This window comes from Meriones unguiculatus, chromosome 7, assembly GCF_030254825.1.
Source record: "Meriones unguiculatus strain TT.TT164.6M chromosome 7, Bangor_MerUng_6.1, whole genome shotgun sequence".
NCBI lineage: Eukaryota > Metazoa > Chordata > Mammalia > Rodentia > Muridae > Meriones > Meriones unguiculatus.
The window spans coordinates 22,573,218-22,850,232 of NC_083355.1; the positions used below are offsets into that span (position 1 = coordinate 22,573,218).

The 277,015-nt window shown below is 50.8% G+C and overlaps 12 protein-coding genes, 3 long non-coding RNA genes, 1 other non-coding gene and 1 pseudogene across 36 annotated transcripts in view; 10 read left to right on the forward strand and 7 right to left on the reverse strand.

Moving 5' to 3' along the window:
* Positions 1–5,323, forward strand: part of Ormdl3 (ORMDL sphingolipid biosynthesis regulator 3) — a 26,142-nt gene extending 20,819 nt beyond the window's left edge. For 3 of the 6 annotated variants that reach the window (XM_021653444.2, XM_021653443.2, XM_060386786.1), the window contains 3 exons: positions 2,407–2,605; positions 3,283–3,434; positions 3,749–5,323. In XM_021653444.2, the coding sequence (XP_021509119.1) occupies positions 2,432–2,605; positions 3,283–3,434; positions 3,749–3,884 (462 nt within the window). In that variant the 5' untranslated portion in view covers positions 2,407–2,431 and the 3' untranslated portion in view covers positions 3,885–5,323. The remainder of the gene's footprint in view (positions 1–2,406; positions 2,606–3,282; positions 3,435–3,748) is intronic. The other 3 variants (XM_021653445.2, XM_021653446.2, XM_060386787.1) reach the window with 1 other exon arrangement.
* A 4,253-nt stretch (positions 5,324–9,576) lies between these two features.
* Positions 9,577–12,517, forward strand: LOC132655395 (uncharacterized). Its single transcript, XR_009593207.1, has 2 exons — positions 9,577–10,606; positions 11,189–12,517. It is a non-coding gene; the product is annotated as an uncharacterized LOC132655395 (long non-coding RNA).
* Positions 12,518–26,128: 13,611 nt separating this feature from the next.
* On the reverse strand, positions 26,129–34,172 carry Zpbp2 (zona pellucida binding protein 2). 3 transcript variants are annotated; one of them, XM_021653450.2, is made up of 8 exons: positions 33,950–34,172; positions 33,703–33,768; positions 32,476–32,601; positions 30,949–31,110; positions 30,196–30,414; positions 29,373–29,455; positions 27,050–27,230; positions 26,129–26,570 (listed from the first exon to the last, which is right to left on the reverse strand). In XM_021653450.2, the coding sequence occupies exons 1-8, from the start codon at positions 33,996–33,998 to the stop codon at positions 26,476–26,478; spliced, it is 981 nt and encodes a 326-aa protein (XP_021509125.1). In that variant the 5' UTR covers positions 33,999–34,172; the 3' UTR covers positions 26,129–26,475. The 3 variants fall into 3 exon arrangements, with proteins under 3 accessions (XP_021509125.1, XP_060242771.1, XP_021509124.1); XM_060386788.1 differs by having other exon boundaries at positions 34,041–34,159; XM_021653449.2 differs by lacking the exon at positions 30,196–30,414 and having other exon boundaries at positions 33,950–34,163.
* Positions 34,173–38,479: 4,307 nt separating this feature from the next.
* On the forward strand, positions 38,480–126,081 carry Ikzf3 (IKAROS family zinc finger 3). Of its 5 annotated transcripts, XM_060386789.1 has the most exons (8): positions 38,480–39,024; positions 64,167–64,220; positions 66,562–66,663; positions 96,212–96,469; positions 97,838–98,005; positions 101,145–101,261; positions 109,974–110,090; positions 119,862–126,081. In XM_060386789.1, exons 1-8 carry the CDS (start codon positions 39,018–39,020, stop codon positions 120,566–120,568), a joined length of 1,530 nt encoding a protein of 509 aa, XP_060242772.1. In that variant the 5' UTR covers positions 38,480–39,017; the 3' UTR covers positions 120,569–126,081. The 5 variants fall into 5 exon arrangements, with proteins under 5 accessions (XP_060242772.1, XP_060242774.1, XP_060242773.1 ...); XM_060386791.1 differs by lacking the exon at positions 109,974–110,090; XM_060386790.1 differs by lacking the exon at positions 101,145–101,261.
* LOC110543643 (protein transport protein Sec61 subunit gamma-like) lies at positions 82,828–83,033 on the forward strand (annotated as a pseudogene).
* On the forward strand, positions 113,291–113,481 carry LOC132655701 (U2 spliceosomal RNA). The gene has a single exon (XR_009593487.1). It is a non-coding gene; the product is annotated as a U2 spliceosomal RNA (small nuclear RNA).
* A 6,747-nt stretch (positions 126,082–132,828) lies between the features above and the next one.
* On the reverse strand, positions 132,829–142,337 carry Grb7 (growth factor receptor bound protein 7). Of its 5 annotated transcripts, XM_060386795.1 has the most exons (17): positions 142,132–142,337; positions 140,776–140,914; positions 137,912–137,998; positions 137,309–137,465; positions 137,063–137,207; positions 136,757–136,913; positions 136,515–136,636; positions 136,317–136,394; positions 136,050–136,199; positions 134,883–134,993; positions 134,578–134,676; positions 134,291–134,371; positions 134,082–134,198; positions 133,913–133,973; positions 133,699–133,786; positions 133,492–133,585; positions 132,829–133,395 (listed from the first exon to the last, which is right to left on the reverse strand). In XM_060386795.1, the coding sequence occupies exons 3-17, from the start codon at positions 137,952–137,954 to the stop codon at positions 133,168–133,170; spliced, it is 1,731 nt and encodes a 576-aa protein (XP_060242778.1). In that variant the 5' UTR covers positions 137,955–137,998; positions 140,776–140,914; positions 142,132–142,337; the 3' UTR covers positions 132,829–133,167. The 5 variants fall into 5 exon arrangements, with proteins under 5 accessions (XP_060242778.1, XP_060242777.1, XP_060242781.1 ...); XM_060386794.1 differs by lacking the exon at positions 142,132–142,337 and having other exon boundaries at positions 140,776–141,290; XM_060386798.1 differs by lacking the exon at positions 142,132–142,337 and having other exon boundaries at positions 132,829–133,314; positions 140,776–141,280.
* Positions 142,067–151,466, forward strand: LOC132655149 (uncharacterized). Its single transcript, XR_009592796.1, has 2 exons — positions 142,067–142,178; positions 148,764–151,466. It is a non-coding gene; the product is annotated as an uncharacterized LOC132655149 (long non-coding RNA).
* A 4,777-nt stretch (positions 151,467–156,243) lies between these two features.
* Mien1 (migration and invasion enhancer 1) lies at positions 156,244–157,543 on the forward strand. The gene is made up of 4 exons (XM_021659872.2): positions 156,244–156,402; positions 156,519–156,616; positions 156,929–157,005; positions 157,092–157,543. The coding sequence occupies exons 1-4, from the start codon at positions 156,314–156,316 to the stop codon at positions 157,173–157,175; spliced, it is 348 nt and encodes a 115-aa protein (XP_021515547.1). The 5' UTR covers positions 156,244–156,313; the 3' UTR covers positions 157,176–157,543.
* Position 157,544: 1 nt separating this feature from the next.
* On the reverse strand, positions 157,545–180,021 carry Erbb2 (erb-b2 receptor tyrosine kinase 2). Its single transcript, XM_060386799.1, has 27 exons — positions 179,764–180,021; positions 173,280–173,431; positions 172,398–172,611; positions 171,317–171,451; positions 170,813–170,881; positions 170,543–170,658; positions 170,261–170,402; positions 168,498–168,617; positions 168,112–168,238; positions 166,638–166,711; positions 166,450–166,540; positions 166,076–166,275; positions 165,511–165,643; positions 165,338–165,428; positions 164,611–164,771; positions 163,374–163,421; positions 161,938–162,076; positions 161,741–161,863; positions 161,482–161,580; positions 161,062–161,247; positions 160,770–160,925; positions 160,585–160,660; positions 160,213–160,359; positions 159,800–159,897; positions 159,434–159,622; positions 158,973–159,225; positions 157,545–158,854 (listed from the first exon to the last, which is right to left on the reverse strand). The coding sequence occupies exons 1-27, from the start codon at positions 179,834–179,836 to the stop codon at positions 158,502–158,504; spliced, it is 3,765 nt and encodes a 1,254-aa protein (XP_060242782.1). The 5' UTR covers positions 179,837–180,021; the 3' UTR covers positions 157,545–158,501.
* Positions 180,022–190,462: 10,441 nt separating this feature from the next.
* On the forward strand, positions 190,463–202,480 carry Pgap3 (post-GPI attachment to proteins phospholipase 3). Of its 2 annotated transcripts, XM_021659867.2 has the most exons (8): positions 190,463–190,710; positions 192,056–192,153; positions 192,986–193,138; positions 199,340–199,402; positions 199,942–200,003; positions 200,289–200,425; positions 200,565–200,769; positions 200,958–202,480. In XM_021659867.2, the coding sequence occupies exons 1-8, from the start codon at positions 190,530–190,532 to the stop codon at positions 201,019–201,021; spliced, it is 963 nt and encodes a 320-aa protein (XP_021515542.1). In that variant the 5' UTR covers positions 190,463–190,529; the 3' UTR covers positions 201,022–202,480. The 2 variants fall into 2 exon arrangements, with proteins under 2 accessions (XP_021515542.1, XP_060242784.1); XM_060386801.1 differs by lacking the exon at positions 200,289–200,425.
* A 546-nt stretch (positions 202,481–203,026) lies between these two features.
* Positions 203,027–204,858, reverse strand: Pnmt (phenylethanolamine N-methyltransferase). The gene is made up of 3 exons (XM_021659866.2): positions 204,433–204,858; positions 203,651–203,858; positions 203,027–203,549 (listed from the first exon to the last, which is right to left on the reverse strand). Exons 1-3 carry the CDS (start codon positions 204,635–204,637, stop codon positions 203,105–203,107), a joined length of 858 nt encoding a protein of 285 aa, XP_021515541.1. The 5' UTR covers positions 204,638–204,858; the 3' UTR covers positions 203,027–203,104.
* A 1,455-nt stretch (positions 204,859–206,313) lies between these two features.
* On the reverse strand, positions 206,314–207,811 carry Tcap (titin-cap). Its single transcript, XM_021659878.2, has 2 exons — positions 207,307–207,811; positions 206,314–207,133 (listed from the first exon to the last, which is right to left on the reverse strand). The coding sequence occupies exons 1-2, from the start codon at positions 207,414–207,416 to the stop codon at positions 206,740–206,742; spliced, it is 504 nt and encodes a 167-aa protein (XP_021515553.1). The 5' UTR covers positions 207,417–207,811; the 3' UTR covers positions 206,314–206,739.
* Positions 207,812–209,255: 1,444 nt separating this feature from the next.
* Positions 209,256–231,714, reverse strand: Stard3 (StAR related lipid transfer domain containing 3). Of its 4 annotated transcripts, XM_060386803.1 has the most exons (16): positions 231,567–231,685; positions 220,403–220,580; positions 217,864–218,124; positions 215,201–215,278; positions 214,775–214,852; positions 214,600–214,653; positions 213,964–214,081; positions 213,694–213,792; positions 213,428–213,483; positions 213,001–213,093; positions 212,310–212,372; positions 212,098–212,193; positions 211,709–211,788; positions 211,527–211,631; positions 210,417–210,510; positions 209,256–209,984 (listed from the first exon to the last, which is right to left on the reverse strand). In XM_060386803.1, exons 3-16 carry the CDS (start codon positions 218,071–218,073, stop codon positions 209,880–209,882), a joined length of 1,329 nt encoding a protein of 442 aa, XP_060242786.1. In that variant the 5' UTR covers positions 218,074–218,124; positions 220,403–220,580; positions 231,567–231,685; the 3' UTR covers positions 209,256–209,879. The 4 variants fall into 4 exon arrangements, with proteins under 4 accessions (XP_060242786.1, XP_021515546.1, XP_060242785.1 ...); XM_021659871.2 differs by lacking the exon at positions 220,403–220,580 and having other exon boundaries at positions 231,567–231,714; XM_060386802.1 differs by lacking the exons at positions 220,403–220,580; positions 231,567–231,685 and adding an exon at positions 218,350–218,511.
* Positions 231,715–232,240: 526 nt separating this feature from the next.
* Ppp1r1b (protein phosphatase 1 regulatory inhibitor subunit 1B) lies at positions 232,241–241,579 on the reverse strand. Of its 2 annotated transcripts, none has more exons than XM_021659876.2 (7): positions 240,894–241,579; positions 239,501–239,561; positions 239,221–239,243; positions 238,866–238,941; positions 234,458–234,664; positions 233,076–233,212; positions 232,241–232,998 (listed from the first exon to the last, which is right to left on the reverse strand). In XM_021659876.2, the coding sequence occupies exons 1-6, from the start codon at positions 240,972–240,974 to the stop codon at positions 233,079–233,081; spliced, it is 582 nt and encodes a 193-aa protein (XP_021515551.2). In that variant the 5' UTR covers positions 240,975–241,579; the 3' UTR covers positions 232,241–232,998; positions 233,076–233,078. The 2 variants fall into 2 exon arrangements, with proteins under 2 accessions (XP_021515551.2, XP_021515550.2); XM_021659875.2 differs by having other exon boundaries at positions 233,090–233,212; positions 240,894–241,552.
* Positions 241,580–258,558: 16,979 nt separating this feature from the next.
* Positions 258,559–262,913, forward strand: Neurod2 (neuronal differentiation 2). The gene is made up of 2 exons (XM_021659877.2): positions 258,559–258,692; positions 259,805–262,913. Exon 2 carries the CDS (start codon positions 259,810–259,812, stop codon positions 261,034–261,036), a length of 1,227 nt encoding a protein of 408 aa, XP_021515552.2. The 5' UTR covers positions 258,559–258,692; positions 259,805–259,809; the 3' UTR covers positions 261,037–262,913.
* Positions 262,914–273,030: 10,117 nt separating this feature from the next.
* On the forward strand, positions 273,031–274,921 carry LOC132655396 (uncharacterized). Its single transcript, XR_009593208.1, has 3 exons — positions 273,031–273,101; positions 273,539–273,780; positions 274,842–274,921. It is a non-coding gene; the product is annotated as an uncharacterized LOC132655396 (long non-coding RNA).
* The last annotated feature ends 2,094 nt before the right edge of the window (positions 274,922–277,015 follow it).

Sequence of the window (277,015 nt, forward strand, 5' to 3'; positions counted from 1 at the left end):
CTTGGGAACAGGTTTGCTGTGTTAAAGGGCCAGCCTTAAGCTGGGGAGGGCATTGGAAGTGCCTCCCGGATGGCTCCGCTGGGGGGTTAATCTGGTCTTGGCATGAGTGTCTGGCAGATTGGCTTGGGCCTGCATGGAAAAGGGAGGGGAAAAAAAAAAAAAAAATATATATATATATATATATATATATATATATATATGGCTAAAAAGTGGCTAACAAGACCGAGCCGTTTGGGCTCTGATTTGAGGCAGGTTATGAAACCACATCAGCCACCTACCAGCTGTGGCAGCAGAAGTTTTCAGTCTGGCTGCTCCAGACTTTTCTGCGTCTGCCAATCTCCTATTTCCTCACTTCTGGGAGAAAGGTCAGTTTTGTTCTAATGGAAGTGACATTGTACACAAAGCCACAGGAAAGTCTCAGAAGTACTTTGGGGGTCGGCGGGAGAGGGTGCAGGGGGTTTCCTGGGGTTCCTTACTTGCTTTGAAAGGCAACTGGCACTTAGGCTTAAGGAAGACGATGCCCATGGGATCAGTTAGGCTCTCCGAGATGCCCTTTTAGAGCCAGAAAGGGCTGGAGGGTCTTGTAAGCCTGGGATCCAGCCAGGCTTTTGATACTCCTGAACAAAATGTGAGGGAGTTCTGTCTGTAGCTGTGCTGCAGGCCTGGCGTATGGCCGAGGGATAGCAGTTCCTGGTGAGACTTGGGAAACTCTTTTCCTCACCTTCATGATCTTTCAGAGACGTCATGTCTCATTCCCTGCCTCTCATGTGGAGGCTGTTACATAGTAGATGCCCCAGGAGGCCTGTGTTGAGTAACCGAAGCCCTAAGGTCTGAGGAAGGTAAACAACTGGTTTTCTAGTTCCTTGGGTTTCTTTTGGGACCAATTACCCATCTTAATGGGCCAGGGGTTTAGTCCCAGAGGAGTATGTCCGCTTGGATGCACCTTAGGCCAACTCACGGGTCTGTTTGTGAGGAAACTGTTGCGGGTCGTATTTCCTGAGGTATCTGAGAAGAGGGAATTTGCTTCCATTACACGTAAGTAAGGAACTTAGCTGAGGGAATTCTGGCTCCTGTGGCTTGGCCAGGATCCTAGCTGGGTGAGATAGCATCTGAGTCTGGGGGTGAGGTGATTGCAGCAGGGTGAGGGAGCTGAGCTGGCACTTCCAGACCGTCTCCATCTGCTGCTCCGCTCTGCACACCTTGAAACGGCGGAGTTGTTGAGCCCAGTGATTACACTGGGGCCTTTTATCAGGCAGGACCCTAAAGTAGGGAGGTAATCCAGCAGACTGATGCCTTCTGTTTCCACCACCTGCTGATGGATCAGTGGGCCCTGGGGAATCTGGGGACAGCCAAGCCACTCTCCCCTCTGGCCACTGTGGACTGCCGCTACCATGGTTTTCTGGGCTTCGAGGGCAGCCCTTTCGGTTCCTTGTGATGTAGAGCTTCTACTGCTGGAACCGGGCAAGAAAGCGATGTTGTTAGCTCACACCCACAGACAGATCCTGGGAAGGTCAGGTGGGGCTAAGAAGGGAGGAGGCCGCAGGGAGGCCACAGGTAGTTTTGTGTCCTTGGGAGGAGTAGGGCTGATATGGCTACCACATCCCACCCGTGGGAACTGTAATACCGGCTGTGTGCTCTGTCTTGTCCTCCTCTCTCTATCTGGTGGTGGTGGGGGAAAGGACCCTCTGGTACTTGGGCTGCCTAATGGTGGCACCCCAGGAGAGTAGGCTTGAGCAGGTGCCAAACGGACCAAATGTCCCAATACACGGGTCATCTTGTGTCGAAATGTTTTTGGGTCTGAGCAAAGGCAGTCCCTGGCCTGCTATTCTCTTCCCTCTTTCCCCGACCCTGTCAGTCATCCTGGGCCCAGGCTTGTGGAAATCCAGGATTGGAGAAATAGGGATGGTGGGAACAGTAGCCCCAAAGGGCTTCAGCCATTGTTGCCTGCGCCCACAGGCCTTCCCTGCTTCTTGCTCCTTTTGGAAAGATCTTGAAGCAGATGTATGTCTTCTGTCAGGGAGAGGGCTGCCAGAGTTTATTCTGACTAAGAGAGTAGGCCTCTCTCCCCACCCCAGGAGGAAGAGGCCCTCAGGGGTACCAGAGGGGTTGAGAATGGGGAATGGACATTGATGGCCATTGACAGCTCTCGGTGACTTGTCCTCCTAGCCTTTGTCAGCACACAGTCCCGGGAGATGATACGTATGCCAGCCTGGTGTTAATCGCAGCCCAGTGATGGGAAACGATCAGTGCACATTCATGCGGACTTTCTGCAGCTTCTGGGCTTGAGACTGAAAACAGTGCTGTGGAGTTCTCCGGGAATGAAAAGCCTGCCTCTCTGTGGGGCTCAGGGTGTGAGGGGGCAGGGAAAGTGGTGTGACCTGTCTCACCTGTGCTGCTTGTTTGCAGAGCAGCCGTCGAGAGGGGTGGCAGGATGAATGTGGGCACGGCACACAGTGAGGTGAACCCCAACACGCGGGTGATGAACAGCCGCGGCATCTGGCTCTCATACGTGCTGGCCATCGGGCTCCTGCATGTCGTGCTGCTGAGCATCCCCTTTGTGAGCGTGCCTGTCGTCTGGACCCTCACCAACCTCATCCACAACCTGGTGAGAGCCTGCTGACGGCCTGCCCCCGACCAGGTGGGCCGTTTTATGCCGGAGCTGAGAGATAGGAGGAGCTTGTCGTGGGACAGACAGCTGTCTGTCAGCGGGTCCTGACAACATCTGTCACCAGAGCTGAGGCCCAACTCTTATATCCGCCTGGCTTCCCCTTGTGGGCTGAAGAATCAGATCTGCATGTCTCTGGGGTGGGGTGGCTGATGCATTTGGAGGATGGCCAGCTGCGAGCTGAGACCTTGCTGAGGTTGCCTTCAGGTCCCAGGAATCTGGTGCAGAAACCTTCCTTTCCCACGTTAGGATCTCAAACCATGTTCTCCTGCCCCTTTGTGCTCCCTAAGACCTCTGCCTTGTACCCCACTTTTGACCAGGCAGGGGTCTAGTCCTTCCTCCTTGGTTTGCCACTTTTAGCTAGCAGAGAGAGACTCCAGTTGGGCTGAAAGGCTGCCTTGCTGTGCCCATTCAGCAGCTAACTCCTCCCCTTTTCACTTCCCCTTTGTCCTCCCTCTGAGCTCCTGGGTGCCCTATCATATATTAAGGCTGCCTTCCTGAGTTACTGCAGAGGAAGGCAGGTGGCCGTGCGCTTGAAGCTCTCTGTGATGAGTGGGGGAGTCAGGCTGGGCGTCGTCTTGTTTTCTGTGTTCTCTGATGAAGGCCCCTCTTTTCAGGGCATGTACATCTTCCTGCACACGGTGAAAGGGACACCCTTTGAGACTCCAGACCAGGGCAAAGCAAGGCTGCTGACCCACTGGGAGCAGATGGACTATGGCGTCCAGTTCACGGCCTCCAGGAAGTTCTTGACCATCACACCGATTGTGCTGTGAGTGCTTTGGCTGTGGGAGAATACCAGCGGGCATGGTAAAGCCGGTGGACTAAGCTGGCCTTAAGCCCTCCCCAGCTTTGGCCCTTAGTGTATGATGAGCACCGGGAGGGAAGTGACGTATCCTTGGGTCTCACACGGGGCCTTGGGCCTCCCTGCCCCTGACTTTTCTCAACTCTGTGTGCACGAGACAGGCCCACAGGCCTGGCGTAAGCTAGGGGATAGGTCAGGAGGGCCTTGTTAGCTAGTGTGGCTTGTCACTCTACTTTTTATCTGGGAACCCATACCGTCATATCTCCCTACTCCTCCTCCAGGTACTTCCTCACCAGCTTCTACACCAAGTATGACCAAGTCCATTTTGTACTCAACACTGTGTCCTTGATGAGCGTGCTCATTCCCAAGCTGCCCCAACTCCATGGAGTCCGGATTTTTGGAATCAATAAGTACTGAGGTTGTAGCCCCTTCCCCGGCCAGGTTGGCAGGGGAAGGGTAGAAGGCCTTTGCTGTGATGCTGAAAACAGGAGCCTCTGGACACTGCCAGAGATGGGGGTGTGCCCTGGGCCTGGCTTCCCCTTCGCTTCCCCAGTAGCCGACTTGGAGTAGCTTGTAGTGGGGTTAGGGTGGGGCCCTTGGGCTCTAACCCATTCTGAAGTTTTTGATCTTTTCCTTTTGCCTTTTGAATAGAGATGCCATGGGGGTGGTCGTGAAAAGGGCTTGGGCTCTCTGGCTGACTGGACCTGAGCAGCTGGGACAGGGAACCAGGAAAAACCCCCTGCTGGCTCGTTTACCCTCAGGCAGCCATAGCACTTTAGCCCCTGAGAAGGGGGCAGAGGGACGGTACAGCTTCCGCATTGTTTCTCCTCAGTCCTTCCATGTGTGTTTGGGGGGTGAGACTCACTGTTTTGTGTGTATTAGGAACGTGGGCTGCACTGCCTCCAGGTAGAGAGCAGTCAGGCTTTGTTGACTTCTTTGCAACCCACTCTGGGTGAGCTGTGGGGCAGGGGGATCTTAGGAAAGGAAGATGGGTTGGTGGGACACCTAGAGGTGGGGGCCAGGATGCTGCTGCCCTGGTCCTGGGGAGAGGGGAGTTCTGAGCAGGGGTACGGTAGGGATAGTACTTTGGGTTTTAGACTGGACACGATAGCAGCCGATACGGATCAGTGTAAAAAAGAGGTCTAGGGTGGAGAAGCCAGACTCAGCCTTCTTTGGGATGTGGGCTGGAAGGAGAGCCGGCTTGGAAGGTTACTTTACCCACAGGATGATGGTGGTAGGGAAGGGAGGCCAGTGTGGGTTTGAAGCTCTTGGGTTGGAACGAGGGTTACACAGGCTGAAGAGGTCTGTGAGTCCTCCAAAGAGCAGGTCCGCTCTGACACTTCCTTAGCAGCGGTGTGAGGAAGCTTACAGAGCGGCTCTTCCTCAGCCATTCAACTTGTATTCTTGTGTAGATTGTGCCGGGGCAGTGCCTCTTGGGCAGCATGCATGTGAGGGGCCAGGGGGCCACCTCCACATGAGGTCAGTGGTCTCCGCAGTGCTACAGGATCCCTGCCCAGACAGGGCAGTATAGGGACAGCTGCAGGCACTGTCTCCTCAGCCAGAAGAGGCAGTTCACAGAGCATGAGGCTAGGCCAGAGAGGAGCCGTCGCCTCCCCTCGCTGGTTCGACCGGGGCATGTTGCTTTGGAAATGTGTGGGTGCCCAAGCCCTCTCCCAGGGGCTAGAGGGAGGTCACTCACCCTGTTTTCTAACCGCTAACCCTCATTTTCAACCCCATGTATCATAGGGAACTTTCACCTTCTGGTCTTTCTAAGCAAAGTGTGAATAGGATTTTTACTCCCTTTGTACAGTATTCTGAAAAATGCAAATAAAGAGCAACATGTTCTGTTTCCCACATGTCTGGCCTCTGCTTCCTGGAGGGCCTTGGGGAGAGGGGTGGCAGCGTGGGCAACAGCAGCTCCCGCCTAGGTGATGGTGGGGACCTTGGGGGCGGCTGGTCTCCCAGGCCCAGGAGAGAAAGCGGAAGGGGCTTGTGAGGAAGCAGGTGAAGATCCTGCCAAGTCAGAGCAGAATCCCACTATCTGTACCGTGGCCTGCTGTTCTTCTGATTGGCTGGAGGAATTGGGAGTGGGGCTTGGTGGCCAGTAGGGTCAGTCCAGGCATGGCTTTGCAAATGGAGTGGGGTGGGAGTGACTTCTGGAGCTCAGGTTTTCCCTCTGGCACCGCCTGTCCTCACTTCTCACCTGGGTCCTTCCCAGCCAGTTCCTGTTTGAGGAACTGGTGTGCCTCCTGTTGTGAGGAGTAGGAAGGAGAGAGGGGTGCTGTGGCTTTTGCTCACATAGCTAGGAGAGGGTGGATTCTTTATCTCCTGAGGACACCGGCCTCTCAGGCTGTTCTGTGCAGTATTATCTGCTGCTCCCTGGCCAGGTACAAAGTTCCAGGCCAGCCGAGAAGCTCCCTTCCCAGCAGCCGGGCTCCATGGCCCTGGCCCAGCATCGAGGTGTTCTTGGAGTGGATTGAGAAGTGTGATCTTTATCCTCGTTTAGCTATACTGTCCCCTCCTCAAATAGGGACTGTATGGGAGTGGGAGAAGTGCTGCCTGCCACTGGGCTCAGTCTTGGGGGTGGGGACGACCCACTTGCTTCCTTGGCCTTTCAGGACAAGGTGCCCAGGGTACCAGGACAGTGATCTTTGCTCAGATCCCAGCTCTGCCACTTGTAGCTCTGTGGTCTTATCTAGTTACTTCTCTGAGCTGAGTCTTCTGTTGATGAGGGCCTCTTGAGGCTGTTGTGGGCAAGGGCACGGTGCCTGAGGTAGAGCCAGCAGTTCAGTAGCTGTATTACAGTTGCTCCCATCACCACTTCCTTCACTGTGCTTGTTCGGGACGGAGGACCGGGGAGGCCGGAGGAAAGGCTGGGCCACTGTAGCAGTTACCTCTGAGGGAGGATAGCGGTGAGGCCAGAAGACTCCTGGGAGGAGGAGGTGGATGAAGAAGATAGATGGCATCCAGAGGGTCTGAGGAGGGGCCACATGGAAATGAATGTGTCCTCTTGGGAGAGGCTGAGTAACCTGCTGGACCAACCTGATTCTGTGGCTTTTTGCTTCACTTGTGTTTGGGTCTTCATTGTTGCCTGCCTGCGTTCGCCTACCTGGCCCTAACTTTTTTTTTTTTTTTTAAATCCCAGGCATACCCATGGCTATTTCCTTTCATGGTTGGGACCCAACTCATTTCAGCTCGCTGGATTGCATGACCCACTGCACTATTCCCTGGCTCCAAATCACCTATCCCACGTTTCAGAATCTCACTTACTCATAGGGTTAAAAGGGCAAGATCTCTTCTGGCCCTGTCTTTTCACGTGGGCCATAATTAGCATTATCTAAAGACCTGAGAGGTGGGGTGCCTCTCCATACCCAGCTTTGCAGGAGGTACTCATGGTGGGGCCTCTCTGGTGCCTATCATAACATTCCAGCTGGGAGGTAGGCAGAGATCTGATGGAATTCTGACTCCATTTCAGGGAAGAAGCTGAGGCTGGTATATTTGAGATGGGCATGTGGTTCTGGGCAGCGTCTAGGCACCTAGACCACAAGAGAGCTGAGAACAGACTACCATGAAGGGACTGGAGACAGAGAAAATGGGTGGGGAGATGGCCAGGCATAAAGGACTTGGAAGGATTCAGGTGGTGGCGGTGCTGGGGCTGGCTTAGCACCCTGTCATTGGAGAAGGGTTGGCTGGGAAGCCCGGGGACCTGAGCCAGAGCTGAGGGAAGAAATAGCCATTAGGACTGATAACCTGAAGTCTTGCATTCAGCATTGGTGAGATCTAGCCTCCTCAACCCTCATACCTCTGGGAATAGACAGCAACTTTGCGCTGAGAAATGCAGAAAGGGGGTTTCGCCTTCCCTGGGTGGGGCAACCCCTCACCCCGTTTTGCCTCGGTAGGGAGAGGGAGGCTTGGGATCTACAGTGGTCACCTTTACTTGTGTCATGATTGCCTCGCTTTCAAGAGGCAGGGAAGATGAGCCATTCCAGTTCCCAGTTGTCCTGGAACTTTGGGCCTTTGCTGGACCCCAGGCTGTCAAAGGCAGAAGATTAAAAAAACATGAGTCAGGGACTGGAGAGAGATGACTCAGTGGTTAAGAGCACTGGCTGCTCTTCCTAAGGATCTGGGTTCACTTCCCAGCACCTGAATGGTCACTAACAACCATATGTAATACCAGTTCCAGGAGATCAGATACCCTCTTCTGACTTCCGTAGACACTGGCCATACATGTGGTACATACATGCACATGTGGGCAAAAGACTCATACACACCAAAGAAACCAATCTAAAAAAGAAAACGTGAATTAAAGCCAGATGTGGTGACCTGTATTCCTAGTGCTTGGGAGGGTGGAGGCAAGAAAAGTAGGAGCTGCTTGATGGACAGAGAGGTGTCACTGAGAGGTTTTGACCTCTTATCCCTTCCACACCCTCTAGGAAGCTGACGCACAAACAATCTGCCTGCTTCATTCAAAACAAGTATGGAAGAAAATGTGTATCTGGTAACAGAAACTGGAAAAAGAAAAGGAGGAAACCGGGCAAACAAATGCAGCTAGGCAATGGTGGCACACACACCTTTAATCTCGGAGGCAGGAGAATCTCTGTGAGTTTGAGGCCAGCCTGCTCTACAAAGCCACCACCACCACCTGGCTTCACTTGACATTCTGTTTTTTTCTTCCTTCCTTCCTTTCCTTCACTCTTTTCTTCGCTCTTTCTCTTTCTTTTCTTTCTTTGTTATTAATTCAATTTACATCTTGGTTCACTTCGAATTCTTAATTACATGGGTATTTGGTTCCTTATCTGCCTCTCTCTCTTAAGAGGCAAGAGGAGCTAGAGTCCCTGGAACAAAGCATGTCTTCAATACACACTTGTTAAATGAACAGTGCAAACAGAATGGGTTTGGTGTCAGACATAGGTGTGAATTTCAACTCTGCTTTTGGTTTCAGCTGTGGGACTGGCTCACATACTTGCCTTACAGTTTTGGTCTCTCCATTTGCTAAACCAAGAATAAAAATGTCCACCTCCCTAGGAGGGTTTGGGAGATGTGGCAAGATAACAGTATAATATCAACACAAGGACTTTCTCATTAGAACCAAAACAAAACCACAGTCCCTGACAGTACGATACTGGCCCATGGAAAGCAGCTTATCTTAAAAAACGGGAGATTATGTAAGCGAGATGCCGGGGCACGGGAAATGCAGTGCTGAACGCACAGGTGGACGGATGAGTATTGACCCCCAAGCTCTGTATCAGCCTGGGATGGATGGGTGGAGGTAGGAGAGGAAGAAGGGAGGAGGGAGGCCTGAGAAGGCCTAAGGGCCATGTGGGCTCTGGCCAGTACTGACCCAGCATGTACTCACTATGCTAGCAATCTGGCCTCCAGGATCACAATCTCAGTCTCCTAACAGATGACAGTAGTGTTTCTTTCCTTCGTTGGGAGCAGAGCATGGGGACTGGGAGGGATGGGAAGACGGCAAGGATACAGAAACAACTATTTTCTTATTCTTTCTCCCTCTTATCCCCATTCTCCCCTTGGTGCTGGCTTAGCTTTTGCCTTCTAGACTGAAGCAAAGTTGTTTTTTTTTTTTTTTCAAGTGAGCTCCTAGGCTTTCTGCTCATCATTTCTAAACGGGCGAGGATGATATTGTTAAACAGTAGACAGTGCGTGACTGAGACTGTAGTAGGTTGCCCTCAGAGGTGGAAGCCGCAGGGCGGGGAAGTCTGCTTATGGGGAAGCATCCTGGATCCACCGTTGCCTCAGGAGCCCCAGGCTCCTTCCAGGGAAATTCTGACTCACTCCGTGCCCTCACTGAAGGCCTGATGGCGAGGGTGCACAGCTGAGCCAGCCTGCTCATGTCGGCACAGGCCGTGGTGGCGAAAGGACTGCACTGAAGTAGTCTCATGTCTAGTTGTGCCCTGAAGCCTCCCAGGTCCTGGCTTTTCTGATCAGACTGGGAAGGTCTATGGCTCTGAATGCATTTCCCCTGGCACATTTGGACTTTTCCCGTCATCCCGAGCAGGTCAGTCTCACTGCTGGAGAGGCCTTGGGAAGGGATGGAGGGCATGGTGTGTTTTCTCTGGGTGTTGGCTGTTGCTTGAGTCATCCAGGCACAGCCCTGTGGCTGTGGGAAGGAGCCTGCAACATGGCAGGGTTCATCTATCCTCAGGTTCGTGTGATCCCCACTTGTTGGGATGGGCAGAGTGACATGGGGTGGTGTCTTAGGGTCACCATTGCTGTGGCGAGACACCATGGCCAAAGCAACTTGGGAAGGAAAGGGCTGATTTAGCTTGCATTTCCACTTCATCATCAAAGGGAGTCAGGACAGCAACTCCAACAGGGCAGGAACTTGGAGACCTAGCTTTCTCTCCCTCCTTCCATCACATTCCCTTTCTTCCCCACCCCCTCTTGCTCCATTTCTCTCAGGCTGGCCTTGAACTCTGTGCAGCCGAGGTTGGCTTTGAACTCCTTATCTTTCTGCTTCTTGGCTAGTGTTAGGATTACAGATGTGTACCACTACCCCTGGCTCTGGGGTCTGCACTTTAAATGATACAAATTAAACAACCAAGTTTATTTCTGGATATGGCAAACCGGGACTGAATGGGGAGATGGAAGCCAGGTCAAGGGGTTGCTGCTGGGCATGCAAGGAAGAAGGATCTTCATCGTAACAGATGAGTTTAGAGGAAGGGAAGACACAGAGATGAGACAAAAACAACAGCAACAAGAAAAAGTAGACTGAAATAAGATCTAGCCAGGCATAGTAGCGCTCTACTGTGATCCCAGTTCTTGAGGCAAGACCAGCATAAAGAAAGGCTATCCTTGGCTACATAGTGAGTTCAAGCCTGGGCTACACAAGACTGCTTCAGGGGATCAGGGCAGCGGGGTAGTGGTAGTGGCGATGGGAAGGAATAGTGGACTTTAAAAATGAAGCCTGTTGGGGGGGGGGGGTGAGTCAGGTTCGTAATTTCTGCCTTTACAGGAATGGCTGTGAAAAGACAAAAAACTACTCCTAGAAATTTGAAGGAGCAGGTACAGGGCACAGAGAGAAGCCCCCAGGAAGCGAATGAGAAGGAACAAAAGAATACGCTCTGGCTGTCACTTCACGTGCCATCAGTGACGGGGACCTGGGAGATCTGGAGCAGAGAGTAAGGATTGGGGTATGGATTCAGGGCTTTGGAGGCCAGATAGCAGGACAGGAACCATCTGCTAGAGGCCTGTGCTCAGCTCCCCTGTCTCCACTCCCAGGTTTCTGCCCTCCTGATCTCCGATGTGCTGCTGACTGAGGGACTCAGCAGGGCCACCCATAAGCAGCCTTCTTGACAATGCTGGGTGCTTGGTAGAAGGGAACTCTTGACGCCCTGATGGGCGAGGAGGGGTCTGGCTATATGCTGGAATGGAGGAAACAGGGAGCAGGCAGGCTGGTGGGGAACCAAAGCTTAGGGAGGAGGCATTGCCTTCGTTTATCCTCTGAGGGGTAGCTCTTAGCATTTCAGAGACGATCAGCCTTTCCCAGGCCAGACATAGAAGAGCACCCAACCCTGTTCCCTCTAGTGCAGTCTGTGATTCCCTGCATTCCAAGAGGGAGCAAGAAACATTTGTGATGACGCCCACCCAGTATCTCAGGGCTCTGAAACTCTCTTGATATATATGGGGAGCTTTGTCAGCTACCAAACTCTGACAAATGACATTCTCCTTTCCTATTAACAGCCTTCTTTTTCTGCCTCCAGAGCAAGCGACCGAAGCACTCAAGAAGAAGAGCCTGTCTTTGCTGAGGGACCTGGTGAGACACACTGGACAGGGTCTCTCTGTGTAGCCCTGGCTGTCCTGGACCTCTCTATAGACCAGGCTGGCCTCAAACTCAAGAGGTCTGCCTGCCTCTGCCTCCTGAGTGCTGGGATTACAAGTGTGCGCCACCATGTCCAGCCCTAGGAAGTGTGTGTGTGTGTGTGTGTGTGTGTGTGTGTGTGTGTGTCTGCGCCCACACAGCCTTTAATCTGGTAAGTTTCCTCTCAGGTGGAGCCCATCCAGAACTGGGCTTGGCAGGATGGAAGCTGTGGCACTGAAGCGGGAATCTTCCGTGACCACCATTTCCTGCCTCGCTCCTGCTGCAGCTGAGTCCTTGTAGTGGCCTGGAGTCTTCGTGTGGCCTGGATTCCATGCCTGGTCTCTGATCAAAAGTGGCAGATTGGGAATATTCATTTCTTCTCACTACCTTTTCTGCCTTTTGCATTGTTGGTTTCAACCCCAAGGTCTAACACGAGACAAATGGTGTAAACTGAGTCACACCCAACCTGTGTTCTTTCTCAGGAACTCTCATCAGATGTAAAGAGAAACAGGCAAACAGGCTAGGAGTGGTGGCACACACCTGCAGCCCCAGAACTCAGGAGGCATAGGTTGAGGACCAGGAGTCCAGAGTCAGTGTATCAGGGTTCTCTGAGGAGCAAATAGAATGAATACACGCGCGTGCATACACACACACACACACACATTTTATATATATAAAGGGGATTTATTAGAATGGCTTATAGGCTGTGGTCCAGCTAGTCTGACAATGGCTGTCTACCAACAAAAGGTCCAAGAATCCAGTAGCTGTCCAGTCCAGGAGGCTGTGCGTCTCAGCTGGTCTTCAATATATGCTGGAGGCTCAAAGTACACTGCAGTGCCATGGAAGGAATGGACTTGCCAGAAAGAACAGGCAGGCAAAGAGAGCAAGCCTCCTCCTTCCACGTCCTTAAAGGTGGATCTTCCCACCGCAAAAGAACTGGATTATAAACCGGTCAGATGATTTAATTAAGAAAAAAAAAATCCCTCACAGCTGTTTTAGTGTGACCAGCTATTTTAGTTAATTCTAGATTAACTAAATTGACAACCAAGAACAGGCACCACAGTCATTGTCTGCTGTTTTGAGATTCTGAGGCCAGCCTGGGCTACAGGAGACCACATTTCAAAAGATAAAAACAAACAAAAATAACCAAAACTCCAAAAGCAATAGGAAAAGGGAACTGGCAACCGAAGGGAGCGTTTTCACATTAATTAAAGTGAACATCCCAATTGCAGTTTCTTCTCTTTCTTCTCCCATCCTTCCTCCCTTCTTCCCCTCCCCACCCCATCCACTCCTCCTCCCTTTCTCCTCAGAAAAGGGGAGGCCTCCCACGAATATCAATCAGCCTTGGCCTACCAAATTGCAGTGAGACTAGGCACATCTATTGAGGTTATACGTGGTGGCTTAGTAGGAGGAAAGGGTCCCAAAGGCAGGCAACGAAGTCAGAGACAGCCCCTGCTCCTGCTTTAGGAGTCCCACATGAAAACCAAGCTGCACAGCTGTTCCATATGTGCAGAAGGCCTAGGTCAGTCCCATTCATGCTCTGATCGTCGATTCAGTCTCTGTAAGCCCCTGTGGGCTCAGGTTAGTTGATTCTGTAGGTTTTCTTGTGGTGTCCTTGGCCCTCTGGCTCCTTCGATCTTCTCCTCCCCCACTTCCTCAGGATTCCCCTAGCCCTGCCTGTTATTTGGCTGTGGGTCTCTGCATCTGTTTGCATCAGTTGATGGTTGAAGCCTCTCTGATGACAGTTATGCTAGGCTTCTGTCTGCAAGTATAGCAGAGTATCATTAAGAGACAGTGGTGGGCTCCCTTTCCTGGCATGGGTCTCAAGCTGGGCCAGCCATTGGTTGGCCATTCCCTCAGTGACATCATGAAATTTGCAAGCAAGTGGATGGGACTAGAAAAGATCATCCTGAGTGAGGTAGCCCAGACTCAGGAAGACAAACACTTGTGAGTGGATATCCGCCATAATGATAACTATGCTGCACTTCACAGACCCAGAGAATCTAAGTAACAATGAAGGGGTCAAGAGGGGATGCTTGACTCTCACTGAGAAGGGGAAATAGAAATTGTGGGTGGGGGGACATGACTGGAGGAAGTGGGGGTAGGAACAGGAAGGATCAGGTGCGGGGAGGACGGAGGGAGAGAGTACGGGACTGGGAGCGGAGGCATCCCAGTGGGATGAGCTGGAAACCCAGGACAATGGAAACTCCCAGGAACCTAACTAAGACTCCCTAGCTGTGGGGGATATGGAGCCTGACGTGGCCAGCTCCTGTAACCAGGCGAGACTTCCAAGGGAGGGACTGACACACCAACCCAGCCACAAAACCTTTGACCTACAGTTTGTCCTGACTACAAGATGTGCAGGAGTAAAGATGGAGCAGAAAGGAAGTTTTAACACTTCTTTGGAAAGCATTACACAGTGCGAGATGGGTGGCGTGGGCCAGACGGGGGAGAGGAGTGGGCAAGAGAATGCTGTTTTCATCTAAGTATTATAGAAGAAATGCAGAAGTTAAATACCAAAACCCAGGGTCACTCAATCAATAAATGGGCTAAAGATTTTTAAATATTTATTGATGTATTTAATGTAGATGAGTAGTCTTTCTACATGTACACCTGCACGCCAGAAGAGGGCGTCAGATCCCAGTATAGATGGATGTGAGCCACCATGTGGTTGCTGGGGATTGAACTCAGGACCTCTGGAGGAGCAGATTTAACCATTGGGCCATCTCTCTAGCCCCATGAATATAGTTCTTTAAAAAAAAAAAAAGTAATGCTTGAAAAGTGTTCAATAGCCTTAAGTATCAGGAAAATGCAAATTAAAACTGTTTCCATGGCTAGCATCAAAGAAACAAATGCCAAGAAATGCTGGTAACAATGTAAAGAGAAAAATAAAAGCTACATTCACAGAGGGAGGCAACACAACCTTTGTGGCCACTGGAGAAGGCAATATGGAGGTTTGTCAAAAACTGATGTTCTAGAACCACTGTATGATGCAGCTACACCATCTTTCACTATATACCTGAAGGATTTTAAATTAACATATTTCGTATATACTCACACATCAGTTTACTGCCGAACTTCCTTCCTTCCTTCTTTCCTTCCTTCCTTCCTTCCTTCCTTCCTTCCTTCCTTCCTTCCTTCCTTCCTCCCTCCCTCCCTCCCTCCCTCCCTTCCTTCTTTCCTTCCTTCCTTCCTCCCTCCCTCCCTTCCTTCCTTCCTTCCTTCCTTCCTTCCTTCCTCCCTCTCTCTCTCCTTCCCTCCCCCTCCCTCCTTCCTTCCTTCCCTCCTCCTTCTTTTTATTTTTTCAAGACAGTGTTTCTCTGTGTAGCCCTGGATGTCCTGGAACCATGTAGACCAGGCTGGCCTGAAACCCAGATTTGCCTGCTTCTGCCTCCCTAGTGCTGGGATTAAAAGCATGCGTCCCCACTGCCTGGTTTACTGCTGCCTTCTTCACAGCACCTAAGAAATAGAATGAGCCTAGATGTCCATCAGTATATGAATGGATAAAGAAGACGTGGTACAAACATACTATGTGGTTTTGTGCAGCTGTAAACAAAAACTGGACAAAAAATAGAAATAAAAAAATAGGCTGGAGCCAGTGCAGTGGTGCACACCTTTAATCCCAGCACTCAGAGAAAGAAGCGCAGCAGATCTTTTTGAGTTCGAGGTCAGCCTGGTTTACGAAAGAGTGAGTTTCAGGTCAGCCAGTGCTATACAAACAAACCCTGTCTCTAAAACCCAAACCAACCAACCAAAAACCCCAAACCAAAAAACAACAAACAATAAAACCAAACCAAACACACATGCACACGCACACACACACAGGAGCTTATGCACTGGAGGATATGGTGGGCTTGTCACCTTCAAGGTGACTGGACTTCTGACTGGACTCAGAGCTTGCCTTGGGTGAATCTAGAGTTCCAGGTGTGGAGGAGTCTTCCCGTCAGAGAGAGCACATACTTTAAGTAAATCACAAGTCAAGGAAAAATCCCAATATAGATTAGAAGTTTTTTTTTTTGTTTTTTTTTTTTTTTACTTAATGGTTCTAGAATATACATACAAAATCTGTGGGATAAGCTAAGGCCGTTTTTTTTTTTTTAAACATAAAAATATGAATTGTGCCTTCATTATTTATATCTGAAAGAAGAAATGAAACATTCCGGGTTACAGCCTGGAGAGGTGGCTCGGCAAAGCACTTGCCGCACAAGCAAGCCGAGGACTGGAGTTCAGATCCTCAGAATCTAAGCAAATGTCGTTTCAGGTGTAGTGTGCTTCCTGGATTCCGAAGGGGAACCTGGAGCAGGCTGGAGCAAGACTAGGCAGATCTGTGAGCTGAGATTTGGTTGAGGGACCCCGTGGAAGAGAGAGAAGGTGGAAGAATGACTGAAAATCCTGAAGAATAGCAGCCTAACAATCGATGGTCAAAGCAAGATGCAGGTCAGCCTCCCTCAGTAACTTAGAGGGAAAAGGGTTACAGAAACCAAGCGCTATAATAAAAGGTATGTCTTTGCTAATCTGGGATTTCAAGCTTGGTTTCACATCGAAGATTTTAGCCCATTAACAATTTAAACTGGACATGGTGGCTCATTCCTGTAATCCCAGCACTGAGGATGCAAGCTGGGGAATTTCAGCAAATACTAGGCCAATCAGGGTGGCAGAGAGACTTGTCTCACAGCAAACAAAATAAGCCAAAGAAAGAAATTTAAGGAGGAAAAGGATACAATTGTTTCAACAGAATTAAAAAAAAAAGCACCATATTAAAAATCAGTATGTGCTCATTTCCTAGAAAACCAGGAACACATAGGCACTGCTTTAATCTGATCAGAGTAAATGAAAACACATAGTGAGCAAAGACACAGCAGGGGAAATGTTGGGACTGGTAAGATGAGGATGCCCTCTCCCACTTTCTGCTTCACACTGGGCTGGAGATCTAACACAGATAGGACAGCAAGAAAAGGGGCCAAATAGGTAAGACTCATGCAAGGAGGAGGAAGAAGAGATGGGCCTTATAGCTTCAAGATGATTGAATATGTGCAACAGAACTTCAGACTTACAGATAAACTGTGAAAACAAAATAACTTAACATTTTGGTACAATCAATAGTTACTAGACAGCTCAATAATAAATGCCAAATAAACTTTGAAAAACATGAAATACTTAGGGAAGTATCAGACAAAGGGTATAAAACAGCTCTATCCCTCTGTTATAAAATGAGACGTCTTATTAAAGATTAAATAAAAGACAAATATAATAACAAAGAATTAGAAGACCTAAGATTTTCACACGTCAGTTTACAGATTCAGTACCATCCCAACAGTTGTCTGATTGGAAAATGGAAAAGATTAAAACCAGCCATGGCATTAAAACAAAACAAAACAAAACAAAACAAAACCTACTATTCATTTTTGTTTCTGTGTATGTCCACCTGCATGAGTCCAGGCGCCTCATGTGTGTGCAGTACCTAGGGCGGCCAGAAGAGGGTCTGCCTTTCGTGGTACAGTGTTATAGGAGATCGTGGCCTGCCTGATGTGGGCTCTGGACCCTCAACTCAAGTCTTCTGCAAGAGGAGCAAATGCTCTTAACAGCTGAGTCATCTCTCCAGCCCCAGCCATGATAGTCAAGGTAGAAAAACTTGTTCCACTAGATTAAAGGCTGTTCATAGAACCTGTAATCTCTTAGTGTGACACTGGCGCTGAGGTGAACAAAAAGAAAAACAGAACGAGACACCTCAGGAATGGATCTCATGTATGCAAGGACATCTGATACGTGAGAAACTAGTGACTGAGAAAGGCCAATGCCAGGACAGTGGGACACCCGCAGAGGTAATTACTGAAAGGCCATCCCTTTCACATAGGATTAACTCCAGAAGCACTTTGATCAAAATGTGAAAGGCAAAACTGTAATTATAATAACATCAAAACTTCAGTTTCATCAAAATGTATCGTAAGCAGGTAGATGTGGCACAGACTGAGAGACTGAATGCAAAAGATTAAAACCAGCCATGGTATGTGTGTGTGTGTATGTGTGTGTGTGTGTGTGTGTGTGTGTGTGTGTGTTCGCTCGAAGTACCTATGGAGGCCAGAAGAGCGTGCTGCATTCCCTGGTGTGGTTAAAACAGTGGGCCTCTCAAGACCAGCATCCAAGACATGACAGAGCTTGTACAGGTCAGTTAAAAAAAAAAAAAAAGAGCCCATTAGAAAAAATGGAAAAAATTAGAAAAAAAATGCACTACTTTATCGTTTAGATGTAAAATGCCCTATATGTTCATGTGTTTGGAAACTTGGTTGACTCTTGGGAGTATCATTTTGGGATGTATGGCCTAGGTCCTGACACAGGCTCAAGGGGTAACCCTTGAGGGTGATAGCTCAGCCCTGTTCCTAGTCTCTGCTTCCAGATCCACGAAAATGTGCAAACTGCTGTTGCCCTGGGTGGAGCTGCTCCAGCTGCCACCCCTTCCACCATGACGGACATCCTGATAAGCCAGGAGCCAACCAAGGCTTTCCTACAGCACAAGATAGTACAACCAACTTGATTTGGTTATACATGGGGGTTGTCTTTACTTGGTGGGGAGTTCAGGTGTTTACTGGACGCGCTGGCTGGTTTAGGATAACTTGACACAGTGAGGGTCATCAGAGGATGGAGCCTCAACCGAGAAAAATGCCTTCATAAGCTCCAGCTGTAGGCAAGCCTGTAGGGCATTTTTCTTTCTTTCTTTCTTTCTTTCTTTCTGTCTTTCTTTCTTTCTTTCTTTCTTTCTTTCTTTCTTTCTTTTCCTTTTCTTTTCCCTTCCTTCCTTCCTTCCTTCCTTCCTTCCTTCCTTCCTTCCTTCTTTCCTTTTTTTTTTTCAAGACAGGATTTCTCTGTGTTGTCTTGACTGTCCTGGACTCGCTTTATACACCAGGCTGGCCTCAGACTCACAGAGTTCACAGAGTGAGCCTCCCAGAGTGCCGGGGTTACAGGCATGTGCCACCTTACCCGGCTTGTGGGGCATTTTCTTAATTAGTGACTGATGGGGGAGAGAGAGCAGAGCCCACTGTGGGTGCCGCAGGCGCTGGGCGGGGAGATGAATGGCAAAGGCAATGAGGAGAGAATGAGACTTTGGTTCAGACGATGTCCTCAACCTGGATCAAGACTTCAGGGAGCTGGATGCCGGGTGGTTATTGCCAGCATATTTAAAGCACAGTATAATTTGGCATGACACAATTCCTGGTGCACAAGGAATTACACTGCATAATTACATTGAAACTCAACTCAGGGTACATGTCATTTCTTCTGAGAAGATGGGTTGTGGAGATAGGCTTCCTGTGTTCACTTAAGGGCCTAGGGAAGGATCTGGCTTGCTCTCAGTCTTGCAGACAGTGTAGAGACCATTTGGCCTATTAACCGCCTCTGGTCATGGTTGTGGGATCTTGGGGAAGCCCCTGGCTAGACAGATAATGTAAAGGTCATTTAGACTATGTTAGGTATCTCTGGTCCTGGTTATTCCAGCTTGGGGCTGTAAGGGTCATTTAGATTACCAGTCACGGCGGTCCTGGTTGTAGGAGCTTGTTATGGCCCCGGCAGATAACACAGATCACTGGCTATTAATCACTTCCGGTTCCCAGCTTTCTGGACAGAAGAGCCAGTTTTGTGTCCATTACTTTGAGAGGAGTCCTGGTTGCTCTGGAGATCTGTGGGCACAAGGCCCTTTGTGCTGTGTTCCCGACAACAACTCTAACTAAGACACTGGATAATTATTTAAGTATACATTTATTGTGAATGCTCTTTTCCAAATTCATATTTCACAAAAAGAACGGTGATGTGTTTGTATTTTATGCTCTTTTGCGTTGTGTCAGCATCAATCCTATCCACCTGCCGTCGTAGTCTCTGAGGAACAGAAGGTCCTATGAAACCGTCTAGGTTAATGAACAGCACAAGAAAATGGACTTAATCCAAGACATTCAAAAATGATGGAGCCAGGACCAGAACCAGAAAGAACCAGAACCAGGTCCTCCCACCGTAAACTTGCTTTCCGTCCTTTGGGGGAGCTACGTCTTGAGAGAGCCTTTAAAAGCCAGTGGCTTATCAGAGGTGGTGGTATCTTTGTAATTTCTGCCACCTGGGAGGCAGCGGCATGAGGATCAAAAGGTCAAGATCTGCCTGGGCTATAGAGCAAGGTCAAGGCTAACCCAGGTAAATCAGTGAGACCCTGTCTCCAAGAAAGCATATGGCCTGAAAGATGGACAACTACTTGGGGGAGAAAATAAGTTTTTTTTTTTAAATTATTTATTTTTATGTTATGTTCATTGGTTGTTTTGGTTGCATGCAAGTCTGTGAGGGTATCAGATCCTCCAGAACAGGAGTTACAGACAGTTGTGAGTTGCCACCGTGGGTGCTAGGAGTTGAACCTGGGTCCTCTGCAAGAGCCATCAATGCCCTTAAACACTGAGCCATCTCTCCAGCCCAGGAATAAGATTAAAAAAAAGTGGGGGAGGTAGGGATATAATTGTTCAGTACTTGATTAGCACAGGAAGACCCTGGGTTCAACTCCAAGTACCACAAAAACTAAAGCAAACCAGAAGACCATGCAGGCTTGGTGGTGGTCACCTTAGTCCTCGCTACTACAGAGGCTGAAGCAGGAGGACCCTTTACACCCAGGGTTAGGAGGGGCCGGCTGGCCAACACATCAGATTCGGCGTGGTCATTCTTGTGGAGGGAAAACAGTGACAGAGGAGAGTTATAAGAAGGCGTTAAATGAACAGAACAATGTGTTCAATTTTAAAATCTGAAAGGAGCAAAAGCCTCTAAGGAAGCAATGACAAGGAAACCCAAAAGCCGACAATTGGCAACAGAAGCCACTTAGCAGAAAAAGGACACTGACGTTCATTTGTGCAACTCTTCTGGACGTCCTGAGAAAATTTACACAGAGGTGACAAGCGGGGACACTGAGGTGTGGTGTTAAATCTATCTAGTAATTCATGAAGCTCACAGGAGAAAAAAGAAATGACGGGTGCCTAGATACTGACTCTTCTAGACTTTACGATTGGTTGGAAAGTGCTACTGGGTGGAAAGTCTGCCATTCCCAGATAATCTCTCTGATAAGCTTGCCAGCAGCTGGATAGCATATAAATGTTCAGGCAATGGTATTCTTTTAAAACAAAAATAAGGGATTGACTTCTCTGCATTTTGCCTTCATGTGTGTCTGTGTGCCGCTTTTGTGTCTAGTGGCAAAGAGGGATGCCCAGGAACTAGAGTTATGGATGGTTGTGAGCCACCATGTGGGTGCTGGGATCCGATCAGGGTCTTCTGAAAAAGCAGTCAGTGCTCTCAATTGCTGAAACCATCCCTCCATTTTGAAATTCTGTTCTTTGAAGTTTGTATGATCCGTGTTCTGGCACATGGCAAAAGCATCCACAAGACAGAGAGGCAAGACTCCCACCACTGACGCTTAACCCTATTAACACTGCAGATAGTCAGATGGATATCAGGCAAACAAATGGGGTCCAAATGTTCCTCTATCATTAATAAGCTACCAGTGTTGGAAAATACCCTGTGGCAGTACAAAGTGCTGTTTAACAGTGATGCTTGGTAGATAACATGTGACATGCGACTTCTAAGCCTTACGAGTGGACACTCACAGCTCAAAACGACACTGTGAGGCTGGTTGGTGTGGACGTTTGGGTTTATGATATGTAAACGTGTTTTTGTTAAAATTCCAAGTTGGGGGTTTTAGTTTATCCACACCTGTTAAGTGTCTCTGCGGATCGTGGTCTTTGCCAGGTGGAATTAGTTGACTCCTGAGGATTTTGAGGGATATAAATATGGCAGCCCTGAGGAAGAAGGCGCAGCTGCTTGGAGGAGGACTATTTGCTGCTGGTTCGTCCTCCTGGTTCGTCCTGCTGCTGCATCTGCTGTTTGCTCACTTGCTGGTTACTTCTGGATTTCTTGAGGACCGATATTGGTATTGCCCTCAAAAGAATCCTACCCAGTGGGAAGTAGCAGAGAGAACTCCCTCTCCTGTCCCCACTAACCTTCTTTCCCTCCTACCAGGTGTTGGGGTTGGAAGGGAGGTAGAAGCCTTAAGAACCCAAAGTAGGTTTGATTAAAAAAAAAATCTAGGTCAACAGATGATGTTACAGTTTCTGTTTCCAATGAATAATGTGAAGATGTAACTTTGTTGCCATTTCAGGACCTTTTTATGCTAATGAGAGAGAAGATGACAGTTGCTGAACTTATGGCTGGTTTGCCATTCAACATTCCCTTTATATTTTGCGGTATTATTTTTAAACAGGTTGTTTTGGATCAGGGTGTTGTGAGTGGAGGAATGTGACTCAGTAAAGCACCAGGAAACAATTTCAAAGCTCAAAATAAACAGCGAGCAGGGGGAACCAAAAGTTTGCCTCCGGATGCAGACTTAGTTGTCTTAATTTATTATAACTATCAAAGTGGTTACAGTGAATGCAGGCCTGGCTCGGAGACACACACACCTGCAATCCTAGGGCTTTGGAGGAGGAGGAAGAGAGAGCTTAGGAAATCGGCGTTCTCCTTAGCTTCAGGTCCGAGGCTCGCTTGAATTACATGATGCCTCAAAAGATTGTAACAACATCATGAAAAACAAGGTAAAGATTGCTGAGAAGGTAAAGTGTCTTGAGTAAAGAGTTCGCCAACCAAGAAAGAGGACCTAAGTCTGGTACCCAGACCCATGTGGAAAAGAGCTGGGTGACGGAGGCTGGGGCACAGCTTAGTGATAAGGAGCATTTGTTGCTCTTGAAGAGGAGCAGACTTTGGTTCCCAGAACCCATGTTAACTGATTCACAACTGCTTGTAAGTCCACCTCTGGAGGAGACAAATAATGCCCTCTTCTGGCCTCTGGAGGATCCATATTGACGTGTGAACAGCCACATGGATAAAGACAAAACAGACAAACATATATAAATACATAGCTTGGTGTGGTGGCATGTGCTTGTAATCCCAGGGCCAAAGAAGTGGAGACAGGAGGATCCCTGGGTCTCTCTGGCCAGCCAGTCTAGTTGAATTGGTAAGCCCCAGGTCCTAGTGAGAAGACGTGGCTTCAAATACTACACAACGTACCAAAACAAAACAACGCAAGGCAGGCAGCAAGAATCATATCAAACTGACTTCTGGTACTCATAAACATGCATACAAAGGTGCGAACACTGCCCCCCACCACACTCTTACACACACAATGCACACGTTCTCACACACACACACACACATGCCCACACAAACTCCATGTAGACAAAACAAAGGGGACTCAAGGGCAGCCTGCGTATGCTCCCGCTTCCATCAGTGCTGGAAGAGAGATTGCAGGTCATACCGCATTTCACATCCGAGACAGCCTCGCTCTGCAGCCAGGTTGGCCTCAGCCTCCTGCCTCCTGCCTCTGCCTCTCCAGCGCTGGGGTTACAGCTATACCACTTGGTAAATCCCTTCGCTTTACAAATGATGAAGCTTTCAGACACAAACGACTACAGAACTGTGGTCGCTTGGTAAGATTAGCAATGGGGGGAGGGCTTAAGGAAGAAAGTGAGGTTCTCCACATCTACTCTAAAAGCAAAGGGGAGTGTGGGCATGGCCCGTGGTTCTGTAATCCCGGCAACCAGAAGGTGAGGCAGGAAGATGCAGTGAGTCCAAGGCCCAGCCTGGGCTAGGAGTGAGCTGGTGTCTCTAAGACACATACATACAAAGGAAGGGAGAGAGGGGAGAGAGAGGAAGGAAAGGAGGAAGGGCATTCTATACATGAGAAATGGATTTAATTTGTCCAAGAGGCAGCAAAATGAGTCTGGTAAGAGGGAAGGGCTCAAGCAGTTTACATTTCTTAAATCTCCCCCCCCAACACACACACACACAGTGTCTCATGCAGCACAGGCTGTCCTTGAACTCTCCCCTGAGTGCCGGGATTACAGATGGACTAGATGCCTGGCTGTGGAAAAGACCATAACTTTAGCCCTGTCTGTCAACGTGGAAATGACAGCAGCCAGAGCCAGTTGGAGGCTTTGAATATCAACTCTGGAATTTGACCCTTTATGACCTCATTCTTCATGACTGCTGCTGCTCTACTACTTTTTAACTTTTCTCTGGTTCTAGGAATTGACTCTAGAACTGGTACATGAAAGGTTAACCAGCACCAGCATCTGTCACTGACCTACATTCACTTATTGTGCTTAGAAGGCGTTTTAGACATTTATTCCCTAATTACCTCCTCAAGAAATTTTAATACAAAGTGAATCTTTGGATTATTTACAGGACAAAAGTACTAGAAATCTAATGATAAGCTGATTAGTTAGTTAGTAGCTGTTGCTTTTTTTTTTTTTCAGCTGCGCTTTACAAAATGTAAGCCAGTAGATATCACAGCTCAAACATGACTGACTTTGGGGCTGTGGAGATGGCTCAGTGGCTCAGAACACTGGCTGCTCTTCCAGAGGTCCTGAGTTCAATTGTTTGCAACCACATGGTGGCTCACAGCCATCTGTAATGGGATCCGGTGCCCTCTTCTGGTGTACATGAAGACAGAACACTCATGTACATAAAATACATAAAGAAAAATGACTGACTTCATTCCCTTAGCACCGAGGAAGCCAGGCCCAACTGAAACCCTGTACACAGCTTTTCAACAGAACTGCCTTTCTTCAGTGAGTTTACAATGATGCCTAGAAACAAAAGAAAAAGTACCCCTGTCCCAGATGGAGACTGAGTGGCAATCCTGCACACACAGAAGCAGAGAGCTGACCTAGCAAGCCCCCCTGGGATACCCAAGCAGCGTGGGGAAAGGCAGGTGCCAGGACATGGTGGAATGAAAGCCTTCCTCCCCACCCCCCAGCCAAGGAGGATATATATGTCTCAGTGGTAGAGTACTTGCTAGTATATGTGAAGCCTTGGGTTTTTCTCTAGCATTGCCAAACAAGAAAACACTACACTGTAAACCAAACCAGATCAAACAAACAAACAAAAAACTAACGGAGAAGCAAAACAAACCCAACTTTTTACAAAACTCATAATGTTACTGTGTTTTGGGAAAGATAAAGTGTTTAGGGAAAAATTTATACACAATGACCAGGAACGGCTTATTCACATTTGCAGATCTGATCCAGCATTTGAAAACTTTTTGGGGAAGGTTCAAGAGAGAGTCTCATTCTATAGTTCTGGGATGCACTGTGTAGCCCAGGCTTGTCTTGAAATCATGGTAATCTTTCTGAATTAATGTAATCCATCACAAACTAAAACTAAAGGAAAACTATGATCATATAAATAAGCACGGAATTACTAATACAATACTGAAGAATACTGTTCCAATTAGACGGGTACCCACAAGACAAGACAGCATGGCACTCACTAAAGAACAGACAAGTGGACAGTGAGGCAGCAATTTGCCAAAATTAAAAATTATGCTCTGTGAGACAAAGTGTCAAGGGAATGATGCAATAAGCCCCAGAAAGAGCAAACATCTTTGTAAAAGCATCTAAAGCTCTATACCAAGATCTCCTAGAACTCAACAGGAAGACAGACAATCCAATTAAAAATGGCAGAAGAATCTGAACACCAAAGAATAAGCAACACTCATAAACAGAGCAACTGACCATATGGAAAGATGATGGAAAGATGCTCAGTATCAGATTTCTTGAGGGAATTTGGGAATGAAAACAAAAAGGAAATTGGCAGGTGTGGTGACACACACCTTTGATCCCTGTGAGTTCGAGGCCAGCCTGGTCTACAAAGCAAGTCCGGGACAGCCAGGGCACTGTTACACAGAGTAACCCTGTCTCAGATAAACCAAAACCAAACCAAAGCAAAACAATAAACCTAAAAAAGTAAAACAAAAAGGAAATAAGCCTCCTGTATTCGAGCAGTCAGCTCTCACCCCAAATACAGTACGGAATTCTGCCAAGAAGAAACCAGAAATGCTAAACTACTTTGGTTGGCAGCATGCTAGCCTCTTACGGAGCTAGGCAGTCATGCCGCCTTAGCCAGCAGCCACATGGCTCGGAATTAGCCTGACTCAGCTGAAAAGTATGTCCACGCAAAGACTTGCACACATGTTCATGGCAGCTGTATTTACGCCACGGAGCTTTGCTCATCCATAAGAAAAAGCTATCAAGTCACGAAAAGACATAAAAGGACCCTGAAAGGCACAGCGCTGAGTGAAAAGAAGCCCGCCAGAAGAGTCCATGCATTGTATAATCCCAACTCCGTGGCATTGAGGAATTGCCAGGGACTCAGGAGGGAGGGAGGAGGGAGAGGGAGGAGCACGTAAAGCATGGTGGGTTTTCAGGGTCCTGAAGCCATTTTGTGTGAAACCAAATGGTGAACCATTTGCCCAAATGGTTTGGGTGCATTTGCCCAAACCCATCATACAAAGAATGAAAACTTATTTGAACCACAGATTAGAGTAAAAATTAGGGGGACCTCGTGGGGGAGCCCGAGCGTACACGGAGGAACAAAGGAGCTGTACGTCACCCGGTTCATCTCAGGCAAACGTAAGGCCATACTGAAACATGATTCTACTAATAGTTAAAAAATAAAAGCAAGGAGACTAACTTGTTTAGTTACAATTTCCAAAGTATGATGGGTATTAGAGATGACTCAGTGGTTAAGAGCACTGGCTGTTCCTCCTGATGTCCTGGGTTCCATTCCCAGTACACACGTGACAATTCACAGCCTTCTGGAATTCCAGTTCTGGGGGATCCAATGCCTTCTTTTAGTCTCTGAAGGTACCAAGCACACGTGTGGTGCACAGACATTCATCCTGGCAAAACCATCATACACATAGAATAAAATAAATCTAAAAAAAAAATTTAAAAGGGTATTATGTGTGTCTTGATAGAAGTCATTTCAAACAAATTAATCTATGGAAAATACAAAATTTTTATTATATTATACTTTGCTACTCTTTTCAACCTTAATACAGTATCAGGCGGCACAAAGCATGTTTCAGTTTGTAAACAGAAGTATTTCATTTAAAGCGTCCACTAACAGACTCCCCCTCATACACTGGAGAGACTGAATTAAATGTCTTCTTAGAAATGCCATACCAGCAATTTTCCGTTATCGTTTCTAAAATGCGTACTTCCAAAGCTCTGTTCTTACGGATCTTACTTTATGGAGGTGTCCATGGTGCTCTCAGGTGTGGACAAGTCTCTGTCCCCTCCTTCAGAGGCAAACAGCCACGCTTTCTGCCTCTGGTCTTGAAGTTTATGGGCAAGATCTAGCTCCATAGGTATGAACAGAAACACAGACCTGGCAGGTGACGTCGATGTCCGCGCTGAACGTTCCGGGGCTGCAGACCACTGCAAGGCAAGGCGGGCTGTCAGTCAACAGAGCTTCCCAGGCCTCGTGTCAGCTGTACAAGGGAGTCTCCGGAGCACACCCAAGCTGCTTAGCCAACCAAGTTGTGAAGAGTCCCTCAAGCTTTGGGGCAGTCTTAAACACAGGTGCGAGGATGCTATCTTTCCCTCTCTCTCAGTGTCTGCGAGGCCGCCTCTGTGCCTCATTTATGGGGGCCTGTCTGCAGTGTCTACCTGTTGCTTCCCCGATCTCTGTCTCCCATCCTGCTGCTGGCCTGCATCGAAGTGCTTTGCAGTCCAGGGGAGAACGGTACAAAGGATCTACAACAGGGGGACTGTATTTAGAAATCTGGGCTCTCAGGTTTGTTTTTTCGCTTCTCTTTTCTGGGGAGGAATCAATGAAAAAGACCCAGTTCAGTAATCCTAGGGGAGTTATTCGCCTTTTCTCTGGCGTAGGCACACGTTTAGGTGTTTATAGTTACCGCAACAGCTGGCGCAGTTGCTGTGGAGCCCTTCGTTCTTCCCGAAGCCCGGTCGGCAGTTATCCACCCGCACTACCTGGAAACTGTGGTCCACAAAGTGCATGGCTGGTATAGTTTTATTAAAGCGATGGTACAAAATATATGCTTGGCTCCGAAAAAACTCTTCTATCCGGTCTCTTGCCTAAGATTCAGAAATACCAGAGAAAAGCGAGGATAATTACTCATTCATTCAATAACCAAACTCCTTCTCACAACCACAGGCCATAAAACGAAGCAGAAATATTTCTTGCTCATGCATTCGTTGAAATCCTGAAGATCTGTGTTAAAGCCTAAAATAAGAGCTGGGCACAGTGGTGCACACCTGTAATCCCAGTGCTCTGGGAGGCAGAGGCTGATCTCTGAGTTCGAGGCCAGCCTGTTCTACAAAGCGAGTCCAGGACAGCCAAGGCTACACAGAGAAACCCTGTCTTGAAACCAGCACCACTGCCCCCCCCAAAAAAAAAGACTAAAATTAGTCAAGCTCTGACTTTACTAATTATTTTTAATTTATACGAGGAGTGGCTACGGGAAACAGTTACAAACACTTTTTTGGGGAATGGCTTAGCTGGCCATGCACTTTCCTTCCTTGTAATCCCACTGCTGGGGAGGTGGAGACAGACAGAGCTACGGCTCTGCTGGTCTGACAGGCTATTCTAAGAGGGACCCAGTCTAGGAGGAGAGGGCGTTCCTGAGACTGACTGACAGCCAACTGCAGCCTCCACACACCTCCATGGACCTGCACATACACAAACCAGCATACATACATGTAGTGAGATTTCTAGAATTTTGGTTTCTTTAAAAAAAAAAACACACAAATATTGTAAGAATGTGTTTTCATTTTAATCCCAGGTGGGGATACAGGGCTGCTTCAGACTGTCCATAGCTGCAAACTATGATTTGCCTCGTGCTCTAGCAGAGGCGTGGTTTTGCCAGCTGCAGATGATTTCTGCGATTGCATGATGTTTGGAATTCTGGGAACTTTTCAGAGGGCTATGAATACTAGGGACAGGCAGGGTTGTTGGTTGTTCAGGGGGTTAGCCACAGTTTGTTAAGTCGTGCCAAAGAAGAAACAATAGGAAATTAGATGTAAGGATCTCTAGTTGTCTCCTCCCTCTTTCCTATCTAATGAAAGGGGGTGAAACTGGGGGATAAAGGGTGGGAAAAAGAAGAACCCACAAAATTGCATAAACCAGCTACAAGCAAAGAAGAAATTAGATTCAGGGAGCTCTCTCCCCTCTATACTTCTTAATCTTCTATCTAGTGATAAGGGGTGAAATGGATGGTGGTGGTGGAGGGGATAGAGGGTTAGAAAAAGAAGAACCCACAAATATTGATACACATGGATAAAAGCTTGCCTTGACTAGTTTGTAAATGTCTTTTTCATACATAGATTAACCAGCAGTATAAACTGATTGTGTGACCCTGGCCTAACCGAGTACTTCATATAAACCACACACACAACATCACAAGCATGGAACTGGCGATGGGAGAACAACCAGCACATTTTCCATATGGAAGAGCTCCAGACTTAACCTATGATAACTTGGTTGTGAAGTTTTTCTCCAGGCCATTGATTAACCATTTAGAAAATGAAGCCAGGTGATGGTGGAGCACTCCCTTAATCCCAGCACTTGGGAAGCAGGGGCAGGCGGAGCTTTGTGAGTTTGAGGTTAGCCTGGTCTACAGGGTGAGTTCCAGGACAGCCAGGGCTACACAGAGACACCCCACCTCAAACAAAACAAAGAACCCCCCCCAAAACAAATAAGCAAAACCCCAATTGATCAACCAAACAACAAACAAACCAAGGACCCACCTTTCTGCCATAAATAAAATATGTAATATAAGCCTGGGAGCTACGTAATTTTCCAGAGGTTGTGTGTGTGTGTGTGTGTGTGTATACATGTTATGTCTACATACACATACATACATAAACACACACACATATGCTCACATACCAACAATCTCCACTCAAAAGGCTGAAGCAGGCTGGGGAGAGGTTCAGTGGGTGAAGGTGCCACCGAGCCTGACTGACTACTTGAGTCCCCCCCCCCCCAGGTCCACTCAGTGGAAGGAGGGAACTGAGTCCTGCAGTCTGTCAAGGAGCTTATCTCTGTGCGCTAACCACTGCTCCACAATAAAGACATCTCGGGGCTGTCGAGATGGCTGAGAGGTTTTCAGGTGTACCAGGCTGGCCTTAAGCTCACCGTGTAACTAAAGAGGACCTTGAACTCCTATTGATAAGAGTTTACCAAGAGCATGTGGGCCAGGCGCCACCGGAGCTCACCTTGAGGATGTTGTAATTAGTGGTGTCTTCACAGTCGGCAGTGCTGTTGCACACACTTTTCCAGCCTGGCGCAAAAGGGTTCACTGGAGAGGAAAACACGACAGGTACACACCAGCTTCTAAAGAGTACCAGCCATTCAGTAAAGCCCCAGACGCTTTGGTTGGTGTGCAGGCAGGCGTGCGCTGAGCCCGGCTAGCCAATCGGCATGGCAGAGCGAGGCATACCGTTTGAATAACACATGCACTGCGGCTTTCCTCCATCTGGGGGCTAATGGAAGTAACCTCAAAACTTGAAGATAGAAATATATTGGATCTGGTTGCTCCCTCAAAAAAAAAAAAAAAAGAAAGAAAGAGAAAGAAAAGACCCACCATACTTGAAGTTCTATAAAAAATTATAAGGAAAAATTTAGCTGCATAGTTATAGGTCATGTCAATAAAATGAAACTAACTTTATTATTTATTAATTTTTGGCTTTTTGAGACAGGGTTTCTCTGTGTAGCATTGGCTGTCCCGGACTCATTTTGTAGACCAGGCTGGCCTCAAACTCACAGCGATTCGCCTGCCTTTCCCTCCCTGAGCGCTAGGACCACAGATGTTTGCCACCATATCCAGCTATGATACTGATTTTAAATGATATCATATTTGAAGGTAAATTACTAGCTTGATGACTTTTAAATCACAACCAGGCTATAGTGTGTATTAATGCTTAGCAAACACTTCAAATCTATTATTTATGAGACATCTCATGTTTATGTGGCAATTAACTTTACAATCTATCATGGTTTTGAACTAAAGTCATAAAATTAATGCTGTAAAATTTTCACCTTGAAAGGCTATGAATAGCTCATACACGATGTCACGATTTGGAATTTTAACAGAATGGCACTTATATGATGGTTCTATGACATGGCACAACAAATCAGAGATCAAATTATCCAAGATTTTCTTCAGCACTCTAAAGAGGAGGTCATTATATCTTCCTACACAAGATTTTGTGGTAAAGCGCACAGCCATGTGATAAGAATAATCAGGTTCCCGATAGGCTTTGGGAAAAAGTGAGAACAAAAACAATTTCGTCTTGCATTAATTTCTGCAATTAACACATTTCAAAAACATCAAATATCAAACATCATTAATCTTGCAAATCAGGTTAGAAATTGTACTTATCTAATAAAATGCTTTATCCCTCTGTTCACAAAATACCGGTAACTAAGAATTTTAATGAAAAAAAAATGTCCCCGTCATTAGATGTCTGTCTACTTAGGAGAAACGGCTTCAGTGGGGCAGCCACACAGGTAAGCTAACAGTATCAAGAAAAAACATCGGGGCTGGAGAGATGGTTCCGTAGTTAAGAGCTGTGGTTCCCAGCTCCCACATCAGGTGATTCACAGCTGCCCATAATTCCATCTCCAGGGCATCAGGACCCCTCCACTGGTCTCTGCTGGCACCTCCACACACATGCACATAACCTCCCCCCGCCCCGGCCCCACAGACACACACACACATAATAAAATAAATCTTGGAGGACTTATATGTACTTATATTACTATATTATAATTACATAAATGTATTATTACCAAAGAGCATAAAGTCATATCTCTTCTTTACTGTAGTTTCTTCCTGGGTTTCTGCTTTGATGGTCTTATAGGAAAGAGTACACGTGTAAAGTCCAGATGACAACTCCGTAAAATCCTTCACTACCAGTTTTCCTGAGTCTGTTATATTTATCTGGCTATTCCCTAACCAGAAAGAGTAAATTACTTGATTATTCAACAGGTAACTTAAACCTTATTCAGAGTCAGGCAGTGGTGGTCCAAACCTTTAATCCCAGCACTCAGGAAGCAGAGGCAAGCAAATCTTTGAGTTTGAGGCCAGCCCAGTCTAAAGAGTGAGTTCTAAAACAGCCAGGGCTACAAAGAGAAAAACCAAACCAAACCAAAACATTAAATTCAGAGCTATAAACAAACATGCAAAAAAATATCAAAATTAATAAACTATTTCAACTTCAAGAACCCAATAATTTTTTTTTTAAGACAGGGTCTCACTGGATATCCCTGGCTGGCCTGAAGCTCTAGATTAAGCTGGCCTTGAACTCACAGAGATAGGGCTGCTTCTGCCTTCTGTGTACTGATTTAAAGGCGTGTAGCACCATGGCCAATATCCCAGAAAAACAAACAAACAAACAAAAAAAACAACAACTGTCATATTACTCTACAGAAATGCTACAAGAGCTAGGTGTACTTGTGAAATCTATGTTGCTTTTCTTCTTGGCATCTTGTTTGGACTGATTTATGGCAGTAATTCAGTAAATTATATATATATATATATATATATATATATATATATATATGACACAAATTAACAATGCTGATATCCCAAGGTACTATTCTAACATGAAAAATTACATATTGAACATGTCACACTACTGGTGTTTCATGGGTAAACTTTAGTACTTATGAAAACATTTCTGAGTAGCTCTGGGAACTAGGGTACAAAATTAACCGCCTTAGGGTAGCAGAACAGCACAGAGGAGGGGTGCTTGAGGGGGACACCCTGGATTCATTTCTAAGCACTGGGGAAAAAAAAAATAAAAACTATCTCTTTGGTTAGCCCAGGCCATCTTCAAACTCGTAATTCTCCTGCCTCAGCCTCCTGAGTGCTGTGCTCACAGGCCTGTGCTAACCTGTGAATCTGCTTTACTTTCTACATAGGAAGAACTTAAGTCACAGCCCAAGGGGAAAAAAATACAATTTGTTTAAGTGCTGAGCAAATTTAATTGCAGTTAAAATTAAATTTATTGGGGACAGAGAAATTGCCTGGTGTTGCTCTTACAGAAGACCTGGGTTTGATTTTCCAGAACCCATGAGGTGGTTCAGAGATCTCAGTAATTCCAGTTTCATGGGACTGGCTGCCCTCTTCTGACCTCAGTCTGAGGGCATCAGACATGAAAGTGGTGCGCACACACAGGCATGCACCCAAAACGCTTGCATACAGAGAAATAATAAATTTAGTAAGTTTTAAAAATTGAATTTGTTCTTTTCAATACCACCAGCACACTTAAAAAAACAGTGTTCACATCATTAAAATATATTAAAATTATTTACCTGTTAATGTGTTTTCATTTGGCCCAATCCATAAGTAGGCAGGGTCCACTGTTTCTTTATTAGCACGACTAAGGTCCATACAAATAAGGACAGGGCTATTTTCATTTAACTTTACGTATATTTTCACTGTGACAAAATAAAATTCTGCATCACTACATTATGCAGCAAAACGGAGAAACACATTCCCATTGTTTTGTCTCAGTGATACCAACTAGTTCTTTTTGGATTTTGGTACTCAAAAAGTGGTTATAACATGTTGGACGCTAGTTGTCGTTTGGAATGAAGTCCTTTTTGCTTCTGTTTTGTTTTTGAAGACAGGGTTTCTCTGTGTAGCCTTGGTTGTCCTGAACTCGATGTGTAGACCAGGCTGGCCTCCAACTCACAGAGATCCACCTGCCTCTGCCTCCCTGAGTGCTGGGATTACAGGCGTGGGCCAGCAAACCCGGCTCTTTTTGCTTCTTACAGTAGGCCTTTAAATTGTACTTTGTCCTATTTTTCTTTATTCTGTGACAGTCTATAAAAAACGTATTTGTTCTTTTTAATATACGCATTTATAAATGGCTTTTGAAATAAGAAGCCTTTGAAGGGATTGTGGAATGAATGTTCAGAGGACGTGACCTTGACGGACAAACTATTTCAAAACTGAAAACTTGGCATTTTCCGCATGCTTCCTGTTGCCCCTGCTAGAAAGGTGTTCTACAGCGACCTACACTGACTCAGTTCGATAGTACGTGGTCTCACAAGATCTTTATTTTTAAGGCCCAATCATTGCCAGGGTCTCAATCTATAAAGACTACTGTACACTTTGGCCGTGTAGCGGTGGCGTTGGGGAGGGAAGGGCGCTTAAACGCGGAGATGTCCTAAACACAAGATGATGTGGCTCAGAGTTATCTCAAGGCACCTGGATGGCGAATTCTTCCCTGGGGAGCGTAGGAAAGTTTAACAGACAGTAGCATTAGAGCTTAAATGAGTAGGGCCGGTTGACACAAGAGGGAGAGAGGACGCCCTCCCGGCTAAGCGGCTTCACCTAAGTGTTTGAAAGAGGTGCTATCAGGGCAGTGGATCTGTGGTGAAGGCTGGGACAGAAGACTAGCGTCGCTCGGGGGATGAAACCATACAAACTCCCCGACCTGCAGGGCCAGCTCCCTCTCCCCTCCTTGAAGAACCCAAGCAGGTGCATCCCCAGGCTCCTGGGACAGGCCTCGCCTGAGAAGCGGCCTTTATTACCTGGCTGTCCTACCGTGCCGTAAACAAGGCCTTTCTTACTGAATAAGGAAGAACGTTGCGATTCAACTGCGGAGGGAAGAAAAACCTCTGACTTGTTAGTGTTTAGAGGACCCGCGGTTCAGCGGGGGTCGGGGCGGCGGGTCGCGGGGGTGGGGTGGGGAGGCGAAGGAGGAGGAGGAGGAGGAGGCGGCGGAGGTGGGACGGGGACCGTCAGGCGGAGGGGAGGGGCCTGCGGGCCAAGCCCCACCTCCTACGAGAGACCAGAGCACCGCGGAGAGCAGGGCCCACGCGAGCATCACTGCTCAGGCGCTGGCGGCGACAGCTGAGCTCCCTCCTACCTCAGGCCAGGCCCAGTGCCTCCCCATCGCTCCTCTACAGAGCGAAGCAAACCGCCGGGGACATTTCCCCTACCGGTCCCTGGGTACCACGGGGGCGGCTGCTCCCGAGAGCGCCTGCGTGTTCCGGCCCGGCGCGAGGGGCGGGGCGAGTGCGCGCAGGAGGGCCCCGCCCCCTGGCGCACGCGCAGTTGGGGGAGCGCCGCGCCCTCCCAAGCCTTTCGCACCTGGCTTCGGGTGCCACGTTCCGTTGATCTCTCCCTAGTGGGCCTGGTAGTGTGAAGAGAGAGTAGAGGAAACGAACTCAAGATTTCCGGGGGCTTCCTCAGACTAGGGGCTAAGTAACTGACTTAGAACACAGTGGGTCCCGGGGAGGGCGGTGGCGCCCAACAGCCGGGGGATGCCATCGCTTGGGGATCTGAAGAAGGGAGAAGTTCGTGAGAATTTCCTCAAAGCGAGGGCCCAGCTCGGGAACTCCCTGGTCTTGACATAACGCTAGAGTTGCCGGATTAACCCAACTGCATTCTTCTGACACACAAAACTAAGACCTTGAAGAGCCTACAGCGCACCAAAAGGGTGCCCCAAGACCTTCCCACGTGGAGGAAGGTTGAACCTTTTATTGTTCAGCTTAGAATGTGAGATGATGTAGAGGGACACCCCCTCATGCAAATTTTACTCGGAAGTAACTTTGCTTTAGAACGTGTGCTCCTTTCCCCTCAGCTGATGGGAGATAAGTCATTATCCGGGAGCTCCAAAACAGTTTTTCAAAGTTCTTCTCTCCAACCCCGTGCTGGGGACCAAACCCAGGCCCTTCACGGAACTGAGTCGTTAACGCCATCATAGGTGGTCCCAACTTGACTACTATTTAGGTGACCTGAATAGTAGGTGACTACTATTTAGGTGGTGTGTTGTTTATTTCTTAGCAGTGGGACATCACCCTCAGTAGTGGTTTTGAGTAGGTTCAGATAGGGTGCAGAATGGTTATTTGGGGTGAGATCAAGGGTTTTCAGTTTTATTTCCTTTGAGCCGAGTCAGTATTTGGACTGTTTCAGATGGTCCAGGAGCAACCTTTGTCAGTAATTTCATTTTTAGTCATTGTTAATTTTATCTATATGGTACAAGCATGAAATGTGATTCAATGAGTCAGATCCATCCAGTGTCAGTTACTACGTCTAGACTCATGGTTTAGCCTCAACTGGTAAAAATGTGTATGGGTGTGTTGCTTGCACACATCTGCCTGTCTGTGTACCACAGGCGTGCACTGCCCACGGAAGCCAGAAGAGGATGTTGGATCTGGGTCTGGAGTTAAAGATGGCTGTGTGCAAATATTTGGATGCTGGGAATCAGACATGGGTCCTTTAGAAGAGCAGGCAGTGATCATAACCTCTGAGACACCTCTCATTTCAGATTTAATCGAGGCATTTTCCAAATGCACAGACTTCCCAATTATTGCAAATGATTCTCATAAACTTTATGTGTTAAAATTTGACTCCTATGAGAAGAGTCTTAAAAATAGAATGGTGGTATGGAAGAGATAGCTCAGTGGTTGAGGGCCCTAGTTCCAGCACCTGGTTGGGCAGCTTAAAACAACCTATTATCTCCGGCTCTAGGGGACCCAGCGCCCTCTTCTGGACCCCGAGGACACCTGCATCCCCATCTTTCCCATATATACACAACTAAAAATAAAACCCTTAGCCAGGTGGTGGCGGCACATACCTTTAATCCCAGCTTTTGGAAAGCAGAAGCAGGTGGATGACTGAGTTTGAGGCCAGCCTGGTCCACAGAGAGAGTTCCAGAATGGCTGGGGCTACACAGAGAAAATCTGCCTCGAAAAAACAACCAGACAAACAAAACCAAAAAAACCCAAATGCAACCAACCAACCAACCAATCAACCAAAACAACAACAAAAACAGAAAACAAAAGCCAAACCCCAAATAAAAAAACCCTCAAATCTTTATAAAAATAGAGTAGTGGTTTGTGTATTGAAAGTATCCATGTACTCTTTTATTGTAAGCTTTGTGCTTTAGAGTTTTATTTATTTGTTTTTGAGACAGGGTCTCTCTGTATCCCTGGCCAGCCTGGGACTTTCTGTGTAGTCCAAGCTGGCCTCACAGAGACCTACCTGCTGGCCTGTGCCTTCTGGGTGCTGGAATTGAAGGCATGTAATACCATGTCCAGCAGCTCAGAAAAAAAAAATCTTGTCATATTACTCTATGGAAAAGCTACATGAGTTGGGTACACTTGTGAAATTTATATTAATTTTCTTTATTTCTTGACATCTAGTTTTGACTGCTTTATGTCAGTAATTCAGTATGTGAAAGGCATATTTTTATACAAGGCAAGTTATGCTGATACCTCAACCATTCTAACAGGAAAAATTACATACTCACACTTGGGACAGATGTGCACTCCAGCAGTCTTGAGTCTTTTCTTCTCCTTCTCCTTCTCCTCCTTCTCCTCCTCCTCCTCCTCCTTCTTCTTCTCTTTCTTCCTCTCCTCCTCATGACAGGATTTCTCTGTGTAGCCCTGGCTGTCCCAGAACTTGCTTTGTATACTAGGTTGTCCTCTACTTGATGTGGTTTTTCTCCTTATTGTGTAGAATTGTGGGGTTTTGTGAAAACAGCTGCAGAAAAGTGACATTTATTACAGTTTATTCACCTTGTATCCCCTCTGAAGCCCCCTCACTCTTCTCCTCTCATTCCCACCCAACCTCCCTCTTCTCCCCTTATGCCCCTCCCCCAATCCTCTGATAGGGAAGGACCTCCTCCCCTTCTATCTGACCCTAGCTTATCAGGTTTCATCAAGGCTGACTTCATCATCTTCCTCTGTGGCCTGGTAAGGCTGCACCCTGCAGGGGGAGGTGATCAAAGAGCCAGCCACTGAGTTCATGTCAGAGACAGCCCTTGTACCCCTTACTAGGGAACCCACTTGGAAACTGAGCAGCCTATGGGCTTCCTTTGAACAGGGGATCTAGGTCCTCTCCACGCATGGTCCTTAGTTGGAGTATCGGTCTCTGCAGGCCCACGCCATCTCTTTTAATGTTGAATGCATCCACCTGGCTGAAGGATCGTTTGTCAGGTTTCTCCACTGCGAGGTGACCCCCTCCTTCTCCACACTGTACTGTTGGGAAGGATGTTACTGTGTGTACCTTGCTCTCAAAAGATGGGGGATGTATGCCCCACCTGCCTGAAGTTAGAACAGCTTCGTAAGTGGTGGTATCCATCTGCCTTCTATTTGTCCCTTCAAGTATCTGCGGAGTCTGGAAAAAGTGTGTACAGCATGGTAAGAGTTTTCTCTTCCATACAGAGGACATTGTAACAGGGAAGAACGCCAAGCCTCTATCTCTTAAACAGCCAATTAGCTATTCATCCTTATCATCCCTGTGAAACTTTACAGTTCCTCTTCTGCTGCTTTTGATGTGCTATTTTTTGCTTTTAGAAACTAACAAACAACAAATTTCCCCTTTCAGTACTAAAATTAAAGCTTAGTGTTTAGACTATTTCTCTGAACTCCATATCACCCTGCAGTGGAGGTGCTACCATGGCTCTGTGAGTTTAAAGCCAGTGAGAGCCACTCATGCTCTATATACACATATGTACACAAAGTTTAAATATTACAGAGACCGCCACCAAGGCACTAGTTAACATGAACTTAGGTTCATAAAATTTCAGTGTGCTTGCTTAGCTCATATGTACGGTTTTCTTCAGACATGGATGACTGATGTATAGTTCTCAACATTAAATCTCGTGTGTGTGTGTGTGTGTGTGTTGGTCTTTCTGAGACAGGGTTTTTCCTTTATAAAGCTCTGGCTGTCCTGGAACTCACCGTGTAGATCACGCAGGCTTCAAACTCACAGAAGTCACTCTGCCTCTGCCTCCCCAGTGACGGGATTAAAGGTGTGTCACCACCATGCCTGGCTTCGTGTGACTTGTATAATCAACAAAGTGATTTTCTAACAAGCATGAGTGTGAGGAGTGGGGCCATTCCTTCCACACCATTTGGCATCCTTAGGGGTACCCATCTGAAAACCGTCTGTTTGGACCTCACTGTGATGAAACGCTCAGCTTTGAAAAACTGCTTTGTTGTCACTTCCCCTTTCCCCTCCCCACCCTCGTCGAATGTTTTCCTCCATAAAGGGTAGATGATGGGAAAGGATGTTGATTCGTAAGTGTCTGAGAACCGACACTTTCCCTCGATTTGCTCCCTCTACCCCACATAGCTCCAACTCTTTCCTTTTCTGATACATCATATGTGTATTTTTGTCAAAGTGTCCTATTTAAAAGAAAGAAGGTTCGTAGGATTTTGAGCACAGGCAAATCAACCAGTTCTCAGAAAGGACAGCAAAATGAGAGAACTGTCCCCTCGGCGTAAAAACCTGGAGTGCCGTAACTGCCGACGCACTTCTGAACTATCTATAAATCTGGACCCTAGGACTTTTTTCAAAAGTTTGTTTTCCGAGAAAAATGGCTCATCCTGTAGTCCCGGGGCTGGCCTGGAACTGATGGCAAATCCTCCGGCCTCAGCCTCTCAAGCACCGGTGAATCACAGCGGTGGGCCACCCCACCATGGGAGTGAAAAAAAAACCACCAAAAACTGAAAGGGGGGTGGGGAGAATCTCAGTGAAGCGAATCCTCACTGACAGTTCTCATGACCCTCAGAATCCCCGAGCCTCGACTGAAAAAAAAAAAAAAAAATAGGGTGCAGCTCCCCCGGCGCCCGCCGGGCGCATCTGGAAGATGGGCTTGCGCGCCGCGCTCCGGCAGGCGCAGCGCCCTCGCCGCGGGCGTCTCGGTGGGAGGCGGAGAGCGCGCAGGGCGCCGCCGCGGCACCGTCTCCGCGCCGCCAGGGCCTGACGTCCGAGCCGTCCCCGGGGCCTCCCCTCCCCGCCGCCCGGTGCCTCCCTCCGGCCGGGCCGCCAGGGTGTCCCCGAGCCAGCAACACGTGGAGCGGCGGCCGCAGCCCGCCCGCCCCGCGGCGACATGGAAGGTGAGCTCCCCGCCCGGCTGCTCCGGGGTCCCCGCGCCGCGCCCCGGCTGCCCCCCTCGAATCTCGGTTTTGCTTCTATTTATTTCTCTCTCTCTCGCTGTGTGTCTCTCTGTGTTTGTTAATTTAAATGCGTGTCGGTTCTCAGACAACCCCCTCCCCTCCCTCCCCAACTTGGGAAAGTGCTAAGTTCTCTTCGGTTCTATTTCTCAGGGGCTGGGAGATGACGGGCGTGTGTGGGTCCCCTTAAATCTGCAAAGGAAGAGCGTTCGTGGGGCGTCCCTGAGCTTCGCACCCAACCTGGGATGAATTTCTTGATTATTTTTTTGGGGTGGTGGTGGTGGTCCCCGGCCTCAGTCTATAGGAATCTGAGTCACTCGTGGCCACTTTTCTGTGAGTTCTGTCTTAGGGACTAAAGAGCACATTTAAAGGGGATTGGCACCTGTAGCTAGTTAGCTAGGTACGCAGTCTTCTGTAGGAGCTTTTGAAAAAGCCCCAAATGAAGACAAGGCTCACGTTAAGGATTTCATTTGAATTCATTTCGGAAGTTATAGCTTTGCTTCTCAGAATCTTCTCGGTACGAACTTCCTTAAGATAAGTGCAATTTCACATTTTCAACAAGTGTTTCTAAAACTCTGAAGATGGAAGATGTGGCTCAATTTTTGGGGGAGGAGAGGTGGTATTTAGAAAATCAGAAGTTGAGCAGCGCGTTCATTTAAGAGAGAGAAGCTGACGCCTAACTAAACTATTAGTCTGATAAATATTATGACTATCACAGATATTTTCTTCAAAACGATTGAAGAGTCTCTTAAAACACAAACTTTGATCTTTGGCATCTTTATTTAGTTCTAGGGTATGTGAAGCTATGAAATATAATTGAACAGTTTGGAACACAGTTAAATATAGCAAAGATTTTGTTTCACAACGCAACTGAGTGCAACACAGCCCTGAATTCTCAGCTTGTGCATAGATAAGCCGGTTAGACGTCTTCTTCTTCTTCTTCTTCTTCTTCTTCTTCTTCTTCTTCTTCTTCTTCTTCTTCTTCTTCTTCTTCTTCTTTCTTCTTTCTTCTTCGTGCTTTGACTAATGTATAATGGCAAAAGGTAATGCAATGAACAGAAACTTTTAAATGTCCATTGTTGAATGATGCTTCAAACATTTCCTCTTGTGAAAAAAAAATCTATATGCTTCTAAGGTATGTATGCATGCTTTTAGTGTATGTATGCTTCTAATGGTCAAGGTTAGAAAAAACCTTCAAAAGTTTTCTGACATAATTTTAAATAAGGATCTATGAAGTGTGATTTTTTACATGTAAAGGTTTTCTCATTCAAGAACAGAGGAAAAGTGTGGGGATGGTGTATGCTACGGGAGGTTTAACTTTTTTAAACAAGCCCTCATGCCTTAATTACTACACATGAGCTCTTTTCTTGAAGTTCCTAGTCAGTTCTCCAACACCATTTCCTAGTCTTAACCATGCCATTTATTAAGAGTAATAGAAACCTACACCTGAAGTATTTGTGGGAAAATGTTACTAGCTAATGAAGATGAAGATGAAACGTAGGCACTAAGCTGAATAATGTATTTTAGGACAAGGGTGTCCTGTCAGGCTTTGCAATAAGACCAGTGAAGACTTCTTGAAGAAGAAAATATTGAAAACTTGTAGAAGTTGGAATTTATAGACTATATGAGGGAAAGAATGTATAGAATACAGGTTAGTGATTTAGAGACGTTGTAAGTTTGGATGACTAGATTAAAATTAATAGATACATAAAGACAGATGTTATGTAGTATATCTTCATTAGTTAAGTAAAAATAAAATAGGGAAGGTTACTAATGTGAGTTTGGTCATTTTAATGTTAGGTCCTTGAGGATAGAATAGTTCTAGTAAAATAACTAAAAATAATCTAGACTAATTAGAGTAATCCTGCTAATTCTGATGGTTTATTCAGACAATTCAGGGTTAGACTTGAACTCACCACAGCCTAGGCTGGCCTTGAGCTCATGGCAATCCTTCTGCTTAGTTTCCTGAGTGACGGGATTACAGGACATGCCTCACCATGGTGGCTCATATTTTTGATATTTAAAATAAGATGCTTTGTACTATTTTGATCTTTGGTTTTACAGAGATTTGACCTATATCATATCTCTCTCTTAGTGACATAAGAAGCAAAAATGCTTTATGTATTTTATTATGTAAAATACCTTTGCTTCTGCATGATTTGGTGGTCAAAGTAACATGCTACAGTTATTGTGAAATGTAAGACCACGCTGTCATTCCTTCGGTTTTTCATTCATTTATCTTTGCATTCATTGACAGACTTTTTTTCCCCCCCAAGGGGGGCATTCTGTGTGAAGATGTCAGATGAAGCAAGCCTTTAAAATAGAAATCTTAGGCTGCATCTTGTTAAAAGGCTGTATCTTTTCACAAAGCGGTAATCTTTCATGTGAAAATGAAGAATTAGTGTGCCAGATCAAAAGTTGTAACATTTCAGCGACTTCAGATATTTCCTATCCCAAGGTGAGGCGTCACCGCTGTCGCGTGGCTCTTCAGCGACTCTGCTGATTCTTACAGTACGCTCATTTATCTGGAGTGGTTAGCAGAAGAGCTGACCCACAAGGATGGCTCTCAGAAGTACTGGTGGGCTTCTCACCTAACGTCTTTAACCATATGGAGAGATCTTTTTAAGTGCGTGTTTTTAGATTTACCTGTTTTACGTGTATGCATGGTTTTCCTTCCCGTGTGTGTGTATGTACCCCATGTGTGCCTGGTACCCGTGGTGCTCCTGGAGGTCAGAAGAGGGTATAGGGTCCCCTAGAGCTGGAGTTACAGGTGATTGTGGACCAGGGTGCTTGGAACATAACCAGGGCCCCCTGCAAGAGCAGCTTGTATTCTTAGCTGCTGAGTCATCTCTCCAGTCCCAAATGTGTGTGTATTTTTTTTAAACAGCTTCCTGTGTAACGGGGAATATCCCAGTGTTCCTGGTTCATGCTATAGGCTACTGGGCATCTGTGCTCTATTTCATTCTCAGGGGAGATTTGAAACAGCACAGAACCGAGTGACCCTTCACTAAACAGTCCCTCACAATGCAACCTTTTCCTCGACATTGGCTTCTGTTCAGTTCAGTTCAGTGGACTTTGTGATAGCGTTTTTGTGGAGTTGCGGTAGCATTTTTTTTTTCCCCTTCGCGTTTTGAGTCTTTTCCCATGTGCCAGATGGTGGGGATTAACAGACTTAGCTTCTGGTGGTGTTTCCTTGCTTTGTGTTATAAGAGTGTTCAAGTGTGTTATGAGAGTGTGTGTAAGAGGTTAAACCATCAAAGTTTGAAGCAACCACAGCCAAAGAAATGTCATGGGCTTCTGGTAGAGCTCAACTTAAAAAACTCTGTTTGCACTTTCTGTGACCTAATGCTGCATTTCACACTTCCAAGTCTTTCCTAGCACCTTGCCCCACCCTTACCTGCTAAGGTCTCAAGCCTCAGCCCAGGCACCATTACCCTGAAAACTCTGCCAATAAGCTTCACTGCCTCTGGGCCTACCCCTAACCAGTCAGCGCCTCACTTCCCGCCCGCTTTTGCCAAAGCTCTCTCCTTTCTGGAGATGGCTGTATGAAGATTGTGGATGGCTTCATCCTTCCAACGGGCTTTAGCTTTGTGTTGCTGTTGTTTAAAGAGGGTCTCACAGTGGGATTCCTGTTAGCCTCAAGTACCTGATCCTCCAGCTTTAGCCTCTTGAGTTCTGGGATTGCAGGCAGCCACAACACTCCACGAGAGACCACTTTTATTTGCTTGTTTGTTTTGTGAGGGTTTTATGCGTGTGGGAACCTGCCTGTTCGCGTATGTGGAGGCCAGAGGTTGGTGGCAGATGTCCTCTGTGACTCTCTACCTCATTTTTGGAGCAGGGTTCCTTGCTGGACCTAAAGCTCAGTAACTCAGTGGAGTGGCTGGCCAGAAAGCCCCGAGGATGCTCTTGTCTCTGCTTCCACCCTGCTGGGATTACTGGCACCCCATGCCCCCAGCTGACTTTTTATCCATGTGTTGGGGATCCAAACCCAGGTCCTCTTGTCATCTGTCCCCCTCCCCCCTTATGTTCTACCTTCACGTCCATCACCTGGTTTGTAGAAATCCATCAGAGGTCTGTTGCATTCCGTGAAGAAAAGAGTATCGAAAACAGTTTTTATTATGTCCATTTAAATGTCTCATTACGTTTATTTGTGTGTGGGGAGGGGGCACGCACATGCCCAGCACACACGTGGAGGTCAGAGGACAGCGTGTGGGGGTCGGTTCTCTCCTTCTACCGTGTGGCAGGGAGTTCTGTAGCAATGGTGGCTGTCTGATATTAAGCCCCTGGTCCCCGGAGCTACATAACTTCCTTTGTTACACGCAGCTTCCTAACTCCATCTTGGTGCCGTGGGTGTTATGCTCTAGCAGTCAGACCTTGAGAAGTACATGGACCAACGGTTTGCAAGAAGTGTTTGTGTAAATTAGTTATGTGCAGTAGAGTCGTGGGAGCCAGGAGTGAGAAACTAGTCATAGCCAGAGCAAAACAGCATTTCTTAAGTTTTTCTCACTCAAAACTCCTTCTCACCTGAGAAGTTTTTGATGTATGTTCAGATAGTTATATAAAATAAATGCACAAATCAGACACTGGACTGTAACAAATCACAAATAAATTTATTTTAAAATAATTGTTTAGTGTATGTATAACTTTACCATTTACTAAGCCAATGTCGAACATTTCACATTAATGAAATGGATATAATTATTTTTACAGAAGAATTAAATCTTATATCCGGGTGTGGTGGGGTATGCCTTTAGTTCCAGCACTTGGGAGGCAGAGGCAGGCAGATGCCTGTGAGTTCTAGACCAGGATAACCTGGTCTACAAAGAGAGTCCAGGATAGCCAGAGAAACTCTGTCTTGAAAAAACAAAAACAAAACAAAACAAAAAAAAACTTAAATCTTGGTCAAATATTTAATATGGGAGGACAGAGTATTGTCAATGTTTTTTTAGACTTGATTGATATTTTTATTTTATAGTCATCAATACTAAGAATGCTGCTTCGTATAAATGTGTAGAACAAAATGGCCAATGTGTGCTTAGGGACATTTCAGAAATTATTGTCTAACCCCAAGCCAAGATTCACTCAATGGTTGTATTCAGCAACTCAAACAGCAATTTTATAAGTTTTTTTATTCTTATTTTTTTATTATATGTCTATGTGTGTATGTGTGTGTGCATGCAGTGCCTGGGGAGGCCAGAAGAGGGCATGAGTTCCCCAGAAGCTGGAGTTACAAAAGGTTGAAAATCCCTTTATGTGGGTGCTGGAAACCAGTGAACTTGAATCCTTTGTGAGAGCAGTAAGCGCTCTTAATTGCTGAGGCATCTAACCCTCAAACATCAATAATAACAACAGCAACAACAACATACCTGCTAATCCAATCCAGTCCAAATATATGTTAATTTAATCACTTGCATGCCGAGGAATGATGGTAGGCAAACATTAAAAGCCTTTGTTTTCCACAGTTAAACCATTTTATTCCCATAAACGAAGAAAACTGTATATAGTTTTAAAACAGGCAGTGGTGGCACACACCTTTAATCCCAGCACTTGGGAGGCAGAGATAGGCATATCTCTGTGAGTTTGAGGCCAGCCTGGCCTACAGAGTGGGTTCCAGGATAGCCAGGACTACACACAAAGAAACCCTTGTCTTGAGACCCCCCCACCTCCCAAAAAAGACAAACGAAACAAAACCAAACCCACCTTGCTACTGCAATTCCTGGTGTACAACAGACTCTGGTTTGACCCAGGGTGTTTCAGGCATTGTTGATTGGCATTTGCGGCTTGATGGTATACACAGGCCAGGTGCCATGTGCTATGGTTAGAACCAAGGCCTTGAGGTTGTATGATGAGACACGGCTGGGTCCTGCCACAGACACCTAGACTTCGTTACACTTCCCTTGTGACTTAATTTGTGGTCATTACACACTCAGAGCTGTCCGCTGTTGTCTAGTTCTTGTTATGTGACCCACAGTTTAAGAAGCCACGGTGGGAAGTGGCTGCTGCTTTTTAAATCTTTGCGGCAGGACGGAGGTGTTTTGGACTGTCCTAAGAACCCCACACCCGCATGCTACTGCTTATTTTATTTTATGTGTGTGGGTGTCTTGCCTGCATGTGTGTCTGCACCCACGTGTGTGGCTGGTGCTTGACAAGGCCGGAAGAGAGTATAGGATGCCCTGGAACTGGAGTTACAGATGGGCGTGAGCCACCATGTGGATGATGGGAAGCCAGGTCCTTTAAAGGAAGAGGCAGGGCCCTGGAACTCTTAGCCATCTCTCTGTCTGTCTCTGTCGCTCCTCTCTCTCTCTCTCTCTCTCTCTCTCTCTCTGAGATAGGGTCTCATCTATGCAGCTCTGCCTTGAACTGTCAGTGCAACTGAAGACAGCCTTGAACTTCTGATCCGATGGCCTCTGCTTCCCCGGGGATTGCGAGTATGCATTACTATGCCAGGTTTATCCATTTCTGTGATGGTTCCCAGGGCTGCAGGCATACTAGGCAAGCACCCTGCCAACCAGCTCCATCTTCAGGCTGTTTGCTACTGTTAAAATAAAATTTCTCTGAATAAATGAGAATGTATCTGTGAGTAGACAAGAGAATTCGGAAATCATTTTAGCATTTTCATACATTCTAGAAATGAAGTTAACAGGCGGATAAGCAAGAATTCACTATAAAAATCAACCCTTCAAGGCTAGAGAGAAGGCTCGTTGGTTAAGAGTTCTTTCTTTCTTTCTTTCTTTCTTTCTTTCTTTCTTTCTTTCTTTCTTTCTTTCTCTCTTTCTCTCTTTCTCTCTTTCTCTCTTTCTTTCTTTCTTTTTCTTGAGGAGACCAGAGTTCAATTGCTAGCATCTATGTTGGGTGACTCACAACCTCCTGTAGCTCCAGGGCATCCGACACCCACTCAAGCCCCCACTGGCCCCTGCATGAATGTGCTCTCAAGTGCGCATGCACACATACAAATAAAAAGGAAATCAATCTTCCTTTGAAAATTTTGCATTTGAAGATATAGCCAGTTGCTTTGACTCTTTGTAAATTACGATACATATAAAACACAAGACATGATAATTTGTCAGTGTTGTGATTTATAAGACGTAGGGATTTTAAGTGGAATAAATCTTACTTCTCAAACTTGAATCAGAGGGGCCAGGAGATCAGAACGTACCATCCAGCACACAGCTTCTCCGCATGCCAAGTCGGCAGTATGGCATGCACAGCTCACTGAAAAGAATTTGTATTTCTCAAAGGATTTCGCAGGCAGCTGTTGCAAACATCAGTGACCGAATATCGTCCTGCGTACCTCTAAACGGCTGAAACTTTAACAAGGGACAGATGTGTAAGGAATATAAGACATAATAACTGATGTACAATTAATAGAACTCATAATATATGTTTTTCGTGTGGTTTTTGCCATGAGACGAGGTCTCATAAAATCCAGCTGCCTTCAAACTCGCTATGTGGCTACTTGCTCTCAAACTCCTGATCTTTCTGCTTCTGCCCCCAAACCCCAAACTTGGAATTACAGGGCGTGTGCTGCCATGCCTGGCTTTAGATTTTTATGAGGCTTCACTGGAAGAGCAGCAAGTGCTCTTACCCGCTGAGCCATCTCTCCAGCCCTTAGATGTCATTTTTCAGCACGTGTCACATTGTAGTCCAGGCTGGCTTGAACTTGATCCTCCTGCCTCACCTCCCAAGTGCTGGGATCACAGGCATGTGTCTGAGGACTTACGGATTGCATGCTGCTTTTCTTCCCAGTGCCACCAAGAAGCAGCGTTAGAGGAAAGAATGAGATACATCTCGGATATTGCAATGGTACACTTTTCAGTATGGAAGTTGATGAGGCCCAGACGTGAGTGTGTTGCCCAGATAAGAGAACCCTGGCATTCCATTTTCCAAAGTACTGATTCAGAATGCCACCTGCTTTTCCCCGCTACTGGCAACCTTGTATCTAGACTTAACCACCGTTCATCTGTTTTGAGGATTGCGGCAGACTTATCTACCCACCATAGAAAGTTATCTCCTACCCGAAATACTTCACAGTGTGGCTTCGGTGTGTTTTTCCAGTGGTGTTTTCTGTCTTCAAATACTGCCATCCTGGACCACTAATGTTCCCACGTATGCTTTCCTGACTACCTGTTTTTCTAATACTTTCCTTCCAACTCAACAAGTTAAAAAATGAATTCACCCCCCTCCCCCACTCGCACCCAGACCAACCCTCCTTGGTTTCCCAACACTGTTACTAGCACCTCACTCAGGCTGGTGAGGCTTCTCATCCATCCATCATGGCTCCCCTCGAATGCTCCCTGTGAAGAAGCCGCTCTGATTCTCCTCCTCAGTTCAAAGTCAAAGTACTTCTAGACTCTCCATTTTAGGTTTAGATAGAAAGTGTTTTTACACAATTAGCGTACACCCTGATTTGTCTAGGATTGTAACTACCATGATCATTGGGAGAGGATGTTTGTTAGTTTGTTCTCAGCTCACAACACTTTTACCATGGTCAGGATGCCTGTATCCTGACCCTTCTCACAGCAGTTCTACGGATGCATTTGTTGCCTTATCTTTCCGGTGTCTAGAGTAATAGTGCTCGTGCATTTACATTTTGAAATACAGATTGTGCATTAATTTATTTTACATTACAGTCTGGACTCTTTTTTTTTTTTTTTTAAGGAAACTTATCTGTAAGAGGGCACTGTTTAACAACAATAAAAACATATTATAAAGACATTTTTCTGAAGGAGGTCTTGGTAGGAATGATTGACCCAAACCAAACCAAACCCAAACAACCTTTCAGATAAAAAGGAGTTCATTACATCTTGAGAGACCACCCAGGCACAGTGTAAGCAAGACAACATGTATGAAGTCAGCTTACTTAATAATAGACACAGAAGCTGGACAGTGGTGGCGCACGCCTTTGATCCCAGCACTCGGGAGGCAGAGGCAGGCGGATCTCTGAGTTCAAGGCCGGCCTGGTCTACAGAGTGAATTCTAGGACAGCCCGAGTCTACACAGGAAAACCCCGTCTCAATCTTCCTCCCACCTCCCCCCAAAATAGACACAGCCTCAGAGCCCAGTTAATGTTTGAAGACTTTTTACAAGGACTCTTCAGAGCCTTGCTGATAACCTTGGTTGCAGACTGCCTCCAGTTATTCTTCCGTTGTTGCAGTAAGTACCAGGACCAAGGCAACTTATACGTTTTTAGAGTTTCAGAGGGTTAGAGTCCATGATGGCTGAGCAAAGGGACAGCTGAGAGCTCACAGCTTGGTCCACAACCACGAGGCAGAAAAAGGGTGTGTTGAGAGTAGCGGGATTCTTTAGAAATCCCAAAGCTCACACCCAGTGACACGCCTTTTCCAGCAGGGCCACATCTCCTAATCCTTCCCAAACAGTTCCACCGACTGGGGACCAAATATTCAAACATGTGGACCGATAGATAGGGGCCCTTCTCGATCAAACCGTCACATAAACCACATTGTGTTGGGCTATGGGTAGGCCTAAGATGACATATCTCAAATGCAGGAAGCAGAGCTGGAGGGGGCAAGGCTTGCTTCTTTTACAGTCCTCTTGATTCACTGTGGGCAACGTTGTGGAAAACAACGATAACAACAACACACCAACACACACACACACACAAACCGTCTCTTAAGAACTAAAGGGCGCGGCTTTAGAGGTGGCTCAGCGGCTGAGAGCGCTTGCTGCTCGTGTAGAAGACCCAGGTCAGCATGGCAGCTAACAACCGTCTGTGACCCCAGTGACAGGACCCAGCGTCCTCTTCTGAGAACACTGCACATGCTTGGTGCACAAAGGTACATGCAGGCAAAACACATCCATACACTTTAAGACAGACAAAACAAAACAAAACAAAAAACCTACCAAGAGGTTAGTGCTCTCAGTGACCCAGGACCTTCCACCAAACTGCTACCTTTAAATACCAATACGTCCACCCCTGAGGACCAACCTTCTACACATGGACCTTTGGGAGACACTCGGGTGCTATCCAGACCATTACAATATGTGAACCAATGACTCCTGATGAGAATTCCAAAGCTATTTAGAGTATTTGGTTGAGGATTGGCAAGAATATTACAAAGATTCTATAATAGAACCCCATGAAACCTTTGACTTCTGTACTTTAAAAAAAACTAGTTATTTTTCATTTGATGTATGTAAATGTTTTGCCCACATGGATGGGAGCGCACCAAGTTAGATTTCAGAGTGTGGAGTAAAGAGACAGAAGTAAGAAAGAGACCAGAGTCTCACCTCAGCGATGAGGCTGTTTATTAGCACACGTAGCAAGGGGCATCCTCTCTCAGAGGAGCCGAGCAGTCTGCCAAGGGAAAAGGCTGGCTGGACCTTTCAGAGAGGCAGCTGAGGGCTTGGGTATGAGGAAGCTGATGTAGCTTCCGGGGCTATCTGAGGGTCTGTGGTCTCTCCTTTCTGGAATTGCCTGCTCAAGCAACACTGGTTATCTTGGAGGACAGGCTGTCCCGGCGAACATTTCTCCTTGTGGCTGACTGGATAATGGTTGAGCAAGGCTAGCTGTGACCTCATAGGAAATTCTGGCTCACACTGTATGCGTGCCCGGTGCCCGCCGAGGCCAGAAGAGGGTCCTGGATCTACAGGAACTTGAGTTACAGATGGTTGCTAAGCAGCCGCCTGGGTGCTGGGAACTGAGTCTGAGTCCTCTGCAAGAGCAGCAAATACTGTTTGACAGCTGAGCCGCCTCTCCAGCCCTGAAATTCTACATTCCATACAATATGGAAAGTTTCTCCTGCGATTGCATACCTGAAGTTCAAGAGATGAGATTCTTGAGGCCTTTTTGGATCAATAGGTTTGACATTTGTGTTGCTGTTTTCTCTGTGTGGTGGACAGAACATTTTAAAAGCTATATTTTACGCCTGGCATGGTGGGGCACATGTCTGTAATCCCAGCACTTGGGGAGGCAGAGACAGGTAGATCTCCTTGAGTTCAGGGCCAGCCTGGTAAACAGGGAGAGAGTTCCAGGACAGCCGAGACTACACAGAGAAATGTTGTGTCAAAAAAAAAAAAAAAAAAACAAAAAAACAAAAAAACAAAAGCAAATACAAAAACTCAAAATGAACCATTTATGTTACCCCAAAATGTTTCCTAGTACCAATTTATAGCTGATCTCTCCCCTTGTGCTCAGTTAAATGTCATTCAGGTTTCCGTCATATAGAGCAGTGTCACTTGTTTTTTAATCCCATTCAAATAGACTCACGCAGTACCTGCTTTCTTTGTTCCTGGCTTCTTTTTCTCGATCTATGTTTTGAGATCCATACGTATTGTAGTTATAGTAATACACCATCTTCTATTATTGAATAATATAAAGTATAAGTGTACAACAGTTCATTAATCCATCTTCTGTTGATGGATATTTGATTGTTTCTGTGTTCGATCGTGGCCATTCCTTTATTTACTCACGCACAGATGTGGATGTACTAACTCGCGCCTCATATTTAGACCTAACATTTCTGGGTTGTAAGGTGGCTGTTTAGCTTTGGCACATGCCCCAAGTGTTGGAGCAATGCCCCCTCGCACCAGCAATGCCTTCGAGTCCCACCGGTCCCGCATCTCACTGACAATTGCTATTGTCAGTCAACTTTATAAATTCTAGACATCCTGGCGTGTGTATTAGTACTTCCTTGTGGCTTTCATTTGCGTTTTCATTGTGAGTAAGGGTTTGGGGTATTTTCCTTATGTTTACGGGTTCCTCAGACATTCCTGAAATGGATTTGTGAGCTGCCATGTGGTTGCTGGGAACTGAACCAGGGTCCTCTGGAAGAACAGCCAGTGCTCTTAAGCGCTGAGCCATCTCTCCAGCCCCCTGAAATGGATTTGTTTCTGGCTTTTTATCTATTTTTAAATTACATTTATTTATTTATTTATTTAGTATGGGGAGAGGGGATGCATACCATAGCGTTTGTGTGGAGGTCAGAGCTTTCAGGACTCATCACTCTCTTTCACCATGTAGAATCCAACTCTGGTCGCCAGACTTGGTGGCAAAAGCCTTTACTCACGGAACCATCTCGCTTGCCCTCTGGATTTTTAATTCAGCAAGATTATGAGGTTTATCTTTTATCTTTTTCTTTTCCTTTTGGTAAAGTCTTACATATCTTTTCTTGTCTTTTTTTTTTTTTTTTTTCCAGAGCTGAGGACTGAACCCAGGGCCTTGCGCTTGTGAGGCGAGAGCTCTACCATTGAGCTAAATCCCTGACCCCAGTCTTACGTATCTTAATCTGACTTCAAATTGCTCATGTTGTTGAGGAATGACCTTGAACTTTTGATCCTTCTTCCTTCCACCTCTAAATGCTTGGGTTATAGGTGCATGCCACTAAACCCAGTTTATGGGGTGCCAGGGACTGAACCCATGGCCTTAGGAGAGTGAGGCAAACTTTCTGCCAACTAATCTATCTCTGTCAGCCAAGTCTGTAATGTCTTTTAATGTTTGGAAATGTGTAAGTTGTCAGAGGCAGATAGGAAATATTTTTCTCTCTTCTATAACCTTGTCATTTTTTTTATGAGTAGATTCCTATTTCATTTAGTATTTATGTCTAATGTTTAATGGCAATATATAACAAAACAAAATTAAATAGTTTGAAAAGCCACAATATTTTTATCACACTTCATATTTCACAACTTTATTATTATTATTATTATTTAGACAGTGACAGTGTCTTACTGGGCAGCCCCAGGGGGCCCGGAACTCTACATTAGTGAGGCTGTAGAGATTTACCCGTCTCTGCCTCCTGAGTGCTGGGAATGCAGGCACCCACCATATCCAACCTGCATCTCACGTATGTATACAGGGAAAATTTGAGCATGCAAGAACCTTAGAACGAATTCTAGTGGAGTCCAATAGGCCAAACGTATGTTCATCATTTCCTGTACAAGCATTTGCTGAAAAACAGTAGCGTTAAGTGGAGGGGCGCTGTCTCAAAGACGGTGTAGCTTTTTGTTGGTAAGTGTTTTTGAGGCCAGATCTCACTGTATCTCCCAGGCTGACCTGGAGCTGGCCTCAGTGTAGTTGAGGATGACTGGGAACTGTTGATTCTTCCGACTCTGCCTCCCAAATGCTAGGGTTACAGGGATGTGCTACCATGGCTGGCTAGTATACTTTCAATTACGTGGTTACAACGAAACGAGGCGTTTTATAGATACAAAACAAAAGTCTCAATTTGAACGCAGTGGACTCAGTCATTTAAGCATGAGCATTTTCCTTTCGGAAGCATTGGTCACGAAATGCCTGTTCTTCCAGTTTTTGTTTTTGTTTTTAATGTTAATTTGATGGCATGTGACATCCAAGAAAATTAGTAGTGAAATAAGAAATGTAAGTTAGGGTAACTAACTTCATGGGAAACATAATAATAGATACTCAGCTTGTTATTTTAATAATAATTGCCAGCAATTCTTCTGAGGCCATTAGTGTGTGGTTCCCTCATCAGACACTTAATCTAGGGAGAAATTGAAAACCTCGTGTAAAAGGACAGGGTCGGAACACAGCTGCAGTGGCTGCAATTGATGTTTTTCTTAAAGAAGACTTGATATTCCTTAACCTTTGACCTTGGTCCTGAGAATTGGGGGGAAGGAGGAATTTCAGGGTGGGGGGGATTACTCCAGTGTTTAGCCAGGCTTTTTTCCTTTTCCTCCTGCCCCGATCTGTGATAACGCAGTTAGTCAACTGGGGTTTTCGAACGTAAATAGGACCTGAAAAATCTCTGCTCCCTGTGACCTTCGTCGAAGATTGTGACCCACATTGGGAGCGTTTGAAAGCACGAGTTAAGGTCCCCCAAACATCAGCGGGACTCCCTCTTTAGAACAGGCTGGCCTCTGACTCAGAGAGCCACCTGTCCCTGCCTCCTGCGTGTGGGGATTAGAGGTGTGCGCCACCATGCCTGGCTCCTGGGCCTGAACCGTGTCTGTAAAATGGGGCCAGTTGGCACAGTGAAAAGAGACCTCACTGCCTGACTGGGCTCAGTGCTGGAGGCCACTTTTTTTTTTGTAGGATCAGGTGCCAACAAAAGTGCTTTCACGCAGGAGGCAGAGGCAGGCGGATCTCTGAGTTCGAGACCAGCCTGGTCTGCAGAGCGAGTCCAGGACGGCCAAAGCTACATTGAGAAACCCTGTCTGGAAATACAAGCAAGCAAGCAAACAAACAAACAAAAAGGTTTTATGAGTTCGCTGTGGTCAGGGAACTGAGAGGTGGCGTCTGAGTCACGCCTGAAGCAGGACCTTAAGTGGGCATTTCAAGAAACCTGTTTAGACGTGCTTACGGAAGGACACTAAAAACAAGCAAAGAAAAACATCAACTATGAAAGCCTCGGTATTGTTGGAAAGGTCTAAGCAGAGACCAGAACACTCTCGAAGAGAGTGTTCAAGGACACGGACTCTGTCACGCATTAGGTGACAGAGGAGGAATGACAAGCTACTGAAGAGAACTCTCAGTTCTGATATCCTCATGGTTTTGGCCATGGGAGTCACTTTTCATCCTCCGGTGACATTCCAGGAATGCCGGGGTCAATGAGACCTAGCAGAAGGCTGTCCAGAAATGCTAGCTGCCACGATTTTATTAATTTAATTCCCAAAGAATTATCCAAAAGGCAAAAGTGGACGTTTTAGATAAGAGAAACCAATATCTTTAAAAGAGGCTTGGGGACAGAGACTGTCGGTTTGCCGTTGTGAGGATGAATGAGGCCCTGCATTGAGATGGCGCCCACGGGGTTGAGGGTTGAGCAGACCCGCAGCTGCGCAGTTCCGGACAGGTCCTGTCTGGCTTGCCATTTGGCTCTCCTTAGCTTCCGCATCTTCTACCAAGTAAGCCAGTGAGCCGAAAAGTGATCTCACAAAAGGAGAATTTTGTTAGCAAGTTTTTGGTTTTTGTTTTTTTCGAGACAGGGTTTTGTGTGTGTAGCCTTGGCCGTCCTGGACTCTCTTTGTAGATCAGGCTGGCCTCAAACTCCCAGAGCTCCTCCTGCCTCTGCCTCCTGAGTGCTGGGATTACAGGGGTGTGCCACCGAGGGCAGAGAGCAAGTGTTCTTAATTCGGTGATAATTTAATACTATTAGGCATAAAGGCAAGAGCTCACGCTGCTGTGCCAGAGGACCAGAGTTTGGTTCCCAGGACCCGCATGGAATGGCTCCCCACCTCCTATAACTCCAACTCCAGGGGCTCCAATGCCCTTTTCTGGACTCTTTGGTCACCGAGGCACACGCGAGCACGCAGGCGCACACTCACACCTGTGTGTCCTGGTTCAGGCTGTTTAAATGTCTCTTTGAAGTTACTAATGCTAAGGTAGTTTAAAATCTCCCTTTCCTCTTTGGGGCTGAGCTCAGTTACCTTTGGTGCTGTTTACACCACACACAGGGCATCTGAAAGGTGTTGAGACCAACTTAAATGTCATTGTCAGAGAGTTTAGAAGGTTCCGGGGCCAGAGCTCTTTGCCCCTAGACCATCAAACCCGAAACGACTTTGTTGTATATAACTAAAAGACGTTGCCACAAGACGGTTGCTCGGGAAGCCTTTGAACTGCTTTTCCCTTTGTTCCCTTTAAGAATCCTCCCAGCACACAGCTGAAAGTTTCACAGCTAGTTATTTTCTTTTCTTTTTTACAATTAAAGGGGAAAAAAAAAAAAAAAACCACTATCAAACTCACAGAAAAGTTGCAGTGCCGTGCAAAAAAACTTTTTTTTTTTCCGGAAAATTTGAGCTCAAGTTGCTGACTTTGATCCCTATCACGCCGAGCGCTTTAAAACGTGTGTCCTATCTCCGACATAACCACAGTACAGCCATCGAAACCAGGAAACGAACATTGGCAAATGACTGCTAATTTATCCTCCGTCCCATGGGTGTCCGGCTTGTCTGTAACGCTCATTCCCACCAGAGGATTTACTTCAGAGCACGCGCTGTTCCCTGCCAAGTCCCTTCACTTGCGGTCTGGAACAGCCCCTCAAGCTGGCACGACTTTGGCACTTCCAGGATCCTGAGCCAGTGACTTTGTAAACTCAGGTTAGGTTGGTCCCTTATGGCACGATTCAGGTTCCGAGCTTGGACAGGGGTGTCACAACGGTCAGGCTGTGTTCTGTTTGTCGTTAGATGACAATCGCGTGTGACTCCAGCTGTGACCCTGTCAACCGGGCTTCGCCACCACACAGCTCTCCTCTCACCTTTGTAATTCAGAAGGGTTGAAAAGCCGTGCTTTGGGGGCCTGGAGGGATGGCTCTAGCTGTGAAGAGCACCTGCTGCTCTCCAGGAGGACCTGAGTTCGGTTCCCAGCGTGCGGTTTGTTAGGTGGCTTCTGACCACCTGTAACTCCAACTCCAAGGGGTCAGGCACCCTCTTCTGGCCAGCTCTGCAGTGGAATCCCACCAACGGGGAATCCACACATGCCCATGAATCAAACTAAACCGTTAAATACTTTGAAACTATGTAAATAGCCTATTTACCGTCAGACTTAAACTTTAACTTTTTGAGAGCTGCACTTTTTTTGTTTTGTGTGTATGAGTATTTTGCCTGCACGTGTATGCGTGCGCAATGTGCGTGCCTGGTCCTTAAGGAGTTCAAAAGAAGGCACTGAACCCACTGGACTGGAGTTACAGGTGGGTTGTGAACCATAGAAAAAATGGTTCCAACTCATTTTGTCCTTTCCGTGGTATCAGCTGTTTCTCCAGGGAGCCTGGTTCCCTTAAGAGGAGAATATTTAGAGGGTCCATCAGGAGGCTGGAAGCTGTGCCCCTGTTTCTGGGTGATATTGGCAAAGAGGACTATATTTATTTATGAGTGCTCATGTACATACGTTTATATGTGTGTGTTGTATATCTTTAGATACAGTAGGAGCCAAGGCTTTGTGCCTGCGCCTCGTTTCCAACACAGCAGGTTCACGTGTTCGGTATTAATGTATTCCTTTTGAGGATAGACCCCAAGTCCTTGCATATGTGAGACAAGCGCTCTACCACCGAGTTTATCCAAGCCACGGTTTCCATTAACTATTACTAAGAGTTACTGAAAGGGTTTTAAAGGTTCAAGGGAAGCAGGCCTTTGATGTTTCAGTCACCAAATCAAAGGCTAGCTTGCTATATTTAACTGAAAGACGTTCACTTTTGAACACCTATATGACAATTACTCATGAAACCTTTGAACTGGCTCTGTGTCCCCTCCCCATTGCTGAGAATCTTCAGCATACAGGTGAAAGCTTCACAGCTGTCTGAGCAGAGCCTTGAACTCCTGATCCTCGCCCCCCTGCCTCTGCCTCCCAGGGGCTTGGCTTTGGATATCCCATGCCAAACTACCATATTTTCTTAATCTTTCAAATTCCTACATTTATTATGTCTTTATATTTTGTTGCTAGCATCTAATGGCTGAGAGGTTGAACTGTCTCAGTTAGAACAGAGTGTAAATAGAGTGGTTGTATTTTTCAAACCAAAACTGGAACACAACCTGATTCCTGTCTATTCCATGACATATGAAATTACCGTGAACAGTTTTGTGGAAATTATTACCGTGAAAGCAGATCTAAAACTTTTCCAGCTATGGAGGATCTTCTGGACCATTATTACCAGAGAAAACGAATTATAGATTCTGGAAAAAATGTAACCAAAAAAAAAAAAAAAATCTATCTGAAGACATTAGAAACAGTCTGTTTTCTGGGTTTTTTGCCTTAAGAATAGGCTCCATTTTAAACCTCAGAATTACTCAAGTTTGAACATAAAATCTGCACTCTTAATTAAAACAAACAAACAAACAAAAAACATAAACAGTCAGAAATAATGGGGGAAACCTTGGTATGGAAAAACCAAAAGGGAGGTATGAATTTTCTGGTTGATTCTTGAAGTGTGTGTGTGTGTGTGTGTGTACCTGTGTACATGTATTTACACCCTACCCCATATGAGCTGAAAAATGAAAGTTATGTTTCTTCAGGGTGACCAGCCCATTCGGGTATTCTTGGAATTATAAAATGCCTATGGTACCTTTGGTCACTCAGGCTGCCGTTCCTCACAGATGAGACAGAATTAGAACTTTAGCCCAGATAAGTTAACTACGTGTTTTATAAAGTGAAAACAGCCACAATTAACCACCCCCAATTCCTATAGCGTTTAGAGAAATGTAAGAGAATGTAGAACTTCTGCAATGTATCATTTATAACGTTCAGAATACAGTCCCAAATTGTCACACACAAAGAAACAAGAAAATGTAACACTTCCTTCAGAAAAAGAAAAGTTAATGTTGATTAGTCCCAGATGGTCTGGGTATCCGGAAGAATGCAGTGAAACTGTAAATATGTACAAAGATGTAAAAAAAAAAAAAAAAAAAGATGCGCACAGTGAGTTAACAAGTGGGAAATGTCAGCAAAGAAACTATAACAAAGAATGAAAATCCTAGAATTAAAAATTTCAAGAAACTCTTTGGATGGGTTTAACAGCAAATTAAGGTTGCAGGAAGGTGAGTAAAATGAGTTTAGTGGTGGTGTGTGCCAAAGTCCTGGCACTTAGAAGGTGGAGGCAGGAGGATGGTGAATTCAAGGCTAGCCTAAACAACAGAGCAAGTTTCAGGCCAACCTGGGCTACATAGTCATACACACACACACACACACACACACACACACACTTCACCGTCAGTGTTAGAGGTAAAGAACACTAGAACGAGAAGGAACAGTCTTGAGGGAGGTGTGGGAAACGTGAAAATACCTAACGCACGTGTAACTGACGTCACAGAAGGAAAACAGGGTGAGCAGAAAAGGTACGTGGAGAACTGCCCACTGAGGGTGTCCCAGGCCTGTTAAAAGCCCTAACTATAGAAAGAAGAACTCAGGTAGGAAAATGCAGATAAAATCACACCTAGTCCTGTCCTGACCAACTGCAGAGAGCCAATGTAGAGGGGAAGCACGATAAACGGCAGGAACATGCCACCGACTTCTCATCAGAAACTGTGGAATCTGAAATTCAGTGCAGTCTTGAAGGGGATGAAGAAGGGGGGGGGGAGATGTCAACCTAAGATTCAGTTTTTGGTTTTGTTTTAGGTCTCACTTTATAGTCCAGGCTGACTTGGAATTTACTGTCTAGTCCAAGCTTCCGACTTGACTTCATGTCAATCCTCCTGTTTTATCCTGGGGTAACAGGTGTGAGTCACTGTAGCTGGCTCGATCCAGAAATAGATATTTGCGAAGGCCATGCTGGCCTTGAATTCAGAGATTTTCTTACCTCTGCCTCCCAAAGACTTGGATTAAAGGTGGCATGCCTAGAACCAGAATTCTGTATCTAATAAGATTTTTTAAAAAATGTCTTAATTATTTTTATTTTGTGTGTGGATGTTTTGCCCGCATATGTGTGTATGCACCACATGCATGCCTGGTACCTAGGGTGCCAGGAGAGGATGTTGGATGTCCTAGAACTGGAGTTACAGATGATTGTGAGCTGCCATGTGGGAGCTGGGAATCGAACCTACGTCCTCTGGAAGAGCTATCTTACAAGCTTGAAAGCAAAGTGAAGGCATACCCAAACAAAGAAAAGTTAAGAGAAACAGTTCCCATATGGTTACACTACCGTAAGTATCAGCTGAAGTTCTTTAGGCAAATCGATATCAGACAAGAACCAGACATCCATGAAGATAGATAGATAGATAGATAGATAGATAGATAGATAGATAGGTAGGTAGGTAGATAGCACCAGAAATGTCAACGATATGGGTAAAGCCAAAGTAAAATTTCCTCTTAATTAGTGTAAAGTAAAATGTGACTATCTACAGCAAAAATGAGTGCCGCTGTCTTGTGGAGTTTGTGATGTGTTTAGACACGATGCATGACAGCCAGCGAGTGAAGGCTGCAGGATGGGAAAAGGGGGCTAAATGGCTGCAGGCCTCTGGGGGCCTGGCTAATCGGAACCACGCCGACTGAGGGGAAACTGAACTGGTGCTGCAGAACCTCTGGAGCAGGCAGAAACGGGCGGATGAATAACAGTGTCTGGGGAACTGAAGAGCCTTCTTTCGGCGACCTGGACAGCCAGCCAGCTGGAAGTACAGCCACGGAAGATGTGAATAACGCTGTCAGTTGCAGGTCTTAGTAACTCCCAAAAGCACTGAAACTGGGGGTGGATAATCCCAGCACTTGGGAGGCAGAGGCAGGCAGATTTCTGTGAGTTCAAGACCAGCCTGGTCTACATAACACGCTCCAGGCCAGCCAGTGCAGTATAGTGAAACCCTGTGTCAGAAAAACAAAAACAAAACCCATCCTGAAATAAATAAATGAATGGATTGAAATCATAGGCTTTAAAAAAAAAAAAAAAAAAAAAAAAAAAAACTGTAGCGGAGTAGAATTAGAAATCAGCAGAAATCTTTTTACTTTTTGTTTTGAATTGAACCTGGACAGGGCATGCGCACACTGCTCTACCCCTGGTATATCTCTTGTCCAGAAATCAGTAAAAAGAATGAACAGAGAACTCACTAATTCTGCTAAAAATCTACAAATTAAATGAGTATAAAAAAAAAGTGGTGGGCTGAAGAAGTCCCAGGAAAATTGTAACTAAATTACAGTGAGAATAAAGAATCGGACTCATAAGCTACAGCAAGCATAACCCTCAGGAAGTAAAACTCACCGAAACAAATGGAATAAAAATCTGAACTGGTCCATATTTTAGATGTTAATATAAACAGTAGAGAGGAAACAGTCAGCTTCACATGACTCTAAAAAAAAAATAAATAAGAGGGATTGCTGCAAAAATAAAAACAAAACCCAATGAAGAAATTTAAAAGGTTATAGGCTTAAATCATCCACAAACATGAATAAGTCCTTAATAAACTATTCACAAATCCTTAATAAACTATTTAGCGGTTGGGTCCTCATACACACCATAGCAGCTAAGTTATAACCAGGCAGGGTTTTGTCCCAGGAATGCAAGGAATGTAATCTCAGGAATTTATCTCATCGTGAAATCAATGTATACAGGAAAAGCATGAGATTTCAACAGGTGCCTTATAAAGATGATATGTGCTTCTGCAATCCCGGCACTTGGGACTGTGCCCGACACAGGAGGATCACAAGTGTAAGGCTGTGTGGTCCTGGGCTACATACTGAGTTCCAGACCAGCTTCAGTCCCTAGAGAGAGCCAATCTCAAACCAAACAAAGAAAAAGAAGGGAAAGCCTGTCTTTCAGCAAACCAGGAGCAGAAGGGAGCTTCTTGGGATCCCTGGAAAACCAATGGTTAAAATAATTTATGGTGAAATAGTAACCCCTCCCACCACCACTAAGTAAAGCCTCAGTAAACAAGGTCATTACAAAAGCTAGACATATATTTTAAGATTCTTTTACATTTTATAATGTGTGTGTGTGTGTGTGTGTGTGTGTGTGTGTGTGTGTGTGCCATAGCCTGCTTATGGAGGTCAGAAGAAAAATTTAGAACTGGATTCTCTCCTTCCAGGGATCAGCCTCAGGATGGACAGCAGGCACCCTTAACTACTGAGCCACCTCGCCAATCCCTAATTATATTACTAAAAAATAAGCAAATAAATAACTATACAGAGAGAACGAATGACTTGACAGGATGATTTACACAGGAAAAACGTGTAGAAAAATATGTAGATACAGGAAAATATACTATTATTAGCTTTTTAGGGAAATATAAATTAAAATCAGTATGAGAGGCTAATACACATCTCTCAGAATGGCTGTCATTTCAAATCCCGATGATGGGGCTGGAGAGATGGCTCAGCAGTGAGAGTGCTTGTTGCCCTTTTGGGGGGAGAATCCAGTTTTAATTCTCAGCACCCACACCTGTAACTCCAGTTCCAGGGCCTCTCACGCTTTTCTTTCAACTAGTGCCGGCACCAAGTGTGCTCGTGAGGCACATGCATGCAGACAGGGAAAACACACACAGAACGAATAACTGTAACAAGAGTTTTTAAATGGTGACTTGTGGGTTGTCTCAACTAAAAAAAAAATTCTGACGATATGCTCAATGTGGTGGTGCATGCGTGTAATCCAACGCTGGGGAAACTGAGGCAGGAGACTCGTGCATTTGAAACCGGCTTCGGCTACGTGGTGAGACCCTGTCTCAGAAAGCAAAACCAACCAACATTCCATTAATATAAAATAGGGGTGAAGATGCAGAGAAACAGGAAGAACGCATATTTTGCTGGTGACACACCCACTTTTGAACAAGTTCTGGCAGTTTCTGTTAAAGCTAAACATATACGTACTCTATGGCCCTGTAATTTGACACCTGGGTATTTACTCAAGAGATATGAAAGCATGTGGCCACTGAAAGGCTTTTACAAGGATGATCATACTTCAGCCTACTCATGAGAAAAGCAAACACACTGCCAGCTGAGGGACAGTCTCTGAAATACCTGCCCGACTCTCAGAACCGTCAAGGTCACCTAAACAAGGAAAGTCTGAGACATTAACCAACCAAGGGGAGTCTAAGGGGACATGGTGACTAAACCAATGTAGGCATTGGAAAGAAATGGAGAATTAGTGTAATGGTCAGCTGTCTGTTCGTGAGGTACAGCAGCTGTCCCACACTGACAATAATAGAGAGCGCTGGTTAATAGAGAACGCTCAGTATGGAGAGTGTGGGAGCCCTCTGTACTTGCTTTCATAATTTTCTAATAAATTTCAAACTATCTTGAATTTTAAGCTTGTTAAAGAATTTTAAAGATCTCTTTATTTTATCTCGTGTGTATGAGTGTTTCGCCTGCATGTATGTGTTCACACCACACAGGGGCCTCTTGCCCTCAGAGTTCAGAAAAGGGCATCATATTCTCTGCAGCTGGGGGGAAGGCAGTTGTGAGCCACCATGTAGGTGCTGGGATCTGAACCCAGGTCCTGTGGAAGAGCTGCAGATGCTCTTGACTACCGAGCATCTCTCCAGTTTACTTTTAACAAACAAACAAAAAACCAAACATAGTAGTTTTGTTTAAAATAACCCAAACTAGGAATAGCTGGGTATGGTGGTACACACCTTTAATCCCAGGAGGCCATAGCAGGCGATTTCAATGAGTTCAAGGTCAGCCTGGTGCGTGTAGTGAGTGCCAAGCCAGCCAGAGCTCCATAGTGAGACACAACAAACAAGCAAACAAACAGTAACAAAATTGAAAAGTTTTTAAATGTGCCTCAGTAGGAAAGCAGATGAGTGACGGCTTCGTATAGTGGGATATCCCCTAATTAAAAATAATAAGGAATGATTGAGAAGCACCGCTGAATGCATGGAGCCCCAAACGGTATGTTAAAAGAAGCTTTAGACAAAAAATTTGTATCATCTGTCTGTATCACTTCATGTTCACAGAGTTCTAGAATAAGCTAAACTAGCGACGATGGAAACAGTAGTTTCTGGAGCACACAAGTGAGTGAGGACTGAGTAGGAAGAGGCTTGTGGGAAACTCTTCTGGAGTGATGGTGACATTCTATCTTTTTTTATTCCTCTCTTATCACTGCTTCTCTTCCCTCCCCTCTCCTTTCCTCCCGTGTTCTCCTTCTTTCTTCCCATCTCTTCCCCATGGAGCCTCATCATGTAGCTTAGGCTGGCCTCGAACCCACAGTCCTCAGACTTCTGAGTCCTGGGATTTACAGACATGAACACCTACCTCTGGGTATTGACAGGAATTTGCATTACGCGGTGATATGCACTTTTAAAAAGTCATTAAGTAGCATGCTTAAAATACAGACAATTGCCTGCATAGAAATTTTGCCTGTAAATCTTATGAAAATATAGAATTATAGTGACATTTATGATGACATGTTATAGGGGTGAAATATACTGATATCCCTACCTTTCTGGAAATGTATCTGAACTGATGAATGAATAGAGGGAGGCCTAGGGGGAGTGATGTGTGGGGAGATAAAAACAGGATCACGAAGTTGTAGACTCCAGTTGGCAGTTAATGAGTGCCCACTCTATAGTGTCCGCCCTGTCTCCCTTCTTTCCTCCTCTCCTCCCTGTCCTCCCTCCTTTCTAAACTGTTCTTTTTAATCATGTGAATGTGTGCATCTATGTGTGGATATATACGTGGGAGTTCCGGTACCCTCAGAGGCCACGACAGGTACTGGATTCCCCCAGAGCTGGAGTTACAGGCAGCTGTGAGCCACCTGGCTCGGATGCTGGGAACTGAACTCGGGTCCTCTTAAGAGCAGTGTGTGCTCTCAACGACTAGGCCATTTCTCTAGCTCCACTGTTAGCTCTGTAGCCTTTTCTGGACTGAAGCTCACTAAGTAGCCCGAGCTGGGCTCGAACTCACAGCAATCCCCTGCATCAGCCTTCTGGTGTGGAAGTTACAGCTGCGCCTCACTTCGCTCTGGTTCCTTTTCTATTTGAAATATTCTGGGAAAAAAAAAATATTTGGAGGAAACTGGCCGTGAGGGCGTAAGTTTGTAATAGAGCTACTCAGGATTCTGAGGCATGAAAACACTGAGTTTAGGCCCAGCCCACGCAACAGAGCAAGAGACAGCTCCCTCGCGCTCTATCTCCCTCCCAGCTTCCCTCTGCTTCTTTCGGAGAGATCATATAGACGATCAAAAAAGGAAATTTTAATGTTTATCGCTGGGGTTTTGTTTGACCTTTTTTTCAACTGACTGGTTTTGATTAAAACAACAACTAATGAATAGTATAGTTTGGATTTGAAGAATGTTTCGTCATTCTACAGCAGTGATCAGCAAAATTTTATATATGCATATACATGGGAGAGAATAAAGGATATCTGAAATTCCTTCTGTAACAATCCACTTTTCAATTTTATTTAATGTAACTTTTATACAAGATCTCATTATGTAGCTGTGGCTGGTCTGATCAATGGGGCTGGCCTTAAACTCACCGAGATCCATCTGCCTCTGCTGGGATTAAAGGCGTGTGCCATCATTCTCCTCTTGGTCCACTTTTTCTCCTGGACCTCAGTCAGTGTACTGGGTCCCTAAGGAAGTTCTCAGAGCGCTGCCAACGCCGCCTGGGTAATCCCTTTCATTCTCCTTACAGCGCCATTAGGGGGAGCATGAGGGAGCCGAGTTCTGCCCTCAAAGAGGAATTCTGCTATTAGCTTCAGAACATTCAGACCTGTAGAACTGTGGCCTGTGTAGCTAACACTCATAATCCTTTCTTTTTAGATACACAATCGAGTGCCGAGCTGCAAAGCACCGAGGAGCGCCCTCTGCCCACAGGTAATGCTGAGGCTTTGCCGTAGAAGTGCATTTACAGCCAAAAGCACCAAAGAAAGGGGTTACAGTAAAAAAAAAAAAAAAAAAAGCAATGGGAACATTCATACAGTTCCTTTGCTGATAAAATACCTTCTCCACTAACGTCATAAAAATGCGACAGGGGGTGGGAGATAGCTCGGTGGGTAAACGCTAACACACTTTAGCTGGACCCCCAAAGCCAGCCGTGGCAGCGTGTACCTGTAACTGAGGGACACAGGTGGATCCCCCTGAGCTCTAGCTTCAAGTGGAGGGCAATAAAAGAATCATCTAAACCGATCTCCAGCCTCCACTCGCTTCGGCACACACACACGCAAGTGTGTGCATGTGTGGGCGCCCACATGCATACATACACACACGCACACGCGCACACACACACACACACACGCACTTCAGCAGCACAGAGTCAAACTATATTCCAGCTAATTAATCTGAGTGATTTTTTCAACTAATTGATTTTGATAAAGACAATAGCTTGAATTCGAATGCTTTAAGCTTCACTTTATTATTGTTTTGTTTGTTTGTTTGTTTTTCAAGACAAAGTTTCTTTGTGTAACAACTTGGCTATCCTGGAACTTGCTTTGTAGCCCAGGCTGGCCTTGAACTCACAGAGATGTGCCTGCCTCTGCCTCCCAAGTGCTGAGATCTGAGGCGTGCCCCACCTCTGCCTGACTAAGCGTCACTTTAATCTTTTTTTCTTTTTTTAATTTTTATTCACCTTTATTTTATGTGCACTGGCGTTTTGGCTGCATGCATGTCTGTGTGAGATTGTCCGGTCTTGGAGTTAGGGGCAGTTGGGAGCCGCCGTGTGGGTGCTGGGGTTTGGACCTCTGAGCCATCTCTCCAGCCCCTAAACTTCTCTTTAGAGCAGTCACTGGCCAGCAGCCGTTTCTGGAAGAAGGTCCTAAGCTCACTATGTAATCTGTTCCCCTGCCTTTGTTGTAGTTTTTAATAACCTTTGGAAACGTTAAAACCATCCTCACCCCTGGGCCGATACAGAGCAGGTATAATCAGGCCCGTGGGCCACAGTTTGCTGATCCCTGCTCTAGGCTTAGGCAGGAGGTTCCTGACTGACCACAGGCTAGCATAGACTGTAGAGTGAGTTTGAAGCTAGCCTGGGCTACATAGTGAGAGCCTGTTTTTAAAGCACCCCCCCCCAAAAAAAAAGAATGAATGAACGAACAGAAGTTTCTAGGTTTCCTTTTAAGAACGCACTTTTTTCTCAGAGTGTGTTCAGCTCAGTGTTTCTTAATCCTACGCACAGCCCAGGTCCACTTCTGCTCTCCGGGTGTCCAGACACCTTTGCACGCTGGGCTGGACTGAAAGGACTAAAGCTTAGTTGGGAGGGTGGATAACACAGGGCCTTCCTCAGGCAGTGAGTTCGGGGGTAAAAAGATGGTTTTCAGTGAAACAGCTCTCTTTTATTGGGGGGGGGCTAAGGTCTGTTTAAACCTTGGGGAAGTGGGTAGGGGGTTTTGGGGTGAGTGTACATCTTTGGCTGGGGCAGAGGTGCGGGGATGCTTGGAGGGAAATTCCAGCCGGACATGTCCTTTTAAGTCTGGCCACCAGGCTACATGACCACCTCAGGGGTGGCAGAGGTGGAGGTCACAGGGCTAACGCACGCAGGCCCGGAACAGGGAGGGGGTGGTCCTTACTCCTGCCGGTCCTAAGATGAGATTTGCAGGGTCTGGACGCATCTCAACCTCACTCTTGCTCTGGGCCGGCTTCCCCGGTCACATGGCTCACCTGCCCCACAAAAATAACACATTAATACCTGTTGGGCAGAAACAACAGTAGCATCCTACTGAATATGGTGAGCTATGCCAACGAAGAAAGAAGTTCTGTCTAGATCAGTGGGTCATGACTCCTTTGGGGGTCAGACGATCCGTGATCCACAGGGGTCACATATCAAATACGCTGCACATCAGATGTTTACATTCTGATTCGTTACGGCAGCAAAATTTACCGTTACGAAGTAGCAACAACATGACTTTATGGTTGGGGGTCAGACTAACAGGAGGGTCCCAGCGTTAGGAAGGTTGGGAGCCACTGGTCTAGATGGACCATGAGTTCGTTATGACATGGGGGGAAAGAAGTATCCACAAGAATGCAGATGGCAGAGGATGCATGAATCTCACCCATGAGCGTGTCTGCGCCTGCGCCTGCCGGGTGAATGAATGAAGTGGGTACCGCTTATCAGCATGCTGGCTGCGGCTGATGGCCGCTGGGAAGCTGAACCCCATACACTGTTTGACAAGTCCCCTCAAGCTGACTGCGGTCTGTAAGACGAACTCCCTTTGTCTTTTAGAAAGCCCAGAAGCCCTGAGTGACTACAGTTTAACCAAACCCCAGGACATGGAGAATGCGGACAGTGCCGAAGCCCCGGCCAATGAGGACGAAGACGCAGGAGGTAATCGGTGCTGTGCAGTCGAAACCTCATGGCTACAGACGTAGTTAGGGCGGAAATCAACTCAGAGTCATTCGTTTCACATATGCTTGCATCTAATATTTTGTTACAAGATAACACGGATGTTGGGGTGTGGGACGGGGGTGATGACTCGGCAATTAAGCATCCCTGCTGCTCTTCCGGAGGGTCCTAGGTTGGTTCCCACAGTCCATGTCCGGTGGCTCATTACCACCGATAACTCCAGGCAACCGTATGGTCTCTGTGGGCACGTACACGCATTCAGCCTATATTCATACAGTCACACCCGAGCCTATTGCGCCGATACTTTGAGAATTGAAGATACTTAATCCTTGCTCACATCGTAGTAGTTTTAATTAAGATCGCTTGCCAGATTTGCTGGCGCATGGCTATGATCACAGTTCTTGTGAAGCTGGAGCAGGAGGATCGTGACTCAAGGCCATTGTGGGCTACATAACCAAAGCAATCTACTGAGACCCTGTCTCAGATGAAGCCCAATGAAAGACGCTTGTTTTTGTTTTGTTTTGTTTTTTTACCATGTTCCTATATAAACAATAACATGCCGTTCCAGTTTGCGGTATTTTTCCAACAGCTAGTCCTCCAGACATTACTGATGGGCTATCAATCCTATTATTTTAAATTTTAGTTATTTATTATTATTATTCACATACACATAGGTGTATGTGAAGGTCTGAAGAACCTGTAGGAGTCAGTTCTGTCACCACCAAACCCAGCTGGTCAAGCTTAGGCCTGGGCTCCTTTATCCTTTGAGTCAACTTGCTGGACCCCACTGCTTTTCGTTCCTTCCTTCCTTCTTTCCTTCTTTCCTTCTTTCCTTCTTTCCTTCTTTCCTTCTTTCCTTCCTTCCTTCCTTCCTTCTTTCCTTCTTTCCTTCCTTCCTTCCTTCCTTCCTTCCTTCCTTCCTTCCTTCCTTCCTTCCTTCCCTCCCTCCCTCCCTCTCCCTCTCTCCCTCCCTCCCTCCCTCCTTCCCTCTCTCCCTCTCTCCCTCTCTCCCTCTCCCTCTCTCTCTCTCCCTCCCTCCCTCCCTCCCTCCCTCTCTCCCTCTCTCCCTCCCTCTCTCCCTCTCTCCCTCCCTCTCTCCCTCTCTCCCTCCCTCTCTCCCTTCCTCCCTCCCTCCCTCCTTCCCTCCCTCCCTCCCTCCCTCCCTCCCTCCTTCTTTCCTTCCTTCCTTCCTTCCTTCCTTCCTTCCTTCCTTCCTTCCTTCCTTCTGCTGCTGTTCTTTGAGACAGGGTTTTTCTACATAGCCCTGGCCATCCTGGAGTCTGCTCTGTGGACCAGGCTGGCCTCCAACTCAGAGATCCCCTGCCTCTGCCTCTGAGCACTGAGACCAAGGGGGTGCACCACCACTCCTGACCCCCTATTTCTAGTTTTGCTTCGGGCTTTTGAGACAGCTTCTCACTTCTTCCCAAAGAGGCCTTGAACTTGTGACCCTTCTGCCTCAGCTTCTCACGTATTGCTATCGTACGCATACTCACAATACTGAAGACATATCATGTCTTGATAACCCCAGAAAACCAGGCTCTTGGCACTCACATCCCTTATCCCTCATTGCTTCGACCATCAGAGTTCATTGCAATTCAGCTTTTTTTTTTTTTCTTTTTTAGGAATGCTTTTTAATGTGTATGTGCTTGAGTTATGTGCATCACCTGCGTTTGGGTACCTGCAGAGGACAGGGAGGGCTTCGGCTCCTTTGGAATTAGTTACAGGCAGTGGTGAGGCTGCTGATGTCAGTGCTGGGAACCAAACCCAGGTCCTCTGCGAGTTTAGTAAGCACTCTTAACTGCACAGCCTCCTCTTCAACCCCGGTTTATTATTTTTTATATATAGCCATTAAAAACTGTCTACCTTGATGAGATGAATCACTTGACCCTCCCTTCTGTCTTTCCTCATTTTCTTGTTAACTAGTGTAACAATTTTGTTAGCTACTATGAGACCCACGAGGGGAGGCGGAGGCAGAAAATTCAATGACGCGTCTTGGACTGCTGCTTCGTTTCCCAGCAGTGAAGATATCTGAGCGGCTCTGAGAAAGGGCTACCTGTAGCAAATGCATTTTCCTAGTCTCTCTGTGTTTCTATTGATATCTGTTCATTACAGGGCCAATTACAGCGCCTGGATTTTCATATTTCCTGCGTTCTTGATGCTCTGGTATTTGGGGGGGTCTTACAGACTCAGGAGGGAGACCACCCTTCTCAGGGCGAGGCAGTTCTGAGAAATTAAAATAGTCTTGGCTGGGAACATTTTTTTCATACTCCAACCAACTACTCCCGAGTCTACACCAATTACATCCTTATTGCTAGCTCCTACTTCAAGCCTTAACTCAACTTAAGGCCTCTTCCTGGACAGCTGGAAACCATTCTCATGCCCCAAGCCCAGCAAGACTATCCCAACTAACCTGTCCTAAACTTCTCACTCTGCTCTGCCTTGCCTTTCTCACAGAAAGTCCAGGAAAGGGCTTTAACAGGCTGCCTTAACGTTAGTGCTGCGTTCTTCATGACATCATGGAAGGAAAGGATCTTCTTCCCTCCAGTCCTCATCATCATTTTCTCTGAACATTTCCCTGTACGTGCTTAGCTTTGGCATTTTCTGCAGCCTGGTCATGGGCGTATTCAACAGATGGCTGTCCTGCCAATCACAAAGCCAGCCCTACACAGCTTGTATGCGAAGTATAGCTGATGTCTTATCTGGGATGCTCCCCATTGGCGTTTACAAGGGGAGTTAGGTAGGCCACTGCAAGTTAAACAGGCCTATGGTGGCCTGTATCCTATCTCCCAGGCTGGCAGTTCTCTCAGGAAGGACCTGTGATTGCTCCACGGTGAGCTGTGGGCCCGAATCAGCCCACGCACTGACTGCTGCACAGCGTCTTTGCATAGGGTGGTGTGTGTACCTATCACACGCAAGGTCCTGGGTCCCATCCCCAGCTGGAAAGAAAAAGAGAAAAAAGAAGAGTCAAAATACTGCCCCTAAACAAACCCAGAATCCGTTCTAGTAGTGGCTCTTCGGGAAGTTGATGACATGGACTTGCAAAATAAGGTCACTCCGTCCACACTCTACCCTGGTTTCATTGCTTGGTCCTGCCCTCCCATCCCTGAACCGCTTTCTTGGTATCCCAATTGCATGCCTGTTTGCATACATATGGGAACTCTGTGTGTGTAGAAGCACATGGGTTGAGTGGAGTTCAGGGGTTGATCTTGAGTGTCTTTCTTGAGACAGGTTCTCCCGCTGAACCCAAAGCTTGCCAGTTTGCCAGTCTAGATAGTCAGTTTTCTGGGAGACCCCCTATCTCTGCCTCCCGATGTGGGGATTACAGTTGGGCTACCACACCTGCCTGGCATTTACATGAAAGCTGGGGGTTTGAAGTGCTTTAGTCATTGATCTGTCTCTCCAGCCCGTGTCCAGATATATCATAGGTGGCATTTTGTTTCCCTTTAAGAAACAAAATCTTGGAATCTAGTGACCAAAGCTCAGGCCAGATGTAATCTGAGCTTTGTGCAGCTTTAAGACCTGGTTCAATACATTCTTCTGCCTACAATTTAACTATTATAGTAGGGCTAAAGGGTTATACACCTTATTCCCTGTCTTCTTAGTTTGCGTTGCCTTGGACAGCCCAGCTCCTTGGGAGTTGGCTCCTTTGGTACCTTTCACCTTTAGTAGCTGATCAGGACACCATCTCTGTGGCTTCCATACTAGGAGTTACAGTATGGCCATTCAGGAATCAGAGTTTCAGTATTCTCTTCCCTTTCATTTCCACACCCCCCCCTTCCAAGCCACGTGCTTTTGTGAACCACAGCTGAGCTGTCAAATCCCACTTCTGACATCAGTTCTGAGGTGTTTTCCACACTGACAACCAAAGACAGCAGCAGTTCAGTTTGTTGGGTGTCTATTTAGTTCTGGACTTAATTCCCAGGGTTCAGACAGACCCCATGGGTTAAGGCTTCCTTCTTGTAAGGGAACCCGTGCTACAGACATCAGCCACAATACAGAGAGCCCTGTGCAGCCCGGACAAATGCACAGACGTCACCATTAATTTACTGTTAATGGTTTATTATTTGACTCAGAAGCAGTCAGATGGAGGAGGGCACAGGACAAGGCCAAGGAGCAAGCAGGTTGGGCTCTCTCGCTTTCTCCACCTGTGCCCTCTTCCTCTCAGAGTGGTCCCAGCCCGGAGGCTATCAAGCTCTCTGTCCAAGGCTTTATTTGGATCTCCAGCCCTTCATGGCCTTTCCCAGAGATCAGTGGGTGAGGCTGAAGGTTCTCACTCGTTTCTCTGTGCTCGGAAGCATGTTGGGGTAAGTCACCTCATTAGCATAAACTCATGAATATTGAAAGGGGCTTGTTGTGAATCACAACATCTGGTTATCACTAAGAAAACACAAGAGTTTTAGGAGTTGTGTGCCTAAAACAAAGGACAGGAGCAAAGAGCAAATACATTTTCGCACTGCGCCACAGTGTGTGGTGGAAGTGGAAAGCAAAAAGAAAAAAAAAATCAAAACAAGGCAAAAAACAAGAAAAAAAATCCTTATTCCACTATTCAAATATTATAGAATACTCACTTTTAGGCTCTGTGTGTGTGTGTGCGTGCGCGCACGCGCGCGCGCGCACGGGGGGGGGGCGGCTGAATTTTAGCACTAAATGCTTGTTTACAATGCTCCCATATTATGCTGATAATTATGGTGACAAATTTCATCCACCGTTGCTTTATGAATGTCGCTCAGGTCTCATCTGAAATATCACGTCTTTAGAGAAAGTTTCCATGACCGCCCTGTCAACACTTCAACACAATGCTGCATCTTATTCTGCTATGATGCGCATCACACATAACTCTCCCCTTGTATTCGTTAATTGTCGTCCTCCTTCCACTCTTTATTGACTGGCATTTAGGACATCTTTTTCACTAGTAGGTACCTCACCCATAGTAGATGTGCAATAAATGTTTGTTGTATGACTAAATGAAAGCCCTGGGTTAATTATTTGTGTGTCTGCATATCTCTCCGAAAAAAAGTATTTTCCTCTTAGACTCTTTTTTTTTTTTTTTTTTTTTTTTTGCCTGGTTGCTCAAGGCCAAGAAATCGAGTTCCTTGTCTAAAAATTCTGAGATTCAAATCACAGCTTTAGCTTATAGCCCTGATCTGCCGAGCTATACATTAAATTTGTGCCAGTTTTTAACCAGAGTCAGCAAATGCTGCTCCGCAGGATGTGGTCATTTGTGCTGAGGAAAGGCACATGGTGCGTCTGATTTGGCAGGTTCTCGATGGTGACATCCATCGAGTCACACTCAGGATGAGGCAGAGCAGTAGCAGCTGTGACCACGTTTTTCTAGGTTACAGCTTCTGGGTTCTGGTAGCCACCACACCAGGCCTGTGCTTAGGATAATAGCAACAACCTCAGTACAGCAGCTGCTCTGGGAACTGATAACCATGTCAGGTTTTCCTCTGGGGTCAGAATGACCTCTGAGTTGGTACTCCCACGTAAACATGAAAACAGATACCCTCCATGCGACCACAGGAATTTTAAACAGGAGAGCACACGCCTGTAATCCCAGCACTCCTATGGCAGAGGCAGGAGTATCTCTGTGAGTCTGAAGCTAGCCTCAGCTAATGGAGAGCTCCAGGCCAGCCTGGGAGATGTAGAGAGACTTTGTCTCAAACCACAAATAACAAAACGACCCACTCAGATGCTGTAAACACTCAGCTTTCCAGGTTGGTGGCATCTGGAAATAACACCCAGTTCTTGGTAGAGAAGATGTGATCAGTTACTTTAAACAACCTGAGAATGGGGAGGAGACAGGGAACCTCCCCCCTCTTAAAACTGTCTTAGAAAGAAATTAATAGAATAGCCTCAGTGTTGAAAGATTACGTCATTTGTTTATGATTAACTCTCAAACTGACTAAGACACTGTTAATGTCAATGGTGTGAGTAATTGGCCTCTGAAAAAGCTGTTTCGTAGGCACACTGCTTTATAAAGGAAGATAATCAGAGCATTCAAATTATTCGTTCCAAATTACCAGAATTATGAAATTGAAAAGGAACATTAGCTGGGCAGGTTGGCACAAACTTGAAACCCCAGAATTTAGGGGGTGCAGGCAGGAAGATTAAGGCCAGCCTGGGACACATGACCTTTAACTCAAATTCACCGTCGTCAGCAGCAGCAACAACAAAACCATTGCACTATAGGCCAATGTTGGGGCTACAGTTAGGCTTGTATTTTTAAATTTTAATTAGAGAGCTATGGCTATAAGGTAACAATTATATTAAAAAGAAACAAGCTTTAGAGAATCCTCGGTGTTTAAGTTTAATGGAAACATTCTTGTAAATGTTCTTTGAAAGGTTGTAGAACCTATCTGGAGTGTGTTAGATTCAGACCAATTATACCCGTGTTTAATTTGGAGTTTTAAAAAAAGTGAAAAGAAATGTTACACCTCATAAGTTTTCAGATCTTAGTTCACAACCCCACAGACACTTGATTCTCACTTCACAAACAGTTTACATTTCTTAAACAATATGTCCTCGGGAACCCGATGTAGAGGTTGGCAAAGTTTTTGTCTGTAAGGGGCCAGATACGAAATGCATAAACATCTTATACAGAGTAAATCAACCAGAGAAGATACATAAAGGACAGGCATGGCTGTGCAGCCAATAAAACTTTATTCGTAAAGACAGACTGTGGAGGGGATTTGACTTGCAATGATAATCTGCAAAAAAAAAAAAAAACACCTTCATGTAAACATTTTAAAGCGACATCAGTAAGGATTGTGACTGTTATTTCTAAAGTTAGAATAATATACATGCCTAATAACTACATAGCTCATAATACTGATTTCCATAATTAGACAGAAATAAAATCGCGTGCAGATTAGATGTTAGGTTAATGCTTGGTTGCTTCCTCCTTTATTCCTGGAGATGTAAGTCTAACAGCTCGTACGCTAGGACTGTTTACACCAACTCCCTGCTTCCCCCGTGAGGCCTCTTGTACTTCCCAGCTCTCCCACAGGGTGGTCTTAGAACTGAGTTTTTTGGAGTATGTTTGATCAGTAATTGTTCACGTGCCTGATTATGTTTTGTTTTGGTTTGGATTGGTTTGGTTTCCAAGGCAGACTTCCTAACCCTAACCCTAACCCTAACCCCGAGATTGGATTTGTGCTGCTATGGCCATGGAATGCCAAGGCTTGCGTCTGGAGCCTTCAGAGGGACCGTGGACCTTCCAGCACCTACAGATCTGTGACTGAGGGTGTTTCTGCTGTATTTGGTACAAAAGCCCTGGGAGGCAGACTCCAAGCATAAATGTGCAAGTGAGGCAGGGCGGATAGGCGATGTGACAAGTGCCGACATCCATCATTACTGTCCGCATGGGTAGTGGGTCCAGAACAAATGACTGGTATGTGCAGAAAGAGCGGTGGTAGTCAGCTTTCCATCGCTGTGACAAAAATGTCCAAGAAAAGCAGCTTTAAAAGAGTTCTCTCTTTTGCCCCTGCAGGTCCTTTGTGTGTGTGTGTGTGTAAAACAGCTCCCAGTTGAGTGCTTTTATGGAGTTCCTAGGTGTACAGATGAGTGGGTCTCTGTTTCCTGTGCCTCCTCTTGGGCTCTTTTCCTTCTGTTTGTTCTGTCCTGTTCTAATGTGTTAATTTTTTGTTTCATCTTATTAGATTATATTATTATCCCTTAAAAGCTTGTTTGTGTTCTAATGAGAGGCAGAAAGTAGGTAGGATCTAGATAAGAGGAGAGGTAGGAAGGAACCAGGAGGAGCAGAGGAGAGAAAACTATAAGCAGGATAGATTAGGTATGATTAAAAAAAATATATCTTCACTGGGTACGGTAGATCACCTATATTTGCAGCAGAGGCAGAGGCAGGTGGATCTCTGTGAGTTCAAGTCCAGCCTGGTCTACAAAGTGAGTCCAGGACAGCCAAGAATACAAAGAGAAACCCTGTCTCAAAAAAAAAAAACCCTAATAAATAAATAAAATAAAAATAAATATTTTTTTACTAAAAGTAAAAAAGAAAATTTAAAATAAAAAGAGAAAAAAATCACACATGCCTATTCTCTCACCACTTAAGAGGCAGAAGTGAGAGGATCAGGAGTTCAAAGCCAGCCTTGACAACAAAATAAGACCCTATCTCAAAAAAAAAAAAAAAAAGCAAACAATAAGTGGAAAGAGATTGATTTAGGCCTCCAAGTTCCGAGGCCTTAGCCCATGGCTGCTTTGTCCCATCACCTTGGGTCCAGGACAGGAGTTTTTAGCACCAGGTCTTTGGGAGATATTTCAGTTCCTTATCATAACAGGATCTACAAAAACTAGGCGCCAGAAAGACAGGAAGTGCAGGATATTGGTGACCTAACTCAGGCTCCCTAAAATTTCAAAGATGGGAAATAATTCTATTGGTAAATCCACGTCGAATCACGTGCTCCTAACATGCAGGCTCCCGGCAGAGCCCTTCCATTTCCTACATGGGAGCTGGTGGAGGTGAGAATCCAGCTTCAGCTGAGGAAGGACTGGAGGTTCTGTCTTGGTCTCTCCACCCTTAGTTCCACAGTTTTCCTACAGGGCCTTGTTGGGCAGGCACTCCATCATTTTACGGTATCCCCGGGCACTCTGACGTCAAATGTTGCCCTGCTTTAACCCTAAATTTCAGAGACTTTCATTGTTTGTGAGAGTCAGTTCTTTCCCTTCACCTGGGTCCAGGGGATTGAACTCGTGTCCTCAGTCTTGGTAGCCAGCACCCTCCATGTATTTATTTAGGCCTTGCCTGGTTGATTCTGCATTGAAAGGTCTTAAATGTTCTCTGTGGTGACACCTTGAGCAGAACAGCTCAAAATAAAGTTCCGAACATAGGAAGTTTGTTGGAAAAAAAAAATAATCCTTTCTTCCTTAGAAAACATAGCTTCATGGCTCAGTAGTTTTCCACAGCATAGTTTCCTGTTTGGGGATGGGGAAGATTGGAAAAGGAGCTCCCATTATAGTTCAGGCCAACCTGTAATTCACTATGGAACAGACGTCAGCCTTGTACTTGTGGCAATCCTCCTGTCTCAGGCTCCTGAGTGCTGAGATGACAGGCCTACGGCACACACAAATGACCCCAGCGCCATAGTCTTGGTCCTTTTTGATGTCTACAGTCGTCGTGTGCTTATAAGAAGCATTAAGCATTTGCTGCTGCCAAAGGGAGGAAAAACAAGCCACCCTTGTGTCTTATGGATGCTAATCATGTTTTATATAGATTTGGGGGGGGGGGCACAGCTGGAGCAGCTGGGAGAGGCCGAGTCAGCTTCACCTCTGTTCACCAGTCTCCAGCCATACAGCTCAGCGCACGCAAATACCCGCTTTGAAAGGAAGTGCCACGTTTTATCAAAATATTACATCTCTTGAGCCCAGGGCAAGGCCCACCGCTCATGGGATGGAGGAGTTATCTCACAACATCAGCGGTGTGTGTGCCGCTTCGAAGTTCGCTCTCCCTGTACGTGCTGAGGCGGGCTGAGAGTCACGGCTTCCACCGTGCCAATTTGTGGCGGTGTTCGTGATAAAAACCAAGATCCTGAATCTCCTTGACGGAAAAAAAAAAAAAAAAAAAAAAAAAAAAGAAAGAAAAAGAAAAGAAAAGAAAGAAAGAAAGAAAAAAATCTCTGGGTTTTCTTTCTTATTTTAGCTGACCCATGAAACACAGTGAAGTTAAAGCAATGTGTAGGCAGAAGAATAGACAGTTGAAATGGTCTTAAAAAAAATAGAAGCCTGCCCGCTGTTTCTAGTGGCTCATTGGAGAGATTGCCACCTCTTTTCGCAGCGGTCGCTGTGTGGTGGCAGTGTTGGCGTCGCTTCTTAGTCAGCTGATGGACACATGACACCCCCCGGAAACCTGGATCTCACTGTACATGCTCCTGCCAAGTGAATTCTGGGCTCAGATTGAAGTTTGGCATTAGCTAGGGCAAGTGAGCCATGATGGCTCCTGGTGCCATTTGCTAGCACGAGAAGAGAGCCTGCTGAGGGACAGAGGGAATCCCATTGGTGTGCCAGAGCCAGGAGAAAGTCACTTGTGAAATCTTCAGGAATTTTGTGAGCTGGCAGGCTTTGCGTTGGTAGCTTGAAACTGGCCAGGGTGGAGTATTTGTAGCGCTGAAATCAACAAGCTACAAAGTAAGCCTGACCCCACCCCATGCTAACTATTCATCCTCACCAGCTCACCCAGACTAGGGACTGAAAAAACTCCTACCTGCCTCACATTGCTCTGTGTGTGTGTATGTGTGTGTGTGTGTGTTTGTGTGTGTGTGTGGTAGCTACTTCTAACTAGTGCAAAGGAGAATGATGTGAGAGACAAGATATCTCTACTAACAGCAGATAGGAAGCAGAACTTAAAAATTATAGGGGTCACAGTATTGTGGAGTTAAGGAATGTAGTTGGTGGGCTGTGTATGTACTGTCACACAAAAGCTGCAAAGCAAGAGCAGATATCTAGCCTGGACCCAGTTGCCATGACATCCACTAAACTTCAAAAATCTCTGAGGAGTCCCATGGCAGCTACTCCTTACCCTCTCCCGTGGAACAAGGGCCAATCACCATCATGTTAGAACTCCGTTTTGATTATACTATTTTATGGCAGGGGCCTACGGTAGTTGTTCTCTTCTTCTTCTTCTTCTTCTTCTTCTTCTTCTTCTTCTTCTTCTTCTTCTTCTTCTTCTTCTTCTTCTTTTCTTCTTTTTCTTTTTCAAAAGCAAAGTCCCAGGCTAGCCTAGAACTCATTATGTTATCCAGGCTGGCATCAAACTTAGACTGATCCTCCTTCCTCAGCCTCCCAAAGGCTGGGATTATAGGCACATGCCATGAACATATTTGTATTCTTGAAGATCAGAGTTCTGGGCAGACAGTGAATGTTTCAGTGTTTTTACTTTTGTTTCTGCTTTTCCATCCACCCACCCATCCATCCACTCACCCATTCACCCTCCATTCACCTACCTATCCAACCATCCATCCATTCCATCTACCCACCCACTCATCCCCCCACCAATCCATCCATACACCTACCCATCCATCCACCCAGCCACCCACTCACCCTCCACCCCTCTACCCACCCGTCCATCTGTTTATTTACTCCTGCATTGCCCACAAGTGCTCACTAAATAACTGGTTAAGTGGACAGCGTGTAAGGACATCTTGGGAAGGTGCTAGGGTTTTGTTTTTCTTTTGTTTTGTTTTGTTTGGCCGTGAACCTTAGCCTTTAATGGCTGAGTCTTCTCTCCAGCCCAACAATATGATCTTTGTTAACAGTAATCTTTAAACCTTGGTGGGTAGGGATGATTTTTAGAGAATCTCTAGGTTCTCGACTTCAGTGTGTTCTTTTTCCAAAACTGGTCTTAGAGAGGCCACTGTGGTTGTGATTTTCCTTTCTCCACGGGCCTACTCCAATTCACGAAAGAAAGGCTCATCTTTTCCCATCGTGAAGGTAACTGGTTCCGGGGTGACCGGGATGGTTAGATAAGTTCCTCCTCAGAGGCATTGCCTGACTGTCTGCAGGCCCAACGTTCAGGAGGCAAAGGCAGGGGAGTGTTGAGTTTGAAGATAGCCTTGTCTACATATCAAGTTTCGGTCCAGCCTGAAGAACAGAGAGAGAGTCCTAAAAATTAGAGTCCTAATTATTTTAATTTGTATGCTTGATAATTACTAAATAAGAACCGTTAGCTATATTACTTAATCGATTTTATGCTAATTGTTGCATAATTTAATTTAGAAAAGCATCAAGCATACACGCAATCTTTATACCTCCATTTATAATCTGTCGAAGCAGAAGGGTCACTGTGAGTTGAGGCCAGCCTGGACTACATAGTGAGTTCCAGGACAACGGAGATTAAATAGAAAGACCGTGCCTCAAAAATAATAAAAAATACAAAATACAAAATTCAATCCACAGGGTTTTTCTCGACATGTGGCACTTCATTGCAACCAAATAATAAGTGAAAAATTATTTTCTTATATATTTTATGAGGAAGCATACAACAATATGTTTATAGTATGTAGTTTCAGAGCAATAGAAAATTGCAACATGTAAGAGCAGAACATTACGATAAGATTTCATAGGGAAAGCAAACTGGAAATAGGAGTTCATGGAAAATCATATTTTTTTTTCCTGAGAGAAGGTTTCTCTGTGTAGCCCTGGCTGTGCTGAAACTTACTCTTTAGACCAGGCTGGCCTCAAACTCGGAGAACTGCCTGCCTCTGTTTCCCAAGCTCCCGGATCAAAGGCACGCACCACCACAATCCAGTTTCCTATATATACAATATGTATATATATATTAAAGCTTTTTATACGCTTTCTAATTGATGGTGGGGTAAATCTCATCACTAATACTGGTGTCCATGAGGTACCTTTTTACGTCTATTGGTTCACTTACTCTGTGTGATCAGAAGGTGACTTCCCGAGCCTGACTCTCTTTCCACCACGTGGGTCCCAAGGACTGAACTCAGATCATAGGCCTTGGTGGCAAACAGCTTTTCACACTGAGCTGTCTCATCAGCCTGAGTACTTTTAAAAAGATGTAGTAAGAGCTCCAGGTGTTCTCCAGCTGTGGCCAACGGGCCACGTGTACCCCTGGGTATGGCACAACCCAGAATCGTAAGTTCACTTAAAACACAGAGACATTTTGCAACCTTTTTTTTTTTGATAATTATGCGATTCTCAAACGTGAACTTCGTAGGTGACAGAACTGACACTCTCAGAGCCATCGGTATTTAAAAACAAAGAAATATTTCCGGTTTTATTTAAGAGTAAACCATGATGAAAAATTATAAATGTCAGCCTAGTACCCTCTTAAGATATAAGGCAGAAACATAAAATATCTCTAATTTCTGTTCAGAGCACTTGAGAAAAAGTTTAAATGCCAAACCACTGTTTGTACAAAGCTCGGCGTAGAGGCACCTTTCACTTAAGCCTGAGCTCATTTAAAGGTCTAGGGGCAGAAATCTGCAGCCTTTTATCTCAAGGTATAAGAAAAATCCCTGGGTAGCATGTTTGTTTCATGTTGATAAACATGTGTACGTTTTAAGAGGCCCACAGCTCAGAAAAGATTAACAAGTTCTGACCAAAGTATGTAAAGTCTTAGGGCTCGTTTTCTTAAAAAGAACTATTTATGTTATTTTATGTGTTATGTGTGTGCCTATGTGTGAGTATATGTTCAGGTACCCCTGGATGCCAGAATTTTTTATCCCCTGGAACTAGGGCTACAGGCAACTGTGAGCCGCTGGTTATGGGTGCTGGGAGGAACTGAATCCTGGTCCTCTGGAAGAACAGCTATTGTTCTTAATTATTGAACCATCTCTCCAGGGCTCTTGGCTTCAGTGGTTTTGTTTTTGTTTTTAAGGATGTTTTCTTGTTGGAGTTCCAACATGAACAATCTCATTTTCTGCTTAGAGAATAATATATGTTAATTGTGAAAAGTAGACCTACCCCTCTTTCTTCATTTTTTCCCTTCCTCGCTGTTTGGGATTGAACCCAGGTTTTTGCTCTCAGGTCTGGTAGGCATTCTACCCCTGAGGGACATCCCCAGCCTGTCCCTTTGTCTTCTACAGTCTCCGAACCTATCCAGGGACAATCTTTTAATTTTATCTCTCGCTGATCAAGACTGTTTGTTTTTCTTGATTTTGATGGGGGAATATTTTGAGTGCTCTATCCATGCAAAAATGATGGATGGAAATTTGGAAAACAATTTTGAAAAGAATAGTCATTCTCCCCTGGCTGTTTTGGGGTGTGTGTGTGTGTGTGTGTGTGTGTTTTAGCATTTAATCTGTTCCAGTTCAGAGTTAGCAAAATTACACTTTGACGACGAACTTCTAGGGCATTGGGCTTTCAAGCATCTCACACACAACAGATCGAATAAAGATGTCAGAGCCAGGCCTAAAGGAGGACCCTGGTAATCCAGCCCTCGGTGAATAACCTTCAAACACCAATAAACAAGATTAACAGGGTTTAACATGTGACCTTTCTTGTTTTGACTGGTAAGCACAGATGTTTTCACATTTAGCCGCCTAGTTGAAATCTGCCCTGGCTGATTGCAGTTGGAGCAGGATTTGAGGTTGCAGGAATGACGGACGGTCTTGAAAACTGTACTCTTCAGTGAGTGACACTGTCTAAACAGTAACATATGGAGACCCACAGTTTAATAATTAAAAATAGTGTGTGACCTTACCCATAATAAATTTGCTAATTATGTCAACTGAGGAAGTAAAAAAAAAAAAAAAATGGGATCATGGTAGATAATTCGCTATTTTTCGTCGGTCTGGTGGCATTAAAGACAGTGAAAAGATTTGTTAGAGCCAGCCCTCCCGCACCTGCGCCTGCGGAAGCAGAAATCCCAGCCATGCCTTTGTTACCCTTTGGTGTATTCCTCAAGGAAGTGCTGTGCAGTCTGGAGAAAGCAGAAAAGGCTTTGATCAGCTTCTACTCGGGCAGTGTAGGCTTGCAGCCATACTACCACCAAACTGTGGAGACAGAGGACTGTGTGGTCCTTCATTACCTCTTTATCGTCTGGATCCCAGAACCATCTCCGGCGTTTTATGTGACCCGTTCCTTACCTGGTCAGCTTGCTCTTCCGGTCTTTCTAGTTCTCTTTCTGAGGCCTTCTCCTGTCTTACGAGAGCACTAAGCCAACACCCCTGGTTGTGTGTGTGTGTGTGTGTGTGTGTGTGTGTGTGAAGACTTCCTCACCTGTGTCTGTCCTTCTGCTGTCTCGGGTGCCAGGGCTGTATCCATTAGTTAAGAATCATAGTCTAGCAGAGAGCAAACGCAATCGAGAAGCTGTGTGCCCGTGGACTCCAACATAATTTAGAAAGAAGATAGGTATCTGTATGGAATTGATAATAACAGAATCGGGGGGGGGTGTCCTGTCAACTCTTAGGATAGACTGCTTCCATCTGTTTTCCTATTGCCAACGGAGGGGTGCGCTTTGTGGCTTTTAACCAGGCATACAATACATCTTATTGGAAAGGACAGGAAATCATTATACAGAAACAAAAGGAGTTAAGGTGTTCTAGGGACTTGTCATGTGGGTCTGATCATTGCAAAGAACAAAACAAAACAAGAACCTCCCATCACGAAGCTTCTGGTAGGGATTGAGAAGCTGACCTCTCCCCTTCCTGAAAGCCCTATCAAGGCAACAGGCTCAGTTTAGCTTTCTTTTCCCATAGAGATTTCTATTTCAATAAATTTATTTACTTGTTTGTTTGTTATTCTTGTGGGAGGGGGTGCCACAGCATGTGCAGCTCAGAGGACAACTCGATCAAGCCGGTTTCCCCTCCCGCCTTTACCTAGATTCTGGGGATGGAAATCAGGTCTTCAGGTCTGCGAAGCAAACACATTTACTAGGGAAGTTGTCTTACTGGCCCAAGATTTCCTTTTTCAAGCAGTCTTGGTTTAGTTATAATTTCTCTTCCTTTATGTGTTCCTTGGTGAGCTTAGAGTTACACAACTACCACCGTGTTTTAGGCCATTTCTGCCACCCTCAAAGGCTCCCTCGTACCTGTCTGCAGCCAGCAGTCATTTTTACCTGCAGCCCCAGGAAGCCGCTAATCTGAACTTCATCTCTGTAGCATCACCACTTCGGGATCTTTCACGCAGATGAAATAGGACAAATTCCAGTCTTTGACTTCTGTCTTCTTTTTCTTAAGATGATGTTTTGGAAGTTCACCTGTGTTGTGTGATTTAGTACTCTATCTTAGTCAAGCTAGCCTTGAATGTGTGATCTTCCCGCCTCAGACTCCTGAAGGTTGGAACTGAGGTCATGTGACATCATTCCTGGCTTCCTGCTTGCTTCTTTTTATATCTGAGTAGGATTCCATTGTTGATAGAAAACATTTTTTTCGGTTCACAAACTGATGAACATAATGTCACTATGAATATATTTATTCAGGTCTTATGTGCACAAATGCTTTCATTTCAAGCAGATATTTAGGAGTGGAGCTCCAGGGCTGTTTGGTATATTTATATTAATTTTAAAAGTTCCTTCTAAGGAGCTGCCTATATCGGTTACCACAAACCTGGGCACTTTGAAGACAATGCTAATGGGTTATCTCAGAAGAACAGACGTGCTGGTTCCGTTGGGCTCAGTCTTTCTCCTAAGCTTTCTCTCTTCTCTCTCACACTGCCATCCCATAAACAGTCATGGTTGCGGTCATGGATGAGCTTGTTGAGCCAAGTCGGCAGTTCGTAAAGGACTCAATTCGGCTGGTTCAAAGATGCACCAAACCTGATAGGAAAGAATTCCAGAAGGTTGCCACAGAAACCTTAGGATTTGCTATTATGGGCTCATTGGCTTCTTTGTGAAACGGATCCGTATCCCTGTTAATAACATTTCTGTGGGTGGCTGAGTGCTTTTCTCATCGTGGGAACCAGTGAGCACACGAGGGTGTGACGAGCTGGCGCAGTAAAAAGCTGCCTGTGTACTTCTTGCTTTTCTTTCCCTTCCTCTGCCCTGTGAGGTTTTCTATTTCTAAATTAAAATAATTTCAGAACAGTTTTCTATAACAAACATTTATCAAGAAGAGGAGGAGAAGGGGGAGGAGGAGGAGGAGAAGAAGAGATGTAGCATCTCTGGGTCCTCTGCTTCATAGTCTCTCCCAAGATTCCGATGGAGATGCTGACCTGGACTGTCATCTCCTCTGAAGACTTGACAAGGAATGAGACAGGCCCAAATCACTAATGGTCGTCAGGAGTCCGTCTTAACAGTCGTTAGACCAAAGGCCTCAGTTTCTCCCTGGAGGTTGGCTGGGCACCGGCTCCAATCCCTTGCCCTTCAGACTACCCAGCTTCCTTACCAGAGAAACATAACAAATGTCAGGAAAGTGAGCACAAGCAAGAAGCCAGTCACCGCCCTTTATAACCTAATCACAGAAGTGACACCTCCAACCGCTTCTGCCAACATCTGCTCGTCGGAAACACATCATGTAGACGGAGCCCACAATAAGAGGAACGTGGACTCCACGCTTACGCGTGGTGAGCGGCGGAGGTCACGGGGAGCCGTCTGGGAAGCCGCTTGTCGCAATGCCAAACGGTTTTCCAAATGGCCACCCCGTTGTCTATACCTCCCTCGTGCACACGCATGAGTATTGTGTGCACTTCTGTGTCTTCTTGCTTAATCTTTCCAGCAGGTGTAAACAGGCATCTTGTGGTTGTAGCTGTGCTTCTCTAATGAGTGATGATGTCCTTTGTCATTGGCCCATTGTCTGTTTATACAGTCTCTTAAGTGAAATATCAGTGCAAATATCCTGTGTGCCTTTTGTTTTGTTTTGTTTTCGAGACAGGGTTTCTCTGTGTAGCCTTGGCTGTCCTGAACTGGCCTTGTAGACCAGGCTATCCTTGAACTCACAGAGATCCACCTGCCTCTGCCTCCCCAAATGCTGGGATTAAAGGTGTGTCACACCGTGCCCGGCTTCCTGAGTGCTTTTAAAAATCTGCTTTGATGCAGGACCTTAGTGTACTCTAGGGCAACACTATTACTTGAGCTGTATTCCTACCCATTGTATGCATTCAACTGGCTGTTTGTGTTACTATTGAATTATGAGACACTTCTGTTTATGAATCAGGATTTAGTATCATATCTAAGAAATCTTCCCCTAAATCAAGGTCATCAATGCAAACACATGTTAAAAATTACACTTGGACTGTGCAATATCATGATTAATTTCATTACTGTAAGGAACCCTGTGAGATATGAAGATATTATCTTTGCACAAACGAGAAAATTCACAGAAGTCAAATTCTCATCATACTCATAAGCTGGTTAATGGGAGACATTCGATTGTATCTTCAGTTGGAAAAAAAAATAGAGTTAGGTTCCATATTGTTTTTTTTTTTTTTTCCCTATAGCCATCCCTGTCTGCTCTTTGTAGATAAACAGTCTATAAACACCTTCTCTCTTGATCATTAGGGATCTCCATATGAAATGGAGGGGATGAAGACTCAGGTTGTTGGCCAGGTTCTACTGCGGTTTCCCTCTGCCAGACGGCGCGTCCCCACCCTCCCCAGTTTCTGGTGGAGCCGGGATGTAACTTTGCTTGCAGCCCTCTGGTGTGTGACTGGGCAGCTGTTAAGTAATTGCACTTCCCCCTCTGGGGATGAGCGTGTCCCAGCGACAAGATAGCTTATTCCCTGGTGTGCCTTGAAGACGCCACGCTCACCTAACAGACAGCAGAGCCTCCCCCGGGTCCTTCTGCTCTCATCCCGTTTATTGAATGTCAGAAAGGGAAGGGGGAACAGAAGCGAGGGGTGAAAGTTCAAATCGTGTGTTACAGACGGTCAACTTTATAGTCTTTTTTTTTTTAACACATCTTATTTTAACTAATTTAATGCTAAAAAGAAAAATAACCTCTGAAATGTCAATCCTTGTCCTCTCTCCTCCCCTCCCCTGAGAGTTTTTCGTATGCTTTGGGTCTGATTGCTGTTACCTTTGCTTAGAAGCAATTTATTGTTCCTACTCTCTGCTAATGTGCTAGCTTTAGGCAAAACTACAATCTGTGCAATTTTTAAAAACACCATCAACCCTAATTTTGTACTTCAGGCAAAGAACAGAACAATCGTTCATCCTTCCTCCCTTTTCACCTCGTTTTCTTCTGTAGCCTTGGTAAGCAGGCACAGATCCCCCCCCAAACCCGGCATTTGGTGCTGAAGGTGCAAGGAGAGCAATACGCAGGCACTGGGAGCCGAACATGGAGGTGTACGCCTGTAACCCCAGCGCTCGGGACGCTGAGCAGGAGGACCATGAGTTTTAGGACAGCCTGAGCTATGAGGCAAAATGCTGTCAAGGGTCAGGGGTGGAGGGTAACGGAGTTCAGCTGGCAGAGTGCTTGCCCTGAGTGCTCAAACCTCTAGGTTTGGTCTCCCAGCACTACCTGGAGGCCATGTCACACTCCTATAATCCCAGCACTGAAGGAAGTGGAAGCAGAAGGATTAGAAATTCAAGGTCATCCTGGCTACATTGGGAGTCCAAAGTCGGTCTGTGATGAAAGCCTTAAAAAAAAAAAAAAAAAAAAAAAAGGGAGAGTGGGGAGAGTAAGAATGAATATATATATTCATTCTCATATATATATACACACATTGCATCAAGCAAGGCTACGTAGAGAGAGAGAGGGGATTTTCGGATGGGTGGACCTGGAAGAAGGGGGAAGCTAATGCACTGATTTGTTGAGTGTGAACCACGTGTGGAAAGCCAGAACGTGACTAGCCGTGTCTCTAGGCTCAGCAGGGAGACGTACCGGCAGCAGACTTACTTGGCAGTCGGCAGCAGTTAAAGGTTGAGCCAGGAGAGCATTTAAAATAAGAAGGAAAAGGTGTGGAAAGCAGACCTCTTCCCTCCTTGGCCTGGATGTTACCAGTGAACTGGTTCAGGCTGCCTGAGGAAGTCATTCGTTCGGTCAGTTCCTAGAGTGACTGAGGTCCGTCGCTAGTCTGTAAGAGGGTGAATGTGGTGTTGTCTGTCCTCCACACGCTGCACACACCAGGCGTTATATGTGCTGTCCATGGAAGACATTTTGGGTCACCTGTGCCCCTGAGTTTGATACTGTGATAATCAGAAGGTTTTTTAGTCAATTTAACTGCACTGGGGTTAACAGCTTTTGAATTTTTCTGAGAATTATATCTTAACATACTTTAAGCTTTTGAAATGAATGGTGTGTGTGTGTGTGTGTGTGTGTGTGTGTGTGTGTGAAGATGTCCGCATGTGTGTGTGTGTGAGGGTTTGACACAGGTATGTGTTTACGTCAGGTGGCTTCTTTCTGTTGCTCTCCACCTTATTTTGTGAGGCAGGGTTCCTCACAGGGACCTGATGCAAACTAATTCAGCAAGACTGACTGGCCCGTGAGCTCCAGGAATCCTCTTCTCCCCACCACCCCGGTGCTAGGACCATAGGTACAACCACCACAACTGCCTTTCCACTTGGGTGCTAGGGGCCCCAACCCAGCCCTCAGGCTTGTGCAGTAGGCATTCTACCAACAGAGCATCTCCGCAGCCTCTACTAGTCTGGGCTACACAAGAGGCTGTCTCAAAAAAAAAAAAAAAAAAAGGCTAATCCCAGCACTCAGGAGGCAGAGGCAGGTGGATCTCTGTGACTTTGAGGATAGCCTGGTCTACATAGTAAGTTCCAGGACAGCCAGAGCTACAGAGGGGGATCCTGTCTCAAAAGAAGAGGAGATCCCTAATCCTGGGGTCTTGAATGGTTGAGAGCCACCATGTGGGTGCTGGGGATTAAACCTGCATCTTCAGCAAGAGCAACACGTGCTCTAAACCACTGCGCCATCTCTCTAGCCTGTGTTTTCATTCATTTTTAATTGCATAGCGGTTACTGCTCAGAGTTACAAATGCCAAGTCATATATGGATTTAAACCATGGGTAAAAGTAATCCTCCTAGATGTATTCATTTTACTGTTTTATGTGTATGAGTGTTTTGCCTGTATGAAGGTATACGCACCATCTTCGTGCCTGATGCCCTCACAGGCCAGAAGAGGGCATTGGATGCCCTGGAACTTTGAGTTACAGAAGGTTGTGAACCACCACGTGGGTGCTGGGAAGTGAACCCAGGTGTTCTGTGAACGCAACAAGTGCTCCGAACTGCTGAGCCCGATGAAGATGACCTTTGTGATGGGCAGACACGAAACGATGGATGCTTTAGACTTGCAGGGCCTTGTGGTTCGGGAGGAACCGCCTCGCAGCACTGACATTTTTCTCAGCGAAGGGCTCTACCTGGTCCCATGACCTTTGAAAAGCTTAGCAGAGCCGGGCCGCTGGCACCTCACCTACTGTTGGGTGCAGCGTATTCCTGATGTCAGAAGTAGCCAGTCTTTTAAACGGGAAGCCAAGAAGCGTACTGAAATTATTGAACAAAATCGTTATGGATATCTTGTGAATGAACTGTGCTGATGGCTAGAAAATAAGGCAAAAACTGATATCACTGGTAAAACTGAGGGGGAGATCTTTCATAGCTGTTAACTTTGGGGGAGTGTGGTAATCCTCTTACGTCTGTAGTGACATGGTTTACATGACGCATGTAGATTCTTCACGGAGAAATTTGAAAGGCCGATGAGAACGTGTTTTAATGAGAACCTAGACCAACCAAATAACATACCAGCCTGCTTGTCCTCACTTCTGTGCTGCTGAGATGGTAGGGTCTCATCTCTTCATAGACTGATTCACTTTTTCCAGTTTTTCCTTGATCTTAAAATGGGCATTTTAAAAATTAATAACTTTGGTCTTTAAAGACAGGAAGAGAGAAATCACAAAAGATCCTGCAAATCAGAAGTCTAATTTGCGTTGAGACTTTATGGTTTTTGGTAGTTAAACACCCAAACTCCTCCTTTTCTTTAGTCCTCAAAATATCAGGGGTTGTTGCTTTTTTTTTTTTTCCCTCTCTCTCGAATTCCTTCAGATGTAGAATTGTGAACTAGAAAAATGAAAACGACCCATCACTGCAGTGCTTTCATTCCTGATACAAAGATGCCATTGTGGGACGGACGTTCAGACCTTAACTTTATAGGGGAGATTGTATAGATTCCCGTAGCCTGTGTGTATGGACGGGGGGGGGGGACACCGTCGGAACCTGTACCTGCCGTTTTTTGCTCTTCCCTACATCAGGCTTCTAAATCCTATTAAGAGCTGTCAAAACCTGGTAAACTATTTAGGTGCTTTCACAATTTGTTTAATTGGATAGTTAGGAAGTGGCACGATAGAAAATCTCTCCCCCCCATGCACACCCCCCCCCCTTTCTCTTAGCCCGGCTGAACATCTGTAGCATTAGGGCCTCATTATCTCTGAATTGGCACAGCAAATCAGTGGCATCATTAAAATGCCACATTAAGATGATTAAGCGTCTTTGTTATCCAGTTGACTTCTGCGTGTGTTGAGGATTTCATGGTTATGACCCTCCCTCCTTGTAAAACACTTGAACACAGCATCCTTTTTTTTTTTTTTTTTTTTTTTTTTTTTTTTTTTTTTTTCTCCCTGGTCTAACAGCCCGGGCGGGCGTTGTTTCTGTCCCTCTGGCTGCCCTCGTCACTGGCAGTCTCGAGGCTATTATCTCACCCCTGTCCTTCTCGGTGGATTTTGAGATCTCGGGGCACCTCCGTTTAACACCCCGGTGTTCCTTCTGGCGACATCCCACCCGAGGAACCCACGTCGCCTCTTCCGTGCGGTTTTGATAGGGTCTGCTCTCCAGCAGAGCATTTTATGTGCCTGTAAAAACAAACTGAGGCGCAGTTGGCTGAGACTGGGATGGCCCCTGAAGGATTTAGAGTCTGGATCCCTCCCAGGGCCCATTGTTTTTGCAGCCGTCTCAGGTGAAACCAAAAATGTCTGCTGTGGAGTGCAAGCCTTTCAAGTGATAACCATCACCCCAGGAAGTGAAACCATGTGCATCAGCCCCAGTGAGCCAAACCTTTGTTCTCCTCAGCCTACAAAACTCTCTCGGGGGGGGGGGGGGGGGGGGGGGTGTCAGTGTGTGCCATCTTCCTCAGCGGCCTCCAGAACACAGACAGAGATGGGAGCAATTGCCCCCCAGAGCAGCTCCTTCAGAAAGTTTAGTTTAATCTAATTTCCTACGGGTTAGATTCAATTTAGACATCTTCTCCTCCCTCTGGGAATGTATAGCAATTACTTTTATCAGCAATTTGCGGTTTGCTGTGTTCTTTTCTCTGCAAGTTCAATTACACAGAATTTACTCAGGAAGGCTTTAATATTTTTTTTATTATGAAATAGATCATACGTGCAAAAAAGGCAGATTATAATTTAATTTACAGCTTGAAGAGTGCTAATAAAATGAGCATCTAGAGACCCATCTCCTGACTTAAGAAACAAACGCGTGCTGGCGCCTAAGAAGTCTCCTGGTGCTGTTTGAGGAGTCAATCCAGATTGTCTAGGAAAGCTGATCTAATTATAATAAGGTTAGAATTTACAAAACCAAGTTGTGGGGGGGGGGCGGGGGAGGGCACTGTCCACATTACAAACCATTCACTTGACAAAAGACGCCAGACTTCAGCTGGGAATGTAACTCAGTAGGTCAAGGGCCTCCAGCCTCGCCTGTCCCATCCCCAGCACCCACAGGGTTAGTTAGCCAGCTCTCCAGCACCCACACATACATCAGGTGGGGTGGCGGGAGCCTCTAAACCTAGCTCAGGTGATGGAGGCCCTTCTCCAGATGAGCAGATCGAGGTGAGACTCCCCAAATATCCAGGTCTTATTTCCTTTTATTCTCGGTCAGAAATGGGGAGGGAAGGAGCGCATACCCTACAGTGCCCTCGTGGAGGTCAGAGGACCTCGTGCAGGAGTCAGTTCTCTCCTTCCACTGAGGGTTCCAGGCGTCAAACACCAGTCATCAAGCTTGCACAGCAAATGCATTTACCCACGGAGCTATCCCATTGCGGCCACAGTTTCTGCTTTAAGACCAAACAATCTTGCAGGCCGTGGTAGTGTGCACCTTCAGTCCCAGCACTCAGGAAGCAGAGGCAGGTAGGATCTCCCTGAGTTCAAGGCCAGCCTGGTCTACAGAGTGAGTTCCAGGACAGCCAGAGCTGTAATGCTGAGAAAGCGTGTTTTAAAAACAAACAGATAAAGACATGCAGTCCCTGGTCTTTTGAGGTTATTCTTTTGTTATTGTTATTCCTGTGTCTGCTTTGTTGGTTTTGATTCATGCTCACACTATGTAGTCCCAGTTGCCATGCCCCTGCCTCCCTCCACCTTCAGGGCGCAGGGATTACTGACCCGTAGCACCAACCTGGCTAGTCTGGCTGTTGCTGTTATTTGGTTTTTGGTGTTTTAAAGGGGAATTCGGGAACGGGAGAGAAGGTTCAGCAGTTAAGAGAATGAGCCGCTCCTCCAGAGGACGTGGGCTTGATTCCCGGCATCCACATGGTGGCTCACAACTATTTGTAACTAAAATTCCAGGAGATCTGATGTGTGCTCCTCTGGCCTCTACAGGCAGCAGGCATAGAAGTGGTACACAGACACACAGGCATACAAACCACCCATACACACGAAACAATGTCTTTTATTTTGTTGTTGTTGTTGTTTAGGGGACAGGGTCTCTCTATAGCCCTGGCTGTCCTGGAACTGACTCTGTAAACCAGGCTGACCTCAGACGTACAGAGATCTATTTGCCTCTGCCTCACAAGGGCTGAAATTAAAGGCATGTGCTGCCACACCCAGCTACAAAAGAAAATAATTTTTTAAAAAAATAAAAGGGAGTGTGTTTGCTATTTTTTTTTTAAATGGAGTCTCATCATATTGACCACAATATTTTGAGGCCCATGAGCTCTTCCACCTTAGCCTCCTGAGTAGCCAAGACAACAGGTGTGTACCATGAAGCCCAGCACCTCAACTTAAAAAAAAACAAAAACAAGACAACAACAACAACAACAACAAAAATCGTGTGTGTGCAGAGGTGTTCATGTGAGTACAGGTGCCCACAGAGGGAGTATCGGATACCCACTGCCTGGAGTTACAGGTGCTCGAGAATTGACCAACGTGGGCCCCGGAAATGGAACCAAGGTCTTCAGCAAGGGTAGTGTGTGCCTTTATCTATGCCGCCATTCTCTAGTCCAGCTCACCTGTGCTCCTAGTCGGTACTGGCCAAGCGGTCTCGCAGCCTGTGTGGCTTCTGCCCTCAGCTGCTGTAGAGAATAAGAGAGAGTTTATGAGTAGCCTAAGGGAAGAAAGACCAGGCTATGTTCCAGCTGGGGGAAGGGGGAAGACATAGTGGGGAAATGGCATAATAATTTGGCTTTAGAGGATAGATAGGATTTGGGCTTGTAGCAATGTTGGGGAAAGACCGTCTAGTCAGTGGAAATAATGTGAACGATCCAAGGACGCCTAGATGTTTAGTTGGAGAAAGATGTCTAAGTAGAAAAAGCCAACACCCTAAAGATAAGCTTGGCCCGTATCTCAAAAAAATAAAAAAATAAAAAAAACCTTTTAGTTTTGTTTCTGCATTTTGGGCTTTATTTTGTTGGTAATGGAGACTATTCAAGAGTTTTGGCAGAGCCGCATGACCAGAGCTGTAGTCTCAGAACAAGCAGTAGTGGCACACAGGTTGAGCTGGAAAGGCAAACAGCACGGAGGCTCAGAACACGGGAGAAGGCCTTGAGTGACGGGCTTGGGAAATGTTGAGGAGAGTAGGTATGGACTAAACTGATGACTCCTGGAACGTGGGACCCAAACAAGAAGAGCGGAAGATGGTGTGAGTCTCGTAGCTTGAGTAACTGGGAGGGGAGGCTTTGGCTTTAGGAGATTTGGGAAGAGCGCTGAAGAGAAGGAAAGAGCCATACCTGGAGCTGTGTGCATTTGGGGATTAATCACAGAAGGCATTGGTTGGAGCCTTAAGAATGGACGAGACTGCCATAGAGAAGTATTCAGAGGGAGGAAAGCAGGGTGTTAGCGACAGTATTGAGGGGGTAAGTGTGGGGAAAGAAACAATCAGAAAGGAGGTGCAGTTTCGTTGAAGAAATAGGAGCACAGAAGAACGAGAAACAAGAACCAGCAGCCGGTGCTCGAGAGCAGTGAGAACTGCAGGGAACGACATACAAGAACACGCTATCTTTAGAAATGGATAGATTCCCACAGGGGACAGTCAGCTCCAGGCATGGAGGCAGAAGCCAGATGACAGGGAATGGTGAGGAGCTGGAAGCCGTGAGTGTAAATCTAACCGGGAAGCGATTGGGGGAGAGGATGAGCTCAGTTTCTTTGTGACTGGGGGCTCAGGCAGACTGCGAAGAACATGGGAAAAGGCAGTTCAGCCCTAGAGAATCAGAAGCCTGAAAGACTGACTGGGTGCAGAATTTCCAAATCAATGTCCAGAGCTGGGGACCGGAAGAACCCAGTGCCACCTCTTAGGAATAAATCAGTTTGGAGTTAAAGATTACCAGTTGGGTTGTAGGCACCCTGGTAGTATTTCCTAGGGGCATTAGTAGAATACCTTCCTTTCTTTGGCTCCAGGAGATCTTCCTTCCAAAATATGGAATGAGTCTCTTCATCAGGGGAGCCCAGTGTCTTTTCTGGTTTGGGTTCGGGAGCCTAAGTCCAATAGTCTCTCGGGAATCCTATTTGTGCCTTTGTCTCTTGAATTTTGTGCCTCTGTCTGCCATTAGGTTGCTGAACCCCAGTAACCATTGCAGAAAAGTTACCCAGGTCGTTTATCTAAAACCGGCGAATAGACAACCACTCAGGAGCTCCTTCGTTGTAGCAGTTGAATATTCTTTTACAATGCCCCATCTCCACGACGCTTAGGCTTTCCTTGTCTTCCCCCTCCTAAACACTGTCTTCCTTGCTCCGCAGCTGAGGACTGAAAAGCCAGGCTCTCATCATCAGTCAGCCTGGGTTGGTACTGAGTTCTAGGACAGGCCTCCACAGCCAAAATCATGACAGAAGAAGCAGCTGCCCTCGGTCCTCTGTTTGCAGAAAGACCCCACATTCACTACTTTCTAATGATGTCATTGAGCGTGTGGTGGCCTGAGTATAGCCACATTTATATTTTCTCTTCCTTCCTCCCTCCCATCCTTCCTTCCTTCCTTTCTTTCTTTCTTTCTTTCTTTCTTTCTTTCTTTCTTTCTTTCTTTCTTTCTTTCTTCCCTTCCTCCCTCCCTCCCTCTCTCTCTCTCTCTCTCTTTCTTTCTTTCTTTCTCCCCTCCCTCCCTCTCTCTTTCTCTCTCTTTCTTTCAACACAGGGTCTGTCTCTGTAGCTCTGGCTGTCCTGGAACTCACTCACTCTATAGCCCAGGCTGGCCTTGAACTCGTAGATCCGCCTGCCTCTGCCTCCTGAGTGCTGGGACTAAAGGTGTGCGACACCAGCGCAGGTTCACATTTTCTAACCATAATGAAAAGGAATCTTTTCTGCTGGCCCTTTCAATCTGCTGTTTTTGGTTCTCGGTAGAAGACGTTTTCCGTTGAGGTTCTTTTAAACGCCTACATGCAAACTGAGGTGTGCTCAAGCTTTGGTGGGCCGTCACCTCACCTACAGCTGGGACAAAAGAGCCGAAGAGGAGGACACCAGCCTTGAGGGCACACTTCTTTAAAAGAGCGAAAAATAAAAACAAAAAAACACCAAAGGAAACAGATCACCTATGAAAATAGGCAAGAACCATCCAGGAAGGAAGGGAGGGAGGATGGAAGAAAGGAAAGAAGGAAGGAAGGAAGGAAGGAAGGAAGGAAGGAAGGAAGGAAGGAAGGAAGGAGAAAGAAAGAAAGAAAGAAAGAAAGAAAGAAAGAAAGAAAGAAAGAAAACGAAGAGAGAAAGAAAGTTAACCTCTTTGCCTGTAGGACACAGAACTCAATCCCTGTCTAACCAAGATGGGTAGGGAGGCCAGCGTGGCCTGTGATGAGCTTGTCCTGCAGCCGTCCATCCCTGCAGTCAAGAGGTTGTGAACCGTGACCTGTGGCCAGCAGTGGAACAACGTGGCAGCCGTGGCCGCGCTGGTGGTGGTTAGGCCTTTTCTTGCTCTATTAAGCAAACACAGTTAATACAGATGAAAGGTAACCCTGATAGAAGTGAAAATTGAAACTGGGGTGGAAGGTGGCAGGCCCGGTGCAGCTGCTGCTCCACTTCCTCCTGTGGCAGCAGGATCAACACTTCTGATGTGTTTTGGAAGGGATGTAGTCTTTAAAAATATCATGTGTTTTTTTTTCAGAGTGCTTTGGGTTTTTATATCTACCCCAGTGAAGGAAGGGTGTGGAAGAGTTGTTAAACAGCCGCTTAGAATCTTTTTTTTTTTTTTTATGAGAGTGTAGAGGGTCAAATCCAACTAACCGATAGTTTGAGTTTAGCTTCCTCTTTCCTTTTCTTTCTTTTTTTTCAGATTTGTTCGTTTTGTTCTATGTGTATGAAGGTTTTAAGTGATAGTATGTTTGTGACCATCTGTGTTCCTGTGGAAGTTAAAAGAGGGCCTCAGATCCCTTGGAGCTGGGGTTATAGGTGGTTGTGAGCCGCCATGTGGGTGCTGGGAACTGAACCTGGGTCCTATGTGAGAGCAGCCAGCACTCTTAACTCCCGAGCCATCTCTCTAGCCCGAGCACAGCATCCTCAGAACACCCATACCAGGTGCTGTCTGTGGGAAATTAGGAAAATGGCCAAAGTGTCTTTGCTTCCACATTTCCTGTCTGGGGGGAGAAAAGGAGTTGGAGTAGCTGATCTCTAAATTCTCTTTTGCTCTAGATTCCACTGATTTCCATTTCTTTGTGGAGAAGCAAAGCTTCCAATGTCTAAAAAACTCAGCGTTTGAAAGAATAAGCACCTACACAGCATATTCCATATATGAAAACCTCTTACAAATGCCGATCTCATGAGGCAATGTTTTAGAGGGTTTTTTTGGGGGGGGGTTAATCTATAAACTTGCCTTCTCCATTTCTTTTGTTGTTGTCGTTTGGTTTCAGATTTTGAGACAGAATCTCATTTTGTAGCCCTGGCTGTCCTGGAACTCATTATGTAGACCAGGCTGTCCTCGAACTCACAGAGATCTGCCTGCTTCAGCCTCTGGGGTGCTGGCACTGAAGGTGTATGCCACCTTGTCCAGCTTGCCTTCCATATGTCTTATGTTCTTCCTAAAAGGGCTGCAGATGGTCTAGGCAGTGACTCGGTTGGCAAAGTGTTTACCACACACGCGTGGAGACCCAACTATGATCTCTAGCAGGTATGACAGCAGGCCCTTGTAATCTTGTACTGAAGAGGTGGGGACAGAGGCCTGGTGCTCACTGGCCAGCTAGTCAGCTTGTCCCGATCAGTGAACCTCAGGTCCCAGTGAGAGAGAGGTGCTGTCTCAAAAGACACGGTGAACAGCTCGTGAGAAGAGGCATCTGAGCTGACTGACTGGGTTGAACCCAGCTCACCCAGGTCAATAGAAATGGTTCCTGGGGTTGAGTAAAAGCGTGGCTTCTCCTTTCGTCTTTCTCAACACTATTCACCGGCATCAGCACTTCCTCTGATGTCAATGCTGTCTCTACCGCTCCCAAGAGAGAGATAAGAGAATTTTTCTGCAGTTCACATAGAAGGAAAGAGGCAAAGCCTGGCTTCAGCTCAGGAATAACGGTTTCACTATTCAGCTCTCAACCTTAGTGGTCTGCATGGGGGGTATCAAAGTGATATGTTCATTTTGAAACCAAAGAGCATGTCCCATTGCATTTTTAACTGTAGACACACACACACACACACACACACACACACACACACACACGCACACACGCACACACAAATCCGAGAATCTTTCTTCTCTCCAAGGACTAGGGACAGGTTGTTCAAAGTGCTTGCTTCATGATCTCTTTGGGTTGTCACAGCTAAAAGTTGTCTGTAATCTTCTGGATGGCCTAGGACTCTGCCATCTGTGTGTGTGTGTTCTCCAACTGTGATTCTGAATTCAAATGATGAGTAACCACCCTCCTGGAGCTTTCTTGTTTCATGTGTATACAATATGCCGAGCGAGCCTCCTCTGTATGTAATTGTCAGTTGTGGGTCTCTTTTCTGAGCTACTTCGCAGCCTCAGATGCGCTCATTGTTCGTTTCTTGCATCCGTGTGCCCTGCAGAAGATTCCATGAAAGCAAAAGATGAGTACAGCGAAAGGGATGAGAGCGTCCTGAAGCCGGAGCCCATGGGATGTGCAGAAGAGAGCGAGATCCCTCGCAGCTATGCAAGAGACTATCATGAATATGAAAACATCAAGCTGCAGAGACATGGCCCGTACGACAGCGGCAGACCAGCCAGCGGGAAGATGAACTGTGACGTGTGCGGGTTATCCTGCCTTAGCTTCAACGTCTTGATGGTCCATAAGCGAAGCCATACCGGTAAACAGTCTCCTCTATCCGTTCTCCTCCTGCAGCAGTTCCATTCTTGGCATCCCCATGTGTTGCCTCACAGCCAACTCCCTGAGGAAGGAAGGGGCGGAGTTTGAGTCTTTCTTTGGATTCTTCCATTGCTTTCTGCTCCGTTCCGAGGTCTTGCTTGCTCTCTCTCTATCTCTCTGCATTGCAAGTTTACCCAGTGCCTCTTGTTTCTGCTTCACGGTGCATTTGGCCAACACATTGCCAATACTGAGGATAAAATGGGACTAGCGAAGACCTGGCGAACACCTTTAATCCAGCACTCAGGTGTCAGATGCAGGTGGATCTCTGAGTTCGAGGCCCAGAACAGCCAGCGCTACCTAGTGAGACCCTGGAGAGAGAGGGAGGAGGGCTGTAAGGAGACAGCAGTCTGGGTTAGCTGAATAGCTTTCCCTCAGTTAGTAAACAGGAGCCAACTTGTGTGCCTTGCTTCCGAGATGTCTTCTAAGTGTTCTTACTGTGGGTTCGGGTCTGGTGGATAAAAGGAAATGGGTTTTACTGTCAGTTTTAAATACAACTTTCCACGATGAACAAGGAGTCCATATATAGGCCTGTGAACAAGTCTCACGGAGGCGGTAGATTCCATGAGATACAGGGACTCTAAAGAGACCAGTGCCTCGACTCCTCATTACAGCTTGCGTCTAAGCGTGCCTCCGTGGCTCAGCCCCAGGCAGGACTCCGGAGGCTGCAGCAGGAGGACCGCCAAGAGTTCCATGCCATCCTGGGGCTACAGAGGAAAACCTGCTAAAAAAAAAAAAGAGAGAGAGAGAGAGAGAGACAGAGAGAGAGAGAGAGAGAGAGAGAGAGAGAGAGAGAGAGAGAGAAAAGAAACGTAAAAACCACCAAACAAAGCAAAGACTTTACCCCTGGCCCCAGCACTCAGGAGGCAGAGACAGGCGGATCTCTGAGTTTGGGGCCAGCCTGCTCTACAGAGTGAGTTCCAGGGCAGGGCTGCATAGTGAGGCCTTGTCTCAAAACAAAACAAAACAAAAAAACCCCACAAAGGCTTGAATCTGCGAGTCCTTTTTCAAAGGCAACTGCATTCAGATGCCAAGATCTAGAAAAAAAAACCTGTAGACGGCTCCTGAGGCTGCCTCTCTCGTTCCCTGGTGCTGACTCAGTGCAAGACAACGGCCAGAATTAGCTGTTCTGAGTGGGAGCGTGTGTTGCTTGAGGAGGAAGATTCCACAAGTCTCCTCGCCTCGAAAGGCCCCGAGTCGCCGTGGGCAAGAGCAGCCAGAGCTGGGCTCTCACCCCGAGCCTCTAATCTGTGCACATGCTTTTTCCACTTTACCTTGTGATCAGAGATCTCCCTTTTCATCCTTTCTGAAGGTGAACGTCCGTTCCAGTGTAATCAGTGCGGGGCATCTTTCACTCAGAAAGGTAATCTCCTCCGCCACATTAAGCTGCACACGGGGGAAAAACCTTTCAAGTGTCACCTCTGCAACTACGCATGCCAAAGGAGAGATGCGCTCACAGGACACCTTAGGACACATTCTGGTAAGTGAGGGACACGAGGCGTTCCACGTCCAGGGACTGTGGAAACAAGAAGGAGTTAAGCGTGGAGGCTTCCATCCGTCTGTCGCACACAGACCCCCTTCTGAACAGGCACATCAGCAGGGACCTCTAGGGATAAACTGTGCTTCCATTAAGGCATTAATTGCTCTCCGTCTGCCTCGGTGGAAACCATTTCCTCAGCCGCCTTGTGTCTGGAGGACGGCAGTCAGACAAATCACAAAGCCTTTGCAATTTGTGTGTGTGTGTGTGAGAGAGAGAGAGAGAGAGAGAGAGAGAGAAAATTATGGCCATCGGCATTTTTGTGGTGAACATTATTAAAGGACTGTTTTCTTAATGTGTGCGCACACACACACACACACATACACACATACACACGCACACACATACACACATACACACGCACACACATACACACACACACATCTTCCAGTTTTCGATTCAGAAAATGACACGAGCAAACTATGTGCACACACAGTTTGCCAGTTGCTATAGAACGTAAACCATGGGGCTGAAGAGGTGGCTCAGGGGGTAAGAGCACGTATTGATCCTCCAGAGAGGACCAGAGTTCCATTCTTGGCATCCCCATGTGTTGCCTCACAGCCAACTTCAGCTCCATCTCCAGGGGGGTCCGCCGCCTCTCATCACCACAAACGTGTACACTCAAACAGCAGATACCGCGTGATTTTTTTTTTTAAGGAAAAATGTCAATCAGATGTGTTTTTATTTGGGGTCCTTTTGTTGTTTGTTGTTGTTCTGGGCTGAATTTCTTATTCATTTTGTTTTATGAGAAAGAGCCCTACTTTGTAGCCCTGGTTGAACTCCAGCTCTCGCCGTGTAGACCAGGCTAGCCTTAGAGTTGTAGCCCCCTTCCTGCCTTTGCCTTCTGAGTGCTATAATTGCAGGCACGCACCACCCTACCCAGCTTCTGACTAAATTTCATAACCCCAATGCTCCTGTCGGCCCACTTATTTTTAAGCCTTAAGAGCACCTTAGAATTCTTAAAAAGCCACATACCGCCGCCTTGATCTCGTCACTCCTTATTTTGATCAAGCAAGATGACACTTTTTTTTTTTTTTAACATTTAGAATTTCCCTCTGAGAAAAATAAGGCTAGTCTTATTTTCAAAATTGGGACTTCATGTTCTTGATGTTATCTGTCAAAATTTTAATTTGAGAGAGAGAGAGAGAGAGAGGTTTGTTTTTTATGTCAGTCTGCATCGCTGCTTTGACTAAACCCTGGCCCCAATCTCAAAACTCCTCTCAATTCAGAGTAAGATTAAACAAGCCAACCTCAGCAAAACCCATGACAGGTCATATGTGGCAAAGAGGGTTTTTCTTTTTCTTTTTTTCTTCTCTCTCTCTTTCTTTTTAGCTCATTTGTCAATGTAACAAAATTAGGGGTGGGTATGATGGGAAAAAAAACAAAACAAAGCAGTTTTTTCTTCATTGCCTGTTCTCAAACACAGAACCAATAGGTATTTTGAGACTGACTCCAGAGCCCCCAAGTTATACAGAAATGTAACATTCTTAGCCATCACAAACCTGTACTTTTTTTTGGTTTGGGATTTCCTCAGGATCTTTTGAGGATACTTTTACTCCCAAAGCAAGAGGAATTGGAAAATAAAACATTTCATGATGGAGCCCAGAACCCAGAGACTCAGTGATAGCATCTAGGCCTCCAGGTTTGATCCCTCGCATAACAAAAAAAAAAAAAAAAAAAAAAGAGGGGAAACACATTTCAGTCTCTAAAATGCTGACAATGCTTTAAGTTATGTTTTATCAGCAGACCAGATAAAAATAACCTTGCAAAGAGGGTTGAAAGTATTGCTTTCAGATGGAGAAACTTCTGATTTGTTTTAGAAAATCAGTTGAAATCATCTTTGTAATTCACTCTTTTGTTTGTTTGTTTGTTTGGTTGGTTTTTTTTTGAAACAGGGTCTCACTATGTAGACCAGGCTGACCTCCAATTCATGGAGATCTGCCTGCCTCTGCCTCCTGAGTGCTGGAATTAAAAGGGTGTGCCACTATGCCTAGCTATTACAATCCATTCTGAATTCTATTCTTAAAAATGTCTTTGTTAATCAGCCCTGTTTTGGCCAGGCTTGTTTGAAGCCACTTGACAAGAGTGCCCCCACCCTCCAACATATGAGTGTTTGCTGTGTCTCTAGTCCAGCCCTAATGCCCACAGACTATCTTGTTCCTCACAGTTAGCTGGGCATCACAAAAATAGAGAGAAGGCCTTTCCCGTGCCCATCGATTTCATGTGAATGAGTGTTTCCCCTGTGTAAGTGCCCAAGAATGTCAAAAGAGGGCATCAGATCCCCTGGAACTGGTGTTAGTATGGATGGTATAGTGGGTGCCATGTGGGTGCTGGGAACCAAATTAGATCCTCTGCAAGAGCAATAAGCACTCTAACCACTGGGCCCAGGTAGCAAGTGCTCTTAACTGCTGAACCATTGTCAGGGCCCAAATAATTTGCTTTGTTTTGCTTTTGAGATAGAGTCTCACTACGTAGACCAGGCTGGCCTCAAACTCACAAAGAGCCTCCTGTCTCCGCTGAGATTAAAAGTGTGTGTCCTATACCTGGCCCCATTTTATTACATCACACTTCCCACCTTGAAGAGTAAATGACCCTGGTTTCTCTCTTTCTCCCATCCTCCTCCTACCGCCCCCTTCCTGCTCCTTCTCTTCCCCTTCCCCATCCTCCTTCTTCTTCTGCCTTTATTTTTAACTCTAGCTCCCCTGGGAATAGAGTTATGGCTGGTATGAACCACCCATGTGGGTGCTGGGAACCAAAGCCCAGTCCTCTGCAAGAGCAGCCAGCGCTCTTAACTGCTGAGCTCTTGAGACCTGATCTTGTTAATCAGAAAGACACAAGGCTTAACTTGGAGCTAAGTGAAACAGCAGTCATCCACTCCAGACCCTTTCATCTGCAAAAGGCCACCCTTCTCAATCTGCTGGTGTGATCGTACCCCTAGCCTGTAGCCTTGTTTCAGCTTAACAGATCTGACAGCAACATAGACTGGGAGGCACGGGTCTGGCCTCGTTCCTCCACAGCACTTCTTCTCGGAGCCAGGGTCCCAGCGTGTAAGGTCCCTGAGTGCCCTGTGTCTTCCTTCTAGTGGAGAAACCCTACAAGTGTGAGTTCTGTGGAAGGAGCTACAAGCAGAGAAGCTCCCTGGAGGAGCACAAGGAGCGATGCCGCACGTTTCTTCAGAACTCTGACCTGGGGGACGCCGGTGAGTTGCCCAGCGCTCAGAGCCCCCACTTGTCAGCGAGTGTTTGCCCTTCTAGGTGGTGGAGACAGATTACAGACAGGACCAAAGAGCAAGGTGGAGAGAGAGTGAGTGCTTTTAAGAAAAATAGAGCAGGAAGTGCAGGGTAAGGGTGAACCAGGGGGAAACGCGTCACCCGTGTAACCTGAAGGCACGAAGGGAACCCCACAGACCACTACATGCAAAGGTCCTGGGGCTCCAACTTGAAGAAGTGTAAATATAGCCCTGTGAGCCTGGGACAGAATGAGCAACGGGACATGGAGCCAGAGGGGAAAAGGGAAACCAGATCTTATCAGGCCTCGTAGGCTATTGTAAAGACCTTTGAGTGAAACTGAAAACCTTTGAACACAGACAGGTGACATCATCGGACTCCTCATTTGAAAGTCTTCCCCCTGCTTTGTTGCTGAGGGTGGATTGTGCCGAGGACAAGGCTAGATAGATCTTGGTGGGCCCAGTTAGGAGTCTGCGGCAAGAATTCCAGCCAGAGGAAACGGTGTCTTGGCAGTGACAGGTGACAGTGTTCCGATTCTGTAAACAGAGGCAGAGCCAGCAGGGGTTCCCAACAGTGTTGGAATGGCGATGTGGGAGGGTGCCGGACGGGGGTGGTTAGGGAAGGAGCAGTTAAAAAGTGCAAGGGTTTTCCTTGTGCGGGGGCCCAAACTCGGGGTCCTTGTGTGCATATGTGAGTTACTGCGAGGTCTGAACTTGGCTTTGAAGGTTTCCTCTTCTCTCCGGGCATTTGAATTGTACACCTCCTGGCCACGGGCTGGAACACTGCATTTGTCCTCCATGCCCAGCGTGGCCTTATCCCCCTCTCATCTTTTAGTTGGACCGTCCTAAAGCTTTTCTTTGTATAGCTTCCATGGCAGTCTACCTTCCTCACCCCGGCTCTTCAGCTAGGAGCGGGGACTTGGCTATTTGACTAGGAGAACCGGGTGCTCCTTTAGAGTGGGAGGCAGTTGTCCTGGGCACTGGTGTTTGAGAGCTGTAACTGCCCTGGAACACTTTGAGTGCCCCAGAGCAGAATGACCACAGAGTGTGACGGAGTGACGCGGGGGTTATGGAAAGCAGAGTGGAAATCCTGAGTGTTCGCCTGTGTGGCGTGGAAGGAAACGCGTGCCCTGGTTTGAGCCCGTTTCCTGATTTAGGCGCTGGCCAGCGGAAGCCCGTGGGTCTGTGCTCAGCTCTAGCTCTCGTTCTGATGGCATCTTGGCTTTTATCAAGGACTCTCGTTTCCTTCTGGTTTCTAGAGAGTGCCGCTTGCCGCCTCAATAAAGACAACCGAAGCTGGGTGTTTGCCATCTTAAGCGTCACTCGGTAGTTCTATTAGTGCTGGAAACATCTACTCCCACCTTCTCACTTTAGAGGCGGGAGAACAAAGACCCGTCAAAAATCCAGTGACCAACTTAACAATCATTAGAGCTTTAGTTTCCTGATCCGATTCGGTCTGTGTGTGCGCAGGTACACACAGGCATGTGCCTGGCCATCTTCTTTTGTCTTTAAAGTTCAGCTTAAGATGCAGTTCCTATGCTACAGCTTCCAGGTGTGGTGGCGGCACACGCCTTTAATCTCAGCACCGGGAGGCAGAGGCAGGCAGGCAGGCCGCTCCCTGAGTCTGAGGCCAGCCTGGTCTACAGAGGTTGCTCCAGGACAGCCAGGACTGGGTAAAGAGACTCTGTCTCAAAAACAAACAAACAAACAAACAAACACACAAAACAAACAAAGCAAGCTGTGTGATTCCGGGGCATTTCACTCTGCCCTCTGCCCACTTGTGGTCATTTTTCTCCATGACTGGTAACAACTACTGGTCCCTACTGATTTCCCTGTACCAGATAGTTCACGTAAGCAGTCAAGTCACGTGAGACCTTTCAAGTCTCGCTTCTCCTAATAAATGCGATGCTTTTGAATTCACCTATCTTTAGCTAAGAGACCATGGTATGGGTTTCCCACGTTGTGCCTCTCTAGTCATCAATTAACAGATACTGGATTTGTCTTCCACTTTGGAGAATAATAAGCTATATTTTTCGGTGATTATATATCATCTGGATAACAAAGGAAATATAGCAACATATACTGAAAACACACATACACATACTAGTTTTTTTGTGTCTGTGTAGTATGTATATGTGTCTGTAGTGTGTCTGTGTGTGTCTGCATGTGTGTATGTGTGTGTGTCTGCGGTGTAGTGTGTCTCTGTGTGTATGTGTGTGTGTGCAGTATGTGTTTGTGTCCCTGATTCTTCTGGAAATGGGAGGGGAGGATGAGCAAGTTCTGTATCATATGTAATACGTTTGAAATGATTATTTGTTAGGTAAAGTTACCAAAAGAAGTATTTAGGCCGTTCAGAAGTGCAGGGTGGTTCAGTAGGCTCTGAGCTGCAGGCTAAGCTAATTTGCATTCATAGGGCTGTTTGATGGATGCGTGCAACATATTTTAAGTCTCAGCAAAAAGTCAAGGGTTAACCAAGTCAGCAAGTTTTGATTTTTTTTTTTTTTTTTTTTGAGATAGGGCCTCTGTGTGTAGCCCAGGCTGCCTTGAACCTGCAGAGATGCACCTGCCCCTGCTTTCTGAGTGCTGGGATTAAAAAGCATGTACCACCATGCCTGGCTTTGATTTTTCAAGTTGAAAAAAAAAATGGGTAAAGTCACAGCTTAAGCAAGTATAAATGCCACATGCCTGTACTGTATTACTGAGCCTCTTAGACTCTAAATGAGGCCCATACATTTTCTTTTCCCTGAGATCCAAATGTAAAGACTTTCTGATCCAACCCTCACTGACACCGTTTCTCCTATGGTTTCCATTTCTGTTTCCTTCCTGTAACTAGGAGTCCAGTAGGAATACAGCCTGGTCTACAGGCTCTATTCCGAGCCTGACCAGTGCAATAATTGTTTTTCCCCTAAACTTGAACTTCTGATTTCTGCCCCCACCTCTCTCTATGCTGGGAGTACAAGCATGTGCCACCATACCCAGCTGGATGCGGTGCTGGGAATGGCAGCCGGGGCTTTGTACAGACTAGGCTCCCGGGCTGCTGTAGTTACCCCGGCCCCAGTGCGGTACAGCCTAAATCTTTATTCCTCATGTCACGTCTAAAATACTATTCCAAGGCCCCTGTGCATGGAACCCTCATGCAGCAAGCGCATGTTGGAATCAAAGTGCATCTGAGTGTGCCAACAGTGCTCAGGGCTACCCCAGAGGTGGAGAAAGGACTGTTTTGAGTCAGAGGTAAGACAGCAAGACCCTGTCCCAAAAGAAAGAAGAGTAAGTTCAGTTGCCGTGTAGTGTGGGAGCCCAGCTGTGGACAGAGCTACCTATCCGGGAAAGCAGGCCTTCCTGGAAGGGGACAGGTGAAAAGGCCTCTGGGAGAACGCCAGGAAGAAGTGGCAGGGCCTAGGTGCGCTGCAGGTTCAGTTCCTGTGTGTGCTGTAACCCGCGTCAGAACTATTTGCAGGGATGAGGAAAGCTAAGCCCCAGCCCTGAAGAAGGCACTGAGGCGCTGGTCTAGCAATGGAGACCGCGTGAGTCACGCTACCGTGACTTCTACAGTGCTCACGTGGCCTCATTTCACAAACCACCTTTTTGTGAATAATCACTAGTTTTGTCTGCAGTATTGAAACTCAAACCCAGAGCCATGACACTGCTGATAATTACACTTACAAAGTAATTGACGAAAGCCGGATGTGATGTCCCACAGTCCCCCCCCCCCCACAGGGTTTCTCCAGCACATTAGCTGTCATGGATTCACATTATAGACCAGGCTGGTCTCGAACTCACAGAGATCTACCTGCCTCTGCCTCCTGAGTGCTGGGATTAAAAGCATGTGCAACTACTGACAGCTGATGGTCCACATCTTTAACCCCAGCACTCTGAAGGCAAGAAGCAGGAGGATCTCTGTGAGTTCAAAGGCAGCCTGGTCTACAATGTATATTCAACGTAGACAGTTCCTGTCCAAAAAAAAAAAAAAAAAAAAAACCTAAGTGAATAATTAATTACATTTATTTGTGAGTCCAGGAGTTAAATTTTTCTTTGTGTTGTTTTAAGCTAAGGCAAGCACAAGAGTTTCCTGATGAAGTTAGATTTTTACCAATGTAACACACTTTTTATTCTAAAAGTTTTTTGTTTTTTTTTTTAAGCACGTCTGTTTCCCTCACAGTCCTGGTTTTGCTTGCTCCACAGGGCAGCAGTTTCAGGTAACTTTTTGTTTGAAGCTGCCTTGTCTTTGATAGTAATCTGCTGTTAGACAGTCTTGTTGCACAATGACTCCACTTTGTTCCTGTCTCTATTAGCTGCTGACCACACCATAGAAGAGACAGGAAGCAAAGGCTGCTTTAAGCTCCATTTAACACTTCTAGCCCTAATGAAGGATTTTGCAAAAACAAAAGCAAAGCACAATCATGTAGTCAAAGCTGAAACTACTTTAAGATTAAAAAAAAAAAAACAAAACATGCATCATGGAAGCAATTAATAGTTAAGGTTCCTTCAAGGATTAATAGCAGTAGTTGTGATTTTTCAATGGTGCTTTATTATTTCTCCAATATGTCTTTTAAAAAATCTGTTGCTCATGAAAATTGAGGCTTGCGACTAGACAAATGATGTAAAGGGAAATTGATCTAGAATTGCAGCCCTGCCCCTGTGCCCACTCGGAAACCAAATATGCCAGTGTTGACCATCCCAGGTTCCCCACCCCCACCCACCCTGGCAACATGAAACCACCAAACACCACCTAGGAACGGATTTCCTATTTCATCATTTAAACCTATATCTTCTTCCCTAGCTATTGCCAAACCCGTTTTCCTCCACTTAACAAGTCTAGACAGTTGGGTCCTAAAGGTGGAGGGAGGACTAAAAGTCAGAAGGCCTCCTCTTCAGTGTGCTCCCCAGGCAATTCCTGAGGTCAGCCAACCTTGACGTCTGACCCGGTGTTTAAAAGGTGCCCATTCAGCGGTTTTGTTCAGCGGCTGTCCGACAGTTCAGAGGCAAAAGGACACTCGGCCTAGGAAAGAAAATATGAGTGTACCCTCTTTTGTTGCCAATTGGCCTGTGTCCGCTTGGCAGTTAGAAGGCAGCCTGTGTGTATAAACTCGGTCCCTGGGGAAATGTGCTCCCGGTTGGGAGAGCTGGGGTCTGAGGGTCGGTGTTGTGAATGACAGATCGGAGGAGGGGTGCAGGGAAGGAGAAGCCTCTTGATTTCCTGCATGAGGTATGTCCCTCTAAGCGAGCTGTGGACACAGAAAGCCTTCACAGATGATCTTCCCACCCAGGAACTCCCGGAACGTTACTTTCTTAAATGTCAGCCATTTGGTCACTGGCTGACACGGTGAGAAATGACTGTGAAGACCAGCTTGGTGGGTAACCAGGAATGCGAGGAGGCGATGTTATCTCAGAAGGCTGCATTTAGTGACATGCCCTAATTACAGTTATTTAGGTCACCGTGTCCATGCACCAGCGCCCTCCCAAACGCAGAGGATGTTGATTGCGTGTGCCCATCACACTGTCGATGCTGACGGTGACTTTGGTAAAACGCACGCAGCGACTCCTAAGAGATAAGTGGGAAGCTAAGGCATCGCGCCTAGGCTAGGTCCTAGGTCGTGATTCGACCAGGAAGGAAGGGACAAAGCTCAATGAACGGTAAAGCGTGGCTGAATGTAAAAATCCCCCAACATTTTCTTTATCCTCATTTCAATCTAAATCATTTCGATAACAGACACAGGAGTGGCGGCTCTAACTCTCTCAGAATGATACTCCCTAGGGTACAGACATGGGTAGGCCACCTTCTCCCTGCTCCTAAGAAGAAGGAAGACTCGGCAGTCCCTTGTACTGGAAGCGGACTTCAAGCTCCAGGCTCTGTCTTCCTTCCGTCTCTCTGCTCAGGGGGCTTTGGGCAGTGCCACATCTGGGTGGTGGTTAGCGTGAAAGGAAATAAAGTGTGTGAGCACTTCCTGTTTGGTCATTTGAACCTGCCCCTGGCCTGAACAGAATCCCACTTCAGTCAGAGGCTTCACCAAGTGCGGGAGTCCAAAGACTTTCTGGAGTCTGAAAGCTCCCTGGTCCTGAACATAGTGTTTTCATTTACATAAACCACTGCTGACAGAAGTAAGGATGTGTTTCATTAGAGCCAAGAATTATTTTTGACAAGAGCCAAAGTTCAAGTAATGCTGGTGTTGTCTCTATGCTTATTTTTTCACCTTTGGAGACAGATTTCCTTTTATTACTGGTTTTAAGATTCACACAAAGCCTTACATTGTATATCATCGTCTGAAAGAGAGTTCTCTCAACAACGGCAATAAAGCGGAAAATAATTAATACTTGGAATGGTCATTTTCTAATCTGGTCCTGATTCTCTCTGACCCAGCCTGGCTGTCCCACCCCCAACCCCCTCTGCCACCATGCAGACCTTTCTCTGCCTTTCGTTTCTGCAAAGGTCGCCCGTGTTCTTTTCTCATGGTCCGACAGACCGTGGAATGTGTAACGAGCCTGTATCCTGGGATCTCTTCACACAGCAAATGTCTCTTCAGCTACAGGGCGAATGCTGACCGTTCCCAAATCTGTGCGCGCACTGGGCCTGGGGATGTCTCATTCCGTAGCTATCATTTGCTTTTTAACTCTAGTTCCTTAAACTAGTGTGGTTTTCTTCTTCCTTAGGCAAGTTAGAAGCGTATGGGTTTTTAGGTTAGGCCTTCGAAATCACTCAGACAAAACAGAGACGTGTTCGTCGTGTCATGATGTTTGCTAGGGTGGGGGTGCGCACACCGTGGCCCTCGGGCCGAGCGCAGCCTGCAATCTGTCTCTGTCCAGGGCTTTTACTATTCACTTACTGCGTATGTGTATGTGTGTGTGGTCTATGAATGTGTCTGTGTTTGTGTGTACAGGTGTGCCTGGAGGCCAGAAATCAAATCTGAATGTCTTCTTCAGTCACCTTATTTCCTGAGACAGGGTCTCTCGTTGGACCTGGGGCTCGCTGACTCGGCTGGATGGCCTGGCCAGTGAGCCTCTAGGGTCCTGCTGACCCTGTCTCCCCAGGGCTGGGATTCCCTGTGGGCTTGTGACACAGCACCAGCCTTATTAGGTGGTTCCTGGGGATCCAAGTTCAGGTTCTCAGGCTTCTATAGCAAGCATGTCTCTAGCTGAGCCATCTCCCCAACCTTTTTTTTTTTTTTTACATGTTTAAAGAGCTGCAGAGTCAGAAACACAGATAGGGAAAGAGACTATATATCCCACAAAATTAAAAATCTCCACTACCAACATGAGCATAGGGGTGTGCGCGTGTAACCCCAGTACTTGAGAGGCTGAAGCAAGAGGACCGTGCTTTTGAGGCCAGTGTTGGGGTTACGTAACAGGAAGACCCCGAGTCAGGAATAATGATAATGATGGTGATAACAAACAACCGCGCACAATATTATTACTTGGTCTTTTACTGAAATAATTCACTGATCCTCAATTCAGGCCGACATTATGAAGGTCTTGGGCCTTATATTTACAGCGGGCATTATAGCAGTCTCCCCTCCTCAGGCATGATGCCCTGCTGTACCCAAGTGAATCACATTTGCTCCACTTTACCGTTTAGTGTGCTACCTTCCCCTAGAAGACTGCACTGGCTGCCTGCCCTCCCCAGAGTGTCCCACGGTAGCCTACAACCCACGGTGTAGCTCAGGCTAGTCCCAAACTCGTGGGAATCCTCCCGTCTCAGTCTCCCGAGGACTGGGGTTACAGGACTGAGCTCCCGTAGCTGTGTCCTGTTGCAGCTGCCTTGTAACGTCTCTCTAGTGAGCTTTGAGAGCACTGTGGTCCTGGCTCCCGGGCAGGGTAGGAGGGAACCCACCTACAGATACTCCTCACGTGGGCAATGCTTGTTCGCAGCCAGGTCGGAAGACTCCAGCCTCTGCCACTCAGGTGTCTATTTGTGGGTTGATAATTAACCCACGTACGCGGGCGGTTCCCATTCTCTCTCTCTCTCTTTCTTTTTTTTTTTTTTTTTCATTAGAAATGTAATAGAGATGCAGTACAGATTGCGTATTCTTCTCAAGACAGCCCTGTGGCTTGGGGACACGCTAATGGAAACGGTTTTGAGGTGTGAAGAATGTATGAAGCAACACATAGAACCCAGAGAAACGGGGTTTGAAAGATAAGAAACGAGAGAAGCGTAGTGAAGGAAAAAAATGACTCAGTATCTCAATACCCAAATCACTGAGTAGATTTCTTGCTATCTGGGTGAGTGTGTCTATTTTCAAAAGTGCCATTAACATAAGAAGAGCAGTAAATCTGGGGCACCGGGCCTTTTTTTTTTTTTTTTTTTCTCAAAGTTGTTAAGAAGAAATATCAGTGTGCAGGTGTCATGCGCAGTTACTCAGAATCAGAAGGAAGGCTGATGGGGGTTAGAGGACCTCCATCTCTCTATCTTTTTGCAACCAACCACGTCCAAGCTGTTTCTTCAACACTTCCTCTTGCTAATGAAGGTACTAGCAGGGGATGGGTCGGGCTTTCCCATATCAGCATAAGACTGCAAGATTTGAATGTGCCCCAGAATCTGCCTCGCTGACCACAGCAGGTACCCCAGGGCACGAATCTGAGCAGAAACAACAGGTAATGACAACCCTGTGCGCCAGCCCCCAAAGGCTGCTTCCCCCCCTTCCCGCTCTCCCCATTTACCAACGTGTTCCTCTCCCTCTTCTTCCAAACCAGCAAGTGCCGAGGCAAGACACATCAAAGCAGAGATGGGAAGTGAAAGAGCTCTCGTTCTGGACAGATTAGCCAGCAACGTGGCAAAACGAAAAAGCTCCATGCCTCAGAAATTTATTGGTAAGACTGCACGGCCCTTCCTTGCTGCTGCTAGCAGATCGCTTGGCTGAGGTAGCGTGTAGGCGGTTTGCCGTACTCGCCTCTCCTAGCTCAGCCGGTTAAAACAAGGTCCCCACCGTCTTCTTGCTCTCTGTGGCCCGTTCATTTGGATGGCTCTACTATACAGAACTGAAAAACAGTTAACTGAGGGGTCTCAGCTACAGAACAGGCTAGTGTTTGGTATTGTTTCTTAAGTGGAGTTAGTGTTTAAAAAAATGCTGTTCCTTCTTCTTCGCTCTGAATAGCATCTGTTGCATGGATTTGTGCAATTTGCACCAGCAAAATGTTCAAGATAGCATCTTGGTAAAACTTTGCAATGATACGTTACAAGTCGGCATGCTTTAAACTTTTTTTTTTTAATGTTCTAAAGCACATCGCCATGTTTTCTTGACTTTGATTGAGAAATGGCTTTAACAGAAAGTAGATGGAGGAAAAAAAATGTAGATTTAAATAACTCAATTTGACTTGATCACTTGTCTTATCGAAGTTACTTTTTATGTCGTCGGTTTTCACATTGTCAAAAGCCACAGCAGAATGAGATGACTGAGAGGCGATTATGTTTATTAAAGCGTTGGAACTTACAAATGGTGGGGCTATTTCTTTATCGGCCAGATGTTTACATGCTTGTGGTAGATTTGTAGCTGGGAATAAGCAGCTGAGTTGACTGTGTCAGTTTTCTTATAAATTGAAAGTTGGGAGTATTGAACAACAACAACAAAAAAAGTTAGCACATGAATAAAAATCTTGCTCAACACCAGAAATATTTTAGAATTTGTCAATATCTCTTTGTAAGGCTGCTTGCTGCTTTTGCCTTCTGCCTTTAGCCTTCCCGTATTTATTGATTTCAGCGGCCTTTACACACACCAACTGCCTGTCTTCTTTTGTTTTGTTTGTTTAAGACGGGGTTTCTCTGTGTAGCTGAAACTCAGAGATCCACCTGCCTCTGCACATCCCCCACCCCCTCTCCAGTGCTGGGATTAAAGGCCTGTGCCATCACCACCAGGCTTGGGTGTCTACTTTTAACTCTAAGATAATTCGGATCTAGGTGACAGTTTATAAGTAGACATTCAGTTGAAGTGTATGTTAAAAGAACCCATAGAATTTTTTTAAATCACTGAGGTTGATTTTTCTGCTTTATTTACTTTACTATTGTTAGCTGGATATCTTTTTGTGTGCTTTCAGTCACTTCAGCAAAAAATTCTAGCACATGCCTTTGATCCCAGCACTCAGGAGACAGAGACAGGTAGATCTCTGAGTTTGAGACCACACTCATCTACAGAGTGAGTTCCAGGCCAACCAGGCCTGTATAGAGAGACTCTGCCTCCAAAAGAAAAGGGCAGGATGATAGATCAATGAGCTGTAATCCAAGGGTATGTTAGAGTATTCCTACATTCCCAGCACTTGAGAGATAGAGGCCAGAGGATCAGGAGTTCAAGGCCATCCTCACCAATAGTGAGTTTGTGACCAGGCTGTGCTATATGGGAGAACTTTTCTTTAAGGAAAAAAAAAAAAAAATCAGTCAGTCAGGAAGAGAACCCATCAATAAATCATGTCAGACTAAAGTTGGTATGTTTTGGGGAGATTTCCCTCTCTTCATCACTTCACCTCTCCTTGGGGACACATTTCTGGGGGAGTGTGGTGACATCCACAGAGAGATTAGGCACAGCGGATCAATCAGGATGCCAAAGCCTTATCTTTGTGTCTTCCGACCTTACTTGGGTGAATAGAGTCTGGTGAATGCAAAAACAACCTTGGACCCTCAGTCTATACAAGCGGGTCTTACCTGGAGGAATTTTTTGACTCTTGAAACAGCTGCAGCTGGTGTGGGATGAGAGCAGCAAGGAAACCCAAGTAAGGAGTTCCAGTCCAGTTTCAGTCAGTACACTCGGACTAAAACTTGAGAGGGGGCACTTAGCCCTCATAGTTGGCCTGAACCAAAATCCTACTCGCTGTGGCCGAAGTGGCCATGTTCTGCGGTTGTTTTCATGTTTCCTGTGTCCAGATCCCCTGGCTCCACTGTTGCCCCAGGGAGCCATCCTGTGGTTTTCAACTACAGGATTTCAGACCGCTTCCAGACTCACTGCAGACTCACCACCCGCTTCGGAATGTCTGGTTCCTCTCATTTCTGAGACATTGCATCTTCTGGGTCCTGGGATCAGGAACTCGGCAGAGTTAGCTCCTTTTGCTTTCTTGGGAAAATTTGTTCTTGGATGATTTCGTAATCATTTTTGTACCTAATGCATTCTGGTTTCTCCTCTCTGTTCTCTCTTATCCCCACCCCCCGCCTCTGCCAGCTACCCCACCCCCCCTGCAGAATTCTTTCCCATATTTACTAGTTTGGTTTTGTTTAGAGTTCATCTAGGGTTCTCTGTGTGACCCTAAGCCAACTGCTGAGCCAGTGGGCTCACCAATGTGTAGGCACTGGATAACGTTGCTCTTCATCTTAGCTGAAGTGTCAGCCCAGAATAATTGAGGCTTTTTTAAAAATCTTTTTTCTTTCCTTTTTGGTATATGGTAATATAGCACAGTTAATAGAATGTTTACCTGGGCTTCTCAACCGTTTAGACAAATCACATAATCCTTTCTGGGCCTCTGTTCGCTGCTCTGTGAGTGGGAAGGGCCCTTGCCTCGATGGGAAGTGAATTAGGAATGTTCGTGGAGAGAGCCTGGCTGTGTGACTTCGGCAATGTCTTCTCAGGCTCTGGACATAGAGTGTTTGTGTCATGCACCAGAGTGGGGCTTCAAGATGGGTTTTTGTTGGTTGGTTTGGAGGATGACTCCCGGGGAACCCTGCTGATGTGACATAAGCTCTTGCAGTGAATGACATTCCCAGTCTTGGTTTTGTTGTTGGTGGTGGTTCTGTTTGTTCTTCTCCTCTGAGGAGGAAAAGTTATTAAAGCTCAGTCTCTGAATGAAATACTCACGTTACCTCACATCCATGCATTTGCTTAGGACTGTGCTGCACAGCCCTGCTCGTTGCTCTTTTATCCACTCATTCATCGCGCAAACAGCAGCCATGACCTGAGTGTGGGGTGGGCGCATCACGTTGCCTATAACCCCAGCTCTTGAGAGGTGGCAGGAAAAGGATTTGGAAGTCAAGATCATCTTCTCAGTGTCACGGACAGCCTACATGGGATCCTGCCTCAGAAAGTAAAGAAACGAACGCTTCTTGGCCTTTTGGCTAAGATCAAGTGTAGTATCTGTTCTTATCAGTTTAATATCTGATACGTCCTCTATCCAAGGACAATATATTAAATGGATTTTTGGAGCTGGGAGTTGGAATAGGAGCTTGCTCTGTCCACTCCATGCATCGACCTGGTATTGCTGTACCTCCAGGAGAAAAGAGAGGACAGAGAGAGAGAGAAAGAGTTTTCTTGCCAGATGCATGGTTCTCTTGTCTGTGCTCCTAACCTTCCAGCATTAAGTTGCATTCTAAGCCTGTGTTTAGGAGATTTGTTTTTAGATTACTGAGTTCCAGGCCAGCTTGTTCTGTACAAAGAACTGTGGGCCAGGTAGAGCTTGATGGTGGGACCCTGACTGGGGAGGAGGGGTGCACAGGCATGAGGACTAGAGTCATCATTTCCCACCTCACCTCCCACCCCGAACCCACAGAAAGGCTCTTGTAAAACCATCCGGGAGCTTGCTGGCCAGCCTCTCTAGCCAAATTGGAAACTCTAGGTTCTGTAAGAGACTCTGTCTCCAAAAGTAAGAGAGGGAAAGGACTAAAGAAGGCCCCTAGGGTAGACCTCTGGCCTCCACTGTCACATTTGCACATGATACATGTACACACACACACACACACACACACACACACACAATTAAAAAAGAAAGAAAGAAAAAGCATTTAAAAGGGAAAGTCCTTGGATCATTTAGCTGAAGCAACCATTGTACCTGAGAGAGGTGAAGCCAAGGGAAGGAAGACAGAGCACCCCGGTGGCACTGCAGCATGTGGGGTGCAGTGGCGTCATAAGCCCCGGCTGGTGCTCTCCTCCCTCTCCTCTCCTCCCTCCTCCCTGTCCTCTCCAAGGCACCATTTTCTGAAGAGCTTTGGCCGCCAGGGAAATGGCACTGAGTGGGCTGTGAAGAATGAATCACTCCCTTTAATCCTTACTAAGAGGGCACAGCTCTCACAGTAGCCCTCGATCCCCTGACCTATTGAACTGTGGGGGCAAAGGTCAAATAGGTCAGGTTAGAGAACCCCTTCCCCAGCATGGGCAGTGGGTCTCATCCACACCAAGATGGTCTCTTTACAAAAGACAAGATGGACTTGCTTCTACCTTCATAACCTGCAGCTTTTCCTGTTATAAACAGCGTTTGGCCATACTTTAGGTCAGGCTAGCCTCAAGTAGCCTGTAAGAGAGGACAGATTTCTCTCCCACAAGGAGGAAAAACATAACTTCTTTCTGAGATTTTTTTTTCTGGTTTTTATCCCCCACTTCTTGGGACTAGGACTCACTACAGCTCCTTCTGAGAGAATTTTACGTGCTACCTCATTAACGAAAGTTCTCATGTTGAAAAGAACATTTTTAAAAAGGCGGGCGGTGAGCATGTGAGTGAGGTTTTGACACTTCTGCAAGCACCATCAGCTTTCCCCGTCAAGTGACTGAAAGAGACCTCACCTACTTTGCTTAGCAGAGCAGCAGGAAGCAGTTTTAACACCTGTTAGGGGGCAGCGAGCACCTCTCCTCCCACCCCTTCCCAAAGTCTCCGTGTCCTGGGTTCCACAGCCACCGCAGCGGCCCCACACATTTGAGGATGTTGGGACCCAGACTCAGGAAGGAAAGAAGACCGGAGCACTTGGGAGATACAGCAAGGCAGAGCAGGGCCAGACCCGGGTCTGCTGGTGCTGCTGGGTAGCCCTCCTCCCCCAGGAGGGCGTGAGCTGAAGGAGCTTCGAGCAGCCAGAAGCTTGTCTCCTTGAGAAAAGCCCTGCCTTGGCCTGTAATTTCTTGAGGACAGACAACACCCACAGCTTGTCACAGATGATGACGATGTCTGCACCATCACAGTTGTGGCCTCCAGCTCAGGCCTCCTTCCTGTCCCTCCCCCTTCCTGCTGCTGCCTGACTGCCCCCTCCCGAAGGGAATGTTAGGGATTCCAGTCTCCCTTAAGATGAGATCAAAATCACCACAACCACTGGGCACCCCACTTTTCCTTGCTTATCTGCCCACCCTTTCTTCCTTCCTTCATCCCTCCCTCCCTCCCTCCTTCCTTCCTCTATTCCTCTCTCCCCCTCCCTCCGTCTGTCCCTCCCTCCCTTTCCCCTTTCTTCCCTGATATGCACTTGCAGTAAAGTGAGTGAAAATACCTCAGGGACATGATAGGAAGCAGCAAGAAACACACCGAAATGACCTGAGGAGCTTCAAGATTCAGATAAAATCTGTTTATTTCCATCACCCCACACTGAGTGTAAGATTGGGTCTGCACTGTTTCTTTCTGAAGATCAGATCATTTCTGCCTTCCTCTTTACACGAGAACCCCCCTGTAAGTGGCTCCCCGTCCAGTGAGATCCCAGGAACTTGCCTCTCCCGCTCTTGCAGCCCACTCAGCCTCTGCCCAGCCTCCATGTGCCCTTCCTTCACACTTCCCGGCCCGGGGGGGGGGGGGGGCTTTTTGCATCTGGGTCTGGATGCCCTCCCGCCCACAGCCCTGCCCCTGGTCCTCCCCATGCCTCTGCATTCCACCCTTTGCTGTGCCGTGCCTGCATCCTCCACTGTGACTCAGGACCCCTGGGGGAATCGAGTCAGATGTGCCCATGCTTTTGCAGCACACACCTTTGAAGAGTTTCCCCCCCCCCGCCCTGGGTTCCTCCCACCCCACCCCCTCACTTGGTTCCTCCATGAAGCCCCTGTGGAGGATGCTGCCTCACAGAGAAGTCATGTAAAGGCCGTCTGTGGGCTGCAGGGATGGCTGCATTCCTCAGAGCCTAAGTAACAACAATATAACGGGCCATCACTTCGCAAGTGCTCATGTGCACCAGGCGCTCCGTTGATAACACAGCTCTGCCTCGTACGTAGACGCTTCTCGGATGCCTAGGCTGGTACATGCTGGTGACCTCGGGGAGAAAAGTAAAACAAAACACTGCAGTTGCTTCGGATAGACGCTCTCCGCCGTGTCTGTGGGAACTGTCCCAGCAGCGTATCTGAAGTCACTGTCCCTGCAGGGCTGAGCCACCATGCGCAAGAGAGCCTCCAGCGTGTGCCGTCACGTGACTCTCGGATTGCAACCTGGTACCCCCTTCCCCGTGGACAGCCTTGGAAACGTGAAGCACCTTGTTTGGGCTGTCTGTTCCTCGTCTGTCAGGGATGGTAGACCACCCTGAAAAGGCTTTCAGCCTTGAAGGGCTGATAAAGTGTGGCCCCAAGCCAAGCCAGTAGCGCAAGGCCCAGTACCTTAGGGCTACAATAAGAGTGGCTTTTATCATCAGCATCTTACACAGAGCGAAGTGTAAGGACCAGAAGTGAGCAGACTGTATAGTGGATCCTGACCTTAGGCCCTGAAGGCAGAGTTCTAAGTCTGTGTGTCCAGCCTGGTGGTTCTAGGTTTTCAACAGCCATGTCCCCTCGCTCCATGGCGTCGGTACAGGTGGGCAGTTTACTCAGTGGAGAACGACCAGGACGTAGGTTAACCACCTCTAAAGAAGGTTCATAATGAAGGAGTGACCCAGCCAGGCAGCCTTGGCTTCTGCATTTAGGACTCACTGCTGCCATTCGTGTTTTCGTCAGAAGAAAACCTCTGTTCTGGTATCATGAATCATTCAAAGGCGTGGCGCGACTTGACTAGAATCTGGACCCAGGGCCTTGGAAGCAGTTACACTCTTGTGGTTTGCCTAACCTTCTTGATGAGTGTTGCCGAAGAAACGTGAGCGACGGGCTTCTCGATTACTGTAGCCTACCCAGTCTGAGCTGCATACACACTGAGTCACCCGGCCTGCAGGTGACTGATAACCATCTGCAGCGATCAGGTTACGGTAACTGGGAGATGAGGGCACCTATCTGATCAGGGCGAGCTGTGAGCCCCTGGAGATCTGAGGCTCCCCCCCTCACCACCTCGAACAATGGTCCGCGTTAACCGCACAACCGAGTCACCTGTTTCCATTCTTCTGGGGGCTTTTTTCCCCTCCCCCTTCCTGCTTTGCTCCTTTCCACTGGTGGCATCCGAGCTTTTGGCCGAGAGGTGCCGAGAGGTGGTGAACTTGGAAGCTTGGGTGAGGGAAACACACGGCTGGGAGAAGGGATGGAGGCTAAAATGGTTGGGGAAGCTGCACGACCCTGGAAATTGCCCAGATCCTATCTGTCCTGTGAAAAGAGAGACAGGTTAGCACTCTCCCGGTATTTAGGGAGTTTGGCAGAACCAGCCACACCGAGAAACCAACAATGACCTTGAAAAGATTAAGTGTCCAGACCTCGTCAGTTCTGTGTTGTTTCCAGGGGGATGAGTGTGTGTGTGAACTCAGTGTTTCCTGTTCTCTGTCATCGCTGAAGACAGCGATCATCAAGGAGAGAGCCAGGCTCAGAGCTGGAAAGAAAGCCCACTGGTTACTTTGGCAGACAGGCACATTTCTGTTGCTTCCTAGTGAGTTGCCAAGTTAGGGCATTTTTTTTTCTGTGTTTTCTTTTCTGTCTCTCAGATATTAGTTTAGAAAGCAACACGGCCTGAGGTGATGGAGACACACAGATCAGATCTCCTAGCTGGCCTCTCTGCCTCCGGCCTCGTTCTAGCACATCTCACGCGTTGCTGTTCGCTGACCACGGCCTCCTTTCCTTGGAGCCATGTAACCATTTGCTGCGTGTTGGAATCCAACCAAACTCTATGGGTGGTTTTTCAGAATGCCTATCCTTCAGCCCTACTGTGTGCTATCAAGGGCTGTCCATTTGACTGTGGCACTGTGAACCTAGTGCCTCACACAGACAGACAAGCACTCTGCCACTGAGCTATAGCCGCAGACCTGTTTTTCTACTTTTGGAGACAAGGATTCACAAAGTTGCCCAAGGTGGCCTTGAACTCCCTCTGTAGCCCAGGCGGGTCTTCAAGCTGATCCTTTTCGCTCAGCCTCAGGAGCAGCTGGGATTACAGACCTAGCTCTTTCTTTTCTGTTTTGTTTTGTTTTTTCCAGATCATTTGTTCTTTCCCACAATACGGATACAACCCCCCTGGTAGCACACAGGCCGTTTACAAACTTTGATCCCCATGAAAAGAGAACCAGGGCCAGTTGACATGGCTCAGCATATGAGGGCGCTTGGTGCCAAGCTCTGCAACCTGAGTCCCAAACCGAGGTCCCACGTGGGAGAATGAGAGAACTGACTCTCACAAGTTGTCCTTTGACCTCAAAAGCATACCTTGGCACACGCGTGCTGCCTTATACACAGAGCAGATACATGCTGGAAAGAAGCCGGGCAGGGTGGTGCACGCCTATGATCCCAGCACTCAGGAGGCAGAGGCAAGCGAATCTCTGTGAGTTCAAGCCTGGCAAAGCAAGTCCAAGACAGCCAGGGCTACACAGAGAAACCCTGTCTCAAAACAGCAACAAGTTAGAAAGAAAGGATGGAGGAAGGAAGGAAGGAAGGAAGGAAGGAAGGAAGGAAGGAAAGAAAGAAAGAAAGAAAGAAAGAAAGAAAGAAAGAAAGAAAGAAAGAAAGAAGGAAGGAAGGAAATGCTAGCAGGTATCAGGTGTTGTCAGGCCCTGGCACTGTCCTGAGTGCCTTCAGGGCCCCTGTGGGTTTGTTTCTCAGAAGGTCACACGACTGATAACGGATGGAATCAAGTCAGTACAAACTAGTCCACGTGACTGAAGCACGTTTCAGCCATCATGGCTACCCTGGTGTACGGGCATATGTGTGGGGCCGTGTGATGTCTGAGAAAGCCCTGAGTACACCTTCCTGCCCCTGTTCTTTCAGCCTTCCTCTCTTCTCCTCCCTCCGACGGGGCAATCCAGGCCCTGCCAGTTCATCAAGACCCTCCTAGGGGTTAGATTTTTCCGTGAATTCGTTCCTCTCCTAGAGTGCTTCAGAAGATCCTGTTGTCCCCTTAATGCTGAACTGTCCGTCTGATACCAGACCGCCTCCCTTTGCTCATGGGATGCCTTACAAGCCTCCCCTCCCCTTCTTAACAGGAGAGGGGGTCCTCCCCTGATTCAAACATCAAACAGGGCATTTAGAATAAAGCTTAAAGGTCGTGGTGCGGAGGCAGAGGCGGGCCAATCTCTGTGAGCTTGAGGCCAGCCTGGCCTACAAAGGGAGTCTAGGACACAGAGAAACCCTGTCTCGAAAGACAGACAAAAAATAGAACACGTGCTGTGGCTAATCCCTGGGAGCTCTACTCTTTGCAGCACCTGATACTGTACGAGCTGAGTAGCAGTTGGGAAGGCGACAGCGCTTTCTGCACACAGCGAGAGCACAGAGGCTTTGGGGGCCCCCACCCCTCTGTCTCCAGCGGGCACACCTCACAACACGGCCTCACCTCATGGCGTCTCTGCCCCTCTCCCTTATCCACTGGCTTAAGTTTGACAATTCAGACATGCGACTGGGCCCCTGAGACTCCCTCCCCCCATGGAATGGAGTCCCCCCCCGCCACCCCCCCCACCCCCCCTACCCCAAGCTACCCCATGGCTGGGTACCAGTGAGCAGCAGCCACAGCTTCCCCTCTTTGGGGGGGACTCTGGAGAAGTTTTCTTTTCCCCACTCCCTGCTTCCTGCTGTTTTCTTCTGTAACCTCTCCTCTCTCCTGTTCCAGGTGAGAAGCGCCACTGCTTTGAAGTCAACTACAACCCCAGCTACCTGTACGAGAAGGAGAGTGAGCTAATGCAGACCCGAATGGTGGACCAAGCCATCAATAACGCCATCAGCTATCTTGGCGCTGAAGCCCTCCGCCCCTTAGTCCAGACTCCGCCTGCCCCCACCTCCGAGATGGTCCCAGTCATCAGCGGCATGTACCCCGTGGCGCTCACCCGGGCTGATATGCCCAATGGGGCCCCGCAGGAGTTGGACAAGAAGAGGATGGCCCTGCCAGAGAAGAGCTTGCCTTCGGAACGAGGCCTGTCCCCCAATAATAGCGCCCACGACTCTACAGACACGGACAGCAACCACGAGGATCGCCAGAACCCCAGCATCTACCAGCAAGGCCACGTGATCCTGCCCCAGGCCCGCAATGGGATGCCGCTTCTGAAGGAGGTCCCTCGCTCTTTCGAACTCCTCAAGCCCCCTCCCATCTGCCTGAGAGACTCCATCAAAGTGATCAACAAAGAAGGGGAGGTGATGGAGGTGTTTCGGTGCGACCACTGTCACGTCCTCTTCCTGGATTACGTGATGTTCACCATCCACATGGGGTGCCACGGCTTCCGTGACCCTTTTGAGTGTAACATGTGCGGATATCGAAGCCACGATCGCTACGAATTCTCCTCTCACATCGCCAGAGGGGAACACAGAGCCATGCTGAAGTGAGCATCCGTCTCTGAGCTCATAGCTAAGGGTCAACGGACGTTTTTAAAAACTGCCCATTAGCCTTACCCGGTAGACTGAACTCGAACCCGCAGCCCCGCCCACTCACATCAGCTCTCAGTCCAGTCAGCCGGAGCCTTCAGGGAAACCCTGTCTCCGCTTAGAACCTGCAGAGCTCTCCTGTGACTTTGTGAAACGTTTCTCTCCCATCAGTTGAATCTGATGGGATTTAAAAGCCAAAGAAGTGCCTGGTTCATTATCTTTTGTAGCAATAGACAGCCATGCGCCGGAGCTCGCTGCCAACTGGAACAGCCCTCAGTGGGCTGCAGGAGACATTCGCTGGGATATAGCAGCCATATGTGGAAAAGCCTTTTGATCCTATGCCCAGATCCACACAGCGGAAGAGATGACCAGCTGCCCTTGCCTTCGGACACCAACACAAGGCAGAAGGGGCAGAATGTATAGTCTCCCCTCCCCTTCCCAGCCTAACAGTAGGGATGAGCCGGCCCTAGAGTGAGCATCCGCAGCCAGGAATGGAAGATTCTCAGAGCTTTCACACGAGCAAAACAAAGCCGAAGCCACCCGAGGACCCTTCGGCTTCACCTGCTTCCCCGTCACCAGGGAAACCCTGAGGTGATGGTTTGGCCTAAGCCAGCTGTCTGGAGGGAAATTCTACGCCAGAAGAACCAATGATTTGAGTGTCACTGAGACCACAGAGTCATCTCCCGAGGGGTGGTGGTGCCTGTCTCCTTTGAGATTGGTAGGGCAGGTAGGGAGCAGAGCTTAGGGGTATGGAGTTTGCCAAGTTCAACCCCCAGCCCCAGGCGGACAAAAAGGGAAAGAGGAAAGAAAATGGCACAGTTGGCTGGTAGTTCCTGTCACCTTCCCGGAGTACTGCTTGAAAACCCCAAAGAACATTGGAAAACAATTTGACACAAAGGTCTCAAAATGTGCTGCTTTAACCCCTACCCCAACCCAGCCTCCAGGAGTGAGATCAGGGATGATTATCTCAGCACGGCCGTGTAAGGTCACACGCTCCTGGGTTAGAAATAAAAGCCAAATAAAATGGCTTTTATTTCATTATTGTATTTTTTTTTTTTTTAAACAGGGTCTCCTGCTGCCCAGGCAGGCCTCAAGCTCACTATGAGCTGGGGCTGGCCAGGACTCTGATGCTCCTGCCTCGGCCCTGCTGGGGTTAGAGATGATCGCCATCATGGTTTTGTTTTGTTTAGTTTTGGGGGGGATGCTGTCTTAAATAGGAGCGGCCACATTCCACTAAAAGTCTTGGAAGTCTGATCTCGCTATGTAGATAGACCTTTGTCACTACACACACAGGCACCAAGACATCAAGATCCTTGTAAAATTCTCCATAAAGTCAGCACTGGAAGAGAGGTCACGAAACATGTTTGCCGAGCTCATATTTGCTACTAATGAGTGTATGCTTTTGTACAAGTCACTTAATTCTAAAACCTAAGTCTCCACACACCTAAAATAAGAGTTGGATTTAGACCTTCTTGATGGTCCCTTCCGGCTTTGATACCTGATTGTTCAGTAAGCACAGGTTACTATTATTTTTTGTTTTATATTAGTTTATTTACTTTACACCCCGAGGGTGCCCCCTCCCTCCCCTCCTCCCAGTCCCCACCACAGGTTACTTTTTTTTTAAAACCTCCTGACGTGTGGACATTAAACAGAAGAGGCTGCACGTTGAAAACGTGTTTCATATTTCTTTGGTGTGAAAATGTGCGTGTGTTCAGTTTTTCCGTCAGCCACTGAGTCATGAGCCTGAAGGAGGCGTGAGGAAGACAAAAGGACAGGAAGGTGCTTCGATCTCGCCAGAGCGTTCACAGCTTGGCATCTGCTGCTGCCAGGGCCCTTTTTTTTTTCTTTCCTTTTTAAGAGAGTGTGTTAGGGAGAATGAGTTCTGCTTACGGGGACAGCTTTGTGGAGCCCACTTACAAATTGATAGCTTTTAGGAACATTTCTGCCCGAGCCAAGAACCCCCAATTCCTGGTGGAATATCATCTTCCTTCTAAAGAGCTTATGGATTTGGCTCTCAGCTCATTTATGCCATGCCAGTAATTAAAATGTCCCACCTCAAACACACAAATGGCCTAGCCTGCTTTGTAGCATGGTGTCTGTCTCAGGGTAAGGGGGGGGTGTATAAAATTCCATGGCAACGGTGTCTGAGGCTTCAGCTTAAAGGCTGGTATCTTCGTCCACTGCTATATCCCGCAGAATGGGACCTGAGTTGTGACCTTGTTCATGCCCCAGTGTGAAAAAGGACCTGCCTGCTCTATCTATGTTTGAGATATTTCACAGCCTGTTGTATTTTTTTTTTGGGGGGGGTGGCTACAGAGAAAGGGAGTTGGAAATCAGGGACTAGAAGGAAAAGATGCAGAGATGGGCATTTCCACCAGAGCACTGTTGAGTCTGTGGCGGGGGCACAGACACACACACACAGATACACACACACACACACACACACACAGATACACCCACCACACATTTTGACATCTCAGAATGTTGGACTACCGTCCTGCCAGCCCAGAAACCTCTACCGATCGGACTGCCCTGTGACTGCGGACTCTCTGGATGACTCCGAGCTCCTGTGGCTCGCTTTCTGAGTGACGTGCACACTCGCAGAGCCTCGCTCTTCACTCTGGTTAGTGCCGTGGTTAGCACCGCCTGTGCGTGTGAGCCTTGTGAGGCCGGGGGCTGAGAAGTGAGAAGGGATAGAGATCTGCATGCTCCATGGGGCTGTGAAGTCCTGGGTATCTTCAGCTTCCTCGTGCAGAAGCCCCGGCCACGAGCCCTGTGGATTTTTTCCTCCCTTGACTTCTGCCACACATGGGGGTGAGAGGGTGGAGGATGGGGGAACAGCTGCAGTTTGGGGACCAGCCAAAGCCACAAGGAGTGCCATTGTAGCCAAGGTGACAGAGTTGGGGCGAGGGTGGGGAAAAAAAAAAAAGAGTAGAGATGGCTCTCCACATGCTCCTTGGCATGATTTGAAGTGCGGCCCAGAGCTCCGTGGAAGTGTCCATCCCGTCACCACTCAACTTCACCACCAGAAGAGGAAAAAGGCCACCGATCAGTAGCTCCCCCAGAGAAACAGTGCCCTGGCTCTGATAGCCAAGCCAGATAGCCTTATCCCTGCTGCCCATTCGCAGCCCTTCCTGCTTCTGAGTTCATCCACGACAAATTTTCTTACCTTTTATGTGCCTACCGCTTGGGTTGGCTCACCTATTTAACACCCCCACCCCCACCCTTTTACCTCCCCACCACCACCACCAAAGAAAACGGCCCCAGGTGTCTTTCACAAAGAGGAATATTTTAAAACACAAAAATCTTACTAGTTGAAACATTATACAACAGACAAATGTCACATGGACATAAAAGTTTTCAGAGTAGGCCTACATCACTATTCTCCTCAGTGCCTTTGCCCCCCTCCCCTTGCTTGTGGGGGCTTGTGAAGGTTGGTGTGCCCTAAGGGGAAAAGCCTTCCTTCCAGGCTAGGGCGTGGCTCAGTGCTTCATACCTAGAGATAGCATGAGAGAGGCACTCATGCTTCCAAGCCCGGCTGGAAAAGAAAGAGATAGATAGATGACAGATAGATAGATAGATAGATAGATAGATAGATAGATAGATAGGCAGGAAGACCATGGGGACAAAGTTGGTCCATAGTCTCACTGTAAGGTGCACCCCACTGGAAGGCATGCCGGGAATCTCTGTGACAGTTCAGACTTGTAAAAGAGCTTGGGCATCTTTGAGGACACACAAGCCTTGAATGAAGATGTCTGCAGCCTTGAAGGAAAAATTAAGAGTGGTAGAATATATTTTTTTTAACTAAAAATCAGCACCAAGAGCCTCAGAGGGACGATAACATATATTGGCACATTTCAAAGGACAAAGGTGCTAGTTCCTGCAGAAGGTTGTCCAGGAGACCTCAACAGACGGTGTTTCTGGGCACCAGGACTGGAGATCCGTGCTCTTTATCTGAAACCAGAGGCGGAACCCGGGCCACCCTAGGCTTATTCTCTAAGAAAGCAGGATGGACCCGCCATGGGAACAATCAGTGAGTACAGAGTTGGGGACCGCAGGTTCTACTGGTCTTGGAAGAGCCTAGAAGATAGTGTGGGCTTTGACCTAGACTGAGCTCAGAGAATAACGAAGAGTGTGCCTCTGCCTTACCGGAGCTGTAACCTCCATAACCCGCCAAGCCACCAGTACGCCAAACATATTGAAGAAGTTGGATGGACCGTTCTCTCTAAACATCCCAATGGTGGGCCCGTCATCCATTGACATCAATTGAACTGATGTCTCAACCCGGGACATGAATGTTTTGATGGAAAACGAAAAGTCATAACTATCCACCTTCCAGTGTGTTGGGAGGTTTGCTGTAGTCTTGTGTGGAGGGTAAAGTTGCTTTGTGGTGGGGAGGGGTGTCCCGGGGTATAATTATAAGTTTTCTGCTGTCGATCCTGTGTCTGGCTAGAAGGACCTGAGAGAATAGCCCATGGTCACTCTGGGGCCCATGCCACTGCAGGTGGGGGTCGCAAATGCCTCACTGGCAGTTTGTCATGTTGCATAAGGCTAAAGATAACGCTGGACCTTGGAGCCGGCGCAGTGAGCCACATAGAACACGCCTCACGGCCTCTCAACAGGACGGTAGACTAGCTTTGCTCCCTCCCTGTCTGGGAGACCACAGCCATTGGCCCTCACAGTCTTAAGAGTTGTCCCAGCTGGCCCTCACCCTCCATCACTCCAGTGAGCAGATTCCTGAAAGCCCAGAGAGTAGCCTCACTGGGCTCCCCACCCGACTCAAACACAGCTTTGTTTCTTTGTGTGTGTGTCCCCCCCCCCCAAAAAAAAGAGACACACACATTTTAACATGTCAGGGAAATGGAGCAGCCTTTAGAAATGACTGATGCGGCAGCCCATGACTCATCGACGTGAGCGCTTTTCCAGGCTAGCTGGCAAGGCCCTTCCTGGTGGGTTTGCCTCTGTGGATTCACGGAAACCAAATTACTGTGGGCTGAGAAGAATTAGCAGGTCATTTTAAAAGCAGACATGCCTTCACCCAGACTGTGGTTTTGCATGCTCCGGTTTGCAGTCTCTGAGCACTGAGGAAGGATCATTTTGGCTACTGGAGGGGGAAAAAAACCCAAAACCATAGCTTATTTTTAATTTCTGGTTGTCAAAGCCACCACACGTGTGGTCTGTGAATGACCCTCGTCTGCAGGGTTGATATGGGAAGAACAAAAGGTGGTTTGGGGCTCAGGGAACCCTTACCTAGAAGTTACCACAAGGCCTGTGTCTCTCAGAGACAACCCCAGCCAGCCATGTCTCTCCTCCTCTGGAGTTCTACCTGAATCCCAATATTAGGATCATTGTACAGTAACTCCCCACCCCGTACCTGTATGAAACAGTTTGCTGATATTGTCAAGTTTTCTTTGCTGCGCTTGATTTTGACACTGGTAAACAGAGAAATAAAAATCCTGGTGTGTTTAAAATTAGTCCTGTTGCATGTCCATCATTTGTCATGGCTCCCGTCAGAAAACAGAGGGATTTCATTCTGCCCTGAGGGATGCTTCTATAATTTTGTCTGTCCTGGCTTTTTCTTAAAGCCAACGTATCAAAATCAGTGGAATCACCACAGAAGTCTCTTCCCAGCCATACTACTGGGCCTGCCTTTGGCGACCTACTGGTCCCTGGGGCCACAGCAGAGTTCCGGACCCACACATCCCTTTAACGCTCACTAGGCATTCCAGCGGACTGGGATCTGGACGTAACTGGATCAGCACCCTCAGAACAGTGTCCCCTTTTCCACATTGCTGCACAGCCTCCCTCCATTAAACTCAGCCAAGTCACATACAGTCTGTAGACAGTTGTGGATCCAAACTCAAGGTGAAGTGGGGCACGGGAGACTCCCAACGGAGTGACACATCCTTGTCTTGTTTATCTGGTGGGCACTCTAAGGCAATCAGGAGCGGGTAAGGTCTAGCCTTCCACCAACTCCATGCAAACCCACTCGAAGGCATGCGGAACCTCGGCTCGTGGATCGCATGTGGCCAAGGATAACCATGGATGCGGTCCGACACACGAGTCATCAGCTTAAACATCACCACTTTGTCTCATTCGCTGGGGCAGTTCTCGGATGTGACCTCTGGAGGTGATAAAAACGTCACGTTGCAAGGTCGAAAGGTTGGACACCCGTGTCTCCTTGCCCTGACTTGGGGCTTCTGCGGTTTGGATTTAGCAAGCTCAGTCCTGAGCAGGTTGGTGGTGGGGTCCCCTTCAACAACTCTTTGCTTTGAGGAGTTCCAAAAAAATCCTCCCAGGCCAAAAGATGCCAATGGCAGAGGCGCCCGCCCCAGTATCTTGGCATAAATCACTCTCAAAAGCAGCCTTCCCTTAGTCAGACCCTGACAGATCCTTAAACTGACAGACAGACCCATACCTGGCCTTCCACAAGCCCGCTCCCCCCTCAAGCAGAAGCAGCTGGGAATGTGTGAGGGTGGAGGGTTACAGGGAGGCCTTGAACCCTTTGCAAGGAGATGGGGGAGGAGGGAGGCTTCCCTCCAGCCTGAGGACACTTTACTCTCCAAGCTCCAGTGCAATGTTGCTTTAGGGGGTGGTGGGCGCAGCAAGAGAGGCCACCTCACACCTGCAGCCTCCCCTGCCCCACCCCCACCCCCACCTCACTCCACACCCCCGGCCACCTGCAAGGTTGGTGGAACCTCCACCTGCAGGCAACTGCCACCTGAGGGTAGGGAGGCCAAGGACTGAGTTCTTCTCCCTCCTTAAAAATCCTTAAAATCCCCGGGCATCAGAGACCGCTCCACTCCACACTGCCAGGAATGGCCTGAGGGAGAGAGTGATGCGGGATGCTTCACCCAGGCCATAAATTCTGACCCGGGAGCATTCCCAGGGCAGACGGTTTTTTGCATAAAAGCCAAAAGCCGCTGCACCTGGGCTGGGGAGGCCCTCTAGGGAGGCACTCCTTGGCTTGGGGGAAAGGGGGAAGGAAGGTGTCATGGAAAGTCCCTGAAGGACACGGGTGTTGAGTTTGCTGCGGTTTTGTTTTTAACTCTGTCTTGACCTGTGAAGTATGCAGCTGCCTCCTCGCCCCCAAATAACAGAGCTTCCCCCCCCACACCCCACACCCCCATATAGAACAAGCACATACCCAAGGAAAAAAAAAGGCCTGCAGTGGAAAGAACGGAGGTTAGAACGCTCTCGTGAGTGATGTAACCACCTCCCCCTACCCAGGAGTGAGGGGGCAGGAAGCCCCAGAATATTTTCCCCATCACCTCCCCCCCCAACACACACACATATGCCCCTCCACCCCACTGGCCCCAAAGAGCAAGCCTAGTCAAATAAACCACAGTCCTGGGGGAGGCTGATGGGATGGGAACCAGGGGGCAGGTGCTCCCCCAAGTATGTCCCACCAGCAACTAAGACCCCATCCCACCCCCACTGGAATTACATTCTCAGACTTTCTTGAGGGGTCCTGTGTGTGTTGGGGGTGGGAAGGTGGGGTTCAGCAAAACTCAGGGCAGCTTGATATTCATAGTCTGGTCTCAGCCTCGCCTCTCTCTGGGTGACCTCAAGTGCGTCACTTTCCGGACCTTGATTTTCCCTGTAGTCAAGGATTCTTTCAGATTTCTTTGGGCTGTGGGACTCAAAGCTCCACTAACAGCAAACGCAAACCCAGGGATAGCGGAATCCTGTTCCCATTCCCTCCCCTTCGCCTTAGGGCTTCGGGGGTTGGGGGGGGAGGGGATTGGGCGCAGGAGGTGAGTGGCCTGACATTCGTCTAAGGGGTCACTTTCTCGACGGTTTGTAAGATTCCGGGACAAAGAAGTAAGGCTCGGAAAGCTATCAGGCTCCTGTCTCTCCACCCGTGGGAAGCTCTGGATGTGGGGGTCGGGGGTGCGCCAGACCCCTGTGCTCAGGTTGGACTCAGATTCCCGGGTCTGGGAACCTATGGACAGACAGGGCCGTTGAGGGGGTGAGGCGCAAGGTGGGAGCCCGGGAGGTGAGGGAAGGGGGCAGCTGCATTTCTGAGAAACAGCCCGGCGTCCCAGCAGCCAGCAGCCTAACCCCGAGTCTGCGGCTTCACAGCTCTCCCCTCCTGCCGCCCACGCCGCCCGGCGCCTCTTGGGGGGTCTGCAGCCCCGACAGGGCGGCGGCCGCTGCGGACACGCAACAGGTCCAGGGACAGCGGGGTGGAGACTAGGCGCGGTGGGGAAGCACAGGAAGGCGTGGGTCGCGTGACACCCCCAGGGGTCCCGAGCACCAGACTCCCCCCCCCCAACCTCCTGCCCGCAGGTACCGCCCTGGCCGCCCCCACCTAGGTCCTCTTCTCCCCCTCTCCCAGCCCCAGCCGAGCGGGATCCAGAAGTGAAACCGCCGGGGTCACAGCCCAGCGCCGCCGCTGCGCCGCGCCGCGCCCCGCCCTTCCGGGCGCTGCAGCGAGGTAGGAGCTCCCCGCGCCCCAGCGCCGCGCTGAAACCCGGGGAGGGGCGGGGGAAGGGCGCCGGGGCCGACTGGTGAACCTCGGGAGGCGCCGTCCGCGGTTCCGGGAGTGGCCGCTGGGTGGCGCTGCCGCCGCGCGGCTGGACTAGCTCGGGAGCTCGCGGGGACCCGCGGAGCGCCAACCCCAGGTCGCCGCGAGCACCTGCTGGCGCGATGCCGCGCGCCGGGGAGGATTCGATCCTGGGACGTCGCGCCAGACCCTACGGGGGCTCCGGGAACGGAAGAGGCGTATTTGGGTCACTTTGCACACACCTGTGCGCGGTGGACCCCGCCTGCATGCGCTCTCCAGCCCCAACTTGGTTTCACACGTCTGGAACCTCTCCTTATCCACGAAACCCACTCCGGGTCCCTTCAACCAACCTCTCGTCCCAGGGGGATCGGGGGGGGGACCCACTAAATTCATCCCTCCACCGCTTGGGAGGAGGGAACCCAAAGTTTGTGGAGTCTACCGCTGTATGAGAGGCGAGTGGACCAGGGTTGGCGAGGGCTGAGTATGCTGGAATCCGACGGCGGAAGTGGGCAGGCACTCAGAGGGAAGGAGGGGGTTCTGCCGCGTGCCGGACGGTGCGGCTCAGGCCTTCGACGCTGGCAGGCTAGAGGGCTACAAGCCTTCCATAATCACCTGTGCGGGGCGTGCCCGTCGCACAGCCCACTCCCGCCCAGCTTTCCCTCAGACTCCAGTCCATTTCCATCACTGCCACCCTTGCATTGAGCCACTCTAAAAGCCCATCCCCCCCCGCCCATTTGTTTATTTGGAGGGAAGGTCACGTGACAGGAGGCACGTGTCCCAGTGGAGGTCAGAGAAGAGCTTGCAGGAGTAGGCTCTCTCCTCCTACCAGGTGGTACCTTAGCCCTTCAGTTTCTCCACCGGGGACGGGAAAGAGTGGCTTCTGCCGTCTGCAGCCTGGGCTGGCTCTTTCTAACTTTCCCTATGACCCCAGGCGGCTCACTCTAGCTCTGAAGCTCGGTTTTCCTACGTGTGAAATGGAAGGCATGTCCTCTCAGAGATTCTGATTGGCTGTTTGACATCGAGGGGGCATGTTCTCCTACCCGGCACCTCAGATGCTGAGCAAACGCTGGGTTTCTTTTGGGGACGGCCTAACCTCCCCAGACATGCTTAAAAGGTGACTTATCTTGGCCTCTTTCCTGGGACGTCAGGAGTGACACTGAGCAGCGTGGACAGTAACACGCCTGGCTCCAAGCCTGAGGCGCGGCCGGAAGGGCTAGCTCCGGGTGAAGAGCAGTGAGGTCCGCAGCCCTTCCAGTACCTGGGCAACAGTGGAGCTCTGCGGGAGAGGTCCCAGCAAGTGGCGGGCTGGAGTGTGGGAGGGGCTCTTAAGTCGCTCTTTGTCAGGCCTGGCTCCAAGCTCCCCAGCCTGGCATCAGCCAAGCGTGGGTTGTCTTCGTCCTAGTTGGCCCGGAGTTTGCTGAACTTGGCCTAAGTGCGCCTTGAAGTGGCTGGACCTTTGAGGTTACCTCAGGCCAACCTGACTGCAGGCTGCAGAGGGAAGTTTTCAGAAAGGACTGTTCTGAAGCTGGAAGCCAGCTTGGGGGGGGGGGGGGCTGGGGGAGGTGTAGAATGTGCCCAGACCTGGTCCCCAGAACCAGTTGGACGTCCTAGCGTCCTAGCGTTGCTACTGTCCTGCCCTCCCAGTTCATGGCAGGGCTAGGACTTGAACAAGGACAGTGATGTGCCTGGCCAAGGAACGTTTTTTTGCTCACCTAGTGCTTTAGTCCATCTCAGAAGTTTAGAAAGGATCGCTGTTTTTTAAAGGTTGTGATTTTTTTTTTCTTTCTTTCTGAGTAGCGAGGGCACCAACAAATCTGCATCTTTTTAGAAATGAAGCCAAGCTGGGCATGGTGACACGTTTTTAATCCCATCACTGGGGTTTGGGGGAGGGGGGCGTCCACAGAGGCAGACGGATCTCTGTGAGTTCCAGGCCAGCCAGGAAAACACATATAGACTGTCTCCGGAAGATCAAGACTTCATGTCATCTCATCTGTAATCCTTCAAATGAGTCTTTCTCTCTGGCTTGGCCCTTGCCCACCTCCATCCCCCACCCCCACTCAGTTCTTTATATGTTTATTGAAGACAGTCTCACCAAGGACTCTGGAACTTTTTGGTGCTGGGATTACAAACTTTACCATCACACCCACCTGGAGTAAGTCTTTTCAAAGGGGGTGGGAGCAAGAACTGCCGCTGGATGGTGGTGGCTCCTGGCTTTATTCCCGGTACTTGGGAGGCAGAGGCAGGAGGATCTCTAGTTCAAAGCCAGTCTGGTCCACAGAGTGAGTTCCAAGACAACCAGGGCTACACAGAGAAATCCTGTCTCAGGAAAACAAACAAACAAATAAGCAAGAACAAACAAAAAACCTACCATGCCGTTGCCATAATACCTTAAAATTTTAAGCATATTCCTTAGTATCATTCAAGTTAAAATGTCTCCCAGTTGCTCATGAATAGATTTTCACAGTGAGTTTGGATTTGAATCACTTGGTTGTCACGACTAAATTTCTTAGAATCTATAGATTCCCCATCTTTGCTCTTCTTGTCATTTCTGTTGTCGAAATAGAAACTGAGCTATCCCTTCTGTAGTTTCCCAGTCCAGATTTCTGTAACTGTGTGTCAATTCATGTGTCCCTTTGGCCCTGGTATTTCTGTTGAACTAGTTTTAAATCCATGGAATCAGAGTCAAGTTTGATTTTTTTTGGGGGGGAGGGGCAAAGTAAAATCTTCTTGGAGTCCACATTGGACAATGTGTGTCTCTGCAGCTTGTGCAGGAGTTGCAGGTGTTGTGGGGCACGCTTATTAAAAAGCTGCTACCGAGTTAGGCAAAAGCATTAAAACTCTCAGGCAAAAAATAAAAATAAAAATAAAAAAATAAAAAAATGCAGCCCTGCTTGGGCAGTGAGCAACTTTGCATTTTGCAAGAATCTGGACTCAGGGGCTGCTTACTCATTCCCTTTCGGGCTTTCCCAGTCGGAGAGACTATAAGGACAGAAAGGGAAACTGGGGCCTGGAAAGAGGAGGGAAGAGGTTGTTGGAACACACAGAGGCTTGTGGGAAGTGAGACCATTGTCTCTGCCATGGTGTTCGTCTGTCGGGATTCACCGTCCACCAACTCGTCCAAGACTTGCTATTGACTCATCTCGTTTTTTGTGTGTGGGGAGAAGGGAGGTGGTGAGACGGGGCCTCGTGATAGCCCAGGCTAGCCCTGAGCTGTTCTTCCTACGGCTGCTGCCCAAGTGCTGAGATTCCAGGCCTGCACTACCATACCTGCTTCATCTGTAGCTCCCAGGTTCTGTTAGATCAGGGTTCTGTCAGAAAAGCCCAGTCCCTTGGGGCTAAAGAGATGGCTAAGTGGTTAAAGGCATATACTGCTCCTGCAGACGACCTGAGTCTGGTTACAACATCCAGGTCAGACAGCCCACAGTTGTAACTACAGTACCAGGGGATCCAGCGCCCCCTCTGGCCTCCTTGAGCACTTGCACTCACACACGCACATACTCCTATAGTCACAGACATGATTTTTAAAATAAGTACTTTTTAAAAGAATGAAAGAAAAGCACAGTCCTTTGTTGCCCATTGTCCATTCAACCACTCATCCATCCTGGCTCTCAGGCAACTAACACCATTTTTGTACTCAGGGCATACTCTAGTTCACCAAGGCCTTTACCTCTGCCGGTTCTCTTGTCAGTTCTTGGCAGACGGAACACATGGGTGTATAAAAAAATAATCTTTATTGTCACTAGTATAAAATTGAGCAGATCAAACTGGCCTCTCAGTCTGAACAAAGTGTGAGTGGGGCGTGAGGCCAGCTGGGCTGCCCTTCCTTCTCTCATAATGCCCCTCACTGGAACAGTCCCTCAAGAGCTCCACAAAGGGGAGAGGGCCACACATGCCTCCCTTGAGGACAGCAGTCAGGGATGGACAGGGTTGGGGGATGTTTGTGGCCTGGGGGAGGGGGGAGCTCGTCAGCTGTGTATCATCCCTCCTGCCTGCACCAAGTCCACCCAACAGACGGGTGGCATACCCGTGGGCCCTAAGGGCTCCCGCAGCCTCAGAGGGCCACTCGGGCACAGCAGTGGCGCAGCAAGCAGGGCAGGATGCCTCGGTTCAGCTGGTGGAATTCCACCAGCTGCAGAAGGTCAGTGAACCGGGTCTGGCCATCATCCATGCTGAAGTAGAGGCAGCCTTCATCTTCGCTCTGTGGTGCGGCCAGAAGGCAGGTCAGGGAGCGGTCCCGGGCGGAGGAGCAGCCCGTGGGGCCGGCAATCAGCCCCCGTTTCTTGTACGGGGAGAAAGGAGGAGCACACAGTGGGGCTTTCGAGTCATACGTCCCCTGGCTACAAGAACCCAAATTAGGAGCCGGGGAGTTACTCACTGGCAGGATGAGGTAATGCTTGACTTTCTGCAGGTGGCACAGGGACAGGACAAAGCCCTGGGGGTTCCGCTGGCTCTCCCGGACCAGGAACACACTTTGGGGAGACAGACAGACAGACGGAGCAGCGTTACCAGGGATCCTCCTTGCACCCGCCCGAGTATCTCACTGGTCCCCAGGTCTGCTAGTCCACCCAGCCCAGCCCCTTACCCATCCACCAGGCCCTGCTGTGCAATTAGCCGCTGGCTCTCCTCCCGGGAGATACGTCCGTGGAACCAGGGCTGGGTGCGGTGGATGGCTGGGGTCGGAGGGAAAGAGATGCATTCAGGGAAGGGTTCACCCCCCTCCCCCCCCGCCCAACCCCAGCCAAGATTGCTCAGAGTGGCCACACAGCCCACCCTAGGGACTTTAGACCATCACCCACCTGTGCTGAGGCTTGAGCCGGAACATGGGGTGGGCAGGCTCAGACGGTGGTTTGTCTTCTTCTGCAGCGGGGGACATGGAGTCAGGGGGCCATCGGCATCCCCTGCCTCTCCGAACCCTCGTCCTCCCTCCCGCTCCCTAGAAGCCCAATGGAGCACGCAGGCCCTTACCCTCCAGGCCTGCGCTTCCTCCATGGCAGCATTCAGGGCCTCCCGGGGGTTCTCAATGACACGCCCAGCATGGCCAGAGAAGTCCATGGCCACTAGGGTGTTATCTGAGACGCTCCTCTGGAGAGAGGACAGAATGGGGAGGGGAAGGGTCCGAATAGCAGCCCTGAGCCTGCGAGGCCACCTCTCCCAACACCCGTGAGTACACTCACCAAGGGTGAAGACCCCAAATAGGACAGGCGCAGGTAACGAGACTGGACCTGCTGATAATTCTTATATAGCTGCACCCCATACTGGAGGAACGGGGGACAAAAAAGGTTTGAGGTCAGAAGAACCTAGGAGATGGGCCGTGACACCCGAGGCCAGGACTCTTCCAGAGCAGGGCTGAGTCTGCCCTTCCTGACAGGTATTCTCCAAGAGCCGGCTCCGGCAAACTCTTCACTAGAGAGATCACCTCCCTCAGGCAAGCCCAGCCCCCCAGCCATTCCAGGGACCTCACTTTGAAGAGCCGGAAGGCGGCCAGCCAGCAGGTTCGGCTCTGCTCATCATCACTGCAGAAGATGTGGAGTCCCTTGTGGCCGTTTCGAAGCTTGTTGGGCTGAGGGAGAGGAAGTGGGCTGTCCCTTATTTGATTCTGTGCCCAGTTGCCACGGGGCAGGGAAAGACCCAAGGGCTCTCTGAAAGGGCAGGGTCTAGGGAGAAGAGGCTGGGGTCCTCAAGACCACGTTCAAAAGCCCTAAGGAGGGACACTCGAACCTGGGCAGCTCTCGCCCTCCCCCAGCCCGGCCAGGCTGCAGCCCTCACCTTGACACAGAAGCCGAAGTCAGTGGGCATCCCGTACAGCTTTCGGCCCTGGGTCACCACATAGGCATTGGACTCATTCACATCTGCCACGTACTGTAGGTGCCTCGGGTCCTGCGCAGCATGAGAAAGTAGGACTTGGTACAGGCAGAGCCCATGTCCGTATTAGTGTCCCAGAAAGCAAGGAGATTTTAGGGCCACGGAGAGGCAGGGTGACCCAGGGTTACACAGCAGGTAGAGGCTGAGGCCGAGGAGACAGCTCAGTTGGTAAAGTGCTCGCCAGGCAAGCGTGAGGACCTGAGTTCACCCCCATCTCCAGAGCTGGATGGATTGCGGTACACTTCTAATCCCGGTGTGGGGACAGAAGGGTTCTTGGGGCTCTCCCGCCAGTCAGCCTGGCTTAATCTGAGTCCCAGGTCCCAGTGGGAGCCTTGCCTTAAAACACAAGATAGGACAGTTCCTGAGGAGGACCACCTGAGGAGGACCACTGACATTCATGCATACACAAACACACACACAGAGACAGGTACACACACACAGACATACACACACACAGACATACACAGGCACACACAGACATACACAGGCATACACAGACATACAGACATACACAGACAGACACACTCAAACATACATACAGAGGTATAGACACACACAGATATACACAGACACACAGACGTACACTGACACACACAAACATACACACAGGCACACAAACAGACACACACAAACATACACAGGCACACACAGACATACAGACACACACACACACAGGCATACACAGGTACACACAGACATAGACACACAGAAAGACACACTCAAACATAAACACAGAGGCACACACACAGATACACACACACAGACTTTCACTGACACACAGGCACACACACACACATACTCAGAGGCACAAACACAGATATACACACACACATACACAGAGGCGCACTCACACACACAAGCAGAGGCTGATTCAAATCACTGTCTTGCCTATTGGCACTCCTGCGGTGAGACAAACGGGTTGGGGTGGAGGGGTGCAGGCACGTGAGACAGCCAGCCATAGGGGAGGGAAGAGCATCTGAGGAGCCCCTGGTCTGAGAGGGGAAGCAAGGGTCTAGGAGTACCCTTGAGGAAAGGCCCATGGCTGGCTGAGCTGACTCTCCAACACCTCACCTTGGAGGTGCCCTTGGTGGAGTAATAGAGGCCGGACCGACGCAGAAAGCAGAAGAATCGTTTCCAAAGCTTCCGACCTGACCCCCGGCCCGATCCCCGCAGCTGCAGGAAGCCCTGGATCTCGGGGAAGCTGCCAGCATTCAGGAAGTTCTGGGGACAGACATGAGCGGAAGGTGAAACGACAGCCCCCTCCCAGGCCTGCGGGGGAGGGGTGCTGCAGCAGCACGGACTGACAGACGGAGGGACAGGAGCACTGGGTGACCTCACCTGGATGAGGTCTTCGTGGGATACGCCTGTTTGTGCATCCAGACAGCTGGAGACCATCTTTTCTGGAAACAGCTTGTGCTGGGGAAGAAAGGAGTCAGGAATCTGGATCAGGAATCCAGGCTGGGGGGGGAAGGGGGGGTCCAGAGGGTGTGCGTGTGTGCGTGCGTGTACACCCAGGTTCTCCTCACGCACACTCACTGGGGGGCTCTTGAACAGCTCATACTTGGCGAAGTTTTTACGGAAGACGAAGCGGCTGTCTCCACCGACTGGCCAGGCCTCCTGTACCTCCACCACGAACTCATGGTCCTCCAAGCCCCTCTCTGAGATCAGGGGTGAAAAGCAAGGATTGGCGGAGATTAGCTTGGCCTCCCAGATGAGCCACCGATCTGGCCCAAGATGTATAACATTGCCCCCCCCAGCCCCTGGCAACCCCCACTCACCCAGTGCTAAGTAGGGGTGGCACTCCACCAGGCCCCAGCTCTCGTCGCTCAGGGCATGAGCTCGCTGCACCAGCATTTCGCACACGTGGCGGGCTGTGGCACCGGCTGCCACCTCCACGGAGCGGCATGTCCCGTCCTCGCTGTACACCTTCACCACCTGTATCCCGGGAGCCGCCAGTCATTTGGGGTAAAGCACGGGTGATTCTACCCTATCCTCAGGGACCAAGATACTCCCCCCACACACACACACACAGAGAAGCGTGGAGCGGCTCTGTCCCCACCCTTCCCTTTCCCAGAACAACTCACATGGAGGCGGCCAGAGTCCCGAGAGAGTCTCGAACTGGAGGACCCCCCAAGAATAGGTTTCTGTGAAGGTGGGCTGCAGAGCTCGGGGAAAGGGTTGGGGATGGAGGGGAGGGAAGTCGCCTGAAGCTCCTCTTCCCGAAGTTTCCTGGGAGGGACAGAAGGCCCCGTGTGTCAGCCAGCACCGCACCGGCTGGCTTCCCTGTCCCCAGACCTCCCTACCAATGCAGCCCCGTTGCCCCGTCCTACCTGCTGCTTGGAATGGGCAGAGGCTGGGACCGCTTCACATCCCCTGGCGGAGGGTTATCAGGGGGTGGGGGGGTCTCGGGAGGGGTCCCAGGAGCTGGGCACACATCTTCTGGGGAGCTGCCTAGATGAGGTGGGCTCAGATCCAGTTCCATGGCACCTATGAAGAAAATGCGGACCTGCTGATGTCAAGGGCCTCCACGGGTCCCTTCAAACTGTGGCTTCCCCTAAGCCCTCTGAGAGAACAGGACACGCCCACTTTACAGGAAGGGACACTGAGACCCTGAGAAGGAAGCATTCGTGCAGGTATAAACCCAGTGCCAGCCAGTCTGGTGCTTGGGACACCAAGGCCAGTGCTCTGAGGCTCCATGCCTCATGCCCCTAGCTGCAGGCCCTGGGCCTGGGCAAAGGCTGCCCATTCCATTGGGCTCCACCCCAGATTCCCCACCCCCGAACTTTGTTGTTCTGGCATCTCCCTGCCAGAGGCAGCTGCCAAGCTTTGTTGTGATAACAAACACACAGAGAGGTGGTGGGGAAGGACAGGACTGGGGGGGGAGCATGCTCAAGCTGAGGTGGGAGCAGAAGGACTAGCCTGGGGGCTCTTACCCCAGCGGCCTCCAACCTCTGTGTGCCCTCTCAGGCCCCTCATCCTGCTCCACTCTGTCCCGAAGCCTCAATGCTAAAGCCGAGGTCCTATGTGTGAGAAGTCCCATTGCACTTGCCACACTCAGCCTTGCGCCGGGAACTCTGCCCCCGTTACTGTGCACCTGTTTTATCCTTTCTCTGGTCTGAAAGCCCTTGGCACCAGACACACCACAAGTCTCACCTATGCCTTAGCGCCCACGGGTGCAGGGTGCAGGGAAGCTAAAACAAGTAAGGGCAGGAGAGACTGGGCAAAGCGATCTTGGGGCGGGGGATGGGGTAGAGGAGTCCCAGCCCCTTCTCTGCGGAAACCAGCAAACTCCTTGGTGCTGAGCCTGGCAGGACCCAGACAAAATGCCAATCCCGGCACCCCGCCTGTTTACCAGGCACTGTCCCAGGGCTGTGAGGCTGCCCAAGATATCTGGAAAGCTTCCCTCCACCAGGACGGGGCAAACACTTGACCCTTCCCGAGAGGGCATGAAGGGATCTAGGGGACAGATGAGTCAGGGCGGGGCGGGACAGCCAGGCCCCAGGCTCTCCATTCACCCTTGACTCATCCACAGGACTTCCTGAAGGAACACAAACAACCTACCTCTGCCCTCCATCTCGGTCTCCCCAACCTACAGGTAGCCTAGGAGCAAGGGGTGTGGGCTGGGGAAGGACGAAGATGTGGGGACAGGCAGCCCGCGCCTCCTCTGACATCACCCTCCCCACCCTTGGCCAGTGCCCAGCCCAGGTGGGAATAATCACCTGCCCACCTCTAGTCCCCAACCATCACCCAGCCCATAGCCCAGGAAGGAGAGAGGAAATGCCCGGCCTGGATCCTACCAGGACCGGAGCCCACCTCCTTCTGCTGTGCGTCCAGCCCTGCCCACACTGGGTCTGTTCGCTGTTAACTCTCCCCAGGACTTCTGATGATGATGCCTCTGGCCCTGGGGACTTCTGTGTATTGTTCTGTGGGAAAGGGTCTCTGAGCACACAGTCTCTGGGGACTGGAGTTAACACACCAGGAGAGGACAGGGGAGGACAAGGGTGCCCGTCCCTCAGAGTGAGAAAAAAAACAAACACCCAGCTGGACAGGTGTCTAAAAGGGGAGGCTGTAGATTCAAGTCCGATTACAGCCTGATGTCAAAAGGCCCAGGTGCAGACTAAATGAGGGTGAGCTTCCAGAATCTCCACCCTCCCCTCCCCATGGACAGGACTAGAGAGGATGTTGGGTAACCAAAAGTTGGGATGGGGCCGAGGAGCCTGTTGTAGGCCTGGCAGCCCCTGCCCTAGAGATCTGAAACATTTAAACTCGGGCCTAACCAAGCACTGCTTCGCGTTGGAGAAACTGGTCCCCCACCAACTCTCTCAGCAGGCCACTCCAAACTCCGGCTCTCCAGCCCCAGCTGCTCCCGCCCCACCCTCTCTCCTACCCTCCCTACCTCCTTGTTTACTTCCTGGATCGTGCCCCACCTAGAAAGCCCCAAGGGCGAGTGGCACAGCTTAATGTTTGGGGCCAACAGCAAACAAGGCCACCATCCACTCTTCCCAGGTTCGGGGAGGGGTTGGTAGGGCAGACAATTAAGCTGGTGGCCTGGGCAGCCAGAAATCCGGTTCCGGTCCGGGACACCAAGCCAACCCCCTCATCAGGACTTGGAGTGGGAAGGTGGGGGGGGGCTTAGCCTTTCAGGGTGCCACCAGGTGAGGAGGTGGGAAAACCCTTAGCTGACCCGAAGTTGATGCTCCGCCCACTCCACAGGAAATAAACATCCAATGGACTATAGGGGGCGGGACAACTCTTTTAATGTTTAATTTGGGAAGAATGCTAGAGTTCCCGGTAAAGTTAATCATTATTTTGCCTTCTGGGTACAACACACACACAACACACGCACACACGAGCCCGCGCGTTATTAGGACGTGGCCCTCGGGTTCACTGTTTCCCTCCTGCCGTGTAGACCCAGACCTGGACCTAGGTCTTTGCCCAGCTTCAGCGTCCAGGCCCACACACGCCCGCCACGGACTCCCTTCCAGCCCCTCTCCTGCCTGCGGACCCTCCTCGGGGCACGCAGCATCCCCTCGGCCCGCTGGGCTCCTACATCCGAGATGGGACCACCACGTGGGGAGACGGAGTCCCAACCACTGTGCAAGCTTTACTCCCCTCCAAAAGGGAACCCCAGATGGTAGTAAACTGAGCCCTGCAAGGAAGTGAAGGGGAACCTCCAGATCTGGCACGCACACCGCCCCCCCACCCCTACCCCCACCCCCACTACCTGGCCTTGGGCAGGAAGCATTAGTTTTAGCCGGAAAGTCCAGATTTCAGGAGTGTGACCCAGAGACCTTACCTCCCTTCCACGGATTCGCTCAGAGGAAAGGAGGGAGTGGGAGGGGCATGAAATGAAAAACACTGGAGGTCTGCCGGAGCAAGGTGAGGAAGAGGAAGGACTCCAGATGCCAACAAACGAAACAAAACAAGTGCAGCGGAGACGCCAGAGGGTGGCAGGAGGATGGATTTTTTCTCCTTAGGGACCAAGACCTAACTTGCATCCCATCCCACCCCAAGATGAAGGTCCCGCTTAGGTCCTTACCCAGACCTTAGACTTCCGCACACCTGCCTGAGGCCACCGGCTTAGGGGGAAAGACTCCAGGCCTTAACTACCGACCACCCCCTTTCCCCGCCTCGGGCCTGACATCACCGATCGAGGACGTTGGGGGGGGGGGGGCTGGCAGCCTCCGGGCCATCTACCTGGGCAGTGGGCCAGATCCGCCCGAGGCGGGCACAACCTGAGGCCCTGGTGAGGCCGGGGTAGGGGGGGGCGGGGAGTAGAAACAGATCGTCGGCTTACCTGGATTCGCCAGAAGAAGGGGCAGAACACCGGGGCCCAAAGTCTGGTTCTTTCTAGGGATCCCAGACACCTGGGTTTGATTTCAAATCCTCTCTTCTCTACAGGTTGGATGTCGAGGCGGGAGACTATGGAGAGAGCCCTGCGAATCCAGATTCCAGGCCCAGGGAAACTAAAATTATCTTGGGCAGGTGAGGGCGGGGCCTGAGAGGCGCTCTGGAGAAGGAAGCGCAGGAGGAGGGGCGGAGACTCCTCAGAATGAACCGCCTGGGATGGTTCTCGCCCTTCCTACTGGGCAGCAGGTGCCAGGGGAGAGAGCAGGTGCTTGAGCAGGAGCAGGGAAGAGCCAAGGAGAAAAATCTAGAATCCTCACTACCTGGAAAGGGGCGTCTGGAGGCTGTTTGTTAGATACGGATGGTCCCGCCCATTCCCGCACGTCCCTCCCCCCAGTGATGGTCAGTTCATTGGTCAAGCTAGGGGGCCGTCTTCAGCCCGGATCACCCGCTAGGGCAAAGGGCACCGGGCTGAAGAGGGAAGCCTGAAGACGTGCCCCGGCTTTTGACCCTGCCCCCCCCGCCCCCCCCAGCCACAGTCTAGCCACCCAGGCTGTTGCCGTGTCCCTGCTGAGTTACCCAAGGTACACCCTCCCTCCCTTCCGAGCCAAGTCCAGGGTCTTCGCAGTATCAAATCCAGGAGTGACAAGGTGGCCTAGTGGGAGGGGCCACGACGGTCTGGCGACCGTTATGGCCAGGTTACAGCTTTCTGGTTAAGCCTTCAGTAAACATCGGAGGCTCGGGAAGAGGGGCTGAGCGACCGGGATCAAAGCCACCTCCCAGCTTCCTACGGGAGACAGTTGAGAAAGCAAACAAGCTACGGGCTGATAAAGGGTCTGCCCTGAGGAAAAAGCACAGCCTCAACCTTTCGCTTGAAAAAGCCTAGCGTGAAAAGCCGGCTGTAGGGGCGCACGCCTTTGATTCCAGCGCTCTAGAGGCAGAGGGTGGTGGGTACCTGTGAGTTCGAGGCCAGCCTGGTCTACAACAGTGTGGACTGTACGGAGAAACTTCATCTCAAAAACAAGAAAGGGAGGGAGGGAGGGAGGGAGGGAGGGAGGGAGGAAGGAAGGAAGGAAGGAAGGAAGGAAGGAAGGAAGGAAGGAAGGAAGGAAAGCTAGCATGAATGGGGCAAAGCAAAGAGGTGGGGAAGGGGGAAGGTTCCTTGGGCCAGGAAACAATTTAAACAAAGCCCAAGGTTTACCGTGGAAGCACGTAGCAGATCAGTGCCTGGCTGCTGGATACACACAGCAAAGCGACAAAAACAGACCCGCCCTTAGCCTGCTGCAACCCAGTCGGGGAGACTGACCTTTAAGAGTCACGCAAATAAGAAATGACAGGTGACAAGTTTGCCAGGTGAGTGAGTCACGGGAGAGGCAGGGAAGGTCTCTCTGTGGAAGTGAAAACAAAGCCGAGGAAGGAGGAACTGCCTGTGCGGGGGAACCGGAGGGGTTAACCATCCGTGGTGGAGGGACCAGCCCGGAAGCGGCTGCTTGGAGGGAATGCAGAACGCAGAGCTAAAGAGAGTGGGGGTGGACAGGAAAAGAGGCCATCCAGGTGAGCCTGGGCAGGTTGTGCAAGTCTGTTAGGGGTGGAGAAAAACCACCGCAGCTCCTAAAAGGCGGGAACGCGGCCTCCTAGTCTCTTAGGCTGATATGGGGAAAACAAAACAAAACAAAACACCTTTGGGCCCCTCCCCAGCCACCACAGTCTCCATCTCTGAGGCAAAGCCCCAGGAATGTGAGGCAGCGGACAAGCCCTCCGGTGGCTGTTTTGCAAACCGGGTTTGAAAGCCATCAATCCTGTTTGTCCAGATTGGCAGGAGTAGTGGGCAGAAGCCAGACCCTACGGGTTGTATCTGGGCCCAAAGAGACACAGAGGCCGGGCTGCACTTCCAAAGATCGCTGAAGAGCTTGCAGGGTGTTGAAGGCTAGGCTGGAGGGAAGCCACACTCAGACAGGTTGCAGAACGGGCTGGCCTCGAACTCACGAAGATCTGCCTGCCTCTGCCTCCCCCAGTGCTGGGATTAAAGGTGTGTGCCACCATGCCTGGCTCCATTTCTTTCTCCTTCTAACGACTTTTGTTTTTATTTGTGCGCACACGCCTGCCTCTGTGTGTGTTGCCTGTGTGCCGGCAGGAACCTGTCAGGGCTCTTTGGGGTTGGTCCTGTGAAAGAACAGCAGGTGCTTTAAGCCCCAGGATTCTACCTAGAGCAGCCATTCTCAACCTTCCTAACGCCGAGACCCTTCAATACAGTTCCTCCTGCCTTGGTGACCCCAGCGGTAAAATCATTTTCGTGGCTACTTCGTAACTGTGATTTTGCTGCTGTTAGGAAGCATAGTGTCAATATATGTGTCTTTCTGATGCTCTTAGGTGACCCCTGTGAAAGGCTCATTCAGCACCCCCTCAAATGAGTCGGGACCCACAGACTGAGAACCACTGATCTAGAAGTAGGCCTGCAAGGGCGAAGGCAGATCTGAGGTCCCAGGGACGGGACAGGAGATTCTGGCAGTAGGGGACAGAGGCTTGTAGGGGCTTGGGGACCATTCTGTCTGGGACCTTACGGGATGGATAACAAAGGCTGTTTGTTTGTCATTGCGTTTTGTTTGTATGGGGAAAACTGGGGCTGTGTGCTGGGTGTGTGTGTGTGTGTGTGTAGGTCAATGAGAATTGGTTCTCTCCTTCCTAAGGTGGGAACGTTCAGGGGATCAAAACTCATGTTGTCAAGCTTGGCAGCAAGTGCTTTTTACTGCTGAGCCTTCTTTTCTTGCCCATAGAGGACTAACTATATGTTAATTTGAATTTAGGATAAAAGTCACTCCAAACTGAATGTATAAGCCCAGTACGGTGTAGGCTTCAAAGTTCAAAGCCAGCCTGAGGTATTCAATAGCAAGAGTATCTCCAACTAAAAAACACTAAAATGAGAGACGCGCAAGAAGGAACTAGTTTACTGATGCTCCTTGTCGTATGATGATACTACATCTGGATAAAACCTAGTTTTTGGCCAGGTGTTGTGATACACACCTTTAATCCCAACACTCAGGTGGCAGAGGCAGAGGCAGGTGGATCTTTGTGAGTTCAAGGTCAGCCTGGTCCATAAGAGCTAGTTCCAGGACAGCCAGGGCTACACAAAGAAACCCTGTCTTGAAAAACAAAAAAATAATTAATTAAATCTAGTTTTTGTTGTGTTGCTTTGGAGATTTATTTATTTATTTTTGTGTATGTGTATGTTTGCCTGCATTATTGAAGTACACTTCATTCTTGCCTGGTGCCCAAGGAGGCCAGAAGATGGCATCAGATCCCCTGGAACTGGAGTCAGATGGTTATGAACCACTATGTAGGTTCTGGGAACTGAACCCAGAGCTGGAACTGAACTGAATTAGAGCAGAAAGTGCTCTTAGCCACTGAGCCATTTCTCTGGCTCATTTTTGGCTTTCCAAAATGGCATTTTGGGGTCTTGATATGTCATCTTGGCTATCCTCAAACTTTCTTGTTGTGGGTTATTAATATTTACTATTGAATTATCTTTTAGTTAAACAGTGGTTATTCCTAAACCACCCATATACCCAAATCACCACACAGAGACTTGGATTTATTTAATTAACCTAGAGCAGAAGGCTGGGCAATAGTTACTCCATCCTAAATCTCCAAGCCCGCATAGTTTCCTCCCATTCAGATTTCCCACATTATACTTACTTTTAGTCATATCTTAGGTCCGGTTCATCTCTCCTCATGGTTCCAAGTCCTCTCCTGCTGAACTCTCCTCTCAAACTTTCCCCACTCACTTCCTTCTCCTCCCCTCCAGACCAGGATGTCCCACACTATTCTCTCCATTGCTCAGTATTGGCTGGTTGTTTTATTGAAAATACAGAGAACAAATGGTGGCATGTTTACAAAAACCTGAAACAGGTGATGCGTAGAATAAACCTCACACAATGCAATGTCTGGATTGAGACCATAGAGTGGGGGAGAGAAATCAGCATTTGAACGAACACGGGTAAATTGTATACATTCCACAAGAACATTATACCAACATTTCCCCCTTTAAGTCCAATAAAAGGTTCCTTTTCTTTCCATACAATCATAATTATAAAACAGTTATGAAAATTAGTAGGTAAGATTTACATGTGCAAAAACCAGTCCATGTGTATTTGGCAGCTTAGGAGAAAGTATCTGATTATCCTATCTTAACAAGTTTAGAGTTGTATACCTAAATTAACTCGTATCCTTATTGCTATTACCTATATGAAAACATTTTCTTAAATTCTAAACAACTTAAGCTTAATTGTGGAACTATAACTATTTGGTCTTCAACCCCACCAGAGACTTGAGAAGGAATAAAATTAGTTACTGGAGTAAATAGGAAGTGCATGTTAGCAGCTTCCAAAAAATAAAAAATTGACAGAGATGGTTTGTTGCCTGAACAATCACCCAGAACTCTATAATGCTGGAGCATCATCTTCAGCCTTCTGTATAGTTGACAGACATATATGTAAAGGAGGAACTATTTAAGACTTGCTTACTCTGTCTTGGTAGAATTCGGCAGTCGACTTGTCCTGCATTTAAGTTTGCCCATTTTTGGCAGAATTCTGTCTGTCATGAAACAAGGGCATTTTCTTTTTGCCCAAGTGGCTCATTTGCCACGTTTGAAGCCATCTCTACATGGAGGTTCTTTGGTGCTCATCATCTTCTTTGAGGAAGGCTGGGTTCTGCCAGGAGATGACGTGTCTCATTGTCAAAGAATCTTTAAAATAATGCAGACATCTTTTAAATGCCATATTCTGTAGGTCTCCAAGGTTTTTGAAGACTTACCTATCTTTATATAATTGACCTGTTTATAGAATCATATCTAGCTGTTAAACCTAGGATGTATAATTCTGTGATAAATTGGACTAGTGTCTGACATGACTATGAGTTGATTAACAATTAACTTGCATTTACCTAATACCCTAAACAGTTTGTAATAGTAGTTTAAAAGTATTAGAAATAACCTTGAATTTGTATCAATATACTAAAATTTACCAGTATATTAAAAATAGATATTTTTGCATCAATATACAAAATCCTAAACCAGAGTTAAAAATAAGCTTATTTGGGAATAACAAATAAAACCTTAAGTTGAGTAAATTCAATAATCTACCTTTAGTCTTATTCCTATAAGATATCCCTGCATTCCTTCTTTTCTTTTCAACCCCTTTTGTCCTTATCTAAGAAAGAAAGATAGAGAAAGGAAAAAGAAAAAGAGGAAATCCCTAAGTCTAACCTTGTTTTCTCTCTGAACATGACCACTAATAAATTATAAACATCTCCCAGAGACAATAAACATTCATAGCCACAGAAAACAATCAAAAATCTATCCAACTCCCTTAAAGGAAATTGGACATCCTTCTCATGAATTTTTTCTAGCTGGCTTTTTGGACACGCAGAAATCCTGTTAGGGGGCCCAAAGGAAATTGGGGGAAATGGTTAATTAAGCAAGCATTTGTGGTCCAGTCTTTGAATGTTGAGAAATGTCAAGCTTAATAGAAGTCCTGTTTGGAACAGTCTAAAATGCTGGACCAGTTGAGATTAGTAGCTTTCTACAAAGCTCTCTTGGGAGCAGGCTTTGATGAGAAACAGCAACTGAAGCAGTTGAGGCAGGAAAAAGCAGAATGCTAGAACATGCAAGACACTGGAACAGATGTGTCAATGTCGCAGCATGCTGAAAAGATGAATTCTGTCAGGTTTGATCCAGCATATCTGGTGTCCAGTCCTTTTGTTCTGCAAACATATAATTCTTCACAAGCATTATACAGTCCTAAAATTATAAATGTAGGAGATGTGCAGGATGAAACTAAACTTGTGAACCAATTTTATCTATGCCATTTAAAAGAGTGGCATAATAAATTTTGAGGATATTGTAGCCAAGGATTTATTGGCCATGTATTGTTGAAGTTCTGGCTGGAGACATTTTTTATGTCTCAGTTAGTTTCAGAGTTGATCCCATGTGAAGGGATCAGCACTTTATGTTACCTGTTCTGTTTATTCTTCTTGAATTCTCTCTTCTTGTGTGTGGCCAAGGTCTTCAGGTGGTCTTCCTCGGTCATTTCTGGTTTTTATGAGTTTTGATGGAACCCATAATTTCTCTTCTTCTGTATGAACATACACAAAACCTCTTCCTCAGCGTTAACACATTCCCTGCTCTCCATTGTGAAGTTAGGGTGTCTTTGAAATATATAGGCCGGAATAATTCGGCATTTTTTTCTATAACCCAGTGTCTCTCTGCAGCTGTTGTTTGTTGTTCGTTAACATTTAAGAAATTGAAGGTGAATAAAGCATATGTAATCTCTCTCTGGGGTCTTTGATACCTCTCTCTGTTTGTTAAGCATGTCCTTAAAGTACAATTGGATCTTTCAATGACTGCTTGACTGGTAGGATTGTGCAGTGTACCTGTGACATGTTTTATCTTATAATATGTAAAAAAAAAAAGTTCCATTTTATTAGAGACATACGCTGTAGCATTATCAGTCTTAATCTGTTTAGGAATACCCATAACTGCCATCACTTCTAACAACTTAATAACTGAATCAGCCTTTTCAGAGCTTAAGGCCGTTGCCCACTGAAACCCTGAATATGTGTCTATAGTATGGTGCACATATTTTAGTTTACCAAACTCTGTAAGATAAAGCATGTCCATTTGCCAAATTTCATTTCTTTGGCTACTTTTGGGTTAGCTTCCTGCATGTAGTGGAGTTTGGTTATATAAAGAACAAGTGGGGCATTTTCTCACAATTTCTTTGGCTTGTTGCCAAGAGATAGAAAAACTCTCTTTTTAACCCTTGCTGTTAACATGGTGGTTTTTTATGAAATTCTGAGGCCTCTCACACTCTTCCTATCAATAGTTGATCAATTTCGTCATTGCTTTGTCATTGCCTTGTGCTCGAGGGCCTGGTAGACCCGTATGAGGTCTGATGTGTGTCATATATAATGGATTATTTCTATTTCTGATTAGTTGTTGTCACTGAAGAAACAGTGAAGTTAAGTCCGAATTATCCTGCATTAGATCAGCAGTTTCTATATGCAGAACAACTCTTTCTGTATATTGAGAGTCAGTATATTAAGAGATTCTTGAAAATCTGATAACACCAAGAGAATTGCAACTGAATCATAAGGACTATCCACTACTTTACTCACATTTTCTGACTTATAACCTGCCCTTTTTGATTTATGGGCATCCATAAAAAAGGTGGGAGCTCCAGAAATTGGAGTTCCTTTTATTATACGAGAGAGAATAATCCAATTGGTTCTTTTTATAAACTGAAGTCGCTTGCTTTTTGGGTATCTGTTGTTGATTTCTCCCAAAAATTCACAGCAAGCTCTTTGCCAGTATTCGTTGTCTGCCCACAATGATACAATCTCAGATTGGTAAAGGGCCCCACAATTTAAACTGGATCTCTTCCAGCCAGTTGACGAAGTCTCATTCTTCCTCTTAGGATCAATTCAGAAACCTTTTCTCTATAGGTTTTTAATTTTTTTATTTTGTTTGTGTGCCAAAAATATCCATTCTAAGACATAATCCTCTCTCTGCATAAGAATTCCTGTGGGAGAACGAGCAGAAGGCATGATAGCCAAAATACAGGCCATCTCTGGATCAGTACAGTCTATACATGCATCTTGCAATTTCCTTTGTAGCAGAGCCAATTCCTTCTCAGCTTCAGCTGATAACGTTCTTGGACTGTTTAAGTCCTTATCACCCTGTGAGGTTTGAAATAAGTTACTTAGCTCTTGAGTAGCTAAATCACTTGTAGGCTGGAACCAATTAATATCTCCCAGCAATTTTTGAAAATGATTAAGAGTTCTTAATTGGGTTCTTCTAATTTGTACCTTTTGTGGTTGAATTTTCTGTAGACCTATTTTATATCCTAGGTAATTAATAGAATCTCCTCTTTGTATTTTTTTCAGGAGCAGTCCGTCATCCCCAACAAGACAACGTTCTGTTTACTTCTTCAAAAATTTTTCTAATGTTTTCATATCTGAATCAGCTAATAAGATATCATCCATATAGTGGTAAATTATGGATTGAGGAAATTGATTACGAATTGTCTCCAACGGCTGTTGTACAAAATATTGGCACAAAGTAAGACTGTTTAACATCCCCTGTGGTAAGACCCTCCAGTGACAGCTTCTATTCAAAGTGGGTACTGAGAAAGCAAACCTTTCTCTATCATGTTCATGTAAAGGAACTGTGAAAAAGCAATCCTTTAAATCAATCACCATAATAGGCTATTCCTTAGGTAACAAGGAAGGCAATGGGATTCCAGATTGTAACGATCCCATTGGCTGAATAATTTTGTTAATTGCTCTGAGATCTGTTAACATCCTCCATTTGCCAGATTTCTTTTTGATGACAAATACAGGAGAATTCCAAGGGCTGTTGGACTCCTCTATATGGTACGGCCCCAGCTGTTCCCAGGACCAGCTGTTCTAGTGCCAGTAATTTTTCTTTACTCGTAGACCATTGTTCAATCCAAATAGCTTGGTCAGCCAACCACCTTAGTGGTAAGGCTGTGGAGTTTTTATCAGCAGTGGCTTCCCAGCATGAAGTTGAAAAGACGGCATCTGCTGTATTTTTGTTTATGGACAGCCTAGACAGTCTGTAACTGTTTTTGATGGCATTTTAAAAATAATTTTAATTTCTTTATCAGGAGTATTACCTGTTTTTTGGCTTGCCTCTGAAATTGGGGGATGTTAATCTGGGTTTGTGGGGGGATGTTAATCTGGGTTTTCCTTGGTTGTAATAGATCTCTTTCCCATAAGTTTATGGCTATCTCAGCTACGTATGGCCCTGATTTTCTTATTTGACCTTCTGGTCCTGTACATTTAAGCCACCTGACACTTTGTTTTACTTTAGATAAAGTTCCAACTCCTTGGAATTGCATATCAACCTCTTGAAGTGGCCAATTTGGGGACCAGGATTTAGGAGTGATGGTTGCGACATCAGCCTCAGTATCCACCATGCTTTCAATTTCAATATTACTTAAATTTATCTTTAACTTTGGCCTTTGATCATCTATAGAGGTTTGCCAGCATATTTGTTCTTTGTTTCCTTCCTGTTTTTTTTTATTTATTTATCTATAGAACTTGCTCTGACCTATCTGATTTTTTAATGTCTAATTTTTATTCCCAGAGCAGTGGTGGTTAATTTTCTTGTGGAGGAGTATCCCTGTCCTGTATTGCGGCCTTCGAAGGGCCCTCGTGGGAGTTTTTTGATAAAGGATCACTCCATTTATCTGTTGCTGCTCTACCTTCACTAGGCCAGTGGTGATCCTTGCCACATCTTCTGCATATTCTAGGAAGCATGTGCTCCTTTTTCGAATTATTTTGGTTTTCCTTGTAATTTCCTTTGTAGTAACCTCGTCCACCACAATTAAGACATTTCCTAAGGTCTTTAGGGCTAGCTTCTCCTATCAAGGTCATACTAGGTGAGTGAGGTCTGATGTCAATCCTATTTCTAATCTATTTGTCTGTTGGTGCAGATCTTGCTCTTAATGGCCTTATTGCCTCTTTGCATTCAGTATTAGCATTTTCATAAGCTAAATATCCTATTAGTGCCTTTTAGCTAGTGGATCTGATATACTTCTATCCACAGCTGAGGCCAATCTTTGCAAAAAGTTAGTGAATGTTTCACTTGGACCTTGTATGACCTGGGAGAATGGCTCAAGCCTTTTTCCTGATTCCTCAACCTTGTCCCAGGCATTTAAGGCTGCTAGGGTGACATAATGCTAAGGTTTCTTCATTATATACAGCTTGCATCTCTGTGTCAGCACATTGGCCATCACCAAGCAGCTGTTCCTTAGAATCACTAACACCTCTGGCTCTATTTTTGTGTGCTATCTCTCTAGCCTCTTCTCTCCACCATGAAAACCATTGTAAATATGGCCCAGGTTCTAATATTGCCTTTGCCATATCCTCCCGGTCCTTTGGGATTACTCTACTTCTGATTGACCAGGAAGTCAGCATTTGTTTTATGAATGGTGAGTGCATTCCAAAATTAGTGACACTTTCCTTAAATTTCCTCAGAGCTAGCACTTCCACAGGGCGCCATTCAGCTTCGTGATAATCCAGTGGATGATCATCATCTGCTGGTCTCTGCTATATACTGACTGGATAAACTAACGTTTGTTTTCTAACCACCTTTGGCTGGCCTTCTTTATTTTTATCTTTCGCCTCTGCCTGAGGCGAAAGATAAAAATGTTCTTTACTTAGTATTCTAAACTCTTCTCTTAAGGTCTGTACCCATATTTCACACCTACCTTTCTGTTGTTTGTTTTGTTCAATAATCTCTTGTTTTATGCCTCACTTCCAACTTTTAATTTTTTCTTTATATTGTTCTAGTTGTTCTTGTGCTGTTCCAGTATCTTTCCTAAAGCCCTTCCTTGCCTTTGAGAAGACATAAAAGGCTGATCCAATGATTAATGAGGGCTATGAATTAACCATAGTCATCATTTCTAAATTTTCCTTTATTTCTGTCTTAAAACTGTAGAAGAGATTATCAGCCAAGCTCCAAGAAGCCTGTTTTATTGTCTCTCCCATCCTGTCCGCTTTGTTGCCTTAACATTTGTAAATAGCATAAAAGTGTGATTATTAAAGTTTACCTGATCATAAGTTCTGTTCCCCTTCTGTGTTCTTTTGCACTGTGCTGTGCCTCACGACACTCCTTTTTATCCGCTCACAGAAAAGAGGTGTAGTTTTGTCTCCCACCTGTAACTTAGAATTATTTTATCAGGTCCCTACTCCTCCCCCAATCGGTTGAGTGCCTGTCTGACTTGGAAAAGCACTTAGTTTGGACCTATTAAACTGGCCTTTTTCCTTTACGTAAGCTTTTGTCCTGAGAGAGCAGTTTAAACAGCCTCCCAGCTTTTCTTCTAGACCTTACCAATTCAGATGCTTGAGGCTTCTCAGTCTGTGCTCCTGCTTCCAAAGAGAGGTATTTTTTTTCTGCCTCCCTCACTGGATCCTGACCTCTTCCTCACTCTGAGAGGTTATTGGGTTCACAAATCTTCGCTTCTCAGACTGGCAAGAACCCCTTCTCAAAGGGATTTTGCTTTCTGCCTTGGCTCACAAGGCTTTGAGAAGCTTCTCCTGAGGTTATAGACCTGTGCCATCATGAAATACCTTGATCTGAAGAAGCCTGGGAGATGGCTCAGCAGGTAGCAATGCTTGCTGCAAGCCTGATGGCCTGAGTTCAGTTCTCAGGAACTACACGGGGAGGAGAGAATAAGTTGTCCTCCGACTTCCACAGGAGCACCATGCTAATGGTGTATTTACCCTTATGCATATACTCAAAATGGATACCTTGTTTTGTTTTGTTTTTGAGACAGGGTTTCTTTGTGTAGCCGTGGCTGTCTTGGACTGGCTTTGTAGAGCAGGCTGTCCTCGAAACCACAGTGATCTGCCTGCCTCTGTCTCCCTGAGCGCTGGATTACAGGTGTGCACTACCACACCTAGCATGATTATATCTAAACTACCAAGTATCAGAGTCTCTCTTTCTTTCTTCCTTTCTTTCCTTTTTGTTTTTTGAGACAGGGTTTCTCTGTGTAACCATCGCTGGCTGTCCTGGATTTGCTTTGTAGACCAGGCTGGCCTTGAACTCACAGAGATCCACCTGCCTCTGCCTCCTGAGTGCTGGTATTAAAGGCAAGCACTACCATGCCCTGCTTAAAGTCCAGTTTCTATTGCATCCTTATCAAATATACTGTGTCAGATTATGGTGATGCCTGCCTTTAATCCTGGCCCTCAGGAGGCAAAGGCAGGCAGACTTTTGTGAGTTTGAAGTCAGCCTGGTCTACAGAGTGAGTTCCAGAACTTAAGACAGGAGCTTACCACATAACTCTGACTGGCCTGGAACTCCCCTTATAGACAAGGCTAGTCTCAGGTTCACAGAGACCAACCTGCCTCTGCCTCCCGGGTGCTGGAATTGAAGGTGTCTGCCACCATGATTGGTGTCAGTAGCATTTGGATAAGGTTGCAGAGTCCATTTAATGGAGGGCTAGGATCTTTTGAGACAGTGCTTTGCCCTGTTGCCCGGAAGGATTTTGAGTTCAGCTGTCCTTTTGCTCTGTCTGCCAAGTGACTGAGGCTACAGGCATGTGCTGCAACACCGGAAGGAAGATGTTTCTGAATGGTACTGAATAAACTGGATGGCACTGTGACAATTTAATGCTTACATACCAAAAGATTAATTTAGCTCTTTCCTTCCCGTGATGCACAGAAAACAATTCTAAATAGACCATAAGGGGCTGAAGAGATGGCCTAGTGGTTAAGAGCCCTTGCTGCTCTTCAGAGCATCCAAGTTGGGTCCTATCACTTAATACCCAAAGGTTCACAACTGCCTGTAACTCCAGCTCCAGGGGATCCAGTGTCCTCTTCTAGACGCCACAGGCATCTGCTTATGCGTGCACACAGACAAGGCACATACATAAATAAAAGTAATCATTGAAAATAGATCATAGGTGGGGGATGGTAACACATGCCTTTAACTCCAGCACTCAGGAGACAGAAGCAAAGGGGTCTATGTAAGTTCAAGGCCAGCAGTCAGTCTATATAGTGAGTTCCAGGACTGCTGTGCTATGTAGAGCACAAAAACAAAGCAAAGCAAAAAAAAAAAAGCAAACAAAAACAAACAAACAAAAACAAACAAACAAAACACATCATAAACCTAAGTGTCAGAGCTGTGGCTATAAGACTCTAAGATCAAACCATAATAAAATATCAAAAAACAAAAACAGTTAAATAAATAATGAGAGAAAATGTGTAGTCTTGGGTTAGACAGAGGATTATTTATTTATTCAAAGAAAAAAAATGTAACTGCATGTATTCATTTAGTGTTTGTGTGTGCTGAAAATACCAAGAGATATTGTATGGCAAACATATATGTTGATGGTTACTAGTATTTACTATTGATATATCTTTTAGTTAAGCAACAGTTATTTCTAAACAGCTGTATAACCAAATCACCATACAGAGACTGGGATTTATTTAATTAACCTAGAGCACAATGCTGGGCAATAGTTACTCCATCCTAAACCTCCAAGCCCACATAGTTTCCTACCATTCAGATTTCACCCATTATACTTGCTTTTAGTCATATCTTAGGTCCAGTTCATCTCTCTTCATGGTTCCAATTCCTCTCCTGCAGATTCTCCTCCTCGCCTCTCTCCTGCTTCCTTCCTCTTCCTCCCACTCTGGACCAGGATGTCCCACCCGATCCTCTCCATTGCTCAGCATTGTGGCTGGCTCTTTTTTCAATTGACAATATAGAGAACAAATGGTGGCATGTGTACACAAACTTGAGACAACGCAGTGTCCATATTGAAAGCAGATAGTGGGGAAGAGAAATCAGCATTTGAAATGAACAAGGGTAAATTGTACACATTCCACAAGAACATCATAGCAACACGTATAAAAAATTCCTAGATACCAATAATAAATAAGTAACCCAATTAAACTGAGCTAAAAGCTGGGCATGGTGGCACATGCCTCTAATCTTAGCACTCAGAAGGCAAAGGCAGGTGGATCTCTGTGAGGACAGCCTAATCTACACGGTTAGTTCCAGGACAGCCAGATCTATGCAGTGAGACCTTACCTCAAAAACAAATAAAACTGATCAGGTAGTGGTGGTGCACACCTTTAATGCCAGCTTTAAAAGGCAAGGGCAGAGGCAGAGGCAGATTTCTGAGTTCAAGGTCAACCTGGTTCATGGACAGCCAGAGCTTCACAGAGAAACCCTGTTTCAAAAAAAAAAAAAAAAAAGATAAAATTTGAACGTTTTTGTTTCAAGTAATATGTACAAATAGCTAATGGCTACCTGAAAAGATGGCCAACATCATTACATAATAGAATAACTATCATCAAAGAAACAAGCAACCAATATTTGTAAGGGCTATGAAGAAACAAATCCTGTGTATTGTATTGCTGTTGGTAGTGTAAAATGATACAGCTACGTAGAAAGAAAAAAAAAAAAAAAGACAGGCAACTCCATAAAGAGTTAAATATAAATTTCCCAGACAACCCAATAATTCTACTCCTAGGAATCTACCCCAGAGAAATGGCAACACACATACATACAAAGACATCTGCAAGACATTTATAACAGTATTACTCAAAACAGACAAAAGCCAACTAAAACCAAAGTAATGTCAAGAGATAGATAAACTGTGCTCTATCCAGACAAGGGAATGAAATATCATTCGTCAATAAAAAGGAACTCCTGGACACACCCCTGGCTGGAGGCCTGTTCTCATACAACAGAGCAAAAGCCACGTGTTGCAAGGTCCCATTTATGTGAAATACCCAGAAAAGTTTATAGAGAGCATTTCGGCGATTGCCTGGGGCCCGAGTCAGAAGCTGGACAGACCGCAAGCAAACAGGAAAGAGCTTATTAGACTGATGGAAATATTCTATAACTGGATGGGATGACGACAGAACTCAGCAAACAAAAACTAAGCAAACAACAAACAGTCTAGAGGGAGACTAGAATGGGTGACTTGTAATGGCCCCTCAGGGAAGGAGGTGTCATGGAGGACCCAGGCTGCCACCACTTCCAGAATTACAAACTGGGTACAGTGACGCTAGCCCTCTAGCAAGAAGCTGGGATGAGACGGGTGTGTGTGCAGAAAATGGGTGCCCCTTGAGGAGGCAAAGCTTGAAAAACGGGCGCTTTCCTTCCTTTAGTGTGCTGTAGTGCAGGAAAAGTCACAACGGTTTGGAAAGGAGTGCTCGGCACTGAAGAGTCAAAAGAACTAGAGTATTGGACTGACAGGTGGCGTAGACCTTAGAGGCAGAGCCTGACACTCGAGAGTTCAATTACTGGGACCCACATGATAGGAGACGGGTTCCTGGAAGTTTTACTCTGACCCCCACAAGCATGGCCCCCACCTCCAATACACACCCACAAATTAATAAAAGTTTTAAAAGGTGTCCTCAAGACGCACAAATTCACCCCCACGCGCACAAATTCACACACACACACATACGTAATTAAAATATTCTTAAAAGCTTTTTTTTTTTTAATAGCTCGAGATGCAGCTATGGGTTGGTTTCAAATGCCATCATCACGCGGGCGAGAAATAGCAACAATCGCAAACCATCGGCTACCTCAGCCCCATCCTCAGCCGCTTGCCCCATCTTCTCTCTTCTGTAAATGGGAAAGAGCTTTGCAATGAGAGGCAGTTCTTTTGTAGGCAGGATCCAGGACGTCCGGGGAGCGGTGGATACCGAAGAAATCCAGCGCTCTCAGCACCCAGATCAGGGTTCAATAGGTTCCCCTAGCTGGCCCAGCATACTCGCTCTCCGGCTGCAGGACAGGATCAAGAGGAGATGCAGCCACAGCGGCTGACTGCAGAGGGCGCCCAGATGCAAAGCGAGGTCCGGCCACGCCCATGGCACGCCCCTCCACGTGACCTTGGCGTGGCGTCACACCCGGAAGCAGCCCTGCAGCGGAGCGGGCAGCAATGAGTGGGGAGCCGGGCCAGGTGTCCGTAGTGCCCCGTCCCGGGGAGGTGGAAGCGGGCAGTGGAGTCCGTATCGTGGTGGAGTACTGGTGAGCCACTCCGGCTGAAAAGGAGGCCCCTGTGTCTCCGCCGTCGGGATTGGGGGTGGGTCCACGGGAGGCCCCACCCCCGGAACCCCAGCTCACCCCACGTCTCCTCTCCCCAGTGAACCCTGTGGCTTTGAGTCGACCTACCTGGAGCTGGCGAGCGCCGTGAAGGAGGAGTATCCCGGCATCGAGATTGAGTCGCGGCACGGGGGGACAGGTGAGGTCCGGAGAGCACCTGCTGAGTCAGTCGGTCATAAAGCCGCAGCTCTACCACCTCCTAGAGCTGACACTGGCTGCTGTATATAAAGTTCCTAGCAGTGTCTGGCACCTAGTGAAAATGCCTGGTGTGGGTTTGGTACCCTACCGGCTTAACAGGACACGCAGGTGAGGTCTCCCTAGGTTCTTGGGCTGAATGGCTTAAGGATCTGAGAACCGGGACTACAGTCTTGCACGGACTCTCGGGAATACCGAGGACCTCAACGAATGTCTTGCCTGGTCTTGGCTCATTCTTGCGTTTACTTCCTACCAGGGGCCTTCGAGATCGAGATCAATGGGCAGCTGGTGTTCTCCAAGCTGGAGAATGGGGGTTTTCCTTATGAGAAAGACGTGAGTGTTCGCGGCATGGATGGGAGGGGTGGCGGGGACGCACCTTCCTCTCCTAGGCGTGACAATGGCCAACGTCTGTCCCCTAGCTCATCGAAGCCATCCGAAGAGCCAGCAATGGAGAACCCTTAGAAAAGATCACCAACAGCCGGCCTCCCTGTGTCATCCTGTGACTACACGGCACTCGTGGGAGATTGGTTCTGGGGTTCAGACCTTTGTTTCCTTGTGGTTCCGCTAGGAACTCCCTCTGCCTTTTGCCCCTCACCTTAGCTCTAGGTAGCTAAGACCCCGACCTCCACGCTGCCTCTTTGGACACAAGGAGGGATTAGACCTCATTTCTGTGGTCTTGAAGGCAGAAAAGAGATGTTCTCCGTGGACATTTCCGCAGCCACCTCACACCCCTTTCCCAGGATCCCTGCCCTATGCAGTTTGATCCTCCCCCCTGCTTGGCAATACCTGCCAAATACAGCCACAATCGCTGTAACTTATTTTCCGAGTCCTGGGAGTGTCAGCTCTTGGCAATAAAGGTTAACTACAAACACTTGTGCCAACTGGTGTGTGTTTATGTCCAGCCATGGAGGGGAGCCCACGGGTCAGTCTGGCCCTGTTAACACCTAGTGGGTGTGCTTTTTCTGGACAGATACTTCACTCTAAGGCAAGGAAAACAAGTCATGTGACATGCTCCCTGCCCCTCCCCCAACTCCACTTTCCCACTAGGAGGAAAGGACCTCGGTCTGGGGGTGGCCTTGGAATGACAGTGTTCGGTGGAGGATGATCCTATTGCCAAAAGGCGCTGAGAAAGGAATCCCAGCTTCCCAGTCCCTCAACCCCAGCGCCAAACCACTTCAAACTTTTGGAGGACCGCTACACACTCCTCCAGGGAGAGCTGTGTGTCAGGTGAGCAGTAAGCTCTGGCCTGGAACCGCTCCCAGATATAAGCTGGAGCCCAGCTAATTTTACAAATCTCATTGCAAAGAAAAAGGGGGACACCACTCCCTAACCTCCATAGAACATCCACTCTCCCACGGTGTCCTTATTTCATCTTTAAAAAAAAAAAAAAGTAAAAACAACAAAATACACTCTGTACAAAGATTGGTCTGGATGCCAGGTGCAGCCCCCCTCTTGGGGCGCACATGTCTAAGTCCTGTTTCCAGGATAGTCCCTTGTGGCCTCTTCCCTTCTAGGCTGAGCTTCCCTCAGTCCTTAGAACCAAGAGAGCCAGCCGGACCTGGTGAGGCGCCGTGATACCCACTGCACCCTACAGTGGCAGGATCTGCAGTCCTCGGAGGCTGTCCAGTGTGCCGTCTCTTCCGGCCAGGGCCCCCTCTTAACCACAGGATTCAAGCAGCAAGGACGATTCCTTAGGACAGGTTCCCGGCATAGCCAGCTGCCCTGGATGTGTGATGTGGCCAGAGGACCCTCTTCCCGCTCTGCGGTGATGGAGACAAGTCAGGCCTTCCCCACTCGGAAGGCACAACAGGGCCTCTGCTGATGTGACCTCACACTGGCACATCCAGGCCCAGGTACTCGGGGTTCTCTGCTGTAGGGGTCCCTTCAAAGGTACTTGGGGGAGACCCCCGCTCCGATGGGTTCTGGTCCCAGTAATAGAGGTTGTCGAAGGCAGGGCTGAAGGTGGAAGGGTGGGGCCGAGAGGCAGTGCCTTCTCTGGGTGCTAAGTACTCAGGGTTCTCCACAGCACCCCCAAAAGCAAAAACGTCCTTGACGACCCCGTTCTTCCCAGGAGAGAGGGTCTTGGGTCTCTCTAGAGTAGCACCAGCAGGCCGGACAGGAGGCAGAGGACCCTCGGGGGTCAAGGGAGGCTGAGGCCGAACTTCTGGCTGGTTCACATACTCTGCAAGAGAGGAGTTGTGAGGAAAAGGGACCAAGAGCCCCACCATTGCCCCCCATCAGGTGTGGCCTGAGGGTTCTGAACTCCCCTCCTCCCAGTCTCTCAGGCCCGGATTCCATACCGGGCTGGGGGCTGCAGGCCAGGGGAGCAACGTAGCCATCAGTCTCGGGGGGCAGAGGTAATGTGGGATCCTCGCTGTACCGCTGGAGGGGGCTGAGGTCAAGTGGGGAGAGGCTCTGCAGCCCTTTGGTTGCCGCCATCGCCAGGTCGCCATCGAACACGTCAGAGCCGGCTCCTTCTGAGGGAGCCAGTGGAGACCTGGGGGGCTCTTCTTCCGAGGGCTCCAGGCCCAGTGTCAGCTCGCCACCTCCACTCTGGGGTAAGAGAGGGTCGTGATGGAAACTGCTCAGAGGTCTGGGAGGGGGGGCCTTGGAGAAGAATGACAGGGTCCCAGGAGAAATACACAGGTCACCTCGGGAGGGTTGGAAAGCAGCAATGGTAATGGAATCCTCGGGAAAGGTGAGCGTGGGGGAGCACAAGGGACAGGACCCTGATAGCCTCTGTTCTGAGACGGGCACTGACCCTGGTAGATGAACTGCGGTGCCTGCGGTGGGCCGTGCTTCCGGTGCCTGGGGCAGGGTCTGGGCAGAAGAACCCCTGCTGGGGTACCAGGTATTCCTCAGCGTCCACCAGATCACCCATGTCATCATCCTCCAGCAGGGAACGGTAGAAGGTACTGTCCAAGGGGCTGGATGGACCCAAATCCTCATTCTAGGGAGGAAGGAGACAGCGTGGCAGCCCTTCCCAGCCTCGCGTTTAGCTCCCTCGCAGGGTTCGCCAAGCTTAGGCTGGAGGTGGGGCTGGGCTCGGGGACTTGGCATCCCTTTCCCCATCTCTGCAGGAGGGAGGATGCTGTCAGGCCAGGGATGGTGCGGGAAGGCCCAGTACCTGGATGACCACAAAGCGCTGGGGGTCCCTCGCCATGCGGGAGAACTCTGATACCAACTCCCGGAACCTCGGGCGGCATTCGGAATCAATCATCCAACCTAGGGCAGGAGAGAGCTCGGCATCCTTGTCCCGGGACAGGTCTGAGGACCAGCTGCCCGGCCCCTTCATGCTCCCCCTTGAGTCTGGGCCTAGACAACCCTGGCTAAGCTGGAAGTCCTCCTCCCATGATGGAGTGCGACTGGACTCTGGGACCCCGAGCCAGAGCCCTGGAGCGTTTCCGCTCTCAACAGCTGTCCTCTCGAGCAGCTCAGGCCTGCTACGGTGAATGGGTAAAGACACTTTGAGGCTCCTTCAAGGACACTGGAGCCCATTCACGCCCCTCTCTATGCCCGAGGTTCTGCCCTGCCACGCACATTTGACCATTATCATGTAGACGTCAATGGTGCAGATGGGGGGCTGAGGCAGGCGTTCACCCTTCTCCAGCAAGTCAGGGATCTCCCGGGCGGGGATCCCCTCGTAAGGTTTGGCCCCAAAAGTCATCAGCTCCCACACGGTCACACCTAGGACAGACAGGCATCAGGAAGTGTGGGTGTGGAGAGGAAGAGGCTGTGCCGAGAGCCCCCTCCCACTCTACCCGGTCTCCTCACCCCCCAGGTCCGCACAGGGACCCCACAGAGTGGCCATAAGCAGCCCTCCTCCTGCTCTTCCTCCATCCCCACCCTCATGCCCTGCCCTGCCATGGCTACCCAGCCAGCCAGCCCCTCCCTATCACCGCCTCCACACACCGTAGCTCCACACGTCGCTCTGATGGGTGAAGCGCCGTCTAAGGATCGATTCCAGCGCCATCCACTTGATGGGCACCTGGGAACGCAGAACAACGAGTCCTGACTGGGTGTGCTTAGGGAGGGGACCCCTCTCCGAGTTCTGCCAAAGGCCGATCCCAGCCCAGCCCTCCTCTGCCTCCTCCAACCTTGCCCCCATCTGCATGGTACTCTGTCTCATCAATGTCCAGCAGCCGTGCCAGCCCGAAGTCTGTAATCTTGACGTGGTTGGGGCTCTTGACCAGCACATTCCGGGCGGCCAGGTCCCTGTGCACAAGCCGAACGTCCTCCAGGTAACTCATCCCCTGGATGGTGGGCACCAGTGTGAAACCTGAGTCTAAATCTCACCCTGGAGATACACCCTACCCCATCCTGGCCCCGAATGAAGACGGGGGCTTGCACGCAAGGAACCTGCAAAGCCGGGAGCCCCCAAGCACATACCTTGGCAATCTGAACACACCAGTTGAGCAGGTCCTGCGAGCCTAGGCGACCTCGGTGTTCTCGGACATGGTCCAGAAGGCAGCCATAGGGCATAAGTTGTGTCACCAGCTGCACTGTGGATGTCAGGCAGATGCCCAGGAGGCGGGACACGTAGGGAGAACCCACACCAGCCATCACATATGCTTCCTGCAGACAAGGGTACACTGAGGGCTGCAGGAACTCCCCCCACTCCCCCCCAACTATCCTCTCCTTTCCCAGAGAGCCTCACTCATCCCTCACCGGCTACATCCAGGGACCCCACATTAGGAAGATTAGGAGTTGAGGTTTTGAGGCTCCATCTCAAACCCCAGTGAAGAGAAAGCATTCCCGAGCTACAGCTAGGGGTCTCCTCACAATTCCCAAGGGAGGGGGTGTGCTTACATCTAGAATCTCTTTGTTAGCTTTAGGAGATGTGTTTTCCCTCAACACCTTGATGGCCACGGGGATTTTCACATTCTCTCCATCTGGGATCCAGATGCCCTAAACGGGAAGAAAAGGACTTGAATCAGACCTGTGGCCCGGATAGGGCTGATCCCCAACGAGCCACCTTCCAGCTCCGCCCACGCCCCTCTTGACCACGCCCCTTCAGGCACAGCCCCTCCCCCAGACCCGCCCAGGCCAGAACCCCGCTTCTCCAGACCTTGTAGACAGTGCCGAAGGCTCCCGATCCAAGCACCTTCACCTTCCTCAGCTCCGTCTCTTTTAGGATTCGCATCTGAGCCTGGTTGGGCATGGCTCCACTGGGCGTCAGCGGCTCCACTAGCTGGAGCGAGAGGTGGGTAGGTGAGCGCCAAGCAGGATCCAGGGGGCCGCTAGGGGGTGCCCACCCCGCCTCACCTCAGTTTCCTGCAGCAGCCTTCGCATCGTATACTTGCGGATCTTCTGCCGCCTTCGCTTGATTAGGATCCCAACGACCACCACTATGACCAGGAACAACAGGGTCCCCACCACAGTTACGATGGTGAACGTCACCGGGCTGGAAACAGAGCCCAGGATCAGAGACTGGGGGTTAGTCTAAGCAGGGAGTTTGAAGAGACCCGTGACGGGACAGGAATGGCCGCCCTTTAATCCCAGCGTTCTAAGAGGCAGAGGCAAGCGGATCGCTGTGAGTTCCGAGGCCAGCCCGGTCTAGGACAGCTGAGGCTGAAACACTAAAAAAAAAAAAAAAAGCTTCGAAAACAAACAATGCAAAAAAAGGAGGGACAGAAATGTGCTTCGGCTCCAAAACTTCCTGGGAGAAAAATCCACCAAAGACCTTGTTAATCTGCACTCTGCAGCCCACCCCTGGAGGGTTCTGCCACGTTTGAAATGGGATCCTCGAATGTGTACCCCCAGACTCAGGTACGATCAAAGTATTCTCCAAGGAGCCACGGTTTCCATGCCTCGGAGCCGTTCCACCTAGGGTTCCCATTACCAGGACCCCTATTTCTCCATGATGTCACCGTTTATGATTCAGCTCATCTTGGGGAACAAAGGACCCCCCTCGATATTCACCAGCCCATTTAATGTGCTGGTTTACTTAAGTTTTGAGACTACCTCACTCTATAGCCCAGGCTGCCTTTGTACTCACAATCCTTGTGCCTCGGTCTCCCAAGTGCTGGGGTTACAGCTGGGTGCCACCACGCTTAGGCAGAAAACACTCCTGTCACCCTTGTTCCCTCATACCCCAGCTTGCTCTGCGAGAAGCCTTCCATGCAGCAAACATCTAACGTTTGCTTCATGGACAAAAAAACAGCTCTCTGGAGCACACCCTAGGTTGCTTTTCTCCTTTCTAAAGCTCTCCTGACAAACCAAAGGCCTGTGGCCCAGGGGTCAAGGGCTCAACCCTCCGGACCTGGACCTCATGGCTCAGTGTACACCTCTCCTGTACTGGTACGGTTCACAGCACACACACCAGAGAGCTCTTAGCTACCCTAGTCTTGCCTGGCCCTCCACCTGAGTGCAAAGAGAGCTCAGCGTCCGCTCTGGAAGCCTCCAGCTGCCCAGTGAGGACGCTCGAAGGCTCTGTGTACCCTCACTGCACTCTCGGTCTATTTGCAGTTCTAGGAACTTGAATTTGGCCTGTGTCCCTAGGGGACCACATTTCCCAGCATCCCTTACCCCAAAGCATCCTGAGGTCTTTATCCACTTGTTGAAACAAAAGCCGGTAACAGAAAGAATGGGCTAAGGAGGGTGGCGTGTGGGGCATGGTGGGTAATCCTCCCTTCATGACCAACCACCCAGGTCGATGAAGGAGTCAGGGGTAATGGGGGGCCTCTGGGGCTCAGGCTCACCTGGCTCTCTGCTCTGCTGGGCAGCCTCGTTCATCCAGGTCCACACAGCTGCAGAAGAGAGAGTGCCATCATCAACCCTGGCAACAGCCTCCTGGGGCTGGTGTAACCGGATTATCCCCACTGTGAGAAGCAGAGACTGGGCTCCAGGTCACCAATTTGCTCGGTGCCAGCCCACAAGAAGACTCCTTCTTCAGCCTGGGAGCCCACGTCCCCTACATTCCTGTAATCTTCTATGCTGGGCAAGAAGGGGAAGGACACTATCAAGGCTGGAAGGACGGCTAGTCCCTCCGTAAAAGAGACCCAGGGAATATGGCGCATGTGAGGAGAGTTTGGCAAGACCCACTAACCAGCCCGGGACTGGCAGTTTAGTGGGAGAGGGTCTACAAGGCCCTGGCATCTACCTCCACCAACCAAGCAATAAAATATCAGCAGTTCTGTCCCAACAGTTGCTGCCACCATGCCGACACCAGGTCAACAAGAAGGCATGGACACGGGTGTCCCTCAGTATGTGGAGCTGAACGGCAAGAAACTGTTTAAAAACAAACAGTTCAAATTATTCCCAGAAGAACTGCCGTGAGCATTGTTTCGTATCTCACGTGGTAGCTCAAACATTTCAACGCGTTACTGTAAAAACATATTCTAGTTACATTTATGTATTAGTGTGTGTGTGCATGCCCTTGGAATGTCACACAGGCAGGCTCAGGCCAGCGAACAACCTTTGGGAGTCGGTCCTCTCTACGGGAGTCCTGAGGACTTAACTGAAATCCCCAGGCTTCTGAGCAAGTGCCTCTCTATTCCCTAAGCCATCCTGGTGGCCCCGGTGTGTTATTTTTAACTTTATTTACATGGATGTGTCTGAGTGTGGGTAAACATGACTATGTGCCTGAGTGTGTGTGCATCTTGGCGTGTCTGTGTCTGAGTATGTGTATGTGTGACTGTGTGTGTATGAGTGTATATGTCCGAGTGTCGTATGTGTGTGAGCGGGTGTGTGGATGTGCATGTATGCTTGTGAGTGAGTGTGTGTTCCTTGCAGAGACCAGAAAAAGGCGTCAGAGCCGCTGAAGATGATGGGCAATCACGAGGTGCCGGCTGAAAAGAGCAGCAATTAGAAAAAGATACAAAAATTACATCTCCCTGTAAGCGAAGGTAGACTTATCCCCTTTTCACAATAAGAGCTCCAGAGAGGCTCCTCTCACGGAAAGTCCCCCTTTCTACAGAAAAGATCCCCTCCACTCACGAGTGGGTACAGTTGATGGGGCACGGCTGGCATATGCCCTCCTCATCCGGGTACTTCCAGATGGGCATGTAGGAGAGGTCTGGTTTCACACCACTGGGGCAGCGAGCCACACAGAAGGAGGAGTCCTTGTAGTGGGCACAGGCTGCACACTGATCAGCCTCCTGGGTAGAGGAGAGGAAGGGTCAGCGGAAGGGTCAGGCCCCGTGGCCCTGACCCATCAGAAACATCAGCTCCCTGCCTCGCTGCTCTTTACAAGGAAGTGGAGGCACCCAGAGAGGACGTGCTTTCTCTAAGGTGTGACAAGTAACAACTATTATGTACAAAGTTTTTTTTTTCCGTGCTTGGGCACCTTGCCAGATCCTATTTAATTTTGTTCTCACCACGCCCCAGCTGGGTAGGAACTATTACAACATTTACCTCACAGAAGTGAAAACTGAGGTTGGAAACAGGACCTGCACTTGGTCCTTGGCATAGCCACCGCCAAGGACAGGGGCCTTCTTGGGACCTTGTCCCAGTCTGAAGGGCTCCAGTGTCAACGGCATGAAAGGATAGCCCAGAGTCCCAGGCACGGCGTGACCCCAGCCTCCTGGACCGTCCCCCCTCCCGCTGTCCCGGCCTGAGCTGAAGCCTTCTCTGAGAGTATTCCACCCTGCGGCAACCAGACCCTCACCGCCCTGCCTGCTCCCCCCCACCCCCAGCCCCAGTCCTGAGCCCGCCGGCGCCTCACCGAGCCAAAGCAGGTCTCTGAGCTGTTTTGAGGCTGACACTCGGGGTGGCACGGCAGACAGTGCCTGTCCCTCACGTACTCCCTGGGGAGCCTGCGAGAGAGATGGGTTAGTGAGAGGGTCTGGGAGGTGCCCCGTGTGCCCCTCCAGCCACCCGCTCCTCGGCCACTCATACCCCTTCCACACTTGACACTCCTTCACACACTCCTGGCCCCGAAGGAAATGGCTGCAGTTGACACACTGGGTGGGCCCTGGCCCCCAGCAGTGCCCTTGGGCACACAGTGGATCACAGGCGAAGCCCTTGAGACCTGCAGTGAGGAGAAAAAGCAGCAGACGGGAGAGTTAGGAGGGGCTCAGGCCTAAGCCAAAAAGGCTATGAGCGTGGCTCTGGGTTGAAGGGGAAGGCAGGTTCAAACAAGGGGGAAGGGATGGCTGTTTGGACAGCGTGAGGTACACAGCCGGAAGCCATGCCACAAGGCTAAGCCATCCACAGGCAGGTGAAGAAAGACAGGGCTGTAGCCAGGCATGGGAGGTAGGGGCAGGTGGATCTCTGTGCCAGCCTGGTCTACACAGTGAGTTCCAGGACAGCCAGATCTACACAGTGAGAGAGAGCCTGTCTCAAAACAACAACAACAAAAAGGGCTTTAAGACGGGAGGTTTGCAGGGGCTGCAGGAGGCTGCCACCAGAGGCTACGGATACTCCCGGGTACTGGCCCTCAGTGCCGGGCTTCCTGTCTTACCACACTCCTCCTCCGGCCGGTTCCCAGTGTGGAGCAGGGCCTGGTGGGGGTTCCGGAAGAGCTGGTCCCAAGGCACGGTGTGTACGAAGCAGAGCTGGGTGTTCCGGTGAATGAGCGCCAGCCCGCTGCCCAGTTCCCGCAGTGAGCGCAGCCCCAGCGAGCGGATCCCCAGGCCTTGCAGTGTCAGCGAGTAGGCGCCGCTGTGGAGATGGGAGTTTCCAGATGCAAGAAGGTACCTGTTCTAGGCCCCTTTTCTGGGCGTCGAGGGGGTCGCTTTCACCCTCGTCCTCCCTCGGCGCACTCTGCAATCTCGTGTAAAAGCTACCCCCCCCCCCCCCCCCCCCGCCTCCCAGGTTCCCTCTCCACACACTTACTCGTGAAGAATCCGTCCCCGAATGACGCGAAGGTTCTGGAAGACGCTGAGGTCATGGAGGCTGTCTGGCCACGCTGAGATGTATAGGTAACCTGTAGGCAGAGGAGAGGTCTGGCTCTGTAAGAAGGTCTAGAACTCCAGGCCCGCCGTGGAGCAGGACAGACAGACAGACAGACAGACAGAGCCCACCTGTGATCTCCTCCAGGGTTTCGAATACTCGGAGCTGCTCAGGCTTCAGCGGGGCAACACTGGAGGCCGGGTTGCTGGAAGGATCCGGAGAAATCAGCAGGGCGGGAGGATGGAGGGCCAGAACCCCAGGAGCCTCGGCATACCCCTCTCCACCCTCACTGACCACCCTCACTTAGAGCCCATCAAGCTTGGCTGTTCCCGCCCTCAGACTCAGAGCCCAGGGTCCAGGTCTGGCAGAGCAGTGTTTGTGTCCTGTGATCCAGAAGTCTCATTTGCCAGTACGGCGGCCTGCGTAGACACTGGCTTCAGTTGCCAGGGTCATAAGCAAGCTGAGCTTATGTTTACGTGAAAGACATTTGAAAAATCACCCAAGTAGCCACTGATGATCAGGGGTGCCGCTACACGAACCCCCGATCTCTGCAGACCCTAAAATACGGACACAGGGAGCGCTCGGTGTCCGTCAAGTGCTGTTCTAAGAGTGTTCTAAGAGTGTCCCAAATAGTAACTCTTTCAGACTTCACAACCAGCTTGAGTGTAGAGCTATGATGGTCCTCATTTTACACAGGAGGGCACAGAGGCATAGAAAGGAGAAGGCAGTGAAGCCCATCAGTCGGACTCTGCCATACAAGCATGAGGAACAGTGTTCAATACCCAGAACCCACATTAAAAAAGCCCAGGCATAGTCCCTACACACACACACAAAGAGAGAGAGAGAGATACAGACAGACAGACAGACAGACAGACAGGTGAACAGAGATAGATTTTTAAAACCCAACCCAAGTCTGGGCTCTGATGCCTGTCTTTGCTTCCTCCTATTCTGTAGCTATTATAAAAATGAGCTGCCAGGCGGTGGTGGCAGGGCATGCTTTTAATCCCAGCAGAGGGAGAGGCAGGCAGTTTGAGGCCAGCTTGGTCTACAGAGAGAGTTCCAGGATAGCCTGGGCTACACTGAGAAACACTGTCTCAAAAAACCAGAGAGAGAGGAGCCAGCTTGGGGGCTGAAGGCTGAAGAGATGGCTCGGAAGGACCCTCACACAGACACACATGCAGGCAAGACACCAACACACACAAAATAAAAATTATCAGAAAAAAAAAAAAAAAGGAGGCAGCTACACAAAAAGAAGTCCCCAAAACAAGGGGTACATGGCAGTTTCCATAAAGTAGCCTGCCCGGCCAACGCTGTCCACTCTGTGCCCACTAATACACACAAGGCAAGGCCTAGAGGAAAGCAGGGAACTTTAACGACATGCCCTCTGGGATGGGTCTGGACTTGATCTGGATGGTTTGACCACTATGTCCATATCCATGGATCACGTGCTATTTACAAAAGGAACCTTCAACTCCACACCCCCACTCCCTCTGGTCCCCACCTGCCTCCCACCCAGGGGCGTCCCCAGAGATGCTGCTGACACGCATGGCTCTTCCAGGCTTTGTGTCCTCCCTGACACCACCTCAGGCCACGGTGCACCCTTACCCATCAAAGCTCTCCGGCAAAAATGCCAGGCTCCCAAAGATCTTCTTGCAGCCAGCAAACTCCTGGATATTGGTGCTGGTGATGGCCCTGGCCCCTCGAAGGTGCTCCATGCCCAGACCATAGCACACTGAAGGAAAGGGAGGCGAAGGAGGTCACCTCAGCACCACATGGTGTGCCAGAGGCCTGTCTGCTGTCCCCTCCTGAAGTGACAAGTCATTTCCCTATGCCAACGAGAGAAGCTCAGGAGACCGAGCTGGAGAGGGGCAGGGTAGGCAGAGACGGAGGTGGGGAGGGAAGGACTAGGACCCAGGGGTAGGCAAGAGTTGGGCGAGCCAGCCTGGGACGGCAGTTAGGGAGCGAGGAGGGTCTCGGAACGGGGCGGCTACCTCGAGCACAGGGCTTGCTGCATTTCTCACAGCGCTGTGTTCCGTCCTCAGCGGTGACCTCTTGGTTATTCAGGGGACACACCAGCGTGCAGGACCCCACTTCCGTAGACAGGTAGTTGTCTGGATGGATTGGGAATACAAATCCATGTGCCCTGGGCCCCTCCCAGCCCACCACAAACAAGGCCACGGTGCCCAGAAGAACGCCACCAACCAATCCCCGAAAGCCCTTTCTGCGCCTCTGACCTCAGGACAATCATTTACTCTATACAGCACTCCTATGAGAACAGCACTGTTATTTGCATTTTGCAAAAAGGGAAATCAAAGCATAGAGTTACACAAATTGCTCTCATCACTGTGCTGCTACGTAACAGACGTAGCAGAACTAGGAGATATACATATATATGTGTGTATATATATTTTAGCCATCCTCACTATGCAGCTGAGGAGGACTTTGGACTCCTGATCCCACCACCTCTACTCTCCAAGTGTTAGGGTGACAGATTTGTGCCACCAGGAACCAGGATCTGAACCTGTCAATCTGGTTCCCCACCTTGTCTTCTCACTCCGGCCACAGGCAAGCGCAGCCAGAACCTAAAGGCCCACTCTATCTCCCATGAGAGGAAGGAAAGAGGGTCCCCAGGGCCAAGCCCAGTCCCTAAGTGTCCATCAGTATTTTGGGTTACTGTCACACAAAGCCCTATAGTGCAGACTGTAGAACAAGGCACATTTAAAAGAGTATTTAGTACAAGCTGGACATTGTTCTCAAAGATTCACAATATTAGCTCATTCAGACGTTACACAATTAGGAGGATGGGACAACTACTGCCTCTATTTTACAGTGAGGAAACTGAGGCACAGCCAGAGGAGAACAGTAAGACTGGTAAGTGGTAGGGGGCGTGTCAAATCCAGCACGCCAGCTCCCACGTCTCGGCTCTTTCGCTGCCACCTGCTATGTATGTAGCTGTTAAATAGAATGAGGCAAAAACCGGAGAGATGGGTAATCCCAGCACCTGAGGATCAGAAGTTCAATGTCATTCTTAGCTACATGGCGAGTTCAAGGTAAGGCCAGGCTAAGCTGGCTGAGATGGAGACTTAAAAGGAGGTTGGGAGGAGCCGGCCGGCGGTACTGCACACCTTTGATCCCAGCACTTGGGAGGCAGAGACAGGAGGATCTCTGTGAATCTGAGGCCAGCCTGGGCTACAGAGCGAGTTACAGGACAGCCAGGGCTACACAAAGAGACCCTGTCTAAAACAAAGCAAAACAAAAAAGGAAAAGGCAAGGGCTCCCAGAGAGATGGATGGCTCAGCAGATAAGAGCATTGGCCCTTCCTGCAGAGGACCCGGGTTCAGTTCTCAGCACCCACATGGTGCCTCACAATGGCCTGGAACTCCAGTTCCCAGGGATCTGACCCCTTCTCTGACCTCCACGGGCAATGCACTCACACACATAAAATAAATATAAATAAAACATTTTTTTAAGAAAAAGAATGAGGCTGGGCGGTGACAGCACACACCTCTAATCCCAGCACTCTTGGGAGGCAGAGACAGGGGAATCTCTGTGAGTTTGAGGCCAGCCTGGTCTACAGAGCATTTTCCAGGACAGCCAGAGCTACACAGAGAAACCCTGCCTCAAAAAACAAACACAAAAAAAGGAGGCAGCTAGACAGCTAGTCCAGCCCTCCGAGGGACACACGATACTTAGAACATGCTCCCATTGACACAAGCCACAGCATTAAAATCATGTTTTTCTCCCCAGCACTCACAGGGGCAGGTGGTCACGCAGCTGGCACCGAAGGTGTAGCGACCCTCAGGGTTGGGCATGGACTCGAAGGTGTCTGTGTTGTAGGTGACGAGGGCTGGGCAGTGCAGCTCGCAGATGCCACTGTGGTTGAAGTGGAGGCAGGCCTGGTAGAGACAGGCCACTGGGGGTCACCGCGAGGTTTCCACCTGGTGTGCCGATGGCAGCAGGGCAGTGCCAGGGGAGAGGCCCAGCCCTTGCGTCCCGGTGGGTTGTCCCAGCGAGCACAGGACTGAGAGGCACATACCAGGCAGTCAGAATGCTTGGGACCCGTGCAGCCTGAGGCACACTGCTCATGGCAGCAGTCGGTGGGCAGCCGGCCCTTGCATCGGGCACAGCCACTGGTGCAGATGGTACCAGTCACTGTTGGCAAAAGGGCAGGATGAGGGCTGGTGGGGGCACCTGGGCATCGGACCCTTGGCAGCACTGCCTTCTGGGAGACATCTCACAAGCAAGTCACCCCACTACTCCCAGCTGCCCACCTGCCCCAACCCCACCTCCAGGTACCAGGACTCACGGGTCTGACAGTCCTCAGGACCTTCGCCCCAACAGTAATTGTCTTTGCAGGCTGGAGCACAGGGTGGACCTGTGGACAGAAGCAAAGGGAGATGGTGAGGGACGGAGTCGGGGAGGGAGGGAGGCAAGAAGAGAGGGAGGAGGCAACGGAAGAGGGAGGCAATGAGAGGAGGAGGAGGAGGTAGCGAGGGAGGGAAGCTGAGAACAGGAGGAAGGTAGTGAAGAAGGGAAGCAGAGAGAGAAAGGGAGGCTGAGAGAGGGGCCCAGTGAGGAGTAAACAGGGGGAAGAACATGTCAGCAGAGCCCAAGGGCAGATGCACAGTAGGGAGGAGAGACCCCAGAAAGGAAAGAGGCCTCAGCAGGTAGAGGTCCTGCCTACAGGCAGGGAGATGGCACTGTGATAGCAGCAAGGACAGGAAGGGAGAGTGGGGTAGGGTGGGTGGCTGAGATGGGGCTGTGCAGTAGGAGACTGGGTCAGGCGGGCTGCTGCATGCGCATGGCTTACAGGCCCGGGAACGATTGGTGTCAACATCCACGGGGGCCAGCTGGTTATTCTTGCGGAACACGTCCTTCCACAGAACCGTGTCCTGGTAGCAGAGCTGAGGGTTCCCCCGGATCAAAACTCCTCCCTTCAGGATCTCTGTGAGGAAGGCAAACAGTCAGCCTCCTCTTGTCCTCCCCTGGGGGCTCCTGCCTTCCCCGTCAGTGCCAGCTGCACACAGGAATAAGGGAGGACCAGAAAGAGCGGGTGTGGGGGCGGCAGAGTGGGGCTGCCCACGCGGATCCTGCCTGCCTTTCGCCTCACCCTGTGCACATGGTATGGGGGCCTAGAGACGGGCTCTGAGGCAGGTGAGTAGCTCAGTGGCAGAGCAAGCACTCTGCATGCACCTGACCTGGGGGTCACCCCCATTACAAGAACAACGGAAACACCCCTCAAGTCTGAAATCCCACCTCACCACCGAGTGGCCGTGCAACCTTGAACAGGTCGCTGGTCCTCTGTACCAGAGGGAGAACAAAACACTGAAGAAGGCTGGGGGTGGCACGCCTGTGACCCCAGCCAGCCCTAGAGAAGCTGAGGCAGGGGGATTGCTTCAGGACCAAGGTCAGCCCAGGCTACGTGGTGAGATTATGTCTCAAAAAAAACAACCCAGAAAAACAAAATATGGCCAAAAGAAAACATGTGAAGGGTTAGCGCGGCAGGGCTCACGGGACTGTAGCGTGACTGAAATGGGATGTTTGGGAAGTCTCGGCACACTGTGTCAGCTCGGGGCTGCCACAGGCAGTTGCTCAGGTAGTTCACTGCACGCTTGGACATGGCCAAGGTGGGGGGTGGAGAACCCAGCCTGATCTCTAATGATGACACTGAGGATCTGATGCGTGCTACCACTTCCTGAAAAAGAGGGGAACCCCACACCTGGGGCCTTACACACGCCAGGCAAGCACCCTGCCACGGAGCCACGGCACCGCCTTCTTTTCCTAATCTTCACGGGGGGGTGGCAACGGGACCCATACTTCTAATCCTCACGGTCAGAATGGCGAGTTGGCAACCAAGAACCAGGAGGCGTTTGCAATGGCGGCAAAGGCACCTGTGAGGCTCCGAAGCTGCAGCTCCCGCAGCCCTTCTGGGGTCCTGCCTGGGGCGGTGGTGACGTTGTCCAAAGGATCTCGGTTGTCCAGCACAGCCAGGGCGTACTTGTCCTCAAAGAGCTGGGTCCCTCTCACGATGCGGAGCCTCCGCAGTGGGACGTGCCTCACCTGGTTGTGAGCGATGAGCATGTATCCCTGGACTTCCTGGATGTCCTGGCGGGAAGGGCCGGGGATGGACAGTGAGGCGCATCTGGCCTGGAAATGCTCCTGCACCTCACAAGGCCCGAGGGTAACTCAGGGTCGGGGCTATGTCCTGCAAGGTTCCCCCTTGCAGTCTCATCCCCCTCATGGCCCAGATGGAGCCCTAGGCTACTCCTCACCAGGCCTCACCAGATTCTTGGCTGTCTGATAAGAGTACAGGAGCATTTTGGCGGCTGAGAGCCAGGGCCCCAATCTCTACACATCTCCAAAAGGAAGGGTGCAAGATGGCCTCTGTGATTTAACAGACCACGTCTGTTCCCTGCAGCCCCACGCCAGGGTCTGTGGATACAACCCAGTGGGCTGGACCCGTCTCTCTCCCACATGTAAGTCTCCCTCACACATTTTCTCCAGCATTCTTCTCAATGGTGGGCCAGGAGATCTGCTAGTACACTATACAGATAGAGAAACTGAGGCCTGGGGATGTTAAGGGCCGGACCTGGAAATTATACCCCTAAAGGAATAATGACAGAGATGGCCGGACCATGGCCATGGCCAGCCAGCCACTGCAGGAGTCGGCTGGTTTTTAAGTAGGCAGGAAGGCATTCCCAGTTGAGGAGCCACAAGAGAGAAGAGAGACGCCCCTATTGGGGGTGGGGTGGCTCGGCAGGACCAGGTCTCACCTGCAGGAAGGACAGGCTGGCGTTGGCAGGCAGGTAGGTAAGCTCCAAGTTGCCCTGTACCACCTGACAGCCCTGGTAGAGGTGACGGAGCATGTCCAGGTGGGTCTCGGGACTGGCAGGGAGCCGCAGCTTCATGTCTGTGCCAGTGCACACTGGTGGAAGGGGGGATGTGGGTCAGGACACTGCCAGTGACCTGATCCAATTTAGTCACCTCCTCCGCCCTCACTCCCCCGGAGTCCTGTCACCTCAGACGGGGAGAAAGCATGGCTGACAGCCTTTCCTCCCACCCCTCTGCATTCACGGGGTCCAGAGGAGAAGAATGCTCTCATGTTTGGGAAAAAGTCAGCAATCTGAGGAGGGGCCCCCTGTCGCTGGGCCACCTTGAACATCCAGAGGGGCCCCAGTGTGTTAGCCCTTCAGGGCTTACCACCCAGGCAGGGGTTCAGCAGCCAAAGAAAGCCTCCCTTTGTCCCCGAAGGGAGGGTGAAAAGTCCCCAAAGAGAGGCCATGATGAATCAGACCCCTCTGGATACCCCCCATCTGTCTCCCAGGCAAACAAACTCAGGGCATTCTCCTTCTGCCATTCCAACACACCCACACGTCAACTGCCCTGCTCAGGACAACTGCCCCCACAGCGCCACCCAAAAACATGGGCAAGGAGGTTTGCCTGGAGCCGTTGCAGGGACGCAGGAGTAGCCAGGGGCCTGGTCACCACTGCAGAGCTCCCTGAAACCCATCCACATGAGGGAAAACATTTTTAAAAGCCTAGGACACCAGCTAGAGGGCCTGGCTGCAGATCCTGACCAGGGTGGGACGCACTCCACAGGTTCCTACACTGGCTCTCTCACCCTTGCCGCCTCCTGGGGCAACACTCCAGAAGCAGCTGGCAGAAGCCATGCCACCAAACTCCTGCCACGAGGGCGCTACGCCAGCTGCCTGGTGCCAACTATCAGCCGAAGGGGTCTCCCAAGACGCACTGCCGTCGCTAGCCCACCTATTCCCATCTAAGTCGCCAAACAGGAGAAGCTGTACCGCAGCCAGGGGGGGGCTCCAGGTAGCCACTGGCACCAAGCCTGCCAGCAGGGAAGAGATTAAAAGCGGCCAGCTGAACTTGTTTTTCTGCCCGGGTGAGAAGATGAATCACCTGGCGAGGCTTGCCCAGGAGGCTGGGGGAAAGGCGGGCGGAGGCTGTCTTTACACAGACAGGCCTACCAACGGGTGCCTTCGCGGCTGAGACTCCCTGTCAGTTACTGCCCTGCCTTCCAGTGGCTGGGTGCAGATTCAAGAGACAGCGCAAGGCCCAGCTTTGCGATCAGACTCCAGGAGCCCTGCTGTCCCGGCTACATGGAGCCCAAAGCCAAACCCTAGTTATCTTCCAGCCTCTGGATCAGAGGCAGAGGGCTAAGAGGGCTCGGGGGCAGGTTCTGAGGCTCCCAGGCTGCCTTCCATGGCCTCAAGCTGATAGCCATCTCGTAAACATCCACAGAGGTCTCTTCTCACCCCTCTAGGCAGATAGGGAAGGAAGCAAGGAAGGAGGAGGGGGAGGAACAGAAATAGAAGTCAAAGGCTCCTCTCCTGGACAGAGGGGAGAGAACCAGGCCTACCCACCCTATACCGCACCCACGTGCACCCTACCTCCCCTCCCTTTTCTTCCCCCCCTCCCTGAAAGCTCCCAAGAGAAACAGGAGCTAGGGGTGGCAGCCAGGCCCAAAAATAACGCCCTGCTGCCAGGACCTCCCCCAGCATGGCTGCTTCAGCTGCTTATATGCACAGCTGTCTCCAGGCCCAGATCCCAGGTCCAGCCTAACTGGGGACGGGGATGGCAGAGCTGGAGCAGGGGCCCACCCCCTGTGGCAGTTTACCCCCTGCAGCCCTCTGCTGCCTCATCTCCAAGGGGTAGGGACACCAGCTGCAGCAACCAAGCAAAAGGAAAACAACAATACCAGTCGCCATGGTAACCGAGATGGGTACCTACTGTATACTTCAGAGACCGAGGCCACTGCCCCTATTTTACAAAGAAGGAAACTGATCCTTCCAAGGTCATAAGACAGGTTCGGTGGCAAATATTTAGCAGAGCACGCACAAGGCCCTGAGTTCCAATTCCAGCATGATAAAACCAACCAATAAACCAACCAAAACAACAGAGCAACAGAGGCACGATCTGAATCCAGGTCTGCCTCAGATCCCCTGTTCCTTCCATTAAACCTCACCACACACACAGAGACAAACACACAAACATAAAAACACGCTAATTCTCCAGTGTGACCAATCAACACACAGGCTCACGAAGGGCAGGGCAGCCAGGCTAGGCAGGCAGTCAGATCGACTGGCAGCCACACCCCACTAGCCAGTTTGTTTATCTGATTTGTGGTCGGTTTGAGTAAGAGTCTTAAAGTGTTTGCAGACAGGTGGGAAAATTGGTACCCTGAGACCTCCTCCAGGGGAGCCAGAAGCTTCCAGCTGACCACACACACACACACACACACACACACACACTGCTGACATAAGACCAAGAAAGCCTTTGGACCCCTTCCAAGTGTCTGCCTCCCTCTCGCTCCCCTCTATTGACCAGGCTCTCCCCACCAACCCTGACCATGGTCCCCACAACCATCCTGTCCCATGGATTTCATGGTGAGACAAATTCTACACGTGGCTGCCCTTTGCCTCCAGCACAGGTGTCCTCTCGGAAGCCTTGTCTTCTGACTCTCGGAGACAAAAGCATTATGAGGCAGGACCATCTCAGAACAAGGCCAGGGCTAAGACTGTGAGTGCCGGGCAAGTATCTACGGGATGCAGTGAATGAATGACGAATGAATGAATGGCATCTAGTCAAAAGCCTCCAGACTGAGAGGGACAAGTATCCACCGCTCTGCTCGGGACATGCCGTGGTCATTCGGGTCCCTTCTGCTGAACGCTGGTCATCAAGGTTTAGCCACACACCCACCCATCCCCCGGCTGTGTGTTCTTTCATGTCTTCATTTGCAGTGTGGAGGACAGAGCCCAGGGCCTCCTGTCTGCTGGGGCCCCCGTTGCTACCTGGGTCACAATGTGAAAGCCAACATTTCCTTTGGTCTTCATAAACCCTGCCAGGAAACTACCTACATTCCCGGAGCTCCCCAACCAGGCCAGAGGCCAGAACTCAGTCAAATGACACCAGGACTCCCTTGCCACACACACACCTGCTCTATGAAGCTGATGGCACAGCAGAGTTAACGCTCAGGGTCTTTCATCCGGAACCCTAACTCAGCTACCCTTGGGCCACAGGGAACATGCAATCAGACCTCCAGGGCGGAAGAGACTCATCTTGAGGCCCATCTTAAGGCTGTGACTTACTTGGCCCCTCAGTGAATATTTACTGACCTCAACTTAATGGTAACAACTCTTAACTCCCTTCCCCAGGGCCCTGCGAGTTAAAGGAGAGAAGGAAGAGCGATCCACTCTGTAAACATAGGAAGCTTTGTAAACAGACCTGCAGCAACCCAAACACCAGCTTCCAGGAGTGGGGATCGAGGTCCCCTGCAAATCCTCTGCCTGCCTGGTGGCCCAGCAAGTAACAGCCCTGTCACTCCAGGGGATCAGGAGAGCTCACCGCTCCTTAGGGACACAGAGGGATTCTCTTTCCTGATCATTCCAGCACTCAAGTGGCAATACGCCTTCCCGGGCCCTCCTCTGCCTCCCAGCCCAGGCTCCGCTAGACCCTCTTATTTCCTTCCCCTTTGGGCCTGTGTATGCTAGTGGTCTCTGCCCCTTCCTGCCCTCCATCCCCGGCACTGCCAAGGGCCCAATACAAAGGCTAGCATGGGCTGGCAGGGATGTCAGGCCCCCAGAGGGGTTAGGAAGGCCATACTGAGTAACAAAGTAGCTCTTCTCTGGCTGTCCCAGGCTGTTCTTCTGATGACTAACCCTCTGGTCACCTCTCAACCAACCCCGGTTCATTTCTCTGAGGTTCAGTTGGTTTTGGGTTTTTTTTCTCATCTGTACACCTGCTTCACAGGACAGAGCGGAGGGGGAGGGAACAAAGCCACCTGTGGGAAAGGATCTGCCATGTAGGAAGCACACACAAGTTTTTAAAAGGCGAGAGAGCAGCACATAGCTGGACCCGGGTAGTTACAGATCAGGGGAAAAGAGAAAGTCCTTCCATTTGACTTTGAAATGCGATATACATGTATATTTCTTTCTTTTCCTTGTTAAGGTTTACTTTATTTGATGTGTCTGAGTACTCTGTCTGCCCTATGTATGCACGACTCGCATGCCTGGTGCCCGTGGACGTCACAATTAGGCATCGGATCCCTTAGAAGTGGAGATACGGATGGTTGTGAGCCACTAGGTGGGGAATGGGGACTGAGTCCAGGTCCTCTGCAGGAGGCATCTATTCAAACCCCGCAGAGCGAAAAAGCGGGAAGGGTTTGGAGAGAATCAGACTAGAACTGAAACACGGTGAGCACTGCAAGGGTGAAGACCAGGGTCCACCGCGCTTCGGGAAACGCCTGGCACTGAGGATCCCGGCAACATCTTGACTCTCTGGGCTCGCCCCGATCTCCTTTCCCCCCCACACCTGCCCCAGACCGCTTCTGGGGTATAATCGGGGGCTAGAGGCAGCCGGATGGTGCGCTGCCTTTTTAACCAGCCCGGCAGTGGATTGGGAGAGATGCAGACCGGCCGAGGCCCTCCCCGTCTGGAGAGCAGACCCTTCAGATTCCAGCTCTCCAGCACAGGGCCCCTGAGACTCTGAGACTCGGTGAAGGGCCTGACCTCACTTCTGTCAACACAAAGTCAGAAGGCTGCCTCCTGAGAAACTGAAAGGAGCCTCCATCCCCAGCGGGACAAGGGGCATCTCCCGCTGTTTACAGCAGCAGTATAACCCAGTACCTTGAGGGAGTTCCCAGAGAGGGCAGGGTTCATCCTGTGTCCCCAAGTCGGCAGAGAGATTGCTGTGTGGCTACACAAAGCCAGGCACACAACCATCATAAACACCTCAGAGATAGAGGGGTACCCCACAGAAAGCACAGCAGTGTACCGATGGGAACCCTGGGGGGGGCACAAAGATCTAGCCTCCAGGCTCCCTGGCCTCTGGAGAACATCAACTGCTCCCAGACCCTGCTTTCTGTGTCCTCCCTACAGCCCAGGGACTCAGGAAGCAGTGTCCCCGCTGCTCCGGGTCGATTCATATTATGATTTCACACTGCCTGGGATCCATCACTTTACTGGACGATTTTCTCGAACCCAGGTTTTCCTGCTGGGACCAGGAGAAGGCTGCTCATGTTTCTACTGTGGAGTTGTTCTTAGTACTGAAGAAGGAATGCATGCAAAGCACCACCCACGGGTGCCTGGCAGGGCTGACCCACACGGAGTGTGTATCAGCTTTTACGCTTATGGTAGAAACAGACACAGTCATGAGTACACACACACACACACACACACGGCCAGGTCACCCTCCCTGTCCCCAACACGAAGAGAGAGGCAAGAAAGCAACCCAGCACTCTGGTCTATCCCTGGCTGACCTTACTTTTCACTGTCCTCCCGTCAAACGCCCCAGGGAAGCCTTCCCACTTTACTATATAGAAGCCGAAAAACACACGGCCACCCTCCCAGGATCCCAGCTTTCCCAGCGTTCCAGAGCACACAGTACCTAAGCTGACTCTAAGGAAAGTTGTTCAAAACAGAGTTGTGGGATGGGCAGCCCAGTGGTGGAGCGCTTGCCTAGCACCGGGATGGGGGGGGTGTCCATCTCCAGGACAGAAAAAAAGGAGGAGGACGAGGAGGAGAAGGAGAAAAAGAAGAAAAAGAAAAAGAAGAAGAATGAAGGGAAAAAGAAAAACTTGTTCAAAACAAATGCCTGCCCTTCCCCCTCCCCGCCCCCAAAACGCCAGACACCACCAAGAGGCAACTCAACTGAGGACCGGCCACTCGGTCCTCCCTGCTCCCTGCTCGACAGGACCCGGTTCCTTTCCCCACTGGCCCCTCCTAGGCGACCCCGCTGTACACTGGAGTAAATTACTAATCCCAAAGGGCCGGAGGGGGTGGGGAGGGGGAGGGGCAGGGCAAAGGGGACCCCGAAGGCATCTTGCCCAGTCCAGTCCAGAGGCGGAGGCTGCCAACTGGAAGAGCTACGAGACAGCGCGAGGGGGCTCGGAAGGGGGGGGGGGGACACAGGCACACGCACGCACAGCGCCACACACGCCCTCTGGATTAAAAGTTTCGGGCCAGTTCCAGAGAACTTTCCCGGGAGGTCCCCGGAGCCTCTCGGAGCCCGGGAAGCTCCGGGGTAGCCAAAGGGGAGCCGGTCCCGACCTCCAGCGCGGTCCTCCGGGGGGACTGTCCCATGCCCAGCTGCTCCGCTCTCCTCCGGGCCGCGGCGCCGGCAGCCAGAATCGCCCCCATCGCCCCGCGCCGCCCGGCTGCAGAGCTCACGGGGACTCCGCGCGGCTCGGATCCCCCGTGGGCGCAGCCGCGGCGGCCCGCACCCTCCCCAAGCCGGACCCACCTTGGGTGCCCGCGGCTCCGGAGGGCAGGAGGGCGAGGAGGAGCCCCCAGCCGCACCAGGCCGCCAGCTCCATGGTGCTCACTGCGGCTCCGGCCCCATGGCTCAGGCTGGACCGGGCTGCGGGCGCGGGGCGAGGCGAGGGCAGGCGCGGCGCCGGAAGGGGCCGCCTGGGAAGGGGCGCTCTCGGGTCCCCCGGCGGCGGGCAATCTCAGCTCCACAACTTCACGCCGCACTTCCTCGAGCAGCCCTCCTCCTCCTCCTCCACCTCCTCCGCCGCCCGTGATTGGGAGCCGCGCGCTCCCGGCTCGTCCCCTCCACCCCCCACCCCACCCCTCCAACTGCATTCCAGCGAGGCTGGGAGTGGCTGCTTCCCGGCTTCACTTTCTCCCTCCCGGCGCAGGCCTGGGTACGTCGCGCCCAGTGCCCCGGCGCCTGGCTTTCTTGCTCTCCTGAAAGCAGAGCATCCCTTTCCCTGTAGTCTTTGCAGTCTCGGGTTTGTTGTTGTTTTGTTTTGTTTTGTTGTCTTGAACAGTCCTGGGACGTTTGCCTGTGACTCCGTCACGCTCTTGATAGCAAACGGTGGGTAAAGTCGACAACCTGGGAAGAAGATGTAGTATGTCTAACGAGAGTGACTCTGGGATGTCAATGCAATCATTCTGGGTATCTCCAGCCTGATCTTAGAGGAACCAACAGAACTAGGAGGAGGCAGTCACATGGGAGGTTGGGGACTCCGCATCCTTTGAAGAGCAGCTTCCCCTGTTTAAAAAAAAAAAAATCGTTTTTTTAAGACGTATTTCAAATTATGTGGGTTTTTTTTCCCTTGTGTGTTGGGAGGGGCGGGGCTGGGGTCACATAAGGGCAGTTGTCCACCGAGGTCAGAAGAGGAAATGGGAATCATCATCGATGCCCTGAAGTTAAGAGTTTCCAGGCAGTGTGTGCTGGCAACTGAACTCGGGTCCTCTGCGAGAGCATATGTATGTGGGCATTGCAATTAGTATTGAAAAACCTCCTGTCTCAATGTTATGTAAAAAACTGTCCTCCGCCATCTTGGTTAAAAAAGAGCTGAATGGCCAATAGCTGGGTAGGAGAGTTAAGGCAGGACTTGCACGGCCGTTAGGGAGTCCGAGGCTGGGCAGAGAAAGTTGCCATGAAGACGTGGCCATGAGGAGGAGGTCGCCATGAGGACACAGATGGAGCAGGAGCAGCCAGGGTGAGACTAGAACAGGCAACAGGGCATGTGGCTAGGAAATAGTCTGGACCAGGATAGACTGGTTAGGATAGATGAATAGCTCCCCAGCTATAGTGCTTAAAGCTTATTAATAAATGTAATAGGTCTCCGAGTCATTATTTGGGAGCTGGGGCTGGCATAGAAAAGCCCACACTACAGGGCGGCAGAGGCAGGCAGATCGATCAAACCCAGCCAAGTCTACAAAGTAAGTCCAGGACAGCCAAGGCTACACAGAGAAACCCTGTGGTGAGAAAGAGAGTGAGAGAGAGAACTTGATGGGTTTGAATTTTAGAAAGTGGTGAAGTGGTTAGGTTCTTGTTTGTTTGTTTTTTGTTGTTGTTTGTTTTGTTTTTCCAGCTTGACACAAGCTAAGGTCATCTGGAAAACACCTAAAAGAAAAGAGGAAAAATAGCATCCCTATTTCTTTATGAGTTCACCCAGGACTCAGCTTTTTCAGTGTCTCTTCGGTCTCTGTCCCTTTCACCTGCCAGTTTACCCCTGAAGCACCTAGATGCCACTTCTGAAGCCTGGTGGCAGGTGAAAAAGAGAAAGAAAGATATGCCTCGTGTGAGAAATTCCAAGGACACATTGCGGGAGACATGTTTACACTAACAAACCACCCATTGTTTATCTGGAATTCAAATTGAACTTGTATCCGTACTTTTTATTTGCTAACCCTGGTGGTGTCGGTTGGAATGTGCCGGTCGTGAACACATCTGTGCTGGCCCGGATACAATCAGAGGCATCTGTTGGGGGTGAGCAGTGACGGGCAGTGGCCTCTCTTAATCTTCTTCCGCTGGTGAACGCGGTTCCAGGCCGGCACTACCACACTGGGGGCCAGAGAACATGGGAGTCTGGTGTTCAGATGACCTGAGTTCAAATCTTCACTCCATCACGTACTAGCTGTGTGACCTTGGGCAAGTGACTAACCATCTCTGGGCCTCGGTTTGCGAATCTGTGAGATCTGTCACACTGTGCTAGGTAGGAGCTAAAGGAGGAGACATAAGCCCTCAGCAGGGTAGTACTTGACTCATATTCATTGCTCAATAAATGATCTCAGATTCGGCAGTTCTGGGGCAGATGTAACATTTGTGGGAACCAACTTGAAGTACTCTAAAAGATAAAGAACAATATTAAATCAAAGTTAGGCATGTGTGTGAAAATAAAGGGCCGGAAGCTTACAGTCTTTACCAAAATATACCAGCAAGCCAGAGGCAAAGTTTTGGTGTGGCTTGGTTTTGCCTGAGAAAGATCTCAGTCTAGACTGGCCCAGAACTCAATACGGAGAGGTGGCTGGCCTCAAACCTGTAGACGCTCTCCTCCTGCGTCTGCTCCTGGATGCTGGAACACCACTACCACGCCCAGCCTGGTTTTGTTCCTTTAAGAAGTAGAAGAGGGCTGGCCCTGTGCTTTGGTGATGTTGCATTAGCCTAGAATGCATGGGAGGGGTGGGGGATGGGGAGAAAGGGAGGAAAGAGACTGAGTGGAGAGAAAACAGGCACAGGCGTCACATGTAGTAGGAATCACATGTGGATATATATATACATGTATACAATCCAGACCATAAGATGTATACACATTTATATACCATGAAATTGTGTGTTATGGTTGGGGTCACCACAACATGAGGAGCTGTGTTAGAGGATTGCAGCACAGCATTTAGGTTGCACATATATACATGCACATATGTGTATATGTAAACCACTTGACACCATCACCTAATGTATATATATAATATCACCTAATATATACTATACATATAATATCACTGTGATATTATATGTATAATATTATATGTATGTATTATATGTATATAATATCACTGTGATATTATATGTATAATATTATATGTATGTATTATATGTATATAATATCACTGTGATATTATATGTATAGTATTATATGTATGTATTATATGTATATAATATCACTGTGATATTATATGTATAGTATATATTAGGTGATATTATATATATACAGTATACATATATATGTACATGTATATATGTATACTGTAGATAATATATAGTATACTATATATGTAATATATATAATATGTTATATATATTAAGTGATGGTGTCCAATGATTTACTCCTTGGATCATTGTCAGGAATGTTCAAGAAATACTGACTGACAGTAGCAGCCCCCTTAGATTAACTATTCCTGTTTTCAGCTGAGCATGATGCCTCCCGCTTAGAATCCCAACGCTTGGGAAGCTGAGGCAGGAGGATTGAGGATTTGAGGCTAAAAATCTTAATAACATAATGAAATACACACACACACACACACACACACATCTCTATTTCGGGATTATGGAAATCAAGGGTGAAAAGGATTACAACGTTTGCCCAGAACATCTTAAGGAATGGAGATGGCTGAACCACAGCAAAACCGGCGCTTGATCCTGGCCCCATCTTCCAGCCTCCGACCTAATCCATGAGGCCCTCAGATCTGCACCTTCTCAGCTCTCCTGGGAGAAGATACACTGACCTGATTCTGAGAGTCACTGGTGGCTGCTTAGACCAGAAGGGTCAGATTAAAGGTGTCCCTCCTCCCCTCTCCCCCGCTGTGCTCCTCACATGTTCTGGGGTTGGCACAGCTGAGAGAGAGCTGCTAAGAACCGAACCCCAACTCTGTATCACTCTGCAGCCACATTTCCCCTCTCACCATTTCCCTAACAAAGCACTCTGAGATTCTAAGCCAGTGGCTCTCAACCTTCTTAATGCTGTGACCGTTTAATACACTTCCTCACGTTATGGTGACCCCCCAACCATAAAATTATTTTAGTTTTTACTTCATAAGGGTAATTTTGGCACGGCCATGAACCGCAAGGTAAATATTTTTGGAGATAGAAGCTTGGCAAAGGGGTTGCTACCCACATGTTGAGAACTACCTCTAGGAGGGTAAAAGCAACTTTCCAAGGTCACACAGAGGAGTCTGGAACTGAGCCAAGGAAGCTCTTCAACATTCTCTTCAAGCAAGGAGCCCCTCAGCTCCTTCTCCCTAGATGGCTGCAGGGGAGCAGAAGCGGCTCCTCCGTCGGCCACCAGGGGCCCTCCATCAGCAGAAATACCTCCTCCCTCTCCCTCCTTCAGGCCACGTTCTGGGCATCCCAGGCCCCTGGAAGGAGCCCAGCCCTGCAGACAATGCTCAGCCCTAGTGGGCTGCAGGGGAGGGGGCGGGGCCTCCGTGCTGAGCCCGCAAGGGTGGGAGGGGTCGGGGGAGCAGGGAGGAGGAGGAGCTGGGGTCAGAACTCACGCCCTGGGGAGGAGGCTCCGGAGGGCTGAGCCTTTCCAAGAGAAAGAGTACATTCAGAGCTTGGAAGGAAAAGGAAAAAACGTTCTCTGGTGTTTGACAAGAGGAGAGGAAGGGGGGCAGGGTGGGCGATGCCGATTCGATTTTCTGCTCAACTGTCGCTTTAGCAAGGCCTGGCAGGAAAGCCAAGGAAAGAGGATGTCTGGGGACAAAGGCTGAAGGGGGAGGCTGGGTGGAGAGAGGGGAGGGCGGTGAAGTCTGAGAGTTTGTGAGACAAGCCCAGTGAGGAGGAGGAGGGAACTTCGAAGACAGACCGGGAAGAGAGTTTGGCTGTACTCCTGACCAGAAGCAAGGTGCCCGAGATTCACCTGAGAAAAATCCTGGGCGGCAGAAAAAAGGCTGTGGAGGGGGATCATTGACATCAAAGGGGCAGGAGGGGGATGCTGGAGGTGACCTCCAAGGGTCACCGGTCAGGGTCTAAAACCAGTGGCCTGTGAAGGGCCAGTCAATCATTGACCAGCCTGGGGGGCACAGAGGGTGGCGCTGAGTGTGTGTGTGTGTGTGTGTGTGTGTGTGTATGTGTGCATGTGCAAGTTCCCTTCTGCCTACCTCACCAGCCAGCCCTCAGGTCAGAGCCTTGGAAAAAAACAGAGAACAGGAGGGGACAGCCGGTCCACAGTCCGAGGTCCATGCCGCAATCTAAGGCCTCCTGCGGCCTTGAGACTGGGGTGTCACTTGCGAAGGAAGTGTCTGAATAGATTAGTTACTGGGAAGGAGTTCCCTCCGTAACACACGGGCACGTTGGTGCCCAAGGAGAATAATTCAGAAGCTTCTGATAGGAAAAAAAAGAATTCCTAAAGATGGCCTGTTTTAGCTGGGTGGTGGTGGTGCAGGCCTTTAATCTCAGCACTCGAGAGGCAGAGACAGGAGGAGATCTGGGAGTTCGAGGCCAGTCCGCTCTACAGAGTGAGTTCCAGGACAGCCAGGGCTACACAGGGAAACCCTTCCTAAAAACGAAAAGGGGTTTGTTTGTTCACATCAGTCTCACGATGTAGACCAGGCTATCCTGAAACTCACAGAGGGTCCCAAGCACTGGGATTTAAGACTTAGGTGATACTGTACCCAGTAGGATGGCCTTTTTGAATAGAGGTAACCTAAGCATTAGGACTAATCCTTAACCCAGGCTTAACTCTGCTCTCAAGGACGGCGCTCAGTTTCTAGCTGGGCTGACCCTGGGCCTGCTGCTATCTCCTTAGCCCCTCCAGGCTCAAGGTCCTGGAATTCCTTTTGTCTCTCAAAGCTGCTCTAGAACGAAAATGAACCTCTAACAGTGAGACTATGTCTAAAAAATAAAAAGCCTGAGGACTCACCAGGATTTTATGTATGTATTAAGTGGCATGTGTGACTCCCATCCCGACCCCTGTGTGCCAGGCTGTGTGGGCACTGGTCTCTGTGGGGCTGTGTGTGCTGCTTTATATGCATCCTTAGCCTGCCCCTTCAGAGCCTTTCCTCAGCCACTTACCTTGTGATCGTGAATGAGTGTCTAGAAGCCTGAGGGACTTGCACAGAATGCTTCCAGACGTTTCTGGTTCTGTGTCTGTGGAGACGGGATTGTGATAGGTCGTGCAATATGGTCTTGAACTCCTAGACTCAAACCTCAGTACCATTGCCACCTCCCCCCACTCCCCCACCCCCATGGCCAGCCGGCATCTGCAGCCATGCCTGGCTTCTCATCAGTACTTTAGGATTTGTTGTGAAGATGGTGACCCCTTAAACGCCCGTGCTTTTCTCCTAAGAGCTTCGCTGAGGCATACCCTTCCTCAGGTTCGGGATCCCTTCTTTCATGAGTTGAGTGGTGGTCCCTGCTTCACTGTGCCGCTTACTCCTTCGAGGCCCCAGTCACTAGAGTACAGAGCACTGGGTGTGAAATGAGGATTCTGCCTCTGGCTTTGGAAGGAGAAGTCGAGGAAGCTTCCTCGCCCACCTTGCTGTGTCTTCCCTTTGCCCCTTGCCTCCAGCCATTCGCCTCCCTCCTTCAGCTCTGAGGACTGAGGGCCTCACAGGTTAGCTACACACTCCGCCACTGAGCTCCATTCCCCTCCCACTGCTTTAGTTTTGAGACAGAATCCCACAAAACTGCCTAGGATAGCCTTGGACTCACTCCATAGCCCAGGCAGGCCTCGAACATGTGATTCCCCTTGCCATGGGCTCCAGAGTAGCTGGGGTCTGTCTGAAGTTAGAACAAAAGACCATAGTGCAAAAGCATGATTTCCTGTATAAGTGAATGATGGGTAGAAAATAATTAGATAATGGAAGAGTGACCTAGCTGGGAGGGCGGGGGGGAGGGGAGGTGGAGAAGCCTACTTTGGGGTGCGGGTAGAGAACACCTTTGAGCAGGTTGGGTAAAACCTGTCTGGCCAAAAGAAGCCGCACCGCACACTCCTGGGGCAGATAGTTCTAGACTGAGGAACAGACAGTGCAAAGGCCCCAAGGCAGGAACAAGTTTGGTGTCTTGGAAAAGCAGTAAAGCTGCCTAGGACACAAAAGTGTCCTGAAGTTGAGGTAAGGACGCCCAGAGATCAGGCTTTGGGTTCTCATGGGCCTGGTGAGGCTTCAGACAAGGGCAAGCCACAGAGTCCTGGAGCAAACCCACAATCTGATTTCTGGTTAAAGACAACATTTGGATGCTGTGCGATAGAAGAGGATTGTAGGAGCCAACAGGCTGGTAATATGGCCCTGAGGAGAAAAAAAAAAAAGATCTATGTAGTTTTATTTATGTGCATCGGTGTTTTGCCTGCATGCATGTCTGTGTGAGGGTGCTGCGTCCCTTGGAACTGGAAGTACAGACAGTTGTGAGCTGCCACGTGGATGCTTGGAATTGAACGCTGGGTCCTCTGAAAGAGCAGCCAGTGCTCTTAACTGTGGAGCCATCTCTCTAGCTTCAGAGGCAGGGTTTCCAAAGATGGTTAAAAAAAATTATAGAAGTGCAAGAATGAAGATTTTCCTTTGTGCCAGGTGGAATGGTGGACACCTTTAATCCTAGCACCTGAGAGGCAGAAGCAGGTAGATCTCTGAATTCTAGCTCAGCCTGGTCTACAGAGTGGGTTCTAGAACAACCAGGACTACACAGAGAAACCTTTTCTCAAAAAAAGAAAAAAAAATGAGGTGGCATTTTCTTTTGCCTCTATGTTTTTCTTCTTCTCCACAAAGCCAGTAACTATTTCTGCTTATATATCTGTCTAAATATATTCTTATAATTAATTAATTTAGTTTTTTGAAAGAGTGTCACTATGTAGCTGTGGCTGGCCTAGAAGTCAGTATGTAAGCCAGGTTGGCTTGGAACACACTTCTACTCTCCTCCTTGAATCCCCACACCTGGCCAGATATACTCTTTAAAATAACAAGTATAACTTGAGTATGTATATACATAGGTATGTGCCTGTGAATTGTGCATTTTATAAATAACAAAAGTATTACGAAGATCTATTTTTGCATGTCAGTACATGACACCTATGTAGCCCAGTGTTATGAATTTCTAATCCACATTTCATTGTAGATATTACTTCAATTGACAAAATTCATTGTCTGTTGACAGATGACAGATAACCAGTTTTTCAGTCTTTTTTTTTCTTTTTTTGAGACAGGCTCTCACGATGTACTTCTGGCTGGCTGGTCTGGAACCTACTATGTAGACTAGGCTGGTCTTGAACTTAGAGAGATCTGCCTGCCTCTGCTTCCCTCCAGAGGAAGAGCAAGGGGAAGTCCTGGGGACTGAGCAAAGGATCTTGAATGCGTGCCAGGAACCTCTCTGTCCTACAAGGCTTGCTCCTGAAAAGCTGACTCTGGTAACGAGGGGCTGAAGAAAGGTCGGACATTCAGGCATGTTTCTAGAAAAGCTGGGATCCGATCCGGTGGGCTATGCTTGCTCGGGTGGTGCATGACCTGTGCAACAAGGAGCTCCGTGTGTCTGTTATGTAGAGCAGGAGAAAGAGGACCAACTTAGGCTCAGTAGAAGGGCTCATCAGGGGAGCAGTGCCAGCTTGCAGGTATCTGGAAAGCTGCAGTTGCTAGTTTTTTGCACATACTGTTCCCATCATTTGTAAACACTAGCAAAAGCTTTGCCATTCTTCTAAGCCTTGTGGGAAGGCTCTGCCAATTTCCATTGGTCTGAGGCATTGTTGTGCCATGTCAACAATACATATTGAGTCAGAACTTTCTTGACATTGTCCACTCCTTACACATTCACTCAGGCCTTCCTAGGGTGAACTGAGGTGGCTCATGCCTACACTCTGAGAATTTAGGAGGCAGATGCAGGAAGATTCCAATTTGAAGATCACCCTGGGCTATATATCGAGACCCTATCTCCACAAAACAAAACAAAAACAGAGTAATTTTCTTATCCCCATCAACTGGATGGTCAGCTTCAAGGACACTGTTCTATTTAACCGGAAGAAGTGTCATTCTCAGACAATTCAGGGTGAATGGTAGGACCTTGAGCTGTTCACCGGAGGGAATGAAGGTAATTCCAAGATAATCCCATGGCACTTGCCCATTCCACACCTCAACTTCATAACCTTTAAATCCTACCCTCCAACCCCCACTCCCCCTTCCAGGATATAAAGGGAATATGACCATGAATGGAAAGAACAGGCCTGGGGTCCAGTATTTAGCTAGTTGCATGAGGTCAAAGCTTCAGGAAGATTTGGATGCTGGTGGCTGGGCAGAGATGGACGTCACAAGAACAGGTACCCAAGTGTTCGTATAAGGCTGTGTACATACACATGCAGGGCCCGCAGGGACCAGGAAAGGTGATCAGGTCCCCCAGAGCTAGATGTACAAGCGATCACAAGGACATGTGGATACTGGGAACTGAGCTCCCATCCTCTGCATTCTTAACGGCTGAGCCATCTCTCCAGCCCCTGAGAATGTTTTCCATGTATTATTGTTGTGCTACAGCACACACGTGGGTGTCACAGGACAACGTTGTGGAGTTGGTTCTTCCCTCCCACCTTGACCTGAGTTCTGAGGATCCAACCCAGGTTACCAGATATTCATTCAATTAAAAAAAAAGAAAGAAAGAAAGAGAAAGAAAGAAAGAAAGAAAGAAAGAAAGAAAGAAAGAAAGAAAGAAAAGGCACTTGAAGTGTCTCACACGAAAGCCAAAGTTCTACTTTAGTGCCAAAGGTGAACAGGACAGGAAAGGGCTCCATCCTTTATGGAAGGGGGAAAAAGCCGTTGCATATTATCCTGTCTCCTAACAACCACCCTCAAAAGGGGCCTTTAATTGATAGGAGAAGCAGAAGCAAGAGGGCCCATGATATGATATAAACAAGGACAGGAGCCTCTCAAGACATGAGCCTTTGAAGTGGCTCTGGAGCACTGGAGTGCGGACCACCAGAGTTGAGGAGTTAGTACAGAATTTTAAGAACCTGATGGGTCAAATTTGAAGTTTAGAAAATCGAGATGTGGTCAGTTTTTGTTTGTTTGTTTTTTGTCAGCTGGACACAAACTAGGGTCATCTGGGAAACAGGTACCCAGTTAAGACAATAAATACTTCCTTCAGATTAGGCAAACCTGAAGGGGACACCTTCTGGATTAACAATTGATATGGAAGGACCCATACCACCGTGGGCGGTGCCAACCCTGGGCATGTGGCACCACAAGAAACTAAGCAAGTCAGTAAGCAGCACTCCTCCCGGGCCTCTGCTTCAGTTCTTACCTCCAGGTTCCTGCCCTGCCTTCTCTCAATGATGGGCTGTGGTCGGGCTGCATAAGACAAACCCTTCCTTTCCAAGTTGCGTTTGGTCATGAACTTCGTCACAGTAATAGAAAGCTAAGTCGGACAGATAGGCCTACTGAAGGGGACCAAAGCAGAGACAAGGACGCCTGTTAAATTCTGCAGCTATTTTAACCGCCGTGTCTTTAATCAAGATAACACAAGAAATGGAGAGACGTGGGGTGCCCAGAACATTTGGAGACCGTAATCTAAGAGGGCACGTGATAGAAAGGGGTCCGCTTGAAACAAAGGGACCGTAGAGAAAGGGAGAAAACACACCTAATTTGCTCCTGAACGCACACCGCCCCTTCCACTTGAATGCTGTATATTAAGAGATAAAAGATTAGAGATGGATTACCCGCCCACTAAAATCCGGGAACTTCTATTTAAAGTGGGCGGGCGTCAGCGGAGGGTGCAACCATGAACACAGGTACTTCCGGTTGATACGGAAGTGGGACTTCGTACTCTCCCACGCTCCTCCCTAGTCCGCCGGTCAGAGTGATAGGATGGCCGAGCGGACGACCCGGCTCCTGCTGCTAACCGTGGCAGTGGGGCTCGCGTGGGGCTCCCAAGGCGACCGCGAGCCGGTGTACCGCGACTGCGTGCTCAGCTGCGAGGAACGGAACTGCTCGGGGGACGCACTGAAGCACTTCCGCTCCCGCCAGCCAATCTACATGAGCCTAGCTGGTAAGCCCCACCCACCCCATGTAAGCCCCGCCCTCTGGTATTAGCCCCGCCTATTGTTCCCTGCTGCTCTGCAGTCTCAGCACCTCAGTTTCCCCATGGGTTCTGTTATGAGTGGAGTTCTAGTATTAATACGAGTGGAACCTCCTGAATGTTGGGTCTGAGGCGTGTGTCATCATCTTGTCCTACCTTTCCAGAGATTTCATTATATTTATTCAAACCATTAGTTCTTTTGGTTTGGTTTGGTTTGGTTTGGTTTGGTTTGGTTTTGGTTTTTTGAGATAGGGTTTCTGTGTGTAGCCTTGGCTGTCCTGGGTTGGATTTGTTGACCAGGTTGGCCTCAAACTCTGAGATCTGCCCGTCCCTGCCTCCCAAGTGCTGGGATTACAGGCGTGCACCCGGCCAAACCAGCATACAAGACCTGAAATAACACAGGAGGCAGACCAGGATCCTGCCCTTCCGTGCTGATAGTCCCTGAGCAGAGGAATGTTAGCCTTCTCACGGACAAAACGGTTTGAGCTCTAATGAACCCATAGATGAAGCCCTCTATAGATTTGGAAGAGGAAGGAATGGAGTCTGCTTCAATGGGCGGAAGCAGGGATCATCATGGAACAATTTAAAGAGGGAGTTGATATGAACCCACATTTGAGAGGTATCAGAGCGCATCAATTGACTTCCACCACAACCATTTCGGATAGTTTCCACTAATCCACTTTAAAGATGGGAACACTCAGAGTGGTTAAGCACCTTGCCCTAGGCCGCCCAGTCTATAAAGCTGTAAGGCAGGCTTTCCAGTCCTGGCCTGTTTGACCAACCGCTCATCCTCATTAGTTACCCCTCTCCATCCCAGACGCCGGAACAGAGAGCTTGGAGGCCCTGGGAAGATCTGGGGGCACCCGGCAGCTTGGTTTACACAGAGTGAAGGGAGCATGAAGAGTTGTGGCAATAAGGGAACAAAGGCAGCTTGGAACCTCAGGGGTCCGGGTGAAGGGTCTGAGCTTAATCTTAACAGGAGGCGGGAAGGCACCAAGGATTCTTCCTTGTGTTCAGAATGGACAAGTATGAACCCAGGTCCCCACAGATGCCAAGAGCTTGGGTAAAGGGAGAAGAAACTATTCTCTTTGCTCCCACTGCTGAAAGTCTCCCTCATATTCTCTCTCTCTCTCTCTCTCTCTCTCTCTCTCTCTCTCCTTGTATATATACCTATCCTCTCTTCTATGTCCAAATGGGAAGTAAGATTTTTGAGATTTCCCCTGGTTCTCTCCAGCCTTCATCCAGGCCTGGGCTCCACCAGGCTGCTTCTGCTTTCCTAAGCCAGGACATCTATAGTTCTGTTTGTCTGTTTCAGGCTGGACTTGTCGGGATGATTGCAAGTATGAGTGTATGTGGGTCACCGTTGGCCTCTACCTTCAGGAGGGTCACAGAGTGCCTCAGTTCCATGGCAAGGTGAGTTGGGGGGGTGTCAGGGAAGGTTCAGGGTGGTGGCCTTCTGCACCCCAAGGCGGGTAGTCACAGGCCAGGTCTCAGAGTCTCTTGCTTTTCCGATGGTGCCAGTGTGTCGATTCTGCACTTGGAGTACTGAGGTCTGTGTCTCAAGCCAAGTAGGATGGCAGACACCTTTAATCCCAGCACTTGGGAGGCAGAGGCAGGTGGAGCTCTATAAATTTGGGGCTCACCTGGTCTGTGTAGCCACAGCTTCATAGTGAGACCCTCTCTCCAAAAACTTAACATCCGAGCTGAAAGATTGGTGGTGTCCCTTCACAGGAGTACTGAGCTTCTCAGGGCTGGTGGGGATTTCCACTGACCCTGACTAAGCTGTTCCTCCTGTGGCTTCTCTGATAGGAGCCTAGATCATCAACAGTACCCTTCAGACTGTCCAGCTGCTTTGTGCCTTTGACCCACTGTTACCCCATTTTGGCCTGTGGGGGTTGGCAGGGATTACTCACTCTAGCTTACCACAAAGCAGTCAGGCACATAGAGGACTATGGTAATCAGCTGAGGGGGAGTGGGACCTGGACTGGGATGGTAAGTCTGTATGGTTTCACCTTTCCTCTCTGCTGTCTCCAGAGTCTGGTTCCGATTGCAGTGCCTGCCAGCCAGGGAAAGACTCTAATATTAACCAGGGACTTCTGGGGAGCTACTCATTGCCTTGAGAGAACCTAAAGCTTTGGCCAAAATCCTGAGCTGGAGACCTGTTGGTGCAGCTGTCAAGAAAAGGTTGACCAGGCCAGTTAGGGGCTGCCTCCCCTCAGGCCTCCTCCCTATGCTCCTTTTTCAGTGGCCCTTCTCCCGGTTCCTGTTCATCCAAGAGCCAGCTTCCGCCGTGGCCTCACTCCTCAATGGCTTGGCCAGCCTGGTGATGCTCTGCCGCTACCGCGCCTCTGTGCCGGCCTCCTCCCCCATGTACCATACCTGCATGGCCTTCGCTTGGGTAGGTAGCCTGGCAGGACACTGGGTACACCCTGCTCTGGACAGAGGAACTCTTACATCCCCAGTGATGGGCTTCTAGCAGCTAGCTAAACTGTGTGGTACTCAGGCACAACAAAAATAGAAGATGCAGCACCAGGCTTTGCCTTCTGGTAGAGAACCAGGCTGGTCTCAATGGGGAGATTACTCACATGGGCAGGAAGTGGATAGCAGGGAGCATGCTGGGACTGCGGGGCTTTCCAAGACCACTCTGGAGGATTAATGTCACTTTTGTTCTGGCTCACAGTTGGCTGGGTTTTTTGTTTTTTTTTTTTTTGTTTTTTTTTTTTCTTTTTTTTTTGGGGGGGTGTTTTATTGTGCTGCTTATTTTGGGTTTTTTGGTTTTGTTTTTCAAGACAGGGTTTCTCTGTGTAGCCTTGGCTGTCCTGGACTTTCTTTGTAGACCATGCTGGCCTCAAACTCACAGAGATCCGCCTGTATCTGCCTCCCCAAGTACTGGGAATGAAGGTATGATCCACCAGGCCTGGCTGGCTCAGAGTTCTTATTAGAGCCCAGCCTGGTCCTGGTCTGTTCCTGGAGAACACGAGGGGGGGGGAGGACACGAAGGGGGGGGGGGAAGGGGTACTATCTGAGTAAGAAAATCTGAGTAAGAAAGAGCATCATCAGTATGGCTGGTCTGAGGAACTAGAATCCAGAGCCTGGGGTCATTGGAGAAATGTGCACCTAGGTCCAGAGGAGCACTGGGTGACAATATGAGGGTGTAATGGAGTGAGGCATTGGTGGCACACACCTTTAATCCCACTACTCCAGAGGCAGAGGCAGGTGGATCTCTAAGTTCAAGGCCAGCCTGGTCTATAGAGCAAGTTCCAGCACAACCAACGTTGTTACACAGAGAAACCCTGTCTCTGAAAAATAAAACAGAACAAAGAAAAGAGGGTGCAATGGGCGTCTCTAGGACAGGGCATCTCTAGGACAGAGCGTCTCTGACAGGCCTTTTTAAGGGAAAATTTCCCACTCAGTCACCTTCCCACAGAAGAGCCTCCACTTGTGTCCACTGGACACTTGCTGTCTGTGCCAAGATTTTGCTGGGTGCTGGAGGCCCCAGAACATGGAAAAACCACATAGGTCCTTGCCCTCTGGTACTAGTCTTACAGTCCCACAATTGGCTGTCAAAGTCCATCCTTGAAGAAACACAGAGGAAGGAGGGGCTGTAGGGTGTGTGATGGGCCTGGGCCCCCACGGGGCAACAAGGAGAGGCCTCCCTGGATGTGAGACAGATGCGAGGAGTTGAAGGTGTCTGGGTAATTTGAAGAAAGCAGGGAAATCTTCTAGGTAGAGTCAGCAGAGGGTGAGGGCAAAAGGCCGAGAGCCACAGGACAGGACAAGCAGGAGAGAAGGCTGCTCCTGGACATAGTGGCTGGAGAGCTCCGACCACAGCTGACAGCACAGGGGTGCTGAGACGCACAGGCTGAGCCTGATGAGGGAGGACATGGAAGGAGGAGTTAGGCACGGTATTTGCCCTTCAATGATAATATAACTCACTGTCGAGGGCTGTGGACAGTTGGGCAGGGTGATCATGCCTTTAACGCCAGTACTCAGGAGCCCGTGGCAGAAGCACCTTGAGGTCACTGTAGGTTGCATAGTTGAGACCTTTATGGGGGGGGCAGGGCTTGGTGGCTCACACCTTTAGTCCCAGCATTTGGGAGACAGAGGCAGGAGGATCTCTAATGAGTTCAAGGCCAGCCTGGTCTACAAAATGAGTTCCAGGACAGCCAGGGCTGTGACACCGAGAAACCCTGTCTCAAAAAACGAACAAACAAAAATTTTAACTTTCAAACAATAGTTATAGTGGAGCATGGTGGTTCATGCCTGTCATCTCAGAGGTGGAGGCAGATAGACCACACTTGAGTCCAAGGCTATCCTGGACTGCAGAGTTAAGTTCTGCTACAACAAGCAAGAGCAAGACCATACGCATGTGTTACCGGGCTTGTCCTCACACCTGACCAACACTTCCCTGTGGGATTCTCATCATGTGCCTGTGCAATCTGAGTAAGACTCAGATACACAGGGCTTTATCTCCAGATAGCAGCTAACAAGTCAGCAAGGAGAGGAGACAGGGCTAGCCTCTGGCACCACACCACCGGGCTCCAGGGCCCGAGTGCTCCCTGGAGTAAACATTGGCAGAGCATCTGCTGAGGGCAGAATCAGGTTTTGAATGTGTGTAGCCCGGACTTCCAGAGCAAAGCCTGTGCACAGGCCCCGTCAGCCTGTAAAGCAGGTCATAGAAGCTCCCGGAGGGCTCAGCAAAACCTAAGAGCTGGAAAGCGGAGGTCCTCTGCTTGGGGACAGATGCTGAGGTTACTGGGACCCTTTCTTCCCTTTATGAGGTCTTCCAGGGACACAGAGTCCACTCTGATTGGATGACTTAGTTTTTGTTTTGCTGAGACAGGGTCTCACTGCATAGCCCAGGTTGGCCCTCGGCGTCCACTCTTCCAGCCTCTGGACCGGTGGGCATTGCTGTGGTGGTCAGGTACCATCACATACATCCTAGGCTGGATTTCACACTTGCCGCTGAACCTGTGTTTCTACGTGGAGGGTGTGGCGGGAGACTTTGTCCCGGGCCTGGTCTTCTGGAACAAGGTGGCTCTCATTTGTGCTGGGGTGTGGGTGAGAGAGCCCGTTGCCAGCTCCAGGTTCTGCTGTGGGGCAGGGGTCGCTTTTCTCTGATAACTCTGTCCCTCGGTGGAGCCCATGAAACTTCAGCACCCAGGGTGGCCCCTACCTTGTTGCTTAGACCCAGAGGGCCCCGGGCAGGTACCAGGATGGGCAGTAGAATCTTCCAGAGTTCTGCATGCTGCAGCCCTTTGACTTCCGGGAGGGGGGGGTGCTTGGCCCTCTTCCAATTCCCCCACCTTTATCTATCGAGGACAGGTTCTCAGGTGTAGGTGTGAGATGAAGTGGCAGGCACTGATTGCACCGCCACAGCCGAGGGAGCACAAGAGAAGAGAGGCTGAACCCGTAGCAGAGCGATGGCTAGCCTTCAGGAAGGACTTCCCAACGGTCAGACAAAACCTAGCAAAACAAACAAAGCCAGGAAACGAAGGAAACCTTTTTAAAAACATTTATTGATCGATTAGCGGGTGTAGCATGCAGTGCACATGCTAGAGCCCATATGTGGAGGTCAGACAACATCCCAAGGGAATTGCTTCTCTCCCTTCGTTGTAGGTCCTGGGATTTGAGCTCAGGCCATCAGACTTGGCACAAATACCTTCACTCAAACCATCTCACTAGCCCAGGAATCCTTGGATGATGGAAAAAAAGCCCCACCTCCTCTTGGAGTGGACCCAAGGCAGTCTTACCCTGCTCAGCTGTGGCCCCTGTGGCCCCAAGGAGGGGGCAGGATGGCAACAGACATCATATTTAACATTCTGCCTCCCCCACCTCTGAGACACCAAGCTATTTAAAGATTCGCTTGTCCCCACCGTGATGGTGTCAATGACAGCCCCGAGCACTGGGGCTTAACACTGGGGTCAAATTCCTGACAGATTGGGCTCCCTTGGCATCCAACCAGATTCACGGCTGTGATATTTTTGTCTGTTTTTCTATTTGCCAGCAGACTGAAACAGCCCCCTGCCTCCCCCCCACAAGCCTCCTGTCCCCTTCTCCCTGTCACTACTGCCAGTCTGGCCTCGTGTCCCCCATACTCAGTGTTTACATAAAAGTCTCACCTCCCCTGCTGGTCCCTCCCACCACATTAGGCACAACCAAGAAGTGTAGAACAGTTGTGCATGGGAGCTTCCCCTCCCGTCCCTGTCCATCTGTCCCCTGCTGTGTTTGACTACAAGCTCTGAAGAAAAACAGCACCTGCCGGGGCCATGCTGATGGGACAGTGGGACCATAGACAGTAGCTTGGGAACGTGAAAATGGGCTCTCCCTTAGCTGAACTGTCTGCACCCTGGGAGCTGGGGACTCTGGAACCCCCTGGTTTGACTTCAAACTTGGTGGCCCTTGAGGAGAGAGAAGTTGGGGGTCAGATGGAAGGGAAGTGGTGGGGTCTGCCTGGTGGACGTGATGAAAGAAACCTAGGTTCCTTGGGACACCTGTGCACCAGGCAGTAAAACCCACAGGTAGCAGGAAAACTGAGGCAGAGCTGGCAGATAAGTTGCCTGAGGACACACAGGAAGTTCTGTGCTGTGGTTAGAGCTTTTTAAAGCCCCTAGGTTTGGCTCCAGGGCCTGCTCTCTTAGCGAGACTGCTGTTGAGTCTGAGGAAAGGATCTGAAAGGCCCACCCTTCATGGGACACTCCTTAAGAGAGAGAGACATCCCAGGGGTACAGAGTACAAGCTTCAGAAAGGACTCTGAAGTAGAAGGCCCCTGGGAGGCGGACATCTAGATAAGGGACCCAGCAGCCCCCACCTGTCTGTGGAGCTCAGGCCTGGCCCTGAGCACCTCCACCCCTTGCTTCTCCAGAGTTCCAACTGACACTTAGATCAGCCCTCTGGTCACCTCCCCCTTCCTGCTGTGGGTGACAAGGAGACCTGGCTGGCTGCCACTGCCTGCTGCCTTCCCCTCCTCCCTCCCATACTGGTTCCAGGGCCACCCTAAGATGTCCTTGCACCTGGCCTGCCTGGTTCTTGTGATTGCTTGGGCCCTGTTTCTAGCCCGGGGTCTGACCAAGCTCACTCGGCCATGTGAGGGTCACTCAGTCCTGCCCCAGTTAGGAGAGGGGGTTAGGCTTGTTCTAAACTTAAGAGGTCACAGCCTGTGTCCCGTGTCCCAAGCCAGGTTTGGCTACTAATCTTCAATAAACCAATTAAAAAAGACAAGCCAACAGTGGGAAGCAGGAAAAGGAGTTATCTTCTGTCTGGTCACAGTGGGAAGTCCGCTTATTGAGGACGGGTGGCTGAACCTGGCCTGAGACACAGGCTGTGACCTCCCCTCTCAGGCTCAGTACTGGACTGAGAGGCACAGCCAGGCAGCCACAGAAAATGTAAAGCTGCCTCCCAGGCCTGGGGAAAGGGCCAGAAGAAGAGGCCTACCCACCATGAGACACACCCCAGAGCCTGCTCAAGACTCCAGAGACCATGCTTCAGGTAGCCTTCTGTAGGTGGAAGACACTGTGTGAGACCAGCTGGCAGAGCAAGCCGGGCTTGGCAGTGGGTGTGGGTAGAGGGCTTCCAGAACCAGAGCTCAGCATCAAGAGTACCTGCTTTTCTCCACCCTGCCCTCTCTGATACCCTCAGCTCCTAGCAATGGCAGGGGCACAGCTATGTCTGATCCTCCTACCGAGGGACCCTACAAATTGGCTTCCTGACTAGCCACTTGTGGTACCTAAGTGGGTAGTTCCTATGGGGCCTGTCCCACAAGCTTCTCTGCCCACTCCTCCAGGTATGGCAGGCCAAGCCCTGCTCTTCCTTTTGTGACTAGCCGCCACTGGTTTCTTAGTCTCTGGTTTGTGTCTCCACCCTTGCCTGCCCTTCTCTAAGTAACTTGGGCCTCTGCTGTGGATACAGGCCTTGAAGAAAGTGCCAGCACCAACTCCCACAAGACAGTGCATTTGCAAGTCTCACTCTCTGCTCTGTTCAGGGAAGAGGGCTCCCCCCCCCCACATTCCCCTGGGCCATTCCCTCACAGCCTCTTCAGTTCTGCCCCTGCTCCTCCCAAGGTTCCAGTGCAGCTACTGGCCCAGCGGGTTAGGCTGGCCCAGCCAGAGGAAGCCGGGCTAGTTGGCCACTCTTCCTCAGTCTTCAGTGGGATCTGCTTCATCTTCCCTGCCTGGATTGCTGTTCATCCTGACACACCCAAAGCTAGCTCAAGTCCCCCCCACCCCACCCACCTACCTCCCGCCCCCAGAAGCTGAGGTCACAGGCTCCCCTGGGCTGGGGTGGGGTTGTCATCACCTGGCAGTGGGGGTGGAGGCAGGGCCCTGGGGGCTGTTGTCTTAGAGATTGGGTAATTTGGGAACTCCACTCTGCCAGGACTGGTTCCTTGGCCAGGCCAGAACCTGTGGATGCTGCAGCTCTTTTGGCCTGGGGAGGGTTGGATGGCAGTTTAGAGTGGTGGGAAATCCTCCTGAGGAGACTGGGCTGGGTGGGAGTGAGACCTGGGTTTGTTCAGTGGGCTCTCCGGGAAAAGGAAGCCCAACAGAGCCCCGCTGGTCTCCTCCACCTCAGGCAGCACACTGACTGGCCTCTCCTTCCTCAGGTGTCCCTCAATGCTTGGTTCTGGTCCACAGTCTTCCATACCAGGGACACTGACCTCACAGAGGTGAGCCTCCTGCATGGGACAGTCCCAGAGCAGCCCAGGAGAGGGCAGGGCAGGCTCCACAGAGTGAAGGCAGCTCCATCTGCAGAACCACATTTCTGCCTGGCACCCCAAACCTGGCAGCGCATGGAGCCTTCCCTAGACCTTGCCAGGAGAGTTTTGTCATTGGCTTTCTGCCCTATAAGGCCACTGAGCCTGGGAGAGATGAAGTCCCTTTCCCAGGGTCACCCAGCTAGTGTAATCACAACGGGAGTCCATGTCTGTCAATCACATCCCAAATGACATTCCAAGTCCTCCATGTTGTCCCCTCTTAGGGAATACTTTCTAGATGCTGTGAATACCTCCCTGCTGAACCATTCTAAACGTTTTATAACATGGACACAGTGAATCAGCCATAGGAAGAGGGGGTGCAAGGTGGGGGCCATGCTGACTGCAAACCCAAACTCTGTCCCCTCCCCACCTCACCCCCTGTGACTCCTCTGTGGGCCCCGCTCCGTGGTGCCATGCTCTGCTTCCCTCGTGGGCTGTTCCCCCATGCTCAGAAGATGGATTACTTCTGCGCCTCTGCCGTCATCCTTCATTCTGTTTACCTGTGCTGTGTCAGGTGAGCCCTTGGGGAGAGGGCCGAGAGGGGACAGCCAAGAGCCGTTGTCCTTGGCCTTCTCACATTTCTACAGGGCTGTCCTGGGTGGGGGATGCCAGCGATAGATGGACCTGGCTTCTCTGGGAGCCGTGGCCCTTGGTTTCTGAGAAACGGCTTGGCGCAGTGGGACAGGGAGGGGACAGTGGCTTCAGAGAGCCCTCAGCCCTTCGGTCGAGAAAATAGTTGAGGGAACCCGGCTCTGAGGGCAGCCAGCCAGTCTCTGAGGTGCTCTGGGTGGCTGCACAGGACTGTGGGGCTGCAGCACCCGTCTGTGGCCAGCGCCTTCGGGGCCCTGCTGCTGCTGCTGCTCACGCTGCACATCTCCTACCTGAGCCTCGTCCACTTCGACTACGGCTACAACATGATGGCCAACGTCACTATAGGTGAGGGATATTCTGGGGAGACTCTTGAGAGCAGGGAGACGTTGAGATGGGAGGCAGGGGCGCGGGGAGTCTGGGAAGAGACTAGCTAGAGCCGAGGAGGAGGTCCGGTGAGTAAGCCTCCTGTGTTCCTGGCCCCCAGGCCTGGTGAACCTGGTGTGGTGGCTGGCCTGGTGCCTGCGGAACCACCGGCGCCTACCTCACACTCGCAAGTGTGTGACGGTGGTGCTGCTGCTGCAGGGGCTGTCCCTGCTGGAGCTGCTGGACTTCCCGCCCCTCTTCTGGGTCCTGGACGCCCACGCCATCTGGCACATCAGCACCATTCCTGTCCACATCCTCTTTTTCAGGTTAGTGCTGCCCCGGTCTCGGGATTCCTTCCCCGTGCCCTTCCTTGCCCACTCCGAGGGCACACTGGGGACACCTGTGTCCGCTTGGCCCTCCTACTTGCTATCAACCTACTGTCGGGGGGTGGGGAGGAGTGGGTTAGTTCTCAGAACTGGGTGATTCCTAACTGGGCTCATCTCCACACGCACAGATTTCTGGAAGATGACAGCTTGTACCTGCTGAAGGAATCTGGAGCCAAGTTCAAGCTGGACTAAAGACCCTGGGAGGGACAGCCCAGCCTCATTCCCAATGTTCCTCCCTCCTCCCCCGAGATGATTATTTCTCTCCTTTTAGCTTCTCGAACTTGAAGACGCAGGGTATGGACTTGACGTCCTATAGCTAGCTACCTGCCCCTTGCTGGCCCTCACGTGGAACCTGTCTCGGGGTTGGCCTCCTCACATCTGAGACAGGGAATAGGCAGCCCTCCTGTGCCTGGGCTGAACGGAGACCAGGTTTTCAGGTCTACAAAGAGGAGTACTGTTTCTGTGTCCTCAACCACTTCCTTTTGCACATCACTCACCCCCATAGTACCACCCCAAGTACCTCTTACGCCCCTACCACACCTGCAGGCCTTTGGGGTACTTTGGGATCTCTTTCTGCCATGATGCCACTAGGTGGCACTGGTTGCTTGCTCTTTAGCTGCCCAAGTTTCTTCCTGGGCTTCTGGGACGGGACATAGAGGCGGTGGCAGGGTGGCGGGGGTGAGGGGCTTTCTGTCCTGCCTCCTACACCCAACATTCTTGCCTTCAGGGGCAGGGCCCCAGAAGGCTTGGGATGAGAACCCTGGCTGCTCTTCTGTTTGGGAGTGGACACATTGATGTGTAGAGGGATATGGGCCAAGCCAGGAGCAGAGATGACCAGATAATCAGTGAGCGGTGTTTGTCAGGACTGGAGGACTGTGGGCCTTCACTTACAGTGTAGACAGTGGGGTGTGTGTGTTTCAGGGGGTATGTGGGCGAGTGTGGTTTGAGGAAGATCTGAGCATGCATGGGCTACACTTGTAGGAGGCTGGAGCGGAACAGGGGAATCGAGTCACCACCAACAGTTGCTTGAGCTCCAGTGTCTGCCCAAGGCCAACCAGCCGCTAGTATATGCATATGATCTGATAGGTTCTGGGGTGCTGGATGTAAGTGTGGGCAGCTGCCCAGTGCCCCTTTGCATTCCACTGTAAATTACAGGACCCCCACGTGTCCTGAGAGCACCCTGCAGAACCAGCCCCTGGAAGGCAGAGAGAGGAAGGGAAAAGGTGGCCCCCTCTTGTTTTGTATGTATATGTATTTTTTTAAATCTTGGCACGTTGGGCCTCCCAACTCAGTTCCCTGCTATAGCTCCTTGTCAGAGTCTGGACTTGAGGGGCATCAGGCAGTGGGGAAGAAGATATGGAACTTAGGTCTGATCACGGTTCCCTGCCCTCCATAGAGGAGCTTACTCTCCCAGGGTAATCCCAGAGCAAGCAGGGCCCGTACAGCCTGTACCCTGAACCAGTCCCTCAGAAGGCAGTCTGCAGCTGAGCCTGCTCCCTCTTTGTGGGGCAGGGTAGCTACGCCAGGGTTCCAGCTCAGGTACCTGGGCAGCCTATGGGGGGTTTTCTTTGTTTGTTTGTTTTGATACTAAGAATACTTTAAAGGCCAGAGACAGTAAAGGACATGCTTAATAAACAAATCCCTGGCCTCACTCTCCCTGGTTCTACTCTCTGGGTGTACAAAGTGGGCTGGATGGAAGGAGACATCACTGGCCAATGCAATGGCAGGTCTCTACCTGGGTACATGGGCATGAGATTTCAAGGGCCAGTCATGGAGCCAGGCAGAGCCCAAGACCAGCAGAGGGGGGAGGAACAGGGAGGGGTCTGTCCCTGGCTCCTTCTTGTGTCTCAGCCTGTGTTTGTATCTGGCCCTTAACACCTCTCCACCTCAGCCTTCCGCTCTCCAGCCTTGGCTCTTCTTACTCAGTCTCCCTGAGCTTCACCTGGGGACAAGCTGGTGGGACCCGCTACCGAGCTAAGGCTGAGTGACTGGTCCTATAACCACACAAGTGCCAGGCATGCCGTGTGTACCCTCCTGAACTTGGCCTTCCCGGGGTGGGAAGAATGGATGGTACAGAGAGCAGCCTTCATGGAGGCTGCTAGGGAAAAAAAGAAAAGCTAGGACTGGCCCTCCTAGACCCCAGAGGCCTCTGCATATTTCTTGCTTTCAGGAGACCCACAAACAGCACTCCACCTCAGGGAACTGTCGCTTTATTAGGTGCCACTTCAGGAAATAAGGAGCTTGGGAGGCACAGGACACCTGGCGCATTGGGCCCTCACACCTGCACCTCCATCTTCTGGGCCCAGGCAAAGAAGATGCCCTTGACATCATCTACACCCGTGCGGAGGTGGGCAGGCATGAGGTAGGTGCGAAGGTCCCGGACCTCATAACCACCACGGACCAGGGCCTCCCTCACCTCCTCCTCCGACACTGGCACGACAGACAGCCTGGCCTCCCCAGCCAGGTACCACGACTCCTCCAGGGCCCCGATGAGCAGGAGATGGCCCCCAGGCCTCAGCAATGTGGTGATGTGACGCAAAGCCCGCTGGAAGCTGGCAAGATCTGGGCTCACAGCCTCCAGGCAGAAGGCAGAGACCAGGGCATCGGCGGGCAGGGGTGCCAGGCTTGAAGCACCCAGGGGCTGGGGCTGGTGCACATCGATGGGCAAGACTCGCTTCACCCTCGCCCGCAGCTGGCGTTCCTTCTCCTGCCAGGACTCACTGCACGGAGGGCACAAGGCAGGGCTCAGGACTTCCCCCAGAGGCTCGGTGCTCTGCCGCCCTCCATCACCCACCAGCCCACCCACCAGCCCAGCTCTCACCCCTTGCCCTCGATGAGGCAGGCGTGCTGGCTGTACACACTCCAGTCAAAGGCTCCTGGTTCGTCTCGAAGCCAGAGGCCCAGCTCCTGCCGGTTGACCTCCAAGAAATCCGTCATGGTGATGTCCTCAAAGTGGGCACAGGCGCTGAGCAGCTGGTAGATGGTGGGGCCTGAACCGATGTCAATGAGGGTCTGTCCAGACACCTCGCCTGGTGAAAGAGAGGACAGGGGTTCCAGGTGGTCCCTGCCTCAGCCGCCCTCCCTCTCACGCTCTCCCCAGCGCTTCTTCTGGATAGGGTGAGTGTCTGGGGCACACGCCTACATAGGAGTCAGGCCCAACTGGCGCCAGCCTGGGCTACCTACGCTGGAGAGAAGCTTGGCTCCCCTAGCTTGGATCCCACCACTCAAAAACTAGCTCTCGTGAAGAGTAAGTAGGGAGACTCTGCATTATCTAGCCCTCCTCTCTGTAGTCTCCAACCTGTCCATCGGCCTTCCTCTCACTCTCCTGTACTCTGCGCCCGTCTCTCAATCCCAAGCATCCTCCCCTCAGAAGAAAAGGACTCTAAGTTGTCTTGTCAGGCCTCTAATTCTGGGCCTCCAGCCTTGGGCGTCACTAGTAGCTGGGACCACAGGCCAGCACCACCGAACCTGGCTGATTCGCTCCCTCCTGTTTGCACCTGCTAGCCACCCAATCTAGTGTCTACATACTCTCTCTCTCTCTCTCTCTCTCTTTCATTTCCCCATGGCTTTTGCTCCTCTTGCGCCTCAGTTTCCGGTGCTCACCGGTGGCAAAAGTCTGTGCCATGCAGCGCAGCTTCCAAGGCCCGACGCCGTCAGGGCTGCTCAGGTCCCCACGAGGAGGTGCGTAGTTGTTGCGGAGATAGGCTCGGGGCTCAAAGCGCTGGTAAGCAGAGGCCACGGCCGCCCGGCCAGGGTCCGAGTCAGGGTCCATCTCTGCAGTGTGCTTCGGGTCTGCGCCACCGCTCATGCTTCCGTTGGAGCCTCCTAGACTCCCCCCGCTAGCATCGCCATCCTTTTATCTACCACTGGGTCCCCCTCTCACACACCCCCCCCCGCCGCCTCGACCCCTCCATCTCTGGGGTGGGCGGCGACTGAGGGATGAGGTGCCCGAGGCCACCATGTCTCTGTCATCTCATCCATCTCCGTTAGTGTCGGAGCAACAGAGGGCTTGAGAGTGTTGAGGGGGCGCCCTCTGGAACATCGCGCCAGCCCCGCCCTCTCTGCACTTGCTTGATAACCCTGCACCCTTACCTTGCCCTGCTTACCCCAGTGCTGTCCTGCACCCCCCAGCTGCCAGATTCCCCCGCCAGATTCCCCCGCCGCCTCCCTGTCTCCTCTCCAGCCTCCTACAGGCACTTCTGCCCAGCATCCCATCCCTACTCTTTGCCAAGGTTTGAATTAACCCGTCTTCCAAGTCCCAGCACCCTCCTCCAGCCTCCCCCCTCTTCTCCCCTCTCGGGACACCTTTATAAGCCCCCCTTCTTAATAATGTCCTCCCTTCCTTCAGGCCTCGATCCCATCTCTATCCCGCAATGTCCTTTCCCTCCTCCAGAAAGGACACTCTGTTCTGGCCTCTGTCTTGGTGGCCCAGGGCCTGAGCAGGTCTCTGCCCTGAGCGTCCGATGGCAGCGGAGATTAAGGGAGGTGTACAGGGCTAATGCTTTTAGCAAACGGAACACCCGGGCACCCTCTGCAGGACCCTGGGGCCATGCGCTGCTTATCTGGGTGCCAAGAAGCACACGCTCGGTTCAGGATGTTCCTACCACAGGGCAGGGATACCGGACTCAGGTGAGAACAAAGAGTACAGAGCACATTCTTGGTACGGCCAGGGCTACTGGAGGGGCATTCCCTGGATACAGGTCCCTGGCTCTTCTCCCCCCGTCAGCATTCCTGTCCCCAGTAGGGAGTTGGCAGGGCCTGGCCTGTGGGTCTTGCTTGGTGCTCCAGGTACCAGGCACACAATCTGCTAGTCTTTACTCCCATGCATTGAAAACGGCCACCCACCCTGCCGACAGCATCTGCAGGAACCCTCCGAATGGTCCTGTGCCCTTCTTGGGTGGGTGGGTTACCAGCCTTTTCAAAGACAGTTTTAGCCACCTTCTGTGCCCCTTCCCTATCCCAAGGGAACAGTCTCCTTCTTAGGCCGGACACCCAGGCCGGGGCATGAATCATCACAACAGCTGCAGGGGTCACAGACAGGAACCTGACCCTGCCCTCCCACCCAGGCCAGGAGGGTGGAGCACCGGATGCCATGCAAGGATTGATTCTGTCTGGATCTACAACTGACAGGCCTTAGGGTCACTGACCCCATCCACACCCCAAGGCACAGCCAAGGACAGCCCTAGTGCCAGCGCCTTCCGTATCCTCCACAGATACCATTTAAACAAACCCTGAAGCCAGCTGGCCTGCGAGACACTCTCCAGTGCCAGGGACTGGACATGGACGCCAGGACTGGGCAGTGAGTGGCACAGGAAAGGGGACCAGACAGTCGTCCTGCTTACAACTCTGCCCTTGTCCCCCACCAAGCATGGAGCGTGCCCTCTGGTCATGCCATATTTAGCTCAAATGCATGGCTATTTCCAAAAGTGCAGGGAGGACATCCGTGCCTGACCCCTAGTCACAAAGAACGAACGGAGTCTGGAACATGGTTGAGCATTTATTGCAGTGCTAACAGAGAGTGCTGGGGGCCTGCCCGGCCTCTGCCCTCTTCACGTTCCTCTCCCTCTAGTCTCCAGGCTTCCTTCCCAGAGCATTCCAGAGTCCTCATCTGTCCTCTCTCTGTTACTCAACAGGTTCCTGTTTCCAGGGGCTTCTCCCTCTCACCAGTATCTCTTGTCCCTTCTGGGGCTGACAGTGCTCAGCTCTCCAACCCCTCGTGCCCACCATCCTTGCTCCCCTCCCTGCGGGAACTCAGGACACCTAGGCATCCCGGCCTCTGGCTCCCTCCTCCCACAGCCCCCACCTCTGGGCAAACTACAAAGCAGCCATGGCCAGCAGCTCTCCTCCATGGTCCTAGCCAGGGAGCGGCCAGCCCAAGGCAGACACAGCGGAGCCTGAGTCCAGTCCATCTCAGCCTCTCTGAGCTTCCTGAGACATGGATCTAGAGAGGGTACGCCGCAGGGGCCCGGGTTTGCTGACGGGCACCACAGGGGGAAGCTGCTTGGTGATCTCGGCCACGTCCTGGCGCTCGACGCACTGGCCGCCCAGGGCCGTCTCCAGCGCCAGCAGCTCCCGCAGCTGGACAGGGGTCTCCTCGCGTTCCTCCTTGGCGGGGCCCACCTTGGCGGGGGTGAAGATGGGCAGTGGCAGCACGCGCTGGTACGGCAGCTGGTATTCCTGTAGCCCACGGCCGAGGATGCCGAGGCGCATCACCAGCCAGGGCGAGCGTTGCACCACCGCCTGGCACTGTCCCTGCCGGTGGTAGGTCTCCCGCCTGTGTGTGTCCTCCTCATGCAGGGAGCACCTGAAAGTGGAGAAAGAGAGCTGCCGTTCATTGGTCTGGGGTTAAACTAGGGTCTTCCCGGGATGGCCAGGTCCCCTCTGCCCCCGGGGCAGGGGAGGGTCCCCAGGAAGCTCTGGTGTGCAGCGGGTGCTCTGGGGAAACAGAGGCAGAACTTCCGGCTGAGCCACACTCACCCCTCTTCCGGCCGGGTGGACAATGTCAGGTCTTTCCACTCAGCCCAGAAGGCTTCCCTGCGTTCCTGGTTCTCCTCAGACACTCGGCAGCTCAGCTCTGAAGTCGCCATGATTCCTTCTTGCTCCCTCTGCTCTGCCGGGCCACTCCGGAGCCCTTTAAATAGTCCTCTTCTCCCCCTTCTCCAGGGGCTATTTTCAGCCCCTCTGGCGTCAGATGCTATAAGCAGAGCCAACACTCACTGGTGGCGGTGGGGCTCGGAGTTGAGGGTGGGGGTTGGGGTACGCGGATTCCGGCTGCCCCCAGGTCAGAGGTCAGCTTCTAAAGCCAGCAAGACGCTCCGGCCGGGCCTGGGGTCCTCAGAGCAGCACCTCCAGGTGCCTGGCACGCTGCAAACGCCATCTCAGACCAGGCACGTGCGGAGCCTCGTGCCACCTTGGCACTGTCCTCTGCCCTGCCGGCTCCCCCTTGTCGGGGGAGGACAGCAGCTTGTCTGTAAACAAAACAGGAGAAGCAGAGACCGGCGCCCCCCTCACTCTACCCCATCACCTCCCCTTCCTGGGCTCAAGGGCACATACCACAGTGAGGCCCCTTGACTAGGATCACGTAACCATGTCTTGAGGCTTTCCTAACCAGCAACACACCAGCAGGGGAGAGGAACCCTGGGTGTGATTCTCATGGGCTTTCATTCCCCAGGGCCAGTACTTAGAGAAGGGGTGTCCTAAGGAACAGGGCCATGGTGAAGGGGGCAGATGTGGGAGGTGGTGCTCGCTTCTAGCTGCCTGCATGGGGAGAACCGGGTGAGATGGAAACAGAGAGGAACCGCTGAGCAGACTCGGGAGAGCCAGTGCTAGCCTCAAGCTGACTGTTAGTGTCTTATGTAACGACCATGGAACAGCTCCTGCCTCTTTCCAAGCCTCACTTTATCTGCTTTTCTGGCTACAGTGGAATGAACTCTGGGACCAGGCAGCTCCACAGCGTTACCTGAGAGGAAACGAACTCTCTTGCGTGAAGCAGAGGAAACAGATGAGAACGCCCAAGCACCCAGGGTGCAATTTGTGGTATAAGAAGCTGGTGGTGAAGGACGTGGGTTGGAGTAGAGGGGCAGGGGAAAGGAATGAAGGCGTTGTTGGGGGAGTAAGCGAAGGCGCCAGAAGCAACAGTGTCAGAGACCCCTAGGGACAGCAGCGAGAGCACCCAGCTGCTATCCGATGCAGAACAGCACATTCCTGAACCCTGAGGCCTCTGCCCACCCTGTACACCATTTGTTTCACAGCCCTGTGGCTCTGGTTCCTTTTGTTTGACAAGATAGGAAATGGGGGCTCAGGGAAGGTTTGCCCAGGGTCTTGGACCTAGCCAGGACCAAGAAAAACCCGCCTGGCTCCAAGCTCACAGATTCCTTCACAGGCCTGAATAGAGGGAGGGACAAAGAGAGAGGGGGCCTGGCTGGTCCTGGAACTCAGGCTTCAAGCTGCCATGGTGAGGACAGTATGAATACAGGGCCAAGCCTTGTAGAATCAGGGTCTGTCTGGGGCGCTATAGGCACCTCCGTAACCCTGAAGCCAAGGGGCCCCCTCCAGGCCTGCTGTGCTTCTGTGGGCCTGTCTCCCCGGCCCGCAGCACGGGGCTGCGGACTTGAGGCCTGTGACTATCTCAATAGAACCTTTCAGGAAACTGCCAGAAACTGCTCGCCCTGGGCTCTGCGTCAGGGTGAGGTGGTGTTTCTGTCAAAGACTACAAGACTCAGCCCAGCAGTGAGGATCAGGCCGAGGCCCTACAGAAGGCAAAGCTTTTTGTTTATTTGTCTGAATTTATTTTATTGTGGGACAGGGTCTACTTTTGTAGTCCTGGCTGTTCTGAAACTTGTCATGTAGACCAAGCCAGCCTCAAGCTCAGAGATCTACCTGCCTTTGCCTCCCAAGTACTGAGATTAAAGGCATGCACCATCACATCCAGCATTTTTATTTTTTATTTGAAGTTTTTAATCGGCTCAAATTATTACAAAGATCCCCAAGGAGGCCTTGGGAGAGGGGAAGGATGTGGAGAGGTGGAGAGGCAGCGTTGTCCCCCGTCACCACACCTGCCCTTACACCCCACAATGTGTATGGAAGAGGGTCACAGACCCTTTCACTAATGGTACAAAACCACCTTGGCAGTTGGAATGGACAGCTCCATCACCTTCACACTGGCAATGGGCTGTCCCCCTGCCCCACCCAAGTCCAGGTCCTCTGTGGGCAGGTCTGAGATCCCCACGGAGGCACGGGGGAGAGTCTCCTCCTCCAGAACCCAGGAGGAGGAACCCAGAACCCAGAACCCTTGTGCCAACAAGGCAAGACAGTCTAGGCTCCTTCAGTCTAGGGCAACCTTGAGACCAGGTACTCTGCCCCACAACTGCTCAAGAACCTGTTCCTGGGCAGAATGGCTCAGTGGGAGGCTACAACCAGGGAAGGAGGTGCCACCCGCTGCTTATCGCGCAGCCCTTCTTGAGCAGCAGGACACCTGAACAGTTCTGCTTTCCCGGCTCTGGAGGCTATGGCGACAGAACCCTGGCCTGCAGGGTGGCGAGGGAGCATGGTCACGCTCGGGCCCCCAACTCTCCAATGCGCTGCCGCAGGTGAAAGGCAAATTCAAACATGGTGGCCGCAAGGCTCTGGTGGATAAGGTACCTAGGCAGGCGGCCCTAGGGAAGGGAGGAAGAAGTCACACCAGCGCTAGCCCTCAGCAGGGTCTCCCTTTAGCAGCCCACACTAGTAGGGGTACCCTGGGCCAGAGACAGATGTAGCTCTGGAATCTCCCTGCTCCCCCCTCCCCCCGCTTTGTCCCTAGAGGGAGGAACACGTTGTCCCCACATCTTGGCACTAGCCATAGACACAGACACAGGTTGGGGTGGGCTGGCAGCCAGCCATCCCTCCTGGGGCCTTAGGAATCAGAAATAAGAAAGGGGGTCACGTGCTTCCCAGTTCAAGGCCAGAAGGCTATCTGGACCTCGCCAGCAATCCAGTAAAGGAGACTGAAAGTGGGGATCCCTGCGTACCACAGAGAGCAGCCAAGGTCACAAGGCAGCAGGACTCCATTCCACAGGGCCCGCTGCTGCTCCCTGCCATGCCCTCACCTTGAGATCCGTGTTAAGAATCCAGACGAAGGTGCACACTCGGGGGTTGCTGGCTGACCTGAGCACAACGAAGCCTCCGGGACCATTCTCTCCCCTGAGAAGGGGAGGACCACAGGGGAGGGTTGCCGTTGCTGAACGGAGCAGGTCCCCCGGCTGTCCCCACCCCATTCTTGGCCCAGCTGGACTGTGCTACGGAAGGGGCACAGATGACATTCGAGGAACTACCTCCCTGCCTCAGTATGGCTCAGAGCTGGTGCCAGGGGCGGCAGGACCCGCTCCCTACCCAACCCTGTGACACTCAACTCTGCCGACCTCGGCCTGCTCGTGCCTACACTGGCTCCACGGTGGCAGGGCGCTCACCGTTTCCCCAGCCCTTATCCCCTCTGTGCAGACACGTGAAGGGAGCTGTAACTGTGAGACAGCTGCCTAGGGTGGCACTTTTCACCTCTTCCCCACCCCCACAGCATCGTGGCCTCCAGAAGAGGGCACCTTCTCTGGAGGCAGCTGGCCCACGGGCTGCTGTTCACCTCCGATGGCCTTTTTGCTGAGCACAGAGGACACAAGGCTGCCCATCCCCTACAAGGCCACCATAGCCAAGACATGGCCCTGATCTCAAGTTCTTGAAAAGCGTTCCACTGGAGCCACCTCTTGGGAGATATAAGAACTACTTGGCACGCCGGTGCTAAAGTCTGGATCGGACAGGAGGGAGGCTAGTGCACCCTTCCACTCTACCAGCAAAAACGAACGAACCTAAATTCCACTCCCCCTCCATTCACACAGATGAGGAAGAAGAGTCAGTGGGGGCATGGAAGGGGACAGGGAAAGGGGACTTTGGTCTCCCAAGGCGGAAGGGTAAAACCCCAAAAACTCAGAACCCAGCACCAACTGCTGCTGGTTCCTCGGCCCATTCCTGGGCCCCTCCCAGCCAGCTGCCCGCTACACAACCCCGCCCCCCTCCAGCCTCGGTGATGGTGGTACATACGGCTCCAGGCAGCAAGATCGGCAGGGTTAGGGCTGGGCTGGGCTGGGCAGGGCCTGGTAGGCGGGTGTGTGTGTGTGTGTGCTCCAGCTGCACCCTGCTGTTCACAGGTTGACGGAGGCCACACTCACCTGACATACTTGTGCGTGGGGGGCCTGGCGCAGTGTGTGGTGGCGATGCCCGATGACAGGTAGCGGTCTCTGCGGCGTTCAATGCGCCGGACGTTCACAAAGTCCCTGGAGGAGAGGGCAGGTTGGAACGCGAGTCCCGAGGGTGGGAAGCCTGGCTGAGAGGGGAGGACCTGGGCACTCACCTGGGGGACACAACACCGCCTGCAGCCCCAGATGACACGTCATAGGAGACAAGGGTGTTGTCCTCCACCCTCTGGAGTATCTGAAGGCCAAGCAGGGAGAGGCTGAGGCACAGGGGAAAGCCCCACACTGCCCCAGCACCTCAGGAACTCTGGACTAGCCTCGTCCCTGCGGGGACACTGCACTAAGAGCCGTGGCCACCTGCAGGCCCAGGCTGCAGATGAGGTAAGCACACTGAGTCCTCTGGCCTCTCGGCCTTCTCCAAGGGAACCGAAGCGACACCCATTTTACAGAGAGAAGCTAGGTGCCCTGGAGGAAAACGGGCACGAGAAGCTACGACTGGGCCCGGATCCGTGTGGGCAGAGGTGGCAGGCAGGCCTGGGTGGCTCACCTGGCAGGCGGTCACGGTCTTGTTCCACAGCACCATCTTCTCAGGCTGCAGGATCACTTCCTGGTACACCAGCTCAGCAGGACAGGGCAGGAAGGTCTGTAGGAGGGGGTCAGGGCTAGGTGAGGCCAGAAGAGCAACCCCCTTGGGTTGAGGGATCTGGCAGGAGCATCTCAGACAGGGGAAGTGTCTCTGAGACCCCCTTCCCTACTCACCTTCAAGATGAAGGTCTTGCCATGGAAGGGAACCTCAATGGTGTATACGGTATCCCCATACTCCTGTGGCAAGGACAGAGGGTGACTGGTTTTTTTGGGGTGGGGTGGGGGAGCCTTTTGGCACAGGAACAGGTGACGGGCAAGGTAGGAAACTCCAGAGTCTGGGGACATCTGAGCAGCCATGAGAACAAGGTGGTTCTGGCAAGTGGGACCACGTGCAGAGATCAGCTCTGCGCTCACGTTGAAAGGCAGGAGCTCAGCTGTGACTGCAACCATGACAAACCAGAGCCACGGCTCCAAGCTGCCAAGGGCTGCCAGATGAACTGGCCAGCAAGGACCTGGGCACGCTTCCCTGCTTCCCCTGCTCTCTGCAATCTTTTTAGATAATGTTGTTTTGATCATGCAACAAAACACCACACATGGGACACAGGCTGGCTTCTCAGAACCTGGATCCCAGGGGGCCAAATGGCAGGGAGGCCTGGGCTGTGGAAGACGGGGAGACAAGAGTCCAGTCCAGCTTGGCCTCCTGCTGAATGGCTGACCCCAGGCTATGGTTAGCTCCACCACCTCCCTGGGGCAGAGATATGGTTCCAGTGTACTCAGCCCTGGGGTTCACTTCTCGGGAATCAGAAGAAAGGGTCGGAGACTCCCACCACAGGCAGGTGGGGCAGGTGGGGTAGGGGCTGCTTACATTGCTCCTCTCGAACTTCCAGTTCTCCTCTTGGGCCAAGATCTGGTCCACCACTGCGGTGGCTTCCCTCCCCTGCTGGATGTACTCCCGCTCCTGGCCAGGGCAACAGAAAGGGCTCAGCCTGCAGCCTGGGCCCTCTGTGCTCCAAGCCCGCTCTTTCTCCACACATTCCACAACCCTTCTGGAGACCAGCCCAGCTGGATGTGGGGTCCAGGTTGCTGTCCCTGGCCCTGCATAATTTCTGTAGCCTGAGGGATTGGCTGCTGTTCCCGTGTCCTCAGGCATGGGGGAGGTCAGTGGCCCTGACCAGCCACGCACTAGCTGGCACCCAGGCCAAGGTCTACCCTCTGCAGGGAAACCTGTCCAACCTGGCAGAGCCCAGCACTGACCCATTCCAAGGGTGGGGTAGAGGTGAGCAGAAAAATACCTGGGCAGAGAAACTTTTCTTCCCAGTGACTTCCTCATCTGATTCATTGTCAGACCCTGTGGAAAACAAGATGACAATGGCAAGGGGTAGGAAGCGAGAGTAGGAGGTGGTGGGGTTCACAGATGAGTGAGTGCAAGAATGTGGGGGCTTAAAGTGTGTGGGAGAGGGTTGCTGGCTTTCCCCAGGGAGCCTGAGAGAAGGAACAAAAAGAACAGACCCAGCCTACCTGGTTCCCACACAACTCCTCCCTACCCAGCAGCTCTCACCTGCAAAGGATTCTGGGGGAGAGTAGAACTGGCCCTCAGACAAAGCACCAGAGAACAGCAGGGGTCCACGGGCAACAGCAGCCTGGGCAGCAAGATACCCTGAGGACAGAGACACAGGCGGCTGTTATTCCAGACCAAGGGTCCCCAATCTCATCCTTGGGCTCAGGGAGACAGCTAGGAGGGCAGAGGGCTCGGACTAAGGCACCTCTTGGAGCTGAGAGGATTTTCTCAGAACCCAGGCCCCCCCAGGCCCTGACCCCTAGCACTCACATCTATCCTCTTCAGCCTCCTGGGGTAGGACTTTGAAATCAAGGAACCAGGTCTCCAGCCAGGCCAGGACAAATGAGACAATGGGGAGCAGGTAGCCGAACGCCCCTTTGCTGAGCAGCTGAGACAGGAGGAGAACACTGAATTCCATGGCAGGAGATTACCCTAAGCCTAGAGCCCCTTCCTGAAGTCACCAGCTCTGGCTAGACAGGCTATCTATCCCCTATCTGACACCAGTTGCTTAGGGGCCAGCTATGGCACACGCCTCTAAGATGGATTATGTGTGCGGCAGAGAGAACTGGCTAGAGGGTGTGTCTCGGGAAGCGGAGAGCTTGCCTGACAGGTACAGAGCTCTGGGCTCTATTCCCAGCACTTTATAAGCCAGGGAACTGGCACATCATGCCTGTGACCCCCAAACTGGGGCAGCAGAGGCAGGAGGGTCAGAAGTGCATGGTGACCACCGTATGAAATCCCGTTTTGATGAAGAAGAGAGCCATGTGTGGTGGTAAGGTAAGAGAAGAGGGGAGACAGGGAGAGAGGAAGGGCGGGGACAGAGAACAGATACCCCAGACCTTCCGGGAGAGAGGCCCACCCTCAGGCTAGATGCCTATCAGACCAGGTAGATCCCGAGCCACTGACCTGAGAGAGGATGACCTTGACAATGAGGAATGCACTGGACACCAGTGTGGTGACCTGCGGGGCAAAAAGCAGGGCGAGAGGAAAGGCGGAGGCTGGGGAGTGAGTCCTCCCCACGCAGCTCTCACACCAGCCCTGACCAGGGAAGGCCTTGGGGTTGCCTTGGCTGGCGTCTTACCGCAATCACCCACCAGTGCTGGAGCCGCAGCACGGCATAGCCCAGGAGCAGCCCGGAGAAGCGGAAGAAAGCCAGAACCTGGTGTGGAGAGGGGAGGCACCGTGACCTCAGAGGCTGGCCGGCCGGCTCGCTTCCCCAGAGCTGCTGCATGGCACCCTTCCATTCCTGGGTACCCGCCCCTCGGGTGACGACCGTGGCTCAGTGCTTCCTTGGCATAACCTTTGTGTAAACTTGTGCTCAGTAGTTCTATCTCCCTGCCCCTGCCGTGGGCTCTCTGAAGGTGGGGCCCCATTTAGCAGCTTCGTGAAGACTGAGTGCTGCCGGGGGATGAGCTGATCCTCCCCTACCGGACTGGATGTGGGATGTAGAGGGAGAACCCGGCCAAAGGTGCTTCCCTGCGCTCTCTCGGAGCCTGGGGTCACTCACAAAGATGTCAAAGAAGGAGCTCTGAAAGCTGTAGTGGATGATCTCCTGCTCCAGGTTTCTCCGGATGCCAGTGTTGGTCTGCAGAGGAAGACAGGAAGGGCTCTGAGGACAGGACCGACCTGAAGGCCGCCCCTCCTCCAAGAATGGCCAGGAGCCCATGCTGAGGGTATCCGGAGGAGAGTTAGAAATAACAAGCCACCACCCAAGAGGGCCCCTGAAGTAACAAGGGAACTGAGCCAGCAGCCCAGGACCTCAGGCACCAGTTTGGTTCCTCAAGGACCCAGGCAGCCCACACAGGCCAGACTGAGTTTCGAGTATACTACCCAAGAAGGTTCAGGCCTGGAGGCCCAGGCAGAGCTCGTGAATGGGTCCTGGGGACGGTCTCTTCTATAATGTTATTTCTCTTGTCACTTTGGTTCTCTGTCTTGCCAGCCACCATCCACGTGGGGTGAGGGGGGCTGGGTGGGTATTGGTGTCAGACAGGGCCCCAGGTGGCCAATCAATCAATTAGGTTTGTGCTTAATGAGTGAGATCCATCACAGTGCTGCTGCTGCTGTTGTGCCTCGAGAAGCCAGCGGGAACAGCCAGCCCACCGAGCTCGCTCCTGTCCCTGCTCAGCCCACCACGGATTTTCACCGAGACCCTTAACACCTTGGCTCAGACTCTAATGTCCAGGGATCTGAGAGATGAGGGAATCTGGACAGATTCCAAGAGCGAGGCTGTATCCCGACTCTTCAGAGGGGGTGGGAAGGCTAGCCCCTGGGGAGAAGACAGGATTTTGGTAATGGATCCCAAAAAGACCCTTATTGATCTGCTAGGCCAGGGGCTTCCTCCTCTGGGCAGGTCATGGAAATTTTGGAGTTTGTTTGCTACAGGGTCTCGTTTACAAGCTCAGGCTGCCTTCCAGCCCTGTGGGCAGACAAGGATGACTTTGAAATCCTAGTCTCTCCAGTGCTAGGATTACACGTGTGTGCCACACCCAGCGTGGGGGGCACTTGTTACAAGCTGAGGCCGCTGAGCTTGGATCTTGGGGTAAGCCATAGTTAGGGGCCCTTAGAAAGCTCCTAAGTGGGGTAAGCCAGATGGCTCCGTGAGTAAAGGTGGCTGCTGCCTGATGATGTAAACATGACAATCTACGCTTGACCCGTCAGCACACATGAAGATGGAAAAAGAGAGCTGACTCTGTAAGGCATGTGCTCCCCAACCCTCTCTCACTCTCCCTTCAGGATAAGAAAATAAAACAGAAAGCCCAAAATTAAGAATATTTTCAGCTGGGCACGGTGGCACACTCCTTGTAATATGGGTACTCAAGAGGCGGAGGTAAGCAAGTCCCTGGTTCAAAGCCAGCCTGGGCTAGTCACGAACCCTGTCTCAAAAAGATACTTTTTTCTCCCTTTGTCTGTCTTGTGAAACACCACATTGATTCGACTGAGAGCTAAATCTGGTATTCCAAGACTTTCTTGCATCTGAATGCAGTTTGTTTGAGGGTTAGGTTCTGTTACTTCACATGAGTTCTCAAGGATGCTCAGCGCTCCCAGCTGTCAGCCAAAAGATTTTTAAAAGCAAAATTACCACCATCTCCCCAGTTCCTCTCTGGTTATAAAATATGTATTGAATTAGGGGTGTGGGTGAGATGTAGGGTTGCTTGAATGCTAGCTGGGACCGTGAAAAGGAAGATGCCCAGGACCTCAGAAGCTCGGCCCTTTATCAGTGAGATGATGGCTGGTGCCCCATCACCTCAAGGGTACCAGTTCATCTCAGAAACCCAAGGGCAATCACCCACCTCATCCCACCTGCCTCACCCCGCCAGCTCAACATAACCGGAGCCAAAGTTACTTCCTGTCTATCTTGCTGCTAACTAACCCCTTTCCCTCTTATGTCAAGGAAGGCCAATCCTGGGACTTGAAAAAAGGGCCTTTACCAACTATAACTCTGACAATGAGCCCACACTTCAGACGGAAAACGCAGGCGGCCTTGGGGTACTGAGATACCACAGCAGAGAGGAAATCGAGGCGGGACCAGGCCTGGGACACCTTGCCTGAGGGCCCTTGACTTTGTGAGTGCTGAGGCTCAGAAAGATCGGGCCCAAGGGTGGGCCAAGCCTTCTGGGGTTGTGGATGCTGCACTGTGAGACAGCTTCATCTCCAGGCCACTAGGCAGCCTTCCCCAAAACCAGGGCCACCAACCAGGAACTGGACGTCTTCACTCACTCCAGTGCATCCTCTGCTTTTAGCATAGCACCTGGGACACAGCAGAGTCTCAGGGCATGTTTGCTGAATAAATGAGTGAACTTGAGCCAGAGAGCAAAGTAAGGCAGAGAGAAGGCAAAAATGTCCCCAGCTCAGCTTGGAGGTGATTCTCCTCCTATTTGCAGAGTTCCCACTAGGGGGCAGTATGGTGCAGAGGCTTACGCGGCCAGCCCAGGAGTTGGAGATCTTGCTCAACTAGGCTCCTTCAGGTTCTTGCTGAGAAGCCTAAGACAAACGACCACCCCATCCCCTACCCTGGGCCCCACATCACTCTTTATGGGGAAGGCAACGACAGCGGTTCTATTTCCCATCCTTAACTTAACCCAGACAGTCAAGCCCATGGCTGAGGCAACCCTCCCACATGGCAAGTGGGTGGGTGGGTCTGCCTCCCCAGCTTCGTGGGCCCCCACTCACATTGAGCTCGATGATCCAGAGGAGGGAGATGAAAAGCAGGTCGAAGGTGACAAAGAGGCAGAAGGTGCGGCGGACGTCAGAGATGGCCCTGCGCTTCTCCGGAGGTGGCGAGGCGAAGCTCTGGCTGTGGGACAGTGAGGTGCCCAGGGAGGCCAGGGCTGGCAGGCTGCGTTCCAAGTCACAGGCCAGCTCACCGGGCAGCTTGCTCATCCTGGTGGGTCCCCACGTTGAAGCGGGGACAATGGGGGCTCAGCGGCGGGACTGGGGGAATAGGTAAATGGCTGTCAGGGTCCTGGCAGTCCCTGGAAATCCACCCTTTTCCACACCATCCCCAGGTACCCTATTTATTCTACAACATCTCTGGGCTCCCCATCCTGCACCTGACCCACAGCTCTGCTCAAATCCCCTCACGCACCAGGCTCCAAGCATCTCCCTTGCTCTACGCTGAAGCCTGGAGGTTCTGGGATCCCCGAGCAGGGCACTTACTGGCCTGTGAATCTTGGGGATACGGCCTGTTCCTGCACAGACTGAGGCTCAGCCTCTGGTCCTGTCAACAGCCTTTGGCCTGCCTCTGCCCCCACCCTGGGGAGAAGAGGGCCCCAGGCTCTGTTCTTTGTTTTCACAGCACAAAGCCACATTCCCTCCCAGCAGTCAGCCTGGCCCCTCCACCCCTAATCCATGGCAACTGGGAGGGACTCCCGAGCAGTGTCGCAGCACCAGTCCCTTCTCTCTGGCTCGAACAACCCAGCCTAGTCCCAGCTACTAGCAACTCTTCATTTTCAACAACACTTTCTTCAGAAGGCAGCTGGGGGAAGCTTCCAAAGCAGGAACCTGCTGTTCCCCCACCCACTACCCTCCCCCAGCTCCCCAAGTCCTGGCAGAGGGGTGAGGTGGGCACGCTGCCAACTTCTTCTAATGAGGCGACACTCAGATCCCAACTTATCGCAGGCCCTTGACCCTTCAGTCAGGTCCCTCCATGTGGCAGCCCTGTCCAGCCTCTGACCCTTGACCCTGGCCTTCCTGCTGTCTGGAACATTCTTCCCCATCCCCAAGGCTCTGCCCAGAGAGTGACCATTCCCAGCCCCCAGTCAAAGCAAGGCGCTTCTCAGTACTTTGCTTTCTTCAGTGAGCTCACTGCTACCTGAAATCTCATTTTTACACTCTACCCTTCCTCCCACTGGGTGGTGTCGTGCAAGGGCTTTGACTGACTTGGTCACTGTTGTCTCCCGTGAGCCTGGCGCCATGAGCGGCACACAGCAGGTGCTTCATGACTGACTGTTGGGTAAATGGACACTCCATCGTAGTCTGATTTATTTTGTGTAACTGACCCTTTAGAGGATACCCAGTTGACCTTACAGTCGCCTTTTGGACTTCTGGGAACAAGAGAGGATATTAAAGCAAAAAGCCAGCCGGCAGAGGCTCAGGGAGGTTGAGTAGGATTGGAGTAGGGACAGAGAAGACAGTTGGTGCGGCAGGAAAGGAGACTGAGTAGGGCTGGAGACAGGGAGGCAGCTGATGCAGGAAAGAGACTGAGCAGAGAAGGTGACGGTTGAGCCAGGAGAAGCCGAGCTGAGCCAGAGAAGATAAGATAGGAGAACCCACACAAAGCAGAGAAGGAAAAAAAGGACAAAGAGCTACACTCCAGAAGGTCTCCTGGCCCTCAGCCCCATGATGCACAGCAGGGAGAATTGGGGCAAATCCTAATGAGAGAAGCCTGTCGCTGCCGGGGCTAACCCACAGTTGCTGCCCAGGGTCTGCATGGCCGTGTTCACGCCCAAGCAGGACAGGATGGCTCTTCACACGGGAGAGACATCCAAGGCACTGGGAGGAGTGGATTTATCTAGCCCTGAAAATCGTGTGCAATTGCAGTGAACTCAAGAGACAGAGTGAAGTGGAGTCCTTGGTGCCATGCAGGCCCCGTGTCAAGGGTCCCTGCTGCAGGCATCTGCTGAACTACAAGGGGCGCTGTGCCCTGGGTGAGAGAAGGGAAGGCCTGTTAGGAGGCAGAGAGCGGCCAGCTCCAGCATGAGTCAGCACCGCAGCGTGGTAGGGGGAGTCCCAGGTACCCGTCCCTGATTCCCAGAGGCAGGGTGGAACCAGCCTCCTTTCTATCTGTTGGTGTTGACTCTGTTAAACCTCGTCTCCATCTGCCACCTTCCAGGTCTTTAACCTACCAAGTCCTAAAGGGGATCTAGCAGAAGGTCCATCCCCCTGCCTCTAAGCAAACCCTGCACATAGAGGCACACAGACTGTTCTCAGCAGAAAACCCAAAGCCACCTCCCAGGCCTAAGGACTGCCCCGTACATGATCACCTAGAGAGTACTGAGGGGAAGCTGGGCTTAGCTCCAGAAGACGGGGCCGTGACAGGCCGGGGGACTCCCCACATCCATCAGTGGCTTGGTGCCAGACTGCACACTCAGCACATCCCTCAGTGTGTCTGTGCCCCATCTCCAGGCTGGTGACATTTCCTGTGTCCTCCCCAAATGTCTCCCTTTCTCCCTTCATCACCTCCATGCTCTTTTGCAAAGCAACTTTCTACCTGTATGTAAGACAATCTCGTCTGTAGTCCAGAGCGGCTCAGAATCCACCTTCCTTTTCTTTCTTTCTTTTATCTCTCTCCCAGATGCTTGCTTGTTTGTTTGAAGGGCAGGGTCTCAGGTAGCCTATGAAGCCTCGGACAGCCATGAACTTCCAATCCTGCTGCTGCCTCCTGATAGCTGGGAATAAAGTATGTGCCACTATGCCGCTGGCTTATGCTGGGGACTGAACCCAAGGTTGACTGCATGCTGGGCACAGACACTCTGCCAACTGAGCTATGCCCTCACCCCAGCTTGTATAGGGGAGGAATCTGAAGCTGGGCACGACAGCACAAGCCTGTAATCCCACCATTCTGGGAGGCAGAGGCAGGCGCATCACTGTGAGTTCAAGGCCAGCCTGGTTTACAAAGTGAGTCCAGGGCAGCCAAGGCTACACAAACCCTGTCTTGAAAAAAAACAAAACAAAACAAACAAAAAACAGGGAGAGAGAGAGAAAGAGAGAGAGAGAGAGAAGAGAGAGAGAGAGATTTGAGCTGTGTAGAGTGAGTTCAAAGCCAGCCTGGGCTACACAGTGATATTCAGCCTCCCCTCCACCCGCTGCACAAAAACCCAAACCCAAAACAAACTCCCTGTAGGAATTTGGGGTGAAGATGCTGCCCAGAAATGGAGCCCCTGGCTAGCATGTGCAAGACCCTTATCTTGGACAGAGTTCAACCTCTGGTGTAACAAAAGAAAAGGAAAGAAAAAGAAGAAAACAAAACAACAGATTTTTAAAAATAGAAGTATCGTGTCCTCCCAGAGTCTAGAAGTCTAAAATCAAGGTGCCAGCAGAGCCGTCTGAAGTGTTTGGCTCCCCTGCCTCTGGCGGTGCCCAGCAATCTGCCATTTCTTGGCATGAGCTCCCCAGCTCACACAGCGCTCTCCCTGCGTCTGTCATCTCATAAGGACACTAGTCACACAGAACCAGTTTTATTGGATTAGGGGCCCGCTTGCTCCTAGGTGATTGCACCTCATCTATCGTGGCCCCATTTCCAGATAAGGTCATACCCTGAAGAACAGGGGTTGCAGGACTTCAGTATGTCCCCTCTCAGGGACGCACCACAATCCATAGGCATTTCGGATTTTTAAACTATTACTGTGATGTGTATGGGTGTTTTGCCTGCATGTGTGTCTGTGTATCACATGCATCTCTGGTGCCCATGGAGGAGAGAAGAGGATGTCAGATCCCTTGGAACTGAGGCTGTGAGATGTCATGTGGGTTCCAGGACTTGAACCCAGGTCCTCCCAGTGGGAATATGTTCTCTCCTACCATACAGGTCCCCGGGAACTGAACTCAGGCCGTCAAGCTTGGCAGTGGGCACCTTTATCAAATAAGCCATCTCACCGGCCCTATTTTGTGTTTAGAGACGAGGGTTCGTGTATCCCAGGGCTTGCCTTGAACTCTGTTTGTAGCTAAGGCTGCCTTTGAATTTCTGGTCCTCTTGCTGTCACCTGCTGGACTAGTGGTGTGCGCTCCCACACGAGTATGTGGTGCTGGGGGCAGAGGACAAGCTACAGAAGCACTCTGCAGTTGCTAGAGCCTGACACTTCAGCTTTACAAAAGGCTTCTTCATTTGCTTATAGAACTGATTGATACATTTTGTTTGCCTGTTTGTTTTGTTTTTCAAAACACTGCTTCTTTGTGTAGTCCTGACTGTCCTGGGACTCTAGACCAGGCTGGCCTTGAACTCACAGAGATGTGCCTCCCTCTGCCTTCCGAGTACCGCCTGGCAGAGGCGGCAGATCTCCCTATGTAGGCCAGGCTGACCTCAAACTCAAACTCCAGTCGTGCCTCCTGAGAGCGGGATTAACAGTTAAGTCACACTCTTGGTACTCTATTTATAGTCCCTCCTCTGTACTGGGGATCAGACACAGGGCTGTGTGTGCGCCGTGCAGCCGAGCCCCAGCCCCAGCACTGCGGTTGACAGTTGAGGTACATCTTACTGAATCCACGTCCTATGAGCAAACATTTATATTTGTAGCTACCAGAAACACCACGCTGAATGACATAGTATGCGGTCACGTTGTCGGGCGTGTGGCATCCAGACAGATTCCCTAGAAGCAGCACCGCGGGGTCACCCTGCATGCGTGGTTTGGTTAGGCGCTGCCAGATTCCCTTGGCAGCAATGTATGAGAATGCCTGTTTGCCCACAGCCCACAGGAAATACTGTCATCCATGTCTGCCTGGGCCTTCCTCTCCATTTAGCTCCCATTCAGGAGCCCTTCTCTGCACCTCCAAACATCTTTGTGCCTCTCTCTTTCTCGCTCATGTTTTATCTCTCCATTCCCACCCCCCCCCCCTTTCCTCCCTGGCTTTCCCATCCTTCCCTGGGCACAAGATTTGGGTGGCAGCAGCTTGGGTGTGAGACACACTTAGAGCAGCAACCGTCCTGACACTCACACCCAGACATCCTTGTGGAGGCGAGAGACCCGGATGGGGCTGAGAGCAGAGGTGCTGGGGGTGGGGGTGGGGAGCTGGGAGAGCTGAAGATGCAAGTGTGTGGGAGGCTTAAAGAATGGCTGAGGCGAGGCTGGCCAAGAGCCACCCTCCTCACAAAAGCAGCTCCAAGTCCACAGAGAGCCGAGGCGCTGGTCCCCAGGAGACCACAGCTGACTCTGAGCCTCGGTGACAGGGACTAATTACAAACTTCTGTTTCTAAGCAAGAGAAACTTAAAAAAAAAAAAAAATCAACAAAACTTCATTGGAATCCACAGATAAGAGAGCTAAAAACCAGATTTCTGGTAGCCAGGTGTAGCTCAGGGGTAGAGGGCACACTTAGCATACACAAGGCTCTATCCTCAAACCACAAAACCCAACAATCTGTCTGCTGTGGGCAGCGGCTGTGGTAAGGACCCACACACCGGCCTCTCCGGTCCCGGTCCCAGCATCACCCTGGAGGCCTGGGACACAGCAGGAAGCTCAGGTCATTCAGGTGACGTCAAAAGGCCTTTGGCAGCCAGACCAGCTGCTCACAGTAGAACACCTTGACCTGGACCTGACCCCAAGGAGTTCCCCAAGCACTTGTTCAGCCCAGAGGTCAGAGGCTGGTAGCCACCAGACCGGCCTGCTGGAGGCTGAAATGAGGCCCTGGGAGCAGCAGGCCACCCCCAAGCCCACTGCCTGCTGTCACGGGCCCTACCTAACTGCCTTCTGAGGTGTCAGGAGGGGAACCGGCGCATGTGGCAAGAAGAGGCAGTCCCGCCTGGGAGGGCTGCAGACTTGATAGCTGTGTGCTGTGGAAGTGGAGCTGTGAAGGTTTGAGTGGGAAGGAGGGAGGGGGGTGGGAGGGGATCAGAAGTTCTGCCACCCACGGCTGGAAGAGGGAGAGGCGGGGGATGGGCAGCGCGGATGTACGAGCATGGCGGATCAGGTCCCGAGGCGCGAGGCACAGGTCGCCACAACCTCAAGGCCCCACGGCCCTAGGACACGCTGGCAGAAGGCCGCCTTGCAGTGGGGATGCTGAGTTGGGGAACAGACTCTGGAGGTGGTAAATACAGGGAAGCAGCTGGGTGGTAAAGCACAACTGCCTCGTGGACCCAGACCCGGCCCCGTAAACTAAAGAAGTGGAAAGCCTGGCCTGCCCTCTCCCCAGCCCTGTGATCTGGGGCAAAGCAGAACCTTCCTGAGACTTGGTCTCCTCCGCTCCATCATGTTAATTTTTCAGTGCTGGGGATGTACGCCAGAGTCTTACAGGTTGAGCGAGGACTCTGTCTGATGAACCATACCCATAGCTGTCTCATGTACCTCAGGCTGGACTGAACTGTGTAGCCAAGGACAGCAGTGAACTTCTGATCCTCCTGCTTCCACCTCCCAAGCGCTGGGGCTGCAGGTGAGTGTGACCAGTTCACACAGTGCGGGGACTAAACTCAGGGCTTCATGCATGCCGGGTAAGCATGCTGGAACTGAGCTACATCCCTAGCCCTAAGCTGTTTGGTTTTCTTTAGTTTGGTTTATTTTCTGTACGTGGGTGTTTTGCCTGCATGTATGTCTGTGTACCACATGTGTGCCTGATGCTTCGGAAGCCAGAAGAGGGTGTCAGAAGCCAGAAGAGGGTGCCGGATGCCCTGGAACTGGAGTTATAGATGTTTGTAAACCTCCCTGCAAGTGCTAGGACTTGAATTCAGGTCCTCTTGAAAAGTAGTCCATGCTCTTAACTGCCGAGCTACATCTCCTGCCCCTACTAAGATGTAACTTTCAAAAAGCACTTATTGTATTATTTATGTGGATGTGTTTATGGATGTATGCATTTGCACATGGGCACTCTTGAAGGCCAGAAGACAGTGGTGGATTTCAAAGCTGGACTTACAGGACGTTTATTTTGGTTTGGGTTTTTTTTTTTTTTTTTTTTTTTTTGGTTGTTTTTCGGTTTTGGTTTGGTTTTCCGAGACAGGGCTTCTCTCTGTATAGCCCTGGCTATCCTGGAACTTACTCTGTAGACCAGGCTGACCCCTCACTTAGAGATCCACCTGCCTCTGCCTCCTGGGTTCTGGGATTAAAGGTGTGCCCAACCGCACCTTGGTAAGTTACAGGCCATTTTGAGCCACCCGATACTGGAAACCGAATGAAGTCCATGTTTCTTAAAGAGCAGCAAAGGTTCTTAACTGCTGAGGCATTTCTCTCCAGGCCACAAGATTTTATATGTATATTCAGCACACCTGGCCTACACACTTGAAAGTGTTAAACTGGCAAATTTTATGTTACACACTTTATCACACACACTGACTCTTCTCCTTCCCCATACCCACCCCCAAGTGTTGCAGCTTAGCTTCTACAAACACGGAGGCTTTAAAATTCTTACCTCACAGCGATGCTGTGTGTACAAGCGTTGGAGAGACAGGGGTCGAGGGCTTAGTCAGGGGCTGAGGGGCAGGCGTAGCAGATAAAAGGGACACAGAGCTTAGCCGTGGTGTGCGGAGACCATGCTCACTCCAGGGACAGTTGGTAAGAGCCACTCTGAAGGGCCTGGGTTCAAAGCTAAACTCTACAACCAACCTGCTGCGTGGCACAGGGTAAGAACCCCCAACCCCTCATTCCGGTCATGCAGAAGGCCAAGTTACTCCAGCTCCAGGCAAAGGCAGATTCCCAGGCAGAGGTAGGGGCAGAAGCTGGGGTCTGTCCTGGCTTCCTGTGGAGGACCTTAAGGAGTGTGCCAGGCTCCTTAGCACTGACCCTTCCTGTCACCCTTCCATACAGACTGAGGAAGCAGAGGGGAAAGCCCCAACTGTGAAAACTGGGCGCCTAGGTTGCAGGGGCACAGACAGGGTTTTTATAGTTCTCTTCCCCAGGCCAGGGCCGGAGGCCCCAAGCCACCCACCTGCAGCTCCATATCCTGTGGACTACAGCTCCAAGAGGGCACATACTGCCCACGGCAGGTGTATGCCCTGACTATTGCGAAGACTGGTTAAGCCTCTGCTATTGTACCTGCTATGCTATTGCAGGGGATACTTGTCTTGACCTTGACTGTCTGCACAAGGAGACAGAAGTGCCTGGAACAGTGGATTCTTCAAGAATTCCAGATACTGAGGACAGGCAGGCAGTCCACCCCAGGACGTTCCGTGTACCCCAAGAAATGTGAGCTATGGGGGACTTGAACTTAGCACAAAGTGAGGGAGTCAGAGAAGCCAGGTAAAAAACGGGTGGCAAGCCAGGAGAAGGACCAAGTGGCTTCTCACCTTCCTGAGCCCTTCGCTCCCTGAGTCACTCTCCCTCTTCTGTAGAATGGGACAAACATCAGCACCTTCCTGGCCCTGCAGAGATGTCTCAAGGAGGAAGCGACCTGAACATCCCTGACATACCCGCCTCTTCTGCAGAGAAAGAATCCATGCGTTGTCTCTGGGACAGGACTGGGTACCGGGTGAAGCATCCCCAAGGATGCCCTGGTTAAAAGTGAGTAAGCAGCTGGGTTGGAGCCAGACTTCGGGTACAAAAGACAGCAGCCCTGGCCTGTGTCCTGCTGCAACCACATAAGCAACAAACCCAGACGGTAGCGGCCCTCCGTACCACTCCTTCATTCATTCATTCATTCACTCATCACATACCAAGAGACGAAAGGATAATCCCCTAGGAAGTACGAGACTGCCTTCCAAAAGCTGGCCCCTGCTACCTTATAGAAGAGCATGGCTGTCCCACCCCAGGCGTCTTTCCACTGAGCTGAGACCTGTTACACAACAGGCTTCACTAGCCCCCAACAGGCTCAGCAGCCATCCAGCCTTCACCTGGGGAGCCCAGGGCGCTCTCACCATATCAAAACCACCAACAAAACCTTGGGCTTGTCCTTTCAAATCTAGTCAGTATCTACTTTCTTTTCCAGGCCCTCCATGTCACCGTGCCTCAGCCATCTCTCACAGCTCTAGCTCCTTCCTTCCTCCTCGTCCTTGACCAGTCTGTCTACCTTAAGCCAGTAACCACAGGAACGCTGTTAGGCCAGACAACATCTCTCCCGTCTTCTAGTGGCTTGCAGTGCAAACAGAGTAAAGGCCAAAGTCCCCACTATGTCCACGGCACCCCCACTTCATCCCCCCCCAACTCTCCACTTCGGCCACATTGGTCCCTCCCTGACCCTGGAGATACCAACTCTGTTCCAACCCCAGGCATCTTTCACAGATGTCCCCTGCTCCACTGTGGTTGGTAGGGAAGCAGCTCCACAGAGAGCACTTTCTTGAGCCCGTATTTAAGCTCCATCCTCTTTGCTTTCTTTCTTCTTGGTCACAGCACTTGTTACTTGTGCTTCCCGCCATCTTCTCACACTGGGAGCTACACTCCATGAGAAGAGCAGGAAGTCCCTCACCTTGCCCACTGCGCCCGGAGGAGCACATCATGAAATGTGTGGAAGGTGATACACAGACCTCTCTCCCCGGCGTGCTCTGGGCTGCACAGGGTCACTCGTGCCCAGCCCTCAAAGTAACCTTCCTGAAACTGGATCTTACCCATCCCGCATCCTGCCCTGCTCAGGGCCCAGGCAGCTCCTCCACAGCCAATGGAGGAACTGATTTCCCAAGCAATTGTGGGCGGGGGTGGGGGTGGTGCTCTATGAAAATGCAAGGAAAAGACCCCAGGTGAGTTAAATCCCCCCAGAAGAACAGTAAGAAGGAGGAGAGGCCCTGGCATTTTTCTCTAGACATGGGGTCTAGTACCTGACCCCCACAAGCCCCCAACTCCATGACCGAGGGCTGCTCCCGAGCACGGTAGAGCAGGCTCCCCACTTCCTCATTCCAGAACCACCTCCTCTACTGCTAGAGAACTCCTGTAACTCTCTACCGTCTGGGTTCTTCTGACCTCACGACTCCAGGTCAGTGCCACCCTTACCCCATGGCTAGACCTGAGCCTTGACTGTCCAGGCCACAGTGACAAGCCACAGGCTATGTACTAAGTAAGCTATTCTACGGATGTGTGCAGTCTGCTGGGAACTGGAGAGGGGGAGCAGGTCTGGGGTCAGCACTGAGGCTGGCCCTCCTTGCCCAAGTGACCAAGCCTCATCCACAGTTTCCTTTCCTGTAAAGTGAAGATCAGAGAGTAGCTACCTAATGGAGTTTGAATAAATGAATAAATTCCCCCTGTGTGGTATCTGTGCTTAATGTATGACAGCTCCCCCTACTCATTTCTTACCACGGGGTACAAGGCTGCGGCCAGGCAGACACAGTAGGCCACTGTGCCCACATCAAAGGTCCACCTGGCCTGCTGGACAGGACTCTGCCTCGGGAAGCTTAGCAGGGATGGCTTTCCTGTTCAGTGCCTCCTACCCTCACCTAGACACAACTGACCTACAGTTCCCTAATCAGACACCCACAGAGGGCATGGAGAGGCCCATGGCCCCGAGGAAACGGAAGCTTGAAGGGAGCAGGACATACATGAGTGCAAACCCGAAGAAGCTTCCATTTCCCCTTTCCTTCAGGGCAAGCAGAAAGAGGAGAGTTTCGTCAGCACAGGAACTAGCCGCTCCTTTCTAGACAAGGTTTCTGACCACACAGTAACTGGAAAGCCCAACCTCAAGTGTCAGGTCTGCTCGGCCACTCCCATCCCCCTATCCCGCCCTGCCAGCATGCCCCTAGCTCAAGAGACTCCATGATCTCTAGCTGGCTCAGGGACTGGTGAGTCAGATGCCACTCCATTCTTGAAAGATGCTGGGTGAAAACTGAGGCTGAGGAAGTCAAGTTCCCAAAGTCAGATTTGAAAGGGCCAGTGTCTTAGAGAGCTGTCAGCTTTCTCAAAATAAAGGCCTGACCACAGAGGCTCCTCCCAGGCCCAACTCTCACCAGACAAAAGCCTATATTTGCCTCACTGCAGCCAGAAAACATCAGAGGGACACACAACTGGCAAAATGGCATACGCACATGTACAGAGATACGTACAAACAAAACACTCATGCACATAAAATAAAGAAATTAAAAATGTTTTTTAAAAAAGTGCCCAGCAGTGGTGGCACACACCTTTGATCCCAGCACTGGAGAAGCAGAGGCAGGTGGATCTCTACGGGAGCAAAGGTCAGCCTGGTCTACAGTAGAGCAAGTTCTAGAACAGCCAGGGCTATACAGAGAAACCCTATCTTAGAAAACAAAACAAAACAAAAGATGGGTGTGGTTGCACACAGGCTTTTAATCCCAGCACTCTGGGAGGCAGAGGCATGAGGATCTCTGAGTTCAAGACCAGCCTGGTCTACAGAGCATCTACAGAACATCTGTGGACTAGGACAGACAGGGGCTACACAGATAAACTTATTTCAAAAAACAAAACAATTTTTTTCTTATTTAAAAAAAAAAAGGCAGTAACAAAGGCCCAGATATTGGTCTACAGCACAGCCTGGCCCAAAAGTATCCAAAATGACCACAAACACCAATATTCTAGACACCCCCACAGTCTCCTAAGGAGATACTTTGTCACAGCTAATCATGGGAAAGAACCACTCCTTTCTCTTTCACTATGGTCTCTACACCCCTAGTAAACTCAGCCTTCATTCTCAGCATATTTGAAAAGCAGCCTCTGGGCTTTCTCACCCTCGGGTTTTCAGAAGTCTTTGTATAGTCCTCTGGATAGAGAGGAATGCTTACCATGTCTATTCACCCACTGTCTTCCCGAGCTGACTGACTCAGGACTGGTCTGGGTCTTTTCTGTTTGTTTTCTTCAGTGCTAGAACTGGAGCCCAGGGTAGCATGAAGGCTTGGGAAATGTTCTACTACTGAACTACCTCTCCAGATAACTGTTTCTGTTTTTGTTTTTTTTTTTTCAAGACAGGGTTTCTCTGTGTAGCCCTGGCTGTCCTGAAACTCACTATGTAGATCAGGCTGGCCTCAAACTCAAGAGATCCTCCTGCCTCTGCCTCCAGAGTGCTGGGATTAAAGACATGTGCTGCCACCAACACCTGCTGCCCAGCTTTTTTTATTTTCCCCTTTGGCAGTGCTAGAAATGAAACCCAAAAGCCTGGATCTTCTTCACCCCTGAATCTTTACTCAGCAAATTCAAATCCTGTTCCCAGTGAGTCTACAGTTTCATTTAGGACCCAGGGACACAATGAGAGGCAAGCCATACCAATCACCCTCAAGCAGCTTATGAAATGAAAAGGCACAGCCAGCGAGCTAGAGTGTTCTTATAGAAGTCATGTTAACTAATGTGTGTTTATTAGGCACTCATAGGCCTGGTAGTTTTATGCGTACGCTACTTCATTTATTCTCACAACTATACAAGTTAGACACATCACTATCTCCATTTTCCAAATGAGGACAGGGAGGTACTGACTTCATCAAGGTCTCAAAACAAGATCAGAACCCAAGGAGGCTGGTGCACAGGTCTATATCCTCAGCCACGGCGTTCAGAGGTGTTCAGAGGACACAGAAAGACATCCAGCCTTTGGGGTGGAGGTGGGTGTTGTAGAGATGGTGCTGTCTGAGCAGGACACAGAAGGACAAGTTAGAAGGAGGCCCAGCAGATCGGAGAGGAAAAGAGACACTGATGCATACAAAGGCATGGAGACATGAAAGACCCTTTGTGAGCGAGCCACGCCCTACAGAACCTCATTGTTGAGATTCACACAGAACAATATGATCATCCAGCACTCCTCCAAATCGTTCTGGGGATTCAGCCTTTCCCCACTGGCAACGGGAAGCAAGCAAAGGGGCCAGGCGCAAGCAAGCAACACAATCAGACTCGTGATCTAAAAGTTTGCCAAGAGCTAGAGTTTGGAGACTGGGCTGCGAGCAGTTAGGACTGCAAGCTGCCGGGAATGGTGAGAAACCTGTCAGCAAGGGTGGTGACACAGAAGGTTCATGGAGTTAGCTATTCCCTCTGAGCAAACTGAGGGTAAAGGACGTAAGGCAATTCAGGAGTTTTTTCTCTGGGATACAAGAGCGGGAAAATGAATGGACAGAGAAAAAATCGGCTCAGGTTTGAAACAGGCGAACTCCTTCTGAAGTGCAGCTGTCCCACAGGCAGCTTGACAGCCAGCTAATTTGAAGCGCCAGGAATGGGATGTGCTGGCAGCGTCGATCTGGATGGTCAGTGGACGTGGACCTGAAGCTACAACAGTGGATGAGACCATCCAAGATCACTGCACAGAGAAGCAGTTTGGGCCAGAGAGAATGAAAAGCGGTTCACGAGGAAAAATCAGGAAATACAGGGGAGTCAAAGGGTGGGAGCATGACAGGAATGCGAGCCAACGGTAAGAGGCACTTCTGAGAAATCAAAACTTTGAAGGGCCTTTCTAAAATCATTAGGAAGCTATGCGTGGATGTTTCCAACGGAAGTTGGAGGAAACATCGAGCAGCAGAGATGCAGACTATTGGAAAGTATGTTTTCCTCCTCGTGATTCTGATCCTTTCCCACACTCAACCACTGCCCCATGATGCTCAGATAGATACCGACTCCTCGCCTCTCCTCTTACTATAAAGAGGAAGACTTAGGAAAAGGGACCATAGGCGCCCTCCCGGGCCTTCCTGAGTGGGTAAGAACGAAGATACCCACTCCCCAACCGTGCAAGCAGAGCACCAGGGAGAGGAAGGGGGCGGAACCCGGAGAGCGAGGGGCGTGAGAAGGGCCGGACCGAACGAAAGACGGACACCGGGCAGGGAAGCAGGATCCGTCGGCTAGAGACAGCTCTCGTACCACCACCCGGTCCCAGCGACCGCTGCAGGACCCACCTGCTTCATGTCACCACGGGCCCCACTCTTCCTGCCTCAGCCGCAGTCCCGCTCCACGGCCCAGCCAACTCCTCAGAGCGGAAGGAAATCTCCCAGCGGCGCTATTTCCGCCGCTGAGCCCGCCCCCAAAGGCAAACCGGGAATCATGTGGCCCTGAAGCTCCGCCCCAGTCCCCGCCTCTCCTCACCCGGAGCCTCAGAGACAAGAGCCGGAAGTCGAGCCTTAGCTAAAGTTAGACTGTTTAAAAGCGGGGAAGAACTCCAGAGTGTCATGGTTATTAGACCATACAGGCCTGTGGAGTAAAAGGGAACTGTATGAGGGGTGATATGTGGGCAAAGATCCCTTGGAGAAGTACTTTTTTTATTTTTGAGACAGAGTCTCAGGTTGGCCTTGAACCAGGAATCCTGTTTCTTCAGCCTTCCAAATGCTGAGATTACAGACTTCACCACCACACCCATTACACTTTTAAAGGACTTTTGTTCTCCCTTGGTTTTTAACCATCTCCCTCAGGAGCAAGTATACCTGTCAGGTTTAATGTCTAATATTTAATATTCCTGGGAAGGAATGAACACCAGGGTCAAGATCCTGACCCTTAGATAACCACCATTTTCCCTGTCAGGACATGCCGTTACTTCCCGATCTCTCCTCCCTCCCCTGAAAGAAGAGTCTCAGGACAATTATTTACAAAGATTTATTACAGCATGGGAGGGGTTCAGGCCTGGAGTCAGGGAAGTAGGGGGAAGGGAGCCAAGCAGCTGGAGGACAAGGAGAACCAGGCTCCCCACTCTGTGTGGCCCCTCTAAGGACATATACTAAGTGGCATTCCTGGCACCAAAGCACGAACAAAAACGCAACAAGCAGCCTCTGCCAGTCCATCTTGCAGGAAAAGGATGATGGGGAAGACATCCAAAACATTGAGGCTGTGGGAAAGGATGCCTGAGACCTGGGCCCTGGTAGAAGTCTGGGAGAGGGTTGGAGACTTGAGCCCCCTCCCCAAAAAGAAGAGATGGAGATCTCAGGGCACCTGAAGGCTCTCAGCACCTCCTTTCCCCAGATTTTAGGGTCTGCCCTGTGGGTCTCCTGCGCCCAAGGGAGTGGATCTGGAGAGAATTGTGAAGGGTGACTATTTTGTTTCTGGCTCTCCGGGTTTGCCAATGTGGGCCTTCTCACCTTCCCCCCTCCCACCGGGTAAACAGAAGAACGACTGGCAAGGAGAGGCATTGGGGACTCTGGGCTTCAGCCAAAGCAAACACAGACCAGCCTTAGTCTTCTAAAGTCGGAAGCCGCAGCCCTAGCAGGTGAAAGAAAGGGTACAAAGTAAGGTGGGGACAGAGTGGGTTTCTGAGAAGCACTTCCTCCCGGGAGATGCGGGACTCTGAGCTTATGTGCCCGGCTCAGGGCGGGGTAGGGTGCTGAGGCTCCTCTCCAGGCTCTGAAAGACAAGTAAAGAGGACTCAAGGCCTGGCTTGGCCCCTGAAGCTTCCATCCACCTCCCCACCCCACACTCACCACTCAGGGCTCACCACTTAGTGCTGCTCTGTCTCCCACTTGCTCCTCAGAGTTTCCATCTCTCTGGGGCTCATCCAGAGGAGGTGGGCGCTCCCAGGGCCCCTCCAGACCCTGCCCACAAGTAAGCTTCTGCCCCACTGGAAAAGAGGGCATACAAACATAGGTTGAGCGGCCCTGTGGTGCTGTCTGATGACTTCAGATCAATCTCCTGAGACATCCTGTCAGAACACTGGACTGGACAAGGCTCCCTATGACTGACCATGTGACTTAGTTCCTGGGTACCCTCTCGGAGGAAAGACTATGTCAGAAGATCAGTATAGATTGCCTTAGATAAGAAAATACCTCCTGGAAAGCTGGGTGTGTAAGTTTATGCCAGCAGTCAGGAGCTGAAGCAGGAGGATTGCTTTGAGTTGAAGGTCAACCTGAGATAGATGCGTTGTTAAGATTCAGGCCAACCTGGATTGCAGCGTGAGACCCTGTCCTCTGAAGTGGTCCAGAACTGGTACCTCGGAGTCACCTAGGAGTACTGCCCCTTGGGTGTTAAGTTATGTGACCCAGGACCCCTTCCCCTTCCCGAGGGAGCAGCTCTCATCAGTTTTTCATCTGTTCTGGGGGGTGTCTCAGAAGGAGCTCACTCAGCCCTTCCAGTCTTCTGATGCCCTCAGATGCCCTCACAGCCAGAGATACAGAGAGGAGACCTAAGCCATCTTCTCTGGGCCCAAGGGCCAAACGCTTTCAGTGGAAACTGCTTGTCATCCTCATAAATAATTCATCCAAAAAGTTTTATGTGCACCAGGTGAAATAGGCATTTTGTGGCGTGGAAGATACAACCACCAGAGAGGGTGAGGTTTTTCTGTCTAGTTGTCTGGATGTCGGGTCTTCTGTGTGCTTTCTGTCTCTGAAGCCTCCTGGGTAGGTTTTAGAAGCCTTATTATCTCCAAGCCTCTGAGGGTCCAGTAGACCTGACTGGTTCTTAAACCCTTGATTCCACATCTGGACACTAGAGGGCACTGTCCCACCCCATCCTAGGCAGGAAAAAGACACCCTCACCCGTCCCGGAGAGGGCAAATCAGCCAGCCTCCTGCAGACAGCCGAGTGTGTGCTAGGTTCAGAACTGCAGGAGAGGGAATGTTGGGCTCTCTCTTCATCTCTGAACCTCCTTACAATGTACTTCCGTGGGTAGAAAGTCCTTTCTTTGGGTCTCACCTCAATTATCCTGTGCCTTGCCTTGATTTTTAGGAAGGGACGAGCAATGGGAAAACCTAATCACGCGAAGGACTAACCTTCATGTCAGGTCTCAGGAGCTGGCCATAGGAGGACATCACAGGATACTTCCGGAAGAGCCATACCTTACCCACGGCACCACAGCCCCTTCAGCTTACCCATGCCCCTGTTGGCTTTCAGGACCTCCGCCTGGCTGTCTTCCTCTTCATCCTCCTCTTCATCCTCATCCTCATCCTCCTCTTCATCCTCTCTTGGGTACCCCAGCTCCCGAAGCTCCCCCAACTCATCCTCTTCCTCTGAGGCCGGGTTCTCGTTCAAGTTGCTGATGGTCTGCAGGTGGGACTCAGCAATGCGCTGCTGCACGGCTGTCAGGGGGGACCCAGGGAGGCAAGGGTCAGCCGAGCTGGAGGGGCAGCTCATGCGAGCAACTGAGGCAGAGGCGACACCCTAAGGGGCCCAAGTTCAATGGTAAATGGCCACAATCCACTCCACTGTGGGGGAGGGGGCTATGTCAACCCAAGGTGGGAGTGACAGGGGCACATTTTGATCATATTAGCTCTTAAGCTGTTCCAAGATGCTGACCTCCCCCCCATCCCCCCAGAGATTGGCATCAGAAAACTGCTACACCACAGGGCACCTGGCTGGGCAAGACCAGACAAGCACAGCAGCAGCTTAGCATTCTCTGGCCAGGAAGCTTACACAGCCAGTGCCCAAGACCCTCCATCTACCAGTATCAACCGCAGGCAGAAGGTGCCAGGCCCATCTGCCAGAGCCATTTTCTCCGACACCGTTCACAACGATCCCCTTTTCTGTGCCTCCCTGCCCAATAGGGCCCAGTATTTGATGCTAAGCTGCACCTCTCCCCCAAGCTCCCAAAGCAGGAACAACTCTGAGCCTGAGGTCCCAGCACTCTGCGGCCTTGCTGGGCAAGCCCTTCAGGTGCGGCCCTCACAGTCTTGACCCATATCCCTGATCTCCCAGCTGCCTCTGCGGTGACCCAGAAAGCAGCAACACCCCACCACCACCACCACGAAGACCTGCTCAGATTCAGCCTAGGAAAGGAACAGTGTGGGCGGCTTCCCAAAGATGAGAAGCGGGGAGGGAGGAAGGGGCGGGCTGGGGGTTCTGGGGAGTGGCGAGGTCTGACGGGGGGGGGGGGGGGGGGAGGGCGGAGGACTGGGCTGCAGCCTGGTTGGCAGAGTGCCTGCCTCGCATTCGCAGACCCCTGGGTTCTGCTCCTAGCTGAAGCCCGAAATGGCGGCATCCACCAGGTAGAGGCAGGAGAATCAGGAGTTCAAGGGCACCCTCAGCTACACAGTGAGATCTAATCTAGCCTGGGCTACAGAAACAACCCACCCCCTCAAAACAAAAGACTAGAGCGGAGCCAGCCCGGGGCCAGGGACTACGTCAGGACTTCAGAGTGGGTGAGACACTAGGTCAGCGGGCCTCAGACTAGTCTCCCTGCAGCGGTCAGTGCTTTTTGGCCGCTTAAGCCAATGGTGGCCCCTCCCCTTAGCAGCCCAGGGGGGTAGGCTGGAAGCCTCCGGTGCGCTGAGCAGGGCCCTGCACTCCTGCCAACTCAGGGGCAGGCAGGCACAGAGGGCGCATTGTGTGTGCCCGACGCCCCGCCCTGCCCCCAGCTCCCAGCCTACCTCTTCCCGCTGGCTGTGGGCAAGCCATCCAGGCAATAAAATCGCAATAAATCGCCCTGCCCTGGCCTTGAGGACCCAGCAAAGTTTCACCTTGAGCCAACTGAGAGAGCTCTGACCTGGCCTGGGAACACCCTTTACCCCCCTGCTCACCCTCCCCCCCCAGGTTTCGTGCTGACCACCCTTCCCGGAGGGCTCTTGAATCGTGCCCTACAAAACCCAAGCCCTGGACAGGACGCTTGCCCTTGCCCAGAGAGCGTTAGGCTTGCCAAACAGAACTGTGTCCGTACAGAAGGGCCTCTGGGCTGGGGGAGAGGAGGGAGCAGGCAGTTGGGGGAAGAGAGCGAGTTCGTGATCCGAGAAGGCTATGGTAGGTATGTGCTTGTGCGGCACCCATGCTGGTGCCCCGTGAGCTCCTGCTTACGTTACTCAAGTCTCTCACGCCTTGCTGGGCCTTTGAGAGTCTATACTTTGCCTACCACGCTGTCTCCTTCTCTTACCTCTCCATGTCTGGGACCCTAAAATCTCCCTGCCCCAACTTCTTCCATTTTTTAGATTCAAAACCCAGAAGGGCGGTGATGGCACACACCTTTAATCCCAGCACTTGGGAGGCAGAGGCAGGTGGACCATTGTGAGTTCGAGGCCAGCCTGGTCTACAAAGTAAGTTCCAGAACAGCCAGGGGTACACAAAGAAACCCTGTCCCGAAAAAAAAAAATTTTTTTCAAGAATCCTAGGAAAGCCATCTCTGGCTTCTTCCCACATCCCTGTCTCTTCCTACCCAGACTATGGATACAGCCCAGAGAGGCTGGGATAGGCAGATCTTTGGTTATCCTTTGGTACACAAGAAACTTGACCCTAAACTCCTACCTCAGCCCACTCCCTAAGTCCAGAACCAAAGCCAAGGAGGGCTGAACTAGGGCTCCACCTATAGTGTATAAGACCCTGGCTTCTACCCCCAGCACCTCCCCTGAAAGGACACGGGGCAGGTGGTACCGCTTTCGCCCCTCACGTCCTCCCAGCCTAGAGTGGAGGAGAGGCTGACCGGCTAAGACAAAGCCTCACCAAGTGTCCCACGTTAGCCTCCAACTCGCTGAGCGTGACCTTGAACCTCCCATCCTCCGGGCTCTAAGCCCACAGGCTTACAGGCATGTGACACCACACTCGCTCACACGGAGCTGGTGATGGAAGCCAGGGCGTCACAGGTGCTGCATTTGCGACCCACAACCCAGTCTCAAGGCCAAGTTCCTGGACTCCTTGGAAACGTGCCGCCTATCTTCACGCCTGCTTTAAGCCCTTCGCCACATCCCCAGGCAAGTCCTTTCACACTGCCACTCGCTGCTGCTGCGGCTTCCTCCCTCCGTTTCCCAGGCCTAGGAGAAGGAAAGCCGTTCTCCTGTCCTCCCAGCTTCTCTCTCCTGTCCCCAGTCTTGGCAGGAGAGCCGATAGGTGCACCTGTTGACCTTGGCTGGCGCTGGGAAACCACAATAAAGCCACCCACCTCGGGGAGCTCTTGGCGGTGTGTGTGTGTGTGTGTGTGTGTGTGTGTGTGTGCATTCGTGTTTCACACTGCCAAGAGAAGGGACAGGACAGACAGGAGGGGACTCCCGAGGGGTGGTAGGCCACCGGCACCTAGCTGGGAAGAGGCACACTTACTCACACTTGGTACACTACTTGCACCCGCTCCTCCTCTAGATGTATCGTCCCCAGCTTTCCGGCCAGAATCCAAGTCTCCAGCTATCCCTGAAAACTGGCTTCAGACCACCAGCCCTTTGCACACCTCCTTTCTTTTGCCCGTCTTTCCGGGCCTGTTGAGTCCAAGAGCCTCATCCCTTCTACAAGCTCTCCCTGACCCTTAGGGGCAAAGGGTCCTGGAGGCCAGGGAAGGAATCACTCGTCTCTCACTTCTTCATGAGACACGGTCTCGCTGTGTTGTCCTAGCTGGACTGGCATTCCCTTGTGTGGCCCAGGCTGAGCTCATGTCCATAGCAATCTTCCGGGCTCTGCCTTATAAGGCAGGGATTACAGGTATGAGTCACCAAGGATGGGGGGGGGTGTTTTGCTTTGGGGTATTTTGGTTTTGCTTTTTGAGAAAGGTCTCACCACCATGCAACTCTAGCTGGCCTGGCACTTTCTCAATAGACCAGGTTTGCCTTGAACTCACAGAAACCCGCCTGCCTCTGTCTCCAAAATGCTGAGATTACATACCTCTGTGCTACCATAATGAGTTTAAAAAAAAAAAAATCAGTATTAGGGCTGTAGCTAGGGTGCCTGTGTATGTCATTCAAGCGCACTGAGCTACACTGTGAGCCTCCAAACCTTCCTCCTCATCTTATTTCGCTCAGTGCCCGCCAATGAGACCTGGCAACGTGTGACAGGAATAACACCTGTTTTTTGTTTTTGTTTTTGTTTTTTGTTTGTTTAGTTTGGTTTGGTTTTTCGAGTTAGGCTTTTTTCATGTAGCCTTGGCTGTTCTGGACTCACTCTGTAGACCAGGCCGGCCTTGAACTCTCAGAGATCCGCCTGCCTCTGCCTCCCAGAGTGCTGGGATTACAGAGGCGCGCCACCGCACTGGGCTAGGAATAACAGAAAATCAGAAAAAGGAGAATGCAAGATGCAGGTGGAGCCAGGGGGGGAAGCAGGGGGTGAGCGTGGCCCAGCCGAGACATACCCCAGAGTGTCTTGCCACCCCTCGATGCTTATTGTCCTGGGCTAACCAGTTCTCCCTTACAACCTCCAAACCATAAACCCCAGCTGCCCTTTCCCTGCCTCTGGGAGCCTAAAAGAGAACTATTCTCCCAAGTCAGGTGGTGGCTTGGTGGCAGTCCTTCCCAGCTGACATTTCCTCTTCCTCCCCCATGTCAGCCCAGCTGCATGCCTCCGGGAGACCACAGACAGATGGAAGGGCGGGACCAGTACCTTTCAGCGACGGGGGAGTGTAGGCACAGGGGTTGGCTCTCTTGGACTTCGGGTGGTGCCCCTCTCCGGAGGTTCTCTACAGAGAAGAAGCAGTTGGAGCAGGCTCCCCAGAGACCCCCTCCCTTTGCCCTACGACACCTAGGCCAAGCCCCAACCCCATTAGGAGAAGCCTGACTCAGAGCAGGACCCTCAGTCATGGACACCCCACCCCACTAAGAGAGAAGGTGACACCCAGAACAGGATCTTTCCAGGGAAATGTAACTGATATGCTATTATGTCCTGTGGTGGCCTGGGCTGGCTCTGCAGGCTTCAGTCTACCCCACCCCAGGGGGCCCAGCTGCCCCAGGAAACTCACCTGGTGAGGAGAGGCCTCCTCCTCTGAGAGAGGCCACCAGGCAGACACCAATCATGACCAAAGAGGAAGAGAAAAAGAATCAGGTTACTTTCCCCCAAAGCCTCAATCTTTGGGACAGCAGAAGTGTGCCCTTCCCTCCTGGCACCAACAGGTGCCAAGAGAGTAAACCAACCCAGCTGTGAGTTGGCCTTTCAGGCCTCCGGTCTCCTGCCAGTCCCCTTCTCATGGGGGCGCTCAGAAAGGCAGCAGAGGTGGGGTAGGGGCAGGGAACGGGCCCTACCTGGCGAGGAGTGCTCTGAGAGCCTGAAGAGCATGGCAGGGGTTGGTCTCCGGCGCCGGATCTAGGGAGATGAAGGAAGGGAGCAGGATAAACACCCTATCGCCTCAACACCCCTCTCAGTCAGCTGGAAACAGGGCTTTGGAGTCCATCCTCAGGGGGCCTGCGAATCAAAGGCCGCTAGAGCTCGCCCAGCTCACTCAATCCCTTTATTTCACAGGGATGAAAAGTCCAAGGCTTAGAAAGGTTCAGCAACGTGCTCAGTGTCACACAGCAGGAGGGGTCCAAGGGACTAGAAAACCATCCACTGACTCCTAGCCCCGGATGCTCCCACTCCACAGCTACAACTTTTCCTAGAAGCCAAAACTGATGGATGGCAGCTCTTACTGCCAGGTTGAACACCCTGAGGTCCCTATGGCCCTATCCGCCAAAGGTCAACTCAAGGGCTGGACTTAGCTGCAGAAGAGGTCTGAGGCCAAAACTGCAGGCACCTCCGTCCACACCTGAGACTCAGGTGTGGGCTTGAACCCCAGACACCCAGGGGTCGGCTGGAGTCTCTGGAAGTTGGGGTCTGGGCCCCTGACACAGTCTTGCTCAAGCTGTGAAACTCCGCCCCGTTCTCATGGGGGAAAAAAAAAAGTGAATTGTTCTCCTTGCCCAGCCCTAGTTCGGCAATCAGACCAACTGTCAGTTAATTAGGTCCCCTTGGAGCTCCAGGGAAATGCAGAGAGGCCCAGGTAATTGCAGCTGAAGCGGCTGCTGCCAAAAACTGCTTAGGCCCAAGCTGCACCCCACTCCAACCAAATACCCCCAGGAAGGGCTTTGCTCCCTTCTCGCTGCCCTCTTCAGGGCCAGCGGCATCTCAGCAACAAGTGTCCTTGCCAGGTCGAGGAGTTCAGACCTCTCCCCCATACCTCTGTGGGTCTCCCAACCCCCTAGAGAATGTCCCCCCCCCGGGGGGTTGCAGCTCTAGGGGGAATACCACGAAGTATTCAGAACAACGTTCTGGGGACCCCAGACCAGGCCTATCGGGTGAAACCGGGGTCCCCTAGACCCTAGGTTGTTGAGGTGACAGGCTCAGACGCCTGCCTGGGCTGTTCGTGCCCGTGAGGGTGCCACCAGGGTGATGTGGTGCCCGTGGGGAGAGGACTAGCGTAGCGGGGGCGGTGAAGGACCAACGAAGCAGCCCACTGTCTCCGGACGCTCACTGCAGGATTTCTCCCGCCCAAGATCGGCTCAAAGGTCCGGGGTGGGGGAAAAGTTACCAGGGGCCTCCAGCGAACTTCCCGTCCCGCGAGGCGCCCAGGCGGGGTCCCGGGCACCGGCCGGGCTGAGCGAGGGATGTAGGTGCTGGGGAGTGGCGGGGTGCCACGCGGATGGGGCGCAGCCCCCTTACCATCTCCACCTGGCGGGGGTCGAGCTGGCTCGGCGGCGCCGGCACCGAGAACTGGATCTTCTTGCGGTCCTTGGGATCCATGGCAGGCTGCGCGCTCTCGGGGGTGGGGGGCCCGGCCGATCCCTGCTCCGCCGTCCGGAGCTGCGGGGGGCGCGTGCTGCGCGGAGGAGGAGCTCGGTCCTCGCACCCAGGGAGATCCCGCGCTCCGCGATCTCCGCGAGGGCTGGGACCACGGGGCTCGCCCGCAGCACCCGGCTCGGCGCCTCCACCCGCCCCCCGGGGCTCGCAGTCCCCGCGCCTCGGTCGGGAGCTATGGGGTTTGGGGCGCGGGGCTCCGGCTCCCGGCCTGCGCGCTCTCCCCGCGGGTCTCGGCGGGCTGTCCCCGGCCTCGCTCCACCAGCTTCTGTCCACCCTCCTTCTGCCTCCTCCCTCTCCGCGCCTCTGCCTCCGCAGGCTGCGCCCTACGGGTCCCAACCCTGGGGTCCCAGCCCGTCCCCTCCTCCAGGGACTGGCGCCCGGGCGCTGGGAGGGAGGGCTTAGGGGAAAGCGGCCAATGAGCGTCGAGAAGCGTGTTCTCCCGGGGCTGGGAGGAGGGTGCGGAGTGCCAGCTAGGGCCAGGGGAGCAGCCCGGGGGCCCCCTGCTGTCTCCCCAGAACTCGGTGTTGCATTATTGATGGAGTCCAGCGGTGCAGCTGAGGGGAGGGGCCAGGGGCAGCTGGAGCCCGGACTCCGGCCTTAACCACTTCGGGTTCCCCTCCTCCCCCCCGCCCGGAACGTGGAGTTTTGAGGGAGGCCTGTGAGGTCGAGGAGAGAGTGTGAGAGTGTCACGCTGTGAATGGGGGGTGTCCTAGAAAGCGAGTGTGAGAGAGGTGTGCGTGGGAGGACACCTGTCAGTCATCCTGGTAGGGAGTGAGCGCAAGTGGATGGCAGGGGCCTGGAGCGCTATAGCTGGGGGGGGGGGGGCGGGGGGGGGCGGTATGGTGTGAGTGTGTGAGTCCCTGTAAGTTGTGTCAAGAGTGCCAAAGATGCGGGTGTGAGTGGCAGCGCGTGGGAGGAGCGCGTGTGTGCGGGGGAGGGTGTGGGTGTGGAGGAGGATGTCAAAGGCTGTCAAGGTGATGGGCAGGCGGATGCCAGCTTGCTGGGGGCCTGCGCAGGAGAGGGGCTTGAGGCTGCGACTGTGAGCGCATATTCCCCAAGGGAAAGGGGGATGCGTCCCTGCCACGGTGTACCCAGCATTCACGTGTGTCTCCTGCCTTTTCTCCCCATCTGCTGGGGGAGGGGACAGAACCAGCCCAGGGGGCAGGATTAGGGGGCTGCCTCACCAGTACACGTGCTGTCACGTGTGTGGGCTTGGTGCGTTGTTGGGGAACAGAGCTGGGAGAGAGAGGTGCGTGAGTGATCATTTCTGAGGTGTCAGCCTCTTCTACAGAGGTGTGTGTGTGTGCCCGCGTGTGTGCGTGCGTGTGTGTGTGTGTGTGTGTGTGGTGTGTGTGTGTGCGTGTGATGCTGAAGAGGGGCTGCTTTGTGGGTTAGGTACGGGCAGTTTGTGTGTCCAGGGCCTTGAGTCTCTGTGGGAGCTGGCACCACCCTCTGTGCTGGCGAGGAGGACTGAGTGCCTCTCTGTAGAGCCCAGGAGGGGCGTGTGTGGACCTGTGCCTGTGTGTGCCCTCCTGGGGTTCTGTTTGTGTTGGCTGTCCTCTCTCCTGGTCACTCTCAGGCCAGGAACAGCAGGAGCCCTCCCCACCACACCCCCAGCTCCACCAGCAACTTTTCCACTGCCAGCCGCAGCACTCTGGCTCTGGGGTGGAAGGAGAGGCCAATGGAGTCTTATGGAAATGAGGTCAGGGGCATGCTGTTCTGCCCCAGACTAGGTGCCCTCTGGGGGATGAGAGGGAGTATGTGTGCCAGGGGCCGAGATTTGCTCTTGGGAATAGGATGTCCTGGCGGCCAGGATCCACATCCTCTAGCCTGGGCCTGGCCACAGCTGTTGACTTACATGTTTTCTGGGAAGCAGCCGGTGATAGCTTGCTGTCCCCCGGAACGTGGGCACCTCTGCCAGTGCCTAGCTTGGTCCAGGACCCGTCTTCCAGATGGGGTGTGGTGGGGAGTGATAGCACCCAGCTTGCTGGTATGTAGAGAGGGTAATGAGGGCCATGGCCAAGCAGCATCTGGGCAGCCCTTAGGCCAAAGCAGGGGTAAGAGACTGTAGCTCTCCCTGCAGGGGTGCGTGGGAAAGGGTACGTGGCAGATAGAGGGGGTCTGAGGACAGGGCTGAGGCTCTGACCCCCCAGTGCCACCTCAGTGCCCACTGGAAACTTCTGAGAACACACTGATTAGACCTGAACAGTCAGGATGGACGCCCCCTCCGGTGGCAGGGAGACAGGGGCACAGTTTATTCCCACAAGATGGACTTTGGGGACGGTGGGTGGTCCTCACCTCTTTGCCCAGTTTTTTTTTTTTTTTTCTGGGTACAATGCCTCTGCTTCTCAACTCCAGAGTCATGAAAGAGAGAGATGTGCAGAGGACAGGCAGGAGGGGAGGGACACAGAGCTAGAAGAGACTTGGGGGGCTCATAGAGAGAGCAAAAAGAAGAGAGGACCCATGTGAGGGATGAGGAGACAAAGGGAAGTGAAGAGGAGAAAGCCTCATGACAGAAAGGCAGGAGACAGAGATGGAGAGAGAGTAAAAATAGCTCCACATTAAGATAATTGCAGCTCACAGCTCTGCCCTCCGTTAGGAATTAAATGAGGTTTTATTACTTTGATTTTTCTCTCCTGGATCCTACGCGACTTCTCAGGAACTTGGGGAAAAAGTTTTTCTGGTGGGCGGCCAGGTGGCGGAGGCTGCGTGGGCGACAGAGAGGAAGGGAACAGGGAACCGGGGAGGTGTGGGGGACAGGGGCGAGGAGCAGGGAGAGGCTGGTGGGGGTGGCAGAGCCTGGAGAGAGTTAGAGGAGGGGGACTGGACAAACAGGTGGGAGGGCTGAGAAGCCAGCGTGACTTCCATTCACTTGGAATTAATCATATGCAAATGAGATGTAAAAATAATATGCCACTCCTGGGTTATTATTCTTGAGTTGGGAGAACAGGCGGTTAGGTCCAAAGAACAATTTTAAGACCTCATTTGACTTTAATTCCTGCTCGCTCGGACTGACAAGGTTTTACAGAGGTGTGTTTGTTACCTGACTGGGTCTGAGCACACTGTTTTGTGGCAAAGTTCTTTCTGATATTTTCTTTCTGTTTTTCTGGTTTGTTTTGTTTTGTTTTGTTTTGTTTTTTACCAGTCCCTGCCATTCAAGAACCAGTACACCCTCCTTCTCTGGAAGGCATCGTCGGGAAGGTGCTATGAGGCCTTTGCCCTCCACCTTGGAGGTGAAAAGTACAATCAGGTCTTCCTCAATCCGTTCACATGGACCAAAAAAAAAAAAAAAAAAAAAAGTTGGACAGCCCTGGATAGGAACCTCAGGTCCGGAGTTTACTGTGTGAACTTGGCTTCTTTGAGTCTCCTCGTTTCTGTATATTTCAAAGCCCACCGTGTAACTGGGGCTGTGATGATTCAACAGGATAAAAGATTTAAGCCCCGGCGCGGTTCAGGATTCCTGGCAGTCTTGAACGGTTTGCTCTTCCCCGCCGCTTTAGAGGTGAAGTTCTGTGAACGGCCAGCAGGTGGCGGAATCGGCCAGGGTTCCGGCTGCTGCACAGCTGGCAGGCAATGTGGGTCTGTAGTTGGGCATCGCGCAGGTGACCTTGGCGCCACCGAGCAGAGCTGGAACTGGAAAGAGTGGCATGTGGCAGCTGAAAGGGAGGCCCCAGGAAGTCCCGGGAAGCAGCCTTGGAGAAGCTGGGGAAAGCTAGCTGGGGGCACAGGGCCATCTTTCCCTGCCGCTCAGGGGAAAGAGGGCTATGGAGGACCCGCACAAAGCAAAAAAGAGGACACGGGTGTTCTGAGCCCAGAGATGGCGGACAGTCGTCTGAGACATTCATCCACCTATTTATCCAGCCAACTATCTTGTCATCATTCGATATATACCTATCAGTCTTGTGTACTAAAAAGAAAAAAAAAAAAAAAAAAGAACCTTTACAAACAACCGCAGAACGGAGCCGTTTTGAGCATACATTTCAGAGGAGTTCTGAACTATATCTAATATTTGCTTTTATTTATGTGTGTGAGTGTTCTGCTTGCTTGTGTACCACCTATGTGCAGAGCCAAGAGGGCAGCTGAACCCCTGGAGTCACAGCTCTAAGCTGGCATCTGGGTGCTGGGAACCAAACTCTAGGTCTTTGCAAAAACAGCAAGTGGGTTTTCTGCTGTGGTTTGGTTTGGTTTGGTTTTGGTTGGTTGGTTGGTTGGTTGGGTTTTCAAGACAGGTTTCTCTGTGTAGCCCTGGTTGTCCTGAAACTAGTTCTGTAGATCAGAGATCTATAAACTTAGAGATCCGCCTGCCTCTGCCTCCTGAGTGCTGGGATTACAGGCGTGGGCCACTGTTTGAGGTTCATGAACAGCAAGTGTTTTTAACTTCCAAGCCATCTCTCTAGCCTTTATTATCATTTCGAGTGTCTCCCTATGTAGCCCAGGTTGGCTTGGAACTTGCTATGTAGACCAGGCTAGGCTTGAACTCAAGATTTCCTTGCCTGCCCCCCCTCCCTTTAAGTTTTATTGTTATTTTATGTGTGTGGGTGTTTTGTCTGCTTGGGCCCTGCCTTTGTGCAGTGCCAGGAGGGGGTGACTGAACTCCTGGAGTTATAGACAATTGTAAGCTGACATGTGGGGGCTGGGAATCAAACCTGGCCCTGAGCGCTTTTGACTGCGTGGATGGCTATGAACCATGTGTGTGCAGTGCCAGCAGAAGCCAGAAGAGGGCGCTGCATCCCCTGAAACTGGAGTTACAGGCAATTTGTGAGCAGCGGTGTGGGCACCGGGAATTAAACCTCGATCCTCTGAAGGAGCAGCCAGTGCTCCTAAGCCCTGAGCCACTTCTCCAATCCGTGAATCAAAGCTTTTAACACACTGTTTCAAGACGGGTCCTCCAAACTATGTACCTTTACCCTGGAACCTGGAGCTCTGTAGGGAAGATGAATCGAGGAATAAATGAATAAATGAATACATAAGATTTATATATTTATTTTATGTATGTGAGTCCTCTGTCTGCATGTACACCTGCACGCCAGAAGGGGGCATCAGATCACATTATAGATGGTTGTGAGCCACCACATGGTTGCCGGGAATTGAACTCAGGGCCTCTGGAAGAGCTGCCAGTGCTCTTAACCTCTGAGCCATCTCTCCAGCCCCAGCAAGTTTTTCGTTTGTTTGTCTGTTTTGTTTTTTAAGGCTCCCATTTGGAACTTTTACTGGCCTGGACACTGAGCTAGGCCCTATTTATGAATTGTCCCATTTAATCCTCTAGGATCGTCCCATTTTATAGATGGGACAACTGAGGCTTCCGAGGGCTTCAGCAGCTTTTGCCTGGAGCCTAATCCAAATAAAAAACAGTTCTAGCCAGCACGGTACTCCACACTTGAAATCCCAGCACTGGGGAAGTTGAGTCAGGAGTATTATGAGTTGCAGACTAACCTGGGGTACAAAGAAACAAAGGAAACCACAGTCTTGACTTCTAAAAGCCAGCAAGCCCCCCTCTCCCTTTTATTTTATTTTATTTTATTTTATTTTATTTTATTTTATTTTATTTTATTTTATTTTATTTTATTTTATTTTATTTTATTTTATTTTTTGCCCTGGGTGTGAGGTGTTAGGGAGTCCAAAACCAGGGCCTTGTCCATGATAGATTAGCACTGAGCAAACCCACCAACAACAACCCGAACTGGAATTCTCATTCTTTTTCACACAGGGTCTCACTATACAGGCAGGGCAGGTCTGGAACTCGCTGTGTAGGCCACGCTGACCTCGAACTCACAGCGCTGAGATTAAGGGACTCAGGCCTTCCCGCTGCCTTTGGCACGTTCAGAACCGACAAGCGAAAGATCACCGGCATGCACTGGAGTGGGCTTCGTTCCAGTTCCGTTTTTGGACCTGGTTTCTTTCCCTTCCAGCTCCGTTTCCACGGATCTCCGGAGCAGGAGACATCGGTGTGCCGAGGCTGCCCTCTGGTGGCAGAAACGAGGACCGTAGCATCCGTGTCCTCTGGCGCCCCCGGGTGGAAGCTGAGACGAGAAGAGAGCAGGCTGCGGTGTGTGTGTGGGGGGGAGGTAATGGGGAGGGGTAGCCTCAGCCGCCAGCACCTGGAGACCCCCTGCTCTGGCCACTGCCTGGTGCCCCCCGAGGTGCCAGCTGAGGCTGCCCCCGAAGAATGCCAGCTGCCGGGGCTTGCCGCCTCCCACTCCCTCCACCAGCCCCACACTCCAATCCCGGTCCAGTCGGCTGCTTCCGTTCCCTGAAGAAGAGGCCCTAAAGTTAAAACAGCTGTTAATTTATAAACCAATTTTTCCGTGACTGCTTAATAAATCGCCAGCAGCTGCTCTGCCCCCTCCTCCTGCCCAGACACCCGGCCCCGGGGGCTGCATGGAGAAGCTCAGGGCTGCCAGCCTACCCCTCCCGCCTCCTTTGCCCACCAGCCCCTGACTTACTCCCAGACCCCCCTCCCCAAAAGGGGGAAATCCGGGTGAGCCCCGCTCTCCCGGTCTTCAGCAGAGGGCTAAAACGAGAATGGGGTTTCTGTCCTGGAGGCTAGCCCTCCCAACAACACCCCAATTGCCTTCCCTAAACTGCCAGGCCCAGAAGGTGGCAGTGGAGGGTTCTCCAGCTCTGGGGAATAAGCCGTGCAGAGCATCCCTGCTCAAGTCCCCTTGGGCCACCAGGAGGTCAGGGGACCCTGGTCTGGCCCAGGGCTCATGCTTGAGAGCGCTGGAATCTTGGCTTCCCTGGCAGGGTGGTCCCTGGGACAGATGCTAACTGAAGCTTAACCATGCTTTGCTCTCAAGGGTGGGCTGAGAGGAAGCAGGGGGGCGCTGGGATGGCACTCACTGCAGAAAGACACCCCCTTCTGAAGAGTGTCCCTAAGACTGGGCTCTCCAAGGCAGGTCTCTGCTCAGCTGTTTCCGGCGTGGGGAGAGCAGCTGGAATCCTGGCCGGAGGAGGGGCGTGGAAGAGACAGGGTCTTTCTCCTGCCGCTGCTGGGTCAGGGACATCAGAAATCTGGCCGTACCACAAGCTTTGTAACACGGAGCAGAAAGGCACAGCAGCCAGTGGTTCAAATCCTGCTTTGACCACTTACTAGCCAGCCATGGGCTAAGGCGACCCGAGGCCCCTTTCTTTCCTCACTGTCTCAATTTATAAAAAACGGAGATGAGAAAATCGCTGCGGGGGGGGGGGGGGAAGTAAACAAATTTTGATCTACACAGCACACAGTAAAAGAAACCCGGAAGCACCTCCACCTTCTCCGGGTCCTGCTGCCCAGTACAGGTGGACGCTCCTGGTGGCCCCTACACAGCAGTCAATCCGGGGGTGTAAAAGTCCCTAGAGTGTGGTCAGGGGTGCTGAATCACACCCTTAATTCCTGCACCTGGGAGGCAGAGGCTGGCCTGGGCTGCAGAGTAAAACTTTCTCTCAAGAATCAAATAGAAATCCGGAAAGTTCCTGACTTCTAGGGAAAATGAAGAGCGTGGCTCCAACAAAATTGGGTGTGTGTGTGGGGGGGGAGCCCCAGGTTACAGAGTCCCGTGTATGAGCATTCTCTCTCTGGCCTCCTTTCTTCCCCACAGCCCCTTCCTCTACCAGCCATCGCCCCCTCCCCCCAGCCTGTGGCTAGACTCCTCCCCCTCGTCAGCTCTTGCCTCCCAAGAAGAAAGTTCTCCCTGCAGTCTAGCTGAAAGTGTTTCTATTGTCTCTCCTATTCCCCAGTTGGGGGGCAGGGGGGCTGCCTCCACCTGAAGGCACTGGGTGAACTTGGCCTTACCGCAATGCTCCAGAGCAGAGCGGTCAGCTTGCCTTGACCCTTGGGTTCCAAGTGCCTAAAACGGGGTGGGAGGGGTTGCTCCCAGAACCTACCTCCTGGTGGGTGTGAGGACGGAATGAGACCCTGCCCGTGAACCTGGGCAGGAGCTGTGGCTGTGAAGGAGGAGAGGGCGGAGTGTGGGTGATGGAGAGCATGCCAAGGCCAGAGCTCCGGGATACTCAGGGGAGCCAGCTTGGACTGGTCGCTGAGCCTGGCTGTGCTTGTTTCCCACCCATACAATGGGGCAGGTATCAGAGTCTTTGTCACAGAGACATCTAGGGCTCTTTGGACAGCTCCCCAACTGCATGAATGATTGCCGAGGTGTGGCCAGTGCCAAGGTGTGGCCAGAGGGGTCCCTGAGGCCTCCCCCCTATTTAACCGCTGTACCTGTAGAAGCAGGAGCTCAGAGAGTGACCACAAGGGAACTGGAGGCGGGGTGGGCCAGCGGTTTTGGCTCAGGAGACCCCGGTCCCGACCTGCCCATTTTGCCCACCTCTGGCATCTCCCTAGACCTTGGCCTGGGCCCACTCTCATCCTTCAGCCCTCCCTTAGTCAATGAGGCAGCCAGCCTCCTCCCTGTGTCCTGGGTCCAGACTATGTCCTGGAAATAAAGCAGGGTCCCTGGGGCCCACTCAAGCCGAGGACTGCTCTGCCAGGGTGCCAGCTGGTGCCCACGGGGGCGGGGCTGCGGTTTGATCATGTGGAAAGGGAAAGCTGGAAGCGCCCCTAACCTTGATGGTCACCACCAGAAACAAGAAAGGACCGGGGGTAACCGAGGACACCTAGGAACTGGGCATGAGATTTAAAAATCGACCTGTCCCGTGCCTCAGTTTACCCAGTCATCCGAGGAGCCTTCATCCCCTTACCCAGGTTCTCTGGGGCTCCAAAAGCTTTGACATTGGCCTTTTACAACCCTTTTTCCTTTCTAAATGAAGAAGAAGAAAAAAAAAAACCCACAACAACCGAGGCTCATCCCCCTCCCTTCAGAAGCTGCCCTAGGGGCACCCGTGGCCAGGGGTGGAGAAGGGTAAGGGCAAACCGCAGGCTTGAGACGGCCCCCTCAGGGAATGAGGATGCTCCTCGAGCCCGCCCAGGGTGCCAGCCCCGCCGGGGCCGACCCGGAGCTCCCGGCTCCTGCCCCTTCCCGCCTCCTCTGGCCCTTTAAGAGTCTCTCCGCGCGCTGCCGTCCCGGATCAGCCAGAGAGACCATTAAAATTTTATGCAGAATGAAAATGGGCCAGGTCTCCAGCTTCCTCGCTCCCATCCAATGATTTATTACTCGCAAATACCACAGAACTAATTAGTATAGTAATTAATTAATACGCATTTGCATATTTGCATGTGCAATTAGTGCAGTGGAGTGATTACCGGGAGAAGGAGGGCCCCCGGATTGTCAGATGTGAGGGGGAAGTGGCCTGGAAAAGAGTTAGCGGGGAGTGAACTTTGCAGGGAGCGCGGCCGGGGCGGGAGCGCGGCCGGGGGCGGGGCGCGGGCGCGGGGCGGGCGGGCGGGCGTGGGGAGGGCGGGGACCCCCCCGCGGCCCCCCGGGCTCCGGGCAGGGGTCGTGACCCCGCGCCCCGCCCCGCCCGGCCGGCCGCCCCGCCCCCGCCGCGTGGCACGGCTCCAAGCGCGCGCCTGCTTGTTATGCATTGTGTTCCTCGTCGCGAGCGGAGCCGGGGCTGGCACAAGCTGTCTCCCTGCCACGCGGCGGTGGCACCTTAAAGGCGCAGCGTCCTCTCCCCGCCGCCCGCCGCCGCCGCCGTCGAGCCCCCGGCCACCGACGGACGGTTCCCCCCAGGCCGCCTCCGGAGGTCGGAGCCCGGCGGGCGCGGAAGTCGGGGCGGCGAGCGCGATCCGGCGGCTGGGGCGCACCGGGCGCCGTGCCAGGCGGCGGACGGGGGTGGTGAGGCGAGAACCCGGAGCCAGGCAGACGAAGGACAGGGAGGAGAAGGAAGCGGCGAGTGGCAGAGGGCCCGCTGGGGCCCGGGACCTTCCTTGGGGGATTCTGCAAGGCTTAGCTCCTCTGTCCCGGCTTACAGAGGAACAAGGAGCGGGGAGGAGAAGCCTGGGTCCCGGGACCCGCTTCTTCTTGCCACCCTCAGCTGGAAGCCCCGGGCCAGAAGAAACAATAATTCCTCGGGAGTAACTGGGGAGGACTTCCTGGCGGAGGAAACGCCGCCCTGGGCCTTCAAGAGCGAACCTACCCCTTTCTATACTCGGGGAAGCCTTCCTGGCGCTGTGGAGACCACCTTAGGCCCTGGAAATTGGAAGCACTCGCTGTTTGGGGCGCAGGGGGCTGGACAGAGAGCAAGCTCTGGACACAGATTTTGCCAAGGGCACCTCCTTTTCCTCTCCACGGCAAGACCTAGACTTTAGAGAGAGGGACACAGTTCCCCACCGTGAATAAGCCCAAGAGCGGACCTCACACGACTTTACCAGTGAGATGGCTCAGCTGCTAAAGGCGCTTGCCGCCAAGCCTGAAGACCTTGGTTTGAACCCCGGGGCCACACCTGGTGGAGGAAGAGAACTGACTCCCCCAAGCTGTGTTCCAACCTCTTCCACAGGTGTGCTGTGTGGTACGTGCTACACACACACACACGCACACACACACACACATGCGCACACACACACACACACACACGCACACACACACCACTAAAAATGACCTTTGTCTTTACCTTGCCATTGAGCACCCTGTTTCAGGACAGGAGCACCCCCAAAAGCGTTCTGGGTTGCAGTCTCACTCTGTAGCCCAGGCTGGCCTCCAGCTGATAATCTCCATCCCCAGTCTCCCAAAAGGCCAGGATTACAGGTGTGTGATCCTACCGCACTCACCCACGACCCTGGCATCTAGTCCCAGCTTTGCCACGCACTTACCGGACATCAGACAAGGTGTGTTCCTGCGCTCTCTTCTCTAGGAAATAGGAGCTTGCTCCCCTAGGCTGCTCCCGCCCCCCCCCCGTCCCTCCCCAGTGGAACACAGTGAAGAAGCCTGCAAGGGCTGGGCGGTGTAGCTCAATGGTGGAGGACTTGTCCAGGGAAAGAGAGGTCCTGGGTTCCACCTTCAGCACCAGAAGGGGAAGAAGGAGGAGGAGGGAGAGGAGAGGAGTGAAGGGGAAAGGGAAGTTGAAACCCTCTCTGCCTTTGAGACCCAGCTGTCCTTCGCTGAACAGACCCAAAATGTGGCTGGTTAAAGGACGGCTTCCAGCTCTGGCTGTGCCCGGCACCTACGCCCTGCCCAGGTAGCCCTGTGAGACTGTCCCCTGTAAGTACCAGCCCTGGTACGGTTCACTGTGAACACCTAGTATCCCCCAGCAAGCACTGGTGCCAGGCTCAAGGGGCATGCCAGAGAGCTGTCCAGCAGTGTCCATCCCAGAATCCCCCGGCCGGCCGGCCAGACTTACAGCCCTGATTTTGCAGGGAGATGACTGGGAAAATTACAGCAGAGCCCTCCCCACCCCCCATTGTCATGCCCCTGTCTGGGCTTGGACACTAGGCTCCGCCTCCTGGCAGTGTTCTCTGTACCCCACTGTCCTCCCGGTCACCCTCTCAGCTCCGAGGCCCTGGTGAGCAGGTGGCACTATCCCCATCTTACAGCCGAGGAGAAAGAAGGTCATACGGTTTGCCCAGGATGAAGATGATGCCAAGGGCAGGGGTCTGCCGCCAAGTTGTGCCCTATCTCCATCCGGCCTTCCTGTGGGGACCTTAAAGTGGGGGCTGGGAGCGGGCCAGGAGCAAGACCACCAACTGCCTGTGCAGAAAGCCGACAGTGAAACAGAACAAAGGCTGGTGGCAAAGAGAGCCCCAGGAACAAAAATATTTGAGGACTAAAGCCGATCCAGGGCCTGGAGGCAAAATGAGCCACATCAGGGATGGCCAGGGGCTGAAGACGCACTCGCACCTGTTAGCTCAATTAAGACTCACTGCTGCCTCCCTGTGGCAGGCCTCAGTAATCAACATGCCCATTTTGCAGAGGGGAAGGCCGCGGTTAGACCCTGTTGAGCTTAGTGCAAGGTCCAGCAAAGAGAAAGAGGTATACAGGGGCGGGGCTATGGGTGTCTTGCTCTTGCTGCTCCAACAGCAGGGAGCAGCTCTTCGGTACCCCAACTGCATTCCAGGGCTATGCTGGGCTCCTGCCTTCCGGTACAGGTACGGTAAAGCACGGAGTCTGTTACCCAGCCTCCCCGGTGGGCTTTCTCGTGGTGGTGACTTTCAGGTGGAAAGTAGTGGAGGTGTGTGTCCTGGGGGACAGCAGAGGTCACCTTTCTGAGGCTATGAACAAGGTGATGAAGCAGCAGCAGGATGGACCTCGAGGGTCAGAGACACGGGGAAGGGGCTGGAGTGGGTGGAGGCCACATCCAGGTTCCCGTGTCAGACAGGATGAGCAGTGTGGGCAGCCTGGGCCCTTTAGGGGAGGGGGCAGGCCCTGTAGGGTGCCTCAGGGGAGGACCCAGCCTTGTTCTGACCCCTGTTTTCTGTGATGAGTCCCATCCAAGCATTTGGGGACCACAGTGCGGGCACCAGTCTGATAAGACCTTGTAGCATGGGACCTCACAGTGACAATAAAGCAGAACCTGTTGTCCAGGGAGCGTCCCTCAGGACTCCCAGGCCACCTGACAGCCCCAACCGAGGGGCAGTGCCCCTCCCTCCAAGTCTATCTGACTGACTTGTGGTTTTGTTTTGCTTCGTTTTCAAGGTGGATCCTCACCATCCCAGGTCCTGCCTGGAGCTCTGTTTAGCAGAGGGTGCCCTTAAACTTCCGATTTTCCACCTCAGGGGATGGTGAGGATCAGACTCGGGAACCTGACAAGCTTTCTACCAACTTAGCTATTCCCCTAGTCTCCCGAGACTGACATTTATGCAAGGGAATGGCTGCCACCATGATTTCCCTGCCCCAGGAGACTCAAAATGGCTCCTGTGCCCACTGTCTCTCCACAGCCCAGTAGCATGGGTGGCATGAGAGTCCCAGACTAAAGACTTCACACAGAGCTGCTGAGCAAAACAGTAAACCAATGGGAGAGGGCGACCTTCCAGGGTCCAGCCCTGAGGAAGGATGGGGAGGACTCCCAGGAGAAGGAGCCTCTTGGTGAGGAAGGCGCATTTGAGTACTGGGAGATCAGTACCCACGGGGAGAAAAACTCCTCTCCCAAGAGCAGGGCACAGCAGTCAAAGGTTATAGGGGCAAAGGTCACTACACTTTGGGAGCAAAGGTACAGCCGGAGGAGACCGTCGAGAGGACTTAGCCCCTCTTCCACCTGTCATTCATTTGGCAGCAGAGCGGCCGTCCGCTCCTGCTAAGCCCTCCCAGTTTCTGGGTGGGACCGAGGCCCAGCCCAGGGCGCGGCCAGGCCAGGGAAGTGCAGGAGAAGCCCGGGCAAGGAAGGAACTGGGGTCAGGACAGGAGGTCCACCCGGAGGAGGGGGCTCCACCTCACCAGCCTCCCCTCCCCCTCCCCAGTGGCACCACGAGGCACGCAGCCGCATATCACCCGTGCCAGCCCTCACCTCCCGGCAACGTCGCCGCATTCTCAGCCACGCCATCTGGCGTGCCCGCCGCTCCCCGGCACACTGCGGCGGGCGGGGGAGGGGGCAGCGGGGCAGGTGCCCACCCTGGAGCCAGGAGGAAGCGGCAGGTCCCCCTCCCCCCAGCGTCCTCTGCGCTTGAGGTGGGGCAGGGGGCTGGGGAAAGGCGGGCTGGCAGGTGCTCTCGGGCTCCGAGAGCCTCCGAGCCTCCGAACTGCTGGAGCAGGCGCCCTCTGGGCAGTGCCAGTCAGCCCCTCCTGCCTCCTCCCCCAACACAGCGCCTGCCAGGAGCTCAGGACTTTGGGGGTCTCCACTCCTTCCTCCCCCTCCCCACCCCCACCTAACGAGGAGGCCACTCACTCCACACCTGTCCGCCCAGCCAGGGATGCCCGGCCGTAGCCAGCGGGTGGACACCTGGCCCTGACCCATCTGCTCCCCGGGCCTGCTGCGACGGGAGATCAAATCTCCCTCCTCACACCGGCTGCCTCACCAGTCTTATTTGGGGGCGCGGGGTGAGAGTTAGGATGGAGGGGAGCGTTTTACAGGTTCGTGGATAAATTATTTATTGGGGGATAATGAGGAGGAGGGTAGCGAGAGCAGTTTCCTAGAACCTTCTTCCTGCCCCCCTGAGCAAGATTCCCCTACTCTGTTCAGGAATGACCTGTCTCCTCCCCCTGTCCTCCTCCGTGCTCACCTCTGCCCTCTCACCCTTGCCCCTCAGGCCTCAGCCAGAACAAAATGGCTGCTGCCCCTCGGAGGCAGCCATTTTAGGTGCCCAGACTGCGGCCTCCCCTGAGATGGGGCTATGTCTCCATGGGAACCTTAGGCCCCCAGCTCCCTGCTCCCACCCTGAGGTGTGGGGAGCAGACATGGAAGTCTTCCAGGCCTGGCTAAAGTGCCCGCCGTCCTCTTTTTTTTCCTCCCTGAGACCTGGAGGGGACCAGGCCCCTCACCAACTCCCTTCCCCCAATGCCACGGGGAGGAACAGATGGCATCTCTGGGTGTCCTTCTCCTTTCGTCTCCTTCCTTCCATTTCTGGCTCTTTCTGTCTCTCCGTCACTGCATCTCTGAGCACAGAGAGGAGCGTGCCTGTCCCGGCGTGTTAACGCCTGCTTGTGTGTATGTGGACACACGTGTACCTCTTCCCAGCTCATGTCTGAGGCAGGCCCATCTTACACCTCCCCCCCCCCCCCCCCGTTCCAGTTTTCCCCTGGTTTTTATTGTATCTTCTAAAAAAAAATAAAGTTGAAATGTGTCGAGTGAGAAAAACTTGTTCCATTTTTTTTTTTTTTTTTTTTTCTGGAGGAAGAAAAGGGTCAGGAGGCAGGCCCAGAGGGATGCGGTTCTCTGTACCCCAGGTTTGACCACGCAGCCCCCCCACCTCTGGCCTTCCCCTGCAGGAGCTTAAGGAGGCCTCTCTGATCTAGAGAACAGAGGGGAGAGACAGAAGGATGGGGGATAGGGGCCTACAGAGTGTTCCCTCTCCTAAACAAGGTTCTGCCTCGTGCCCAGAGGACCCGATCATACCCCAATGGGCTTAACCCAATTCTTGCTGTGGGGAGAAGGCAGGAGCTATCTTTCTCTGCCAAGGAGGCATTCATCCACGTGCTCATTCATACATTCACCCATTAATTTAACGAAACAACAACAACCAAAAAAAAAACGGATTCTCTGTAGACAAAACATTCTAATTGGGGATGGGGTACAGGCAAGAAATCAATATTCTAAAGCAAGTCACCATTCACAAACTGTCTTGTTGCTGTTGTTTTTCAAGATGTGGTTTCTCTGTGTAGCCCTGGCTGTCCTGGAACTCACTCTGTGCACCAGACTGGCCTGGAACTCAGAGATCGGCCTGCCTCTGCCTCCCTACACAAAGTGTCTTTATTAAAATAAAAGCTGGCATTTATTGGAAGATTTTTTTTATTGTTTTTATTTTTAATGTAAGCTCATCTACCCATCACCCTACTTGGTGGCTCTATAAAGGGAGTAGTTTAATAACCCCATTTTATAGACAGGAAAATCAAGGCTAAAAAGGATATCTCAAAGTTTGTTTGTTTTTCTTTTACAAAGTGATGGTGTGTGCCCTAAATCCCAGCACTCTGGAGGCAGAGTTTAGGGTCAGCCTGGTCTACACAGTGAATTCCAAGAGAGCCAAGAGTACATAGTGAGACCCCATTTCAAAACCAAAATAAAAAGCAGGTGAGCAGCGTTGACCAACAAGCAGAAACTCAAATTGCTTGTATCTAACCAAAGCACTACACAGCCAAGGGGTTAAAGGAGAGACGCAGTCAGGAATTGTTCCTTTTTTTTTTTTTTTTTTTGAAACTATACCCAAAACTGGGGTGGGGTGGTCCTTGCCAGCCCCCACCCCATTTTAATTCTGCCTTTGCCATGATTCCACATCCCATCCTCTCTCTCAGGCCATCTGACTTAGGTGGGTGCAACTTCCTAGCTGCACAGCCTCTGAAGAGCTTCTTGTCTTGTCCTTGAAGACCACATAGGCAGTTGTGGGGTTGGTGGAGGGACCCCGGGTTCTGGTCTCAGCTTAATCTCCCTCCTGTGGTCCCAGCTACCCCCATTTCCCTGCAGAGGCCTCTGTGGAAGGAAGAGCTCTCTGACCGTCCAGCTCCTGGCCTCCAGGAGTCCTGGACAGCTTCACACCCGCAGCCAACACAGCATCTTGTTCGGTGTGCAAAATCAAGCCTCCCTGAGGAGGATTATCTGGGTGGGGTCAAAGGACATCCATCCACCAGGGTTGAGTGACTGGGCAGGGAGCCCTCCTCCCTCTGCTTTGTGCCATCCGTGTGCTGGAAGTAGAGCCAAAGTTGGGTGTGCACAGGTAGGCACAGGTTGTCTCTCTGGGTAGGGGTATGTTTCCATTTTTCTGCACCGAAGAGTAGGGAACGGGGTGGGGTGGGTGTGTCTAAAGCTCCTGCCTTCAACCTGCACCCTTTATTGAGAAGGGAACTGAGAAAAAAAGAGCATCCTCCCCTACCCCAGCTAGCCAGACCCCTGCCAGGCTCACCGCCTCCCCTCTGGCCACTCCTGGGACTGCCCCGTCAGCCTCTGTGCTTTTTGTATCTTCTGGAGGGGGAGAGTGTTTGGGTCCCATCTAGAAACTCTAAGCAGTCCCCAACTGGGGCACATCCTCCCTCCCACTAACCAAATCAGAAGGCCAAGAGAAACCCACTAATGGATGGGGCAGGCTACCTGGCAAGGATCAGGGGAAGTGAAGGCGCAGGGAGGAGAGAAAAGGCTTCTGGGTTAGGGATCCAGATCTGTGCCCACCCTAACCAGCTGGGGGACACATAGCTCATCTCCAACTTCCTACCCACCCCACCCCAATGCACACACGCCCTTGACACCCAAGGAAACATCTCCGATGTGGTAACTCCGCAGAGAGACACACACTCCGGTGCAGAGGCACAGACACCCAGGCAGGCAAATCTTTTCCCTTTCTCTCTCTTTCCCTTGGTTTGAATTTCGTTCAGCCACATATGTTGTGTGTGCGTGAGGGTGGGTGGGGGAGGGGCAGACAGGGATGAGGAATGGCATGGTGCCAGCATCTACCTATGGGGCTCGGGCCAGGGATGCCCCCCACACCCACCCTGGAAGGAGGCCTCAGCTGTCCCTTTGTGGTGGAGGGGAGCTCTCGGGGAGTAGGAGTAAGCACGGAGGTCCCTTTTCCACACCCCAGGGTCTGGTCCTGACCCACCTTGGGGACCTGGAGACAGGGAAATGGACAGATCAAGACCCTGGAGAGAGCCATGAACTGGCCAGCCACCACAAACCTCCAATCCCCAGACTTTGCCACCCCATTGTTCCTATGTGGGGGGGGCTCTATATCTGAGGGGGGGCAAATCCTCCCACCTCCCTCTCAATCCCTGCTTTCCCTGCGTTGGGTGGGGAGGGGAGGGCGGCAGAGATATTTATTTATTTCCTTTATTTATTTAATTTTTTTTTTTTTTTTTTTTTTTTTTTTTTGGAGTAGAGAGTGACAGATGGCGGCGGGTCCCGGGGGAGCCGGCTCTCCCCCAATGCAGACGCATGCCAATCACCGTCTCTCATGTGATAGCTGCTGCCCGTGACGTGCCAAGCCCATATGGCCTGGCATAGAGGCTGGTACCCCGCCTGGTAGAGATGCCACACTCGCTCCGCGGCTCGCATGGCGCTCTGAAGACGCCGGCGCCCGCCGCCTTGAGGAACCGCTGCCCCCGCTCCCTGAAGATGGGGGAACAATGAAATAAGCGAGAAGATTCCTCTTCTCCCCCCCTCTCTCTCTTGCCCCCTCCCCCCTCCCCTCCCCTCTCCCCTTGACTCCTCTCTGAGGTAAGTTGTCCGAGAAGGAGCTGGATCTGACCTGACGATTGGTGGGAGGGGGGGGTGCACCGCTTCGGACATGAAAGTCCCCCGTCCTCCCATCCCTGGGACTCTACCCCTTCACCGGGTGGGCATCCGGGTCGCCCCGCGTTCTTCCTCCCATTGGGGCCGCAGCTCAAGAGGCCGCGGAGGGAGATGTTATGTTTAGGATGGGCTGGGGGGGAGGGGAAGGGTCAGGAGGCGCGCGGAGAGGCGAAGGCGGGGACCCCCCCTCCCCACGAATGTCCCGAAGGAACCTGCGACCTTTCCCCACCACCAAAAAAAAAAAAAAAAAAAAGATAAGCAAACAAACAAATTCGGATTCCACCCCCACCCCATGGATCCCAAAATACAACGAGATCCGAAGAGACGTGTAGGAGGGAGGCAGTTCGAAGCGGGGAAGGGGGTCCCTGACCGCCGGGGAGACGAACGGGGTTCGCTCCCGGGTCTGCTCCCCGCGCCCCGGCTTCTCCAGCCCTCGCCAGCCGGAACGGGCTCCGGGAGACCCGGCCGCAGCGGCTCGAGGAGCCGGGGCTCCCGGGCGCCTGGAATTGGGGCTGCGGGGGTGGGGGCCGGGCCGGGGGCGGCGCGCGGCCAACTTGCAAATTGGATTAGGGAGCGTGGGGGGGTGAGAGGCACCGGAGGGGCCAGGACCGGGCACCGGGCAGCGGTGCCCACGGCAGCCGCCCAGCCCCTCTCCATCACCGGGAGGGAGAGAGCAGGCTTTGGAGCGCGAGCACCGCCCCTCCAAACCCCGAAGAGGGACCCGGCCCTTTAATCCCCTACCTGGCCACACTCTCGGGGACCCCCCCGAACCCTCCCGGGGCGCAGCCGGGGCCCAGCTCCGGGGGGCGAGGGCCTGGGCCTTGGTGCCCACCCCGCAGGCAGCCGGGCAGGGCTGGGCCGGCTCTGGGTGGGGCAGCGGGACGAGGTGGGCATCGGGGTGGTGGTGGTGGGGTGCCCGGAGCCGGAGCGCGCCTCGAGACTTGGTAGGGGGGTGGAGGCGGGTCGGAGGGCCTCCCCGGAGCTGCCCTCACTCTGTGCCGTCTGTCTCCCCGCCCCCCCGGGGCGCCCCCCACCAGGCACCATGCTGACCCGCCTGTTCAGCGAGCCCGGCCTGCTCTCGGACGTGCCCAAGTTCGCCAGCTGGGGCGACGGCGACGACGACGAGCCGCCGAGGAGCGACAAGGGCGACGCGCCACCGCAGCAGCAGCAGCCGCCGCCGCCGCCGCCGCCTCCACCTCCTCCTCCCCACGCCGCCCCGGGCACCGGGGCACCGGGACCCGCCCGGGCCTCCAAGCCCGTGTCCCTCCGCGGAGAAGACGTCCCCCAGGAAGCCGCGTTGGCCGAGGTCAAGGAGGAAGGGGAGCTGGGAGGAGGCGAGGACGACGACGACGACGACGAGGAGGAGGGCCTGGACGAGGCGGAGGGCGAGAGGCCCAAGAAGCGGGGGCCGAAGAAGCGCAAGATGACCAAGGCGCGCCTGGAGCGCTCCAAGCTGCGGAGGCAGAAGGCGAACGCGCGGGAGCGCAACCGCATGCACGACCTGAACGCGGCGCTCGACAACCTGCGCAAGGTGGTGCCCTGCTACTCCAAGACGCAGAAGCTGTCCAAGATCGAGACCCTGCGCCTGGCCAAGAACTACATCTGGGCCCTGTCGGAGATCCTGCGCTCCGGCAAGCGGCCGGACCTGGTGTCGTACGTGCAGACGCTGTGCAAGGGCCTGTCCCAACCCACCACCAACCTGGTGGCCGGCTGCCTGCAGCTCAACTCGCGCAACTTCCTCACGGAGCAGGGCGCCGACGGCGCCGGCCGCTTCCACGCCTCGGGCGGGCCTTTCGCCGTGCACCCCTACCCCTACCCCTGCTCCCGCCTGGCTGGCGCCCAGTGTCAGGCGGCCGGAGGCCTGGGCGGGGGCGCGGCGGCGGCTGCGCACGCCCTGCGGACCCACGGCTACTGCGCCGCCGCGGCCTACGAGACGCTGTACGCGGCGGCGGCGGCGGGGGGCGGGGGCGGCGGCGCCAGCCCGGACTACAACAGCTCCGAGTACGAGGGCCCGCTCAGCCCCCCGCTCTGCCTCAACGGCAACTTCTCCCTCAAGCAGGACTCGTCCCCGGACCACGACAAGAGCTACCACTACTCTATGCACTACTCGGCGCTGCCGGGCTCGCGGCCCGCGGGCCACGGGCTGGTGTTCGGCTCGTCGGCCGTGCGCGGCGGCGTGCACTCCGACAACCTCCTGTCCTACGACGTGCACCTCCACCACGACCGGGGCCCCATGTACGAGGAGCTCAACGCGTTTTTCCATAACTGACGCCCCTCGCGCGCCGACCCCCTCTCCTCCTCCTCCTCCACCTCCTGGGCCTCGGCCTTTGGGCTGGGGTCCTTCCCCCCTCGGGGATGCCCTCGGGGCGCGCGGGGGGTTCTGCGGCTCTCCGCGGCGGTGGCGCGCGCTCTGACCTGTGGGTGGCCCGTCCCAGGGGCCTGTCGCTCGGCCCTGGGGACTCGCCTTCTCTCTCTCTCTCTCTCTCTCTCTCTCTCTCTCTCTCTCTCCCTCTCTCCCTCCCCCCTAACGGGCCTCCCCCCCACCTTGGAGAGCACCTCTAGGGACCTCCCGCTCAGCCCTCCCAGGAGACCCCCTCCGCATTCCCAAACTTGGGTTTTCTCTCCCCTCCCCCACAGGCCGGAAGGCGTTGGCTAGGGGCAGCTAGCTGAGTTTCGGGATGGTGTCTCTTTCCCCCTCACCCCCACTTATGGTTACTTTAAAAAAACAGACGCCGAGCTGCCCAGGCCGAAACGAGTTGCTATCTGTTCCTTCTCGAAGAAGGCAAAAGCCAGGGCGCCCAAACGCCTTCACCCCGACCGGAATCTCCGCGGGTTTTTTGTTGTTGTTTCTTTTTAAATTTTTTTTTTTTATTTCGGTGGGAAGGGATGCGGATTGAGAGGAAAGAGAGAGGCAAAGCCAATTTGTAACTAGGATAATTTTTCCTTTTCCCTTTTTAAAAAAAAACAAAAAACAAAAAACAAACGAACATACAAAAGGAAAAAAAAAAGAGAAAAAGAAAAAGGAAAAAAAAAAAAAAAAAGGCAGAGAGGCAACGGGAGGCCGAACTCAGAGTCCGGATCGGAGAGAAAATGCAGTAAGAACTTTTAGAAGCAATAAAGGCAAAAATAAATAAATAATAATAATAATAATATACTACCAATAATAATTTTTAAAAAGACACAACTATCTATGCAAGGAGGTTCTGACTGAGCCTAGCAGCCGGGCCCGGGACGCCCCCTCGGGTCCGCCGGCTGCCCCGCCCACGCGCGGATCTGTGCACTTTGGTGAAGTGGGGGGCCCGCGCCGCCCCTCCCCCCAGGTCCTTACAATCAATGACTCGGAGATTTGGAGCCCCAGTGCCACCGCCCTCCCCCCCACCCCGGCCTGCCCCGTCCCGTTGCGCGTCGTACTGTTTTCTAAAAAGACCTGTTTCCAAATTTGTATGGAATGGCAAACTGTTGGGGGGTCGGTTTGGGGAGGGAGGGTTTGCATGAGAGACACACACACACACACACACACACACGCACGCACGCACACACACACACGCACCGCACGCACACGCGGGCCCGCCGCGGGCGTCCGCGGACACGAGGGGGCGAGTCTCCTGGCTCCGGCCCTCCCCGTCCAGCCCCTCTCGGGGTGAGGTGGGGGAGCCCAGACCCGGGGCAGCCCTGCCCCTGCCCGGACTGTGCCTCGGTGGGCGCCAAGCTCCTGGTGGCTGCTGGTGGCTGGAGAGGGTTTGTTTTTGTTTTTATTTATTTTTTCTTTTTTGGTTTGGTTTTTTTTTTGTTTGTTTGTTTGGTTTTTGGTTTTGGTTTTTGGTTTTGTTTTTTTTTTGGGGGGGGCGGGGATTTCTGTTGTCGTTGCTTTGGTTTTCTGTTCCGTGGTGTGTTTCGGTTCGAGGCTCCCCCTGACTTTGGTCCCCCAGCGAGCTGAGGGAGGCAACAGGTGACCCTCTCCCCGCCAGGCAGGGACATCAGGCACCCAAACACTCGATGCAAAAAAACGCAAACCCACAGGCGACACACCCCCCACACACGCAATTCGAAGATGAAACTCCTGTCGGACACCCGAAGTGCATTGCGTGTTTCTGTTGAGTTTAATGGCGATTAATAAATATTTATGTAAATGAGATGCAAAGCAGACCCGCCTTTCTCACAGTGCTCTCTTTTCGTGGGTGGGGACGGGGCTGATCTCGGCCTAGGGTGACCGAGGCTACCTCGTCGAGGGGCTGTTCAGAATCCTGCGGGGACGGCTGTGGGCGTTCCTGGGCGGGGTCCCCACACACCCGGGGGGGCTTGTAAACAGTCACGCCTGCCCCCCCTCCCCGGCCCCACCCAGACTGACACAGGCACCCAGGCCAAAACACCCCTGCGATCTACTTACACTCAGCTCCCCTAAACACCCAACGACCTTCTCTGAAAACAAAACAGCTTCTCGTCAGTGAACAGTTACCAAAGTGGGACCATTTTACAGCCCTTGGCTTAGCTGTTACAGACACCAGACGAGAGGAAATAAAGAAAACGCGTGAGGCAGGCATGGATATTCTTGAATTAAAAAAAAAAAAGATCATGAGGATAAAATATTAATGAAAAAATCTCCTTTCTATCTTAAATTTCTGCTTCAGTGGGCTCTTTTGGCGTCGGGGATACCGAGGTTTTTAGGGGTGCAGATAAGGTTGGAGGTCTATGAGGTGGCTGAATTTGGAGGGGGCCTGTTTAAGGACAAGACCTGGTGAAGGGTAAAAGCGAAAGGGGACAGCCCTGATTAACAGGTGCAGAGCCTCCTCCTCCCCTGCAGTTCTAGAAGGGGGGGGTGCTCTGTGGAAAGCGCACAGGAAGACCCACTTTTGCCTGGACCTCACCATTGTCCCCCTCTAACCCCTAAAGGCAGAGGCAGCTTGGCCGCAGACTTTCCCCAAAAAGGTGCCTCCTCCTTAGACTCCAGTACCTATCAGAGCTCTGAAAGGGATTCTGGGACCTAAAAACTCGAATCCTAAAACCTAAGAAGACTTAGGAATTCCCCAGGGAAGCTACCTTTGGTCCTTCCCCTGCCCTCCCCCCCCCCCAAAAAAAAAAAGCCATCATTTTAGGATTGAAGTGAGATTGGATGTGGTATTGTTCAGGGTTGAGGTCAGATATGCTAAAAGGCTCTTAGGGCCATGACCCAAAATAAGATCTTTCTCACAGAAGCAAGGAAGAGAAAGGAGGGAGTCTGAATGCGAAAGAGGGATCAGATTCATGCTGCAACTGTGCTCAGCCACTCCGCTAAGTCCGCAAACCTCACTCTTTAGTCTTCCGGGTAAAAACAACATCCCCCGGGGTAGCCTCGAAGTCTTAGCAGGCAGAGGGGAGCCGGGAGCTGTCCAATCCGCGGTGCTGACCAGCAGCTAACATTTTTTTCCCCCTCCTTGAGAAGAGAAGCGAGCGCCTGGCATCGGGCAGCGGAGCCTGTCGGAATTCTCCTGCAGGGAGGCTTCCTGGGAGACTTTGGTGGCTAATTCCTTTAAAACGTTCGCCGTGTTCTCTGGATTTCTCTCAGGACCACCCCTCCAGAGTGAGAGCGAACCCTTTGTCGCTGGGATTCCTGTGGGTGGTTAATGAGATCCAACAGACCTCTGAATCACTTTGATTCTTGAGAGAAAGATTTTGGCCCATCCTCTCTAGCCTCACTTCTGTGGGGAGCGGGGGTGGGGGTGGGGGAGCTTGCAGGATGCACATTCTGACCCAGACTCGAGGAGCTGGTCTGTGCCTGGTGCCTGGTGCTGGGCATGTCCTGCCTGGCAGGGGCATTTGGAAGAAAAGGAATTCGGCACCTTCCCAAGATGTGATTTTTATCTTGTCCTGGAAACAAGGTTAATAATTGGGCTTCTCTCCCGCTCAGCTGCTTTCCCAGAACTTGCTCTGAACTCCAGGCTGGGCCGGATCCAGGTGGCTTGGGGCCGGATGTGGAGGACCCCTCCACGTGGCTCCCCTGGCTAGACCGCAGCCTCCTCTACGGGCGGCTCTTGAAGCCACCCCACACTGCTCCGTTCTGTTCGGAGGCCAGATCGCAGCCTCTTTTGAAAGGTGGTGATGACCCCTGGGCTGCTGCACCTAGGGGTGCAAGGGGGTGGGGGCCCAAGGACCCTTTCTTGGGGAGACAGGGACAGGTGAGCTTCCAACGCACCCCTCCAGCAGCCCAACTTCCCACCCGACCTTCCCCCATACTCCCTGCACTCTGGCTGACTCCAGCCTCCCGCCCCCGCCACCCTCCTCCCCAACACAGCACTCAACTGCCCTGGTGATGAGCAGGAGAAGAAGATGTGCAGAGACACTCGGCCCCAGACGCCCCCTCACAGGTCTGCTTCTCTCGCTTGGCTTGCTGGAACACACGTCCAGAGAAGCTCCATGAACAGAAGGAATTGGGCGGGGGGTGGGGGGTGGCGAGGGGGTGATGGCATGGCTTGGGGAAAAGGTGGTGGACAGGGGCAAGAAGTGCAGAGAGGATCCCTCCCCTCCATTCCCCTAGCCTAAGCAGCAGGCTCTCTAGAGCAGTACACACCCTGTTCAGATCAAACCCCCGGGGCTGCCGGGCCCCATGGCTGGAGCCAGGTTCCATCCAGAGGGCCGGAGGGCGGGGGGGGGGCGCCTTCTCCTTGGTTTTCCCAGCCCCCATCCCATGCCCAGCATTTGAAAAGGGGAGAGAAACTGAGCCAGCCACTGGCTTAACTGGCGGGATAGGGAAGGGGTGGGGCAGCTGCTTCTCCTCTCACCGCTGAAGCCACCGCTGAAGGTCACTGTCCCCTGTGAAACTCCAGCTCTGGTTTTATCACCTAGGGCGAAACGGGATGAACCGCTGGGGGAGGCAAGACAGATGAGTCCTAGGTGGACCAGCAGCTGGGAAGCCCTTTCCTTCCGATATTCCACAGGCGTGTGCCAGCTGGTTCTGCCCGCACAGGTCCGTAGCCACCCTCACAGAGGTCAGAGCCCAGCCTTGACTTCTTACTCTTCCAAGACCCTGTACCCGGAGGTCAGCCATTCCAAGAAGCCTCCATGGATTTTGGAGAGTGCAGGACTAAGTAGAAAGGGGCGAGAGACAAGACCTGGCCACCCTCAGTCTCCACCTTTACTCCCAAGCCCCTAACCACAGGACCACGGAGGGCCAAGGGCTGCCCAGGGCTCCATCCTGACCTGTTGTGGGCAATTTCAAAGGGAATAAATCCAAAAACCAATTCTTGGTTATAGGGAGCAAATGGAGACCGAGCCCGCAGGACAGGCCCAAGACACTGGTTTTTTCCCTTCCGAGCTTTGGTAACCAGGTGTTGGCCACTGGCCTAGAATGAAAGTGGCACCTGGACTCCAAGAGACCTGGAGACCCTGCCCTGCTTCTGAATCTTGATTTTTTTTTTCACCCAAGCCTTCAAAAATTGTCCAGTTTTCCTAGGTGAGCAGCCTTAGGTGGGGGTGGGGTGGGGAAGCGTGTGTGTGTGTGTGTGTGTGTGTGTGTGTGTGTGTGTTGCTTTGGGAAGGCTGTTTTGCTATTGAAACTTTATCCTAAAACACTGGCTTCCGAGAGCAGGCCTTGCACAGACTGGAGAAGGCCAGGACTTGGGTAGGGCTCACCTGGGGAGGGCACAAGGGCTTACTTAGCAGGGAGATGCCAGGCTCGGTCTTTCCTGGTCCCGTTATTACAAGAGAGAAAGCTGGGAGGTCGCGCTGAAGGAAGAGATGAGTGTTCCCGTTCAGGCTCTAGCCATGCCAAGAGAGACGGAGCTTGTTTTCCAGCTGTGCCCTGGCTATGTCTCCGGGGCTGCCAGATCTGCTCACTCCGGCCTCCCCGGGCTAAAGTAAGGGTGCAGAGTTCATTTCAACACCCGGGGTGTGGGCTCGGTGTTTTGTGACGCCAACCTCTCTCTCCTTCTTGGCCCCTTGCAAGCCCTGGACGCATCATGTTCCTCTGGTCCTCTTTCATTTTTGGAATCAATCGAATTAGGAAAGGGTCTTTCTGGGGCTTTCCCGCCTGCCTCCCACTTCAGGCTGAGCCGGCCAGGAGGCCAAGGCTCAGAGGTCAGGTTGCGCTGGGGCCGTAGGAGCCCACAAGCCCTTTGGGGACCCGCATGCCAGCTTCCATCCTCAGCCAAGACTTTGCCAAGGGCACAGCTGGGCGGGGTCTGGGCAGTCCGCCCGGTTTGGGACATCTGTTCTCGCCAGAGTCGCATTAAAAAGCTAGTGGTGGGGGTAGGGGGCTCAGAAACAACCCCTAAAAACCCAGGCGGGGGAAGCGGGGCCTTCTCCGCCGGCAGCCAGAGGTGCGGGAGGACCCAGGGCGCACTTGGGCTTGTTTCCCTCCTCTTGTGAGGACGGAGTGAAATTGGAGGTGAGGTCAGGTAGGGCCTTCTCTCTCCCCTTGCTCTCACCCTCTTCCCTGTCAGGCGTCACGTAGAGCCTCCCTCCCGGCCGGCTCGAAGGCACCCCAGCTTCGCTCCAGCCGCCGGGAGTCCCCGGAGGCGCCGCCGGCAATTCCGGGGAGGCTGCGGCTGGCCCGGCGCGGAGCGGATCCCGCTTGCAGCGAACTGGGTTCCCAGGATGAGGCCGGGGCGCTCCACGCGGGGAGGGCTGAAAACAACTCAGTTAAAATATCCGAAATATTTGCTTTTATATGGAAGACTTCAAAACACACACACACACAGCACACACACCCCCCAGAGGAACCACAAAGGCCCTAAGCTAAACCAAACCCAAATCCTTAACTACCGATCATTTTGTAGAAAAGGACAGAAAAATTCCTCAGACCCTTTTCCTCTGCTGTCGCCGCGGAAAAAGCTCCCGCCCGCCCGAGCCCTGAGCACGATGCACCTTCACCAACCCCAGAGCCCTGGCGCCGAGCCCAGGTCGCCCCCTGCCCACCCTTCGCTCGCATGTTTGTGCCAGTCTGTGCCACTCAGCCGGTGCCCGGTGCCCGGTGCCAGGCGCGGGGGGGGGGGAAGGCGGGGAGGAGCCGAGGCTCCAGCTTAAATTCCATGGCATCTGTTCATTATTATACAGTGAGGATTTTTATATGGACAGCTAAATTAAAGACAGATTTTTGCCAGAATTGCAAATCCCATAAATATGATGACACAGGATGGGGGCTTTTTCTTTTTTTTCTTTTTTTTTTTTTTTAAAGAAAGATTAAAAACACAACTGTAACAAGCCACAACTCAGACCCCTCCGTAGCCCAGTCCTCTGCCTTTTGACTTTCTTCCCTCTTTGCCCATCTTTTCTCCCGGCAGCCCCGAGAGAATACAAACCCCACTGCTTCCCATGCCCAGCTAAACACTTAGAAACTCAGTGGCCAACCGCTTGCTCCCAAAGGGGCAGGGGAGCCAGCTCGGGCTTCTGGGGTCAGTGTGGGGACGGGAGCAGTGTCTGGTCTGGACAGTAGCTTCCCTGTACTTCTGTGTTTGGCTAGTCACCAATCCAAGGATCTGGAGGCATCAGGTCTTCCAACCAGGCACGTGAGGTCATCCGCTCAGGGGCACCAGGGCAGCACCCTCCCCCCCCCCCCCCCCGCATCCGAATCTTGATTTTCAAGATTGTTCAACTTGTGGACGGTTTGGAATTTCAAAATTCACAGATCGTAGGACGCTGGACCCTGCACCTGGGTGTCACTTCCTAGAATTTGCAGGGTTGCCGAATCTCTAGAATGCCAGAAGAGTCCTGTGGTGGGGGAAGTTGCTCTAGACTTCAGTGGTTCTGTGCCTGTCTTTGGAGCTGTGGCGTGATATTTTGGGGCCCGCAGGGCTTCTGGAGAAGGTTTGGCAGGGGCAGGCAACATCAGGAGAGACTGGTCTAAAAATGTCCCCTAGAGCCAGTGGCAACCATTCTCCTTTTTTTTTTTTTTTTCTTTCCCTTGAAATTTTTGTTTTCAGGACAAAAAAAAAAAAAAAAAAAAAAAAAGAAGTAAATATGTGCAGAGTTCTATGTCCTCTAGACAATTGCTCTCTGTGCGTCTGGGTCTGTCTGTGACTCTGTCTGTGTAGCTGTCTGCTTGTCTCTCTCGTGTTCGGAGCTGACAGAATTCCTATCAAAAGAATGAAGGCAGGGACATCTGTGTGCCGAATGACTGTGCCTACTCGAACCTGCCAATCGCTCCTGGCACGAGCTGGGTAACAAATGCCTGTTACCTCGGAATGCTGGCGGGTGGGGGGAGAGGGAGGGTGCCTGGCACCACCCGGGCTATCAAGCTCTGCCAAGACCCCCCTCCTGCCCGCTGCGTGTCTTGCCCCCTTCCCTGAGTTGGGGGCCCATGGAATTGGATTATTTATTAATTAGCAGTAATTAAAAATTTGGGGTGTCTCTCAGCCTGGTGACCCCCTTCTCCTCTGCTTCTAGGACCTTGATCCCCTCTTCCACCCCGCCCTCCCCACTCTCTGGATTAACTCCGGGCTTCTGCTGAGGGCAGGCGGCCAGTGGCTGAGGAAGGGGCTCATGGAATGCAGGAAAAGAGGTCTCTAGGGGGAAGAATTCCGCTAAAGTTGCCAGGAGGAGTTTCTCTTGCGAAGTGCGAGGGTCTGGGCAGAGGGTCTGTTTGGCTGGGCCTTGGAGTGGGGCAGAGCTGCGGAGGGGCAGAACCAGTGGAGAGGTGGAGCTAAGGAGGCAGAAGGAAAAAGAGGACAAGGGGAGGAGGCAGGAAGCTGGGGTGAGGCGGGCTGTTTCTCTCGGCGCAGGGGCCCCAGCCACCACCTTGCTGGCCTCGAGATCCATCAACTGGTTCTGCTGTGGGGTGGGGGGAGGGGAGAGGAGAGCGCCACTGTCACAGCCGGTGCCAGCTGGGGGTGGGGTATTGCGAGGAGGGGCGGAGAGCACATCTAAAATTCCAAGACATCTGTTCACCCAAGGAGGAGACAGGGCACTCAAGAAGGCAGGGCACCCTTGCCTCACCAGCTCTGGAGCCATTTGTGCCAGGGAGAAACCCTCACTCCAAACCACTCCAGACCATCCCAGAGTTTGAGATGGGAGGCGGGTGCTTCCCAAACCGCTGCCCTTCTGATGGGCCTTCAAAGGGGGAGGAACAGGGCAGAGGGAGGACAGAGGGCTTCAGAGGGAGGATTTAAAGAGAGTAAAGTGTGCTGAAAGAGGTCCTCTGGCCTCTGGTATCCACAGATCCTTCACACACACACACACACACACTTCTCCAGTCATTACACATTCAGATGTTAAGCTTCCCACCTCTTCGAACACAAAAGTCTACACAACTGGTTTCTCACACACTCAGTTATTTGTCTGCTCAAACAACTTTATTGAGTGTTTGGTCTAACGTGGGCCTGGATTGGGAATCACGGAACACCTTCCTGCCCTGAGCTGTCCTTGGGACAGATGAGAATCCCTGAGGCAGGTGTGATGCCCAGGACCCACGGAGACCAGATGAACTCTTCATACTGGGAGTATTGCCTCCCTCCTCTGTCTGGGAGCCCTGGCAGGGAGTCCCTGACCCGCAGCCAGCCACATTCTTACCTGTTCTCTATTGGCAGGAGCCCCTGGGCCCCCAGGCTGTGGCTGAGTAGGCTCCAATACCACTTGCCACCAAGCCTCAATGACCACCTCTGTCCGGTGCCCTGGCTTGGCACCTGCCCTCTACCAGGGCTGCCCTAACTGGGCCGACGAAGGCCAAGCCTCTCAGCTGGGAAATGTCCATGTGGTTGCTACTTAAAAACTGATTTATGAGGCCGCTGCGGCTGCGGAGGCTTGGCCTGCGGTCCTGGTAGTAATCAAGGGCATATGCCCATCTCGCCTGGCACTGCCCGGCTTGTGAGCCCAGCCCTGGCCTCTGCTCTCCTGTTGGGAAGAGAGAGGCACAAAGCCCAGAGTGTTCATCTTCCCGAATCTTCTCTGTTTCCCTCTACTCTCTTCCTTTTCCTCCTCCTCTTCTTCCCTTTCCTCTCTCCCTCCTCCTTTCCTCCCTCCTCCATCCCTCCCTCCCTTTCTTTTCCTTCTCTCCCAAGTGGCACGGACCAGCCTGTGTGCCGGGCTGGCGCTCACAGCTGCAGCCCATCTGCTATGATTGAATGGTGACAGTGACGAGACGGGAGCTAGGGGGAATGGGGGCTGCCCTGCCACCCTTCACCCCTCCTGTGCCAGCCCCCACAAGCTTCCTTGACCTCCAGAATGAGAACGTCCATTTTGCTGGTGCAGGGTGGGGGAAATCCCGCCCCTCTAAGCAGCAAGGGAATTCCTTTTCCTCCAACTGGATTCCGGAGAGGAAAGGAAGGGAGAGGAAAGGAGGGATGCAGAAAAGAGGGAGTGGGGTTGGAAGAGCCTTCTGGGAGAAAAAGCCCTTACCCACACAGCTTTGGGTGACACTGACAAGGACAGAGAGGAAATTCCGAGTTGGGCAGTTACTAATGCAGGTCCAGAATCTGGCTTCTTCTGGAACCCAGGAAAATGTCCTTGAGAACATCAGGTGGAAAAAACTCTGCCCTGTGCCCAAGGATCTTGTTACTCTCCTTTTTGGGTCATTTTTCTCCCTCTGGAGCCTAAATAAGCACCACCACCCCTTCCAGGAGTACACTGGAGGAGACCTGGGAAGACCCAGTCTTCATTGGTGTCCAGAGTGGGTCCTAAAAAAATTGGACCTAAGAAAGTATCAAGGAAGTCCAGCTGAGCACAAGAAAGGATTCCCCAACTGAGCCATCGAAAGGCTGAGCGATACAATGATACAACAGCAGCGGTGCTGAAACAGATGCCTTTGCAGTTATTATGTGTGCTTAGCTTGAGCACCACACAAATGAGCTGACATTCAGCTCAACAAACCTGTGGGGTTAGGTTTACCTACAGGACACACAGCATGCTGAGTACTGTGCAGGGGCCTGGCTGGATGAGAGTCTGGGCCTGGCTTTTTTTGGAAACAAGGAAAAGAACAGAAGATGGGAAACTTTAGAAGGCAACAATCCAGCGCCCTTTCACTTATGTCCTCCCTCTGCCAGCTCCTCCTCCTTAGCCATGGAAGCACCCATTTCCTGGTGAATGCCCACACGTGTGGTTTCTGTCTCCTGCCACTGCCCATGTTTGAGTGAGTAAAAACACTCCCAGGAAGGCACCTGCACTGCCCCACCACAAGGGAGTTCTACCTGACACCCATCCCTTCAGGAAATGTTGGGGAGTGTGTGGGTCTCTCCTGCCCTCTCTTGGTCCTGCCATTTGTATGTCTAACTCTCTCTCTCTCTCTCTCTCTCTCTCTCTCTCTCTCTCTCTCTCGTCCTACAGCCTCCTTTAGGGATCCTCCCCTTTTTTCACATCTTCACACAGTTTTACACATCCTTTTTCCTTCCCTCTTTTCTCTCTCCTTTGCACCCTCTCATTCTCTCTTACTTTATATGATCCCTTTATGGTAACCCCGTAGTCTCTGGAAATACCTTCCTATAGGAGAATGGGTGCTTTTATGTTCCAGAAGCTCCACAGGTAAAGGGTTGGTGGTGGGAGAAGTGTCTCCAGTGTACAGCCTCACTGGAGAGGGAGAAAGGAATCCATAATCCAATCCGAGGGATAAGTATTAGGCAGTCACTAAATCTTTGCAATCCTCACAGTAAATCCAGATCCACATTGTTGTCTATTTGCTGTAGGCACATTAGGATAAGAAGTGAGGTGGAGGGGCTGGAGAAATCGCTCGGCCATTAAGAGCACTGACTGCTCTTCCAGAAGACCTGGGTTCAATTCCCAGCACCCACATGGCAGCTCACAACTGTGGGCTGACACCCTCACACAGACATACACACAGGCTAAACACAAATCCACATAAATAAAAATAAACAAATTATATGAAAAAAGAAGTGACGTGGAGCTGGTGTGATGGTGCATGCCTGTAACCGCAGCATTTGGGAGGTATAAGCAGAAAGATGAGGAATTTAAGGAAGTCAAAGGCAGCCTCAGCTACACAGTGAGTCTGAGGTAAAGCTGAGCTGTTTCTTAGTTTTTAAAACATAAGGAAAAAAAATAACAGCTATCTGGGCCTGGGAGTGCAGGCTGTACTCTATTTAACTTGGGAAGCTGAAGGAGAAGGATCTTGCCCCAGATATTGAGCAAGTTCAAGACCAGCCTAATCAACTTAATAAGACCTGGTCTCAAAAGAAGAAGTAAAAAATTAGACTAGTAGGGGGTTCCCCGGGAAAGGGGGGGTGAAACCAGGCCACCTCTGAGGAGATGAATAGGGTTTGGGGTGTATTTTCCCTGTGAGGAGGTGTGGTTTGAAATTTTCCCTGGCCTTGCTGACGTAGGTCACTTTTGGATTGGCCACTGTGTATATTCACAGGTTCACTAACAGGAGTGAAGAAAAAAGGATGACCAACTCCCCTTTCCGTCCTGTGCTGCGCTGAGGTAGGCATGGCTCTGGAGCCAACAGCTGCTTTGTGTTTGGGGTTTTGGAGAACATGGATTAAGGGAGTACTTTTCCTGACTGATGAAAAAAAAAAAAAAAGACCAAACCAAAACTAAAAAGGAACAAAACCAAAACAAAAAAACAAACAACCAGAACAAGAACAACAAAACCAACAACAAGCAAAGCCTGTCATGGTCAGTGTCCCCCGTTAGGAGGCTACAACATATATTATATGGCGTGGCTATGCTATCCAGTGCTTAATAAAAATGAAAAAAGACAAAGTATGTGGCTTGGCTTGCCTGGCATGTGTGAGACCCTAGCTGCAATCATGAACACTTACAATGATGAGTAACTAACGTGAGAGACAGAGAAATGAGGAGGAGAGTTATCTGAGACTTGCATAGGACTTTCTCAGTGTTGTCTTCTTTCCCTACAGGTCTCAGCTTCTTCAGGGCAATGCAGCATCTAAAAGGGACAGGAGGGAGCCACAAATCTCCACACACCCATATCTCACCCAACACCGAGTCCCGAGAGGAGTGGATCCTTGAGCGCGAGCCTGTTCTTGGCAGGGACTGGAGGCTGAGGTCACCTTCCTGTCCACCTCCCTTTCCCAGACTCGGATCAGGTGTCTCTTGGATGCCCTGCTATCTTCTCAGACCTGTTTTTCCCCCTTTATCAGTGAGTTTCTCTCTTGCTTCTCTATTTTTCCCTTACGCGCCACCCATTCCCAGCCCTCTACAGAGAGCTGGCTGAGTGTTCCGGTTTCAGCACCGGGGACAGAGACGCCAGCGGCCGGAGACTCCTACACAAGATTTTGTGCAAGTGGAGACTTCTTACTTCTTACGCTTTTCTTCGGAGCGGAGGGGCGGGGTAGAGGGTGCATTGCGGAGTCTGCGTGAGTCTGAGCTACTCCGGGGCACACTCCCGTGGGCGTCTCTGGGTGCATCTGTGTGTTTGTATCTGTCTGGGATGTGTCCCCGCCTGCTCCCCATGTCTCTGGCTGGGGAAGGGGACAGGATGAGGACGCTCCGTTCTGGAGGTGGGGGAGGTAGCGGGTGGCTTGGTATCCCAGCCGGTCCTGGGGGCGTCAATCCTAGCCCGGACGTATGCCAAACACCATGTGGTACGTGTGCCAGTAGGCACAGGCTAAGGGCATTCTGCCCGGCTTGAAAGGAGGTAGAGGAGGCAGGGAGCAGGAAAAGGGGACTGAGCTCAGCGCTCTGGAGACGGAGCCTTTCTTCCTAGGACTCCAACGTAGGAACAAAAGTGAGAAAATGGTCCAAGTCGCCTGCCTCTGTAGGGACCCTCGCAATCTGATGATCAGCCTTTCACACACAAATACCCCGAGAGACACAGAAGGCTGGTCTCTGCCAGCCTGCGGTGAGTGTTCAGGTCCTTCCACACCACATCGGTTTCTGCACAAACATGCACACATCCACAAACAGAGGAAGGTAGACGCAAGGACCAGCTCTTGTGTCATAGAGTGGGATCCTGCACTTCATGGGCGAGCACCTCCTACTGTGAGGCCCCATGGGAGCTTCCAGGAGAGCTCTGCCCTCTCCGAGAAAGGGACACGTTTCTCCAACACAGAGCAGATCTTCCCTGAGTTATCACCAGAGGTGCCGGTCCTCAGCGTTCAGGCCTGGGCGGGAGAACTGCCTGAGTGCTTCATTTGCATTTTCGAAAGAATCGGGGGAGGAGGAAGAAGCACAAAAATGGTTCCTCCTTTCTGCCCACAGACTGGTGTACTGACAACAGCACCGGATCTCTCATCTCTGTCTGAAATGGCTATAGACCCGCATACAAGTTGTTTCATGGTGAGATATTATTATTATTATTATTATTATTATTATTATTAATTTGAGGCAGGGTCTCAATGTGTAGCTCTGGCTGTCCTGAAACTATGTAGACCAAACTGGCCTGGAACTCATAGAGATTCTCCTGCCTCAGCTTCCCCTGGTGCTGGGATTAAAAGTTTATGTCACCAAACCCAGCCATTGTGGGATTTTTTTTCAAACAAGCCCAGCACCATGCTATGCGCCTGTAATCCCGGCGCTGGGGAGGTGGAGACAGGAGGATCTCTGGAGCTTGCTGATAAACCTTTCTAGCTGAGTTGGCAAACTCCAGGTTTAGGGAGAGAGCCATTTTCGAGAAAACGAAGTGAACTGTCTCGGCTGTAAAGGCACTTGCCACACAGGCCTGGAGGCTGGACTTCAGTCCCTACAACTCATGTAAAAGCAGAAAGAGGAAAACAACGTCTCAATGTCAGTGTCAACCTCTGGCCACCACAGGCATGGGCTCACACTTACATGTGCATCCACACACATGTGAATACATACCAGAACATGCACACACACACACTCAAGTAAAAGGTGAGGGGATGGCAACATGGCTAGTGGTGAAAGTGCTTGCTTCCAAGGCTGACACCTGAGTGCAACTCCTGGGACTCATATGGTGGATGAGGAAAGCAGAGGCCAGCAAGTTGTCTTCTAGTCTCCCCATATATGTCAGAGCATGCGTGCGCATGTGCACACACGCACACACACACACACATACACACACGTAAATAAATTTTAAAAATCTTTCAAAACAAAACAAAAAAATGACCTTTTAAAGTTTAGAGAGATGGCTCAGAGGTTAAGAGCACTGGCTGCTCTTCCAAATGTCCTGAGTTCAATTCCCAGCACCCACAAGGTGGCTCATGACCATCTATAATGAGATCTGGTGCCCTCTTCTGGCGTGCAGGTGTACATGCAGGCAGAATACTGTATACAAAATAAATAAGTAAATCTGAGAGAGAGAGAGCTTCTAGTTTAGGGTGAGGGTCTGAGAAAAGACCACCATGTCAGATCCTGAGGGTGACAAAAAGAAGCCCCTGAAACAGTCCAAGGAGATGGTGAGGGAAGCAAGAATTTCACAAAGAAGCACAATGAGGAGAAAAAGAAACTCAAGGAACTGAAAGGGAGAGCTGCAGGAGAAACTAAGAGAAAGGGACAAAACCAGGCTGTTCCCTGCGTCTGAAAGGATCATCCTTGATTCCATTCCTACCTAAACATCTGTGTTTCTTGGACTCTTTTGTACATTATGAGCAACATTTGGGGAAAAGAAGGTGGGGAAGAAAGGGAAGAGCATTCAGCTAGAGGGCTTAGCTCAAGCCAGGTGTCAAGTCATCACTATAGCTGTTATTTTTGTCTTAGTTTCCTTTTTGTTGTGTTTTTTTGAAACAAAATGTCTCTGTGTAGCCTTGGCTGTCCTGGAACTCACACAAGTAGACCAGGCTGGCCTTGAACTTATAGAGATCCATTTGCCTCAGCCTCTTAGGCTGGGACTGACGGAGCACATCACCACTACCTGGCTTTGGCTAGGGTTTCTATTGCTGTGATAAGACATCGTGACCAAAAGAAACTTGAGGAGAAAAGGGTTTATTTCGATTACACTTCCAGGTCACAGTCTATCACTGAGAAAAGCCAGGGCAGGAACTCGAGCAGAGCAGGAACCTGCAGGCAGGAACTGATGCAGAGGCCATGGAAGAACACTGCTTACTGGCTGGCTCCTCATGGCTTACTCAGCCTGTTTCCTTTTCTTTTTCTTTCTTCCTTTTTTTTTTTTTGTTTGTTTGTTTGTTTGTTTTGAGACAGGGTCTCTCTATCATATACCTCTGGCTATTTTGGAACTTACTATGCTTACTAGGCTGGCCTTGAACTCACAAATATCCACCTGCTTCTGCCTCCCGAGTACTGGGGTTAAAGGCGTGTGCCACTCTACCAGGCTCAGCAGAACCACAAGCCGAGGGGAGGCGCCACCTCCAGTGAACTCACCCTGGCACGTTAATCATCAGGCAAGACAACGCCCTGCAGAGTTGCCTGCGGGGCAATCCCGTGGAGGCATTTCCTCGTTTCACTCTCCCCACATG

Bases quoted from the DNA above. Each gene is read 5' to 3' on its own strand.
- Grb7 (XM_060386795.1), bottom strand. From the start codon at position 137,954: ATGAGGGGCCTGAGAGGGCACACAGAGGTTGGAGGCCGCTGGG. The intron at 136,200-136,316 runs GTGAGGTCACCC...GTCTGTCCCCAG, and splicing joins CCCACGAAGACCTCATCCAG to AACTTCCTGAATGCTGGCAG. The intron at 134,677-134,882 runs GTGAGGGCTGCA...CCTCTCCCTCAG, and splicing joins ACTTCGGCTTCTGTGTCAAG to CCCAACAAGCTTCGAAACGG.
- Stard3 (XM_021659871.2), bottom strand. From the start codon at position 218,073: ATGAGCAAGCTGCCCGGTGAGCTGGCCTGTGACTTGGAACGCAGCCTG. The intron at 211,789-212,097 runs GTGAGCCACCCA...CTTGGCCTTCAG, and splicing joins AGACCGTGACCGCCTGCCAG to ATACTCCAGAGGGTGGAGGA. The intron at 209,985-210,416 runs GTGAGGGCATGG...TCCCTTCCCTAG, and splicing joins TTCTTAACACGGATCTCAAG to GGCCGCCTGCCTAGGTACCT.
- Ppp1r1b (XM_021659875.2), bottom strand. From the start codon at position 240,974: ATGGATCCCAAGGACCGCAAGAAGATCCAGTTCTCGGTGCCGGCGCCG. The intron at 239,562-240,893 runs GTAAGGGGGCTG...TCATCTCCCTAG, and splicing joins ACCCCCGCCAGGTGGAGATG to ATCCGGCGCCGGAGACCAAC. The intron at 234,665-238,865 runs GTACTGGTCCCG...CCCCCCTGACAG, and splicing joins CACTCCCCCGTCGCTGAAAG to CCGTGCAGCAGCGCATTGCT.
- Neurod2 (XM_021659877.2), top strand. From the start codon at position 259,810: ATGCTGACCCGCCTGTTCAGCGAGCCCGGCCTGCTCTCGGACGTGCCC.
- Zpbp2 (XM_021653450.2), bottom strand. From the start codon at position 33,998: ATGCTCGCGTGGGCCCTGCTCTCCGCGGTGCTCTGGTCTCTCGTAGGA. The intron at 30,415-30,948 runs GTAATAATACAT...TTTTTCCCAAAG, and splicing joins ATATGACTTTATGCTCTTTG to CCTATCGGGAACCTGATTAT. The intron at 27,231-29,372 runs GTGAGCTCCGGT...TCTGAATCTTAG, and splicing joins CTAATTACAACATCCTCAAG to GCAAGAGACCGGATAGAAGA.
- Erbb2 (XM_060386799.1), bottom strand. From the start codon at position 179,836: ATGGAGCTGGCGGCCTGGTGCGGCTGGGGGCTCCTCCTCGCCCTCCTG. The intron at 173,432-179,763 runs GTGGGTCCGGCT...CCCTTCCACCAG, and splicing joins CGGAGCCGCGGGCACCCAAG to TGTGCACTGGCACAGACATG. The intron at 164,772-165,337 runs GTGAGGCGCCGG...TCCTCTACCCAG, and splicing joins CAGAGACCTGCTTTGGCTCG to GAGGCTGATCAGTGTGCAGC.
- Ikzf3 (XM_060386789.1), top strand. The intron at 96,470-97,837 runs GTAAACAGTCTC...TCCTTTCTGAAG, and splicing joins CCATAAGCGAAGCCATACCG to GTGAACGTCCGTTCCAGTGT. The intron at 110,091-119,861 runs GTAAGACTGCAC...CTCCTGTTCCAG, and splicing joins CATGCCTCAGAAATTTATTG to GTGAGAAGCGCCACTGCTTT.
- Mien1 (XM_021659872.2), top strand. From the start codon at position 156,314: ATGAGTGGGGAGCCGGGCCAGGTGTCCGTAGTGCCCCGTCCCGGGGAG. The intron at 156,403-156,518 runs GTGAGCCACTCC...TCCTCTCCCCAG, and splicing joins CGTATCGTGGTGGAGTACTG to TGAACCCTGTGGCTTTGAGT. The intron at 157,006-157,091 runs GTGAGTGTTCGC...TCTGTCCCCTAG, and splicing joins GTTTTCCTTATGAGAAAGAC to CTCATCGAAGCCATCCGAAG.
- Pnmt (XM_021659866.2), bottom strand. From the start codon at position 204,637: ATGAGCGGTGGCGCAGACCCGAAGCACACTGCAGAGATGGACCCTGAC. The intron at 203,859-204,432 runs GTGAGCACCGGA...CTCTTTCACCAG, and splicing joins GGCACAGACTTTTGCCACCG to GCGAGGTGTCTGGACAGACC. The intron at 203,550-203,650 runs GTGAGAGCTGGG...CCCTCCGTGCAG, and splicing joins TGCCTCATCGAGGGCAAGGG to TGAGTCCTGGCAGGAGAAGG.
- Tcap (XM_021659878.2), bottom strand. From the start codon at position 207,416: ATGGCGACTTCAGAGCTGAGCTGCCGAGTGTCTGAGGAGAACCAGGAA. The intron at 207,134-207,306 runs GTGAGTGTGGCT...CTCCACTTTCAG, and splicing joins TCCACCCGGCCGGAAGAGGG to GTGCTCCCTGCATGAGGAGG.
- Pgap3 (XM_021659867.2), top strand. From the start codon at position 190,530: ATGGCCGAGCGGACGACCCGGCTCCTGCTGCTAACCGTGGCAGTGGGG. The intron at 192,154-192,985 runs GTGAGTTGGGGG...CTCCTTTTTCAG, and splicing joins TGCCTCAGTTCCATGGCAAG to TGGCCCTTCTCCCGGTTCCT. The intron at 193,139-199,339 runs GTAGGTAGCCTG...CTCCTTCCTCAG, and splicing joins CCTGCATGGCCTTCGCTTGG to GTGTCCCTCAATGCTTGGTT.